The sequence below is a fragment of the Epinephelus fuscoguttatus genome, linkage group LG3 (genome assembly GCF_011397635.1).
Source record: "Epinephelus fuscoguttatus linkage group LG3, E.fuscoguttatus.final_Chr_v1".
Taxonomy (NCBI): domain Eukaryota; kingdom Metazoa; phylum Chordata; class Actinopteri; order Perciformes; family Serranidae; genus Epinephelus; species Epinephelus fuscoguttatus.
In genome coordinates this window covers 25,173,110-25,461,467 of record NC_064754.1, presented here as the reverse complement: position 1 = coordinate 25,461,467, position 288,358 = coordinate 25,173,110, and the positions used below count along the sequence as shown (strand labels likewise).

At 41.8% G+C, this 288,358-nt stretch overlaps 2 protein-coding genes across 10 annotated transcripts; both read right to left on the bottom strand.

Annotated features, from left to right (window-relative positions):
• Positions 1-107,272: 107,272 nt before the first annotated feature.
• On the bottom strand, positions 107,273-152,101 carry mtnr1aa (melatonin receptor 1A a). The gene is made up of 2 exons (XM_049571205.1): positions 151,596-152,101; positions 107,273-108,281 (listed from the first exon to the last, which is right to left on the bottom strand). The coding sequence occupies exons 1-2, from the start codon at positions 151,777-151,779 to the stop codon at positions 107,413-107,415; spliced, it is 1,053 nt and encodes a 350-aa protein (XP_049427162.1). The 5' UTR covers positions 151,780-152,101; the 3' UTR covers positions 107,273-107,412.
• A 17,539-nt stretch (positions 152,102-169,640) lies between these two features.
• fat1a (FAT atypical cadherin 1a) lies at positions 169,641-258,719 on the bottom strand. 9 transcript variants are annotated; one of them, XM_049566916.1, is made up of 31 exons: positions 256,815-256,955; positions 251,990-255,279; positions 234,657-234,971; positions 219,567-219,628; positions 212,462-212,791; positions 210,913-211,129; positions 210,104-210,172; positions 209,385-209,524; positions 200,698-200,973; positions 200,193-200,403; positions 195,499-199,572; positions 194,684-194,880; positions 194,397-194,550; positions 192,704-192,937; positions 188,914-189,300; positions 187,022-187,236; positions 184,443-184,580; positions 184,103-184,246; positions 181,188-181,385; positions 179,929-180,525; positions 179,511-179,733; positions 179,265-179,396; positions 178,969-179,126; positions 177,615-178,083; positions 176,741-176,894; positions 176,306-176,416; positions 175,551-176,194; positions 174,234-174,371; positions 172,797-172,856; positions 172,335-172,370; positions 169,641-171,298 (listed from the first exon to the last, which is right to left on the bottom strand). In XM_049566916.1, the coding sequence occupies exons 2-31, from the start codon at positions 255,249-255,251 to the stop codon at positions 170,625-170,627; spliced, it is 14,019 nt and encodes a 4,672-aa protein (XP_049422873.1). In that variant the 5' UTR covers positions 255,252-255,279; positions 256,815-256,955; the 3' UTR covers positions 169,641-170,624. The 9 variants fall into 9 exon arrangements, 8 of the variants coding, with proteins under 8 accessions (XP_049422873.1, XP_049422820.1, XP_049422809.1 ...); XR_007448428.1 differs by lacking the exon at positions 172,797-172,856 and adding an exon at positions 173,849-173,912 and having other exon boundaries at positions 171,265-171,298; XM_049566863.1 differs by lacking the exons at positions 172,797-172,856; positions 256,815-256,955 and adding an exon at positions 258,485-258,719.
• Positions 258,720-288,358: the final 29,639 nt, after the last annotated feature.

The following is a 288,358-nucleotide window of genomic DNA, read 5'->3' as shown; positions in this document are numbered from 1 at the left end:
CACATGTAATCAATGATCATTAGGAGACAAACTCAGAGGACCCTTTTCTTCAAACAGTAGTAAAAACTGCAGTGCAGTTGCTGACATAGCAACAAACCACCTCAAACTGTCAATACGGACGGTAAATGATGTAGGGAGGGACTAAATAACCTGAAGCCATTACCTTTATCTCAAAAGAATGTTATTAATATCTTAAGCTCTGCATTTGAGAATTCAGTAATTTCAATAATTTTAACAAGAAACCTCACCAGACCAAGTTCAGCAAGTTTTATAGTGCAATGGTATTTAAAGGGCCAGTGTGTAATATTTGGCATGGTTTATTGTCAATCTGAATCTGAATCTGAATATTCTACCCATTAATATGTTTATACAAGTGTATAATCACTATAAAATAAAATTTGTTTGGTTTTTGTAGCCTTATAATTATGCTTTTATATATATATATAGCAAGGGCCTTGCTTTAGAGAGGTCGCCATCTTGCGCCCCCATGTATGTACGGCAGACCGAGCGGACAATCCAGCCAGCCAGAGAACGCGTTTCGCGTGCATAAATAAACCAACGAAGACAGCGGAGGAAGGAAGGAGGAGGAGGAAACAGCAGAGAGTGTTTGTAGTTCGTCGATGGAGAGTAGTGAAAAGTTTTTTTAGTTATAAAGGTTGCAAATGGACCACACTTATCACGCAACAGGAGAGAATGAACCCAAACCGTCATCTGCGAGGAAAAGTAGACGCAACTTCACTCCTTGCGATGCACTCTCTGCGGCACTTTTCCTCCTGATGATATATCTCCCCAACAATGGCAGCAGTAGCACCAAATCCCATTCTGTGCATTCAGCCTCTCTTCTCGCCCGCTCAGCATCAAATACATGGAGTTCCTCATCTGTATGTTCCGGCTTGAACAGGTATGGCTCTGTGTCCGCTACAAGAAACTCTTCAAAATCGTGTTCAAAGTCGTCCATTGCAGCGACTATAGTCCGGAGATATCACTAGGCTAAATAAACAATTGAGCTCTGTTTACAGGCTACGCTGTCAGTCAGTGTGCGGGCTGGAGATTGGTGGAGCAGAGAGGGGAGGGGGGTCCCCACTCAGTGTGGTAAACGAGTATGTGTGTATGAAGTGTGTCTGTTACGCTACAAGAGTCTGAGTTTGGGACAGAGTCTTTTATCCCCTGGAGTGTTACCAGAGTTTTTGGAGTGCTCAAATAAACTGGCCTTTTTCCTGAATGCTCCTCTGGTCTCCTGCTCGTGAGGGATTCATTACAATATCGTAATATGGTTTAGATTTCTAAATAAATATTTGCCTCGTCGCTAGATAGACCTACTCCAGAAAAACTTGTGCGCAACGCTTTTTGTCCCTACGAGGCCACCGTCATTTACCTGACAGGAGGGGTGAGCAAGTGAGCCCTGCAATCTAGAATTTGACTGCTGATGTCACTGTTCTCAACCCATTTTACACACTGGCCCTTTAAAATATCAAATATAATCCAATAAATGAACAAAAAAATGGCCCATTTGAAGCTCAAGAGGATTAAAAAGGAATCTGGGCAATTTGCATGGTCTACCAGATTACATTCCTTCTGAAATGACAGAATTCTGGGGTGAAAATTTCAACCAAAGATTCACTGAAGTTTGTTAGGGTCAATAATTAAACAGATGGAAGGGATCTGAGTATTTTATTTTTTTGAAAAATTAGTATAAAAAGACAAAATTCTTGCCTTGAAACATGTGTCCAACATTTTTATCAGATGAAGAATCACTTCAAAGGCCAAACAAGAATGTTGCTGCAAAATCTTTTTAGCATCTGTATCACCTGCACGGCTGATGACTAGGTTACCAATGATGTGATTATCTTATAGGATAACTTGTTATGTTTGAAAATGTCTAAACTGCGTTTGCACCCAGCCATGTTGTTCAACATTACCCATTGATGGGTGAAGAAGATTGTATTCTCTAGAGAAAATTCTGAATAGGTGATTGTAAAATAAAATACTCTGTATCCATGGTCATTTATGTTTTGTAAGATAAGTATGGTGATAATGATGTCCAAATGGGCCATTTTTGTAAACTGGAAACCAGATGCAGCCTAGCATGGTGTACTGTACTTTTATTTGCACATAGTGGATAGAAATTGGTGGATTGCCCCCTCCAGGTTGGGAGAGAGTTACTTCCTCAAGCGAGTTCAAGTATCTCGTGGTCTTGTTCAGGTGAGGGTAGAATAGAGTGTGAGATGAATTGCCAGTTTGGTGTGGCATCTGCAGTGATGCGGGTGCTGCGCCAGACCATGGTGGTGAAGAGGGAGCTGAGCCAGAGGGCAAAGCTTTTGATTTACTGGTCCTTCTACATCCCAACCCTCACCTATGGTCATGAGCTCTGGGTAGTGACCGAAAGAATGAGATCGTGGATACAAGCAGCCAAAATGAGTTTCCTCCATGGGGCGGCTGGGCTCAGCCTTAGACATGTGGTGAGGAGCTTGGACATCCGGAGGGAGCTCAAAGTAGAGCCACTGCTTCTGTGCGTCCAAAGGGTCAGTTGAGGTGGTTCAGGCATCTGATCAGGATGCCTCCTGGATGCCTCCCATTAGAGGTGTTGCGGGCACGTCCCACTGGCAGGAGGCAGAACATGCTGGAGGGATTACTTATCTCGTCTGGCCTGGGAATGCCTTGGGGTCCCCCAAGAGGAGCTGGAAAATGTTGCAAGGGAGAGGGACGTCTGGGGTGCTCTGCTTGGCCTGCTGCCCCCACAATCCAGCCCCTGATAATCGGACGAAAATGGATGGATGGACGAATGTATAGAAGTTTGGTGCCTTTTGCCCACACTCGATCCCAATTTCAGAGTTGATGCAACCAATGCTTTTATTTCTCTAATGGTTTCTCTGTGCTGACAGGTTGAGGAGCACAGATCATCACACCCATTAAACAAGTCATTTATGCTGTAAGACTGAGACAAAGCAGTAACTAGAAGCAGTAACAGTTTGGGCACTTAGACCTTTAAAGATGTGTGAGCAAACAGATTTTTGCTTGAAATGTAGATTTACACAATGCATCTGTGATCAGTCGCACTTCGATCTTCCAAGACCTAAAAAGCGAACATTCAGTTCAAGGGTAAGAGCTAAATTAAGAATGAAAAAGGCTTAGAGACAATCTGTTTGAAATTAAAAGACCAGAAAATTTTGCTGCCATTCAGCACATCATTAGTGGTGGTGAAATCACCACCATGTCTTATGGCAACTGATAATGTAGATCAAATATAGCGTTATACTTTGAGGGAGGATGATTAGTGTCAGAGCAACAGACTTTGACTAGAAGCAACTCAAAGCTTCGCAAGTTTTTAGTTGCTAAGGGTGACTTATTAAAAACAACAGCACGTTCAAACCCAATACCACTAGTTTTAGAAATAAAACAATCAGCATTTTCTATGCATTGATTTGGTCCAGAATTGCCCAGGGGGTGAATTCCTTGGATCAAGGATCTTATTAAATTCTAGCATCTGGCATGACCTGCTTTTTTGTGAGTGACACTACGAGCACTAATTCAATGTGCAGGGTGTTAAGCGTAGTCAAGTGCACCATGCTCAGAGGAAGTAGCAGTACATCTGGTAGTTCATGGCTGGAGGCATGGGGTGCAGATGATTCCTAAGTCTGCCTTAATGGAGAAAAACAATTGGCCAACTCAAAACCTCCCTCCATTAGATCAAAACTCATTGTCACTTTGGAAATTAATGCCAACCTAAGTTTTATCAACATCTGAAATTGGTCTGTTCTGTTCTCATGCACTGTTTGTACGTTTTTCAGAGAAAAGTAATGCACCAAAATTGGTACCTATCCTAAGTGATCATGAGCCAGAGATTTATGCACAACCCACGTATTTGGGAAGGCTGCAATCACAAATGCCATGACGGGAGTAAAGAAGTAAGCAGTCCCTGTAAGGAGGCAGGTTGGGCGATGGATGGTCACAAGTACAGTACTCTACCCCGTGACTTTCCTCAGTAGGCTGGTTCTCAAAACAGTGTGAACTCTGAGTGAGCTTTACGTAATATTAAGGTATATCCTCACCATATTTCTTTTTTCTTAAACCACAATAACTTTACTTGCCTAAACCTAACCAATGTAACTTTACATAAACTACATAATGTCATTCACTGGGTGCTGCTTCAGAGGATATAAAATGATCTGTTGTGTGTGTATTCGTAGCCATCTACGTCAAGCTGGAATGACCATCCTTTAACAGAGGGGGTGGCTTACGACACTACTTATTCCCCTTTTTTTCAGTTGTGCTAAGCTAACATGAGAGTTTATCAATCTCCTCATCTAACTCTCAGCAAGGAATGGAATACACATATTACTCAAAAGTCAAACTATTGCTTTAAGTTTAAACATCAGTGCAGTCAGTGTGGTTTGGTACTGATGCACTACAACTTCAGTAGAATTGTGAATATTTAAAGAGTTTTTGTATATCCGGGGGGAAGAAATGAACAGTTTTTGTGATAGGTAATTAGTTTTCCATTACAGTGTTTTGCCTCTTTTGTTCTTTCATTTTCCATTTTCATGCCTAAATGGATTTCCTCCCACAGAGGCATTTGAAAAACTTACTTAATTAGAAAACATAAATATAAATTTGATCTTGCATTAAATTATGTTCAAAAATCCCCCTTTTCCTTTGATTGGTGATCTGTGAAAACAGCACAAACACAACCGTCAGTGTGTAAGGGACTGTACAGCTTTACAAGTGCTACACCTAAAGGAAGAGTTCTATCTAAATGTTATCTACCTGTTGCGATGCAGCTGTGATCTCCTTCATGTGGGCAAAATGGTGAGGCCAGTCAAAATGTCCCGGTCTGTGCCCTGCCCTTTAGTGTGGCATTATCTCTGAGGGATTCAGTGTTGTGAACAGGGTTGTGTGATGTCACCAAGTGCTCACCTTTCACTGTCACTGCATCCACTACTTTCCTTAGGCAATAAGGATGGGTCTGTTTTTCAGTGCTGGTCTGTTGTTCCTCCCTGGGCTTGCCCCAAGCCTGTTCCATCTAAAATGGCTCTGAGGTGTGTATGTGTGTGTCTTTCAGGGTTTACACTCACACACATGTAGTTTTCACAGTGTGAAAGGGTGCAGTGGGGTGTTGGTAGCTCGATTCCCTCATTTACTGCAGTCAATAACTGCTCGGAGTGTGGCTGTTAGTAACACACAAGGCACAAATCAACCTGGAAAAACTGTGTCAGTGTCAGCTTGTGTGAAATGGACAGAAGGTTACACATTATAACCCCGGCTCTGTGAATACAGGCAAACCGTCATGTGCTCAGTGTGCTGCTCCACAGTTGCAGATTGATGCAGCTGTGATTTTTGATAGCTAAACATTGTGTTACGTGCCAGTCAAGGAACCAGGACCCAGTAGCAGAGTTCAAACAAAATGTTTTATTGCCAAATATTCACAAAAAGGACGTCACGAGGAATATGCTCAAAAACAAAGTAACAACTGAAAACGCTCAACAAAACACGAGGAAGACGCTGAGAACTACACGTGGCGACAGGCAGGAGATCACTGAGAGCTCGAGCGAGGTGCACAAGCATAGGGAACAATCCGGCACAGGAGACAATGAGAGAGTGGCTTAAGTAGCTGGCTGATTAGGCAGAAACAAGCTGCAGGTGTGCTGGAAGCCCTGCTCCCAGTGATCGCCCCACCTCCCGGCACACCCCCTGCAGACAGAGGGAGAGAGGTATCAGAAACATGCTTTCACAGAAAACGACAAAAAACAGGACCATAACAGTACCCCTCCCTCAATGGACGCCTCCTGGCGTCCTACCTGGCTTACCCGGAAACCTGTCATAGAAGTCCTGAAGCAGTCGTGGGTCGAGGATGAGGGAGCGCCCAATCCAGGAGCGCTCCTCGGGTCCGTACCCCTCCCAGTCGACCAGATACTGGAACCCTCTGCCCCGTCGGCGTACGTCCAGAATCCGGTTGACGGTGTAGGCCGGATGGCCCTCGATGAGACGTGGGGGGGCGGTGGTGGTGCAGGAGGCTGGAGGGGGCTCTCAGTGACAGGTTTGAGGAGGGAGACGTGGAACACTGGGTGGATGTTCAGGGAGGCTGGGAGGCGGAGGCGGACAGCACTGGGGTTAATGATCTTGTCTACTGGGTAGGGTCCAATATACCTGGGGGCGAGTTTCCTGGACTCAGTCTGGAGGGAGGTCTCGGGAGGAGAGCCACACTTGCTGGCCCACCTGGTAGTTGGGTGCGGGTACTCGACGCTGGTCCGCCAGGCGGCGGTTGCGCTCAGCCGTTCTCCCCAAGGCGGCTCTGGTCTCCCACCAGACTCGTCTGATCCGGCGAAACTGGGCCTGGACTGAGGGAACCGCCACGCCGGATTCCTGGCTCGGAAATACTGGAGGTTGGTAGCCATGGTTGATCATGAATGGCGACAAGCCGGTGGCCGAGCTGATGAGGGAGTTGTGGGCGTATTCAACCCAGGGAAGGTGTGTGGACCAGGAGGAAGGGAGGCGGGAGGCCACACAGCGCAGAGAGGACTCCAAGCTCTGGTTGGCTCATTCAGTCTGTCCGTTGGACTGGGGGTGGTAACCCGATGAGAGGCTGGAGGTGGTTCCCAGAGCCCGGCAGAAAGCCTTCCACACCTGTGAGGTGAACTGAGGTCCGCGGTCTGACACAATATCTTGAGGAATCCCGTGTAATCTGAAAACATGCACCACTAAGAGATTAGCAGTCTCCAAGGCGGTGGGGAGTTTGGGGAGAGGAACAAAATGTACCGCCTTGGAGAATCGATCCACCACAGTTAATATGGTGTCGTTACCTTCAGAGGGAGGTAGGCCGGTAACGAAATCCACCGCGATGTGTGACCAGGGACGTGGAGGGATGGGTAGAGGTTGCAGGAGACCCGCTGGTGGTCGGTGAGTGGACTTGCTGCGCGCGCACACCGTGCATGCAGCAATGAAGGTCCGGACGTCAGCAGCCAGGGACGGCCACCAGAAGCGCTGCTGGATGAGGGCTAGCGTGCGGTGGACCCCCGGGTGGCAGGCTATTTTAGACGTGTGCCCCCAGGTGAGCACTGATGATCTGGCAGTCTGTGGCACAAACAGCTGTCCTGGCGGACACCCGTCCGGAACCGTCTGTCCTTGAAGTGCTTCTTGGACCTCCCGCTCTACCCGCCAGTGGACCTCCCCCAGCACACATTCCGGACCCAAGATGGTCTCCTTGGAGGGCTCCCCCCCCTCCAGGGTGAACTGACGGGAGAGTGCGTCAGGCTTAGTGTTCCGAGACCCAGGGCGGTAGGTAATTGTGAACTGGAACCTGCCTAGGAACAGAGCCCAGCGAGCCTGTCGGGAGTTCAGTCGGCAGGCGGTGTGAAGGTAGGCTAGGTTCTTGTGATCAGTCCACACGATGAAAGGTTGAGCTGCCCCCTCCAGCCAGTGCCTCCATTCCTGCAAAGCCATCACCACCGCCAGGAGCTCCCGGTTCCCCACGTCGAGTTGGACTCAGCGGGGGTGAGTCGACGGGAGAAGAAGGCGCAGGGGTGGAGCTTGTTGTCAGAGGTTAGGCGCTGGGAGAGGACGGCCCCGACCCCGGAGTCCGAGGCATCAACCTCGACCACGAACTGCCGCTCAGGATCTGGGTGCACAAGAACAGGGGCATTAATAAACATATTCTTAAGCTTTTCAAAAGCTAGTTGCTCAACAGTAGACCAGACAAAAGTGAGTTTGGAAGATGTAAGATGAGTGAGTGGGGCCGCCAGGCGGCTGTAGTTTCTAATGAACCTACGGTAGAAATTGGCAAACCCCAGAAAGCGCTGCAGCTGCTTCCGGGTGGTGGGAGCCGGCCAGTCCTTCACGGCAGCTACCTTGGAGGGGTCTGCCCGCAGCTTCCCCCTTTCGACCACAAGAGAGGTGAAAAAGTCTTTTGGTTGGGAGAGGGGCGCCAGGAAGCAGGTCTATGGCGCAATCATAAGGTCTGTGGGGGGGTAGAGAGGTGGCGGCCGTTTTACTAAAAACCTGCTGCAGGTCATGGTAATCAGAGGGGACATTAGTTAAGTTGATTACCTCGGGAGCTGGGGCTGAGTCCGTGGATCTGGCTGGCAGAGCGGAGCGGAGGCAGTGGGCGTGGCAGTGAAAACTCCAGTTGCGGATGGTGGCGGTGGTCCAGTCAATGTGGGGATTGTGGAGCTTAAGCCAGGGTATTCCCAGAATGACAGAGTTCAGAGGTGAGGAAATAACATACAGTTCTAGGTGTTCATGGTGGTTGCTGGAGAGAACGAGCTTAAGAGGTTCTGTCTTGTGTGTGACCAACTCTAACAGTTTGCCATCTACTGAATGCACCTCCCTGGGAGATGATAACTCGTGAATAGAGATGGCGTGAGTTTTAACAAAGTCAGTGTCTATGAAATTGTCGTCGGCACCAGAATCCACTAGTACCTGAGTGGGAACTGAGTGTTTGAGAGCGTGAATCGTACCTGGCACTTGTACTCTCGAGGCTGAGGAGGAGGAGATGTGGCTCACCATAGTCCCCCCTTCTAGTGGTGAGCCCCGCCTTTTGGCACCTCCGGGCAATGGGAGACGAAGTGGCCCCTTTGGCCACAGTAGAGGCATAGCTGGTCTCGCATTCTACGTTGTCTTTCTGCTGGTGTGAGTGCCCGTCCCAGTTGCATAGGCTCGTCAGCAGGTGGCGGTCGCTGCTCGTGTGCGAAGGAGGAGGTCTCTGGGGGCCCCGAGGTGCAGTCAGGGGAGTTGAGCGGGATGCCGGGAAGGAACCGCCTCTTCCTCATCCCCTGTCGCTCCCTAGCTCTTTCCCTGATCCTGTTATCCAGGCGGATGGCCAAATCTATGAGGGAGTTGAGTGAGCTACACTCCTCCCGAACCGCCAGCTCATCCTTTAATTCCCCCGCTAACCCCTTAAGAAAAATTGCCCGTAAGGCTGAATCATTCCACCCACTCTCGGCTGCTAGGATGCGAAAATTAACTGCGTATTCAGAAACGGATAAATTTTCCTGTTGTAGGTCAAGCAACCAGCTTACAGCCTGACTACCCTTTACCGGGTGGTCGAAAACCCGTTTCATCTCTTCTGTGAATTTGAGATAGTCATTAGTTAACTCTGGCTGTTGGGTGGAGATGGCTAAGGACCAGGCGGCAGCCTGCCCTGTGAGTAAGCTCATGGTGAAAGCTACTTTAGCTTGAGGGGTGGAATAAGTGAGGGGTTGTTGAGTGAAAACCAAATTGCACTGGTGCAGAAACTGTGAGCATGTCCCTAAATCTCCTGAATACCTGGCGGGTATGGGGATATATGGCTCCCGTGCTTGAGGTGCTGGGCCGGTCGGCAGGCTGTCGGCTGGGTGGTGCTCGGCGGAGCTTGGAGAAAAGGTGAGTCGGTCCTCCAGGGCCGCCAGCTGCCGACTTAGTTGTGAGACGCCGGCCGAGACTCATTGCATGTGCTCAGACATCTGCTGCAGGGCTGACTCGGCCTGGTTCACCCTGGCCGCTTGCGAGGAGAGTTCCCGTTTCAAAAAATCTGACTCTGCTGGGTCCATGCTGGCCGGATTGTTCTGTTACGTGCCAGTCAAGGAACCAGGACCCAGTAGCAGAGTTCAAACAAAATGTTTTATTGCCAAATGTTCACAAAAAGGACGTCACGAGGAACATGCTCAAAAACAAAGTAACAACTGAAAACGCTCGACAAAACACGAGGAAGACGCTGAGGACTACACGTGGCGACAGGCAGGAGATCACTGAGAGCTCGAGCGAGGTGCACAAGCATAGGGAACAATCCGGCACAGGAGACAATGAGAGAGTGGCTTAAGTAGCTGGCTGATTAGGCAGAAACAAGCTGCAGGTGTGCTGGAAGCCCTGCTCCCAGTGATCGCCCCGCCTCCCGGCACACCCCCTGCAGACAGAGGGAGAGAGGTATCAGAAACATGCTTTCACAGAAAACGACAAAAAACAGGACCATAACACATTGACTCATCCTTAGTGACTCAAGTAATTATATAAATGTCAATGCATTGCTCAGCAGAGGAGTTTGAGCTGCTAATAAAACCGGCACTGTGAGGTAACTATTTGCTAAACTACTGAACCACATATATATAACTTTCAAGTAGCTTCAATAAGACCAAAGGGTGTTTTCTAACCTTTGTTGTTTAGTTCATGTGAATGTTAATTTTTCTTCCATTGGAACAATATATTTGGAAGGCCTGTGGTCAAGATCAACTTAATTGGGTCAAATCCAAGTTCAAGACCAGGTCCAACTGAGTCAGAGTCAAGACCAAAGTCCAAGGGCAATCAAGACCAAGTCAAGAACGAATTCAGGGCATATTGAGTCCAAACAGGCAAGACTGTCTTTCCACCACAAGTGATTATGGGTAGAGTTAATTTATCTACAAAAAAAGACTGATCTATCCTCTGACATCAATCTAATCAATAAAAAGAATTTAGATTTTGAGGACAATTGCAGGTTTCTACAGGTTCATTAATGAAAACCCCTTCAATTCTTTGTTGTGCTTGGGAGAAAAATAAAACAAGCAAGTTAGCAGACTGTGGTGGCTTGTGCTGAGCATCATGTTGGTAAAATCAGACAATGGTCTGTGCAACTGATCCCGAATCAGCAGCCAGGAGCAACATGACCAGCTCTAAATAGCTGAGTAGATTCCGAGTTCAACAAGGTGCGAGACCAAGACAAGTGCAAGACTTCAGGAAAAAATGGTCTTGAGACCAGACTCAAGAGTGAGACCAGGCTGGACCATTGCAGCCCTGATATCTGGGCACATCAGATCATGGCAATTAAGACTGTTTCGAAGAAAAGGTTTTGGTCCAGTCACAAATTCTGGAGTGGTTTGGCCTGGACTACCAACCAAATATGATGCCTTCTTGATATTTCAGTTTTTGATTTTGTCTTTTCACTTTTATTGTCTCACTTTTCATTTTAAAAGATTCACTTTAACACATGCTCAGTAACAGCTGAATTAATGGCATGGGCCAGATGGCCCTAGATGCACTGACACTTTATGTCCAACACATGGCAAGGTGAAAAGAAGATGCATCTTTAGTAATGTGTCTTTATGTGATCACTGTAGACTGAGAATTTTTCTCTGCAGCAATCTGTTAGTTGAGATAAAGACACCCACACAGAGACCAATATTCCTCCTTATCTTACAGTCATGTCAAGCATTTCTTCAGTCAGCTGTCTAGAGGTAAGAACATACCATGCCAAACATGCTTTGTCATGCCCTTTAGCATCTGATATCGACACACAGGGCACCCTTGACAGTGTAGGTGACATACTGCTGAAACACATTGTAACACATGATGATGGTTGTGAAATAGCTGAGGTTAGGTTTAGGCAACAAAACAGCTTGGTTAAGTTTAGAAAAAAAGATCATGCTTTGGGCAAATATAAGAACATTTGTTATGTAACATAACGTGACATAAACAACTGTGTCTAAATTAAGCAAAGTTACATTAGAACAGCACTGACTTTTCGTTTCACATGGGACACTAACAGTGGTCTCCTAAGTGAAAGTCCGATTTTATTTGACCCATCCACCTCCCCTGCCTCCTGCCCTACATGCATTTTCAAGCTCTTCATATTATGGCAGTTGCAGTATTGTTGTTGATGGGTTTACAATGGAGTAAGATCAAAGTGTCTCATAAAGACACTAAAGGCTGCTTTTTGTATGAATATCGCACGCCAAGGGGTGTGACAAAAGGTTGTTTTTTGATGACTTGGGAATAAGAATGGACTGGTAAGAAACATCAGCTATGTTGTTTTGACCATTAGTGTCGGACTCTGACCTTGGATGAGTTTGCTAAAATTGCTTTAGGAGGAACAAGTTTGCAGGACAGAGGAGAAATAGGGGTCAAAGAAAAGAAATGAGAGATATCCTAATGAAGAGGAATAAAGAGAGAGACTGAGTCGACATAAGCCCAGAGGGTGAGAAGGAAAGAGAGAGAGGTAGCAAAAGTCAGATATCCAAATCAGAAAGGAGAGATACTGAATGTGCAGAGAATATACTTACACCAATGAATATTGTGTAAAACTGGCTTGTAAAAAAACAAAAAAAAAGGTCTACACAAAATCAGCAGCTTTAAAAAAGATTACTGCTGGAATGATAGTATTTTCATAGAAAAAGGCTTGCTATGCAGTAGGCAGATGCAAATCATTTTGAAATTGGTGCAACATGATCAGAGAAAGACACTTGCAACTACCTGAATGCACTGCACTAGACCAGACCAAAGCTGAATCCAAATGTCTGGACTTCTCCTCACCTGGAGACCCGCAAACTTTGCTGGCACATTCTTGGGAAGTCTGGGAGTGCTTAGGGCTGTCCATATCCACAATTCATCAAGTCCACAAGGGGGCTCAAGCGGACGTTCAGCAGACTTCAAGAGAGTTCACTGTTTTTTTCAATTCCCAAAAAAAACCCCAACAACTTATGAATGTGTAAAATAGTTATTGATAGTTAGGCCTATTAAAATGCTACTTGAATTGTGTCAGCTAGAAATATTCAACCACATCCATCCATCCATCCATTTTCATCCGCTTATCTGGGGCCGGGTCTCGGGGGCAGCACCCCAGACATCCCTCTCCCTAACAACGCTTTCCAGCTTCTCCTGGGGGACCCCAAGGCGTTCCCAGGCCAGAGGAGATATGTAATCCCTCCAGCATGTTCTGGGTCTGCCCCGGGGCCTCCTACCAGTGGGACTACCCGGGACACCTCCAGCGGGAGGCGCCCAGGAGGCATCCTGATCAGAACCAACTGACGCCTTTTGATGCGAAGGAGCAGCGGCTACACTCCGAGCTCCCTCCGGATGTCCGAGCTCCTCACCCTATCTCTAAGGCTGAGCCCAGCAACCATTATGATACAGAGTATATGTATTTACCCTGGACACACATATACTTATATGTATAAGCTGTTGAGGGACTGAAAATGCATTTCATCATTGCGGTCTATCGGGCTGTGCAGTGAAATAGGCTGAAAAGAAATGTCCTAAAGACCCAAAAGCAGTCTTCTAATGTAAGTAATGCCCACTTTATTGAGTTATAGTCCTGACCTTATTTACGAGCATTTCTGTTTTTGAACGTGTAGGCTGTTATATAGAAATGTATCAATAGCCTACATTTTTGTTCAGTCACAAAAAAGGCTTTACATGGGATTCATATCTTGTTATCTGTAGGGACAGATGAGTCGGCACTGTTCATCAACTTATATGACATGACATGAATATGACAGGAACGATTTTTGAACGTTTCCACGGCAACGGGTAAAACAGTGTCAAGGGCTGTCTATCAGCCTCTTGCAGTCTCTGCCCTCGCAGACTTTATGTGATGACAGTGTATACATCACACTACATACAACTGAAGTCAGTGAGGGCCCAGTCTGCAAGTCCAATAAACGCTCCCACTGGTGGTTTGTGGGGAGATGAGGGCACTGGTAAGATGAAGGGAAGTTTAACATTGTTCATTTACACGTAGTACCTATTGATATGATACAAAGCTGGTTTAAAAATTGGCAAAATATCTCTATTATATGCAGTAGACTTCATATCATAAACACCTCATGCAATCCAACATGATGGCTCAATACTGTTATAAATAACATCTATTTTTTAGCTTTTTAAAGATAAGAGAATTGTACAAGTAGGTAGTAAATCAATACAAAATAAAATACATCTCTTAAATAATCACGTTTTAAAATGTATTTATTAAATAAAACACAGGCAACATGACAAACTAAAAGCCTGCTGGTATTTATCATTCTCAAGAGCCTCTCATCTCAAGAGAATCAGCATTAGCCAGTGGATTAGGGTATTAAGCGAGCATCATCGACCCTCTTGGAAGCAGCTGGTGGAGTGACATCCATCTTCTCTAAAACAGAGAGAGAGCGTGAGATGAAGAAAGATAGCACACTGCAAGTCTGTCTTCAAGTCTGTGAGCCTAAACAGCAAAATAGTCTCAGTTCTTCCCAGAGTTGTTTTCATGGTAAGAATGTGGAAAGCAGAGAGCAGAGAAAGATTTGAGATGATAGTTAGTTAATTAAATCACATATTATGATTTATGAAGTGTCACTTTGTGGTCACAGACCGGTGACCGTCCCAGAGGGGTGGGGGATAAAAGACAGTTTTAATTATGTGACCAATGAGGATCTATAGTTTTTAATTTTTCATATGCAGTTCTATAATGCACGTCGTACTTCGACCTCCACAGAGTACTTTTTGTTTAGGAGAAGATGAGATCACAATCTACATGAATGTTTCAGACACAGGAAGCCAAAATGCAGACAGTGTGTCTAAAAATGTGTCTCCTTTTTATAAATTAGACGCTCCATTTAGTACCACTTAAAAAGGCACCATCCCCACTTATAACAGTTCTCGACCTTTTACACTCTATTTGATGCCACAACAATAAGCAGCTTTCTGCATGTATCTCATACGTTAGATACCTTAGGTTTCTTACATACAGTCTATCAATCATGTCACTCCCGGTTTGTAGCTGGTAGTCTCTGTGGAAATGCGGCAGGCCTCAAGTTTCGGGCAGACTGCCATATGAGTCTCATCAGATGCAGCCCACAGTCAAACTGCAAAATCGAAATGCTAAGAGTTTTCCAGTGACGGGATATGCCAGTGCAATGAATGACTTCCTGCATTAGATGCTCTTGTGTACTTTCTCTCTGAGGAGACCTCCTGTCACTGAACTCTTTGTATTCTCTTTATTCCATTTGAGGGAATGGTCAGGTTCTTCAAGATGATGATCCGTGATTGATTTTCATCTCGCTGCCTGATGGATACAGGAGCAAGTAGGAAAGAAGCATAATTAGCTAGATATACCCCCATACTTGACCCCATCTACAAGATGTTTGTGGCCTTATACAAGCGTAAATTAAGTAAAATAGTTTAAAATACTGTATGAGTAGACTGTAGAAAATAATGAACGTAGCTATCATGACATCACCCATTGGTTTGTGGATTGCCATTTTGATGCCTTGAGTGCAGCATTTTTGCCATTGCCATCTTGTTTTTTGCTCTTTTTGTTTGTTTTTTGGGTTTTTGGGTGACCATTATTAGTCGAGAGGATGGAGCTGTGGAGGAGCGAGGGGTGCATCTGACTCTTATTTATATAACAATCAGCTTACCTTTAAAGGCTAGTTATTAGTTAAATTAGAAAGCTACAGTTATTACTTAGGCCCAATCCCAACATCAGCATCTGAAATCCCTTGCTCGAAAGAGCTAGTTTCATACCCACTACCCGTCGTTATGCCCCCTACCCCTACACGCAAAAAGGAATTGGGACACCCCTACCCCTTGCAGAATGCGCAAATGTAGGGGTAGGGCCAAGTGTATTGGGTAGAGCCAGTAGACAAAATAAGGGGCCTGACTCCGGCTCCCTACTGACACCAGCAGGAGATCGTACTAAAGAAACTTAAATAGACTCAAACATTATTTATTAATTGTTTCCCTCCCCAAATGAAAATACAGGAGAAAAAAATTGAAAAAAGGTAATCAGAGGAATGTCCCCTTTAATAAGGTAACAAGATAATCCCAGTGAGAAAAAAGGCCAATGTCCTCTTCTCAAATTTAAAAAATGGCACCAGGAAAAAGCAATGCATTGCACAAAAAGAAAAATATCCCAAAAAAGAGGACTCAAACTCGCTGGGGTGGATAAAAAAAAAGCAATCCAGTTCTGCTTGGTAGTTGGCTCAGCTCCTTTATTGTCCTCCACACACACTCAGTTGAGGAATCACCAAAAGCAAGAGTTCATTGAAGTTCATTTCCCTTCCAAAACAGGCTGTGCAGTCTCCACCACTGTTCTGCTTTCCCCTTTGGCCAACAAAATCAGAAAACCCTCCCCAAACAATTCCCTGCTCCTTTGTTCTCACAGCCACGCCCCTTCACCTGTGTGCAGCAGCACACCTGAACACAGTTAACTCACAGGAGGCAACAAGATAGGACAGGGGTGAGAGGGAGACACTGCAAGACACACTGAGATTGTATTCAAAGGCTGTTGTATTTTAAAACCTTCTAACAATCCTGTCCATGTCTCTCCCCTCACCTATATGGCAGTGTCACACTTAGACTGTGACAATGCCTCGCAGACAGTCTGCCAATCAAGTGACTTAATCATGCATAATTTTAAGCCTTAATAAAAATGTAGACAGGTGTGTTATATAAAAGTTGCCACCTGTACAGTTCTCATGAACGAGAAAATGAACCGTAGAGTCCAAATCATATTTTGTACCAGGCATTTTAACATTGCTATAGATGGAGATTGACTCACTTCCGGAGCCAGCCTCAAGTGGCCATTCAACGAACTGCAGTTTTTGCACCTATGCATTGGCTTCATTTTTAAGCCCTGGGGTTGTGGCTTGGAATTAAAAGAATCTGTTACACCATAAATACAGCATGAGATCCATTTCATGCTGCAAAAGAGTTATGCAATCACATAGTTGCCAAGCTATAAAAGGACTGGTTGGAAGGAACCCCTGCAGAACATGTAACTTTGAATCTGTTTGTTAAATAAATGAATAACTGTTTGTGTCCTAACTCATTTAATGTGTTAATTTGTACCTAATGTTAGCTCAGACAATCAACGTGAACAGATGCAGTCACCGCAGGAAACCGCCCAGATGTAGGGAGCCCATTTCAGTATATTATTTGCTCCAGGCCCGAGAACATCAACTGTTCCTGTATAACTGAGGGGCTTACCGCAGGCAGTTGTCACCAGGAGATAAAGTGCTTGTATTGCTTTCATCCTCCGGTTACAAATTACTGTATCAATTGCAATGAAACGCGGTCATACACCAAGTGATGGATGTTGACTATGAGGTCACTCCTTTCTGAAAGAGGAGGGGCAAAACAACATCATCACCTTGATCTCCGCGAAGAAGAGGAGGCAGAGTCTGTCTCTGGAAGAGATGAGTTCTCCAGACATTGAAAGTAAAGTTACATTGAATTATAAAATGCACAGGGATGTATACAGAGTTGGTAACTTAGTTCAAATGTTAAAAAAATAAATAAAGTGGACCTAAAAGCTCAGTTCACCTTGACACTTTCACACCTGTCAAAGAGCACCAGTTTGACTCTGGTCCAGACACTTTGTACTGAGCTTTTCTTTTTTAAATGGGGCCAAAACTGCCCCCAGCTTTTCCTACAGCAGGAGAGACAGTCCTGACAGACAGAGTATGCTTCAGGGTCCTGACAGGGAAGCACAAACCGTCTACACCAACCTATGCAGCAGTCTCAAGGCAGATGTCTACTGTCCATCAAGCTAGACTCCTCCAGGAAGACCACAAGCTAAAGGACATATAGTTTTAGGAAATTAAAAGACGACATATACCTACTTTTGCAGTGAAGACCTGGAAACTACCCCCATCGTCCACTACCAATAGCAAAGCCTCACTTTTGTCCTAGTGTACTTACCGGTCCTCTTTTAAATACACTTCCCTCATTCTGATTATAAAAACGGTGATGTCATCTGCATAAGCAGAAAACACCAGCTGCAAACCCTGAAAAAATCAAGGCAGGCCCAACTAATCTGTCCCAATATCTGCATAACAAAGGTTCAATTACTAAGGAGTAGAACTGTCCAGAAATTGGACAGCCCTATCTCATAACTCTCCTAACAGGAACAATTTCTTGGAGTAATTTCAACTTCATTCCAAAGTAATAAAGGGTGTTGCGTGCCTCTGCCCCTATTTGAATTGACTGATAATTTGCCTGCAACAAGACTGAGGTTTCGTAATAATTCTCCCATTCACGTGGAAGAGCTGAGCATAAATGTCTGACTACTGAGGCCAATGTCTCCCGGCTTACTTAAAATTCAGTTGTGATTATGCATACAGAGGGAATGTCATTGTGTTCTGTGCCAACAACAGATACACATATCAAGCTGGTGGACACATTTATTAAAAACTGAATTTCAAAAAGTGCTTTGCACAAAAAGGTGTTTGAACAATTCATTGCCTGTAGATACAAGAAAGAATGTGGAGCTATATGATGCAAAGAATAGGAACGTTTTACACAGTACCACTGATTTTATGGCCTCTGTCCTATTTCTGTGAGAGCCATACTACATAACACTACTCTAAATAAACTGTCCCAAGCCGCCCGTTGCCGGTGACTAACACACTAAACCACAGAATGTTGTATGAGAACTTGCATTAGACCTCAAACGCTAAAACATGCATGTATGCTTTTAAATATGTTATTGAATTATTCATTGTTTGCAGACATGGGGCTATTTTTAAAAAGTATGCCAAAGTTAAGTCGCATGGAGCTCCCATGCTTTAAATATTTACTGTTTATGCTAAGTATATTTCATCCTCCCTCTACAGACAGACATCATCTCTGCAAAAGGTAAGATGTCACATAAATGATACAAGGATCTTATTTTTCTCCTTGGGGCCTTGTATGTTTGTATTTGATAATCCTTTGCCCTTTTTATGTTTCCAGTGGTAAACAGAAGCAAACATCCCGGGCAGTGTTCCTGCTGTCATGCATATTTTACCCGATTTAGTTTGTTTGCGTAAGAATTCAACACTTAGGATTAAATGACCTTCCTTTTCAATCAGGGGTAGACTATATAAGATGACACTTAATAAAACATTATGCAAAAAGCCTTTGGCATCTCAGTGGTCTGCAGCATTGCTTTGGACTATGTCCCTCATGTGATCGCCCATGTTTTCTTGATGGACAGCTCTGAGACATCACAGTGACAATCAAAAAGAAGATGAAGTGACAGGAACATCCACTTGTGTGCATGCACGCCCCAGAATGAACAACACTGCCTGTGTGTGTCCGTCCATGTCTTTCACACATACACGCACACAGATCTTTCAGCATGAACTCTTGGGTAGTGTTCATGGCAATGAGAACACAGAGACAGGCAACTGTAAATAGAGCTACTAAAACAGTGACAGGAGTGTAATTTAATTCAGGCAATAATCCACCGGCCAGAGCGAGAACATGTCTGCAGTGCTGCTTAGAGCAATGTCAAGATCACTAAAAGTAAGAATGGAAATGAACACTACGTTCATGACTGCATGGACTGAATATGTCAGCGCTAATTAACTTTACACAGAACAAAAGGATGTTATGAGTGTTGGTGTTGTGGGCAAACAGGTAAGAATAAATCACTGGGGAACCATGTGCCACTTAAACAGTACCTCAACGCTCTATATTGTGTGGGGGAGGGGGAAAAATCACTGCAGCGACCTCCATGGGTGGAAATCTTAAAGCCTCTTACACATGTAATAATATGTAATTCTTTTCAGGGCATGCAGTAAAGCAGAAATAAATATGTTATGAGTATGTCACATTACGGAAAAAAATGTGTCACCAACCACTCAGCCAAATCTGAATGATTAAGAAATATATGAAATTAGGTCTCAAAGTTGTAAAATAAATAAGCTGTATTCTCTGCTCTGAGACACTGGGTTGTGTCTATTAAAGCCGCTGAACTGAAGAATGAGCTCTGTGAAGCGTCAGACTCTCGTTAGCAACTAACCCAGTGGCTCAGTAATGTACAAAAACCCAGTGACAGCCTTTCGTCCAGCAGTTAACATGAGCACAAAGCACGATCAAGGATTTAAGCATTGGGAAGGAAAAGGAATAACAGTTTGGTGTGTCCTGGAAAAGAATGAGGGGGCTGTGGAGATTTGAAAATCTGAGAAAAAAAATACAAATTGGGAATGCATGAATTTTATAGATACCTTCATTTAAGGGACTATGACAAAAAGAAGACCAAATCAGATTCTTCCAAGGGGATGAATGGTGTTATCCAAGTCATAATTAAAGCATATCAGGAAAGTAAATTAAGAAAAATTTCAGCATTTAATCAAAGACTGAATACAAATGACAAACATTTAACTAAATATATCAAGGTTTAAATGGGACAAAGAACTCAGTGTAAACATTTTCGATGAAGATTGGCATAATATGTGGGAGACACACCACTCACCCAGGTAATTCACAAATTTGGATGGAATTCTTATGGAGGAATCTGATCTGTTTCTTTATTACACCAGAACAGAAAAGTAATCACCTCCATAATTGCCAGAAATGTTGGTGAGAATGTGGGTCTTTTGATGTAGACCACACTCATATTTTTGGGCAATGTGAGAAAATACTGGTATTTTGGGAAACGATATGTAAAGAGATTGAGGGCATACTAGGATATGAGGTTCCTCACAGTTGTTTGGTTCTTTATCTATGTAATTTTTCTGAAGAAGATGTTATTGCAAGTGATAGATATTTGATCAAAATATTGCTAGTAGCAAGCAAGAAAGCTATCACTAGGAACTGGGGTAAGTAAATACCACCAACGAAGAATCAGTGGCTAGCAATTGTGGAAGAAATTCTTAATGAAGAAACTCACACACATATGAAGCACAACTAGAAAGAAAATGACTCGGTACAGGACTCAAAACGACGAAACTGGACTGGAATAATAATTAAAAGGAATCGCCAGCTTTTGTTGAAAAACTGTATCGTATATTTACCCAAGCAGTTTTTGTTTTGTTGGCTCTTATTATTTTTCAACTTATTTTTCAGTTTTCACAAAAGTCATCTTAACCTTTTATAACCTGAGCAAATTGGCTTAATTTCTTTCAAAAACATGGGAAGACAACAATGAGCAACAAAAGAAATGATCCCAAAAATTTAACTAAAAGAAATTAGTAAAAAGAGAAAATCCAAAATATTAAAATTAGTAAAAATAAATAAATAAAAAGTAAAGAAAAGACAGTTAAAAATAAATAAATAAACAAGGGAATGATGGATTATAAGAATTCTGTGCCACGATTTTAAATAAGTAATAATAATAATTATCAATATAGTTTTTCCCAAGCTTTTTTTCTTTTTTCCACTATTTTTAAAAAAGATATTATTTATTTATTTATTTATTTATTTATTTATTTGGCAATTTGTGGGACCTTTCTTACCAAGTTGCTCGTTGCCTTTTTTCCCATGTTTTTGAAAAAAATGCACCAATATGAGTTCAAAGGTTTAAATACTTGCAAAAGGCATCTGAATGCAGCACAAAAGAAATGATGTCGCTACAGGTTTCAAAGGGTTAATAAAGATTTAAGTGAAGAGAACATTAGCACAAAGCACACAACCTAATCCGTGAGCAATAACTGTGGGGGGGCCGAGTAGATGATACAGGCTGAAAGACCAAAGGCTATTTTGCTTTTGTTTATATGACTGTGGCATTTTACAGAGTTGTTTAGCATGTATTTATGAGACTAAAAGAGCTTCAACAGCTTGCAGAACACAGCAAACTCATCACTCACACACAGGAAATGAACAAGACAATGATGCTGTGCGCTCTAACATTAGTAGTAATGTAATCTTTATATAGTGAGGGAGGATTTAATGTAAGGATGGCTCCAGTGCATCAGGGAGCCATGATGCAAGGCCTGCCAAAAAAAAATCTTTGACACAGAAATGGTGAAAACCAGTTCAACAATCTAACTCTACAAGTAAGTGCTGTATAGTTAACAGTCTTTTCACATGCTTGCGACAAGTGTTTTCTGACATATATTTTGTCTTTAGAAAGAATTCTAATTTTACTTTATTCAGACTATAAACAGTAGCAGAAGAGCAAGTTGTGATTTATAACACCAATGCTTTGTTTTTACAATTATTTCATTACCATTTTAATTGAATTTTTTATCTTTGTCTAACCTTTAGTGCTTTTGTTGCCTGAACCACAGACAGGAGTCTGGATGCAAACTGGGTATTATGGCGTCACAGTCCTGCCTTTGTATGTCTGCCATCCACTCCGACCACCTACCTGCAAATCCAGTGCTGTGCATAAATGTAGTGTTTTATTAACTCAAAGAATGCCATTTAGAGATATACAAACGTAAATGCATTGAAAGCATTGCAAAGAAACTGTCAAATTTCTGCTTGGCCAACCAAAGTCATTCTGATTCTGGATCTAATTTTAAAAAGGGATGATAAGAGAGAAACCAGCCCACTGCCCCATGCGATTTTACAGTGAATGCTTCTGGCTGGTTTTCATCGAAACACAACCCACCTCAACATGATCAGACAAACACTGGCCTCTAGAAATGACAGCAACATGCCAGAGTTAGCTCAGAGAAGACATATATACATTTGCTTTCTACTGTTGGTATTGTTTAGTTAGTTTGGCAGAATCATCAGTGCTTTTCAGATTCATTGAGATGTCTCTCAACCAACAGAGCCTGTGCACAAAACCTAATCTCTGGCTGAAACATTGTCATTGCCTTCCAAACACACACTGGCACAAATAAATGCTGGAAGATGGCTGTGATTTGGGTTAAAAACTGCATTGTTAATGTAAGAAAGCAGCTGTGGTTCATGGATAAGAGATTTGAACACTGACCTTTGAAAAGAAAAAACAAAGCATGTTCCAAATGAAAGCTTTATTTGCTTTCACCACAGTCTCTTTTCTGTGTGGGGCTTTGCTGTTGTAACATCACTCATCTTCTGGCTTTGTTCCTGAGTGACTAGAGTTCACAAAAAAAGGTCCTTGTCAAGGTCCTTGTCTGTATTGTAGAAATGAGCACACAGAAATGAGACCCATAAATAAGATTCTCAACAAGCCAAGCGGTCATCAAGCACTCTGAGCTTCTCTCATATGAAAGGGTGCTGCGTAAACAAAGGATTGATTGACATTTGTTCTGTCTTCACCTCAACAAAGGATTGAATGGGAGGTGGACGCTAATTGAGAGCTGGAGTGCTAATGTAATACTGAGCACACTGTAGAGACTCAGTAGGTGGCATATCATCCATGTTAACATGCAAAAGCATACATCGACCACACATACAATTCATTCAGTATTCAGGCTATTTTTTAGCATGTTGCATCTTGACCTAGATTGATTTAAAATTTAAATATAATATTTCTCCTCATCAGTGTACACTTCATACCTCATAATGACAAAGCAAAAACAAGATTTTAGAATGTTTCGCAAATTTATTAAAAAAAAAATCCCTGAAATATCACATTGACATAAGATTTCAGACCCTGAACGCAGCACACCTTTGGCAGCGATTACTGCCTCGAGTCTTCTTGCTCAAGCTTTGCACACCTGGATTTGGGGATTTGCTGTCACTGTTCTCTGCAGATCCTCTCAAGCCCTGTCAGGTTGGATAACAACCATCCGTGGACAGCCATTTTTAGGTCCAGAGATGTTTGATTGGGTTCAAGTCGGGGCTCTTGCTGGACCACTCAAGGACATTTACAGAGCTGTTTCTAAGCCACTTCTGGGTTTTCTTGGCTGTGTGCAAAAGGTCATTGTCCTGTTGGAAGATTAACCTTTAGTTTTCATTCAGGATGTCTCTGACTAGTCAGTCTTCCAGTATCTGCCACAGAAAAACACCCCCACAGCATGATGCTGCCACCACCACCACGCTTCACAGTCAGGATGGTACTGCACAGGTGATGAGCTGTGCCTGGTTTCCTCCTGATATGATGCTTAGAACTGAGAGGATCTTGTTTCTAACAGTCTGAAAGTCCTTTAGGTGCTTGTTTTTTTTCTTTTCAAACTCTTCAATCAGTTTTTCATGTGTCTTTCACTGACATGCATGTGCTCAACATATTCTGCTTTTTGGGCCTATTACGATAAAGGTAATAGCCTACTAAGCTGTTTACATGGCTAATGAATATGAATATCCCACTAATGTTCTCGTTTACATGCATCCATGCATACTCCAGTTAATGTGCCCTAACATGTCGTTTATCACATCAAAATATGGAAAAGTGGAACACCTGGAGCTGCTTGTGATATTTAGCCTCTTTGCATAAAAACAGGATTTTCTGTAAGTTCTCCACCAGCAACGGACTTGCTCTAGCCTCCCTCTTTCCTGCCTTTAGCCACCTTCTGAAGAAGGTCAACGTTGTTATATCTGTGCAAATCCAAAAACCTGTTAACATCTAGATCTTTCATAATGTTTAAAAGTAGGTGTATTTCTCCTGGGCATAGATCACTACCCCAGCATTGCAAACTGTTGACTAGTTGTTTGGTGTAAAACGTATCCATGACAACACACAGAGCTCATTGTAAACAGTCAAGTGGCTGTCACACCCATGTCACATGCTCCAAATGTGCTAAATACACATCCAAAGAATGCTATTAAAACCTGAATAATACCAGCATATTCCACATCTTCATATGAAAATGCTTCATTCGGGAAAAGGCCTATTCAGAATATCTAAATATCTAAATTTTCTTTTTACTTAAATTTAAAAAAAGAAAGAAATCATCAGGTACAAAGCCACTTGCTCAGCATGCTTTTTTGTAACCGACAAAACAACACCATGTAGACAAATAAATAGACAAACAATGTTAGAAAAAAATGTGCAGATAAATAAACAATTAAGCACTACCATATAATCAAACAAAACAAGACAAGACAAAATAAATTAATTCATAAATAATAGCAATGAAAAGGTAGGACCCTAAGGTCCAGGTGTAGCAAGTCACCAGGGGTAGTTACCGTAGCGCTGGGTGGTGTGATCGAACAACTGCATCACAACATATCATCTCTTGGAGTATCTAGTTTGGGTGTTTTATATTGAATTGCCCATTGAATGCATCACCTCTAGGGGCTCATGGCATGACAGTACACATAAAATTCACCATTTTTTATTATTGCTTTTTTGCAGGCAACCAGCATTGCCATTCTGAAAATATACACATTGGAGAGACCAAGGATCTGTTGTGGTGTCCTTCCCAAATATAGGACCTGGAAGCTAAAATCAATCGTAATATTTAACACTTTTTCCCACACTATCTTTAATTGTTCTCCAATAATGAGAACACAAGATCTTTGCAGCTTAGCCAAAGTGACTGTCCAATTCTTGGTCACCTTTTCGACCAAGACCCTTCTCTCCGAGTTGCTCAGTTTGGCTGGGCAGCCAGCTCCAGGAAGAGCGCTAGTTCTTTCAAACTTCCTTCATTTGTGAGTTATGGAGGTCATTGTGCTCTTGACCTTCAATGCAGCAGACTATTTTCATAACCTTCCCCAGATCTGTGCCATCACACAAGCCTTTTCTTGGAGCTCTGGGGGCAGTTCCTTGTGCTTGGTTTCTGCTTGGATATGCATTGTCAGTTGTGAGACCTTGAATAGAGAGGTGTATGCCTTTCCAGTCATTGAACTGACCACTAATGGACTCCAATCAAGATGTAGAAACACAAAGACGAACAGGGATGCAACTTTATTTTCCATAACCGCTTATCCTGTTAGGGGTCGTTGGTGTGCTGGAGCCTATTCCAGCTGACACTGGCCGAGAGGCAGGGTACACCCTGGACAGGTCACCAGACTATGACAGGACTGACACATAGAGACAGACAACCATTCACACTCACATTCACACCTATGGACAATTTAGAGTCACCAGTTAACCTGCATGTCTTTGGACTGTGGGAGGAAGCCGGAGAAAACCCACGCTGACACAGGGAGAACATGAAAACTCTGCACAGAAGGGTTCCCCCACCCCAGGGTTCATGCCAAGAACCCTCTTGCAGTGAGGTGAGCGTAGACTGATGAGGGTAAAAAATGAATAAAAGCACTTTAGCATAACAAAAGAATTTTTAACTTGAGTAGACATTTTAGGGAAAAGGAAAATAAAGAAATGGCAAACGGATGCATTCATGCACAATCACACACACACATTGTAATATGGTGGATCATAGCATTTGTATTTTCCTCTTTGTGGCTATGCTGTTTGGGATAATGAACTGGGCTCAGAGCTTGGATCTAAATGCTTAATACATCTTTATCTCTTTCTCACCCACTCTTCTTTTCATCTCCCTGAAACAAACACTGAGATACTTCAACATCTAACTTTTCAAACAAACCTCCCCTGCCTACCTTTACTTCCAGCCACTAAAAAACAAATGTTTAATTTGTACACTTTGGCTAATTGCACACATGTGGTAGCAGTTATTTGCACAGACACTTTGGTTTTATCACACTGTGATAAACAGGCTTTAGTAATGGACCATTTGTTAAGTCGCGAATGCAGACTGGACAATCATAGTATAGCACTGGCCATCTTTGACCAGGGTCCGACAGCTATAAGGGATGGAGAGTGAATGGGCAAATAAAACATTAGTTTCCAAGTTCACTAAATGTGTACACATGCTGCTCTTGCTTTTAAATGATTGGAACAGTGAATAAAGATCTTCTCTGCTTAACAGGAGCAATGTTGCTCCTTAATTTATGTATCAACCTCCAGGTGATGTGGTGGTTCACTTTTACTCTGTGATCTGTAGCCTATAGCATCTATCTTAATCTCTATAACTGGTTTTCGCTACTGAGTCAGGTTGACACCCTGGACCTATCTTCAAACATATGCTGTAGACTTGACTTCCATGATACTTTGCCTCACAGTATCTTGTCTGCTAAGGTTGAGCCAAATACTTGAATTAAACAAGTGTCCAGTACAGATAACGTACTTTAAATGATGACGAGTACTATATGAGTAAATGTGTCAATATATGGATGTGTGATGGGTAGAAATCCTCAGTTGGGTACCTGTGTTTAATCTCTTACTTTTCTGATCAAAAATTGACCCTTCACTAAGTCCAGCCCCCGGATGCAGAATGGCCAATCATAACGTAGCATCTGGCCGGCTGAGACCAGGGTCATCAAAAACACAGCTGTGCTTCATTGACTCTAATGCAGTCGTTTAAGACTTCCTTCATTTTCAGGCTGGTTTTGTGGATTTGGAGCTAAATGTTGAGCCTGGGGCACGTTGTGTATTAATGATACTCGTTACCTGGAGAGGTTGGAAAAAGATATACGTTTCCTCCCTGTTCCAAAACCAAAATCAGACCCTGAAAAGTGTAGGGTTAGCTAGCTAGCTGCTGAAGATATAGCCTACTGAATGTATACACATGCTGCTTTTGCTTTTTAATGATTATAACAGTGAATAAAGACCGACCCTGCTGTACAGGAACCGGTGAAGGGAAGCAGGGAAACTTTGCTGACATTCAACCAGCTGTGTGTCATCACACTGTGCGCAAATGAACGTTGTTTGACTTCCCCCGGAGTTCCCTGCACACACTGTGATGCCACACAGCTGGTTCAATATCAGCAAAGTTTCCCTTTATATTCATTGTCTTCTGTGGCGATCAGTCGTGATGTGGTGGTTCACTTTTACACTGTGATCTGTAGCTTATAGTTCGGCTTTAGCTTCTAACTATCTTTGTCTTTTTAACCTGTTGTTGCTGCTGAGTCAGTTTGACATCCTGGATATATCCTTCAAACATAGACTGTAGACCTCTCTGTCTGCTTCTCTCTGGAATCACTGTTTAATTTCTCCAAAAATATGATAAGATTTCCTCAGGAAGTGCAGTTAGTTACAGTGTGGGATACATGCTTACGCCATCACAAAGGGGCGGGGCTTAGAGAAAGGACAATTAAAGACACAGATACAGATAATGGTGTACTCGCTTATCCCTACTATCTGTCTCCTCAAAGTTTATGGCTGCTGGTTACGGAGACATAAAACAATATGCAAGGGGAAACTACCCGTGGTTGAAGCTGATTTCGTCATGTAGATTAATAATGCCCGGTCATGTAATGCCCCCATAATGAAACAGTTGTACTGTAATTTGAAACAGTCAATAAAATTCAGTAAATAATGAAACTGTCCAGTTTATTACTTCATATTAATGTAGCTAACAAATATACACATCAGTTAGATAGTCAGCAGCATGAGAAATAAAGAAGAAGAAAAATCTGTTATAATTAGTTACCAATTTGATCCAGACAGATGTGTTTACTAGAAGCAGTTTCCACTGTATTACATCATTAGTCATAAGGAAGTCATATTTTACTGTTATCCCCAGTATTTAGAAAAAAGAAGGAAATAGACAAATTTCAGACACAAATGTGAGAAAACACAGTGATGCTTTTACAGCAGAATATTAATCACCCTCATAATTTAAATTATGTACACATGAAGAAGATTAACTGAATGTCTTTGACCATCATCTCACATACATTCAAGTTAAAACAATGTCCCATCACATTCATCTATTTAAGAATAATGATTACAGCTCATTATACCTCTAATTAAAAGTATATTTTCATGTAACATTTATAACATTGCATAACTCTTAAAATCATTATTTGATTAGTGCGGGTGCTAGTAATGACATTTAACATGCATATGCACTCACAATGAGGCAAAAATAGAAGATGAATGATAACCTTTCATGTTTAAATTATACTTTATCTAAATTGATCTTTTGATTAGCACACGGAACCATCTGTAGGTGGTCTTTTTCAAGACCGGCAACATCTCCACAATGCACAAAACGACGAGTTTGATGGTAAAATATTTTGTTTCCATTTTAAAGTTAACTGCAGGACAAACGTGTTTTTGTTGGAAGTGCAGGCGTCACAAAGAATTAAACCTTTTTTGTATCTACCCGACTGAAATCCTCTGAGCCAGTGCAGAAGATTATGGGATTTTTCTTTGCTATTTGCATGTCTCTTTCATTAGACATTTCTTGCTGTTGGAGTTACCGGTGTGAAGGCTAATGATCCCCGTCCAGGAGCTGTCTTTTAATGTTGTTGAGATACTTTAAGTGCTGAAGATTATTTCCCAAAGATGTAAGACATAATGAGACTTTGCAAACAGACTATACGAGCAGCTTCTGGTGATGTGTCACCTGCTTCATATGTTAAACTTGACTGAATGGGTTTTATCAGTGCTTATCCGCCTCATTAATGTGGGGCCTGCTACTTCTGCTAGTAGGTTCAGAATGTTGTTAACAGCCCATTAAAAAAGGAACTGCCCATTGGTCCGACATCCCATTGTTCCGACCATATTAAACCCATTGTTCCGAAATCATCATGATGACCTGTGGTTAAGGTCTGGTTAGGTTTAGGCACAAAAACCACTTGGAAAGGGTCAGGAAAAGATCATGGTGTGGGTTAAAATGAAAAAGAAAGTGGCAAACACATAAGCTGTGAGCCTGCTTCGCCTCAAGCCTTTCCCAGCTGACCCAGAGCCGGTCGCGGTATACCATCAAGGCAGAAATACGCCCGGCGGGAGCCGTTCAGTACCGCAGAGAGCTCCCCACACAACCTGGACCCCAGAGTTAATAACAAGAGGTTATGGTGTTTCATTCTCTCCTCTCTATGACACTAGTATCTCGACCAGTAACCTACTTTTGTTGCGTTTGCTGATCCTCTATGGTACACAAATACAGTATAGCCTAGTATAATCACATATCGGAACAATGGGACGTCAGACTAATGGGTTGTCGGACCAATGGCATGGACTCATTAAAACAGCCATGTTTGTTGTTCAGGTGACCTCCAATGGCTGTAGTAATGAAAAGAGCAAAGGCCTCAACGAGCGACTGAATGTAACATTTCACGCTTTCAAATTCAAACATTTCGGGACTTACAAATCTCTTGAGGCCCACCTTCAGGTCACAATTGGAGAGGAGTATGACCTGCAGGTTTTCAGAGTCAGTGACCAGAAAATTGTCATTTGCACTAAAGTAGGTAACCTAATCGTCGCTTACCATGCACACGTCGGGTAAAAATTCAGCTATGACTACTCCAAACAGTTTGTAAGGTCACCCCAGCGGTAACTTCCTGCAGCAACTAAAATCTCACGAGACGTGAGATTTCAGAGCCAGACTTTCACAGTGAGTGTTTTGACTTGCCACAACAAACATGTCTGAATTTTTACCCGATTATGACCAACTGGATCTGGATGAGCCATTTGAATTTGATGACCGCCCGTATTTATTTGAACACGCAATACACGGACGTACACAGACGTACACGGAGGCAGAGCTCATTGAAACTGAAGAGCGGACGAGGAGAGAGAGGGAGCAGCAACAGGCAGAGCAACATGTCCGAATCCAGCTAAAGGTAAACACAGATGTTCATTTCTCCTTTTCCGTTATGTTGTTGGATAGTTATACTAACAATCCGAGCCTATCTGTGGGAAAAAAAATGCACCTTTAGTGGATGTATTTTGACGTTGTTTGACTGCCCTATTATTTAATATAGCACGCGCTCACGGGCTACAGGCAGGTCAGCCCTAGCTTCGTACTGGAGAAATGTCAAATATTGAACATTCTATCACTCATTTAGACAAAAGTCGATCTGAAAATAGGGCCCAGGTTGAAAAAAACATTATTTCCCCTTTAAGTGTGCCTTTCAGCCAAAGCAGCAGCAGTGTTGTTGTTGATATTGTTGGTGGTGGTGGTATTGCTGCCGCCGTTCTGCGCTGTTTTAGACCAGCTTCCATCGTGGTAATTTACGTCAGCTGTAAACAAGGAGGCTGTGTTGACTGTAGTTGTTTTTTTTAATCATTCATTTTAGTTGTCACATATCACCACTTTGTCAGTGGCCTTTCACATCTAAATAATACGCGCTAGGTATCCTGCATCTGCAGTTGATGTTCTGGGGGCCCTCAACCAAGGCCAGGACATCAACAAGAGCACATGGTTAGGTTTAGAAATAATCATCGTGGTTTGGGGCCACATTCATACAGGAAGTGAACACCGGGCTCCCGGGCAAAAGTCTGGGGTTTGTTGTACCCATTCACCACCCCTCTTGTCCAGCCTATAGGGACTTTGTAGCTTCTTCTATAACGTTGTTATTGGCACATTTCAACCAGAAAATAACTGGTACTGGTGCCATCTGGCTGGCTGGTGGTATATCATAACATCTCGAAAGATTTGGTCTGGTTACGTTACAACTTGATGCCACCCGGCGGCATATCATACTGCCGCAAATGGTGGCTTTTGGCGTCAGGTATCAGACACTAAAATCACTGACAAAGCAGTGGTATTTGATGACTTCAGAATGAGGATGGGCTAATAGAGAAACAAAGACCATGAAGGGATGTGGTCTGGTGGTGCTTGGCTCAAACAAACACAGACCTTTGATCCAGGAGACTGCTGTTTGTGTCCCGTGTGAAACCAAAAGATAACTTTGACTTATTTTCACTGACGTACATAAGTTCTTTGAATGTAAATATTGTAGCCCAAACCATAATCGTTTTTAAACCTTACCTCATACAGTTTCTTCTAAACCTAATAAAAATGAAACCTTACAAAACCCAGTGACAACTGATAGCAAGCTGATGACTGGGCTGCATTCCAAACATACTAGTAGATGTAGCAGGTCCCATAACTATGTGGCTGATAACCACTGATAATGCCAATTCAATCAAGTAATAATATTCCAAATAGATTTGTCTAAAACCTTACACTCGAGAGCTATACACCAACACTCACACTTTCACAGAATAGTGGCGGGGCACAATCTAATACTGGGAAACAGTATGGACCTGCTGCACTTTCACAGCTGTGTTTAGACAAGACTGGCCTCCAGAGAAAATGACATTAGTCACTTCAGCAAATGCCCAATAATGACATATGTTTACGTTCAAGTGGCAAAGACCTCTTGTGGTCGCAATAATCATGACTCTTAACCATCAGGAGCAGATTATAATGTCAGGTGACATTTTTTTAGAGCCGCTAAGTCCCTAAGAGGTTAAGGGAATAGATGGGTCAACAAACTGCTGGACTTTGCCATGAGAGACTGTGGTTTGATTCTTGTTCCCCATGGCACTCAACACTGGCATATTTTAATCATGACGATGAAGATTCCCTGAGCTCAAGCAAGTAAGTACTTTAACCCAAACCTCAGTCTTTATTAACCTTAATCACTGTTGGACTTAACCTTAATAGGGTTCATAGATTTCAGATCAGAAATCGCTTACATGTGCTGTTTTGAAGGGCAATTGCAACTGCCATATGTTTTTCATTTACTGGATGGACTTGTCTCTTTACAGAATACGGTTTACGAAATTTGATGAGACTTTATATGTGTAATAGGAGGAAATTATAACATTTTATAGCAAGCATAACAAAGCTTCATTTGTCAGGAAAGCATTGCTCTGTAGTTTGCCAATTTGAATACAATACAATTCCTCTAAGGAGCCGAACAGCCGACCGACCACATCCACATCAAGGACATAAAGGTTAAAGACAGAGGAGGAGTGTGGCACTGTAGGGATAATAGCCATCAGCCCCTCTGACCTCCAGCAAGGTGGGTCTGAGATGATCGACAGACACATGACCTGTCTGAGAAGGTTGGTGCTTTACCTTTCTCATTAGGATGAACAGTGTAATACACACAGGGATGTTCACCGTAAGTGCAAATGTAAAATGGCTGGCAGAGGCTGTGGAGTACCCAATCAACTGTATCCCTCATGTGCATGACTCCCAAATAGTATGCCGTTTATAGCATTAGTAGACTTTTACAGAAACCCTATGTAGGAGGTGTAAAGAAGGAAAACAAGTGAGCCATGGAAGGTCAAAGACGTAAGTGAACCATGACATTTTGGCCTGTTTTTATACGTGATCTTGATATTTTATCATGAAAATGTAAGGCTAGCTAGAATTTTCTCATTATTATCATTATTTTCCAGCCAACATGTTTCCAAATTTCTCCTCTAGGGATCAATAAAGGTTTATCCTATGCCTACTAATAAATAAGTTTTGATTTTGAGGAGTGTATCTGCCTGCCAGCTCTGCCTGCAGGTCCCTTCACTCTCATGTGCTAAGTGTATCTCCTCCATCTCTTTCATATGGCACCTGCGTCTTCACTGCTTTTTGTCCTGTGACGTCAGTGTTTTATCTATGACCCGTAGCGATACCGTGCAGGCCACAACATGCTACAGAGAATGCACTAACACTCTGCACCATTACTCCTGACCCATCCCCCAACATATGAAATGCACACACAATCTAAATGTCTTGTCTTTGACTGGCCAGGCCCCACAAACACACGCACACAGTGGCTCACCTTATGTGTCTCTATTTCAAGCAATAAGTAAGATGGTAAGGAAGATATTTAGAGATGAGCTACAGGCAGGAGAACAAACAATAATATCTGGTGATCATAGCATTAACATATCTGAATATAAAATATGTATTGAAAGTAGTGCTTATCTTCAATCAATGGACTCATGAAAAGTCATCTTTCTAAACAGGCATGCAGGCGTCTCGCATTAACCACACTATGCTCTGCACTTGATTTAGTGTCGGAGGATTTAGTCAGATAAGGAGAATGGATTGCTGTTTTGTTTCACTCCATTCATTTAGTTTCATTGCACATTTTTTGCAGTGAGCGGAGTATCTGTCCCAATGTCATTCAGTTGACATAGAGGCTGAGGTGGTGGTTGTCAGGAGCAGTTAATATTTTTCACACTGATCATTTAGAGTTATTATTTCTGTAAGTCCACTTCCAGCAACATGGACAGATGTGTTGGTGTCCTCCACATTTGTCAGCATTTTTGTCACTTCATGAATGTAGCCAGCTAGGTAGATAGCTAGCTTTGTAGGAAAATGAAACTTCATCATGCCTCGCACTAAGATCTTGATCGATCAGTTGTTTCTCTAAAACCAGCCACAACACTAGACCTGTTTAATATCACTTAACAAATCTGAGATGTGGGCGTCAACTCAGGGGTATGGAACCAGGGTATAGAACAACCTGCAAAAGCAGGGGCATAAATCTAGACAGTGCAGGCAGTGCTGTTGCACTGAGGCCCCATGAAGTTGAGAGGCCGGATTGCCATTTGGAAGTATGCCCATGTTCGAAGAAGAACTCATGTTAAATCAAAAATGTTGCGATTTTCTATATTTTCCTCAAAAAGGCAAACCCATCTCCATCTGTTTTCTGTTCTTGTAAAATAGTGTCAGTCTATAACAAATTATACTCTTATTCAACATGAGCTATAAAAATATAATTTAACTATAGAAATGATTTAGTTAAACTAAACTAGTAATAGATAGAGTGCAATGGGGCCCATTGTTACTACGGCATACATGCCCTTTTTATTGAAGCCTGCCCCCATTACTTTTCTCCATCTTCTTTAAAGGAAATGGCCACTTTAGAATGAAAATACAGACAGTACTTACTGACCCCTCATGCTGACAAGAAGTCCAGTCTAGTTTTTTAATCCACAAAACTTGTTCGGGGTATCGGAGGATAATAGCTAGCCTGAACAACAGCTACACTTGAAGTGCATGGAACCCACATTTTGAAAATGTAATAGAACTCTGCTAATGCATTTCAAAAATGTCGGAACAGCTCGTCCGCCGTAATCCAAGTGCCCTGAAGCCACGGCATGCAAAACTGACTTGAAAAGACATTATTTACTCCACTTTTATAGCATCATTTCTCACAGTGGTCAGTTAGCCTGCCCTGTAGTTGTGCTGCGTTTACATGGCAACTCATGCGAGACTCCAGAACTAGCACCAGCACTAGCCATCAGTTAGTCTCGCGCGAATCACCATTCCTTAGCTTAACTGCTCTATTGCTGTGAAATAAACTCATAAATTCCTACTTTAAGATCTGCATAAAGATGGACATACTGAGGGCACTGGACACAGGGAAACGGAGATCTGTGTGGGTGCATGGGACCCTCAGAGAGATAAGAAATCCCAGGAAGTAGCACCAGCTGGTCCAGGAGCTTCGCCTGGATGATGGCAGGGTCAAGGTTTATTTAAAGGGATAGTGCACCCAAAAATGAAAATGCAGCCATTATCTACTCACCCTCATGCCGAGGAAGCCTCTGGTGAAGTTTTAGAGTACTCACATCCCTTGTGGAGATCGGCGGGGGGAGCGGCTAGCACACCTAATGGCTGATGGTGCCCCAGACTAACGTCCAAGAACACAAAATTGAAACCACAAAATATCTTCAACATGCTCATCTGTAGTGATGCAAGTGTGCTTCAGCCGCGACATAAAAAGTTGTTTCAAAAAACATCATATGAACTCTGTTTTTTGCCTCACTGTAGCCTGTAGCTCTGACTGCTTCTCTGTGCTCCGCGCTCACGTGTGCGTGCTTGCGTGAGACCAGCGAAAGCATGAGCTTTGCTTACCCGTGTTTACATCACGTGACACGTGCGCAGGGAGAGACAACAGCAACCACAGTAGCTCAAAGATAATTTGCACTACAGTCTTTTAGCAAAGGACAGTCCAACATGTCTGAAGACTTTGAAATTGAGGAGGAACAGCATTTCTTTGTTGAGCCGTATTTGTTTAGCCTGAGTATACAGATGTGGAACTCAGGCTACTGGACGAAGCAGCCGCTGCAGCTCATGAGCCTCAGCCAGCCACAGAATACTGGAGTCGAGCACTGGAAACCTGGTGGTGTAGTTGTTTCAAATGCAAAGCAGTGCCAACGGATGAGGAAAGTCTCAGACTGGGAATTGGCGATGCCTGCACTTGAGAATCTGGACATCAGTACTAACGAGACTGCTGCTCTTCAGAGACCGTGCATCACCGATCACCCTGAGCACGCACATGTGAGCGCGGAGCACAGAGAAGCAGTCAGAGCTACAGGCTACAGTGAGGCAAAAAACAGAGTTCACATAACGTTTTTCGAAACAACTTTTTATGTCGGGGCTTCATGACACTTGGATCACTACGGATGAGCATGTTGAAGATATTTTGTGGTTTCAGTTTTGTGTTCTTGGATGTTAGTCTGGGGCACTGTCAGCCTTTAGGTGTGCTAGCCGCTCCCCACACCGATCTCCGCAAGGGATGTGAGGACTCTAAAACTTCACCAGAGCCTTCTTCGGTATGAGGGTGAGTAGATAATGGCTGAATTTTCATTTTTGGGTGCACTATCCTTTTTAGGATGAGTCAGGGACAGTTTGAACATCTGCTGTCAATCACCAGACCCAATCACGGTTGGAAAAAAATTGTAGTTTAGGCTACAGTGTGTTTAGATCTGTCTTGCAGCTTACCTAGGGCAATGATGAAAGTGAGCTAACGTTAGTACTGCACTGTACACTACCATTTGTTGTCATTGCAACTACAGAAGACCCGCCTCTTAATTCATCTGGTTGGACAATGGGGAAAAATGCCCAAGATATCAGATGCTTTCCCCATTCTGAGTTGAAGCTTTTTTTTAACTTGAGGCTCTCAGGCAATGTGAAGTGCTCGGCAACACAAAAGCAACCAGAAAAACGCTTCACTCTCATTGAAAAGTTTTACAAAAAGCCGCCCCAGGCTACAAAAACATGCTCTATAGGAATGGGGCCTAAGAAGGCTCTTTTGTTGACATTATACCTTTTATACAACAACTGTAGCCACATTACTTACTTACTTACTTCTCTTCATCCTCTATGGGACATTAGGCTTCAGTGAGCTCTCTCCATTGCATTAGATCCTTGGCAGCATGACAGGTTCATCTTTTCCAACTCCAGTGTCACAGTTCTGCTCCAGGTGGTTTTGGGTCTTCCAGGTTTTCTTTTGCCTTGTGGTGTTCATCTTAAGGCGACTCTCATGATCTGGCCCTGTTCCATTCTTAGGACAATGTCTGTGTGGGATTTCTTTGGTGATGCTCCAGTTACCTGTTTTCTTGTACAGTTGAAGGCTGGAGATTTTGTTTGGCCAGAAGATCGGGCATAATTGTCTGAGGCATCCATTGTGAAAGGCTTCCACTCTCAACATGTCTGTTTTGACCACTCGCCAACTCTCTGAACCATCCAACAGAACAGATTTGACATTGCTGTTATAGCCACATTAGCTGGATAGCAATACTGTTTTTTTATTAATGCAACTCTGTAATGTGGTCCGATCTCAAGTAAAAATAGCTACTGTAGTTGCAAGGACCTCTTTTTAAATAAATGAGGGAAAGCTCTGCTTCATGTTACAGTGACCACCAGCTGGAAATTGTTTCTGAGAAAGGTTCCTGCCAAATTAGAGGTCCAACCTGCCTATCATTCTGACCTACAGAAGTCAAGAGTAGGGGACAGAGAGCTCACACATGGTTTTCAATTCACAGCTGCCCAGTGGGGAAGCAGACAGAGCAAGCCACAGGCAGCTAAACGGATGGAGATCAGCTTTGAGATTTAACAGCCAGGACAGAGAGAAGAGGCCTGAGATGAGGGTCATGACTGTATGAGTCCTTGTCTAAATGTTGCATCGCTTATTTTGGACGCTGAATGCAAGTGCATGCCAAGTGCCAAGGTGTCCCTTATACTGGGTTTTTCTCTGTGGGGAAAAGCTAGGCCTCTTGTGATTGGCCAAGCAAATAAATGCAAATTTTCAGTGCACAGCTGTACACGGCAAAGCGGTCAAGCATTATGGTGTAGCCTCTGTGAAATTGGACTGGAACCTGAGATCAAGACGGGGTAATCTGTGTAACCACAAGGTCTGTCTGATACATAAAACATGTGGCACATTTTACACCAACAGTTCAAGAAGAGTCAATGATAATTTTGCCATCTTTGACGACGAGGTGTTTAAATTTGCTCGACTGTAAGACATAAAAAGGAGACACAAGGCCATATACACACATGGATACAGTAACATGCCTCTTTGTACACCCAACATTACGCCCAATGCTTCCAACCAGTTGGGAGTGCAGTGTCACATTGAGTCATCTCACTTGATGCTTGTGTCACCTTGCATTCAGAACATGGAGCTAATGCTGAGTTAGGTGTTTGTCTCCCACTGCGGCCGCCTATGTAAGAAATAGCATGAGCCCAGGGAAGCACATGGCACCTGGGGCAAAATACATACACTCGGTACGTGTGTTACAGCAGATCTTTTGTTTCATCACATGCCCTTCAAATTACCCCACTGACAGGTACACTGTGCTTCCAGCTGAGGAACGAGCTTAAGTGGACGTCAGCGATCAGTGCTAAAGATTTGTGCCAGCAGTATGTATGTCGGTCCTCAGTGGCCTACATTAGTGAGTGAGCAGAGGAATAAAGATGGCTGGATTTAGGCTTCTATTTGGGATCAGATTAGGAGCTACAGCCTAGTGTGACTGACAGTATAATAAGCCCTAAAGATTGTGAGTATTATAATCACCGTGTCTTTCCATTTGCCATTAGTACAAACACATTTATTTTTTTCTTTAACATTGTCTGTCTTTGTGTACTGTATATATTGTTTCTACTTATATTCATGAATGTATGTTTTCCTTTTCCCCTCATAAATTCCACTATCTTCTAAGCCTTCCATTCCCCCCCCCCCTCCATCTTTTTTCCCCCTCTGTCAGTCTTATCGCTGTTCCCTTGGCTTTCATTTCTCCGGGGCTTTGATGGGTGCTGTGATGGCAAAATGATTGACAGGCTGAGCTGATTTCCACACACTAATCATGACATCACTGCTCAGTCGATTTCATTTCACATCACATCACATCAAGGCAGGCTGATTGGAAGGTGAAAAAGACCACAAGACATTTTCATCCCTATCTTATTGAGAAATAATGTACATTGTCAGTATGATGATCTGCCTACGCTCTTATGGGTTAGCAGTTATTTAAACCACACCAACCACACACTCGTTTTTATTATTTTTTATTTTATTTTTGTTCTTCGCTGCCCTAACACATTTTGCATTAGATGTATAGTCTTTACATACATTTCCAGTTTTTGTCACTACTAAGGCAGTTAATGATTTCCATTCATTTTACTGATTATATGAACATGAGCAGACTTAAAACATGCTTCAGATAGCTGATCAATCAGATGACATTTTGTCAACTTTAGTTTGTTACTTTATTGTCGTGTGGTAATGGACGTGTCATATAGACTGTAGTACCCATTTCTGCATGAAAGGATGCTCCAACACTTGATATTGAGGAGTCAGTTACACAACAGAACAAAAGATGCCAGAACATCTGAAGTCACAAAATTTTATTCCTTTGTTCAGTTTTCTGCATCTCTGAATATCTCTCTCTCAATTCTCAGATGTCATTGTGAACTTATACGCAAGAACAGAGTTCTTTTGCATTTGCATTCGACCTTAACTACAGTCAACGGGCCGATTGCTTGGCCTTTGGTATTACTGCTTGCAGCTTTCTTGAGAAGCACTTATTCAAACAGCTTCACACTGGACACTGCACTTTCTTGGGTCCTGAGCAATCAACCAGCCAAGACGTAGTTGCAACCTCATGCAGTGTTAGAATTTACATGTTATTTGGATGCAAAAGCTTACATGGACATTTTACAATCTCACAGAGGTCAAAGCCCAGATATTTCTGGGAATGAAAGCATTCATTTCTGAAGTTACATTGCTAATGCTTGAAATTTTTAACTTTGCTATGATATAACACTTGCGGTCTTTCTGTATCTGTTCTTGAATGTACTGTAGCAAGCGATGGAGAGCAAGTTGAACCCAGAATGCCGTTCAAAAATGTAACCGTTAATAGGGGTCCCCTGTCAATACACCACACAGTGCGCACTTCTGGCAGTAGTAACACACTACTAATAAAAATGTCCCGTGGACGAGAGCTCGCACTTGACACTGCAATTCCTTGAGTCCTTAGCAATACACCTGCCAAGTGTGAAGTCGATCAGATGAAAGGTTGGACTCCTCCCATTTTAGGTGCTTTCACACCTGCCCTGTTTGGTTCGGTTCAATCAAACTCAAATTCATTTGCCCCCTAAGTGCAGTTCGTTTGGGCAGGTGTGAACACAACAATCACACTCAGGTGTGCACCAAAACAACCGGACCTTCTTGAAGAGGTGGTCTCAGTCCGGTTACAAACTACCGCAATCCAAACCAACTGCAGTCACATTACAAATTGTTTGGGTTAAACATGAGCATGTTACAGTCCTGGAGGATTATTAATGTGCACCTCCTCCTGTACTGCCTTAATATGCACATTCAGCACATCCAGTGCATCAAAACATTGTTTTTGTAGTTGCGCCTTGTTTTCAAACTGTATGGTTTGACTAAAATGAACAATGACAGCAATATAGTCCACGATGAGCAGCGCTAAAATCAACCTGCGTAGTTGTCCCTCCATTGTGACATTAGAGTCGCATTTATCTTGAAAGTGTACTCTTCTTCAATGTTTTGTTTACTTCCTGGATTTTTCCCGCATGGAAATTCTGACCAATCAAGAGCAGCTTTCTTGCACAAGGCATTTTATCTGGTCCGCTTGTAAGAAGACAAACCAACTATCTGCAATTATGCAACTTTGTAACAAAATTAGTCCCTGATTCAGACCAAAGCAAGCGAACTCTAGGTCTGGAAGCTCCTTTACTTAAACAGATCTTTGACAAGAAAATAAAGGCCATGAAATGTGTACTGAGCTGACTTGCAAGTGAAGGAAGTCATGGGCAGTGAACTGATTGGAAACCTGTGGCTGCCTTGAAGGTAGGAAATCAGTCTTTTTGAATGTTGGGAGTCTAATGCAGTCTACTGATATGAAAAGTGAAACTTGATTGCCAACCAAAGTTACTCGCTCCACATATTGGATCAGATTTCATCAGTCAGACAAATCGAATGATAACCTCAAATCACCTCAGTTACAATGGTAGCGTTCATACTAAACAAACAGGTACATCTGACTCCAGGATTTTAATGATGGCAGACAACCATTGCGTACTTACAACTCAACTAATGAGCTGAGAGATGCTATAAACACTGTGGGTAGCTGAGGGGAACTGTGGCGTCTGTGATAATTTAATTAAGTACTGATTAATGCAGTTTTAAGTAGATTGAGATATCATGCTAAGTAGCCACAAGAAAACTGATGTCATCTCATTTGCAGACTCCCTTGATGTAAGAAAAATAATAAAAATTTAAGACTTGAAGTTTTTTTTTTATTTCTTATTGTAAACACTCAAGATGGAAGCTACATTTCACTCCTGGGCTGAAAGTGAGTCCCACTCTGCCACTGTAAAAATAAATTATTGACCATAAAGGGAAGGCGAGAGGTATGGAGACTATTGACCCCCATATACCCACCAAAGTTTTACATCTACCTAATGCACTTGGGCGCTCATATCCCCCATCACTCTCTCCGTGTCTCAGTCTCGGTGTCTCATTTTATCTCCCTCTCTCCACACATGACTATACTATACTATAAATAGCAGCAGCGTTCCCCCAAATCATCTTCTCACTGGGGGAAAAGGAGCGTTAAACCTAAATAACCATGCCTTTGCCTGACAGGCAAAAGGCCAATGTTTCACCTCTAAGCCTGACGCTAATCATGGTGACAATATTTAGAAAAAAATGCACACAGATACTCACAGCAGCTCTGTCATCTCTGACATTTCCCATTTTCCATCTTGTTATCTGCAGCCTTCTGTTGACATTCCCAAAGCCTCACGTGCGGAGCCAGAAACAGTCGAAGGAGGATCTAAAAATAGAAACAGCACACAGCTCAGTGTGCCCAATATGAGTGAGCACGTTTTTAATATCTCCTCATTGCATATGCATGAGATTAAGTACTCTAGACGCCACTGTTTATTGAGTGATGAGCATTGTTTTTAAATTCATCAACTCACTGCACCCAGCCTTCCAAAGCCGTTGTTCTTCCAGTTCGATACAGATGAATAATGCTTGACTGATTGACACGTGAACAGTGCCACAACAGATGTGATGGAAAGCATACTATGCACAGTGTTGCGGTTACGACTACACAGAGAAATGTTTAACATCTCCACTGTAAAAATCTCTCGCCTTTCATAAATACAAGCATGCATCCTCTGATTTCTGCCTGTTCCTTGTGTTTTCTTGGAAATACTAATTAGTCCAACTCCGGCTGCTGCAATTACCAAATCAGATTATTTGTTTGAAAGGATAGATTACTTGATCTCCTAAATGCAGGAAAGGAGGTGCAGTCTCTGTCTGCAGCTGTCAGACTCGCACGGTTAAATCTTTTAATCATGGTTTGAGTGACTGAACGTCAAAGGTTGCTCACTCACCCTTGAGGCGATACACACCCACATTTTCTCTGCATGTCACAGAGCTCTCTGAAGGGTGTCAGGGGGGAAAATGTTCCTCTGCCACTTTTTCTCATTAAACTGCGCTCATATACCTCTAATGATCTGTGCAGGTGCCATTAATTTAAATGCGGGTCATTACTCGTGACCCCACAGACTGGGCAGCATATGCCACGGTACATGCTGGCAGATCTGTCCGAACTTCATACACATATTTCACAGGGACTAACAGTCTGTCGCTGTGGACTTTGTTCATCAATTTTCTTGTCATGATTTACCAGGAGGATGCAGAAAAATAGGCGCAAATGTTACCAGGCAGCTAAAATCCCTTTGCTGAATTGGCTCCAGTGGCAGCCTCTATAATCCGAAGGGACAGGTGTTGCCATGACAACAGCTTGCCCTGAGCTGAGCTGGCAAAGCTTACAAACAAATGATTACATGAGTGAAAAAAACCTATGTCTGTGCCAAATATGTGCGCAAAGAGCACACAAGGTATTCTGCCTCCTCTGCTGTTCTGGAGCACGGAAACGAAGCAGCGTATCCAAGTTCTCAAAACGAGAGCTGGAGACACAAGGTGGATATCACACAGTGGGCATGATATGACCTTGGATACCCATCAGGAGATAACTCAGCACAGGAGCTGTGGGCCGACAGCGCATGATGGTCTACTCGCTCTATAGGCTGAAGATAAAACTAATATTAGAACCATTGTATCTTATAAGAGAGCACAGCAGCACCACCAAATGCCAAGGCAGAAGAAAGCCTCACAAAGTGCTTCGAGCAAAGTGAATCCAGGAGGGAGTAACTGATGACCAGCAGTCCCAGTACTTCTGACCTCAGATTCCCATCATTTATTAGCAGAAACCTCAGTGGTTAGGTTGACTGGACAGTTATTGTGTCACATAGGCTCAAGTTAAGGTTGTAGATTTTCATCCACAACAGTTAGTCCCACTGAGGGCTACAGGATGTGCTGCTTTAACAGATAGGGCTTAATTGGAAGTCTTGTCTCGCGTTTCCAAATCCCTGCTCGTTTATTTGCTCTTTAGTTGTTATCAACTACTACTGTGGGTGCTAATCTTGAAAGGGGATAAGAACAAATGCTGGGCTTGCAGTGTTTAACAACTTAGATAAACTGGCTTACCTTGTTCAAAGTGCCTGCTGCCATAGGAGTACGACAATGTGGGAAAAACTCACTTTCTTGCTGAAAGCTAGATGACAGGATTAATGCTGCTCTTACATGTAAGTGCTGAAAATATGAAGCTACATCCATTGAACATGTTTTAACTCCAATCTCATCAAATACAGTGGCTTGCTCAGTGGCCCTGTGCTTCAAACTGTGATTCTCTAGGTACACCTCTTGCATTAGTTTTGGACGCTCAGGGACGGCATGTCAATTTATGCTCATTACATTCTACGCTTTCCTTGAAAAATAAACCTTGTATTGGAAATAATAATAATGATAATAACAAATATATCAAGCAATACTAATTTTCAGTGTTCACAGGAAACAGTTTCTGCAACTATCTTAGGTTTAGGCAGTCAGGCCATTAGTGCTGCACCTTCTAATGTGTGCTCACCTTTTTTCTCCAATCATTTAAGATCCAGACATTCAGGAGTTTTTTTTTTTACCAGGAGCCAAAAAATCCACAGAGGTTTCTTCCTCTCCAAAACAGAGGTGGTGATTTAAACTGAAAAAAGACATTTAAGGTACCAAATCAGTGTTTTTCCAATGCTACTCATTGTGGAGGGGTTGATCACTACAGTGGCCGATGCAAAAATGTGAAAATACACATGGTCCTATCCAGAGCCGCTGTTTTGTTTGTGCGTTCTGGGCGACTGTGAGACACAGTGGTGCAACATGTCGATCTCCGTAGATGAGGACCCGCTTCCTATGAAGATATAAACAGCTCATTCTGAGGTAACAAAAATACATTGGGTCCAATTCAAGAAATGTTAGTAAATCTGTGAGTAGATTTGCACATAAAAAAACCTCTGTACTAAAAATCTAATCCAGATTTATGAGCGCTGCGGAAAAATCAGATTTGAAAATTTGATTTGATTTCTGCCAAGCGCCAATGGTGGGTAAAAAATGAGGTTGGTGTGTAAAACAAAAACACACACCTGCCAGTGGCCGCTGGAAAATTTTGAATTGCATGTGGGTTTTTTATGTGCTTTGACCATTTCTGCCAGCTGTGTCAGACTATTTTGACCCTCGTGGCTCATTGTACATGTGCCAGGAACGCATGACGTCAGCTACTGGAACTTGTTTCCCGGGCATTCTATGGTAACTTCTGAGCAAGATGTGGCGACACATTCCTGGCGTGAAGCCACCGCCAGAAAAGAGGAAAAACGAAAGATGCACATGTTGGACTTGGACAAGAAGAACAGACAGTTAAACAGTACAAATGTCGCACTGCGTTTGAATAGCCAGTGACCACCATATATGGAGGTGATAATTACTATGGACAGGTGCATCCTGTTGAACTGCGACCATGGGGCAAAGAAAGAAAGAAAGGAAGAGAAAAGGAAAAACTTGTCCAACACTGAGATTGAAGTTAACAACATTTAATTTTCTTATGTTAGTAGTGGTGCATTCTCGGAACCCATCAGCTGTATTCAGTGTCTGACTTCCGGCAGACGGCGATACAGCCTCTGGGGACAGACCCCCGATTTTTTGGCATTCCGGTTTGATTTGGGCGGAGGAGGTGTATTCCTGTTTCTGACTTCCATTTATATATAAGTAAATATGCTGAAACATTGCGATGGATTCAGAGTTTGCAGTGACGCCAATTATGTTCCGCCTCGTTAGTTCACCGCACTCACCAATTCAAACGTGATTGGTCGATATCACACGGACTACAAACAGCCTACAACCGGAAACCAGGGCTCTTCCGCTCTTCTTCCGGAGGCAAGATCTCCGGGGTTTGCCTACAGACTCTACATTCACTGAATGTAGAGTCTGTATATAGAGACTAGTAGTGGTGTGTCAGAGACAGGTAGATAAAGGCTTGGAAGGAGGTACAGTAACTGGTGCCATTAACTCTGTGTCCACTGTTACAAGAACAATCCAAAAGTTAAACGAAAATGGTTCGACATGAAACTTGATGCAAAAAATGCACAAGAACACACACAAAAACACAACAGCTACAGGAGGCTCTCCCCAGTCACAGCTCTCTGCTGCTGACAAGCGTATTACTTGCATCATTGGAGAGACCTCTCTGTCAGTTTGCCCTGAGCCTCAGCATTGTTTGTCACGCTCGTAAAATTAAACCACTATTAAAACATCTTGATGCAGGCAGTTCAATGCAGGCAATGACTCTCTGTTAAGTTTAACAACATGTAGTCTGGCGTGAAACCACACCATCTCCCTCGAACTCTCTGCCAGATTCAGGTTCACCAGCTGCCTAGTATGAGCGGAGACAGACGCGAAATTGGTTTCCGACCTCCACAAGTCTTATTTAACCAAAACTCATTTTGAAATAAAGTTTATGTCTCCTACGTCGCGTCCGTGATAATTAAATCAAACAAAAATGACATGCAGTTTGGGGCTGCAGTGTGTAAGGAGGGCAGAGGAGGAGCACTCTGGTTTATTTTATTTATTCGGAGAACAGCTTTTTCAATTTAAATAACTCTTCCACATTTTTAAGAAACCCCATCTGAGCTTAAATCTGCTAAATACCAGCTTATTTAGCTAAATGCATTACATTTTTAATCTCTTGTCATTTTTAACTTACATGTTTAAAAGGCATCTGTGTATTGTGAACATAACAGAGCACAAATTGCATTTTCTAATAATGACAAGCAACATTTCTGTGCAATATCTTATTTACACAAGCACTACGAGCAGTCAGAAGCAGATGAAGATTTTATTAGTGCCTACGAAAAGGTCGGAGCTACTAGCATATTAATGAATGTCAAAGTACACATTAATTTCCTTCTGTGAACAGTTTACACACAAGTCCGCACCTACACACTTGACTTTTACGAACTATGAGATGTATGCCACGTGACGTTGACTACATTACATGTTTTTCAAAAAACACAGTGACTTTTGATTTCACATTGAAATTGATTTTACATTGGAGTTAGTTGAAACCCCATGTATCTCATATCCTGTGCTAAAAAAAAAAGCCTTGTGTGTCAGTACCACATGTGAGGGCCACTGACCAAACAGCTGTATATAGCGCCCTGGGAATGAGAATGGGTTGTTCCAGCAGGTGGTTAGCTTAGCTTAGCAGGAAAGAGCAAGTCTGGCTCGGTTCAGATGTAACAAAATCCACCTAAAAGAACTCTTAAGCTCACACATCACATTATATCTTGTAGGCTACAGAACCAAAGTGCTGACTATTTCTTTATCGTCTCCGTGAGATTGCAAAGCAGCCATCAGAAAGTTAATAGGCATTCATATTTAACGGTCAGATATGTTACAGTATTTTCTCCTCACGTTGCTGTAACAGATGACTACAGTATTACTCATATTAGCGTGTATTGTCACTATTGCATTCACTGTATTAATGGCTAGGACAGAGAACATATTCTTCCCTGTCTGGAACAAAGTAATGCTTTGAGCAAACTGGGGCAAACAGGATGTGCTATTCCTCACTTAAAAAGGCAGAACAGTCATAAGAGTTTATTTTATGAGATACTGTGGCAGTCTTATACGTCAGCTATAAATCAGCTGATTGCCTTTGAAATCCGACTTGATAGATTTTGATCATTGATTTGTTTTGTCATGAAGCATTAAAGTGATGATGCATTCCAAGTACATCTTGTACATCTTTTATTTATTTTTTAACACCAGAGGGTAGTTCAGATGGAAAACACAACATGATACAAACCTGCAGTAACAACAACACAGTAAAGTAAAAGACATTTTATTTTTTATATTATTTGGTAAAAATATAACCCTGAAATCTATTAATCGATTCCAGATTGTACGGAATTCAGCTGTCATGCTTTTAACCAGAACCAGGAGACATGATCAGTCCAGTTTTAGCCTCCTTACCCTGGCTCCCACTTTTTAGAATCAATTTTAAGATTTTACTAATTACTTTTAAGGCTCCTAGTCTCTCTCCCAGTTATATGTTCGACCTCTTAGTGCCACACACTCCAGGACATACCTCGGGCAGAGGTCTTTTGTCTGTTCCAGAGGCCCGGCTGAAAACTAAAGGGGACAGAGCATTTGCTGTCAGGGCCCCGAGGCTCTGGAACAGTCTGCCCGAGGATATCGGGATGGCCAAGTCAGTGATCTCTTTTAAGTCCCTTCTTAAAACATACTTTAATCAGAGAGCCTTTTCTGATTTTACTCGATTTTTAAGTTAATTTAAATTGTCTTTTATTTCCTCTGTTTTCATATATTTAAGTGTTTTAATCAGTTCTTTTAAAAGTTGTTGTTTTCATGTCTTGTCTGTTTTAATTATTGGCATTTAAAGCACTTTGTAACTCTGTTTTGAAAAGGGCTTTATAAATAAATATTATTTTTACTACTCTAATGTATAATTTAATTACATTACAAGGTATTTCTGCATTAATAATGTGAATCCTGATATAATTGCTTTGTTTGTTTGTTTGTTTTACATTGAAGGCTTTACCACATTCATTTTTTTCTCTTTACATTGCATTTCGCATGACATTGCTTTCTCCCTTTACAGATAGAGTACAGGATGTTATACTGTCCTCATTACAACTGAGGACTCAGCAGGAGACGTGGTGTGAGATATGACTGCAACATCTGCAGACGCTTTTCCATTTGGCCGACTCAGCACCTGTAAACAGGACAAAATGGTGCACTTATCTCACAACATGGTGTCCCTCCAAGTAGAAGACACAGTTCCCTTCTTTTGTAGAGTAATAATTGAAAAAGGGAAGGAGCGTTTATCACTTCCTTTTCACAAAGAATGTTTTTGGCTTTGTAGACTGGCACAGCAAGCAAAAATGACTGAAACTAATAAGTAAACATACTGGAAGTCTTTGTGTTGGATTGTTTGGCTATACTGGCAATGCAGCATAAAGTGTTTGAACAATAGTTTGATTTTATTTATTGTAAGTGAGGTCATATTTACTTTAGTTTTGTGGGAGAACATAAAATGGAAATGTTTTGATCATACAAAAACACACAATGTTAAATATCTGTAATTTTTCACTTTTATTGTCAATTTATTAATAGTAATGAGAAAAGAGGGACTGTATGACAAACTGTTCATTAAAAAAAACCAAATAATGTTTGTTTTGGGCTGAATAAACATCATAATAAGTCAATATCATAAAACATGCCCATAAGATGTTGATATTCCTCAACACAACTGAAAGATTTGGCCTGATTTCATCTGCACCAGAGGAAAGGAGAATTTAAAAATGAACAGTGTGCACTGTGAAAAAAGTAACTTTTATGTGATGGTGATGCCAAAGGCAGGGTTAGGGGATCACAAAAAATCCGTTTTGAGAACCATAAATATCTTTACCAAATACCCGCGGAATCTGTTAAGTGGTTGCTGAGATTTTAAAGATTAAGTTTGCTCTGCAAGGTGAAACCAGTGGCCACACAATACGCAAACATGTGAATACACTGCAAAAACAGTTTGACAGCTACTTGCAATGAAAATGGCACCGATGGGGAATTCTGGTATGGCGTTTTTTGCATGTTATAAGCCTCTGTCTTTCTCCATGTTTCCAGTCTGTTTCTCTACTGTCAAAGAGTCAGAATGGCTCACCAGCAAATAACTGGTCTTACACTTTACAATCACGGCAAGCAATCAATTGCATGATTTTTTTCATGATGTTAATGTTGACTGTACAATATAATATGCAGTTGATTTTAAGTTGAGACAAATATTCATGCATCAGCTGTAGTTTTATTGAGAGCAGATGTTGTGATATAGGTCATGGTTTCAGCACCCAAGAAGAAACTTTTAACATTAAACTAATGCCAACAGTTTAGACAAGAATATTCACTATGCAAAAGCAAACTCTGACTTCAGAGAGAGTTCTGGCAGCAGCATTTTGACTGAGTTGCAACTGTCTAATGGTCTTACTGAAGAGGTCAGTAAAGACTGTATTACAATAGACTGACCTACATGAAACTAAACCACTAAACCATGCTTGGAGACAAAGTTTCTTATTTTAGCTATATTTTAAAGATGCCAGAATGATGATTTTGTTACACCTCTAATGTGGTCACAGAAATTTTAATCTTTATCAATGATTAAACCAAGGTTCTTGACATGAGTTTTAGTTCTTAGTCCTCTAGAATCAAAGTAGGCACTATAGGTGACAGCCTTCCTTTTTTTTTATCACCAAAGAGAATTATTTCAGACTTATCTTTGTTTAATTAAAGGAATCAAAGGTATCCAATTGTCTGCTTTCTCAAGGCATTAAAAAAGCAAGTCTAAAGGAGCATAGTCGTCTGGCGAGCGTGCTAGATAGATCTGCATGTCATCTGCATAGCTATAAAAAGCAGCCTCATAGTCTGGAAGAATTTGACCAAGAGGAAGAATGTTAAGCTTTTATGGGGGGTAAGATCCAATAAGGCAGCACGGTGATGAAGTGGTTAGCACTGTCGCCTCACAGCAAGATGGTTCAAACCCAGGAGGGAGCCCTTCTGTGCGGAGTTTGTATCTTCTCCCCGTGTCAGCGTGGGTTTTCTCCGGGTACTCGGGCTTCCTCCCACATTCCAAAGACATGACACTCAACATTGTTCGTAGGTATGAATGTGAGTGTGAATGGTTGTCTGTCTCTATGTGTTAGCCCTGCGATAGTCTGGCAACCTGTCCAGAGTGTACCCTGCCTCTCACCCAGTGTCAGCTGGGATAGGATCCAGCCCAGCCGCAACCCTCAAGAGGATAAGCGGTTACGGAAAATGAATGAATGAAAGATCCAATAACACCAAACACCAAAATCTGGCGCTTTGGCAGTGACTCGCGGCATTATACACTGACGAAAAAAGCCATCCTTTCACGTCGGCATGATAGACGGCCAGTTGCAGTTATAGTTTAACAGAGCTCGGCGGCGGTGGCGGTGGGAAAGAACTAGGGCAGAAGGGAGTGGTGGTGGATGGGTCCAACAAACACCGACTTTCACCTGGGAGAGTTGTGTTTGTGTCCTTTAAGATTATAATGCCAACCCCTGTTTGTTTTTCCTAAACCTTACTACATGTTTTTGCTCCCTGAACCCAACCACGTATGTTAGTTGTTGGAGGAAAAAAAGGCCAAAATTTGCATTGTTGTACTGACGTAGTGTTTGTTTTAAGAGACTATATGTAAATGGAAAAGTTCCTGTGAAAACTGAAGTGTAGTTTGAAAGAAGACAATGCATGTAACAGGCAGAATGTGACACGGCGTTCCAGAACATTAACAACCAAGACACCCACGGTATCTTTCACGTCGTATCTGGACGTGGAAGGCCAAATCTCGATATGTGACGATATATGATATATATGTGAATTGTCTGCTTTGACTTTAAGAGCAATGTATTAATCTAAAATATGTCCTTATTTTGGTTCAAACTTTGACACTGTGTAAGATAAGAGATTTACTGACTGGACCTTCCAGAGCTCCAGGATGAATATCAGTTACAGTAGAGGTAACCTTTAAACTGTTACCCAGAGTTGATCAACAGGCTTGAAGACAGTTCTTTTTAGCTCATCAGTTCTGTGAATCCCTCAGGTTACATAGTTTGTCTAATTTTGGCATATAAAACTCTTCTTCATTTATGTTGTTGGACTTGTTTATTTGGCTTCCCATTACAGACTGCACAGGCATTAAACATTTACAGAGTCAATGCCTTGTGAAACTATTTTTAGGAGCCACAACCCACAAAAGCTACCTTTCCCTGGGTAGCACAGGCTGCCAGGGTAATTTAGGTTTCTAAAACTAGCTCTCACGTTTGTGCTTGTGATAGAAGAGCATTAAAGCATGGAGGCATTATAAGTCCTTCTCTGTGGACTCCGGCTTATATTCTCGCAGAGCTGTCTCATCCAGCAACACTTCAAATTAGCATCTCTGCCCACAGGGCAGTACTAGGAAAACACTGGACTGTCTGTAACGTGGGAGCCAGGAGCTGGCTGACAAAGCCCAGAGGGCCAGAGCAGCCCTCACTGCCTTTGGTTCAAGGTTTTAGAGAGTGAGTGGGAGAGATAAGAAGAGTAGGTGGACAGTTTCATCACTGTGAAGAAAGGGAGAAAGCAGGGTGCTCTCCCAAATAGTTCTGGAGGGTGGTGGTAACAATTAAAGAGAAGCAGAGTTGAGGTGATTACTTAATGTGAGAAAAAGCACACCTAAGTACCCTAACAGCCATTCAAACCCACACATTCGCTCCCAGGCATGTCTGTGTAGTCAAAATGGATTTAACACTGCATGGGAAACAGTAAAATTAGTACGAAAGCCAATCACATCCATTGAACATGCTTGAGGTCCTTTCAATTATTCAGAAAGCCCAGCTTTCTAATTATGCATATGCACATAAGCATCATCAATTATGCACATGAATTATTCATATTATTAGAGCATCAGAGCAGAAATAGGAGGAATTGGGCTTTGAATCCAATATTACAAGAGGGGATTTCCAATGTTTTTTTGTTTTTTTTTCATTTCAATTAGTTAAATAGAGGAGTAATCAACAGCAAATACAATGACTGCTTACTATAACAAGTCACGTACATTCATCAGTCGTTTTGGCCAGTGCAGCCAATGAGTATTTACAGTCAGTGTGTCCAAGACAAATCTCTCCCAAGGGAGACAATAAAGTAACTAAACTAACTAAACTAAACTAAACTAAAGGCACAGACACACCAAACTTATTTTTAAGAAGTAACTCTGACAAAGGCCAACCATTGTGGCAACTCAAGTCGCCTGTGTCTCAGCCAAAAATTGCACTTGAACATATCGTGAAGACTACAGCCAACAGCAAACTAGCATGTTCCTTCTGCCCCTCTTTTAGTATACAAGAAAAAATAGTATAAAACAATTAGTATAAAACAACAAAATATTTATCAATCCATCTATTTTATCGGCTCATCTGGGGCCGGGTTGCGGGGACAGCAGGACAGGCAAAGCACCCCAGACATTTCCCTCCTCAGCAATGCTTTCCAGCTCCTCCTAAGGGAACCCAAGGTGTTCCCAGATTAGACAAGAAATGTAATCCCTCCAGCATCCTACCAGTGGGACGTGCTCGGAACACCACCAACAGGAGGCCCCCCAGGAGGCATCCTTATCAGATGCCTGAACCACCTCAACTGACCCCTTTCAGCGTGAAGGAGCAGCAGCTCTACTCTGAGCTCCATCTGGATGTCTGAGCTCCTCACCCTATCTCTAAGGCTAAGCCCAGCCACCCCACAAAGGAAACTCATTGTGGCCACTTGTATCTGCGATCTCATTCTTTTGGTCACTACCCAGAGCTCATGACCATAGGTGAGGGTTGGGACATATGTCGGTCCAGCCTGCATCACTGAAGATGCTACACCAAACTGCTGCTCCATCTCATGCTACACTCTACCCTCACTCGTGAACAAGACCCGGAGGTACTTGAACTCCCTCGCTTGAGGTCAAAATATTTATGTTTAGGAGAAAAGCATTAAGAATTACAAAATGGTGTGATGCTAATCTTGATGTGTATTTTAATGATAACAATAACCAGTAAGATATACCAACTGCACAGGGTACACCTTATATGAGTCAGTTGTAACAATTTTACACCAACACCTGGTGTGATCATGATTATTTCTGAAAACCTCAAAGTGTGCGATAAATAGCTCCAGCTTCTGCCATCCCAGATGCAATGATTAATGAACCCACTGAGCAACACAAACATCAACACTTTCATCCAGTCACTACAGCTGTTCTTTCCTGTTAATTCCAGTATCGCAGAATCAGTTCAAGACATTGTTTCTCTTTCACACATGTGGCACACAACAGGAGATTGTGTCAGAAGTGTTTTCACCAACTGGAAATACTCGGAGAGGTGTGGGGCCTGTGTCGAGCATGCAGGAGGCTGGACATGACACAGATTACAGTCTCCAGGCATTCCTCGAATTTGTCTAAAGATTTTGGCTTTGGTCCTTGTCTCAGACATTTATGTTGCTGTCTTTGTGTAAATGCCCCTTCGTATTTACCCTCACATGTTGGATTTCTTGAGGTTTCACACAAGCCTCATGATAGAAATGTCATCAACACACCTACTCGCTTGCTGTGAATTCTTCGGACAATTACCCACTCTATTCACACATGGGCTCAATCGGACATTACACGGACTTTGTACTAGGCAGCTGGCAGGATAAAATCTGTTTAATGCCCAATCCAACTAATTTAGACATTCATGTTCTCACATACAGCTCCTCAGGGTCATGTCTAGTAAATTTCAGGTTTGCAGTGCATGTGTGAAAGCAGCTTCACATGTGCAGCCACAGCCCATGCGTTTTCTCTGCAGTGAAATATTAGCAAACACTTCCAATCCCAAATGGTAAATGGACTTGTATTTGTATAACGCCTTTCTAGTCTGCCAACCACTCAATGGTTTTTACACTACAATTCCAAGTCCACCAAGTCTTTCAAAGAGGTATGATGATAGGGTACCAAGTCCATTTGTGAGAGTATGTTGGACAAAAGAAAAGAAAGGGAGAGACTGCTGTAGGTTACGTGACGCTTGAGGAAAATCCATTTGTTGAAGAAGGCCATGAGATATTGTAGAACGGTCAAAAGAAAGCGGCTGGTAGGAGAACAACAACTTTAGAATATTTTATAGCTGATATGGGATCCCAAGATAGAAGATAAACCTCCACGCTCAAATGTCCATCATGATATTTCTCTTTCAACACTAAGAAATGGAGGGCTTTGTGTAGCTCTATATATGCAGGCAGGGAAAGCTGTTGTTAGCTTTATGTGAAGGCCTCACACTCGGACCTCTATAATTAGTGTCCTAGACCAATTAACCAGTGGCCATTTAACAGGGCATATGGTCCATGGTGTTTGGGTCTCTCATCTTCTCATATATACAGTGTAATCATGACAAAGTGAGCTAATCAGTGCCAGAGAAACTGTACATGTTTGCCAAAAACACAGCTTTAAAGAGACTATTTATATTCTAAGTTGTTGCACAGCCATGCCAGATCATCTCTAAGGCAGGCTTATACTTGTGTGTTAGCTCTTTGCAGAGCCTACGCCGTTGCCTACGCACATGGCCGATGCCACTGTGAGTATTTAAACTTGTGCGGTGGTGTGTCTGTGTCACTCTGCAGTTACACCTCCAAAACACTAGTCAGTGGCCGAGATTTGATGATTCAAAACACACCCAAAACACACATTACACATGGCCTAATGGCGACAATTTCAAAGACAAGTACACAAATTGGCTTCACTATAACTCGCAGCATTCACAGTCAAAGCACTTGTCTTTATCTGGACACATTTTCCCTACAAATACAACATGCTAATGTTTTTAGCACAAGCCTATGGCATTTCACATTGCATAAATTAGCCTAGCGGCTACAGGACTTTTCCTCTACTCATATGAAGCCAGGGACAACAGCAACATTTAACAAAGGTAACGTTATATATTTTTTTTCCATTACAACTCAAGGTTCACTGACAAAACAACTGTCTTATACTGATCACATTTTCCAGACAAATATAAAATGCCAACATTATTAAAACAAGCCTATGGTATTTTACATATAAATTAGCCTAGCGACTAGCGCATATTTCCTCTATTCATATGAAGCCAGGATAAATCACACACAAGATTTAAAATGCTAATTTGTGGAGGCTTATTTGTCTTCACAATTTATTGTTTCTTATCTGTGAAATTAAAGTAAATAAAAGCTTCATTTCCACTGAGGGAAATGGTTTCAGCTTCCACAAATAGACAGGAGGTCTGCGTCGCTGCAACGCGTAGTGACACTTCTGAGGAGGTGCACATCAGGCTGGCAACATATGCATCTGGATCAGCAGAGTGATCTCAGGTCAGTATGGTCTGACAGCATCTTTTGGTTGTAATTTTCAATTTTTAACAGAAGTAATTGAACTGGGCTCGTAATCATGAATTCCAAATTTCATCCACCCTTTGTCAAGAATCTTAGAAAGCCCATGTTTTCTCTCCCACCAAGAAGCCTTCCACTTTCATCTTCCCATTTCTATTTTTGGATCTGTTCTGTGTTGTCCAGCATAGCCTTTCCTTCCAGAGGCTTGTTACTTAGAGCTGGTGGGATCTGGGCATATGTGTCCCTGTTTGTTTCCGATGTATTTTCAGAGAGGTTAATGCGTGCTGACATCACATAAATGTCCTCTCATCCAACTGAGAATATGCCAACCATGCAGCAAGCAAGCCAACTGCACGCACGCACGCACACTCAAACTCTTTCTATCACTCCGTCTTTACCTCCCATCTGAGTTGATCTTTCTTCTTTCTATACGCCGTAATCCCATCTCTCTCTCTTTATCTCCATCTGTAAATAACCAGGCTGTCCTGCTTGATTACTCAAACGAGATAATCTGATAAAACACACTGTATCAGTGTGTACAAAAGAGTGCATGAGTGAGTTTTCCAAGTCCTCCATTCAGAAGTGTTTGAGCACTTTCTAGCAATCAAGTACAAGAGCTTTACAATTAATTATGTTTTTTAAAGAAGTAGACATAGAACTGAAGAAGTGGAAATACACTAATTTTACACATCAAAGTCTGTTGACTGAAAAAAACTGGGGGTGAGCTCTGTACCTACTCATCATCTCTGCCTTGAGGCTGGCAGCTATAGCTGCTACTAGCATAACACACCTGAATTTCCCACCACAGTCTTTCTTTTTTTTAAAAAAAAAAAAATTCCATCATAACTCAAGTTCAAACCAAACCGGACTTGCCTCCAGGAAACTACTGTTCGTGTCCAGTGTGAAACCAAAAGTCAATTATGTGTTAACATTATGCAACTGACCAACACATTCTCATTCCGACCAAATGTCAATATGTGACGCAACAAGTAACTTGACGACCTGGGGTGAGAACAGGTTGGAAAAAGAAATGATGGAAATGCAACTTCATACCTTTAATTACTGTATTAACTTTGTGGCTTTAGGTATAGACTGTGTAAAGAGTTAAACAATGTCCTACAGTATGGTTTGTGCTCATGATCTGATGGGGTAAAATGACCACTGAGCTGTTTAACATGTTCAAGTAAATCTCATAAAGTATGACAGTTGGGGACTGAATCAGTGCTGGGTGAAAATTTATGAACAGAGAAATAAAAGTACATTTACTGGAAATAATGCGTGTGATTGCCAATAGCAAAATGTTATGATTTGATCAGCTCTATAAAGAGCATCAGCCGGGGTCATAAATGCAAAAACATAGCTTTTATTTGTTCCAGTTCAAGACAGCAGTGGCTTATGGTAACATCATGATGCATTATATGTCTGGGAAGGGTGAAAAAAGAGGGACTTAGAGTATTCTTAGAATCTATAGCTCTTCACAAAGAGGTCAGTTTTAAGGTCCTGTATTGGGGCAGGGACCTGGCACGTGACCTGCAAAAAAGGTGATTCGCAGGTACATTATTACCGGCACATTACCAGGAAATTTTTAATATAATATCTCAGTGTCACATGTATGAAATTTCCTTAAAGGATCACTTTAAACATGCCGGGACAATCACACACACTCAGTGGTGATGGACCCATCCACAACCCCTTCTGCCCGCCTTGCTCGGACTTTCACCACCTTAACTTACGTTGTTGTCCTGCCGTGTGTCCCCCTGACACTGCTGAGCGCCGTGACACAAAAACAGCAAAATGCTGCATATCATGCCAACATGAAAAGACGGCTTTTTCATCAGTGTCTGATGCCGGATGTCACTGCCAAAGCACTGGTATTTGACAACTTCGGAGGGAGACCTGGTTGACCTCACAACTATATTTGAAATTTTCACTTGCCCCTGCAGTTTCATTGCAAAATGCACCCATAAACATCAAAACATTCATTACAACTTTTCAGAAAAGCTGCTGTGAAATCAGTTTCAGGCCACAACAATCCCAAAAACAGCCCCTAAAATTCAGGAGCGACTGTATTGGATTTACAGTTTCAGGTTGGGCCACAGATCTTGTGTTGACAGGTCGGGTTGGGTTGAAGAACTACTTGGTAATATGAATGGGTGACAGGGCAAGTGTGGTATTGCACATTGTGGTTTCAGTTTGGGAGCAGGTCTTCAAAATCAGACCCATGCAGGCCTTTTGGAGTGTTAGACCATTAGTAGTGCCATGGAGCAAACAAAGCAATGTGCCAACAAAGGTGGTGAAGAAGCAGATGACTATTAAGCGAACATGGATTTTCACTTTGCACAATTTAAAATATCTAAGCAACTGCCTTTGCTGATGTTAAATTTGGCTAAATTAAAGTAAATAGAGTGCAAAGAGGGGTGACCTGTTTAAAGTTGCATTGACTTAAAGTATCACAACATGGGAAGAACTCAAACAGTGGTATGTTTGAATATTCCTTAGTTCAAGTGTTTAAAAAAAGATAATGCAACAGCTTGATATTTCAGAAATTACAAAACATTAAAAATTTTTACAAAAGCATAATTGTACTAAATTTTGGGGGCATGAGCTAAATTTCTAGCTCGGGGTACGCATACGTGATTAACCACATGAAAAATGCTTCAAAGAAAAGGAGTATAAGGGGCATGTGATTGCTGTAGAGGCAGGCAAGATGTCTATGTCCCAGGGAAAGAAACATCTTTGAATATTGTTTTTACTTACACAACACAACATGTTGTACACAGCCATCTTGTGGAAAAAGCAAATATAAAACAACAGAGTGCTTTATATTGAAGATAATTCTCAGTCTCTGTTTTTCTTTCTCTCCTAGTTATGTGAGGGGCAGCCAGACAGGGCTGTTTGTCTGAGCCTGAGGTACAGCTGCAACAAGGCTGCTAAGAGACAGAGAAGAACAAATGAGACTCAGACTTTTCGCCCACTGCGGTAAATATATAGCAGTATCGTATTCTTTCCATTTGTGCAGAGATGTATTGAAAGTTTAAAGAATGTTGCACAGAGGGTACATAGTGCAAGGGCAACATGGACTCACAACACAAAAGGACAGTCTGAGACACAATACAGGCACAGAATATACTTTGCCATTAACTGTGTTGAAAGATGCATGTGTGTTGAAGCCACATGCTATGACACAGTTTGAGTGGGATGAGTGTGTAGAAAACAGAGCGCTACTCTGGTACACAAAGAAAAGTGTGTACTTAATAATAGACTGGAAAGCCTACGTTCCTGTAGCTGAAAATGTCAGTGTCTCCCAGAATATATCAATCAGTGCAGGCACGTGGCTGACGTGCTCTCGATTAAGATCTGTACAGTTATCTATTTGAGAGAATTTAGCTTGCATTGTTAGCATGCTTTAACTGTGCATTTATCCTGTTCTCATGGTCAGACAAGCTCATTTTACCCCATCACACCATTACAGTGAAATCTCAGACACAAACATTAATTAGCTCACCCTGTGGCTAAATAATGAGCTATAATATCAAGTTAGCTCGCTCTGTGTCCCACTTTATCACACTCGAACACTTGTTCAAACCACTGGGCCTCTTTGTCTAAAAGACTACTTAAATGTGCTAACTGGCGCTCTCAACTGAGAGTGTACTTGCTCCCCTGACAGTGGTGCTAATCTACTGCCATTAAATATGGAAGGAGTCATGACCATTTCCATCATACCAGACCAGCCCAAATTATTAAACCCAGAGTGCTGCTCACATATTATGGCTGGCAAAGTGGGCTCTGTCAGACACGTGTTAAACATAATGCTTTTCTTGTCATTTAGTCACTGTCCTCAATACGGCTACGACCTTCTCAAACCCATTTGACATAGCAGAGTCATTAAAGTTGCCACACAAAACTTAGAGCTATTGCTTTGTGTTGCTCGCAGACATAGACACACACTGGAATATGCACACATAAGAGCACAACAAACTGACCTTTGGAGTGTCACCAGTGACAGTGGGATATTATGGCAGATAGAGCCACCTGGAAGAAAGGAGAAGCTGTTCCGCACCAAGCAAGAGAAGACATATGTCCTGTACAACACAGTTCATTAACCCCATATGTCACCCTCAGAGCAGCACACTACATACCAGCAGTGTACAGTGCAGTAGAAGAGTAAAATTAAGTCTGTGCCAAATAACAAGCTGCTTCACCTTTATCCTTCGAGGATGTGAAGCCAATCATGAACTGATATCTTATGATGATACATGTATTAAAAATAAAAAAATCCAGATTAGCGTAGTGAAGATCAGGTTCAATTATTAAAACAGTTTTTTTTTCTTTACACAAATGATCATTTATTGTATATTGTTTACATTTTTACCCTCTGACACCCAGTTTCGGTTGTATACTTTGCCATGCATTCTACCAGGATTATAATTATGAAGAGGTATTATTTTTGAAAATGAACACGTCGACTAAACTAGAATTACCACCTCGTGGTTGTATGCCTACACAAACCACTGAAGTTGCAGTTACAGTTTACATCCATATTTGTGCGGATTCATATTTACCTGAGACAATGCTTTAAATACGGATGTTGCTGCAAAGAAGCTATATATTTCAAAACATGGATGCTTCACATATATCTTTGCCCCAGCAGCACAGAAGATCACTCCGAAGTTGTCTTGCGGTGTCAGACACTGACAGAAAAGCCGTCCTTGACGTCAGCATGATACGCGGCCAGTCGCCCTTATAGTTTAATGGCACTCGGCGGTGTCAGGGGGAAACACAGTGGGACACGAACGAAAGTTGAGGTAATGAAAGTCTGAGTTGTGGTGGATGGGTCCAACAAACACCAACTTTCACCAGGGAGAGTGGTGTTCATGTTTCTTAAGATTGTAAAGCCAAACCCTGTTCTTTTTCCTAAACCTAACCACTTAGTTAGCGTTAGTTGTTGAAGGCAGAAACAACGGCAATTTGTGGTGTTTTACTGACGTAGTGCTTTTATCTTGAAAGAGACTGTATGTAAACAGTCAATTTCCTGTGAAAACAAAAGTGTATTTTGAAAGAAGACAGTTCATGTAACAGGTATAACTTGACATGGAGTCCCAGAACGTCAACAACCAACGCACCCAGGTTACCTTTCACGTTGTATCTGAACGTGGAAAGTCCATGACCAAACATTGATCTGTGACGAGGTCGTAGTGAGAATGTGTTGAACCAAATGTCTTCCCTTCTGTTACTGACTCATTATCAGCATATGACCTCTTATGTTATAGTCAAAATCATGTTTTGTGAGGGTGAGGCCACAGTGAACTCGGCTTTTGACCCCCAAATTATATTGAGTTCATTGTTGATTTCAAGTGGATGTTTGTGCCAAATTTGAGGAAAATCCCTCAAGGCGTTCTTGAGATATTGCATTCACAAGAATGAGATGGACATGAGGTCATAGTGACCTTCAGCCACTAAATTCTAACCAGTTAATCATCGAGTCCAAGCAGATCTTTGTGCCAAATTTGAAGAAATTCCCTCACGGCATTTTTGAGATGTAAGTATACATAAGTATGAACAGACAGACAAACCGAAAACATCATGCCTCTGGCCATGGCTGTTGCCATTGCAGAGGCATGACAAGATAAGAGTCTAATCAAGCATTTGTATGTTCGTTTTAATTTAATGTTTCATGGTATTAGCTGTATGTGGAAGCTCTAGAGTTCATATTGAGAAAATCATTAGCGTGACCCACTGTCACAGTGTGACTATTGGGTTGATGATGATGATATTAGAATTAATACTTTGTGGGAATGTGTCAGTCTTTCGTTATGTTTCAAACATAAAACTATGCATGAATTATTGTAACGTGGTTTTGTCTCCTTCCTGAAATGGAATTTTATCATATTTATAAGCTGATATGTGGAAATCATTTTAGTAGAACAATTCCTCTTTAAAGGACTTTGAGGTGAAAACACAATGTCAGCCAAAGAATCACTTGACCCCTCAACAATCTCTTTCCAATTTTAATATATCTGAGTGGTACTATGGAAATGTACGACCATCTTTTTAATGCTGATCTGAGGTTATTCATGTGTGATGATAGAGACAATCTGCCACAGATTGGGTCTGTTTGTTGAATACAGCTTCAACTCAGACTCAGGTTAGGTTATTTCCAAATGGTAGCATTGATTGAAAAGCATTGTGCCATGTCTAGCTGAAGGTTTTCAAGTCAATGTCACACCAATGTCACAGTGTACTAAAGAACACTTGAATTAACATCCACAAATGGCTGCAGTGCAGTGCACAAACAGATTCGCAGGCTCGGAAATGACAGTAGCCACATCACCTAAACCCACTTCACGAGCCGTAGCTGCAGGTGGTTTTGCTGATGCTAATGTTACATCAATATGCTCTTAGCTGCGATAGGTGGCACTAACATTTGCTTTCTGCTCCCAGCCAGCATTTGGGATATGACTTCCAAAGCTCTGTTGTCATCTTCTGAATTTGTCCATGTTCACTTTGGCCCCGTTTTTACACAGCAGTACGGTACAGTTCAGTCTGGGAAACTTTTTTGCTATTTCCACTATGAAAGGTTATGGATGGTACCAATGGAACCGTTCCGCACCGTCTCCATTTTAGGTCACCCCTCTGTTGGGGTACCCAGCACCCAGATTTGATACCAGAGTCTGCTGATTGGTCAATAGCGGACAGTCACTCTCCTCAGGGCTGAGTTGTGGCTGGTTTTGAGGTTCATGTAACCACTGTTCATACCGTGGAAGGTTTTATTAGTAAACTCTAACTTATAAATGAAAGGATGATGTGCTGTCTCTTGCAGCAGCCGGAGTCGGAGAAAATAATTTAATTCACTGGGTCGACTGCCGGTGACTTTCAAGGTGGACCATAACTTGTAATGTTACTCAATGCATGAGATGATGACATTAATCAACACACCTTAAACACTTGTGAAAACGAGGCTTCTGTGCCGTCCTTTTGGAGCCAGGCCAACTTTTGTGTAACGTTACTTACACTAGCCGCTGACAGACAGAAGCAGGCAGGCAAGAACGAGAACGGGTGAGCGTCACATATTTCCCCCTGGGTAGGTACTGCCTTCTGTGCCTCCTGGGTAATGCAGTTTATTTAGGGCCATTAATCACCCAGAGAGCCTAATATGGAGAGAACAGAGAAGAGTTTCAGCAGTTTGTGAGAAGTGCTGGTGTGCAAAAAAAAGTCACAGTACACCAAAGAGTGAAATGTAGATGTAATGTAATGTAGAAATGTTGATACTGCGTACCGTTGAGTACTGACCCATTTTGAGCTCTCCTGCTATGTATAACCAAAGAGTGTAGCCAAATGTTGCATTAGCCTGCTGATCTAACAGCCTAAAATATATGAAGTACGCACAGTCTTTAAGATACACTGGGTTCAGGTCTCAGTTTAAGATCTGCACAGAGCTCTACACCATGCACGGTAAGCAGGAAAACCAAACTCTGAGGAAGCTGCATCAGTCACCTGCAGCAGAAGGTTCATCTGTCCAGTCTCACAACACCAGTGCTCTGTTATATTCTGTATAATGCAGGACCTCTTTTTTGCTTTCACTGGGGTGTTTACCCTTGAAAATAACTTCACAATAGCGACTAATCATTTTCTGTACATTTAAACATTGAATAGACCAGGACCTTTTACATATACAGAACAGCAGAGCACAGTAAAACTACAAATACTAAGTCTTGTAACACCAAAATATTTGCATCTTCACTTTGAATTACAATAACCAAAGTCTGAGCTCCATGTTGGCAAAAATCCTTTCAGCTAAAGTGACAAGAATCTAAGTCCCTATTATATCCATGGATTTTGTCGCTGACTGGTTATTATAGTGGGATTTGGTGCATTAACATTCCTAAGATTTAGACAAAGTTGTTAAGATTCTGACAAGAGAAGCTGGGTCAAATGTCATCATGATTTGCAAATGTTGAACCGCAAAAGCTGCAAAGAAATTCAATTCACATTCACAGATGAGATCTTTAAGGCATATTATTTCCATTAAGATCAGTGTCAGGTAATAGAGTGACCGGGAGAGAGCGGATGCAGTGATATGAGTTCGATAGAGAGGAATTAAATGGCACAGAATAATTCTACCCCTTGAGCGTGACAGAAAATCAGGGAGCAGTTTGAGCAGCGGATACAGCAGCACCAACATAGTTTTGACGGTTCGTCGTCACAAAACAGTGTTACACATCAGATCCAGCCAAGTTGGGCAAGGTGACTTTAGATTTGGCAGCCACATACTGTATTCTACCCCCATGAGAAATGCCCCTGTATGTGACTGTGCAGTATGTGAGCCTGGCATGGGTACAACACCTTTTTTGTTTCCTTGACTTCTCTTTTGAACAGATGTGTGGTCAATTGTTGTAATTTGTCTTTGCCTATCTTGGCTGTGTGAGTCACTTTCCTTAATTGTCCTGTAATTGATTGTAACATTGGAGCATGTTCATGTGCCATGCGGTCCCCAGGGTGACTGTCTGGAGGTTACTCAAGAGAAGAGTCGAAATTGGTTTTAGGTATTACAATGTAAATTTTGATGGCTCAGAAGTTTAGTCTGTGTCATATTTGTGATTCCAAATTGTTGTTCACACCACACAGAATTCTAGTTAACATTTTCATTGACAGTAAATTAAATGACAAACAGGAATGAACCACAAAAGCTGTTTAAAGTCAAACTGAAATTTGGATTCTCCTCACTTTTCAGGCAAGGAAATTTAAACTATAATGAGATGCTATCAACTTCCAAATGGAGCCTATTATAGTCCTGTATAGCCTATTACTGTTGATCAAACCCAGCTCGGGGGACCGAACAGCCCCGTCTCCTCACCGGATGAGCTAACAGGTTAAACCCGGCACTTGGGGTTTGCTCTGGATGAATTTGAGCTGCTACAGCCACCAACGGTAGGTCCTTCCCCATAGCCACTGGAGCAAGGCAGAGAGACCGTAGGGTGGCTAGCTTGGGAGCTTCATTTACAGTTGATAAACAGAAAGAAAGAGGGAACTGGGCAAGGAGCGGCTGAGAGGATGCACTGCACGTAACACTACAGTGAAATAAGATTAAATAAGTCAGTGTGTGGGAAACACTGTTACTGTTTGAAGTGTGTATATGTGCCTTTGGTCACCTGGGGCTTGGGACGAAGAGGGGAGAGCTGCATGAGGAGGGTGCGTTTTTAAATTCTGCCTAAAGCAGGACTACACCCAGTTTCAAAATCCGTAGTATAGTGAGAAGAGCACTCGTCTTCCATGCAGAAGGTCAAGGGTTGGTAGCAAAGGCATGCGGTAGCAAAGGCATGCGGTTGCAAGAGGTTCCCACCGCCGAATCAAACGGATCAGATTCCTTAAGGAGGCTTCAGGATAAGAGAGTAACTCCAGAATCTGAGCCGAGTCCTCAGCGAGGATGTGTCTCAAGCCTGTTGTAGACAAGACGTAAAAACAGATTTCTAAATGTAATTTGTATGGTTTAAGACAGTCCAAAAATATCAATAAATATGAACAACTCTCTCCTAAATTCAAAATTTGAGTTCTAAAACTCTTGTTTAAGTCTTGTATAAAATCTGAAACTGCTCTGTAGCTCCTGTTCCTATTTACTGTCTACGGAGCAGCTCTAGACTTTATACCCTATGACGTCACAAGTTTGAGACTTACTTCCCTGGTTTCTAGCTTTGAGAGAGAGTAGCTCATTTTCACAAATATTGATTGAACTTTTCCAGGCCATGGAAATAGCATATTGGAATTCTTAATCTAGGCGATGCACCCCTTTATGTGCATTGTCAGTCAGTTCAGTTGTAGCTCCGTATAACAGTATGAGATTCCAGACTCAGTGATAATTTCCTGTGATGTAGTTTGGATGTAGTTGAACTACTTTTTGAAACTACTTAAATATTTTTTGAGAGTAGTTAAAATGTAGTTGAACTACTTTTCATTGTGAATTAGCTTTTAATTTGGTAAAACTGAGCATAGCGTTAGTTCAGGCAGGACACGATGTCAAGCTCAGCTCACATCCCTGCTACATCAGCTGATCTCAAACAGCTAATCAATTGATGGAGCAGCTGATTGATGGAAGGGAGTCAGCTGATAGATCACATGGTTCCTTTCTATGCAACCAACTGGCAAATGTCATTCAGGGCGCCCTGTTTAAACTGCTCTGGCCTGCCTTCTGTTGCTGCTTCCTCTGCAAGCTGCTTTGCAACTCGCCTCCACCCCAGCACCTCCTTCTCATGCTGTGTCTGACTTATCAATGTCATTTCTGTTTGTCATTGATGCTGCTCTGTTCTGTTCCCGGGGGTCTTTGCTGCTGCTCTAGCTGCCTTAGGCTTTCTACCTGGAAAGGGCAGGGAGGTTTGCTCCCTCGTGCTCTCAGGCACATGGAAGGGCAGAGAGTCCCCAGAACAGAGATGTACTGCCAAATATAATACTGCAAATGGAAATAAAGTTTTCTTTGACTAAAGTGTTCCTGACTGTACTACAGTTTTAATGTGTTTTCCCCAAAATTGTACACAAGTAAAGACAAATACCAATAATAATGTTAATAATAATGATAAAACATTAAAATGTTTAACCATAAATGCTTGTATGTATCTTATTAAGAGGACTTCAAAATTAAGTTTAGTTTTATGCTGATACTGATACAACACATTTACACTTCCCACTCTCACTAAAATTACAAGTTATGTCACTGCCTAGGACAACATAATGACTGCCAATAAAGACATAATGACCTTAAGTGTCTTTAATTATACTCAGCGGCTGTATCTAACAGCTTGTAATTCCATATCCGTATAGCAGCTTCTGTTCGCCATGACATTTATTGACATTGTTACATCAAGGTGATGAAATGACCACACATCTGCTCGTATTCACTTTCCCTGTCTGATATTTCAAAATAAAACCGAACTGAAAGAGAAATGAAAACTGTGGTTGTTGAGGTATGTACAGTATATACATCTGTGTGCAAGACTTCCACAAAGGGAGAAAGAGAGACATGCTGTCACAGAGGATATATTCTCCTCCAGCTAGCCCAGTTAACACTATTAATGGCTTCCCAGCATGTCCAAAAGCTGTCTCGCTCCCTCATTAGGAGAAAGTGTCACTGCCTGGACCTTTGCTTAAAGGGACCCCAGCTGTGAACTGAAACAGAGCAGACCACTATCTCCTACTGGGACCGCCCCTGAGCGTCTTCCTCTGTCTGTCTCTCTGTCTCTCTCTGTCTCTCTCTCTGTCTCCCTTTCTTTCTTTGTCTCTAAACCCATCCATCATTGCTTTTCCTGTTTTACCCAGGACCCGAGGAGGACTTCTTAATTAGTGCAGTCATTAAAAGTAAAAAATCTTACAAAGACGTTGTGGAGGCATTCGCTAATTCCACATTCAGACACCATCATCCCTCCGTTGAAGGGATGGATTGGATGGTCTGAATATGCCACTTTATAATAAAAAGGGCTAAATATAAACTCTCCACTCATTTTTAATACAGCGATTTATCCATTGGAGCAACCATCAAGACTTCCTTAATTCTCTTTGAGATGTCAATGCACTTGTACATTATCTGTCTGTTTAATGTGAGGTCTGCAGACGTGTGGGAGGAGATGGACTGGTGGTGAAGTCATGTCAGTATTTCTCATGAAATAAAACTTGCACATGCATTAACTATAGTTTCAATAAAGTAGTACTTAGAAAAACACAAAAGACTTACGCATTAGATGCCATAGGTTTAATATGATCAGTGATTCTGCAATAATTCAGATAATGGGAGACTTCTTTATATAAGCAGTCCCTCTATATATAACTCATTATAATTATTAAAGATGTATGAAGCATGATGAATTTCTTCAGTGGGTGTATGATTCACCAACTGCAATGACTTAACTGAACAGTATGATGAACTATATTTGATTTGGCTTTACTTTATTTTAACACAAATAATTCAACGGTTTGGGAAACACAATTGTTTCTACTTTCTTTTCAAGCTTTTCAAATGTTAATATATGCATATTATGTTGCATTCACATGGATTCAGGCAGAGAGTAAACAGCAAACTGGATATCATTTTGCGGATGACAGTAGGATGGTAAAATTAGGTGAGGCTGGCAGAGAATACCGGTAATGACAGCAGTAGACGTCATTGATGTTTAAAGTTAAAATAGTTTGACTTTTTGCCATCCGTAGCTCCTTCCGACAAGGCAATCTGGACAGTTACTGGATATTACTAGAATAATGATTTAAAATAATCAACATGAAAAAATCCAATTAAATATCTTATTCTATTCTTTGTAAACAGTATGGCATCACAATTGCAACATATCGTCATGCATGTTTCATTTCACCATCCTGCCATTCTGACGGGCTGTTTGTTTTTTTTCCCGTGCCGTCCAGAAGGTGTATTCCATCTGCCTGATTCCATGTGAACACGGCATTAGCTCAGCATAAACAATACATTTTCTTGACAAACAGTGCATTCATCTGACTAGAACTTCCATGTGAGTGACTGCAGACTTGCGCAGGACAAGATGAGACTCCAGGTTGTCACTGTGACAACTGTTGTTTGTCACCAAACACACAACTCCCCTTGAAACCATAAATTACCTCTCTGTTTGTGTGAGCATTAAACAAACAAGATACAATGTCACAACACTTTTTTTTACATTGAGTGATTGCATGAAAAAACATGAATAGACACAAATTCACACATTTTTTCAAAAAGTGTGCGCTCATGGTGGGGCTTAATGAACCTATTTACAGAGACCAGAGGAAAAGAGAGAGTCTAGAGGGAAATAACAGAAAGAACAAGTGAGATTATTCAGAGGCTAAACTGCCACACAATCACACACAGACAGTCCTACGTGTTCAGCATGTACAATTCTAAATATCTTACAGCTACCATCTGTACAGTCCAGTGCTACAGACTGCAGTCCAGTGGTCAAATTTGCACAAATAACACAAGGGAATAATTTGCTTTCATGCAGAATATACCTATAGATATAAAATAGATATATGTGATATCAATATTACAACTCAATATTACACAACAGCATATTTCCCAGTTACATCCATGTCTGTGATGGATGCTTCACACATTTTCCCCCTGACAGCACAGATGATCTGTACAATCAGCTTAAGCACACATAGGCCCCCAAGATTAGTGTCACCAATTAAGTATGTGACCAAATGTCTCCCCTTCTGTTCCTGAGATATGACATTTAATAATAGCAAGAAAAGTGTTTAATGCCAAACATATGATGCCACGATGAAGGTGAACTTTGAACTTTTAGATATAAAATGGCATCATTTAACCTTTTCAACCCTATTAGACATTTGTGTGAAGCTTTGTCATAATTAGCATATGAACGTTACGGCCAAAAACATATTTTGTAAGGTCACAGTGACCTTGATCTTCGACCTTCAACCACAACTTTTTCATCAGTTAATTCTTCAGCCCAAGTACACATTTGTATCAAATCTAAAGAAATTCCCTAAAGGTCCTTTTGAGATATCGCATTCACGCGATTAAGACACATGCAAGGTCACAATGACCTTGACCTTTGACCACCAAAATCAGTTCATTGTTGAGTCCAAGTGAACATTTGTGCCGAATTTAAAGAAATTCCCTCAAGGTATTCTTGAGATATCACATTTACAAGAATGAGAGAGATGAGGTCACATAAACCTTGACCTTGACCTTGACCACCAAAATCTAACCAGTTCATGGTTGAGTTCAAGTGAACGTTTGTGCCAAATTTGAAGAAATTCCCTGGAGGCATTCTTGAGATATTGTGTTCAAAAAGACAAGGTTACAGTGACCTTGACCTTTAACCTTTGGCCACCATAAAAACTAATCAGTCCATCACTGAAACCAAGGGGACATTTGAGCCAATTCTAAAGAATTACCTCAATATTTACCAACATTTAAAGAATGATTGCATTCACAAGAATGGGACAGACGGATGGACAACCTGAAAACATAATGCCTAAGGCCATTGCAATTGAAGGCATAAAAATATTCCTGGTGTCCTTTGGAGAAACAAAAAAACTAAAAGTCACAGTTGTAGATAACCAAGCAGCAAACACTGCCTCGCAGTATGTGACTCGTTTTAACTACTCCTCAAACTCAATTACAACAGAAAGATCTTCTGAGATAACACATGAACATATTTTTATTACCTTTCTTTCAGATTTACAGTGAGAGAGAGAAAGTGTGTGTTTGTGTGTGTGTGTGTGTGTGTGTGTGTGTGTGTGTGTGTGTGTGTGTGTGGGTGTGTACTACTGGGTACTGTGTGTGTGTTTGTATCTAAATAGCTTTAATTTTGCCTAAATGACCCTCTTTATGATCTAATAGCAGTAATTGTATTTTTGGCTTGAGTGTGATGTTGACCTTTGCTGTTCAGTTGGCTTTCAGGCCTGCACTGGCAGTCTGGCACTAGGTCTGAGTAATTTTAATATAATGAAAACATCACTGTTAAATAGCCTTGAAAAATGAATGCCCTATTTCTGTTACTGAACAGGCATAATTTCAGCATACAACATGAGGGTATGATTCCACAAAGACCAATGTGCTGCTGTTACTTGAGGCAGCCTCCAGGGTTATTAAAAGACATGAGTCACGACTGTGAGGATATTAAATTTACTTCAGTTTGGTATAGGTTTTGTGTATTTTTTCAATGCATTCTTTATAGAAATTTTGGTATGGATATGGAAAATATTTTTTCCAGCCTTGCTTTTTTTTTTACACTCACCAAAATGCATCATTCCACTATTCAGTGTATCCTCATATATATGAAATTGCGTATACAACAGTTTGTATAACATCTAACAAATTAGCACCCCACAGATTGCATTGTCACATTGCATACTTAACTAATGTAACTTTACGCTAGGTACATGACTTTATGTTGAGTTTAGGAATGGTTAGGTGTTGTAAAGTAACATAGGTTAACTTTAGGAAAAGGAACATGGTGATGATGTAGGTTAAAATAATTCAAAGTTGACTTGGTTTCACACTGTACTTAACACCAGTTTCTTGGGGAAAGTCCTGTCATTTTTGACCAATCCACCATCCCAATCTGCCTCTTTTGCTCTTTATACTATTTCCTTCTTTACTGCTGTCAGTGCATTGTGTTGTTACCATCATGTTATCACAGTTTTCCCAAATTTCAATATGTTTTCAATATGTATGTATGTTTTCAATATGTATGTATTATTTTTGTTTGTTTTTATTCTGTGAAGCACTTTGTGCTGCATTTTTAATGTATGAAAAGTGCTATACAAATAAAGTTTGATTGATTGATTGAAATACAAGGGTTATACACAGATTACTTGTTCAAGATTCCATGAGTTATTGGCCTATACAAAATATGGTGCATTACTGTTTGTAGGTATACGTACAGTGTGTATGAGTACAGTCTGATTTATTTGTTAATCAATTGTAATTCATGTTGTGGTGTTTTTTGCAATCAAATTTTGGGATCAAGTGAAAATTGCTAAAATAGTTGCAGTGCTGTCTCAGATTCTGAGCCTATTATTATGAGCATTAAGTGTTTCCCACAGAATCACACTCTGTGAGAGTAGGGTGCTGACAGGTGATCGACACTGATCAGCTGTTGATGCCGTCCGAAGCAGTGCTGAATGACCGTCTCCGTGAGCAGCTCTCCTCTCGCTCAATGCCCGGTTAGCACGAGCTAACACAGCAGCAGCAGCTAACATCGAGCTGTTAAACAGTCCCAGCAACCTCACACCAGGACTGCAACGACTGGCCTTTATCATTAAACTCTACATTAACCGTTGGCTTATGTTAGCTGTGTGATGCTAATAGTTAGCCCTGTCACTGTGTGTATGGGACTCTTAGGCACAGCTTGTTGACCAGCAGCAGCAGAAGTCTTATGAAAAACAGAAAAAAAGGGCAAGGTTGCAAGGAGTTTTGGCTTAATTTGCGTTAAAGCAACTGTGCGGAACTTTCCATTTTCATTGATTATAGCGCCCCTTTTGGTCAAAGTGGTATGACACCCACAGCCTGGTGTCGTAAAATTCCAACTGCGGCCTTCGGCTTCATTCGTAAAATCTCGAATGCAACCGGCAATTACCGCATGCATTTGTTTTGGAGAGCGAGAGGAAAATCACAAATGCTCTGGTGTAGCTCTGAAGTTCTTATAAACTGAGGACAACTGCCTGCTGTATATTTGTGTTCATGGTCACAGTCACAGATAATTTTGTGGCATTTGTTGTAACATTACTAGACGAAAGCGGTTCACATCAGCTAACGTTACATTTAGCTTGCTTATAACTTCCATGTCGTCATATATTGAAGTGAAACAACGTCTAACAAGTTGCGGTATATTCTCTAAATAAAAACAAAAATGACATACATGTCGATTAGGAAAAGGGCCAACTTGGGATCAGTTTTAAAACCTTTCAAATCTCTCAGCTCTCTCCACTTGGTGAATGCCCGACCAAGGTTTACACGCGTTTGGGCTCGAGCCCTATCACTGTCCCGTTTAGCCTTCTTCTGTTCTTTTTCTTTTAGATGGTGCTCCTTCTTTATCCGCCATGACATCGAAAGTACAACCAAGTCCTTATAGATACATCTGGTAAAACTGTTATGTGTTCAACAATGTCCGTTGCATACCGCTTACTTGAAGAACACTCTCTGTAAACATGGCTCTTATTCTTCTCTCAATTTATTGGCGGATCGCAAACACCAGGTGCATACCACCACTTACTGGACAAGAGTGCGCAATGTGTCCGAAATCATTCACTACTCCCTACTACATGTCATTTAGCCTGTTTCTTAAATCCTACTCATAAACACGGCTCCTTCTTCTTCTGTGGTTTAATGGCTGCAGGCCGTTGCGGGCGTGCAGCCTTACTTCCGCCTCCGGGTGCCGTATTCTGGTTTGCTGACTTCCGCTGTGTCCGACCCAACCGAGGCTGCGCTAAATAGCCATATAGAGAAAGGCTTTTTTGTCGCTGTTGGGTTCAAATAAATATGCGGATCTTCAAGGGGGGTGATACGAACTAGGGACAGTTTTATAAATGGTAAAAAGTTCCGCACACCTGCTTTAATTGTAATCACAACATCATAGAAGGACTGGTTTATTTGTTGGTTTGTTGGCTGGTTTATTATTTGTTTATTTGACAGAACACATTCATTAAAACCTGTTAGAAATATGACAGCCCACCCACAGGCCCCTCCTAAGGTGTTTTGATGACTATGATATGTAAAAAAAAAACAGCTGTATTTTTTGTTGTTTACGTGGTTTACTCGTACGACATACTGTTAGAAAGCTACCCTCCTTGCAGTTCCATCAATGCTGACCATTTGTAGATACAAGCAGGTTCAATAAAGGCTTGATAAACAAATGGCTCCGCTGTTGTCTTAAGGGGAAAAACAGTCTTTCTCATCAATTTAGGTTTTCTAGAAGGGTTTTTATATACAGTGAGCTCCTAATTAGACATTAGTGTCTGTGCTGATACGTTTTTTACTCATTTTCGCACATTCAGTACATTGTTTTACCCTCTTTTGTTTTTTTTAAAGCTCCTGGACAAATCCTTAGAAAAACATGAGTAAAATGTTTATTTTCTGTGATGTTGTTTGAATATGGACTAGGTGAGGCTTCATGATATGGCTCCATTGTGTCTTCCAGCTAATACCCACATTTCAGTGTGTTGAAACTACCTTGTCTAAGTCAATGACATAAGTGCTTGCAGTGATTCTGACTACTGGGGGAAAAACATCAGTGTTACCCTTTAAAAAGGACCTTATACATGTGCATGTATCAAAAATTGAAAAGAACAGCTTTTAATTTACTTTGGGTAGGCTTTGGCTAGGTGTTTTAGGTTAATCTTACAGGATGCTTAATTAATATTGAGGCTTGACAACATCAGTGTCCTCACTGTGTTCCCACCAATCCCAGTCACCTGAGTCTAACACCTATCTGCACACCTGCCTCCCATTCCCTCATTAGTCTCCCACTGCTCTGCAAAGGCAGAGTGTTGGGAAGAGGAGGAGCTAAATATGATCATTGGCAATAATTCATAATTATTAATATTAATTATTAATTATTAATTAATTAATTATTACATAAGCATAATAATCAAATCAGCTTACAGCGGGGCACCACCGGAGAAACCCGGACCAATGATCAGACGTAAATTCAGTCTCAAGAGTGTTCACTTAGGAAGCTAATTCTAGGGAGATATCAGCAACTATAAGATGAACAGGAAGGAGTATAACAGTATAACAGGGTTTATTCACACTGATGACATTAATTTACAACCAACATCAACATTGCTCTATAAACCCTATCAACTATAAAACATTACTGAATCAACCAGCAAGCATCAAGAAGGGTGTGTGTGCGTGTGTGTGTGTGTGTGTGTGTGTGTGTGTGTGTGTGTGTGTGTGTGTATGTGTATGTATGTCTGAGCGAGTGGGTGTGTAAGAGAGAGAGGCGTGTGAGCGCAAGAAAGCACGCGACTCAGAAAAAGGAGGGGAGCCGGTAGAGAGGGAAGTTCGAATTGCTCGGCTCCAAGTGTAGGTTAGTGGAAGAGAGGAAGAGAAAAAGGGAAGCACTCAGAGGTGTGGTCACGCAGGCGGTATTGAGATGCAGTAACCCGTCTGTGTTACGCAGAGACACGCTCAGCTCAGCTGGTGAGCGGCGTGAATCTGGACATTGAACCAACACAGCCGAAGTATTGATCAATCCCGCGTGCGGGACACAATAGCGGTCCGACAAGGTGGGATCACTGCGTATTACAAGCAGACACAAACGGGCAGGAGAATAACAGACAGCAGCAACACAGGCAATATTTTTACAATATCAATGCAGCCAAAATCGGACGCGGCGGTCCGTATCAACAAGCCCTTACAAAACTTAAAAAGAAACACACACTAACTACTATCTGCCCAGAGCTAAAGCCTCTTACTGTTGCAGAAGGTGGAGTGATGTGTCGGTCGTTCCTCGTGCGTCCTTTGTTACGGCAGAGGTGAAGTGGTTAGCGGCTCACAGCGGCTAACGGGTCCTCTGTGAGGGGGCAAGTCTCTGGCGAGGCGAGTTAATTCCGGCTCGTAGCGGGGAATCACTCAGGGAAAGAAGGGGGCCCTTGTACTTCTTCTTGAAGCAGGCAGTCCTTGTTATCTACCAAACTTCGCATCCGCGGGCATCCGGGTGAGAGGGTCAATCCGTGGTCTCGTACCGGGCTATTCTGTGTTCCTCGGCGCACAGAGTGAGGGAGAGGAGAGGAGATCAGCTCGACCAGCGAGGGAAATCCGTAGGCCTAAAACGCGTCTAACTGTGCACAGTAATAACTCTTTCTAAAGCGTTCGCCACGTGGGACGAGTTGCTAAGCTTTAGAAACAGTTGTGGGTACTTCTATTAGCTATGAGGATCACAGCCAGAAGCGTTTCCCTCAGGTACGCTTTGTGATGATATACCCCGGCGTGACGTCATCTGTGCGGGGTTGGCCATGGCGGATTTCACCCAATGGGAGCTGTGTATTTCAAGGGACCTCTGCTGGTCAGCTGGGGTGCTGTGTTGGGGTTTGAATCGGCTGATTCACACAGAGAAAGGGGGTTGACTGATTCCTTTGTTCTTTTGGGCGCCAACATGTGGTCTCAGGCTTTGATTGTTACATGTAGGCCCAAAAGTTTATGGATAAAGTGTAGGCCTTTGTTAGAAATCCTTGTACGGCACAACACAGAGGTTGAGGAAAAGGCATTAAAGTTTTCAGGCTGGATGGTAAACTGTAAAAAACAAAATAGTTTATATACTTGTGGTTTGCTGTTTGTTTATATTTTTAAAAAAAATCAGTACCATTGAGTCAAAGGCAATTCTATGGCACAGAACCCTGGTGTGAACCAAGTGAGCTCACTGTGGTCATTGTATCCTTTGAGTTGTTGATACAGTCCTTCTGTTTACTGAAGGTCACAGGAGCAAATGCGGTCGTGTCCCTGTAGTGTTTGAACCTACAGCAGTGTTTACCACTGCTCTCTGAGAGTGTTTTTAGTAGTTTCATGGCCTTTATTTAAGTCCACTAGCCTCTCGGTTGATGATCACTGACCTGTTTAATCAGAGCAACTGTACTATCTCATTCATTCACTTGCACTGCGGTCTCAGGCTTTGATTGTTACATGTAGGCCCAAAAGCTTATGGATAAAGTGTAGGCCTTTGTTAGAAATCCTTGTACGGCACAACATCCCCCCCTTTGATCTGAAGAGTGGGGGTGACGGTCACAGTCTTTGGATCAATGTAGGGCCGGACAGTTCCTAAATTGGATGTTAATTGAGTTCACAGTCCATGTGTTCCTGGGAACCAAAAGATGATTAGTCCGTACAGTTCATAGAGCATTGAGGACTTTAGCATCTGGGCAATTACTTGAGGCTATCTCTGGGCAGATTTCTTACTAACTCTAAACATTTCTTACAACCAAAAGAAAAGAAGGAAAGGAGGGAAAAAAAAAAACCATCACTTCAAAACTTCACAATGAACCACATTCTTTGCTGCTTTTCGGCTTATCTTCACAACATCGGAATAGTTGGAAAAGGAAGGAGAAGGAAAGGAAGCAGAAAGCAGGAAGTGGTCAGGGGTTAGTGACCTACTCTTGGAGAGGGCTGGAGCTAACCCGTGGTGTGGATACAGACTGGTGTGCAAATCGCGGTTGAACAACTCGGAGGGTGTCCAGTCTGGTCTGTAGTGTTTGTATGTGTCTGTACATGATGTGTGCAATAATTGCGGTGATGACCCAGCCACTAAGGAGGAGCCCGAGGGCAACCAGGCTGACGTGGTGTTCTTGGTAAGATGACGGCCTACTTAGGCGACTATCAAATGTGGTGGCCAGTCCAGTCGGTTTTAGACTAAGCTGTACCAATTTAGTCCCTTCAGCCAGAAGCTGCTGTTGAAGGGTGTCATCTATAGTGAGGTTGTGCCCTTGGAAGGCGTCCATAACCTCAATCTCCACTTGGTGTCTGTCAGGGTTGAGGTGATGGAGGACAACTTCCTTGATGTGCACGGTGGCTCCCTGAGGAACCGTCAAGAACACTGTCTGATTGGGTAGGGTTAGTTGAGTGGCTGTGTCATGGCGGTCGTAGGACATTAAGGCTTCGGTGGCGGGTGTGCTCACAAGCCATCGATTACCAGCTCGTTCTACTTTTGTCCCTGTCTGTTCGTCTTTGACCGACATTTTAGCGTGGCACTTTTGTTCGGGGGATGCGGCTCTTAAGCTGCAGAGGTAGTTAGTGACATCTCTGACAAAAGGGTTGCCTGGGCAAACCCAGTGGATGTCTTTTGTTTTAGTGCACATGTCTAGGTTTGGGATGAGGTAGAGTGAGGGGTGATCGCCATGATATGCGAGTGAGGTAGGTGTCTTTAAATGAATATGAGTGTTGCCTTTCCAGAAACCAACATTCAATACTGACTTAAGTCTGTATATGTTCTGTCTTTCTATGATGGGCAGGTTGAGGAGGAATCCGATTTCTAAGCCTTGAGGGTTTACAGAGATCGGGATGGCGCTGCCAAGATTATATGCCAGGTGTACCTGCGATGGGCGCACAACAGTGGTGGTAGCAGATTTCAAGATCTGAGTCACTAGGTCTAGGGAGACCAGATAAGCTGGAATCCTTCCGTTGCTCAGGCTGTTAACTGAGGAGCTAATCTCCCTGAGGAGGTCCTGCATTAGATCTCTGACTACCTGCACGTATGTTACATCCTCTCTAACAATTTCCGACAAGGTTCCCAAGGCATGCAAAGTGTTATTTAGGATGGTGGAGTGCAGATTGACAGTCACTACGGTACCCTGGAGTGTTTTACCAAGTCCCTGCAATTGTTCCTGTTGGAACCGGCCTCTTCCTCTCTGCTGAGAGGTGTCTGGCCGTGACGCTCTCATTTGGCTCTGGGGTTGGGGATGGCTGCCACCCCCTGGTTTCGCTGCCCACCCTGTGGGGTAGGTGGTCGCTGCTTTGGGGGTCTACTTCTAACGTCCATTCTAGCACGAGGAACCTCACTTCCTTCCAGTGCTAAGTCGGCGTCCTCCGAAACTTGGATCCCCAGGACCCTGGCGTCGACCTCGCGACCTCTAGTGGGACGCATGCGCGTTTCCCATGCCAGCTGTGCATATTTCTTTATTTCTTGCATGGTGAGCCCACGTGTTCTGCAGTGCATCGTGACGTCGTAACACAGGCTCTCGTGGAGGTTGTGGAGAAACAAGGACTTGAAAGCATGATCTTCTTCCAGGCCTGGTGCGTTACGACCCTGGAAATAGGCGGTTCTCAGGCGTCTGAAGTATTCTCGAGGGGGCTCATGTTTGTTCTGCAAGATGGCAAAGGCGCCGAGGGTGGCAGAGGCTTCGTTGGTGTACAGCGAATACTCCTCGTGCAGCGCTTTACGAAGCGTTGCATAGCAGTCTCGGGTGTTAGGTGGAAGCGTTTCCATGAACACATGGACGCTCCTTGCCGTGGTCTTCCAGACCAACTTAAGTTTTTCCCTTGACGTAGCGTCAGGTAAGTCGACAAGGCAGCGTTCGACTTCCCGGAAGTAGTCCTCGATGTTGGCGTCGGGGCTATTCAGGTCGAAGTGCTCTATGTCCTTGGCAAGAGACTCAAGCTGTCGGGTACGCAGGCCCCGACTGTGGTACGACTGTTGACCATCCGATTCCGAGCTTCCTGAGTCGCTCAGATCGCTGTAGCGATAAGCACGGCTCCTTCCCCGTGGCAGCGGGGAGGGGGTGCGGTCGATGTGCCGGCGTGGGCTACGCGATGCGCCCAGCTCCCAGGTTAAGGATAGTCTTGAGTCGTCCACGCCACCTGGGGCGTGGGGATAGTCTCCCCCCTTTATGTTGAAGCGGGGGTGACTGGGAGTTGAAGAGGGTGCAGCCCCACAGCGTGGAGCGCTGTCCTCCCATGAGCGACCTGATGGGGGTGCTTGATAGTCGTCTACAACAACTAAATTGGAGGTTGCGCTGCTAAAGTGTGCTCGACTTCTAGCACGCGCCTCCTGGCGTGCGGGGTTGGACAGCTGTGCAGCTTCCATCCTCCGCGACAAAGCAGCCTCACTTATCAGCGAGGGTCGGGGTTCCCGATCGTGCGGGTTCCCCGATGGAAAGGAATGGTGGCTGGGGCCACTAGGAGCGATTTCATCTAGCCCAGGAAGGCTGCCATGCATTTCTTCAGCCTTCAGGCCGACGGCTAGACTTACCTGGCCAGGCCGGTCTTCTCCATGCTTAAGTTCTACTCTTTGTTGAGCAGAACGAACCTCAGCACGCAGGAGATCAAGGTCTTCCTGCGCCTGGTCAAACTCAGCCTGGGCTCTCTGTGCTTCGCGCTGCAGGCTGGCGTTTTCCCGCTGCAGCTGGGCAATCTGTGCTTGTTGTTCCGCTGCTTGCAGATGAGTTTTGCGCTGATACACAAGGAACATTTCGCCCACCACGTCTTGGATGGTGCGCTCTGGCTTACCTGCCGGGTTGTTGGCGTAATCCGCGAGTTCCTGTAACGCCGAATGACAGTCTTCATTGTCACAACTGTCAGGCCTGTCCTTTTCTTCTGAGGAGAGGCGAAGGAATGCCACGACCACGTCCCTCAGGACTGGCTCGAGTGACCTCTTAGGAGCTTCGGCTCCGCCCACCTGGGGTGTTTGGGAGTACATTCTACTGGTGGTGAATGTGTCCTACCCAGTGGGTCTTACAAGAGTTCTGTAAATACAGAAGACTAGAACACTGATGCGGGTGCACAGGCATGAGGTTTCAACCTGCGGCTTACAAGCTGCAGTGTTACAATGTTGTCCTTCCTAACCTACTCTGTTAGTGTGTTCGTCTGCTGTAAGTGAGACAATTTTCTACTCTCTAATAATTACCACTACATATTCAACAAAAACACAAGTCACCCTGGGTATCTGCTTGGCAGGTAGCAAAGAGAAGCAAAGGGAGAACAACAACAACAACAACAAAAAAAAATTATTATTATTTTTTTTTTGAAGTTATTAATTTGGTATTATTATGCGTGAATACTGTAATAAATCTGGTATCTTCAAAGCCTCATACGGGGCACCAAATGTTGGGAAGAGGAGGAGCTAAATATGATCATTGGCAATAATTCATAATTATTAATATTAATTATGGATTATTAAAATATTTGATTAATTAATTAATAATTAATTAATTATTACATAAGCATAATAATCAAATTAGCTTACAGCGGGGCACCACCGGGAAAACCCGGACCAATGATCAGACGTAAATTCAGTCTCAAGAGTGTTCACTTAGGAAGCTAATTCTAGGGAGATATCAGCAACTATAAGATGAACAGGAAGGAGTGGAGCTCAGGCACTGACTTTGTCAACCAGCTTCATCACAGTATACAATGAAAAACCAAAGCAACCTCTCTTTGCAGTATAACAGGGTTTATTCACACTGATGACATTAATTTACAACCAACATCAACATTGCTCTATAAACCCTATCAACTATAAAACATTACTGAATCAACCAGCAAGCATCAAGAAGGGTGTGTGTGCGTGTGTGTGTGTGTGTGTGTGTGTGTGTGTGTGTGTGTGTGTGTGTGTATGTATGTCTGAGCGAGTGGGTGTGTAAGAGAGAGAGGCGTGTGAGCGTAGCAAGATGGCGGCTGTGACGCTGCAAGCTACGTCACGCAATGGCGGCTCGCCAAGAAAGCATTGGACTCAAAAAAAAGGGGAGGGGAGCCGGTAGAGAGGGAAGTTCGAATTGCTCGGCTCCAAGTGTAGGTTAGTGGAAGAGAGGAAGAGAGAAAGGGAAGCACTCAGAGGTGTGGTCACGCAGGCGGTATTGAGATGCAGTAACCCGTCTGTGTTACGCAGAGACACGCTCGGCTCAGCTGGTGAGCGGCGTGAATCTGGACATTGAACCAACACAGCCGAAGTACTGATCAATCCCGCATGCGGGGCGACACAATAGCGGTCCAACGAGGTGGGATCACTGCGTATTATAAGCAGACACAAACGGGCAGGAGAATAACAGACAGCAGCAACACAGGCAATATTTTTACAATATCAATGCAGCCAAAATCGGACGCGGCGGTCCGTATCAACAAGCCCTTACAAAACTTAAAAAGAAACACACACTAACTACTATCTGCCCAGAGCTAAAGCCTCTTACTGTTGCAGAAGGTGGAGTGATGTGTCGGTCGTTCCTCGTGCGTCCTTTGTTACGGCAGAGGTGAAGTGGTTAGCGGCTCACAGCGGCTAACGGGTCCTCTGTGAGGGGGCAAGTCTCTGGCGAGGCGAGTTAATTCCGGCTCGTAGCGGGGAATCACTCGGGGAAAGAAGGGGGCCCTTGTCCTTCTTCTTGAAGCAGGCAGTCCTTGTTATCTACCAAACTTCGCATCCGCGGGCATCCGGGTGAGAGGGTCAATCCGTGGTCTCGTACCGGGCTATTCTGTGTTCCTCGGCGCACAGAGTGAGGGAGAGGAGAGGAGATCAGCTCGACCAGTGAGGGAAATCCGTAGGCCTAAAACGCGTCTAACTGTGCACAGTAATAACTCTTTCTAAAGCGTTCGCCACGTGGGACGAGTTGCTAAGCTTTAGGAACAGTTGTGGGTACTTCTATTAGCTATGAGGATCACAGCCAGAAGCGTTTCCCTCAGGTACGCTTTGTGATGATATACCCCGGCGTGACGTCATCTGTGCGGGGCTGGCCATGGCGGATTTCACCCAATGGGAGCTGTGTATTTCAAGGGACCTCTGCTGGTCAGCTGGGGTGCTGTGTTGGGGTTTGAATCGGCTGATTCACACAGAGAAAGGGGGTTGACTGATTCCTTTGTTCTTTTGGGCGCCAACATGTGGTCTCAGGCTTTGATTGTTACATGTAGGCCCAAAAGTTTATTGATAAAGTGTAGGCCTTTGTTAGAAATCCTTGTACGGCACAACACAGAGGTTGAGAAAAAGGCATTAAAGTTTTCAGGCTGGATGGTAAACTGTAAAAAACAAAATAGTTTATATACTTGTGGTTTGCTGTTTGTTTATATTTTTAAAAAAATCAGTACCATTGATTCAAAGGCAATTCTATGGCACAGAACCCTGGTGTGAACCAAGTGAGCTCACTGTGGTCATTGTATCCTTTGAGTTGTTGATACAGTCCTTCTGTTTACTGAAGGTCACAGGAGCAAATGCGGTCGTGTCCCTGTAGTGTTTGAACCTACAGCAGTGTTTACCGCTGCTCTCTGAGAGTGTTTTTAGTAGTTTCATGGCCTTTATTTAAGTCCACTAGCCTCTCGGTTGATGATCACTGACCTGTTTAATCAGAGCAACTGTACTATCTCATTCACTCACTTGCACTGCAGTAAGACAGTGTCAGCTCCACCCAACCACACATAAACATACTCCTGGGTGCACCCAACCAACAAAACCTATCCATGCAGCAGCGCCTGCGTGCACTCAGCTGAACTTACACTTCAGGTATGTTCAGTAGAGGGACAGTCAAAGGCACAATACAAAGGCTTTGAAAAACACCTGCATTCAATTATGTTTTTCATTTTAACTCATGTTAGGGTGGTCAGTAAATGTGGCCACACAAATCAAAATTTTCTGGCCTTCATCGTTTACACCCTGCAATGCTGTTTTTTCCCCCATTTACTGGTGACTGATGACCTTTTCAATACAGTGTGGTCAAATGATAGGCCTATTTTCTGACCTCAGATCATGATGATTGTTTGAGTGTTTACAAGCCCTTACACTGGACCCTTGCACGACGGACTATTTATGGGACTGAAGGATACACCACTTGTGCAAAATAAGCATTTCTGCATTTCCTGGTTGCCTCTGGATGAAGTGGGACTGAAATGGGACAGTCCTTGTCGACCCAATATGATGTATTTGGTCTAGAATTGGGGACTTATGAGTATCTAGCCTCTGAATTGGGACACAGTCTAAGCACATATGGAAAGGAGGGAAACTCCTGACTTTGCAATTTCAAAGGAACCCGCTGGTCCTGACATGTGTATTAGTGTATTGTCCATGTAACCGTGAGGACCACAAACATTAATTCATCTCAGCAAATTATTCTGACATTGACAGAACTTCAGTGAGAAAAAAACACACTAAGGTGTTGAAGTGGGTTTATCTCTTTATATTGTACCTGCACGTTATCATAACTGTCCTGCATCAATATCTGTAAGCCATAGGCTGCTGAAACTGTGACTCTACCAGCTTTTCTCTGCCTCATGCAAACAGTGACACACACACACGCACACAAACGTACATGCACTTACAAGTGACCCAGATAACCTTTCGTGCCTACACTTCCTTCTTTACTCTAAAAATAGCCGCCAATATTAAATGAAATATGACTGCTCTTCAATGTAAATAATGCAATGAGTGGTTAAAGACACAGACATCTACACTGCTTTGCTGTTGGTACATTCACAGCCATGAGCTAAATTTATTTACTTCCATTTGCTTCACTGATGTCAGTGCGGTTTAAGTCGTGTTCTAAAATCTCTGAAAAGCAAAATGTGACCATGGCATGAATACATTTTGTTTTGAAAAATGTTTTGATTGTCATACAGAGTATTTAACATCCTGTTGAGTTGTTAAGTACATGATTCCCCACTTTTGCAGTGAAAAAGGTACCTATTTTTGAAAACGCTGCAGACATAAGGCACTGTAGCGTCCTTCTTTAGTTCAGTATCTTTGTTTTGGACTTTTGCTTTTTGTATCAATAAATAATAATAAAACATTTTACTTAAAAGGCGCCTTTCAGAACACCCAAGGTCACCTTACAGCATATAAAATAACACATACAGTATTGTTTAGTACAGGTGAAGTGTGACAGAACAGGAGAAGGGACGACATGCAGCAAAGGGCCTGGCTTAGAATCAAGCTGCTGTGGTGAGGACACAGCACATGGGTACATGCTCCATGAGTTAAGCTACTGGGGCGTCCCCTCTATTGTTCAATACCAACACATCAGGCACAGTATGAGGGCATCTAACCACACAGCATTTGTCTGTGGCAAGAAAAGCGTTGGAAGGTCGCTGTGGAGCACTTCATCCAGGTCCATAAATAAAGTGCTCCCAGAGCGTATTTTAATGACGCACTATGCGTGGGTTTTGTTTCTTTGACAACAATACCTTGACATTAACATTAGCTAGGTCGCTTACATGATGCTATGTTAACAGAGGGTTGACTACACAGTCAACAACAAACTTACACCAGGTACGGTGAAAAAAAGCTCAACACTCACCAGCAACTTTCAGAGTCCGTTAGATCTGCTTCTATGCTTTGCTGTCTTTGTTGTGATAGTTCCTGGCTGACATATAGCTCAGCTAAAGCAGCGGTAGCGATGACACCATTGCCTTTCTGAAAAGTTCTGAAAAGATTTTCAATTAGAGGTGCTTGGATCAGCCACACAAAAGGTTCAAGGTTCAGTTTATTGTCAATCAGACATGTTAAAAAACATGAGGGAACAAAATTTGTTACTGAGGTCCAGCAGCGTACAGAACAGAATAGCATTTAAGACAGAGCTATAATAAATGATAATAAATAATCTAAAAACCTATAATTATACAACACATACTGAAAAAAACCAAGCAACATGTTAAAGTGCGTAATAGTGCATCACTAGCCGCACGCAGGCACAGCAGTATAAAGTGCAGAGGACAGACTTTAAGTCGTCGTAAGCCTCACAGCCTCTGGGAAGAAGCTGCACTTTAGCCTGCTGTTCTGGCTTTGAGGCTGCGCAGACTTCTGCCTGAGGGGAGGGGGGTGAACAGTTTGTGTGCTGGTTGGGTGGGGTCCTTCATGATACATGACGCTCTGCTTCTGTACCTGCTGACGTCAATGTCCTGCAAGGAAGGAAGGGAGGCTGAGCAGATTTAACCACTCGCTGAAACGCCCTCGTGCCAGCCAGAGCAGTTCCCATACCAAACAGTGATGGAGGATGTCAGTGTGCTCTCCACCACACATCTGTAAAAGAAAGTGAGGACAGCAGGGCTAAGGCCGGCTCACTTCAGCCTCCTGATGGTGCTGGCTGTGTTGGTGGCCCAGGTGAGGTCATTGGAGATGTGCAGGCACAGGTATTTGAAGTTGGACACCACCTTTCCAGCTGCTCCTCCAATGAAGAGGGGGGGAAGAGTGGCCTCTCCTCCTAAGTCCACAACTATCTTCTTAGTCTTTCCCACACTGATGCAGAGATTGTTTGTTCTGCACCAGGCCACAAGTTCTTTCACCTCCTGCCTGTACACATCATTCTTGGACATCCAACCACAGCTGCGTCATCTCCAAACTTCACTATATGATTGCTCCCTTGGAAAAAGATGCTGGGTGCGCCACTTAGACTCTCTTTTCAGTGTGAAAAAAAGACCCAAACATTCCTTACAAAAAAAGCTATGTAGACATAGGCCCTAAGTAATGACATTATGAAACATACATTACATTATGTTCAACCAAATCAAGATATTAAGCAGTTTTTTAAAGGTCTCTCCATTCAGATATCGTGAGACAGAACACACAGTACAGTACTTGTTGCAAAATAGCTGAATGTTTACATGTATAAACTGTATATGTTTACTCTACTAAGGAAGTCTGGTGTAGTGGTGTCCATATTCCCACATAATCATGGGACTGAATCTCAGCAGAATTTTTTTCTTTCTACCAAAAGAAAAGAAAAAAATCTGGAATAATGTCAATGATAGCTATTTTTATCTTCACCACCTCAGTCATGCATCATTTGTATGCCATGATGTTGACCTGTTAACTGTACGCATACAGGGTTCATTCAACCAAAAGGAGCATAATGCATTAGGAGCAATAAGGGTTTGTCAACTCCATTTAACAGCATATGAAGCCTTCCTACTGTGTTAACTGGAACATGCTTCTCTGGGATGCTTACGTGCATCTTCCAGCATGTTCCAGCTGTCATGATGATCACAGATAGCCTGTATTGCATTTAATAGGCTACCTTGTCATACAGAGGAACGTACTAAGCACAACAATTACATAACATTTTATTAAACTGGAATGAGATCTAATGGGATGTTTGTCCGGCATCACCTGACCAACTGTAAATGTGAATTAAACCTCTCAGTGCATTTTTGATTTCAGTGAGGAGCTATCGACGGTCGTAGAGTCAAAATACCTCTGGATGCATTTGGATAGATCTGCAGCCAGTCAGAACAACAAAAGGTGATGAAGCATTGACTGATGGTCAGATGTAAACAGACTTTTTGCCATTTGCCATTTTGCCATTAGAATTTAAAGATATTTCTTCAATAGAAAGTTCAAGATCAGCTGCAGCCATGTTGGTTGTTTTTCAAAAATTCATCAAAGGCGCTCATGTTTACTAAGCCAGGTTTATACTCCCCGTAGTGTTCCCAGCTCAAGGTTATGCAGGGCAGAAAAGACATTGTTACGTGTTTTGCAGTAAACCCAAAGGCTCTGCAAGTCATATCAAATAGGCCCCATATTAGATAAACAGCTGTGATTGTTACGACCCAGGCCTATTCTGCTAGAAATCACTTTGAACAGAAGGGAGAGTAGATGCATCTGCTAGTATATAGATATATTATATAAACGTGAACACAACACTTTTGTTTTCCTCCCATTTTTAACAGGTTCACAAGACTAATTTCTCTCAAATTTTCTCCGATTTGTATAAATCAAAGATAATCCATCCACCTGGCAGGTGTGGCATATCAAGATGCTGATTAAACAGCATCATTACTTACACAGGTGGACCATGGGCGGGTCACAACCAAAGATCAGCTTGCTGACTGCAGGAATGTTCATCAGAGCCCTCTCCTGTGAACTGAATGTTTATTTCACCACCATAATCTCTAATGTCATTTCCATGAATTTGGCAATAGATCCAGCTCTCTCAAACACAGACCACAGGTAACCACACCAGCCCAGGAACTTCACATCCAGCCACATGGACAATTGATGCAACAATTCATTAACACAATCAAAGAATTTCTGCACAAACTGTCAGAAAACGTCTCAGGGAAGCTCATCTGCGTACTCCTCACCAGAGTCTTGACCTGACAGCAGTTTGTCGCTATAATTGACTTGAGTGGGCTACTGCTCATCGTCCATGACATCTGGCACTTTGGAGGAGTGTTAACTTTATGGATGAATCCCAGTTCTCACTGTTCCGGGCAGATGGCTTCATATGGGCAAGCAGAGGCCGCCACCATGACCTCATGTTGCAGCATGATAACGGCGGCCCCATACTGCAAGGATCTATGTACATTTCCGGGAAGCTGGAAACATCCCAGTTCTTGCATGGCTGTTGCCGCAGCCGCCCAGGTTCTACTCCAGCCTGTGACCCTTTGCTGTATGTCTCTCCCTCTCTCTCTCTCCCCCTTTCACACTTCACTATCCTATCAATTAAAAGGCAAAAAATGCCCTAAAATATCTTTAAAGAAACAAACAAACAAACATGTCACCAATTGAGCAGTTTTGGGTTGTTCTGGAGCGATGGCGTGTACAACGGCATGTTGGAGTTCATGCAAATATCCACCAACTTCACACAGCCATGGAAAAGAAGTGAGCCAACATCTCACATGGCCACCATCAACAACCTGGTCAACTCTATGTGAAGGAGATGTGTCGCACAGCATGAAGCAAATGGTGATCACACCAGATACTGACTGATCAGCTTGTAATGTGAAATCCTAATTCTTTTTCAAGACAAAACTGCATATACATTTTAGAATGGCCTTTTATTGTGATAATCCCAGGGAACACCTGTGTGGTAATGATGCTGTTTAATCAGCATCTTGATACGCCGCACCTGTCTGTCATGATCTTGGGTTTTTGTTTGTATAATGTTATTCGATGGACTTTGTTTTGTGGTTTTATGTTTGTGTTCCTTGTTTCCTGTTATTCATTCATGTTTAATCTGCTTCCTGTTTTATTTTGTAGATTCATCCCTTGTGTCATGTCTGGTTTTACTTCCTGTCTTTGTGTGTTTGGTTTTACTGTCATTTGGACTTTCTGTTACTTGCCCCTTCAGGATGTTTTTCATCAGCTTTATAAACGCACACTTTTTGGTAAAACTTCAACCTGCAGGTGGATGGATTATCTTGGAATAGTAAGCCTTGTTTCCACCAAACACTTTCAGTATGGTACCTTTGGAACCAAAAGTAACCCTTTCAGAAATGGTACCTAGACCCTAGTGTTTCCACTGCAAACAGTACCCTTCAATGTGGGCAGGGTTGTTGTCACTCACTGCTCCGTCCAGCACTCACTGTATTTCCTCTTCACTGGTGACACAAATGAGGTCTGCACCTGGTTTATCGTCCACAGAACAAGGTTGCACGCCGACATTTTCTCAACAAAACATAACAGGCTGCAGTGAGAGTTTCAATCAGATATGTAAAAATAGCGGCTTTGTGTATTTAGTCCTTCTACGGCAAGCCAGGGGTTCAGTGTTGCCAGAGCCCACAGGAACAATGCTCCACAATGTTTTTTTTTCTCCAAGTGTAGTGTTCACAGCTCCACGTTTTAGTACGAGTGTGCTGGATACCCCAACAGAAGTGGTACTAAAAATGGCAATGGTAGGGAACTGTTCCATTGTTACCATCCACAACTTTTCACAGTGGAAATGGGGGGAAAAAGCGCACCGAACTGAACTGAACCGTATCATACTGCTCGGTGGAAACAGGGCTGATTGTGTGTGTGTGTGTGTGTGTGTGTGTGTGTGTGTGTGTGTGTGTGTGGGTGTGTGTGTGTGTGTGTGTGTGTGTGTGTGTGTGTGTGTGTGTGAGCGCTGCACCAGGGTCAGTGTTTCATGGCAGATAATGACATCACCTGCAAAGTGATTTTAAATAAAATCTAATTATCTCACAAAGTAAAAGTAGTATCACGCTAATTAGGGCACTACATCTCACCTCACTCCATTAGGATATCAGCCTCACACTCCCCTGGCAAGTGTTCCTCAAGAACACTAAAGGTGGCCGTGGCACACAGTCACATGCACGCATGACTGGAGGACCAACTTCATGCTCAATGACACAGTGTCCACATGTACTGCACCGGTTGTAATAAAAAAGGATGAGGGCTAGAAGGATAGTCGGTATTGTCTGAGAGCCAACAAAAATCCAGTTCCTCAAAATGAGTCATATTCTCACCTCCCCTGGCAGCATCCTCTGATGAAATAATCCAGTGCTCACACATAGTATTGTACGCACTCATACGAATAAAAAAGATGAAGCTTGCTTAATGTCAACTACTCCTACACTAATATAGCTCCAATTTGAAACCTATCCTCCCTCAAAGTAATTTTTCCTACAATATTTGATCTCCTTTGGGATCTACATGGATGTACAATATTCAGAGCTCTCCAATGTATCTGTAGCTCATACTGAAATAATATAAGTGTTAAAATGTGTCATCTGGTGGTAAAATTATCTGCTTATTAATCATTAAATGCCAACATTGTATGTGGTTTCTTTTTAAAAGACGATACTACAGTTTGAGATAGACCAGTGGTGTCCTCAGAAATTTTTCATTAGTGTGGCCACTGAAAATCTTGGCATGGCCATGTCTGAATTCCAGAAATTTAATTATGCTGTTTACATTTATAGGCTAGTTACAAATGATGTCAATATGGTGAGTAAACACATTCCTGTGTGTTATTTTCTAGTAAATATTATTAATTCAGTCATACATTTAACCTTTCATTGCAACAAATGGAAATATACTTGGCACTGAAGATGCTCCCTGGATCAGACAAGCAGCATGCTCGACCAATACAAGGAGCGCAATGCAAAAAATCCCCCAAAACAACAGAAGCCAAAGCTTTGCCAGCAGCAGCAGCAGAGTGTGGCAGCATTAGTGTAGCAGGGATCAGTGAGTAGGAAGCCATATTTAAATGGACCTCCTTGTTGTTCATTTATCTGATGTGCATAGAATACTACAGGTGTGGTAAACATTTTGAGTTCCACAGCAACCCTGATTTTTTTTTACCAACATTCTTTTTATTGTTATCACAACATAACAACGAAAAACAAAGAAATACAATTACATGTCTTGAACAAACGTGTCAACCCCCCACCCCCCGCCCTTTCAAATTATTCCAATTCTTGGTTGGGGATCAGGTTAGTGAGTTAGTCCATTGTATAGGAACAAAAAACATACATATATATATACACATACACATACATATATATATATATATACATACATACATACTTCTGCAATATTAGGTACTGCAAAGTGCCACTGTTTACATGTCCCCAGGCTCTTCCATCACATGTGACAAATCTGTTCTCAATACATAGCAAATGAAGGGGTCCCAGATCTGGTGAAAATTATGTTGTTGATGTTTTATTGTATATGTAATTTTCTCTAAGGGAAGAGTTGTAGATAGCTCAGACAGCCACCTGCTTAAACTTGGACTTCTGATGTTTTTCCATGAGAGGGCTATTACTCTCTTTGCCATTAACACACTTAAGTCTATAAATATTCGTTGATATTTTTTAATCTTCAAATTATCTGGATATAAACCTAATATAAACAACTGTGGGACTAAGGATATTTGAATCTGTAAAATATTTTGAATACATTGTTTTATTTCTTGCCAGAATTTTTGTATTTCCATACATTGCCAAACGCAATGGAAAAATGTACCTTTTTCCTTCTCACATTTATTACAAGTATCAGGTATAGCGCTATTATATCTGTTAAGTTTTTCTGGAGTGATATACGTTCGCATCAACCAGTTGTATTGTAGCAATTTCAGGCGGGTGTTAGTAGTTCTCGATTGTGCTTTAGAGCATGCCTCCTCCCACTTTTCTATTGGGATGTCCTCCTGTAGATCTTCCCTCCATGCCCCCAGCCGTCCTGCAGATGTTTCTGTACTTCCATCTACCAGGCATTTATAAATTTTGGAAATTAAACCCCTCCCTAAACAATTCATGTTCATTAATTTTTCTATAGTAGACATTTCGGGGATGCATAATGTTTGATTTTGGTGTATTCTAATGAAATTTCTCAACTGTAGGTATTTAAAAAAATTATTACAAGGTATGTTAAATTTATCAACTATTTCTCCAAATGTCATCAGCACCTTTTGTGAGTTATAAAGATCTCCTATTTTTCCTAGCCCCTTAGTAGCCCAAGATTTAAATCCCCCGTCTGTTTTGCCTGGAGGGAAGGAGTCATTTCCCCATATTGGGCTGAAGACAGAGAGAGAGGGCATTTCTCTCAGATATTTTTTAACTTGATGCCACACTACAATCATATTTTTCACAATAGGATTTTTTGTATTCTTTTTAAGGATTTTAGTGCTTGCTGAGTACAGGTATATTGGGAGGGGCAGACTTAGCTGGAGTTCCTCCATTTCTTTCCAGAGAGGAGCATCTCTTTCTGTGAAGTAAAACAACAGTGTTCTTAATTGTGCTGACCAATAGTGCCAGGGTGGACTGGGACATTTGAGTCCTCCTCTGTCATAAGGTAAGTACAATAGTGACAGTCGTATCCGGGGACGTCTGTTATTCCACAAAAATCTAACAAACAATCTTTTAAGTTGAGTGAACAGATTACTTGGAGGAGGGAGTGGAAGATTTTGAAACAAATACAATAGTTTGGGCAGTATATTCATTTTAAGGACGTTTATTTTTCCTATTAGTGACATTGGTATGGGTGTCCACCTGTCCAGTAACATTGAGATTTCTTGCAGTAATGGTTCATAATTACTGGCTACAGTATATTTAAGTTGTGGGACAATTTGAATGCCTAGGTATGTAAAGCAATCCACAATTTTAAACTGAGTGGCTATTTTAGGAGGACTTTTACTTTCTAATTGATTTAAGAACATTATTGATGATTTTGATTTGTTTAATTTATATCCTGAAATTTTTCCAAATGCATTAATGAGTTCTAATAATTCAGGAATGGATTTTTCCATCTTTTTAAGAAATATTATTATGTCATCCGCAAATAGAGCCAGACGGTGTTCCTGCTGTCCAATTGATATGCCTGTTATGTTTGGTGTGTTCTTACCGCTATTGCCAGTGGTTCTATAGCCATAATGAACAGCAGAGGGGATAGGGGATCTCCCTGTCTACATCCTCTTTGTATCTTAATGGTTTTGGATATATTACGATTAGTCATGATTTCAGCATATGGTTCTGTATAAAGTAGTTTTATCCATTTATTAAAGTTTTCTCCAAAGCCAAAACGTGTGAGGATTTCAAATAAATAGAGCCATTCCACTCTGTCAAAAGCTTTTTCAGCATCTAATGACAGTAATGCTGTATCTGCTGCTCCTTTTTCCTCAAATAAAATATTTAGAATTCTCCTAACATTATGGAAGCCTTGCCTACCTTGTACAAAGCCATTTTGATCTTTGTCAATAATATTTGGAATTATTTTCTCAAGTCTCCTGGCTATTATTTTACTCAAGATTTTTAAATCCACATTTAAAAGACTAATTGGCCTAAAGTTTTCACATTTGTTATTCGGTTTGCCCGTTTTGGCAGCAAAGTAATTAGTGCTCCCCTTAAAGATGTTGGAAGGATTACATTGTGAAAAGATTCCTTAAACATTTCTAATAATGGTGGCATCAGTCTATGCTTGAACATTTTGTAAACTTCAATGGGTATCCCGTCTGGCCCAGGGGTTTTCCCTCCTTTGATACTGTCAATGGCTACAGATAGTTCCACTAAAGTTATATCTTTCTCTAGTTCTCCCTTAATTACTTCTGATATCTTGGGAATGTTGATGTTGTCCAGAAAATGACTCATGTCAGATATATTTGGATCTATTTCTGAGCTATAAAGTTTTTCGTAAAATTTTTTGAAGTTTTCATTTATTTCAAGTGGGTCGACAATATTTTCATTATCGTCGTTTTGTAATGAGGTTATAAGTCTTTCATTCTGAAGTTGTTTGATACGCCATGCCAGCACTCTGCCAGGCTTTTCTCCTTGATCGTAGAATGTCTGTTTAAGTCGTAATAAGCTTGATAAAGCTCTTGTTGTAGATATGTCATTATACTGTGTTCTTAACAGAAGTAATCTTTGATGGGCATCTTGAGAACCCGACTGGTAGTATTCGTCTTCTAATTTCTTTATTTCTGTTTCTAATGATTTTGTTTTCTTGTAGGTTTCTTTAGCTTTAGAGCTAGTAATGTTAATTGTTTGTCCCCTAATAAAGGCCTTAAATGCTTCCCATCTGATACTTACTGAGGTTTCTATTGTATTTGTTTCAAAATAGTACTTAATCTGTTCATCTAGAAAAGTAACAAAGCCAGTATCTGCTAACCATTTTATTTTAAATCTCCACTTGGGAATATCACTAGTCAATTTGGGATCATAATAGACTAAAGAATTTGGAGCGTGGTCTGACAGGAGTATGGCGTCATAGGAGACCTCCTTTATTTTATATTTTAGTAGTGCTGAAACCAGAAAGAAATCTATGCGGGAATATGACTGATGTGTACCGGAGTAACATGAATATTTTTTCCCATTGGGATTATCTTCCCTCCAAACATCAATTAGATTCATTTCTTTCATGAAGTAATGGATTACACCCCTGCTTCTCGGATGTGACTGGTCCACTCCTGAACTTTTGTCCTTCCGTGGATCTAAGGTGCAATTAAAATCACCTGCCATAATACAAGCACCAGGTAAAGAAGCAATGGTAAGAAATAGGTTTTGGAAAAACTTGGGTTCGTCTGTATTTGGAGCATAGATATTTATCAAAATTAATTGTTCCCTAAGAATTCTTCCCTGAATAATCAAGTATCGCCCTGCTTTGTCTTTGATAACTTTATGAATTTGTAGTGGAATAGAATCATGAATCAAAATCATGACACCCCTTGCCTGAGAGGTAAAGGGAGCTGACAGAATTTTACCCTTCCACCTCCTCCTTACTTTAAGCTCATCTTCATGTGTTAGGTGGGTTTCTTGAAGGAAAACTATATTAGACTGTAATATTTTAATCCTGTTCATAACTTGTTTGACCTTTTTTGTTTTTTGTAGCCCTCTGCAGTTCCAGGATGTAATTCTAACCTTAAGATCAACAGACATATGAACCAATTATTTTGAATTTTCCCAACACTTTGAGTAATTTCAGACCAAACAAAGGAAAAAAAGAACAAAAAACAAAATTATTTCCCTCTGCCATCATCAATCCACCTGAATGTTACCCCGTCAGGTGTTCCCCCACCTTCATATATTGAACCTCCAGAAAGCAAAGAGCTGGTCCACACAGTGTGAGGATCAGTATAGCTATGCTGATGTAAAAAATCCAAACAAAAACAACAAACAGAATAAGTGTAGCTACTCTGCTACTGTAATTCAGAAAATTCTTTTTTAAAACAGCCCAGTGAACGAAAAACGCATCCATGTTTGCTTAATTAAACAGTGCATATTAAATCAGAAAATTGTTCATTATCAATAGACAGGGGAAGGAGAGAGATCAGAATTCAGTGTAACAGCTTAACTTTCACTCTACACTCCACTCCTGCCTCTACACAGTATCAAGATGTCAGAAAAATGTTCCATCAGCAGTTTTGGATTACATTTCCTACGGTGTCATCTATTCATCAATACCTCAGTCTGGATCATTATCCGACTGGATCTTCTTAATGAAGCGTTCGGCTTCGTCGGCACTGTTGAAGATGTGTGACCGCTCCTTGTAGGTAACTATAAGCCAGGCAGGGGGGATCATACCGTACCGGAGCCCCAGTGAACGGAGTTGTCGCCTCGCCTCCTCGAACTCTTTTAGCTTCTTGTGCGTCTCTGCTGCCATGTCTTGGTAGAATCTCACCGGCTGATTTTTGTAGAGGACCTGCCTTTTCGCCCTAGCCGCTCTCATCACCACTTCTTTGTCTTTATAATTTAGAAACTTCATTATGAGGGTTCTAGGTGCGGAGTTAGTTTTATGTTGTCTTCTTGGTCCAAGCCTGTGTGCTCTTTCCACCGTAATTTTCCCCCGGAGCGGCGCTAGCTCCAGCGCCTCCGGTATCCAGCTCTCCAGGAATCCACAGGTGTCTTCACCCTCCGCGCCCTCAGGCAGATTAACAAGCCGTACATTGGAGCAACGTGATCGAGCTTCCAGGTCCAATACTTTCTCTTCCAGGTCTTTATTTTTCCCCTCTAGATTTTTCACCTTCTCTTGGAGCGCAGTCACATTGTCTTCTGTTGTTGAGATTCTCAACTCTGCCTGTGTGACTCTTTCTGAGCAGTCTGTAATGTCTCTCCTTATATTTTCAATCGTGGACAGGATGCCATCAAATTTGGATGAGAACTCAGTCTTCATGGTGTTAATAGCTGCCAGTATTGTTGTCAAAGTGGTACCGGACTCCTCCCTGGCAGTAGTAATGTCTCCCTCCGACTGTTTTTCGGGGCTAGCACTAGCGTCTGGGCTAGCGCCAATGCTAGTTTCCATGGCCTCACTGTTAGCGGTGAGCTTGGCTTTGGCAGTTGGAGTTGCAAAATTAGTTAGGCTGGTTTGTTGTGTCCGGCCGCGATTTGTCTTCCTTTGTCTCATCGGTTTTTTCTTAAACCCTCGTGTTGTAGTTGGGCCGAATGACGCTTAAAATTGAGCTTTTTAGAAAGGATTTGAAGGTTTGAGTAGCAGAGCAGTCTTACATGCGTTGACTCAGCAAGCCGCCATAACCGGAAGTCAGCAACCCTGATTTAATGTATTATTGTTGCAAACTTCTCAGATTTTCAGGGATAAAGGATGGAACGTACAGCCGATGTCGTCAGGTAAGCACTGCCATTTATGGTTCAGTGATCCAACAAAATTAAAGATACATAAATACGTACAAAAAGGCTCAACAGAGGACTAGTCAAGTGAGGTGAGAACAAAGGAAAGGGTGGCGAGTGAGATTAAATCATAAACTGGACACACTTCCTGCTCCTTTAAAAATCCCCACTGACTCACTGTAGCTGACGAGCTGAAAAATTAACATGTTTTAACTACGACGTTGTCAAATATCGATGTTTGGTCAGGGACGTTCCACATCCAGATACAACGTGCAAGGTACCCTGGGTGCCTTGAATGTTGATGTTCTAGGACCCTGTATCAAGTTCTGCCTGTTACATGCATTGTCTCTTTTCAAAATACACTTTCCGTTTCACAGGAAATTTACCGTTTACGTACAGTCTCTTTCAAAATAAAAGCACTACATTGATAAAACACACTGAATTGACATTTTTTTTACCTTCAGTGACATGGTTGGGTTGAGACAACAAAAACGTGGTTAGGTTTAGGAAAAAAGTACAGGGTTTGGCTTTATAATCTTATGGAAGGTGAACACCGCTCTCCCGGGTGAAAGTCACGGTTTCTTGGACCCATCAACCACAACTTCCCCCGCCCTGCTCAGACTTTCATCACCTTAACTTTCGTTGATGTCATACTGCGTTCCCCTGGATGCACCCAAACGCCATTGAACTATAATGCTGACCGGTCATGTATCATGCCTACTTTAAAGTACAGCTTTTTCGTCAGTGTGTGATGCTGCAAGTCACCACCCAAGCGCCGGATTTCAACAACTTCAGAGTGAGACTTGGTTGAAAAAATAGAGTTAAACAAACGCACCTGGTTGCACTAATCTGGCCTCTCAAACTAAAATAAACACTTACGGCCACACAGAAATACTAGCGATACTATACATTATTAAACAAAGAACTACATGTGATGCAACTCAGTAGAAGAAAGAAAAACAAACACAATAAGCCTACTGCCCAGATCCCGAAGCCATGATCTAGTGCCTCATACCAGTTAACATTAGCTACACATTGAAAGAGACAGGGAAATTAAATATCTCACAAGTTAACATTACACAGAGAGACACATGGACGGACTGCTGAGGTTAAATCATAGCCACAACTGGCCTTACTATGAAGCAGCTTTTATTAGCGGGCATGTTGGATCCATGATTGGTAGGAGAAGCCACATCAACAAGGGGAGAGATCAGCCAGAGATGGGGGAAGACTAAGGCACAACCACAGGTGGGTGGTCAGGAGGCCGAGTCCAAGAAGATTCCCAAAGCACTAGAACCTTTTAGGGCAAATGCCACAATGACGTCAGTTTGTAAGCTGGAGGTAAAACACTACTCTCCACCACGGGGTTGTAGGCTACATAGGAGTCTTAAAGGTCGTCTTGTTGTGTTACTGGGAGCCAGAATAGTTTATAGTTGAATATGATAAGAGGAAAGGACTGGACGGAGACGATCTGAAAATCGATCATGAGACGATCATCAAAAATGCTCCTGGCAAGTCAGCATCTGAAATCCCTCACTCCGAAGGGCTAGTTTCATACCCACTACTCCACGTTATGCCCCCTACCCCTATACGCAAAAAGGAATTGGGACACCCCTATCCCTCACGGGAACGTGCAAATCTAGGGGTAGGGTCAAGAGGTAGAGCTAAGGGGGGGGGGGGGGTATTGGGACAGGGCCTAAGTCTCCCCAGACAGAGTGCACTCTGCCACTCTGAGAGTTCGGCGCTCTGGATAACCAAACGGTACATTTCAACAGCATTACAAATTTACAAACAGTCCAGTTTGTGCCAGAGTGTGCTCTGGCACTCAGTATGAATATGTCTGTATGCACCATCTATATGCTCCTTTGCAGGCTTTATGCACACTTTGAGTAAATGTGAAAACACATAGACTTTGCTTGAGGAAATTACCCATAAAATCCATCAGCATAAATCATGTTTGTTATATGATGACATTTTACGATGCAAAATGTGACTGTGAGCGATAACAAAAACTCATTCAACAAAAACTTTTGAATGAACAAGGAAAAGTTTGACTTCAGTCCATGTTGCAGATTTAAGAGGCCTCCAGGTGATAAATTGACCACTTAAGTTAGTAATCCAGCTTAGTGAGACAGGCCTCAGGTACAGCTCTTCCTCAGGTTTTCTTTAGGACAGCTCTGCCTCTGAGCTCATGAGATCATTAATAAACGTGTACTATCTCGTAGCCATGCCCACTGAACCTCAACAATTCCCCACAAGTCGCTGGCAAATGATGCATATAAATGACTGAACATCCAGCCCTTAAAAGAAATATTTGGCTTCTAAGCTTCTAAATGCTCCACTATATTGCTTTTTTCTTGGGTGTGAGTCGGAGATTCGAGACCCCTCAGTTGACTGAGATTGCTTCAAGTCAAGCAGTCAGGTTTTTTTTTATTTTATATTATTTTATTTCTTTGCTAGTTAGCATACTTCTGGAGACGTTTTGGTCCCCGGGCTTTGCGGCAGAGTGAGCGCTGTTGTCTTTCACAATACTTTTTGGTACAGTCAGCTGCAGACAAGCTGCGGCGGCACATGGGGAAGAGACTTTGCAACATTTCTTTCTTATGCTTAGAAGTAGTGGAATTACAACTCACAGCAACTTAATACGATACAATCTCTGGCTTTTTGTTGACATCTAGTGTTGGAAAAAAAAAAGTGTCGCTGCACCTTTACGATAAAATTGTCAGCCGGTTAGCTTGCGTACTATATCAAGTAAATGCTGGTGAAATGCCGAGAAAGGAAAATGTCAAATGTTCGTATTAAACAGCCAAATCTAATTCGAACTTCATAATTCTGAATCAGGTACAGCCCTCCTACTGGGAATTTTCTGTCAAGTGGCCCAAATTTAATACACCAAATTCAGACACATCACCTTTGTTAATCAACAAATCATTACTTTAAAAAAACAAAACAAAGCTAATATGTAAAACAGTCCAAATAATTTAATACTAATAAGGTTTTCATCTCCATCTCCACCTAAAATGATCTAATACTAGCTCACATCTCATGTCTTGCTTCCAGTGAGGATTCCAAGTTAGGGTTAGTGCCTGGTCACCTGCACTGGAGCTGATGGGAGCTGCAGAGTCAAGTGATAATTTTCCATGGGTTTATCACTACAACCCCTTATATTACACAGTCATGGAATCTATATAAAAAAGCGCAACTTATAGTTTTTAATGTTTTTGATTTTAACTGCTTGCTTAGGTGTCAGTCATACTGCAACTACCTGATTAAAGGTTCATTGATGTGACTTTGTTTTGTAGTTTTTGTAGGTCAAAAGTATCACATCATGTAGCTGTAAGCTTTAGGTGCTGTGTTATAAAAATGTAAAGTTAAATGTTGTGTAAGGTCAGTTTCATTTGTACTAAAATGTAAACAATAGAACAAAAGTGCTCTCATAAATGGGTTATAAAATAAGTGAACAGTGAAAAGCACATGCTGGTTAGAGCACACATTCCTCAAAAGCACTTCACAGTGCCGTGAATGCATACATGCTTAACCCTGCATTGTTTGTTGAAAAGCTGTGCCTCTTTATCTTTACAAAGCCATAAACACGTATTGTATAGACTAAATAACAATGTTTATTTACAGTAACTAACGGGTAGAAAACCCTTGCATCACCCTCGCCGAGTGGTTTTATTCCGGCACTTTCTCAACTACACAATGTCTACTAACAAAGCATCCGAACCAGATGAATTTCCTGTCGACTTCCTTAAACAGCTCTGGCACATAGCCTACTAAATATACTTTTCTTTAAGATGGTGACAGATATAAGACAGAGGTGGACAATGCTTTCTAAAGGTCTTAACCAGAAGAAAACCCAACTCTTCCTCCTAGTTATCGCTATTAGTTAACACAGACATTAAAATGATTTCCAAGGCACTAACATCCTGGTATTTCTAGTATTTCCATCTTTAATCCATAATTACCAAACTGGCCTATTGTTTGACAAAATTCACAGTTCTACAAAAGCTCAATTTTCTCCAATATCTACAAGTTAAATCAGTCATTAGAAATAAAACCAATATAACGTGTAATTCTCTCCAACCACCTTACCCAGCAGAACAGATTATGAAATAGTCTGCATCCACCAAAATTTCTTTTAAACCTTTATAAATTAATCTCCCGTGTAGATATCAGCATCCACTTACCATCTGCTAAATAGTGAAGAGATCTATCTCTCCCCTCCAACACCAACCTCTGAATACAGGTCTGTAGAAATTCATTTGAAATGACCAAGAATTAAAATCTGCAATTGATCCAGTGCAAAATCCTCCACCGAGCACACACCACCCAAAACAAAATGTCTAAAATGGGTCTTTCCAACACAGATACATGTTTACAATGCACTCTTGGCACTAAATGCACTTTAAGAAAACAAATGTCACCCTTTTTGAAAACCTAGACTCCATTTATCACAAAGCTCAATCTTAACTTTGATTTTGCCAGTGAATGAATGCCAATAAACTGTTCACATCTCCATTCTCAGACACACAAATACACGCAGTCATTTGCATATGCATGTCATACACTCAGTATTTCATGACCAAACTGTCCTACAGCTCATTCATCTCAATACATCAACCACTAAAAGTCTGCTCCCCTACGAACTATTAATCGACTCCACCTTCCTTCCCTGTTCTGTTCTTTCCTTCATTCTTCGTTGTTGTTTTTTTTTTTCAACTTTCATTGTTTCCATGTTCCTTTACAAACTTCTGATGCTTATATTTGTGGTGAGGACGCAGGAAAGGTTTTCCTCTTACTCTTCCATGAGCAGTGGCATGCACAGACTTTTTGAAGGGCAGGGGCAAAAAGAAAAAAAAGGGCAAAAAAAAAAAGGGCACTTTACCGCGCGTTTTGGCTCCCAGGAGGGCACTTTAGTGCGCATTTCGGCTCCCAGGATGGCACTTTAGAGAGCGTTTTTCAACAATTGGGCCATGAGGGGGGGGCGACCGCTATTTGTGCAGGTGTCGCTGCACAGTAGAACAGTGCACAACCATTCAAGAGTCTGATAAATCTTCCTGCAGGTCTTTTGCAGTCAAACCGGGGTTCTGATTTGCTCTTCTAGCAATCCTACTAGAAGCTCTCTGAGAAAGTTTTCTTGGTCTTCCACACCTCAACTTGACCTCTACAGTTACTGTTAACTGCCGTTTCTTGATTACATTACAAACTGAGGAAACAGCTGCTGTAAACACTTTGCTATCTTCTTCTAGCCTTCTTACACTGGTTAATTTTCTTTGCAGGCAACCACACTCCAAACAATTCATATCCAAATTTAAATCCACACTACACAGTTTATTTGATTTATGATCTTTTTTTTACTTCTTTGTTTGAGTTACCGTGCTGGTGGGAGGTCTCTTCCTGGAGACACAAAAGGCGTGGCCAAGGGGCAGAGAGCTGCTAAATCCTGTGGCCAGCTCATCAGGCAAAACCATCCACTGCCATGTCAGAGGGGAGTTGGGTTTAGTTAGTTTTTTCCTTTGTATAGATCTAGTTAAACATCCATAATATTTTCCCTTTTTGGGTTAGATGGTTTGGCCATCCCACTGTTTATGTTACCTCATGTTTCATTTTGTTAGGTCAGTTTGTTCAGGTAAGACCTTGTTTTATTGCTGTTATTTTGAGTATTGTTCTATTTTGTTGACCTCTTTCATAGGCCTAGTTATTAAGTTCTTGGTTTGTATTGTATTTGCATCTTTTGGGTAAATAAAACCCTTATTTTTTTCCAGCAAACTCCTGTTTTCCTCATTGCCTCACTGCTTGGTCCCTGACACTTCTCCTGCTTTGTGGGCATCAATTATTTTAGTTTTTGAGAGTGCTAGGCAGCTGTTTAGAGGAGCCCATGGCTGCTGATTGACAGTTCAAGGTTTCAGGAGGAAGCTTTGAAATTTGCATCACCTGGCTTTTCCTAACGATGATTGTGAACAAGCCAGAGCCTTAACAAGCTAATTAAGGTATGAGACTTTGGTAAAAGTTGTCTGAGAGCTCAAATGTCTTGGGGAGGCCAAGCTTTTGCATGGTGCTCCTTTCCTTTTTTTCACTCTGAAATTGGTACAAAATGAAATGATAGAGTAATCTTGCTTAAAATTTTGAAAAGCATGTTCCATCTTTGACCTCTTGCCTTTCGGAGATCAGTTCATCTTCTCTTTACTGAACTATTCACAATGATTGAAGTATATGCATTGGGAAAAATAATAACCGTCTTTACAAAAACAACAGGCTCCCATTGGACCCTGGCTTTTTTATGCTCAGGCGCTAAAAATATGAAACACTCTACAGTTTACTTACAAGTATTTTCCAGAACTTGTGACTGCATCCCATGGCCTTCTTCAGCAAATGGAACTTGCTCAGGTTTCATTATGTGACTTATGTACATAACTTTGGTCATGTATTACGAGGTGGCTGTGCATGGTTGCAGACTGCTGAAGGGGTTGTCATCCTCCATAGCCAGTGGGTAAACCTTGAGTTCAGATATTTTATCACTATATAGTCCTGTTTCCACCAAACACTTTTGGTATTGTACCTTTGGAACCAAAAGTAACCCTTCAGACATGGTATCTAGATGCTAGCGTTTCTACCACAAACAATACTCTTTCATGTGGGCGGGGTAGGTGTGAGGATCAGAATATATGTGCAGTTCACATAACCTGGTAGAAATTAATAAATATAAACACTTGAAGATCCACTCATTACTACAAGTTTATGTCATATAAAAACTAAAGTGATGGTCAAAGTTCACAAGTCAGTGAAATTTGAGGTGTGTTCACGTCAACTCATGCATTGAGTAACATTACGGGCTCTAGTTTCCCGGCGCAGCGCAGGGTGGCGCAGGGTGGCAAACCCCGCGCAGAGCTAGTTTCGAGCAGCGCAACCTGAGGTGCGCTCAGTTTGGTAGTTTGGCAGACCAAGGTGCGCTGAGATGGGTGTGGCGACGCAGCAGGGGGAGGTATCGACAGATCCAGCTTGGCGCAGTGACAGTTTCGTGCCAAAAGACTTTGCTGAAGGTGCGCTAAAAGCTCGCCAGCTGAAACCAGGTCTACTGTCAGCGCAGGGGGAGCGCAGCCAATGTAAGCTGAAGTTTGACTGACTGGTGGACAGTGCGCACAAGTCACCAAAACCTCACAGGCAGGTTTCCAGAATATCAGGCACATAAATGATGCAATAAATAGCCACAAAAACCACTATTCAATGCAACTATCTGCAATCAGCACATAAATGTATCTCTATACTGACTGTCCCGTCACATGTGATGTCAGATCAAGGGGATTGGCACCGTTTGGCACGTTTGGCACACGTAATGAAAACCCAACCGATTTGATTAACACAGCTGCAAACTAATGACCTCACATCCCTCTCAGCCAACCACAAACAGCCACAGCATCAGATAGGGAGTATATATTCAGCATCTGTCATCTTAGAAAAGTCAAAAGAAAAGAAACAGCGTGAGACTGCGAGAGAGAAAGAGAGAGCGTGCATGCACGAGAGAAACGCAACATTGATTTACAATTGTGGTGACCTCCTCCCAGGCTACCTTTGCATCATCAGCCCGTGGAGGCCTGCTTGCAGTTCCGTATATTCGGACACTGCGAGCTTGAACCTCCCGGACCAAAACATCAGTTTCCTCCTGGGAGAAGTCTGGCCGTCTGACGCTGCTGCTCTCTTCTGCCATGGCGAATTGAGTAAACTCTCATTACGCCTTCGCACAGTACATTTAAGGGTGAGGAGAGGGGCTCATTTGATTGGTGTGATGTGTGTAAAACCCACTCCATGCCTTCTCTCCTCCCTCTTTCCGACTTGCGCAGGTAGGAGGGACGGAGGTGGGAAAGTGAAGTAGCTGTGCCAGGCGCACGGTGTGCCAAACTTGCAAACTCCGCCTGGCCACACCCAGTTGGCGAAGCGCAGGTGCGCTGCGCCCCCGCCTCGCCTGGTCTGCGAAACTAGAGGCCGTGTACAAGTTAATGCTCCACCTTAAAAGTCACCGGCAGTCAGCCCGGTGAATTAAATTACTTTTTACACAGACTCCAGCTGCTACAAGAGGCAGTAAAACATCCTTTCATTTTATAGTTATTGTACTAATAAAACTCTCCACGGTATGAACAGTGGTTACATGAGCCTCTTTAAACAGCCAGGAGTGACTGTCCACCTTTTGGTACCAGATCTGTGAGCTAGGTACCCCAACAGAGGGGGGACCAAAAATGGAAACAGTACAGAATGGACCATTGAACTATCCACAACTTTTCACATTTGAAACGGAAAAAAAGTGTACTGAACTGAGCTGAACCGTACTGCTCAGTAGAAACAGGGCTCATGTGTTCTCAAAGTCAAGAGTGACTCTAGAAGCTCAAATGAACATATTTTCCCACTCACTTTTGTGTAATGTAGTCATGAAACAATGCCCTGGTTAATCAGACCTCATCATAGACTTTTTTTGTTTTGTTTTTGAGAAGTGTGACTGCCAAACGTAGAGAGACAGACATGTAGAGCACATGTTTTGTGTTCTTTTTGTGTTTTCAGTTAACTAACCCTTTAATAATAAATACATTAGGTTTCATACACAGTACCACTCATGGGGAGACATTTAGCCTACTTGGCAGATAATGTGGTGAGTGCACACTGACTATATGTGTTCCATGTATAAATATTCTTTTTTTCTGCCAACAACAACATTTTTCAAGAAACTGAGATCTTTCATGTTCTCACAGATTGCTGAGCTTTACTGAGGCCAGTGAGGGCTTTACCGTGTTCTGCTTTTTGGAGGACATGCTCTGCTCGAGCTTTGATCTATGGCCTTGTTACAGTAAAGGACACATTCTATTTTTTCTCCTGGTATTGAATCAGTAATGGAAGATGGGCCTAAATCAGTGCCATTGGTCATGTAACACCTAGCTTTTCTCTTCTTTATTGTTGTACATCCTGGGCTATAAAAATCTTTGGGCCCAGATTACAGTATAACTCTGTTTGAGGCCAGTGTAAATCCCTGGGATTTTTTACATTTGCTCATCCACAACCCATTCAGCTCGTTCCTACCACACACAGCTCTTGGGATTAAACAGATAGAGAAGGGGGCAGGGAGTCTGCTGGGAGCTGGCTCTTTCAGCTTTTGCTTTGAGGATGATGGTCAGCGGCCGTTATGTAAGCCAAGTGGATTTCAAATGCATAGTTGAGCCATTCTCCTCTGTGATGCCAGATGCCTTTGTCTGTGTTCCACTAACCGGGTTGCCCACGCACGCTATGCAACACACATGCAAGCGATTATATACAGTAGGCTATACAGTGCCTGCCTCTTATGCATTGCAGAGTCCTTCACACTGTGAAGGACACCAGTGCCTACCAACACTTCTTATATGATCACCTTGAAATTTGTTTACAGACAGAACTTGATAGCATCAGAACTACCACACACAAAGAGGGGGAAAAAAGCCTTACATACAGTATAAAGCCCTGTCATATGTTTGTTGTGCTCAATTTAAGATAAAGTCACATCATTGAAGCATTTTTTAAATCAAGACTCTCATAGTCGATCTTTGGCCAAAAGATGAATCTAGAGCTGATTTAACTAACTCTGTTACCATTTTGGAGTCTGTAGTGTGAGGTGCTATTGAATTGTATCCCTGATGGACCAAAACACAATGTTTATCTACAGTAACTTCTGGGTAGAAAACCCTTGCGTCATGTTCGTAAAACAGTGCTTTGCAAATGGTGCTTTAATTGATTAGGTTTTAGCCACCTAAAAAAGGCCCACCATAAATATCAATATCAATTTAGGTCTATTTAGAATATTTTAACCGCCTTACTTTGCTGCTAGACAGCCAGTAGGAAACTAAAGCTGTTATATCAAAGCTATCAGACTTCACTGACAAAAACAGTAGGCCCAATTTTACTTCAGAGAATACTGAAGTTGCTGGTCAACATCAATTGGTTTGTGTGTATGGTAAGCGGAGCAAGTACTCAAATACAGTGTACACAAACTGATATTGATTTTTTTTTTAGGTGGCTTAAATACGTCCACAGCAGTATGTTGCTTTGCTTCCGTGCCGGACTTGGGTTATTTAAGATGATAGTAAAGCAACACAGTACATATAATAAGCACAGCAGCAATGTCAGATAGGTGTTTATATATCTATAAACATTACAGTTACAGCTGAAAATGACAACAGAAATTAATAAGCAGAAACAGTAATTCATGCATGGCCCATGTATTTTTAAGGCTGCAATCACATGATGAATGCGCTGATGGAATTAAAGAAGGAAGTATTTACAAGCTGTCAAGCAAGGAGGCAGGTTGGAGTGGTGGATGGTTAACAAAACACAGGACTTTCTTCCAATACATTCCCCTGGGAGATTGGTGTTAAGAACCCTGTGGACTTTGAGTGAACTTTAAGTCATTTGAAGGTATGCTGTTAACATGTTTTCTTTCCCTATATCTAGCTACAGTAAAGTTATTTGTCTAAACCTAAGCTCCCTAACTTTATTTTAAATACACAACTTTTCATTTTCATTTAGGACGTAGCATCATTGGTGGGGCACTAATTGGTAGGATATCATACAAAGAGTTCTATGAGGATACGTTGTCTCTGAACATAATCCAGGCAGCAATTATGTTCCCACAACAACATAATTAACAATTTACAAATGTAATTTCTAGGAGACAGGGCTGCAATAAGATTAGACTAAACAGTAGAAACACCTCTTCAAGCTGCAATACTTTTAGCTTGGGGCAGCCAGCAAACTGGTGACTGAATATACATTTTGGGGTATCTGTACAAAACCTTGGAACATTTTTGAAAACAAGCCACACTGATTACAGGATGATTCCAAAATATTAACATCTTGGGTCTTATTTTCATAGTTTGGGCTTTCGTTCCTACCGGGTCTGGGTAGCTTCATTGGTAAAAAAACAGTTGGCACACAAAACACAAGCAGTCAAACAATCATACAGGTTTTAAACAAACCCAAATGTTAGCCAAACATATTTTGAAGAAAAAAACAAAGGGGAATAGTAAAATTATTATCTAAGCTGTGCTTTGTAAACCTCCATCACAGTTTAGAGGCCAACTCACTGGTTTCAAGTTGACCTTATGTACCAGCTGTGGCTGTTTTGCATACAGTTTTCCTATAAATTGAGAACTCAGCAATATCTTTGGGGGAGTGTATGACTATTGTAATAAACAGGAATGATGCTATTACTAGAAATACCGCCCCTTGGTTGTATGCCTCCACGCACCAGTCACATTTCTCTCACAGTTTACATCCATGTCTGTGAAAACATGGATGCTTCATACATATCTTACCCCAGCACCACAGAAGATCTACACAATCAGCACAGTTTAAAGATGGACACTCAAGATTAATGTCACCAATTCAGTATCTGACCAAATGTCTCCCTTTGACAGAAAAGTGTATTATGCAAAATATGATGATGTCACAGTGAGGTTGACCATTGATGTTTTGGATACACGTCACCCCTTCATCATTAAATTGAATTTTTATTATTAAATAATTATTAAATTGTCATAATAAGCACAAGAATTCTTGAGTTATGGCCGAAAACATGTTTTGTGCGGTCACACTGACCTTGACATATGACCACCAAATTCTAATCAGTTTATTCTTCAGTCTGAGTAAAGGTTTGTGCGAAATTTGAAGAAATTCCCTCAAGGCATTCTTGAGATATTGCATTTATAAGAATGAGATGGTTGCAAGGTCACAGTGACCTTGGCCTTTGACCACCAAAATTTAATTGTTTAATTTCTGAGTCCAAGTGGATGTTTTGCCAAATTTGAAGAAATTCCCTCAAGACTGTTGTGAGATATCAAGTTAAAGAGAATGAGACAGATGCAAGGTCACATTGACCTTGACCTTTGATGTTTTCAACTATATTGACTGTGTGTGTGTGTGTGTGTGTGTGTGTGTTTATATGTGGGGGTGGGAGGGGCGGGTTTTCAGTATGTATGTAATATTTTTGTTGTATGTTTCCATTCTGTGAAGCACTTTGTGCTGCATTTTTAATGTATGAAAAGTGCTATATAAATAAAGTTTGATTTGATTTGATCACCAAAATCTCTTACTTTAGTAGGTGTTCTTGAGATGTTGTTTTCACAAGAATGAGATGAACAGCACAAAAACATAATGCCTCAGGCCACAGCTGTCGCCTGCGAGAAGGCATAACAAAGTCCAAAGTTATAAACCAGATTAACTGAATGCATTGACAGAATTGCAATAAAACTTTCATTTGTGAGTAAGCTGGAGACGGGACTCAAGCAGATCCTCCATCAATATAGATTTTATTTTGCATATGAACAATTCCTGCATATCCATGCATACATTATAATGAGCTCACAGGGTGGAGAGAGAAAGAGAGAGACAGAAAGAGAGTAAGAGATAGAGAGAAAGACTAAAATATATATTCCACCTACTGTATTGCAGGGTATAATAAGACAGCAGCAACCCACATTGCTTGCACTCATTTAGTGTTACAGTCTCACAAATGAGGTTATTAAAATGAGTTAACTTTGTTTAAAAACTTGGGGTTATATTTTCAACCCAAGTTTGTAGATTTCTTTTTTTATTGGCCTGATTAAAATTTTGTCTTCATGTAACTGGAACCTGATATATCTTACTATATATCTACATGACATTTCATACAAAATAAATACTTATATAATGCATGATACATTAATATCATCACTGTAAACATGAAAACAAAACAGACATCATATATTTACTGTACTACAGGTACTGCAGAGTCAAACAAAAGTGCTTGATAAAAGACAAAGATAATATGCACCCCTGTTTTTACTGTGATTGTTCAGAGGTCAGATAGCACCATGTGACAGTCTGTGGACAGCTCAGAGGATAGAAGCCGTTTTATATTTAAATTTGGTATTTTTCTCACTATGCCTTTTAGTTTTTTCTTTTTTTTTCACTCTCAGTCACAGCATATCTGTTCATGTCCGCTAAGTAGTCCTCTGAGGTCTGGATCAGACAGAGTCCACCTTGACCTGGTTATTGTTGGTCATGAGTGGTGACGGTTTACTTTTTAGCCTCTCCCCTGCATCGTTGGAGCTGTCCTGGAAGAAGATGCGTGCCGTGCACACTGACACTACAATGCGCTTGTACTCCCTCCGGAAATTCTGGTTCAGCACACCATACACAATGGCATTAAGGCAGCTGTTGAAGTAGGCCATGAAGTAGCTGGCCACAAATAACCACTCAGGGATGAGGGGAATCACCACCTCTGGTTTGATCGCTACGGCCAGACCGATGAAGTTGAGTGGTGCCCAGCAAACGGCAAAGAGCACAAACACCACAAACATGGTGACAAAGTTTCTAACATCATGCGGCGTTATTTTGGGCCGGTTGTCAGGCTTGACTCGTCTCCTCACTTGAATGACCAGTATCCAAATGCGCAGGTAGCAGTATGTGACAATCATGATGGGTAAAATGAAGTGAAAGAAAACCACTGCGATAGTGTACGCTGAGCTGGCTGACTGTTCAAAGGTGCAGGAATAAACCCGTGGGTCATACTGAAGTGAACCCACAAACAGGTTGGGCACGATGGCGACCACAGTCAGCGCCCAGATCAACATCACATAGCAGACTGAGTTTTTGTCACTGTACAGTTTATCATACTTGAGGCTGTGGCAGATATAACAGTATCGATTGATGGCAATGCCGGTGATGTTGAAGATGGAGCCGATGACGCTGACGCCCATGAGGAAGCCGCTGATCTGGCAGTGAACGTAACCCAGGTTCCAGCCATTGTGGAAGATGGAGGTGAGGACCAGAGGGTACGGGTAGATGGCCACCACAAGGTCTGCCACTGCCAGGCTCACCACAAAGATGTTCCCTGCAGACAAAACACACACCCACGGGAGAGACAAGGGAAGACACATGAGTCATTGACAACAGAAGCAGAGCAGATTGGTCATCCAAATAAACAAGACAAAGAGAGCGAAAGTGATTGTACTGAGGGAATGCCAAATTATTCATTCAGGAGCATTTTGGAGTTATCTGCCTAAAAAAAAATGACCGTGTCACTATTTTGCTTGTTTTAGTAGTTTTTCTTTTTCCCACCTTTCTGGCAATCATTTGTTTCAGTATGGAGAAAGCTATACAGAGGACATAGAAGAAAACATGGATATTAAGAAAAAAGCCATCTGCAATGTAATGTCATCCAGGTGTTTTCTGAAGGTACAATTTCAAGCTTAGGGTTAAGGTTTACTGCCACCTTCAACTTTAAGCCAGAAACATCTAATGTGGGCAATGAAGTGGATGGTAACTGCTTTGTCACAGAGCAATATTTTTGACAAATGTACAACTATCATACTGAAGATCTTCCATGTGATGATCTAAATCAAGGTTCAAGGTTCTTTATTTTGAAAAAGCACTGACATTTAACAGCAAAGCACAACCTGCCTGGCAGGAAGGACAGTCCTTTTGAAAATTCAAAAAGCTATGGTACAGTAAGCATTGGAAAAAGGCTAGCAGTAATTTAAGTGGGCTATAAATGATTTGAAAATATGCTAAAACATGCAAAAAAAAATAGCAGCACAATCCTTTAGAGACATCCATTTGTTTTTGTTGCTACTTCATTACATAAGCCACAGGGAAAGGGCCTCAAGGCTAGATGTTGAGAGTGAATGCATCTGCAAGATTTGTATCATGTGTATGCGCCTGTGTGAATGCATAAACACATTTGGTAGTTTCCCCCGATGATTTGGCGTGTGTGAACTCCAACTTGCATTCTATTGTCACCTTTTGATGTTGGTAAATAATGAAAAGGAGGGGCTCCCTGTCACTAAATAATGCATATTTCTAATTGCCGGCAAGGACATGCAAGGGCACGCAAGTGTATTCTTTGTTCCAAATCTGATGGGGAAATTAGACATGGCTTGTTGGAGAACACACTGTTGCACACTGAGAGGTGGAAGACAGCGGCTGTGATCCTCAACCTCTTTCAAGTGAAATACATGACATGCACTTGAAAAGACAAAAGAGCAAATATCTTATTACTCTCTGTGCAAACAGCCTCTCGTGTACGTAGCAACACACTGCTTTGTGTCCCCAGTTTTAATTAATTACACAGACCTCTGCATCCAAGCATTATTTACTGTTGAGTGGCCTGTCATGTGCATGTTGGAGGATCCTAACATCTAGCCACACAGCATTTTCACAGCTGTCACTTATATATTAGCGGAATGTGTTGTATGTATAGTGGTGAGTACCATATTACGAGCCTAATGACAAGTCCTGATCCAGTTGCCTATGTGACAACACCCTGTCACAGATGACAAGATGCATTTACCGCATGTCAGATGGCAACTAAGCGCATCGTATATCTCAACAATCACTGCAGTGCAAGAGGCAATTTCATTTTTGCGCTGACATTTGGTCTGTCAGTATCAGACACACTCCCCCAACCTGCAGGCGGACCTGTCAGTCTCACCTGAACATTAGAAGCTCGCTGCTGATCAGCCTGGTGGCCTGTTATCTCCCATACAACATACCAGCCATTCTACTGCCAGGGATCACGTGTGGCTATTAATTAAGGTTTGTCCTTTTATATCTGTCATTCAGCTGCCCTCTATAGGAATGAGGTGCACCTGCTGTTGACACAAGATCCCGTGACAGATAGAGAGCTTAACTTTATGCATCTGTGTGACTGAGTGTGCGCACGCTTTCATATTTATCTTTGTGAGGACCTTGAGAGCAAGGACACTTTTTGGACAATAAGAACATTCTTCCAAAATGTGCAGCTGCAGGGGCGATTTCAGGGTTAAGCATACCCTGTGGTGTTTTCTTGTCTCCTGTGTACACATGTGTGCATATAGATCAATGTGTGTGGTGGTAAAGCACAAGATATAAACAAAATATCATCAAAACACTGTTCCATAGTATCATTAGTGTTCAAAAACTACACGATGATTTTAAGACTTGGTTTTAAGGTTCGTGTTAGCATTAGCTTTAGTTAAGGCTAGTAGCCTGTAAGTGTTTGATTTAATTACCTAGTTGTGATGAAGCAGCAGTAAATGATTTTATGGCCACCTGGAGGCAGATACACAAGCTGTGAACACAACATCTACATATTATCCCCTTACAAGGTTGTTGTGGCAAACGCGTGTTAGCAACTAGCTAGACTCAGAGAAACAATGTCATCTATTGGAGATGTATTTATCACACCTAATTGGTGTAAGTCCAATATTCACTCTCCTTTTAGCTATGTTTTTTGTCTCCACCAACTTCAAAGGGAAATATCTGGCACTTTAGCAGCTACATGCTCCACTGTGCTCACCTACTAGTCGCTAACTTTGTCTCTTCTGTTTTGGGCTGGACAGGTAGTGTACAGTGGGTTTAACAGGTTATTTTTGGTGCCTACTGTAACTGGAAACAATGTTGTCGAGAGAGATGCCAGGGAAGAAAAGCAATGAAATAGCAGGCCAGCCAACACAGTGAGCTAAAAGAAGCTCAAACAGTCAACAGAGCTGAAGATAACTGCTGAGTCAGGTGGTATTTTATTGTGCTGCGTCACCACTAGCAAGCCCTTTTCACATCAATAATCAATAATCATTTGATCAGTTTTGGCAACAGTGTTGCTGCCTGATTAACATGGGTTTAAGGTATAGAATAAATCTGCAAATATGTGTATTCTTGTATTAATGATATTGTGGGGACCGTGGTCTCACAGTGACAATATGGGGACACTACTATATTTGCGGACAAAAAGCTTAACATCTTAAGATAAACCATTACATGTTATGATGAAGGTTTGGTTACTGGTAAAGCTTAGTGTTCAGGATGTAGTGACTCTAGTAAAGGTTTGACTGAGTCTCCAAGGAATTAATGTAAGTCAGGGCACAGTCCTCCTCAGTGACAAAAACACTGAAGTATGTGTGTGTGTAGAGATGACTGGCTGCAGTAAGTGAAGCTTCATGCATACTGCCAAATAAGAACATATTTTCCATGTTCAAAAAGGTGTTGACACAATGCAAACAGTCATCATTAAGGGCCCCCCTTTCCTGTCTCTTGGCTTCTCTTTACTGTAACAACCTTGTTACAGGATTTTAAACTCAAGTCACTCAGTATTAACAGCCTCGACCTTGACAAGGTCACGTCATGAAAGGCCTACAGGCAGCTGGCTCTTTTGGCTGTTGGACTCTCTCCCTCACTGTCTCTGTCACTGTGACTAGTCCTTTGATTGACGCATCACTCTGAGCTTTCATTTGGCCTGAGGAGAGATATGGCCTGGTGCTGTGTCCCTTTTCCATTTCTGCAATCCCACACTTTCGACCAATTTCTGTTAGGATTAAGCTACAAGTGAAGCCCATCTGAGCATTTCTCCCACTGTAGTTGGCAATGAATTTCGACACACTCAGTGGCAAGCTGAAAAGATATACAGTGCATTTGGACAATATCCAGCCACCTCAACTTTCTTCACAATTTATGATGTTGCAGCATAATCTCTAAAATGGAATATGGTGATTATTTTTTAGGGAGACTATAACAAAAATGTTTTTTTTACTTGCTTTTAAAGACATACTGAAAATAAAATGCAGACATCACATCCATATTAGCTTTAACCACCTATATTAGCTTTACCCACCCACCAGTCTCTGGTTTGAAAATTAATTTTGGCAGTAATAACACCTCTGAGTCTGTATCAGCCTGGAGCATCTGAATTAGGCTTTGGTCCCATTTTTTTCAGAGCACAGTTACTTCAGTTCATTCAAGCTGAAAGTGCAGCGTCTGTGAGCAGCTATATTGAAGTCTTTCCACAGATTTTCCAAAGGGATTTAAGACCTGGCTTTTACTAGGTCATACCAAGACTGTCACTTTCTTGTCCTGAAGCCACTGTAGTGATATGGAAGGGCTGTGATTTGATATGGAGCTTAGCTTAAGTGCAGTCAGGGGAGTCTATTTTATTCTTAAATCTGCTGATTCTTCTTGTTCATTGACTACTTTCATCTAATTATTTAAGCTCCACCTCTTGGCTCTTCCCCATTCACAAATTTTCACAAAATCAACTAAGAGAAATATTCAAGAGGTTAGTCCCTCTACGTTCACATCTTCCAGTCAAATAAAATGAATACTTTCCACTCATTATATCCTCTCAAAAGCCACTCACTAATCAGTGTATATTTTACTTTCTCCGATCAGCTGCTCCTGCACTTCCATCTCACAACACAAACACTGGCCAAGCTACAGAGCTGAACATTTATCCGGTTATTCCCCATAATTGTGCATTAACCCCAAATTAAGTCTAAGCCAAGAACTGATTTCATTTAATCAGTGAGACTTTGGACCCATAAACATAGTGACTCCACTGTGTATCCGTCCTGTGGGAACACAAACTGTCACTATAACGCAGGGCTTCACATTTAGCTGCCTTTCTTCCTCTGACCTTACAAGTCCCGTGTCCCTCTGCGCTGAAAAGAGCACCCACAGCATGAGACTGCCACCTTCACGCTTTACGGTAGGGATGTTGTTAGACTGGTGGTGAGCTGTCTGTTTCCTCCAGACTCCTTTGGATTACAGCTGCAGAGTTACATTTTTTATTTTATCAGAGAAATGTTTTGCTCTCAGAGTCATGCTGTTTTTTCAAGCAGTGACGTCTCTCAGTACTCTGACACATCGACCAGCAAGTGCAGCTCTGACTGTTGTCATTCAAAATGTGTTGTCTCAGCAAACTCTGTACTTCTGTCAGAAGTCCTTGGATTCTTTGTCACCTCTCTGACTGAGGCCCTCATTGGTTTCTTGTTGAAATAGTTTATTTTTCTTGAAATCTCAACACGAGTTGTTTTTTTTTTTATCTTACCCGAGATCTATGTGGTGTCTTTACTTCTTTCAGTCTCTATACATGTACATATGCAACATTATTATCATTGCTAGAAGCTTGGTCTAATTCCTACAGAATTTATGCCAAAAGACTTTTTTTTCACATTTCACTTTCCTACAAACAATGTATGTATAAATAAATAAATCACTAATAAGACTATATATATATATCTAACCAGAATAATCATCCAGATCTTGTGTACAAGCCCAGATAAAATAAACTGAACACACTTATCTATATTCTGTGCAAGTTAATGTTTGAGTTCCTTTTCCCTGCAAAGTCGTCTCAAAAAAGCAAGTCAACCCTCAGCAAATCACTTTGAAACTAATCTGAGCATGGACCTAACTAAACATCTTATGAGTGCCTTATTGGCTTATTTCTGGCAAAAAAATATTCCTTTAAGACATCCACCTACTGGCAATCTGTGCAGACAACTGTCTACCAACTGGTGCAAGCTGCTGTTACACCAAAGCATTTTTTGTATGAATTTGATTCCTCTTTCTTAAAGTGAAAGACACAAGCTCTGATAATATTTGAACAGTGGAGATAAAGTTGGTGTTGAGTATAATTTTAGATTTTTGAGCAGCTGGTATACAGTGTATGTGCACCTTCACCATCCATCACACCCCTGTAAGATTCTAAAGCTCCGTAAGAGATATTATGTGCATGTGCTGAAGGTTAGCAGCAGGTGGAGCAAGTCTAAATACGTCAGCCTTGACCCATTGTGCCCTTATGTCCTGACTGCACTAATGAACTAACCATTTCATTACCCACAGTCAAAAGTCAAGTCTAACTGCATACCTTTTCAGGGTAAGTTACTGAGGTCAATGTGAACGTGCAGGAAAAGCATGCAAGGCTTTTAGTAAGCTGCCCTTGGCAGAGCAATCTGCAGAACGCCCATTTTAATGTATGTTAATGTGTGGAAAACCATCCCAGGAATATGAATACATTTCAATATGTCAGGAATATGTAAATTTTAATTACATGACACTACACGTAGAGTCAAATGCATATCTCATACTATGAATTTCAATTCTAAACAGCTCTACTTTCATGTCAGTGCAAAATCTGGTGCAACCTGTACTACAAGACATGCGGGTATTTTCCTGACCTTGAAATGTACTGAAATGTTTCTTTGGTATTTTCATTCCCAATGCTGTAAACAAGATGGAAGATATAACATAAAGGGATGGCAGTTCCAAGCACAAGGCGATGTCTTTATATTTTGCTGAAAAGTGTGCCTTTCATGCTCAAAATCAGGTCCGTTTTGAGTGCAACCACAGTTAGATATTGATTTGGTGATTCCCCAGTAGGTGCAAACTAACTGCTTGACAGAATTGCACACCCATGGAGAGCCACAACACAACTGCAAGTTTGATGCAAATATAGCAATATTGCCAGTTAGTGCTTTGAGGCAAAATGAAAGACTATTGCACATGGTAGAGTGAAATTTTTTGTTGGATCAACTACAAACACTGGACTGCACAGTAGTTTACAGAGCACATCCAAATCTTTTAACCTGTTATCCTCTTGGTTAATGCACTCCTAATGTAATCCTATAAAAATCCTTAGTTACACCACACAGTTCACCCAGTGAAAAATCTTGAGACAATTAGTAACTCACTCCTTTCTTATTCTGGTCCCCTTCCTCTCATCCTTCCTATTTTATTTTACAAAGTTTTAATTTAGCCTACAGGAGAGTCAGCATTTGACAGTTTTTATGAATATCAATGTGTTGCAAAATTAAAACTATCAATGTTACACACAGAAAACTTGACACTTAGCTGAACAAACAAATCAGAAAGTATAACTGAAAAGATCTAGTATATAATCAATCTTTGAACATAAATTAAACTTTAACAGGTAATTTTCTGATGCTACATCTTGCCACTCTGGACCTCCAAGAACAAAACTGTTTTTCAAGTTGGACGTGTATCTCCATTTGGTCATAGTATGACACAAGGAATGTGACAAAAGCGATAATGATAAATCACCACACCCTTCTAACTTTGTTGAACAGATCTTTGGAACAGATACACTGTGATACATATTTGTTGACCTTGCCACCATGATCCAGAGGTACTTTGTTTTGATCTTTGCCAGTGCAATGTCAACACACAGCCCTCAGTGATTTACCTTTCTGCACCTTTTCTTCCCTTTTAAAAAATCGTTCCTGTGAATTTTCTTCCATCATTACTGAGGTGCTCATACATGATTCAGTGATCACTAACTATGCCAACAAATTCTAAAGTCTTGAATAAAGATGAGTCCTTGATGAATGAGAGGATATAAAGTGTTTCTTGTGTGTTGGGGCATTTAGTGAGGTCTTGTGGAATTTGCTCAAAATATCTCCCAGCTACCACTATGACAGAGAGAAAAAAAAAAAAAAAAAAAAAAAAGGATTATTGTGCCGGCTCCCGGGTGTGCAGTCAGAAATGTGACAAAACGCACACAAAACAACAACTGTGATGTTGGGACTTTACTTGAACTGCATTAATAATAATCCGAAGAGGAAGAGAACGGGAGGGTAGAACAAAAACAGAGAGAGATAGAGAGAGAGAGAGATTGAGGCGGCCCGATGAAGAAGCTGAGTGATTATGTCCCTGGGTCACTATTGGATTTGTGGATATTGTGTTTATGAATGAAGCCAGTGACAGGCGTGGATGATGAGACTCTCTGCAGGTTTAATCTCCTCACTTCTCTTACAGCAGCTATTTCAAGAGTCTCAGATGAGTACAAAAACACACCGAGTATACAGTACATTAATAATAAAACATGTATGCTAGAAGACAAAATCTGTCAATAGCTTTCTCTGTTACTGTATAGAGAATTTTATTTTCAGCTACTGAGAAAATAGTGGAAAAAATGGAAGCTCTTTTGATTTGGATTTAGGTAGAAGTGGTTTATTCCTACCCTGGTGTGGCAAAGGAAAGAAGGGATTTACAAACTGACCTCAAGTGCCCTCTCTCCTAGGGAAGCACCAACCAGAAACAGCAGAGTGGAAAGCAGCATTATGCACTGCAAACATGACTCCAGCTCGCCAACAAGCACCACTGCTGGCAGCCAGATGCAAGTAGCCTGAAGATTATTTAAATGTCAAAATCTTGTTTGTAATCACAAGAGTTAAAACAAACAGCAGCTGCTAAGAAAATGCTTAAGAAAGGCTGTGTTTGAACTGAAGGTCCCTGACTCATGACATGTTAATCACTGTGTGATTCTCTTATCAGACGGAGTTTTTCCATTGGGTAGGAGCTTCCTTCGAGATACTCTCACCAGTGTTGTGATCAAGACCACCTAAACTGAGACAAAAGCCCTGTTTCCTCCAAGCAGTATGGTATGGTTCGGTTCAGTTCAGTATGCTTTTTTTCCCATTTCCTCTGTGAAAAGTTGTGGATGGTACCAATGGAACCATTCTGTACCGGCCCCATTTTCATTCACCTCTATGTTGGGGTACCTAGCACACAGATCTGGTACTAAAAGGTGGAGCTATGAACACTGCAGTCTGTTGATTGGTCAATAGCGGATGGTCACTCTGCTCAGGCCTGAGTTGTGGCTGGTTTTGAGGCTCATGTAACCACTGTTCATACTGTGGAGAGTTTTATATACTTACTTTTTTTTTATATACTATAAAATGAAAGGATGTTTTACTGCCTCTTAAAGCAGCTGAAGTTGGGGTAAAAAATAACTTAATTCACTCAGTCGACTGCCGGGGACTTTTAATGTGGAATTGGCGACATGAATTAATCAACACACCTTAAATGTCACTTTAACAACTTTGATCATCACTTTAGTTTTTATATGACATACACTTTTAGTAATGAGTGGATCTTCAAGCGTTTATATATATTAATTTCGTCCAGGTTACGGGAACTGCATATATTCTAATCCTCACTCAAAGAAAAAAAAAGCATAGCAGAGCATCGTTCCCCTGAGCTTGCCTTACAAGGACTTAATGTACAAACCCACTATTTTTAAATATCCCATCAAGAGAGACTCTCACTGCAGCCTGTTCTGCCTTGTTCTGAAAATGTCGGAGTGCAGCCTCATTCTGTGGACGATAAACAAGGTGCAGACTTCCATCTGTGTCACCAGTAATGAGGAATTACAGTGAGTGCTGGACGGATCAGTGAGTGACAACAACCCCGCCCACATTTAAGAGTACTGTTTGCGATGGAAAAGCCAGGATCTAGGTACCATGTCTGAAGGGTTACTTTTGGTTCCAAAGGTACCATACCGAAAGAGTTTAGTGGAAACGGGGCTAAGGTCATGACCAAAACCAGTGCGTTGAGACCAAGACAAGACCAAGACTTTGAGGGGTTGAGACCAAGTCAAAACCAAAACCAAACCAGTGTGAGTCTAACAATGCATAACACACTTTAAAAAATGTGGAACATGCATACCACAGACTTAAACTAGTCTAAAAGATTCACATTCCCATGAAAATAACCACTGAAAACAAATGTAAATGCCTCTTCATTTGCCTCTTTTATTGTCATACACATATATGTGTGTATGTGTATGTGTACCGTGAGAAATGTCTTGATAAAATAATCACAAGGCATTGCAGAGATTAATTTATGTATGGAAAGTTCACTTTGTTTTCTATAAGCAAACAAATACTAATAAACACTGAAGAGCTGAAATAAGTGTAACCATTTTCATTCAACGCTCCTTTTTTTCCTCATAGTTGTGATCTTGACTGATCTTGAAAATCCTGAGTCGTCTTTACCTCTTTTTAGATAGGAATTGTGCAAATTTGCAGGAAAGCCCAGTCAGTCTTTTTTCAGCATTGGCAGTATAAAAACAAAATTGGGGAGTGCGGTAAAATGCTGCCTACCTAATTTTGTTTATACAGAATGTGCCTTTTTCGGGGCAATGGGGAGCATGAGCAAGTAACAAGTAACAATAGGTGTAGCTCAGCGTGTGACGTAAACAGTGACGTGGAGGGAAGCTGCGGCTGGTCAATCCTTCGGCGATTCTCTCATAAGTCGGCCCGTTCTTCACCGTCCCAGTCATTGGACGGTTAATGGCCTCTTAGTTTGCAAGAGCAAGGAAGCCACCGCCAGTGGCTAACACGTGTGGCGTCATCAACAGCTCCTCCCACAAGTCTTCAACAGCCCCTCCCGTTGCGGAAGGCCGCCTCAGTCTGTTTAAACTAAAAGGGTTCCGCCAATATGTCTACCCTACGTGGCGGAAAACTGGGCACCTCGATCAACTCGCCAATCTGGCTCTGTGTGTTTAAATGCTCGCAGCTTGCCGGCAAAACGGCCCAACATTCGTGGAAAATCTGGCAGTGTAAAAGGGGCTTTTGTCTGATAACTGAGACAAGATCGAGTAATAATGTCGTTGAGTCCCAGGCCAAGACCTTAAAAAGCTGGTCTTGGAAATGGTCTTGAGAACAAGACCTCTCTTGAGTACCACAGCACTGGGTTAGCACACAATGTCTTTTGTCCAGCACAAGTTTTGAAATAGTCATGCCTTTTCTGTCACCAATGACAAAGGCAGTTAACAGCTACACAATTCAGATCTCAACTTAATAGTTTGTCTTTGCTTTATTTAAGAAAAGATTAATGAGCTTCTCATCTAATTGGCAGTGTTGTGATGTCCTGTGGGTGTTAGCACTGGGAAGCAACTTGAGTGAGATTTTCACAACATCTCAGATCCAGTGAGGTTTACTGCCTAACTAGCCAACCTTGTCGGCGCACCTTAAAAAACCTAACTAAGCAGTCTCAATCTCAAATTGCTGGGCTTCTTTCTTACAGCCACCGCTGCAATTTTGAGGATCATGTGTTGTGAAAATACCTGTCCGCCACACTTACTTTCTCTGGTCAGGGAGCAGAGATGACAAAACACCACGGGTGGTGTCACACTGGATGTCAGCCAGGCCCCCACAGCTGGTGGCCTGACACAGCCTGACAGGTCCAGTCACGTCTTCCAGATAAAGCCCGCTAGACAAGTTGTCCAATGTCATGTTGTCAATCTGATTACACAGTCTTCATGTGTCATGAACTAGTGGCAAAGCAAGATATCAAAAATTAACCTGTTTGTCAGGCCAGGCATGAAAATTAACATTTGCAACTCGGATATCTGTGCTGAACACCAGTATTGTCATATATGTACAAACATTTATCTTTCCATCACACTGATCTTGATGAACATCAGGTCAATGCGTGGGGATATACTGTACTTTAGATCCCCTGAGGAGCTGTGGGTAGGGTGAACCATGTGGCCACAGCTCGTGTAGCTGCTGGTGCTGCTAAGATTTACAGTACTCCAGCTGCTCCCCAGTGAGCCACACTCTGTGGTTCAGCTACAGCATCTGTTGTAAAGTAGAGAAAAACTAAAATCCATTTGTATGCAGTGTAGCATATTCTGTCTTCTTTTCACCATTCAAGATTACAAACAGAGGACATAAAGTAGGACAATGCCTGCAGAAACCCCCCATCTGAAGCTAAGTGCTGTCAGAATAAAGGTATTTTTGCTGAGTTCTGTCGCTAATGTGGCAGGTGCGGGTTATTTTGCTGACGCTACTCTCCAGAGTGACTTTAACCCCTTGCATATCGAGGACATGTGAATGACGTGGGTCCTCTGAAGTCACGTTTTACGCCATTTGCAGTACATGAGACTGCTGTTTCAGATTCATCAGGGTCATCATTGTGCAGAGACTGTGATGTTTTAGTTACAGAATCAAACCTTAGATTGGTAACTATCCTGCTTTTGGACATCTGTTTGAAGTTGTCATCTATACATATCAAATAAATGCCATTTTCTGTTTTCTGTCATACGGATTACTGTTAATTTATTATGCTGATCTGTTCTGTACAACATGTATTGCACGTCTGTCCGTCCTGGAAGAGGGATCCCTCCTCAGTTGCTCTTCCTGAGGTTTCTACCATGTTTTTTCCCCCCGGTAAAAGGTGTCGTATGCTGTAAAGCCCTGTGAGGCAAATTGTGATTTGTGATATTGGGCTTTATAAATAAAATTGATTGATTGATTGATTGATTGATTGATTGATTGTTGCACAATCTCTTGTGCACTAAAATGACGATCATCACTCTAGTGACATTGACAGGTTAAGTGTACATGTTCTACATGCTTTCTGATACACTTTAAAAGGTACTAAACAGACCATTACTTCAGGGAGATCTTTGATTTTCCAGTCCTCCTGCGGCAGATAATTATTTTCTAATGGTGAACAATGTGACTAAGGGCTTGGGATCAATTCGTGGCAAAATCAATAGGTCTGGGTGTTCTTTACATTTCATTGATTCTGCTTCTTAGTAAAAATCTGCTTTTTGGTCACTGCTCTTATTAGTGTTGAAACGATTAGTCAATGAATCCAATAGTTGTTTTACTAGATCCTGGAGAAGATATGGCAAATTGTCAAGCTTCTGAAATGTTAATTATAATAAGACTGTTGCTCAGACAAAAAAGACATTTGAATATGACGCCAAGTTTCTTAGAACTTGTGATAAGAAATTTTCACTATTGTCTGACATTTCAATAAACCAAATGATTAATTCCCATTGCATCCCCATTTCTTATTGAATCAAGGTTTTGATTATTTACAATAGTTAGCATGTTCACTATCTTAGATTAGCATCTGCTAATTAGCAATAAAACAAAGTAAGCTGAGACTGTTGAGAAATGTATTAGTTTTGCTCCCAACCCAAAGTGTCGGACAAAGGGGAACTTTGTGCTGATGCCTACATGAGAAGTCAGGGCATCACCAGACAATCACCCTCATGTGAACATGAATGTCTGAGCTAAATTTCATGACAATCGATCCAGTCTTTGAAATATTTCACTCAAAACCATAAATGTCAAACTAATTGTGGTGCTACAAGACAGCTCCATCACCAAAGTCAGACAGATTCATTAGCAGGGAACCATGGATGCCTATGCTTAATTGTTGTGCCAAGTCATAGATTATTTAAAATAATAAGTGAAAACTTTGACCTGCTGGTGGAGCTAAAGGAAAAGTCGGGAGACCATGAATGCCTCATGACAATCCATCTACGATATTTCATTTTGGATCATAGTGATGGACCATCAGACCGACATTGCCGTCACAAAATCATGCTCCCACATGACTAAAAATGACAAATGACAATGTAATTCTTTTTTGTTAAAAGGTCAAAGAAAGATACATATTCTCTATCTTGGCATGCAAGGTAAATGTTAACTGTAAATTTAAAATGCCTTGACATGTTCAGGGCTGTCACTTCTTTGGAGTCTGCATGTGGGATATATTGTATATATTTATAAATATTTGAAGAAATTAGTGATTGCTGTTGTGTTATAGTTTTGTTATCTTGACAAAACTTTTAACTTGCAGTTTTTCCCCTGTGGCACTGAAAAAGGTATTCAACAACATCAATATTTTTCAAGGTGTTGTGTCAAAGTTAGAAATTCCAGTACTGTGACAACGCTACATCAGGACTTGTCTGGTCTATGTAATTGTTGTACTCTTGCTATTGCAAATAGATAAAACTAGTTAACCATGTTAAACAGCTAATCGTGACACCAAACCATCTCATAAGTAATGTGAGGAAGCATTTTGGATTCAACACCACAGATGGAGGAACAGCAGATAATCAAACAACATTAATTAAAAGTTTAGGATTGGGCTCTGTGGGTTGTGTTTGAACAAATTAGACCTTATACTTAATTTGTTTAATTAATTGTTAATCAAATGAATTTAAACTTTTTGATAACCTTAGAGCGCTTGTGTAAGCTGATTACGAGGAATAACGACAATTAATGGGGCATAAAAAACACTGTATTCTTACCATGCTGCAGTAATTTCTTTATGATTTTAGACTTTCTCCATTTTTATCACAGTTTCTTGTGCAATGACACATGCAGTCACGGTACTTTTTGTGATGCCTGGCTCAGCCTTGAAAGCACGTTTCCTTCACAATTGCCAAAAAAGCACCATTTCTCAAAACTAAATTGTACTTGAAAATTGTAAAAGCATCATTGTTGAAAGTCGGACAAACTCACAAGCATACACACAACGTCGCTATCACCAAAATAAAGGCTAGCAGTTGTGTATGAATTTGTTTCCTATGTGAAAATCCCTTCAGACACACAAAGAGCAAAATGGAAGCAGTGCATGATTGAACAAAATACAGACAAACTATCATTTGAAAACAGATTTTTGAGGCTTTTCTTACCCCACCTGTCCTACTCACAAAAATCTCCCCTCCATCCTGCCGCAGTGTTCCACAGGTGATTCAAGTCTGAGTAGTAGTATCTGTCTGAAAGGCAGACCAGTGTGCAGCGTGGCAGGGGGCTGATGGGTTGACCCAGATAGGGGGAGACAGACTTAAAGTTCAACCAGGACACAAAGGAGATGGTTGACTACAGTGTTGTGGTGACAACTGCCTCTTTTTCTATCTGTGGCTCTCCACACACAAAAGCATTGATTGTGCTTTACCTGTCTCTTTAAAAAACAAAGGCAACAATCCCCTGTGACAATTTACTCTACAGTTCATACGGAAACACGGTCCAAATTTGCAGCGCTGATTATTTGCCTGCTTGCCACAGTAATTGTTTTCCTAATGTATGCTTCAACAGATTTAATCTTCAACTCAACCGGGAACTGAAACAAAATGCAAAGCTCGTCTGAGTCTTCATTTCCAGATATTGCTTCATTTCCCAAAGACAAAGTGAAAATTGGCGAGAAAGACAACAAAAGTCATGTCAGTTACGCAAGCGTATACACATTGAGCTCCGCAGACAGAGGGCTACTGTATGCATGAACAGAGGTACTGTCTGCAAATGGTCACATGGAGGGTGTCGAAACATCCGATTACACTCGTAGTTGTGCTGAGACTCCAGCAGGTTTGTGTAGGACAACAAAGAGCCTCAAGACTTATAATGTTACACAGAGTCATGTTCGATGGCTGAAATGATAACCTGAAGCCTGACACAATTGTGATGCAGTATATCTCATCTGGTTTGCGCCCATGTGACCTGACAATTTTACTTCTTAGGTCAAAAATACATTAACAGCTTAAAGGGAGATACTTTAGGAAAGGTAACAGCAACAAACTTTGTTCCAGTATGAAACTGAAACACTAATAGCTGACTGTGGCAAAACTGGACAAATGTTCAGTCAGGTGCAAACATAGCATACAGGGAGATAACTTTTTTGTTGCCATAGTTTACAGCAAAGATGGTGACTGTGATAGCCTTGAGGCCCTGTCATACCAGAAAGTGATACAGCAACATTCATTCACGTGTCTTTAGGAAAAAGGTGATGCTGGAGTCTTGGGCTGTGTACAAAATCACTCACTACTTACTATATAGTCCACTTTATAGTGAGTTTGCCATTTTGTAGTGCTGTCCAGATGTGTCCAAATGTGTAGTGGGGATTATTATACCCAAAACAGTGGACTCAAAGTATCCCACAATGCACTGTGTAAAGTAGTGTGCAGCCAAGCAATATATCCCATCATGTGCTGCTCCAAAGGAATGAACAGACCGTATGGGATGGACACCGAGACGAAGAGAGGAGAAAGAGCAACTTGCTGTGCGTGTTCAATTTAAATGACATGTTGAAGTTTGTTTTACCAATTTTTCTTTGCCATATAATAAACTGTCAATTAAACACATAATTAATGTAACGTATAGTTAATAATGGTCCCTGAAGAGATAAAAATAAATCGGCGACTGATGTTCTCCAGTGCTTAACAGTTACTGTACAGAGTAGGACTAATAACGCAAGCTAATGTTAGCAAGCTAGGTCACTACTTGCTCTGATTTGTGCCTTAATGGCGTAATGCATTATGTTACAAATTCAATTCACACGTTATTACATGACTGACTGGTAAAACAAACTTCAGCATAACAAAGGTGAAATGGAAAAAGTACCTACATTAGTAGGACAGGTTGGAATCGTGCTGCTCGTTTGTCCGACAGTATTACATTATTATTATGTTTAATGTGAGCAGAGCAGCCCATCTCACAACAATAATTTGTAACGTTTTATTAATTTGGGGAAAATATGCTCAGTATAATGTCATGTTTTTATCACAAATATGCATGTCAGTATTTGTAATGGATGCTTCACCAGCCGATGTTGATGTGACAAGTTTTAATTGTGCGACAGCAATCACGTATGATGATATAATTACTATGATCATAATTAATATGATGTAATTACTGGCACAGAGAAAATAACTTGAGTAGCATCCAAAAGTGTTTCTTTATGTTGCAGGTGAGCTCACTATATAGTCCTCTACATAGAGCTCCCTATATAGCGAGTAGGGAGTGGTGAATGAGTGAATGATTTCAGACACAGCCTTGGTGACGTAGGGGCTACTCTCAGGGCTAGTTAGTAAACTGTTAGTCTATAGCTGGTGAGCTGACTGCTAAGATGCTAGTAAGGGACTGCTGCCACTGCTACAGTCACAATAGCTCTCTGAGCTTCTATTTTTTGACGACTGTGCTGTTAACCTCCCCCTGGCATGTTATTCTCTGGATTGCAGTGTTTTCGAATTTTATTCTATTTATGGTGGTGGCAGCCCGGGGGTTTTAGGGGTGGAGGGGTTAAGGTTTGATGCAATATAAGTACTTTCTTTGCTCATAAGGTCCAATGTTACTGTGTAATTCTCGGCTTCATCAGTGAAGTGTATGACCCACACTGCAGACTACAGTCTCCACTCACAGCGACAGGGTGATGGGACGGCTGACTCATATGAACAGTCCAGCACGTGCTGAATGTGCAATTAAAGTTCATGGTGTATGAAATGTCTTGTTACTGTGTTGCATTATTATTTACTGTGACAATCTGGTGAAGTATCTTGCCATCATGGCACTATGTCACTCTGCCTTCCTCTCACTGCATTAAATGACATAAATGTATCCAAGCCAGCAGTGAAAGCGTTAACACCACATTAAATTCCACCCAATGTTCTTCAAGTAAAAGTAGAGTGAAACTGACAATCAAATGACTACTGCGACAGAAATCAATAGATGTTTGTCAAAAGTGTAAAAAACTAAGTGCACAGGTCGGATTGGCACACGGCCTCCTTCAACCACTCACATTATTATGGTCTCTCTCTCTCACACACACATACACACACAAACTCACAGCAACCAATTACAGGGTGGCTTGGATTCCCATTTGCAATTACTAAGCAGCTTGATCCTGTCAGAAGATTGGATTGATCCCATTTAAGTCATTTAGGTCCCTGGAAAGCAAGTATTTAATGAGGAGTTACTGCCACTCATTATGAAATGAGCACACTCATCATGCATCAAGGTTATTGAGGTTATTTTACAATAAAAAGCCAAACTAAGATACAGTAAAATCCACAGAGATTATTTCTGTTAAAAATTCCAACATTAATAACAGGCACAGTATACGTGCTCTGTACTGTAGATTATAAATGGTCTTAACTCATCTTAACTCTAGCGCTCACAGAAATTATAAACAAAATTTCAGCAGCGGCCAAATTAATATAAACCATACGCTGTGAAATGCTTTTAGTTTGTTTTGTTTGTTTTTTTCACCCAAAGCCAACTTTTGCTTTGCATGCTAAAGTGAAAAAATGTCCCTTTTTTAAGGTTTTAATCAAAAGGGCTCATTCACTTTTAAAGCACTGAAAACAAGGATTATTTTAATATAATTTGCTTAATTAGAAATAAGATGAACATGAAATTATAAAGAGAGGGGAGTCTCCCTGAATTGCTTCCTGGAATGGGGGAAAAAATGGTCATAATTAAATTAAGTACTGGTAAGAGACAGGAAGTAAACCTGCACATATCAAAGACCAAACATTTGTACAACTTATGAACGCCCATCAACCTAAATGACCTCCACACCCTTATTGTTCACTGTTCCAGCTGAACCTCACATTACTTCCTGAACTGACAGTGAACTTGTTCATGTAATAAAAAACACTAATGCAGAACAGCTGCATATCAGACTGGAAAGTATGACTTAAATTTATACTACCATATATTCTGTATATTTGAGTAATTATATACAATATATCACCATGGAATGTGATTTAAATACAGTAATAGTCAATATTTATGATAGGAGTTCAAGTTATTTTCCGTTAACTATTAATATACTTTATATTGGTTGTGGAGGAAGTCTGATACATAGTGGAAGTTCAGAGCTTATCACACTGCACAGCCGATGCAGTGTGTGTATCTGTGTGTGTGTGTGTGTGTGTGTGTGCTGTTTGCTCCACTTTCTCACGACAGCTGCTGTACAATTTCAGGATCTTGTTTTGGGTGAAAGACTTGCAGCTTGATATTAGAAACCATGAATCCAGTGTTTTCACCAGCACCTCAAAGCCATCTGTCACCACAGCTTGGACGGCACCATGTTTCCACATTCATATGATGCGTGATGACAAGCTTTCATTTTGTTTTTTCGTGCCTTCAAAACTGCAATGATCAGTTTGTACTGAAAAGGTGTTATTCGTAGTGATGAACCCACAGATAATTATCACCCAAACCCTAAACCTTGCCCTCAGCTCTGCAGAGCCTTTTAGCATCTGTCAACCTGTTGCTTGTGTTGTTTTCTCGCTGTTCTCATCAATCTTGTTTCTAGTAGCAGTCACTATAGGTGGCGAATGGTTGACTGTCTGCCACCTACCCAGCACCAGTTAGCAGACAGAGTAAATCAATAGGTGGTGGCGTTGGTAGAGACCAAAACAGAGCTTAAAAGAGAGTTATTAGTAGACTTCCATTATGTGGACACAACCAAAACTCGCACTGAATTATACTATTGCTTTATGTCTGCTCGAAGTTGAAGAAGGAGTTGAGAAGTTTGAACCAATACCAGAACTGGTGCTGGTAATGGTACCTGATGGTACCTTTTTTTGGTACTTTACTTTCTTTGTAATAACAAAAGTGCAATTTTGTAGAAGCCAGTCACCAAGCGATTCTGCTCTGCTGCTCATATTCTAATCACACATCGAGCCAAGTCTGTGTCTGTCTGCAAGCTCGTTGGAAATAGCAACTGTTCTCTAACACCTTCATTACAACAACCGTATAATTCTGCCAAAATATTTGCCCAGAATGAGAGACAATGCTTGCAATGCTTGGAGAGAGCCACGGACCCCCTGAAAAATTTGACCATGTGACAGGCACTGCAGACGTTTGATTGGACATCAAAACCAGAAGGTGGCAGCTTTAATGGTTACAGTTTAATTAGTCAATGTCGTGTTTACAGCTTCTTCTAATGCCACCTTAGTAGGGCTGGGTACTGAACTCTGTACTGTAAAGGATGCCGACCAAATTATGTGAGGACTATCGAGTACCAATTCATGTTTAATCCATCTGTGCCAAAGTTCGGTACCTGCGAGAGCATCTGGGTGAGACAAAATGATGTGCCCAGAGGCCAGCCATGGGGCTCCGAGGAAGGCAGCTCTGCAGAGCTGCCGGGGTCAACTTCAGACAGGAGATGGAAGAACCCCAAAGCAGGGTAGCTGAGCGTGAGGCTCCACGGCTGCTCTGCATCTGGTCTTTTTTTCTTTTCTGTATTATTTAAGGAACGTCCTAGTATTACTGTTAGACACTGGACCCACCTATTCCAATCACACACTGATTAGATAATAGTAGAGTAGCGGAATTGCGTTCAGTCTTCCATGTCACCTCTGCAGCTTGTTCAAAAATCATATTCTTGTTACTACAGAGAAAGTATAGTACCTAAAAAAGGTACCATTGGGTACCAGGAACCTAATTACAGGTACCGGTACTGTCTCGGTTCTAATGTTAGCGGTACCCAACCCTACCCACTAGTGGCCAAGAAGAAGGGGACAGGCAGTGACATATGCATTTGTCAGAACCAGAGGTCACTGTCAAACATTCCTCGTGCTCACTGATGTGTTTTTTTGGATGTGACTTAGGATGTTACTGCAACAGTTGTCCAGTATAGTCTGCAGATACTATAGATACTGTAGGTACTCTACATAATACTTATATTCTGCTTTATATATTTTTAAAATGAAGCATCCAGTTTTTAACAATTTATCCATCTTTTGATCTTGCCTCTGTAACTGTGCATTTCTTCACTGGGATTTTCTTAGAATGTAAATGTGCATTTCATTTCGTATAAAGGAGAAGAGCATGCTCACTAGTGTCTCTTGGCCTATCAGTGACACTGCCTACATTAATAGCTATACTGGTTAGCATGCTGTGAGCTGCACTGTTAGTCGCAGTACAACTGAAGTGGCAATTAATATCCATGATTAAATTCTCTACTGCCGTGCTGGTTGTCAGAATAATAGGCAAGCGAGTGGATTGTATGATAGTTTTAGATGATGAATATGTAATGTAATGAGTTATGTAACTGTCCTAAAGCCAACAATCCTTTGTATATTTTGATATATTGTTGCTGTTCCCATGGAAAATTGAGGTCATACCAGAGCTTTAGCATCTGTTGAGCTTTATTATATATGATTGGTTTGTGCAGCAGTTATTTCCCTCATCCTATCTGACCCCAATTGACCTGAAAGAGCTCAATGTAATCTCCTTATACCATAGTTGGAATTCTTCCTGCATTTTTTGAATGCCATCTTTTGACTGTGTTTTCAGACTTACATACCATAAATTTGAGGGCTTTGAACAGATGAGCCGTATTTTATTGCTGTGGTTAACGGCTTATCTTGCCTTTTTTTTTTTCAGAGTGTCACTCAGAGCATAAGCTTTGGACACAGTCTCTAATTTCCTATTTACTGCATGTAACAGCTCTGCTTCAAAGTCACATACAGAGCAGCCAGACTGTCATATTCTCACTAATCCCCCTATTAAAAACCCACTATCTTTTTTGCATCACTCGTATTTTCCACATTCATGTGTCTCTCAACCCCTGTGCAGCCATTCCCATCATAATTATACTGACAAGATCAAAAGTTCACTTAAACATACAGCGTGCGGCTGTATACAGTCACACAACCATAAGCATACAGAAGCTGTATGTGTGTGTGGAAAGAAGCGTCATGGGCCCCACAGTAGCTACACAGAAAAATAAACATGATGTGTACACATGCAGAGCAGCTGGGAGACAGACATCAATCACCCACCCACGCTTGTCATACAAACCCTCTCTCTTCCAGTCTGTGATGGCTCACATATAGACATCATATTCTGCAACTATGACATCAACAAGCTGGTGATAGAAGAGGACCTAAACAAAACCAATGCTATCAGGAGACATCGCTCCCTGTATGTACAACTTTATAGTTCTGTCAGATTCTTCAGGGTCCATTTGTTCCAAGCCTGAAGAATCTGAGCTTCTCTCTCTGTTTGTTGGTGTTGTGTTTGTTGGGGAGCTAAAGCTGAAGGATTTGGTTAAATAAATAAGCAAACCTAAATTCAACAACATGCACGCCTAACTAGGACTGCAACTAATCCATATTTTCATTATAAAATAATCTCTCTATCTTTTTTCAATAGACCTTTTCAAACTTGACAACATAAACATTCTAAATGGGCTCCTTTGTGTTTCCCGATGGAATGTTTGTGATTGCAGGACTAGCTGACAGGATGTAAACAGGAGCCATGCTGTTGCCCTGGCAACAAAATAGCAATGAAAAGGTCTATAAAGCAAGTAATTATTTAGTCTATACAATGTCAGAAAATAGCGAAAATACCCCTCAGGTGTTCCAAGAGCAGAAGTGATGTCTTCAAATAACTTGCTTTGTCCAAAGTTATTCAGTGTATAGTAATATTAGAAAAACAAAGCAACAAAACCTTTAGATTTGAGAGGCTTATTGAAGGTTGCAATTTTGCTGCAAGATTGCTATAGGCTATTCACAATGGATCAACTGACAATGTGTAATAAGAAAAGGGGATGCTCACAGGGACGAACCCACAGGTTATTGCAGGGCTGGGAATTTCAGCGAACATTTATCGAAACCAACATTCAGAACGTCTAACCGAGGTAATCTTGCTTGTGTCGGTATTTTTTTTTTTTTTTTTTTAAATTCTGTCAATACTTTTCCCTGCGTGTGTTCATGTACTGTCCCCTTAAAAACGTACTACTGCAAGTGTAGTCCCGTTACTCTTTGTACCAAAGAGCCATGTCCATCATTCGGACACATCTTGGCTTTTGTGAAGATGACTCCGAACAGAAAGAAATCAAATGTAAACACTGGGGAAAAACCATTTCAGCGACCAAAGGTCATACCACCAATCTGTTTCAGCACTTGGAACACAATCACCTTACCGAATATGAACAGTCCATGGCTCAAAAAAAAAAAAAAAAAAAAAAAAAGAAAAGAAAAGAAAGAGACTGTCAAGCACCCAGCAACAAGTGCCTCCACAAAACAGCTCTAGATAACACAAGCATTTACAGAGGCTACACAATATGAAAAAGATTAAAGAAAATACTTCATCTGTGTGCACGTCCTTCATTCATTTCTCCATAACTGCTTATCCTTTTGGGGGTCGTGGGGGGGCTGGAGCCTATCCCAGCTGACATTGGGTGAGAGGCAGGGTACACCCTGGACAGGTCGCCAGACTATCACAGGGCTGACACATAGACACACAACCATTCACACTCACATTCACACCTAAAGTCACCAATTACCCTGCATGTCTTTGGATTGTGGGAGGAAGCCGGGGTACCCAGAGAACACCCACGCTGACATGGGGAGAACATGCAAACTCTGCACAGAAGGGCTCCCCCACTCTGGGTTCGAAGCCCCCACCCTAGATTCAAACCGGGAACCCTCTTGCTTTGAGGCGACAATGCCAACCACAGCACCACCGTGCGTTTCCTTCAATTAAATCACTAAAAAAAAAAAAAATAATAATTAAAAAGTCCCAGCTTCAGTAGTTGAGCATATTTACAGTACAAACCTTGTCAGTGAAATATGAGGGCAAAAAAAATAATCATTCATGAATGTTCAATTATTTGTGATATTGATTGAGGTTATATTGCCTAGTCCTAGATTACTGTTTTATTTTAACATCAAAATACTATCACTACTAAAAATAGTAACAAACAACATGGGAGTTGAACCTCAATGTCCTGAATGAAAGTCCTATGCTTTACCCAATCATCCACAATGACTTTCCACTGATATGGACTTTGTTGCCCTTTAGATTACGTCAACTGATTTTCTGGCAGAAAGCCCTGAGGGCCACCTCTCCTATGTGCTATCAAAAACAGCTTGGCTAAAGAGTTTTAGTTCTTACAAACACCACAGACTTAAAACGATGACACAGGGGCATCTTTGTTTTATTTAAAAAAATAGGCACTGAGTAATACTACAGGGTTCCCACACATTTTCCTGGACAAAATTTCAAAACTTTTCCATGGCTTTTCAAGGGCCTATAATAACATTGTCTTTTTTCTTGCCCCACTTTTCCCGTATTTTTGAAAGCTATCAGATTCAAACCTAACTTCAGCTACCTGGCATACCTGAAGAGCAAGACAGAACGCAAGGAGAAAACAAAGAAATGTATGATGGTAAACAAAACATCACACATGGACGCATATTATGTCACAGAAAATTCTTTTGCTGTTATGTTATATTACGTGGAAGGTTATCAATAGAAGATTACTGTAACAATTTCATTGCATGCATCAAAAATCCATGATTTTTCCCAAACTTTCCATGTTTATTTAAAAAATTCCATGACTTTTCCAGGTCCATGACTGCGGGAACCCTCATACTAGTCTTTGACTGGGAGTGGACGTCACAGCGTGGTAGTCTGAGCACAACCATTACACAACCAAACAAATAAACTGTCATAATATAATGTTGTATTTAGAAAAAAAAAGACTGCATTCGCTTCATTTGTGGCTAATCATATGATCAGTATTTCCTACAGAGAAGGTCTGAATGGACCATTAATATATGTGGAAACAATGTCACCATCTGGCCGTCTTTGTCATCACTGTGTTGCAGTTTCTGGCGTTCGACCAGAACAGTACTTGGCCAGGGACACGACGTCTGTTGGTTGTGTAAATACGAAAGGTGTTTGCAAACATTTTTGCCATATCACCTTTTATAAGTTGCATTTACAGCTTGTTTTGATGCCTTCAAGTGGCAAATAAAATCATTTATTTCAGGTTACATAGGTTATACATATAACATGACTCATTTTCTGACTAATTATTGAGAGTGCAGACATAAGTGTATGCATAGCCACACACAGAGACACACAGACAGAGACACACAGACACAGACACAGACACAGACACACACACACACACACACACACACACACACACACACACACACACACAGGGACTTGACGGCGTTCATTCTTTAGCCCCTAATCCTACCTGGAACCCTGAGCACTACATGTCTAACCTCAACCCTTCACCCAAAGTTAAACTTCTTATTCTTATTATATTAGTCTAACCTCAATTGTGAAGAAGTGAGGCTCGGTCAAAATGACCTCATTTCGCAAAAATGTCCTCAGTCTGAATATCAAATCGGTCCTTACAGGGACAGGCACACATGCAGACACACACACACACACACACACACACACACACCTGGCCTACAATTACAGTGCAGGGCAGTAATTCGGACTCTTGACAGGATGATTTAGCTCATGTGGGATTAATAGACGCAGATGATGAATGAATGATCAATTACTCATTTTGGATCTGATACTGTATTTAAGCCTCGGCACGGAATTATTGACAGCATTTGCTGCAGCCCATTCTGAGGCCCTAATTGAATTACAAAAGAAGGGGAGGACAGATTCTTATACTCTGCTTTCATCACAATTTGACGCATAGCTCTCCAAACACTTTCCACCCTCAGCGGGAGAAATGTTCACATCGTCTGGCAACATCATCGCCATCTCCCTGAAGGCCCACAATGCATCTTTCCACACCAGTTCATGTTAAAGGTAGGGTCTGGAGGATTTTCCAGTTGCTGTTTGTAAACACACATTCAAATTCCGCCCCTCCTATCAGGCTCAACTCTCCCGGGTGTACAGAGCCCGGAGGTACGGAAGAAGGCTTCACAGAAGAGGTTCAGGCAAGGCTCGCGCTGGTGCACGCTCGGAGACGCTCGGACACGATCGGGCACGGCACCTGCGCTCTCTCATTGGCTGGGGAAATCTCCGCCCAGAAGCGGTCCGAGCTCACAAAAACAACAAAATACAGTTAAAGGTCTGCAAACAGAGTCACCACCACACATGTGTAGAAGCCCATAGGTGATGATTAAGCATGATTTCATTTGTATATGTCTCTATTTTGTTTTGTTTGAAAAATCCTCCATATCCTACCTTTAACTTTCCAACTTTCTACATTCCAGGATGACGGAAAAAGAGGAATCTGTTGTGACGTAACCATTTGGTGTCACAGAAGTCTCAACTTTGGTTACAATAAATCTAACAGGGGACTTTTTAACACAACCTTGAGCCTGAAAGGTCATAGGTCACAGGTAATTGAATGTTGTTGTGAAAACGCCTCTTTACGGCTCGCCTCACACCTACCTCACTACTCCGGTTGTAATATGGTGATCTTATGGTATGGCTGCCAGTTCAGACTGACCTGCTTTATGAAGCTGATCTGATCAAGATTAAAACTTCTTACTGGTTCACATTAGGGGCGTCATGATTTCAGTTTCAATTTGGTTCTTTTCCATTTTATACCATTGGAAATTCACTATCTTTGGTCTTGGGACTGTTTGTTGGAAGACACAAGAAATGTCAATATGTTACATTTTACTCTGGCCCATAAAATATCAAAATTTGAACATCCCAGATAATTTATTAATTATTAAGAATATAATCAATGGTTAAAGCCCTCCACCTGAGCAGCAGTGTCCACTTTATCTTCCAAGCTTTATCAAAGTTAGCTGTAATGTTAACACCATTTAATGTTAGTACTAATGTTACATTGTATTTTTCTCACGATCAGGGAGAGTCAGTGTCCACTTGCTGTGGTCCTTGCCGCCACCATTGGCCTGGAGAGGTTGTCCTGTGACTCCTTTGAGACACTTAAATCACTTTACCTTCATGTTCACTCCCTACGGTGGGTCGAAATACAAAACCACTAAATGTCAAAGTATAGCAATGGTATATTAGAAACACTACTACTTTTTTACTTTTTTACTACTTTTCTGTTTTTCTCCAGTTAGGGCTGCGTACTGTGCAATATCATGACATGAGACAAAATATCATCTTAGATTTTGGACATTTGAATATCTTGTTTAATATCTTGTGTTGTCTATTCCTGGTTTTTAAGGCTGCATTGCAGTAAATTCATGTAATTTTGTGAACATACCAGACTTCTAACTGTTCTATTATATCCTTTACCCACTTAGTCATTATATTCACATTACTGCAATTATCTATCAAAATCTCATTGTGTAAATATTTTGTGAAAAACAGTCAACCCAATATTGTTGGAATATCAATTTCAAGGCGTTTTTTTTTTTCCTTTTCTTTTCTTGAATGGCTGAAGTCTCTTGAAACTGAACCTCCGTTAAGTGAAATATCTGATATGAGCAATGAACCAAACTATGACTGTGTAAAAGAAACATGTTGCTAGTACTACCAAACCCACTGAGAATCAACACAGATTTACAGCATTTTAGCCACAGCTGAATTAACAACTGGCTTGTAAATAACTCAAAAATTTAGCAAGATACAGACTAAGCCGGAATTTATACTTCTGCATCAAATCGACACCATACCTACGCCATAGGCTGACATGCACCTCCCCAGAAATGTCACTATGCGTTGCCGCAACGGAGATCTCCTGTCTCTTTTTAGCAAAGCTAAAAACCATCTCCCACAGTGTAAACTAAGCTTTTATTTACTTTAATTTCACAGATAAGAGACAATAAATTGTGAAGACAGTAAAGCATCCGCAACAATAGCATTTTAAGTCTTGTGTGTGATTTATCCTTCAAAGATTTTTTCTTCGGGATTTATCCAGGCTTCATATGAGAGGAGGAAATCTCCGCTCATTGCTAGGTTAATTTATACAATGTAAAATGCCATAGGCTTGTACTAATAACGTTAGCGTTATTTGTTTGGAAAACGTGTTTAGCATAAGACAGTTGTTTTGTCAGTGAACCCTGTGAGTTGTAAAGGAGCCAAATTTTGTAATGTACCTTTGTTAAATGTTGCTGTTTTCCCTGGCTTCATATGAGTAGAGGAAAAGTCAGCTAGCTGCTAGGCTAATTTATACAATGTAAAATTAAATAGGCTTGTGCTAATAACATTAGTATGCTGTATTTGTGGGGAAAATATGTCCAGCGATAGACAAGTGTTTGTCTGTGAATGCTGCGAGTTATAGTGAAGCTGATTTGTGTACTTGTGTTTGAAATTGTCTCTATTAAGCCATGGTTAATGTGTGTTTAACGTGTGTTTTAATGTGTGTTTTGAATCAACTAAACTTTACAGCACTTCACAGAAATCTCCGCCGTCGACTAGTGTTTTAGAGGTGTAACTGCAGAGTGACAGGGACACACCACTGCACAAGTGTAAATGCTCACACGTGCGTGGGCTACAGCATAGGGCCTGCCGCACTAGTATAAATCCCCTTTCAGTTGTTGGACCAAACAGAGTTAAAAGATATATATCGCACATTGATCCATCAGGGGTCAGAAACACAACTCCAATTAGATAAAATGATAATGCTTCTCTGTCTGCTGGATCTTTAAGTAAGCAGTTACATGCTAACATGATTATCTCAGGCGTTGCTGTGTTTCTGTGCTTCCCGAATAAAGATCCCTTAATACGAGTTTAAGTAATTTTGGGCGATGAGCATGCCTTGATAGAGGGGCTGATAGCGTCAGAGCTAAATCTCTCTGAGGAACCAGACAATTTGGGACCAGTTCTAAATGGAAATAGATTCTCAAATCCCATCCTTAATGACCTCATCCTTACATGCTCTCATTGTGCACCACTATCAACAAATCCTCCCATCCTCTCATTAGAGCTCAGAGCAGATATAGTGGACCCTCCTGTGATGCATCTTAACAGTGATTTGCCATCACTGACAATTTTGATGTGACCAAATACCCCCCCACCCCCACCCCCACTTGCCTCATCTTCCTGTCAGTGAACAGCAACCACAGCAAAACAAAAATGTCTAATCTGGCGCTGAATCACACACAGTGCTTCTAGTTGAAATTTGATTTCATGAGATATTAGGTCGACTGTGGCAGCAGAGTCAGCAAAGAGTGTTTTAATAAATGTCCCCAAGCAGCAATGATATCATCCACATCCACTCACATCTACAGTTTTATCACAGCGCAGTATTTTCCATAAAATATATCAGATTATTTCTTCATAATACTACATGCCACATGAGTTAATTAACATATTATCGGCGAAACGGAGGCTTGGACTAGGTCACTGAGCACTGAACGTCTAACTTCCTACTGCATAATTTCCCATTGCTCTTGGAAGACACCCAAAGAACGCTGGAATGAACCCAAGCAATGTGTGAGTGTGTCTGCAAGTGTGACAAAAGACACTCATTTTGACAATAATCACGGAGAGCATGTTTATGGGTCATTAAAGGAAAGCATACTGTGATGAAGAAATCTCGCACACTAAGGTCTCGCTCATTAGAGGAACGCGTAGGACTCAACTAATTACTTTACAAACGTGACAGACCACGAAGAATGTGTCATAATCTGCCTCTTGAGAATTTGTGTACACCTCTGCACTGCTGAGCGTGACTTATTATAGCTGAAAAAGGCTGTTGAAAAGCTATTTAAAAGTCACTGTTCTCTCATATGTCTGCAGGTAAAACAAAGTGCAGGAGCCACTGACACTTGTATCCACAACAAGAGCCCTTAACAGCACAAGTCTTTACAACAGAGTCAGTTATATAAAGTGGATGTTGAATTAAGTGATCTGTAGCGATGCAAAATAGAGACAAAGAAAAACTAAATTGGACGCAGGCTGCATAATTGAGATCTAATAATGGAAATATTCATTGGTGATTAGACTGAATTAAATGGATGAGTGGCTGTTTTCTCAAACAAGCAGTTAGTGATAGGATTGGCTGTTAGCACACAATTTCCCATATACACACACTGACATACAGATAATACAGAGCCACATTAGCTTTCATTTGCGCCCACCTGATGAATGTAAGTCCAATAATCGCCTTGAGTGCCTGAGGGAAATATCTGTCTCGTTAGCAGCTAAATGTCACTATATTCGCCAGGTAGTCGTTAACTTTGTCTGTCTGTTGTCTGGTGCTGAGCAGGAAGTGTGCAGTGGGCTTATCAGAGCCTTTTACACTGAAAGCTCAGCTGCTGGAAACAACGCTGATGAGAGTGGTGGGCGTGAATCAAACAGTAAAGTTGCAGCTGAAAAGTTATACGGTGCTAAAGTGAACTTCAGAGTTGCTACATGTGGCACCTTTCACATTACACTAGGGCTGCTCAATTATGGCAAAAATCATGGTCAATATTGGGATCATGTTTACTAAATGCAATTGAATTTGAAAAAAGCGCCGTGGGCATTTAAATCAAACGTCTGGACTTAGTTTGGATTTTTTCAACACGGAAGGAAAGAATGACTTGGATATGGCACATGCGATTTGCAAGTAGTGTCATATAAGAATAAAATACTCTGGGAATACTACGAACATGAGAGCTCTCCTCACTCTCCATCATTCAGAGGTATGTCTGTGAAGTGTTTCTCTCGCAAGCTTAATCTGGCCTCACAGAGTGCGTTAAATCTGCCAACAGTTCAGTTTTTCAGGTGTATGCAAGATTTCTGACAGGTTTTGGTGGTGTTGGTCAGTCTGTCTGCTTTGCATCACATTTTGCTGCAACACAAATGACTAAAGTCAGATGTACAGACTGAAAACTTTATCTTATGAGGTGAAGTTTTCCTTTGGTGCAGTTGAAAAAAAAAAAGGTAATAAATTGCAATATATGGCAATATATTGTATCGCAATACTTAGCATATCCGGATAATATCGTATTGTGGGTTCTCTGGTGAGTCCCACCCCTAAATATTAATGAGATAAATAAAATTAATATTGAATTAATTTATTTAGAATATACACTAGAATTACTACCGCTGCGCAAAAGATCTATATGATCAGTACAGTTTCAAGGTGAGCAACCAAGATTGGTGTCAACAAGTCAGTACCTGACTAAATGTCTCCCCTTTTGTTCCTGAATTATGACATTAAATAATAGCATGGTGTTTTAGGCAGAATATTATGATGCCACAGTGAAGTTGACCTTTGACCTTCATTTCATCATTAAATTCTGTAAGGGGCCGTTCAGATTTAGCGTCTTTTGCACGCACAAATCCATTAGTTTCAATGTAGACACGCATCAAGCACGCTCACAATCCAAAGCGACGCTGTAGCGGCGCGTATTCAGTGCGACGCGCCTGTTTTTTTGTGCACATCTGCAGCGCACAGAGATGGAAAAATCTCAGCTTTTTTGAATGCAGCAAGCGCACTGCATGTCATGTGATAAGAATTAACCAATCAGCTCCTCAGACCTGCTTCTTCCTTTCCATCCAACGGACTTCGCAACATCCGGTGGTGTGAAAGGCAGCAAGCAATGGAGGAGCGACTGATCATTCTTGTCCAGGGACACCCAGAGTTATATGAAAATAGGAAATCCATTTAACTTTTTTGTAAACTTTGTAACTTTTTTACTCCCCCTGTGAGTGACAGGCGGTTTTGGTTGCTTAGTAACGGCAGGCGCAACAGTAGCGCAACCTCCGAAGCGCCTTGGATAAAAGGATGGAAACGGCACAGCTGGCGTTTTCCACACGCTTTTAGACGCTACATCTGAACGGGGCCTTAGACATCTGTGTGAAATTTTGTCATAATTACACATGAATTATTAAGTTATGGTCTAAAACATGTTTTGTGAGGTCACAGTAACCTTGACCCTTGACCATCAAATTCTAATCAGTTAATTCTCGAACCACGTGAACATTTGTGCCAGATTTAAGGAAACTTTCTATAGGCCTTCTTGAGATATTGCGCTCATGAAAATGAGATGAACGCAAGGTCACAGTGAGCTTTGACCACCAAACTGTAATCATTTCAATTTTAAGTCCAAGTAAATGTTTGTGCCAAATTTGAAGAAACTTCCTTAAGGAGTTCTTGAGATATGTGTTCACGAGAATGAGACGGATGCAAGGACACAGTGAACTTGACCACTGACCTATAATCACCAAATCAAATCAGTTCATCGTTGAATCCATGTGGACATTTGTGCCAAATCTGAATAAGTTCCCTCGAAGAGTTCTTAAGATATCGGATTCAAGAGAATGGGACAAACAGACAAAAAATGGGACTGTCGGCGCGGAGGCATATAATGGGATCGAAGGGTGGTGCTGTAGTTAGCACTGTCGCATTACAGCAAGAGTGTTCTGGTTTCAAACACACTGGCTGGCTGGGGCCCCTCTGATTGGAGTCTGCATGTTCTCACCATGTCAGCATATGTTTCCTTCCTCCCACAGTCCAAAGCAAGACAGGCAGGTTAGTTTAACTGGTGATTTCAAATTGCTCAATGTGTGTGAGTGGTTGTCTGTCTCTATGTGTCAGCCCTACCCTGCCTCTCGCCCAGTGTCAGCTGGGAACAGCTTCAGCTCTCCCGCAACCCTGAAGAGAATTGGATCCGTGGACTGCAATCATTCTGAGCATTATACATGGGAATACATTTCAATATAAAACATTTGAATATGTTTCTTGCTTTTTTACTTATGGTTTGAATAAGTCAAACATTTCCGCTTTGTCGCTTTTTAGAACTCAAACACTGAGCGTACCACTGTAAAGGTTTAGGGGTCGGCTTGAATTTACAACACAAGCCAAAACAAGAGCATCGCTGCAAAACGGAAATGCAGCACAATAGTTGTTTTATCTTGATTAACTTATTTTTATAATCGCTGGTAGCCAAAGTCCCCCAGCCCTACAATACACACTTTCATTTGACCTATATAAAATCACCCGCTTCACAAGATCCTCATAAAAAGAACTAAATATCGCAAAATATGTCTGATCGTTTCTTTTTAAACTTTCTCACTGTTCAGTTTGCTTCATTTCAAAAGGCAAGCCTGAGCAATTAAGAACTGGAAATAAAATGGAGAAAACGAAAATGAGAAAAAAATCTTAAGTGAATTAATAGCTGCAGTGTAAACAGATTTATCTTTCAAGATAACAAAGCAAATTGTTTCTTACTGAAGACTGCTTGAGCTTCCGCCGACCTGAGTAACATCTTGTACTTTATTTTAGTGGGCCGATCAAAGAGTCCCCTTTCTGATAAGCATTAGCGGGGATACTGTGTTTCAGTCTGCTCCACAGTGAATCTCACAGAAAATATTTCTTGCTACTGGTTATTACATAACGTGAAAGTTCACGGAAGGTTTCAGAGGAAATTCAGGATGAATCTTGTCTTGTGCACACTGAAGGAACAAATGTGCGTCTCTGTGAATGTCTCAGAGAAATACAGATTTTAATGGTTGGACTCAGTTCTTATTCCCTATCTCTTCACAACAATACTGTCTCTTACCATTTATACATCCTGTTTTCATTCTGTGACAGAGCTCGCACATGTTACCTAAATTGGGAGATCATATCAAACAAAAGACTTGTTGTTCGCCTATTTTAAACTTGTCTTTGTTGGAATCTAGCTACTAATTTTACAATGACAACATGCATCTATCTAACCTCGGGATTATTATTAGAACGTTGTGCCCTCGCTCCTTTGCTTTGTAGTCACTAAAACTGTTATTTTTATAACGGTGCAGTCATTTGGAGTGTGAACGCAGCACAGTGCTGCGTCTGAGTGATAAACCACACCGCTGAACCCAGAGACACTGGCCTGATAAGGCTGAATGGGACAGTGTTCACAGGGTTACATCAAATGGCATTCATGTGTCTGCCATAATAATCATCATTACATGCCATTCAACTGAATCAGACTGCTGGCTCATGGGGAGTGACGAAGCTTTTTGATTGAGCCGTTTTCTTGTTAGTCCACTGGGTGAGCCGTGCCATATTTTTAGATCCATTATCTTTAATAACAAAATAACAGAAATGACAGGGATAAAGGTGGAGACATTTGGAAAGTAAGGTAGTCAGTTTCTGTGTGTGTCCTTTTTTTTCAAAACTCTATCTGAGAAGGATTGACGGACCCTGCATGTTGTTCTGTTTTTTTCATCTGTGCCTTGCTTTTACAGTCATACAATGTGACGCATTCACAGCTGGAAGCTGCTGAGTCCAACCACAATCTTCCACTGTTGGCCACTGAGTAGCAATGGTGGACTAAGTGCTTCATTCAAGGGCACCTTGCTCACAGAGGACAGCGTTTCTCGCTTTCCTTGTTCTGATTCTCTCAACTGGGATTCAAACTGGCACCCTTCCCCATCACCAGCCTGCATCTCTAACCTCTGAGCTCCTGCCGTGTGTGTATGTGTGTGTGCGTGTGTGTGTATGTGTGTGTAATCAAACAGTTACAGCACTACAGTAAACACTCTACAGTATGCATGTGTTATGCACAGTTCCTCTTGGATGAGCATTAGGTTTTACTTGATCTCACTGCCCTAAGCTTCCCATGTGCGTCATCCCAAGCTCCTATCATGCAGAAAGAAGTTTTCACTGTATAATATTGTAAATGATTAAAAATAGCACAGGGAAGCATGGAAAGAGGAGTGGGGGTGGGGGCTGGAGTGGTGGGGATGGAATCTTAAATGGCTTGCAAATATGCTCTCTTGTATGTATAAGTATTTATAGACTCATTATTGTGTCTTCCTTTTGAAGTAAAAACATGCTCTCCTCTGCGAGGGTGTGAGACAGAGACAGAGAGAGAGCAAGAGAAAGGAAACACGCACACAGGGTCGCGACAGAGAAGACCAGATGCCAGACGCCTGCTCTTGTTAAATTCGGATGTCAGGCTGGTCGCTGTTTAACACTTATCAAAATAACAAGCTTAATTCATTTTGCCCACTTGGCCATTATATAATCGGGAATCCATGGGGCTTGTGTGATAACCGTCTTGTTGCCTGACTGCCTTGATGCAAAGCGCTATTGGCAGAATTCCTCTACAGGTATGCGGTCTGACAACATAACGTCCGTAGAGAACGGTGGGGGTGTTGGATCAGAGTGATGCAAACAGACAGGGTGTCATGGAATATGAAGCCTGGAAGGTCAAATTTAAGTGAAAAGGAAAAAAAAAAATTGAGTGTGCGTGTTAGGGTGAGTAAGCTTGGGAAGAGGAGGAGGAGTACAAAGAAGGTGGGAGACTGAGATGAGGCGGAAACTTGGCGAGAGGGAATGCGAAAACCGCTACGCAGACTGTAAAACCAGAAAAAGAAAAGACACAGAAAGGTGTTTTCTCAGAGGAGAGATGTGGAAAAGCACAGCCTACATTCTTATCATACAGCAGACGCATATATACAGAATGGATTACCGCAGGCAGGCTTTGTGTGTACAGATAATCCTGCAAATATTAGAAAATCAGGAAATCGTCTAGAAGCTGAGGCACCTTGTAAAGAGTGCATGAAGTCAAATGAACGCTTGCTGGGTCAATTTTTCTTTCTCAGATGACCCTGGAAAGAGGCCCAAACCCAGCAGGACAAGGTGGCACCTGCCAAGACTGAAATCGTGCAGTCAAATAGAGAAAAACAGGCTGATTTTTGCAGGGCAATTTTAAGATTGTTGCTATTAGTTTTACAAAAACAGAAGCCCAGTTGCCTATGGCAGAAGCAACAAGCCAACATGACCACGACAGCGATTCCGTGTCTCTCTCTGAATGAAAATGTGAGCCTGCGTCCCTTTCACTGTATGTTTGCTTTGGATGACAGACTCGCACCAATCTGCTGCCTCCCCTTTTCTTGTCTTTATCTCCACTATCATGTTCTGTTGTGAACCTTCCTCCCTCCCTCTCTCTCTCTCTCTCCCTCCCTTGCTGTGTCTAAGAGTGAACGGCAACAGCAAACAAGCTGGATAAGGTTGGCAACACAAACAACGATAACATCATGCACGCAATCCCAGCAGCGGAGCCACAGCCCCGCATATATCTGCTACCTAATTAGATCTGTGTGTGATCTAATGTTTGAGTTTTAATCCTCGCAGAGAGCCAAAAAGCCCTCTGACAGGAAATCTGTACAAAGTAGATCTGCAAGCCAGGCATAATTAAAACGTATAAAGTCTTTTACATGTTGGAGGACACACAGGAGCACTAAAGAAACAGTTAATGCTGACTGTAAGTTATCAGGTGCAAAGCAGCCTCGAGGTGCAGTCGCAGGCGCTCCTTTTTTTTCGTGTCCTGGCTGACAGCAGGGGCATTAAATAATCTATAGCTGGGAGTTAAGTGCCTTGTGAGTAAAAGAAGGAGATCTTTATCCTCTCCCACTCAATGTTCATTTATTCAGCTTGGCCAAACTATATATTAATTGCAGAGTCATGACCTGCTGGCTGTTGTGGGTCCCCAATTAGTCTGTGTTTTTCACCCACTGAGCCCTTTCCTTTCTGTCCTGATACTGTTAAGCTGCTCCACCATACTGTGCCGCTCTGATGCTTATCACAGCAATCACTGCAGAAACTGACAAACCCAGTGAGCAGCTATGACTCCCGCGCCTTCGCATATCTGTTAGAGAACAGTAGGAATGATAGGAAGCCGTCAGCCAGATATGGGCTTTAATTAAATAAAGTTGTCTCTTATGTTACTGTTTGCTTTACCTCTTGTTTTACTTCAAATTATAACAGACTCCAAGATAAACACTTAGGATGGTATCGAATTCGAATCCGACATTTCAATCAAGATGAAAAGCACCAAATATGCTCTGACACTGTTTATTTTATACGGAGTATAATCTCATAATGTCTTGGCACACAGCAGATATAGTGCAGTACCTCTTATGTCAACCTCAGCATACAGGCGCACTCTGCAACCTATGGCCTTTTCAGTTATTGAGGGCCCATTTCATAACTTGAGCTTTGAGGCCCACTTGAACTCCTGCAAAATGCAGTTATACTATATAGAAAAGCGGAATCTGTCTCGCACACAGAGGAGATGTATGTCTTTTATGGAAAGGGTTGTTCCGATTACTGATACCAGTATCAGAAATACCTCCGATGCTGCCTAAAATGCTGGATCGGGTATCTGCAAGCATCTCTGTACCAATCCAAATCATGATTTATTGATAAACTTTTAAGTAATTTGATAGCTGAATTAAATAGCATTTTTTTGCCACTCAAAATGGTCATTAGTCGCCAAGATTTCATTGGTCGCATAGTCGCAGAAAAACAAACAAACAAACAAGAAACTCTATTAGAAGCTGCGTTTTGTCAAAATAAATCAAAACCTATATGACTGGACCATGGGGGAATTTAATTTGAAAGGACATACACAGGAAGTGGCCACACTCAGTCAAGCAGGAGTCACGATACAAACCAATCATTCATTCATTCATTCATCTTCTAACCGCTTCATCCTCTTGAGGGTCGCGGGGGGGCTGGAGCCTATCCCAGCTACATCGGGCAAGAGGCAGGGTACACCCTGGACAGGTCGCCAGACTATCGCAGGGCTGACACATAGAGACAGACAACCATTCACACTCACATTCACACCTACGGACAATTTAGAGTCTCCAATTAACCTAGTCCCCAAATCTGCATGTCTTTGGACTGTGGGAGGAAGCCGGAGTGCCCGGAGGGAACCCACGCTGACACAGGGAGAACATGCAAACTCCGCACAGAAGGGCTCCAACGCCCGGGATCGAACCGGCAACCCTCTTGCTGTGAGGCGAGAGTGCTAACCACCACACCACCGTGCCGCCCACAAACCAATCACAGCCGACAAATATCTTTTCCTTCTTCCGTAAATATTCAGTCTGACAAATATGGGAGAGGGCGGCACGGTGGTGTGGTGGTTAGCACTCTCGCCTCACAGCAAGAGGGTTGCCGGTTCGATCCCTTCTGTGTGGAGTTTGCATGTTCTCCCCGTGTCAGCGTGGGTTCTCTTCGGGCACTCCGGCTTCCTCCCACAGTCCAAAGACATGCAGATTGGGGACTAGGTTAATTGGTGACTCTAAATTGTCCGTAGGTGTGAATGTGAGCGTGAATGGTTGTTTGTCTCTATGTGTCAGCCCTGCGATAGTCTGGCGACCTGTCCAGGGTGTACCCTGCCTCTCGCCCGATGTAGCTGGGATAGGCTCCAGCCCCCCCGCGACCCTCAAGAGGATGAAGCGGTTAGAAGATGAATGAATGAATGAATGAATGAAATACGGGAGAGTTGGTCATTTTAGGCTACCCAGAGGTTTATATCTGTCCAATATATATGAGAGGCCTACACACTTATAAACAGCGTCTGGAAGAAGATCTGCTCTGCACTCAAAATTTCAGGTAAATTGGCTATACCATGCTTGTTAAGGTTGCTTAGCAACCACAGACACAACCTGCCATTGTGCTCTTGAAATCTGGTGCAAAAAAAGGCATAAGAGTAGCACCTGACCTGACCTTGCATTTTCCAGGCGGTTCAAGACGCGGCATGTGTACAGCCCCTAATTTACAGGACTGGTACCTGCGGTTATTCCACAGGCTAGTTAATAACATGTCGGACAGAAAATCCAAAGTGTGGGATCATTTTGAGAAGGTCAAGGACGAACTCAAGGTGATATGTAAACTCATCTTCATTGGTCGACTACAAACATGATGTATCTTCTGAAACATGTCAGTAGCTACATGCCCATTAGCCACTTAGCACAATCATTACTGCTTTGCCGACAGCGTCATTAACAGGCGGCTCGCACAGTGTGTGACGTGCACTTGTAGATAAAATATAGGTGTAATGTATTTCTCTGTAATGTAGCACAGTGTTAACAATGTTACTGATACTATTCTTTCTCACACCTTCAACTCAAACCATTGTGTTGCCCCGCCCAAAATACATCATTCAATGACTAAAATAATATCGTAAACATGCGGGTGACTAGTCAGCTAATGGCACTAAATGATGACTATTGGTCGACTAGGAAAACTCTTCGGAGCAATTTTGTCATTTCTATGACACTCATTCTCTGTATGTATCTGTTCATGCTTTAGTTTAACCTGCGCCATGCCATACAACAATGATAGGAATCACTTTACATCAATACAGGGTCAGTGGTGCACACCTTTTCGTTTAATCAGTGCCCGGTATCAGCTGACCAAAGTTCAGTTATTGGAATTGGTATCAGGAAGGAAAAAAAATCTCTACTGACAAATAAAGATACTTTGCTTTGAATAATAAATAGTTCCTAATGTGTTTTTCTTTTTATCTAAATTACATCTGCGCCTTCTCCCTCACGCAAAGTATAAATAGGTAAAAAAAATGTATTTCATAAGTTTAACGAATGCACACAATATGTCTCGTACTGCAGTGTTAAGTCAGCTCTCGGCATTAGTGTAGATTTCAGGGGGAGGGGACGCAGGGGACACAACTTTTATTTTGACAGAATTATGGACAGTTACACCATACATTTATGAAGGTACAAACAGATGCATGAAAAAGTGTTTGATGCTCAAAGTTTTCTAGCAAAGGAACCCAAAACCCATGTTTCATGTGTGGCCCCCAAGTGTTGAAATAAAATCTACACACTACAGGTCTCAAGTTTCCACATCACATATTGGCCTACAATTGGTTTCCACACTACTTGTGAGATCACATAATCATGCTTGACATACACATGTTAGCTCAGATTTAAAGTTATTTTCACGAAACCCAGTTTTTGAGACCATTTATGGTCAGCATTTGTTCTTCACTGTTCACTTTACTTTCCTCTCTACACTGAGTCAGAGCTGTTTTAAGTTACAGCGAACGCAACTGGATCATCCCACTGCTGCTGCTTCACATTAAAAGCTCTCAACTGGCACCAAATCAACCAGAGCTGAAATCTTAAGGATTACAACTTTTAGGTGGGCACAGAGACACGACACCCCCTTCAGAAGATGAATGTGAAAACAGCATTCTGGTGTCGAGCTCTGCACATGAATCATGTTGCACAGAGAAGCTCAAACACCCAACACGTTTACTACTTAAGGCAACACTTTAAAAAGCAATCACAACGTGGCAAAAAAACTGCAACAGTGAGATGAATTTGGCTCTTACAAAGTAGGAGCAGCTCAACTTCCCAGGCACAGTTGGTATGCACCCAACACTCCTGTCCCTCAGTCACTGTGGGTGAAACTGTAGCGCTTTGATCCAAAGGGGGCACAGTAGGGTTCACAAAGAGGCGGTCTTGTCATCAGAGGTGGAAACACACGATACAGCCACCCGATATCGATACTGCTGGCAGGGGATACATTACGCAGTGTGGCTCGACAATGCCTGCTGCCTTTTCAGAGACATGTGTCTTCTCAGTGTTGCTGCAGTCTTCATCTAAACTTTATGATTAAAGTTTTTTGGACTGATGTTTGGTCATGCAGGGAGCACGCAGTTTCAGAGAGTTAAATAAGTAGTAAACACAGCCATTCAAGCGGGCGGTGGTGCAGATGGTCCCTGAGCACAGCAGGAAGTGAGAAACTGATACTGTTTGAGAGCTGAGGATTTGTAGAAGAAGAGGTACTCCAGATGCAACTGATTAAAAAAACCTTGCACTCGATTTCGACTCAGCAACTTGACCTTAAACCAACTTATTTAATCAAATAAAAAAGCATTTATCTGTAAGAGACATGAGTACATTCTTTCCTCTCTGTTCTGGCATAACCAACCAAGAAATGCGCTGTGTCCCGGTTTAATCACGCTCGTGCAATCTGGACACATACGTGAGGCCCTGATGAAGCCTGGTCTAAAGGATTACAGTTTCTCACAGAACAAGTCTCTCAAATGGCTGCCCTCGTGACGAACATAAAACAGGATGCTGCGAAAATCAGCATCTACTACTACAGTACGTACGACATCGACAGAGGAGAATTTGTTTTCTTTTCACAGTCATCTCTTTATTAAGCTCCGCAGCGCTGAGCCAATTTCCTTTTAGAATCTCCCAACAAAGCCAATGGATATTTAGAAACCTAAAACACTCATTTTAATTGGAGACACACGCAAATGCCACTTAATTCTGCATTAATGCCTCAAAATATTCATTACACTCACAGTAATAATGCTGTAGCTGATACAAGGGGTGTAATGAACGATCGGAAATAACGTTGTGCCGGCACGCAGCCAAGTCGTGCTGAAAAATGGGATAAACTCTGTGTCACACTCAAAAAACAGACAGCCCCTCTCCGATGTGGAGCTCTACCCGAACCCTCAGCACACCAAGGCTCGTCTTTGTCTGTCACTTCAGAGTGTGAATGCTACAGTAGGCGAGTTTAAACCTCCTCTGCTGTCGAACATGTAAAGTTTTCTGCCTTGAGAACAATCAGCGAAAAGAAAGCAGAGAGGATGTGACACAAATAAGACGTTTCTGATTTCATACAGACTTCTCGCACCTCTCTTTGGCTCTCATTCACTGACTCGAGCTGACAACACATAAGTGGCAAAGAGCGTGATGCCATTGTTGTCCTGTGAAGGCTGCTGACACCCAATCCTGCAGGGACACTACATTGGCCATCAAGGACTGCTCGGATTTTCCACTTTGCCACTAAGCTTAAAAATGTATACGTTAACCCCTTTTCTCAGCATGTCATATCAACACATTGTCTTGTTTGACATATAATTTATAACATAGCAGAGGAGATAAGAGTGGTGTACCAAAATAGAAATTGACAGAATCTACAGGATGAAAAGGGACTGTGACAGAATTCCCACCAGGTTTGGTTTTCTCTTCTGTTGTCATAAGAAAAGCAACATAAACCCATCTTGCGTTACTGCTCACTCTAGCCAAACAGCTAGCTAAAACAGTCAGATGGGAGCGTTCCTTGTTGGCACCTTCGATTCATTCTTCAGCATGAATTTAAACACTTTTATCTACAACAGAACAGGTACATTTAATATGATTTGTTGGCACTCAGTCGAGCTCACAGCACTGATTCTGTATCCAGCCATGCAGCTCAAACTGCTCACCATGTGTTGTTGGCTTCACGCTCACTCGCTCACTGGCCATTTCGTGCACTGACGTAGAGTTTGGCCGCGCAGAGGCAGCAGTGTTGCTGCCGCCTGCAATATGTGACCACTACGCCTGCCAGGTTCTCCACTGAGTATATTTCATTACTCGTTATTTAATTTATCCCCTTGTTGTTCGACTGCTGTGCAATCTCTAACAATGTTCAGTTCATGCCAAGAAAATTTATGCCCGTTTGTATTTCCACGAGGGAGATTCCATCTATTCAACGACAGGAAATTGAATTCTTTGTGGACAGAAAATGTGGCGGTTAAAGCCCACTCCTGGAAGTTCAGATTTGGGCTCAGTCCAGGGCAGATTTGTGGCTGCATGTCAAACAATCATCTGTGGCATCAGATTCCCACAGATAAGGGCCAGTAAAACAAACAGTCATGGCCCACCCGTCATCAAAACATTCCAGCAGTGATGAAAGTATGAATGGAAAAGTTTTTTCTATCAATCAATAGGTCTGCCAACGCGCATACAATTTGCCAATGGCTTGTTGAAGTGAAAATTGTAAGAGCCTTAAGTTAGGCATGCACATCTTCAGAAGCTGAATGGAAAGTAGCAAATACACTTCAAAGGCATGAACCTGAGGAACCACGCCATCAGTCTGTGGCGTGGGACTTGTTAGTATTCACGGACAGTTTTGCGAAACACAATTAAGCCAAGGGTCCTTTTGATCCTCAAACGTTGGATATTTCCTCAGGATGCTTGGTCGGAATTCAGCGTGGCATAAAGAAAATTGAATTGTCCAATGAGCTGAATAAATAAATGGTAATTCTAAGCTGCTAATTCTCAACAATATACAACATTAAAGTGATGAATATGCAGATAATATTAGTTAACCACATGCTTGATTACATTCCTGCCTCTGCTGCATTATGACCTCCTTACATGTGATTACTCATAATTAATGGAACAACTTCAAAGATGATGTTTCATAGATTTATCTCTCCTCTTGTCCCGCACTTGTTTACATGCAATACAATGACTTAGAAACCCACACAGATGCATTTCCAGCTTCGCAGACGATCTATTTCAAGACAGCTTGTTCTGTTTAAACTCACAAATCCGGGACAACTCGAGCAGACTTGCATGTGCGCTTTATCAAACGCTGATAATCGTGAAAGCAGTGGGAGCTTGCAGGGAAATCTCAGTAAGACGCAATCATATCCCTGTACATCCTAGATAACACTTAGTATTCCTCGCTGGGGCTCTCCACTCGCTATCCACATGATGGAAATCTATTCTGACCCTTACATTTCTGCACTGAGTGAAATGGTAATGTCAGGAGTGTATTTAGCAAATCATCCTACTATAGCCTCCAAATGATGACAGCCATGATATGTGTAGCTGCCAGTCAGCGTGTGCAGACCTCAGCACGACCGGAGCCTCTCAGGTTTTCCCAGCAGCCTCCGACTATTACATTATGAGCGTTTTACCACCTTCACTGAGCAAGACAAACACTGTTGTGTCAATCTTATACAAACTCGGGGCGCACAATTTAATCCAGAGCCCATATCTTAATTAAATTCATGCTGAAGTGGTGCGCACATAAAGAAAACACACACACATACACACACACATAGCACACGTTTCAGCGTTGACCGGGTAATACATTAAAAAATTATGTTGTCATTATGATTATTAAATTAAATCTGCAGGCTGGAGTAACATCGATAGTGGAAAAGCCCCGGGAAGCATTAGTGTAAACAGTGCCGGGCTTTCCCCGTGGCTTCAGACTGTCAATAATTGCTCTAGTGTTTCTCTTCGCTTTGCTGTCCGCTGAGCCTGCTTAGCTGCCCGCGTACTTGGTGTAGGTCAGAGACATTATATCTGCTTCAAAAGTAGGCTATGGCAAGTCGAGGTCGATGTGAACTGTCCATTATAATCAGCCGTGTTGCTCCGTAACCACAGAATACATTTCAAGGCAGAAGTGTTGGTAGTGATAATTCAGTGATACAGAGGAGTGAAAATAAAAGAAACACCTCCATTATTGGGGGATAATGTCCCTGTTGACAAGGTTATACCGTGTGCACAAGCATCTTCATGTTAGCTCGGATTTTTAATGACCAGCTCACCGGCAAAGATTGAAGCGTTAAAAATGAGATAATAATTAAACGTTTCCCTCACTCACATGAACGCAGCACCAATATGAGAGAATATGTCACACAAGAATTGATTTTAATTAATAAAGCTACACTTGTCTCAGACTATATGACACTGTTGTCACTTTAAAATGTGACAGACTTTTTGTTTTGTTTCGAACGCGGCTGACTTTCCCAGCGCGCGCCGCTCCGTCGACACGCACGCTCACTTTTCCCTCTCTCCTCCTGACTTTAACTCACCTGCATTCCTGAGCTTCTTGTTCCGGTACACGGAGAAGATGACCAGGAGGTTGCCCAGGATGTCGACAATGATAGTGAAGATGAGGAAGCAGCCCAAAGTTGTGGTAACCCACGGCGGGCGGTTCAGGACGGTGTCACTGGGGTCTGGCGAGGAGCTGTTCAGGTGAGACCCATTTATAACCATTGTATACAGTCGCGGAACTTTCTCAACTTGCCCAAATTCAACGCGCCCGTGACTCCCCCGCGCGCGCGTCCCTAAAGCCTGGGTTTCGGAGACGCCGGTGGTGGGATACTAAAGCCTCCCGCGGCTTTCATCTTCATCCTCTCAACGCGCGCTTCTCCTCCTCCTCCTCCTCCTTCTTCTCTCCTCTCCGTGGACTTGACCCAGCTGCCGTGGCTCAGCTCTGGTAGTCTCCCCCTCACTCTGGCCGCCTCTGTGTCACTTCTGCGCCCGTGTGCCATTCACTTTATCGGTACGCATGTGTGACATGAAGCCGCAACTTCAAACCTTCCCAGCATGTGACCAAACAGTCCGGAGAGCAGCGGTTATATTTTGAGTGAGAAACACTGTCGCCTGCTGGCCGAAAGGAGGAACTGCAGGTTAATGGCTCGGCAAAACGTCCTACTTCCTTTTCATTTACCGGATGCGTGTTCATTCATGGCTTTGCGGTCGCTCGTGTTGCTTTATATCAGCAGCCCATTCATTATCATTCAGAGGAATCATTCATGTTTTATGTGTTTCAGAAAAACAGCACACTTACCGACGGCACCTGTAAGACAACAGGAAACTGTCTCATTTTAGCACAGAGGACTGTTAAAGCATGCTGCTGATTTAAGGTGGTTCAGCCTTTGAATTATCCAAATTTAAACTTCATATAAACAGACTGGTAAATAGGTCTAAATTGAATCCACAACTTTTGTTTGGTCGACTTTGCACCCACATTACCACTGGAAATGCTTCTTAAATATAATTTAACATCTGTTTTATCCTGTATAACATACAGTGAAACCCCTGACCCTCCCATTGTGCAGACTTCTAATCACAGAGACACAAATAAAGTAGTATTGTTCGAGCATCCCTGCGAATGGATGCCATAATGCTATTGTTAGTTAATGATGTTCCCAATAAATGGGTCAGCCGCCCCCACCTTCACGCACACACACATGCACTTCTGCAGCCTATTCTTGAGCTGTCTCGGAGAATGACAGTTTGTCATTATAAAATGTGAAAACTGTCATGTAATGGGTTATTTTCATTTGCAAATTCAAGGGTAGGTGACTGAAAAACATCATGTTTGAGAGAGACTGTGGACTGATCCTATATCAGCCCAACACCCCTGCTGTCAAGTCTTCTTTATCAGTCCCTGGGTTGCTGTAGGTATAACAGTTGTTCTCGACCTTTTTGGCTCATCACTCCTTAAAAATAAAGCGATGTATAGTTGACTGCAGTACAATATATTGCAAGTCAGCCAAACAGTGATTATTTCACTATTTTTTAAAGGTTTTAAAGATTGTATTAATCGAAAGGGAGCAGTAGCTCAGTCAGTAAGGACTTGGCTTGGGACTGGAGGATGGCTGGCACGGTGCCGAGGTACCCCTGAGCAAGGCCATGGACCTCTAACTGTGGGGCGTGTTGTGTAGCAGCCCCATCACTCTGGCATTTCTCCGCAACTAATGCATTTGTATGTGTGTGTGTGTATTTCTCTGCAATCATTGTCTACACTATCTAAGCATCTGACAAGGACTCTAATCTGTAAAGACTCTTAACACTTGATTGATCCATTCGTAATTTGTTCATGTTTTATTTTGCAAACTGCACATCTTTAACAAAAGTGTGTCACGTCTTAGTCTGGAACTCTTATTCAGTGATGCAGTCTTTGTTTTTATCTTTTTCTTTTTATGTATGATTGTGCCATTTTTGGCGTCAAACCTCTCCTACACAATGTTTAAACTTTATTTTCTTTTTCCTGTTTTTTCTATACATGTTTGTGCAAAAAACTACACTAAACTCCACTAAAATCCTCTGATTTCCGCTTCTTAAATGTGAATATTTTCTAGTTTCTTTATACTTCTATGACAGCAAACTGATTATCTTTGGCTTGTGGACAAAACAAGACAATGGAGGATATCTTAATGTGAAACACTGATCAATATTTCACAATTTTCTGACATCTTATAGAACAAATGAGTAATTAGTTAACTGAGAAAATAATCAACAGATTAACCGACAGTAAAAGTAACCGTTAGTTGCCCCACTAATTTCCTGTGTGTGTAATGAAATTGACGGAGTTCCCCAAGAGGAATTAATGAGGCACTTCTAATAATGTACTTTTTGTAATTTAAAGAAAACAGCAACGATTAGAGAAATGTCTGAAAAATAAATTGTGTGCAAGTGGTTTCCTGTTCTGCTATTTGTCTTGATATACGGAATTGTCTCTTTACTCATCCCCAGATCAAATTGTGCCCTGTTTTACCTCTATACCTGTGTTTTGTAATAAACATGACATAAACCTTGCTCCAGTTTAAGGTCACAGCGTGTCACTAGCTATGTTTCCATCCAAAAGTGATTCGAATCATTGGGAAATGTGCATTAAAAGAAATATGAATCCTGTTAAATGTACGGACTTTGGTGAAAACTACGAACTCACACGAGTTTTCTGAAGAACCGGAAACAAAACAAGTCTCAAATTCTTCTTCTTCTACGTTTTCTGGCGGTTGGCAACCAGCTTGTAAATGCATTACCGCCTTCCCGACCCGGAGTGTCGATATCACCATGGAGAGAGGTGCGCTACGTCAGACTTAATTCGAACATAACTGTTTCCATCCCACGTTTTGCGAATCAACATTTTTTCGAATCAACCAAAACCCGGCTAGAGCGAGCGTATTTTAGTTTGTGCGAATCAGGGGATTTTAATTCGAATTTTGGCGTTTCCATCATAATTTTCCGATGCGATACTTCTAGATGCGCATCTAAACAGGCTGATGGAAACATGGCTACTGACTATACTCACAGAGCCACTAGTCACTGACATACACCAATAAGTTAAAGATTATCAATCCTTAAAGCTGATTTACAACAATACCAGATCAATTAATCACTCACTCTGTTGTTATGACATGAAAGTAAACAAACAAACAAACAAACAAACTGTAAAGTCTTATTATTCCAGATGCTCATCTCAGTAGCAGTTGTTGTCTGTGGCCTTGACTGTCACTGGAAAAAGCCTTGTTACATTATTCACCAAGACGCCTACAGCTGCTAATGCTAAGCTCGACGTGTTGAGAGCCGGACACGTCTTTTGTGAAAAGCTCTGACCTATTTAGCCTTACGAAACCACATTTTTAAAGAAATAAATGGCCTAAAACTGAAGTAGAAAATTGACAGCTCATTTTTTAAGCTCATGAGGATACTTCTGTGTAGTTGTCTCTATCATTTGTGCATGTTTCACTGATCTGCAACCGCAGTATAAAACAAGGATCAAGCCCTGACTTTGCTGTTATACCGAGAACACTCATCATTCTGTCCATCACAGCTTTATTATGTTTCAACAACATCCCCAAATTATTAGCAATAATAATCCTGAGCCACCTTTTGATCTTCCTCTATCTATCCTCCCTCTCATTGCCTTGTGTCACATCATTTTACAATACAAACAGCTCATTATTATTAGATATTTGTGAATTGCACTCATCCAAAATACGATCATTATCTCTCCCCATTCGTCTTTCTATATTACATTTGCCTCTGTCCATTCTTCTGAACTGCTCTGCTCGCAGACATTCTTCAGAACATGTAATCTTTAGAGCACTGAAAAAAAGCACATTACAAAAGCCCCACTGTATATCAAAATAAAGTGGAGAGAGGAAAAAGCAGCAACGGCAGATTTTGAATAATTATAGCAGTTAGTGAGACAGCAGACATGTTGTAAGAAGCAATAAAAGATAGGAGGACAGGGCAGACCAAATCTCTGTGTCATTTGCTGAAGTGCAATCATTTCCATTATGCTTGGTGATAAAAGAAGCGTTAGCAGCATCAGCAGAACAAATGGTACGTTTTCAGCTACTTCATCAGGGCTGCAAATAAACTGCCTGTGATTCCACATCTACATTTTATGGTAAAAGTGTTGCTCTTCTTTTACTGGAAATTAACAGAATGAGAATATTTTATGAGCTACCAGGAAATGTTATTTGCTGCAATCAGTCTCAACCACTGCAGATCTATACCCACCCTTGAGTCATAAAGAGACTCCTGTTATTTCAAATTATCACACCAACATCTCTCAGCTTTAACTTTATTTTATCTTGTGTTTTTTTGCAGGAGGAAATATGAACCATAATGCAGCTATAGTGCATATTTTTTTAGTTTTTCAAAAGCGGATGAAACCTTTTCCAGACATATTTGTAGAAACAGCATCTAAGCTTCTGGCCTCTGGGCAGGCAGTTCCCATGGCAGCGGTTGACTGATATTTTAGGGCCAGCATTTCTAGGAGACACAATTGTCAACCCAACACGTGCGCTACCAACTGGAGCACATCACAGCCCTGTAGCCATAAATTTGATTCCCACCAGACACTACTTTTCATTCATGTTATTTTAGCACCTGCTGAGTCATTTACAGCTCAAAACCTACAATGCACCAGGGACTCGAGTACGTCATAGCCCTGTAGCCTACGAACATTGATACAATACACTTTTCCTTCTCCTTTTTCAAAAAGCCCACATAGCGCTCATCACGTTTTGTTAGCGATTTGAGACATCCAGTTCTTTACAACATTCAGAGGACCCATCATGCTTTAAAAGTTTGGATGCCACTCAGAAAGTAAAAGCTAGCAAGCTGGGTTGACTGTCGGGAGCTTCCACCTCAAGGTGTAAATGCTAGTTTCAAGATTCCAGGAACACATCAGGCTTTGGCACCTGTTTGACTTCAGTCAGGCAACTCATGTTTTAAGTGTTTATTTCAACAGCACAACATAGTTTGGCACCTAAAATCCGGCCTCATCGCTCCCCGTAGATATGTTTACATGAGATATGTGGCCAAAACCGTGTAAATACAACATGCGGCATGTTCAACATTCGTCACGTGATGCCAAACAGCCCAAAAAGTTTTTTTTACCCAGAAATTTACATTAAGAAAGAGACATCTGTTGTTTTGAGGCACATTGCCCAATACAATTAAATAGCCCTTAGGGTGCTTTCACACCTGCCCTGTTTGGTTCAGTTCAATCAAACTCAAGTTCTTTTGCCCCCTAAGTGCGGTCCATTTGAGCAGGTGTGAACACAGCAATCACGCTTGGGTGCCCAAAACAACTGGACCAAGACCTTCTTGAAGAGTTGGTTTTAGTCTGGTTACAACCGAACTGTGGTGTGGTTCGTTTGTGGTGAGAACATGTTCTGACCTCGATCTGAACCAACTGCAGTCTCATTACACATTGTTTGCGTTAAACAAGCACGAGCATGTTTATTAATGTGCGCCTCCTCCTGTACTGCCTTAGCCCATGGATACATATGAAGGCGATCTCCGCTTATTCCTGATGACAAGGAGTAAAAACAAAATCCTCCGACAAATACAACCACATAAACTCGAGCCTCTCTCCCACTGAGCACAACAGCAAAAGGGCAGCCATGTAACATTCAATTAAGTATAATAAAATCCAGTAAACATGCCTGACAGCAAGAGGTAAACACAAAATCCCCGGTCAAATACAACCATATAAACTCGAGCCCCTACACAAATTAAGTGACACAGGATTATGTTAGCGCAATATCACTTACCTCTCCCATGGAGCACAACAGCAGAAGGGGAGAGGCAAAGCGGGAGACACATCCAAAGGTGAACATAGAGGTACAGACACTAAGTATCAAACGTTTGTCATATTGATTTTGGAGGCCCTAGCGTGTCAGGTAATAACAACTGAAACTAATTTTGTGTAATTATAATAGATTAAAATTATCTTTGTCTTGTTCTCTTGCACTCACACCATTATCATTTATTTTCTGAGTTAAGTGATCTCATAGAAATCCCATTTCCCACAAACTCTCTTTCACTATCTTGAAGCTGCAGGGCACATTTGCGTGACGGCATTTTGCTAATCTGGGCCTCAGTGTTGTGTTGATCAAACATTATTGAAAGGAGGGAGTTCACTAACTACTGTTAGTGGTGTCTTTTTCGTTACGAACTTTTAGTAGTGCCTGCCCACACAGAGATTTCATCAATCAAATTAGTGTCAACCCTCTCACAGAGAACTAATGTACCTTTGTTGTGTGACGCGTTTTCACAGCAAAAATGAAATGAAACTTAAAATTGTTCCTGTTGAGAAAACGTTTTGACGACACAAATAAGTGCAACAGTCAAACCAAAACCCATAAACGCATATACTGATTTCCTTTAATCATGCACACCAAAATATTTCTTCTCTTCAAAACACCATTTATTCCTTGTTGGAGCGCATGATTCACTGTTTTCCCTGCTGTGCCTTTATAAGCATCCAGAGCAATGAGACTTTTATCTGATGGATAATTGAAGCGGTTTATGAATCAGTCATTTCCGCAGCAGTGGAGCAAGCAAAGAACATGTAACCAATCCCAAGACAAGTAATGAACAGGCATCTGAGAGAGACATATCTGTGGGATTCTGTGTTTTGTTTTGATCTCAGGCTTTTAGGAAAGCACAGCGCTGCTACAAGGGTTGACTTTCACTAAAATGCTCTTAAAGAGTAAACTGGATAATGCTCCAGCACAGGACGCACCTATAAATGCATGTTTTATGCCTCCTTGTCATTTTCTTCTTTAGTCTTTAGAGGCACATGAGGAGTAAGAGATGAGACAGAAGTACTTCTTGTATTTTATGCCAGTTTAGCACCTCTGAGTTTAAAGTGAGTTGAAGTGACAGAGCAGAAAAAAGAGAAACTGATCTTCTTGATAGTACCTCCACAGAAGCGTCTTCACTTTATTGGCGAAATTAAAAGAGACAATTAGAAAGACAGAGATGGAGAGAAGAGATGTACAGTAGGATTTCATCACACTGAACAGGGATACAGGTTGAAGAGAGCCATTAGGAGTTTTGTGGGGGAAGAAGGGGATGAAAGGGGGAAGGGTGAAAGTGGGAAAAGGAAAGTGGGAGAGAAGTGCTGTTTGTGGGGGAGGGAAAGGGCAAATGCACCCGTGATGAGGCCAGGAGGGTGCCGAGACACACACACACACACACACACACACACACACACTCCTGCCTGCATGTCTCATTTGAGAGAGCTGTCAGTAAAATGAAGGAGAGGAGACAGAAGTAATGTAATGAGTGCGGTCTCGACACAGCCCCGGCATGTCTCTGCTGCTTCACTGGTCATCACTACATCCCACAGAGAAACAAGAGTGTTTGCTTTTATCTGCCGTCGCTCCCTCCTCCTCCTCCTCATCATCCGCCCGGGCCGGTTGCCATGACAACAGCGGAGCTCCACCCAGGACAGAGATGTGTATGCTGGTAGAAAGAGGATTATTGGGGTCAGTGGTCTCTGTGTGTGTGCGTCTCTCTCTCTCTCTCTGTCTCTCTCTCTCTCTCACGCACATACACACATGTTTTCTCACGGCATATGATTATGCACAGACACATAACAATACAGTAACTGCTTTACTCTAACCTGAATGGAGCCAGACAATTAGTTTTGTTTTGTTGTTATTCATTGTTTAATGGATTCTCTGAACGGATAATTTCATGCATTTCAACGAAAGAATTAATTCTCCACTGATTACCGCCACAGTTTATCGGTTTTTTTTAGGTTCATATTTATGGATATTTGCTATTATTTAAAAATATTTACATGTTCTTTTTAAAACCAATGGTTGGGTTTCTCATCTCCTTTAAGGGCTACTCCAGTGATTTACTGTTGAACTTCCATGAGGTTAGAGGACTTGCAAGAGACGGATTAAACAGGGTCAAAACAGAAGCAGCAGAGGCGAGATACTCTTACTTAGTGTTCCTGTTATTGGCCAAAACTCCATAAATACTGAATCTTACATTTCCCTATAATATGTTATTGTTAGAACCTCCATGTCTAGTAAATGCCCACTTCTTTCATACTCTACACCTCCAGTTTGTTACACATTCTATTACAACCACAGCGTTGTTTACAGTGTTGCGGCACGGTGGAACAGTGGTTAGCATTGTGGCCTCACAGCAAGAGGGTTCCTGGTTTGAACCCAGTGTAGGTGTTCTCCAGGTACTCCAGCTTCCTCCCACAGTCCAAAGACATGCAGGTTAATTGTGACTCTAAATTGACCGTAGGTGTGAATATGAGTGTGAATGGTTGTCTGTCTCTATGTGTCAGCCCTGTGATAGTCTGGTGACCTGTTTAGGGTGTACCCTGCCTCTTGGCCAGTGTCAGCTTAAGATACCTGCTTTTGTCACTACATGGCCAGACATGTCCCAAACCATCTTTAAAAAAAACACCCGCTTTTGTTAGTCTTAAAGGGATAGTGCACCCAAAAATGAAAATTCAGCCATTATCTACTCACCCATATGCCGAGGGAGGCTCAGGTGAAGTTTTAGAGTCCTCACATCCCTTGCGGAGATCCCAGGGGAGAGGGGGTAGCAACACAACCCCACCTAATGCAGGCTGATGGCGCCCCAGATTCAGACGTCCAAAAACACATAATTGAAGCCACAAAAAATCTCCATACTGCTCATCCGCAGTGATCCAAGTGTCCGGAAGCCCCGACATAAAAAGTTGTTTGAACTCTGTTTTTAGCCTCACTGTAGCCTGTAGCTCTGACTGCCTCTCTGTGCAACGCGCCCACGAGACCATGAGACATGGGCACCGCCTTCATGTGTGTTCACGTGCTTTTGCTGGTCTCGCGCGCAAATCATGCACACGTGAGCTGAGCTGAATTTTCATTTTTGGGTGCACTATCCCTTTAAACAGGTCTGCTGCTGTCCTTCTCTTAATGAGAAACTCAGCTCATATACATGTAATTTGAACAACGGCATGCATATCAAACATAACAATGTATCATAGATGTAACATATCCGTGGTTTTTGCAAAGCAAATCCCAACTTTTTATTCTAACAAACTGGCCTCACACAGAACACTGTGTAACTCTTGTAAGTAAATCAAGTTTAAAAAAAGGAAACCAAGTGAAATAATTAGTTATTTCAACTAGAGCAAGTTAACAAGGAGATTAGAGTTTGGTCATTAGGAGCACTGGCAGACACATTCACCACTCATTCAGGGTCTGGCTGCTGCTCGCTCCAGATCACTGAACATAATCAATTCACGGAGAAAAATTAGCAAGTGGAACTTATAAAAACGTTGCTGAAGGGGTTTTACAAGTTGTCGAACCTGAAATGGCTAAGTTGGCAACACTGGTCTCCAAGCCCAAACCATTGACCCCTCATGATGTCAATGGTAAATGGACTGCACTTGTATAGCACCACTCAAAGCGCTTTTTACACAACATGTCACATTCACCAATTCACACACACATTCACACACGGGTGGCCGAGGCTACCATACACGGTGCCACCCGCTACATGCGCTCATACATCAATGGAACAGCCATTGGGGGCAATGTGGGGTTCAGTATCTTGCCCAAGGATACTTGGACTCACGGACTGGAGGAACCGGGGATCGAACTAAAGATCTTCTGATTAGTGGATGACCTGCTTTACCTCTAAGCCACAGGGTTATTTCCTCAGACTCTTCTTGCCCTTTTTAAAAGTGTGTCCACATTCCTCCTAATAATACCGTTATTGTGACATTTCAGCTGGAATTTTAGCCCAGTCACCAGAAGAAAATGTTGGTGTTGTACTCTTCTGAAACCACAGTCACGTTGCACATTATAAACGTATCATAAATGTTTCTAAAGTGACATACCTGTGACTACATGTATATGAGCTGACCTTGTCATCGAAATATGGAGGGGATGGTGGATGATGTGACACCTAGGCAATATTTCTGCCATTCCATTCAATTGCACTTAAGTTCATTTGCCCCCTAAGTGTGGTTCGTTTGGGCAGGTGTGAACACAACAATCACACTCAGGTGCGCACTAAACACCCGGAAAGAGACCCTCTTGAAGAGGTGGTCTCAGTCCGGTTACAAATGAACTCTGGTGCGGTTCGTTTGTGGTGAGAACGTGTTCCAACCTGGATCTGAACCATCTGCAGTCACATGACACATTGTTTGGGTTAAACATGAGCATGTTACAGTCCTGGAGGATTATTAATGTGCGCCTCCTCCTGTACTGCCTTAATATGCACATTCAGCACATCCAATGCATCAAAACATTGTTTTCTAGTTGGAGCCGCGCCTCGTTTTCAAACTGTATGGTTTGACTAAAATGAACAATGACAGCAATATAGTCCACGATGAGCAGCGCTAAAATCAACCTGCGTAGTTGTCCCTCCATTGTGACATTAGAGTCGCATTTATCTTGAAAGTGTACTCTTCTTCAATATTTGTTTACTTCCTGGATTTTTTCCACATGGAAATTCTGACCAATCAAGAGCAGCTTTCTTACACAAGGCATTTGATCTGGTCAGCTTGTAAATGCTGCCGTGAGAACACGAACCAACTCTAGGCAATTATGCAACTTTGTAACAAAATTCGTCCCTGATTCAGACCAAAAGAAACAAACTCTACGTCTGAAAGCACCCTTAAGCCAAAACATGATCTTTTCCCGACCATAACCAAGTGGTTTATGTGCCTAAACATAACCCCAGTGTTGCTGAAATGCAAAGAAACATCTAGTTGAAACATATCTGCTACATAACTTACAAATGTTGCATGTCTATGGTTTGCAGAAATGTACAATGCCAACAGTTAATCTATGGACGGGGTTGGGAATATAGTAATTATTCTTGCAAACTGGCTCACAATTGTGAACCAACACAGCTCGGATGTTTAATGCAGCTCAATTGACATGACAGGAATCTCCACCTGAGTTTTTCTGCCTGCTGCTTCTGTTGTGACTTTGTCTTTGTTTTCCTGCAGCAGCCCAGGGTTGCTCCCTGTTTGCGTTGTCTGAGGAGATAAATGTTGGGGCAGACAGCCGAGGTGGGTCGATGTTAATATCAGCTCTGGGTCTCTCTGTATAGATCAGACATTTTTGGGTCTGAGGGGGGCTCTCGGCAAAATTCTCATGAATGACTGGGCAGATTTTTCTCCTCAGACGCTCAGCACTGTGTAGACATGTTTAAACAACAGCCTCCTGTTAATCACCCTCTGCGTCTCTCTCAGACATTGTTTGATTTGACTTGATATTTGAGGTATTTTAATATTTGAGTTTTGTCTGAGGAACCTCAACTTGCATTTATAAACAGTGTTGTGCACACACTCTGAGCAAACAGCAAATCCGAGCTTGAGTTGTGATTGATGAAAAACTAATCTTGCTGTCAAAAACTCTGAAGCTCTGACTGTTTTGACTTCCTGTGAGAAGAAGTTTTATGAAGTGCGTGAACTGCATAAAAAAGGTATGTGGAGCTATTTTTTTATTTAAAAGATGTGTCTAATTGGCTTTGAAGGACAGGAGAGAGCATGTTCACTGGTAGACAGAGCAGTGTGGGAGAAACAACGCAGAGTCTGAGTTATCGCGTAATCACTGTGCAGGTTGTCATACCATCTGATCCATGAATGGCTTATTTGTCTGATTTGTGTTCCTGCGTTCATCCAGAAGGATTCGCAGAGTGAAATCATTTGATGAGGCTCCACGTGTCTCTCAGTGGGTTGCTCCGCTGCCTTTAAATCTCAGAGCCATCCTGGCCTCCTCCTGCTTTTATGAGTTGTCATATGCAGCCATCTTGTGGCTATCATCCGGCATTACAGACTCCCAGCCTCCCATGTGAGAGCTAATAACCACATCCCCTGAAGCAGAACACCTCCTTTCCCACAGCTCTGCATTTGTGATTCCATAGTATGAATAATGCATTAAAAGGTATGAAAATCTTAATTTATTTAATGGAAGAACATCTGGTGCCATTTCCACAGTTAATTGGATCCATCAAGCATGAGATTAAGCAGCACATGAGTGGCTGCAAAGTGATTTGATTACCAGCCGCTGCTAGAGTTTTGGATATACGTTTTTCCTCACATTATGCCTCTCATTAATGAGACTGTGGAGCTGTTTCAGTCCACACATGAAAGTTTCTGAAAAAATGTTTTTCATTCTGCAACCTTGCTGAGAAAGAATCGTCCATTCCCAGTCCAGCTCCCAGCAACTGCCTCCATTTAGGGTGAAAAATGCAAAGATAGATCAAGGTTTTGAAATCGAGGAATGTCATCTGGACTCTGATGCTCACAGAAGCAGCAAGTAACTTATGGGAAAGTGTTCAAGAATTACGGAGCACATTTTCTGTGTGACTATGTGAGCCATGAATTAACAAGATTTGATTTTTATTTGGTACTGTCAGAAACGAGGGAGTCATAATTTAATGCCTGTATGACCATTCAACTCTGTACCACTTTCCAATGAGTCTTTATAAAGGAGTTATGTAACGTATGGCTCTGTTTTTGGTTTATAAATCATTTATTAAAGCTTCACAGATCAGTAAGCATGACAACTTACCAGGCTGTGAAACTCAATTTGCCTTGTGTTTATCCTCCTCCAGCAGTTAAGTTGCTTGTTAACTGGCTCTTAATTGAATTGGGAATACCCAAATGTATGAAGAAGGAGTTAAGACTGAAACTAATATTACAGTAAATATGTAGCTGGATCTAGAACAGTGGCTCCCAGCCTTTCTTCTTAAGGGACCATTTTGCTGTCATTGAGTAAACTGATGACCCCTTACTAATGGAATCTAACCCTTTTTTCATTTCATAAAAATACAAAGAAATTCATAAACTGTACAATTAACCCAAATAGTGAACACAGTAACTGCAGGAAGTGTGTAAAGTGGGCTTGTCTGTATAATCTACATAAAAAAAGCGATGTGATTTAGTTCTCTTCACAGAAATGACTGAAATGCTGCGTTTTTGCGCCCTCAAGTTTGTTGTTTTCAGTATAGATGCACAACAGGCTCAAAAACCAGAGTGACGCTGTTGCAGCATGTCTGTTCTTAAGTGCCTATTTTTCAACTTTTGTCATGTGTTAAGGATCAACAAATCACAGCAGGCAGATATCTTTCCCGTCTTCCATAAATATCAGTCTGTGATAAATATGGAGGAGAAGTTGATCATTTTAATGCAGAGCTGCCAGATCTTTACATCTGCCCCACAGACACCACCAGTGATCGAGGACACTGGTTCCCAAACTTTTTCTGCAGGGACCCATATTGTTACCATAGTAGACACTGGTGCCCTAAGGGGGTTGTGTGGTTGGGAACCACTGATTTAGGAGACCCTAGGTTTGGCTTATGAAACAGGGGACACAGCGAGCCTGGTTCAGTCCAAAAGTAACAAAATCTGCCTCCCAGCACCTCTAAAACAAACTCATTAACATGTTAAATCTCATTTGTTTATTTTGCATTTTCACCCAGATCAGTAACTTCTGGGGTGTCTGTTGGTTGCTGGGCAACTGGTCCCACACAAGGAAGTGAAAAAGCATATTTCCCCAAACTTTGAACTATTCCTTTAAATATTCTAACTGCAGTCTTGACAGCTAATTAGAGACTGAGAAATCACTGACACTCTATTAATGACTGGCTAAGATTTATAACTGCAGATTAAAGGCTTATTATAAAGTGAGTTAGTCAGTAATCCATCACGTCTGCTGCTGAGGCCATTACAGTACATGCTGTACTGTACTGTGGTGGAACTCCTCACATTTCAGCTGGTCTGGAAGAAGCCTGAGAACCAGATCCCAGCCACATTATAGAAAAAAAATGTACTTGGGAGACAAATCTCACAATGAAAAATGCCTCCTTAATAAGAATAAACAAATGTCCCTTCAATAGTAAACAAATACATTCATATATGAGGTTAGGGGTTATATTGTGTTTCAGTGAAAATAAATAAATCACAAAATAAAGCCTGTGGGCATCGCGTTATCATTAGGCAAGCAAAACTCAGGTTTAAAACCTGTGGAAACAAAGTCCTGGAACAGTGAGATGATGCTGCTGACCTATAGCAACATATAGGCTCCTCTTTTTTCTGAGACTCCAGACTTTGGTCCATGGAGACTTTTTTCTTCAGAGATCTGGTTGGTCAGGTGCCGAGGTGTTGACAGGCTGTGATCCGATACTCTGAGTCAGCCTGCTCTGGAGCAGGTTAGCTGTTCTGCATAAGTTACCATGGTGATGGCTTCATAGTACTGGAAACTCAGAGTTAACCCTGAAGTTACCTACTAACTCCAAATCCTGCTTCATAGTACGGGCCTCTGTTATTCTGGCTGACAATATCTGCTAACGTGACGTCTGCATTACATTGAGGAAGGACCAGAATGCACTAGGTGTGCAATTACCCATGTCTCTTAAGCCCCACAAGGCATCGCCACACCCTGATTGGCCCAGGGAGGAAACACTCTCAGTTCCTCTCTAGGAGACAACACTTTCATGTGATCACATTTCTTTTTCACTGAGGAAAAAAAAAAAAAAAATCTAAGAAATGATGATGTCATTTTTGCTCGGGTCAGCAAACAAGCATGTTCCTTATGCCCTACATTCAGCTGAAAAGAACTGGGGAGAGGGAAATGACAGCAGGTAGCAAGGTATGAGGGACTGCTACAGTACTATCACTAAAGACAGCAGCTTGGCAACCCAAAAGTTGCTGAGATTTGATTCAGTGCTTCACTCCTGTTGGTGATGTCATTCATCAGAGAGGCTGAGGAGAGCTACATCTTGACAATGGTCAGCCATAACAGTGGATGTGGAGTGACTCTGCGGTCCTGACTGGAGGTCAAAAGGTCACCTTCCACCGCAGAGCCCAGGAGGAAGAACAGTCAGTCCTGTGTGGAGCCGTGACCAGGTCAGCACAGTGCAGAGAGCCAGACACAGAGCTGTGACTGACTGCAGCGCTGCACCAGGCCCAGAGGTATCCAGGTCATGTTAGTTTATCATCCTGGTGTGAGACAACCAGGGTTTATTGATACAAGCAGCCACGGGGAGTCAGAGGAGGGACGTGACACGGAGCTGTCAGACGGCAGGGTGGCCTCCACAGTTCATGGTTTTATGTCTGTTAGTTAGTTTCTCTGTATGCGCTGAAGCTTTGTTGGATCCTGTTATTCCACACTGTGTGGCACTGCATTCAGACCCAACACTCATCAAACATTTAGTTATGTTGTAGCTTCACTGAGTCGTCTCTCAGCCACCCCTGTGATGTCCCGACTGTGTGTAGGGTCACTGTCCTGTCGGAGGACGGCCCTTCAGCCCCCTGTGAAGTGCTCTGGACCTGTTTTTTATTAAAGACATCTCTGTACTTTGTTCAGCTTTCCCTCCACCCTGACCCACCCCCAGTCCCTGCCTCTGAAAAACACCCTCCGGCATGATGCTGCCACTGCCGCGCCTCTCCACTGGGATGGCACTGCGCGGGTGATGAGCAATGCCTGGTTTCCTCCAGATATGACACTTAGAAGTGAGACCAAACAGTTCAATCTCAGTTTCATCAGAGCAGAGGATCTTGTTTCTCACAGATCTGTGCCTCGCCACAATCCTGCCTCTGAGCTCTGCGGGCAGTTTCCTCTGATTGCTGTTTGCTCATTGTCAGCTGTGAGACCTCATACAGGCAGATGTGTGCCTTTACAAATTCTGTCCAATCAATTTAACTGACCACAGGTGGGATCTGATCAAGGTGTAGGAGCCTCTCAAAGATGATCAGGAGCAATGGGAGGCGCCTGGGCTTAATTTCAAGTGTCATAGCAAAACATCTTTATACTTCTTCATGTGTTCTTTCAGTTTTTTCTTCTCATACACTTGCAAAAATGTCTAAAATCCAGTTTTCACTTTGTCAGTATTGAGTGTAGACTGAAGAGGGAACACATTAAACTACTTGTGTGAAGGGATCTACAAACTTTCTGATTGCTTGTTCAAAAGCTTCATTGAAGCTTAATGATTTTAAAACTAAGCAGAGGCTTTTTTTTGTATTTTTTATTATCATTTATTTTTATTTAATCTTTAATTCACCTACAAAACCACCCTAAAACCATTATCCATACCGCAAAAAAGAGCAATACGAATTTTACACAATGTTGGCTATCAGGAACTCACCAATAACCCGCTTTTGAAGTCACATGAACTGGGGGGTGTAATTTATGAGGTAGATTAAAATTGCAATTGCAATTGGGTGAAGATAAAAACAAAGTAAAGATATCAGACACTTTAAAGATTCACCAAGACAGTATTTTCATAGGGTACGGAAATGATTAGAGGGAATGTAATGCACAGTCAGGGTGATGCTGTTGCCTGTATTCTCTATTTGTTTTTTTGTATTTGTTTTATATGAATCTGTTTTTGCATCTGGAACCTCCCCTTTACAACACGCTTGAGACGCACCCTCGTTTGAGGACTTGGCTCAGATTCCGGTTTTACTCCTTAAAGGGATAGTGCACCCAAAAATGAAAATTCAGCCATTGTCTACTCACCCATATGCCGAGGGAGGCTCAGGTGAAGTTTTAGTCCTCACAACACTTGTGGAGATCCAAGGGGAGAGTGGGTAGCAACACAACTCCACCTAATGGACTCTAAAACTTCACCATCGGCATATGGGTGAATAGATATTAGCTATGTTTCCATCCAAAAGTGATTTGAATCATTGGGAAATGTGCATTAAAAGAAATACGAATCCTGTGTGTTTCCATTAAATGTACGGACTTTGGTGAAAACTACTAACTCACGTGAGTTTTCCGCAGAACCGGAAACAAAACAAGTCTCGCATTCTTCTTCTTCTACGTTTTCTGGCGGTTGGCAACCAGCTTGTAAATGCATTACCACCTTCCCGACCCAGAGTGTGGATATCACCATGGAAAGAGGTGCACTACGTCAGACTTAATTTGAACATCACTGTTTCCATCCCCCGTTTTGCGAATCAACATTTTTTCGAATCAACCAAAACCCGGCTAAAGTGAGCGTATTTTAGTTTGTGCAAATCAGGGGATTTTAATTCGAATTTTGGCATTTCCATCATAATTTTCCGATGCGATACTTCTAGATGCGCATCTAAACAGGCTGATTGGCTAATGGCTGAATTTTCATTTTTGGGTGCACTATCCCTTTAAAAAATCTTATCCCATTTTGATTTGGCGGTGGGAACCTCTTGCGACCGCATGCCTTTGCTGACGTCGACCCCAGCAGGATTCGAACCCTTGACCTTCCACATGGAAGACAAGTGCTCTAACCACTATTTGTTTTATATACGGGGTAGTATTGGTTATCAGGTATGAAGAATTGCAGTATTTATGTTATAGTTTGATTAGTGATGGATTAGCATAGTTTGGGATTAGGGGCAGGGCTACACAAGCATGTTGCTTCCTTCTCCTTTTCGGACATGAAATGTTCTTTTATGTTTCTCATTGTAAATCTTTTCATGAATCACTGTTTGTCTCTGTTATGTAGGTTTTTTTCTTTTACAATATAGTCTTTTTTTAATGTTCAACATAATTATTAGTATATTACTGTAGTGTTCCATCAAACTGAAAATATTCGATGTTATCTGTATCATTTCCTACACACCAGCATGACATGTTTAAGATGTTTGAAAGATTTGGGATCACCACAGGAGTTAAAAATCAAGTTTTGAGTGTTGCAACAGAACTTTGTAAAGTTTGTAATGACTGACCCATTAGCTGGCTACTGCTTGTTAAGAAATTCAACACACTTTTGTTGCTCTGATAAAAATAAGAGTTACTGTAAATAAATTAAAAGTCATTTATCACATAGTGCGATAAAGATTATTTTCGTTACAGATTGATCTGACAATAATTTTCTCAGATAATTGTCAGGACACAATTACAAATAAATTAAAAAGTGATGTGTTAAGTTTGAATCAATGCTCCAGCCTTCAAACATTTAACATTAACTATATGCACTAACAATACCAGCGACAGAAAACCATTTAAATCAGATTACCACAACAACCTGGTTCTCTTCATAAATACAGTTAGTAAATAACTGCACGCAGACAGCGGAGATATTTTTTAGGAATAATTTATTGCCAGTAGGAAAGCGTGAGCTTGTGGCAGTATTCAATAAAAACCTTAACAAGACCATAGCGTTGCTCACACACACATAGACACCTGAAAAAGTCACGTGTCCATGGATAACTCTGCACTATAAATATATTGGGTCCCATTTTCTTGGTGGAAAAATAAAGAGGTTCCAAAGTCAAAATTTACAAACAAACAAATAAAAAAAACAACACAAGAATATGCAGTCGTTCATTGAAGACCCTTTTTGAAATGAGCAGGAGACAATAAACGTTACGAGTACACTGTGTTTCGGAAAAGCCACGCTCTTTTCTTCTTTCTCTCTCTTTTTTTTTTTTTAAATGTTTCCTTTTTTTTGTGAATGTAAGCACAGTAAGGCTGATAATGTCACACCATTTAACTCTTTTTTGTTGAAAATAAAAGCATAGAATATCTACAAAACCTAGTAAACTTTGAAATCAAAACTGTACATTTAAATTTACATTGAAAATGAGGACTTGTATAAAAACATTTTGCTTGGTTTTATTTATAGAAACAAAGATGTTGACGTGAAATATTCTTTTTTTTTCTCTCATGATGCTTTTCCTGTTGCACATTGAAATGTTGACCCTTCAGACAGTCCACTTCCTGTGTATGATGACAGTTAAAGCGATGGCACTGCCAGCTCAGAGGGGCAGGAGTTGGACTGAGCAGATGTTGAGATGCTACAGAGTCTCTCCCATAGCTTCATGAGATCTTCTCAGCCAATTGGCCTTCACAATCAGTCTCAACAACCCGTGTTCAGACTCAATTCATGTGTGTGTGTGTGTGTGTGTGTGTGTTTGTGTGTGTGTGTTTGTGTGTGTATGAGTGTGTATGAGTGTGTGTGTTTTCTGTGTACACATACTGTGCATGTTTGGTGTGGGTGGTGTGTGAGGGGTTAACATAAGGTGTAGCTGTGGGTTCAGGCACTTTTGTTTGGATCCAGTGTCAGACTTCAGTGTGCTGTTGGGAGTCCAGCGCCGGGATGGCCAGCCGCTCAAAGTGGCCCTCATCGCCGCTCTCGTAGTCGCTTATCATCACCTCGGACTCCTCGCAGCACGCTGACATGTCCGAGCAGGAGGCTGTGGACGTGTACAGAGACATGGACATGTTGTCCAGAGCTGAGGAGTCAAAGTCCCGACTACAACCTAAAGGGTAGCCCCCTCTGTAGCCACCGGCGCCCATGGTGGAAGCTGGGGTGGTGGTGCCTGAGGTGGAAGTCGCACCCTGGCCCTCGGTGTCGCCCCCGTCGCTTGGGTAGGAGTGCTGTGGTAGGTACTGGTTAAGGCTGTAGAGCTGGGGCAGGGCCGGGCGCTGGCGGACCCCAGCTGGACCGCTCGGCCCGGTCACAGGCAGGTCAAAATCTCTGGGCCGCAGCGTGTCGCAGCGGTCGGCGTACTCCGGCAAAGGTGGTGGCGGCAGGTCGTCGTTTGCGGGGAAGTCCTCCGGCGGCGGAGGGAAGTCGCTCTCAATGTCGAAGCCGCCGGGATAGTAGTCGGTGTCGATGGCATTGGGGTCACTGTACAGAGGGGCGGGCGACTCCACAACCTCATACTGTGGGCACTCCTGGATTCCAGGAAGTTGAACACTTGGCATCCAATCAGATGTGTCCCAGTGATATCCTGATTGATAGGGAAGAGCCCAAACACACTCGTTAGTGTTCCGCACCAAAGCTAACACACAGTACAGTTAGTTACATCCACCAAATGACATGATGTTAATGTTAAAAACCCCACACCATGCAACACAAACACAACACGTCACACACCAACACGATGAGTCCTTCATTAATAAACACACCACTTTGTGAGAGCAACTTTTTAACACACTGCAAACACATTTACAGACTTAAAGACACAGTGACATAAAAAATACATTTATTATCACCTAGTTCTGTCTCTGTGTTATTTATTCAATTATCTGTTATCTTGTTATGTGCCAAAAATAAGAAAAAAAAACTTAATCGAGGATTTTTATAGCAAAAAAATTAGTTTTCTTCAGTGTATACATATTTATTAAATCAAATGATTTATGGTGACAAGCTAACCCCACCCAACATATCAATCCCTGCTTTAACACACCTAATGAATTTGATTGAAGTCCCTCCAGCTATTCTATCTTGCCCATGTGATGTGTTCACATGGAAACACGATAATAAACAGAACAAAAAGACGCCCTGACTTCCGTTTCACCGTGACTTAAAGACAGCTGTCGTTCCCTCCACCACAAACAAATCATATTAAATATATACTTTCAATTTTAGGGTTTTAAGTGTTTTGAAAATAGTTACTATAAATGCTGTGACAAACACACACAAACACACACACACACACACACACACACACACACACACACACACACCATCCAGTCTGTTAAATTTAAAAATTATTTACTGAGCAAAACCCTTGATCATATAATAATTATATAAACATTTTCTTTAACGTCACAGCATCAAAGTCATGCATGGGAATGTTTTCAGGCCGATAAACACTCTTACAGAGTCAGATGTGACGCAGAAAGCGCTCAGTGTCACAGCAGCTCGGCCTTAACCCTCTCCTCATTAAGCTCTGGGGTTAGTGGTTAAGAGTTAGACGGGGGGGGACGAGATCAGGGGGGAACACCAGTGAACACCAGGCAAACAAAGATGTAAAAAGTCACCTCTTGGGTTCTTGAGATCATGAGCCAAAAAAGACTCTTTATACGAGGCAAGGAGGAGGAGAAAGAGAGAAAGAACAAGTCACTTTAAAACCTGAGAGGAGAGAACAATGGGCTGAGAACACCAATGAAAATGTGGACAATGAAACACTGAGAGACACGGTAATGATAAAGGAGAGCGGCAGGTTAATTAATGGACAACAGCTTTGCCATTTTCTTAAACAGACTTGAGGTGTGTAATCAAAAGTTGTCAAAGATCAATAGTGGGACTTGAAGGCAACACTTATGCGCCTGTTTAATTGAGTTTATTTGCATATCTTTTTAATTAGCGGCTGAATCTAGAAAGGAGCGCGTCGGGCTTGGATGAGGTTTGTCAGTGTAAGATAATGGCAGCTCTATAACCTGCACTTCACATCCCAACACCAAGGACAAAACTACTGGCAGATGGAAGCAATAAAAGAGTACCTTCTCCTTCCACCGTGTCAACAGCAGAGTTGACAAGGTGGATTACAGTCACTATGGAGGCTTGTGAGAGGCAGGACAGGGGAGAGTGGGTGGAAGAGAGCTAGCATTAGTACAAATGCTTTTATAATTTCAAAAGACAAGAAGACATATGGAGTGCATGGTGGTGGGAGTGGTGCCAGCACAAGTGACACTTCCCACAAACGTCTTTGTCCATGTTGCTGGACAGGTTTTATCTTTTCAACACTGAATGTTGGGGGGGGGGGGGGGTGTCATGGCTGGGCACAAGACAATGGTGGAAGGTGACACAGTGGGCGTAGGGGGAAGGTCTGGTTTTGTTTGTGCAAGATAACACACAACAACAACATACTGAGATGCTACGGGGTGCCATTGACAGTACAGATGGAAGAATCAGTGAAATTCCCCGGAGATATGAACACATTTCCAACCTTAACACAGAAAAGCCTGTGTGTGTGTGTGTTTAGAAAACAAACCGAGGAAATGAGGAAACAAAGAGGAAATATTCAATCTCTAATTCAATTTAGGATTCATTTGCAGTTTTCGAGGTAAGAAATGAAGGTTTTGATGACTTATGAGCAGCACAATCCCCATCGTGATATCCCGGTAATGACAGGGTAATAAGTGAGATATGAGGAGGAAATAACAGGAGAACATAATGTATGTGTGTATACCCTTGTGATATGTTCCTTGATGTTTGCTTTAAACATCCGTTTGTAGCTACACTTCGGAGAAAAAAAAAGAAGAGACAAACAAAAGAAGGAGGAAAGGCATGCTTGTAAATTAAAAAATAAATGAAAGGCAGACAGTTGTCAAAGTCGATGACCTTGTGAGTGATTTCCAAACAGAACATAACTGCTTCCTGAGTAAGTCATCAAATTCCTTTGGAACACGACAGATTAGAAAACAGGGTCGTGTTGGTTTTTTTTGTTTGTTTGTTAAATACACATATATTTCTGTCTATCATCCCGGGAGAATTACACCGAACAAGTTGTTGTGATTGCTTCCGTCTGTACCGGCAGTGATTGAGGACTTACAGGCTGGACCCCCCTATTTAAAACCTTGTTCTGGATCTGTGGACTGATTTGATCCATATGGGAGCTGAAGCCCCGCAGCAAAAAGAAAGAGAAAAGAACATGTGACCCCAGAGCCACCATTTGGGTCATCCATTCTGAGCATGCAGAGAAACAAGAGTTAGCATCGAAATCAACAAGACAAAAGGTAACTGTTGCAAAACCCTGCAGGCTGATCACACAAAAGAAAAACAAAAGAAAAGAAAGCAGTAACTCATCCCAGGTGCAGAACGACATCTCATACATGTATGTGTTACAAAAACATGGCATTTTTCACACTAGGCTGGCTTGTTAGTTTTTCTTTGTATGACTAAGAGGGATGGCTTTAACATGTTGGATGGCAGCATACCGTTATCATCGCAGGACTCTGACTGGAAGGAGCTGAGGGACTGGACCTCAGACATGCTGCCCCTGGTGTTGTAGGGGTGACAGGCGCTGTCCTCCACAGGCTTCTTGGTCAGGCACGGGTCCAAGTCCACCACTTTAGCTGGAAGAGACGGCACAGTTTGATTTTAGTGAAAACCTACATACATAGATGAGATGGCAAACCATACAGTTTGAAAACGAGGCGCGGCTCCAACTAGAAAACAATGTTTTGATGCACTGGATGTGCTGAATGTGCATATTAAGGCAGTACAGGAGGAGGTGCACATTAATAATCCTCCAGGACTGTAACATGCTCATGTTTAACCTAAACAATGTGTCATGTGACTGTAGTTGGTTCAGATCAAGGTCAAAACACGTTCTCACTACAAACAAACCGCACCAGAGTTCTTTGTAACTGGACTGAGACCACCTCTTCAGAAGGTCTTGGTTTGGTTGTTTTGGTGCGCACCCCAGTATGATTGCAGTGTTCACACTTGCACAAATGAACCGCGTTTAGGGGGCAAGCGAATTTGAGTTCGATTGAACCGAACTAAACAGGGCAGGTATGAAAGCACACAAAGTAAAAAGTACACGATGACCAGCGCTAAAATCAACCCATGTAGTTGTCTCTCCATAGCGCAGGGCATTTGATCTGGTCAGCTTGTAAATGCTGCCATGAGATTAGATGAGATCCTGATGAACCTTTTTGCACTTTGCGTGGTGTGTTTATGAATGTAATATGTTGTGAAACCTTGAGTGGAAAGGCCTTATTGTCCATATATCACAATATGGCAAATATGTACAAAATCTCTGATATAATGTGATTAATGTTCGATGCATTTCTGCTCCACTGTTGTGCATAAGGCAAAACTTTCATTATCACATGTAAAACCACCACCATTTTTTTTAAATTTAATTTGGAATGAACTTGAACAACGGAATTTAGCAGCAAGTTTCCTGGCTGGAGCTTCATAATTTGATTCGCAATTATAGAGGAAATAGAGACAAAGTTAAACTAGTAATTAACTTAAGTGTTCCAGTTCAGCACTGCCTTTATTTTTCCTATAATTAGGACCAAATTACATTGTCCTTTCCCGGATATTCACAAGACAATGATTAGGTAAATATGGACCCATAAAATCATGTTACCCAGAATTAAAACTAAGCATTATCATGATAGGATTTTGCTGAAACTCAATGATACTTTTGAATTGTTTGCTTTAAATGCAGCACAAGTCATAATAGCAGCAATTTGGACCTCCTGCCTGGGCACAGGTAAGTAAAGCTGTTGAGGACTTACCATCATAATCATAGTCCCAGTTTGGCTTCTGGATGGAGTCACTGTCTGAGACAGAGTTGGAGGGAGGGGGAGGAGGGAGGTTGGGTGCTACACTGCACACAGCCACAGTCTTGCGGTGTCCATGCACAGAGTCTGGGTTGAAGGTGCTGAACTCCGGGTGCTCCGGGATGGCCGAGCCTTCGAATGAGTTCCTGTCCAAGTTGTTTCTTGAGTCGCTTGGAATGCTGGGAGTGTAGGAGATGGGCCTCACGGGGACCTGAGGCGGGATGTCGGAGTAGATGTTCTTGTTGAGTTTGGCGTCAAAGTAAGGTCTCTGCAGGAAGGAGTGAGGCGCTGTTGAGCCTCCGAGATGTTTATCGTCGTTGTTGTTCTTTGACCTCCTGCGGCAAGCCTTCTTGCGGATGATGATGAAGAGGAGGACCAGGATGAAGATGCTGGACACAAAGACCACGATGCCGATCACCTCCTCCAGGCCGATGTTCCAGGAGGTGGAGATGAATTCATTGCGGACCTCAGTGCGGAGCTCACACATCTGTCCGTTGAAACCCAGCGAGCAGTTGCACTTGTAGGAGCCGTATGTGTTCTGGCACTGGCCTCCATTGGCACAGGGGTTCTTGATGCACTCGTCCACATCGCTCAGGCACCTGGACGGCACAGTGGAATTTAGTGAGGTGTTAAAAACCACTGATGTAAGAGTGTCAAGGTGAAGATACTGAATAATTTAAGGTGTTCAGTTCATAAATTCGAACACATACCTGTCACCCTGGAAGCCTGCTTCACACTCACACACTGGACCGTCCAGACTGTCAATGCACTTTCCACTGTTTTTACAGGGGTTGTCTCTGCAGTACGGCCCCAACTGGCACCTGCATTCAAAACAAGTTCACTTAAGAAGCCTAAAAAATATATGAGAACTGCATTTCTGAAATGTGTTTTTGCAAACGCAGAAAGGATATACTACAGTGTCAAGCAATGGGTATGATATAATTCATGAATACAGATGTACAAAATCCCCCTGACATGAAAATGCAGGTTCAAACTCAAACTACTTCTCAATGTTAAATGTTAGTATTAAGTATTTACTTCAGTATTAGAATTACAACATCATACTGACATGGCATCAATGCTGTATGCAGCAAGAAACTGTTCACTTTTCCTATTTAATACCAAACAGAAAAAGGTTGTGGTACCTTTGTCCTGAGTACTGCCCTCTGCACTGGCAGTAGAAGTCCTCTGCACGAGGTACACAGGTGCCCCCGTACAAGCAGGGGTTGGAGGCACAAGGGCTTATGCCAATCTCACAGTGGGTGCCCATGAACGAGGCGGGACACTTACAGAAGTAGCCTGCAGAATTTAGAAACAAGACAATGACATTTTTAAACTTCTCAAGTCCCAGTCAGTTTAGGAAGAATCACTGGAGGTGAATTTCCTCTTTAAACAGCTAAAGGTGAGCCACGTATAAACACAATTTCCTGGTGCTTTTACTTTAACTGTTCACTTGTTAAATTCTGCATATTCATATTAATTCCAATAGTACAATGATGAGCTGAGCATGCTGTTTGGAGTGTGATCTTTTTTTAAAATTCAGCTGATGTAACTGTAATTTAACACATCCTGCAGATGTTTTACAAAGAGCCTTCCAGCGATGGTGAGGGATTATGCCCCCTGAACCGCTGGCAGGTTTTTAATGTGAAACAGATGCAGAAGTGTTGAGTTTGCAATAACAGCAAACAGCACTAACTGCAAATTAACACAGCAACAGGAACACATAAGAAAACAGTGAGAGGTCCTGCAAAGCTACGGTAGGAGATGCCTGACTAATAGCCTGTCTTGAATAAAAGAAGAGGGTAATCTGTTTCAGTAGCATGTAGCAGAGAGGAAACTATGCTTGATTTGCAGTTGGGGATTTAGAGCACAACTAAAACTCCTCTTCAACTCGCTGAGACCTAACATAATGTACAGATACTGAGGTCGTAAAGCATACTAAAAGGACAGCCTTAAGTTTACCTAAAGCTACACCAGAGAGACTCTGAGTGCAATGAGCTGAGCAGGACATTAATGTACCTCCATTAGGCAGCGAGGTGCAGCTGCCTCCATTGGTGCAGGGGTTGCTGGAACAACTCTCGGCGGGTGCGAGCGCACAGCCTGGGGTGACGTCCACTATGTCCTCCAGCACAGCGTGGGCCCGGTGAGCTTTGGTGTTGAGAGGCAGCTCCTGGCCGTTCAGGGTGATGGCCTCCATGCAGCCGCGGAGCCCGTTGGTGACGGGCAAGCTGCGTCCATGGCGAGCCGAGGCGAGCTGGCGTATGTGACCACCGAAATAAATGCTGTTGTCGAGGTTGAGGGTTCGCAGGGTGCCCGGTGCTGTGCCTGAGGCTGCGTGCACCCGGTCCAGCACCAGCTTAGCGTAGTTACCATCCACCTCCAGTGTGAGAGTGTGCCACTCCCCGTCATTAACCTGAGCGCTGTGGACTGACACAAGGCCGGGGCCGCTGCCACAGTCGAACTTGTACTGCAGACGGCCGTTCACGATCTGTCAGAGTCACAAAAAAGGACTTAAAGCATGATAAACATCCAGCAGTGAGCAGACTTAACAAAGTTTTTATCTCATCAATTCTGCTTTTTCATTCATAGTCCTCAAGATTACAACTTCGGTGGAAAAATCATAATCAAATCATCAAGCCACAGTTATAAATCAATGTCTGACACAGTCATAAATCCCTCCCCATCAGAAAATACACTGTGCATCAATGCATTACCAAGCCATGAAATAATTGTGACTCTTATCTTGATATAGAGCAGACTAATGTCGACTAGCAACACAAGCTTTACAGGAGATCTTTACTTAACATATACCTTGTGCTGGTGCCTTGAAACAAAACAAGCCCTTCTCCAAACAGTTAGGAGATATTAAAAGCCTCACACGGCAGCCTGATAAACAATGACTGCTTCTCTGCCAGCCAGGTTTTAGCCTAAAGTCTGGCATGCAGACTGCTACACCAGACAGACTCTGAAAGGAATGTGTGGAAAACTGCTTTCTGTTCCCCTCCCAGCACTAAAATAGCTCTTCTGTGTGAGATTTTTTTTTCTTCAACCCACCACCACATTCCCATAGTCCCTCAAGTGAAAGGGGTTTTAAAATGGCTTTTTGAACCCTTCAGCATAGTTGATTGGTACACATGGCTGGATGGTCTCATGGGAGGGCGGGTCAGTTATGTGTTTATTAAGCCCTTCTGATATGGAAATGCTGGGCAGTAATACAGAGGCCAGCTCAGAAATGCAGAGGGACTGTCAGTCTAGACTTAATTATGATAAGCGAAGGTTATCGTTTTGGTTTTTAAGAAGCAGAAGGAATAAATGCATGGTTACGGCTCAGTAATAAGGCTGGACCAATACCTTTAAACACACACACACACACCTCAAGGATGCTGTAGTCGGTTCCTTTAGCGTACATGACAGTAGCATGGCTGGAGAACGTCCTGAGTCTCAGCGAGAGTTTCATCAGCTCCTTGTTCTCATTCTCCATCAGAAGGTATTTCACATAGCCGCTGCCGCTGAACGTCAGTGAGTGGCCATCTGATAAGAAGTAACAGACATGTGTTACTAATAAGGGTGAGGAAAAATAATAAAGGGTACAGGTAGAAGAAGCTAGAGACGAGTGAAGGACAAAGAGATATCTGGGAAGACAGACTATTAAAAGGTGGGATGTCTTACCAGAGCATTTGCCCTTTTTGCCCTCTGGACACACACAGCTGTACACGGTATCTCTTGGATCTGCCACACACTCCATCCCCTCAGGACAGGGGCTGTTCTCACACAGGTTGTTCAACACGGGACATCTGCCACCTAAATGAAAACACACCTCCATTTAGAAAAAAGGTGTTTCTGACAGGCAGGAAATGTGTAAATGCACGTGTGTGTGTGTGTGTGTGTGTGTGTGTGTGTGGTGTAACAGTCTACCTTCACACTGGCAGGTTGCAGTTCTCAGGTGTCGCGGGGTGACAAAGCTCAGGCGAGCCGTGCTATAAGTGGACATAGCAGTCTTGTCCAGGGAGATGACCTCATCGCAGAAGCTTAACGGGCAGTCCAGACCCGCACACAGCTTCTGCACCACCCGCACGATCCTAACGCCCGTCATCTCCTCGATCACAGCTGCGGAGGAGTTCAGCTTACGGAAGACGACCTGAGGACAATTAAAACATGAGAATCAGCTTTTCTCCATCACAGACAAAATATCTATCTCAAAGACGCTTTTCACTTTTCTGATGTTTTATAGCCTAATTGAGTGATGGTCCTTAGATGCTGCCTAGCAACAAACACTCTTGTACCATCTGCGACAAATGAACCTCTAGAGACATAAAAAGTAATCTTGGCTTACCTCCTGAGACTGGTACGGGCTCCCAGATCTCTCTAAAGCCAGCAGCACATCCAGATCTCCCTGCTCTGAAGGCTGCAGGCTCACTAACTGGACCTCACTCCTCCTGACTCCAGCGATGTTCCTCAGAGCCCGCTGGAAGTTGCGCCAGTAGTCCCCGATAAACTCCTCGGGGGCGATATTTGCAAAGCGCACTGCGATAGAGTTGTCCAGAGCCTGACGAGTTGCCTGTCTGACATGCACGGTGACGTCGGCTGCTGTGGTGAAGCGTCCATCAGTCACTGTCACGTTGAGAGGGTAGTGGCCCACGTCGAGTGGTCGTAGGGCGATAACTTTACCATCAGAGGCTGAAACTGAAAACAAAGCACCACTCTCGTCTGAGGAAGAGGAGGAAGAGGGGGCAAGGCTGTAGGTGAGAGTGTCATAGATGTCTTGATCAGTGGCATGGATCTTGCCCAGGACACCTCCGGGGTATTCATCACTGGCGGTGGTCACAAAGATGTCCAGTGGAAGAATGGCAGGAGGGTAGACGCTCTCCTCAATTATGCGTACGCTGATGAAAGCGGTGGAAAAGAGCTTGGGTTTGCCGCTGTCTGACACCTGAACATGACAGAGGAAAAGGAGACATATGGAAATGATGTGCACTGTAAGTTTTATTTTTCCAACAGCAGAGGGCAATCAAGCTCTTTAGTGGTATCCTTAAGCTGCCAGCATCTACATACTGTAGGTTCACTGGATATTAAAGCCAACATCTACAGATCATGCATTTTAACATTCACACTCTCACACGCATGGTCATCAGCTCAACCCAAAAAACAACCGTGACTCAAATCTGAGTGTACATCTCGTGTGTAACAAGACATCGCACTTACATTTCATATCCCGTCTGCCCACTCGTTTTTTTCCCTGTGTTCTATCCTCTAAGGTGACACATCAACACCCAGCAACACACACCATCATGCCAACTCAAAGCAAATGTCTTTGATTTATGATTCTCCTGTGAGATGCTCTCTGATGCAGCAGCATTACTGTATGCCTCTTTCAATTCTTATAAACACTTGTTTGTTGTTAGAATATGTTTAAAGGTTTCAAAGATGGAGAGATGAACACTGACTGGTTGGGGAGGGTGATAAGACATTGCATGATGGAGAGAAGGCACAGAGAGGGTAAAGAGGGAAGACAAATAGATCGGGCTGCTGTGGCATGACGGCTAAATCAATACAACCTCTCCACTGTGGTTTCTTCTCAGCGCTGTGACTCACCTGAGCTTGAAGTAGGTAGTGTTCTTTACTTTTCCTATTCAGCTCTCCCACGGCCACTAGAGCTCCCTGCTGATTGATGTGGAAAGCATCGCCCTCGTTCCCATCCACGATGGCAAAGGCGAAAGGTGGGCCGTTGTGGGAAGCGTCCCGATCGGTTACGGTGAGCTGAAGAACACTTGTGCCTTTTGGTCGATTCTCCTGTGGGATACAAGAGAGGCATGTTTAATATTTCTGATGAGAGGACGCGGTTCTCCTGATGCTCTTTGGCTCTGTAATGTTTTCCAAAAGATAAGAGATGCACCCACAGAACACTGCTGATGTGAAAGAAACTGAGCCTGAGTCTGTTTAAACCTGCTGTTAATTGTGTTCTAGTGATCTGAACACAAGTGGACAGCCGACACAATGACGTTCACATCTGTGTCTATCATGTGTCTCCAGTACATCGCTTGTGTTCCAATTTCGTTACAGACTTGCAGCAAAGGGTCAAAGGGCCCTGGTCACAGTCTGACAATGAAGATTCTCATTCGTCCAGGTGAGGTGTGAAAGTGGCGTAGAAGAAGTCATCTATGTCAAAATGGAACAACCATCGTTAAACAGAGGAGGTGGCCTACAACACCACTTATCTCCCACTTACAATACAGTCTTGGGATCCCTCCCCAGACGACTTAACACCCACTCTCAATTGAACCCATCTAACCCTAATGACACACAAGATGGCCGGGTGGGTCAACGACTCACTTGTGACCTCAAAGACTCTGTAAGGGTTCACAACCACACAGGGTTTGGAGCCTGCGACTCTGCCTCAGTCCGTTAGAACTGAAGTAACTTCTTGGATGAGAGGCGAAACATCTTCAAGACACTCAAGCAAGTCCAGTTGCCTATGATACAGCACTTAAGATTACCCACTCACAGTCATTACGTCCATACCGGCTAGTCACGTTAGCAGCTGTGTCGGTACAACTGAAGATATCGCTGTCACCAGAATTCAACACGTCTTCATCCACAGGCCTAAACGATGCATGGTTATGCAACACGTCATCCAATTCATTGTAAATTGGCCAAGTTATCGAGTGTTAGCAACAACAATCACGTCCTGCATTGATGTTGAAATTCTTGTTGGAATGCATCTGGACAAATTAGTGTTTACATTACAAAAGATTCAATGGTCCAATGCGTCCCAGGCCACCTTGGAAAGTTGTTTGAATGATCAGATCACAAAGCGTCTTGGTGGTCATTTACACTTGTATATATCGCTGTCCCCTTGTGATCAGATCACCCAACACACATGTTAATACCAGGTATAAACAGGTTTATGGAAATTTTTTTACAGCTGAAATGGACAAACCAAAGCTTTCCTTTTTGCTTTAAAGGATTTCTATGTCAACTACTAACCCAGTGTTACATTGAATTCATAAAGACAACTTTGTTTTTCTGACATGCCTCAGGGGAGAACAAAGAAGCCATATCAACAAACATTCTTGATGAATTGAAGTAAAGCAGGGCTGTTTTTAATGACAGCAGAATCATATCTTAATATCCGTTTACAAACTCTCACACAACTCGACTTGCACTAAAATCCAAATCCTATTTATCCAGTTTTTCTTAGTACTTCCCAAACACTTGCATTTTCCCTAAAACCTTACTATTTGAATCATTTCTGCACGTCCTTCCATTTGAACTCTGCTCGTGCATAACGCTGAGATGAGTTGAAACGCACTCAGGTTACTCAGGTGCATTACTCACATGTGTTTGGGAAGCACTGAGCAAACAACCTGATAAATGAGACTTGGATTATACTGCACGAGTTGTTTGGGAGTTTGTTAATGGATGTTTTGATGTAGTTTTGCTGTATGGTGAGTAATTGATATACAAATGGTCATTTTTTGGGTGAAGTATTCCTTTAATTAAAAAACTGATCACCACCACATACAGTCATTTGACTCATTGCATACATAATACTGATTGACTTTGCTTTAAAGACTTGGGCAAAGTTGCGGATGACCTAATTCTTCTGTTATTAACAGAACAGCTGGTGCATGATGTTGTGGCTCGGCTTCTGATCAGTAAAAGGTAATGTTGAAATTAAGTCTTTGTCTTTAATGTTTTGTGTCCCTGAATGGGCGTCTGATCAATCCCTCATGTTGACACTTTCAAGTCCCAAATCAAAACGCACTTTTATTTTCAAGTGTTAAAAAGACTCTTGATATTCCTGACGGTGTGCACAGTGTGTGCCTCATGTTTCTCTATTGTTGTGTTGTAGAGTGATTTTGTGCTTCACTTTGATCAAGGATCCATAGTAAGTAAAATAAAGCCAGTAAGGATTTTTTCAGAGGCAAAACAATGTTTCATCCTGAAGTGCTGGAGCTGTGTACAATGTGTGCCGAGCCTCCCCACAGTATCTTTTAAATTGCTTTTTTTCAGTTTTCTAAACAGACAGGAAAATTGGAAAAGAAATCATCTTCCATCCAACCTTTGGAATTATTATTATTTTTTATCTCTCAAACTGGAACACAGATTCATCTCCTTTCATTCTTCTCATTCTGGTACATTTTTCCTTTACTTCATACAAGCATCCATTATCAGCTCAGTATCTTGCACATTCCCACTGCCTTACAGCCGTTCCCTTCCATCTCTTATCTGAATTCCTATACTTAAGATGCAGCCTCTGTCTTTTAATTCCCTCGCCCCCCCCTTCTTCCTCCTCTGTCCTTACCTCTGTTCTTGCTCCAACCTCCTACTTGCTTCTTGACATTCTAGTCGCACAGTCTCCCATTATTCCTCCTTGTTAATCCTTCTCTCTGTGTCCACTGCTTTCCCCCTGCACCTCCCCCTCGCTTTCTCCCTTTCCATCTACCTCAATCTCATCCTTTCTACCTCTAATCAGCCATCTACACTGACCCCTTTCTCCCTCTCACCTGGATGATAAGGCTGTAGTTGGCCTGGGAGAATAGCGGTGGGTTGTCATTGACATCGGAGATGTCTATGTTGATCATGGCGCTGCTGGAAAGAGGGGGCACCCCGTTGTCTGAGGCTACCACCGTCAGAGTGTACCCTGAAGTCTGAGACAGAGAGCAAGAGAATTACCATACAAAGGCAAAGCTGCTTTTGTAAGCAATAATGCAGCAGAGATCAGTAAACAAGCTTCCCTATTAGGCCTGACATGACTCTGATTGGATTCTGCATAGAGAGCAATTAGTTCCTCAGTGGATTAAACTCCATGTGTACAGTCAGCATTGTATCTGCTGTTTCTCTTACTCTTTCTCTGTCCAGCTGGCGAGCAACTTTAAGCTCTCCTCTGAGCGGATCGATGGTGAAGGGGCTGCCTTGGTTACCGTCCACGATGGCGTACCGCACGTGATCATAAGAGGGGCCGTCGACATCTTCAGCCATCACCTTTGGGTCGATCAAACAAAGAAAAGATCAATCAACAATCTGTGAATGTGGCTTTACATGGCAATGTAACAATTCTGTTTGTACATGTTGTGTTAACTAGGGCTGTCATGACACCAGCATTTTGAACTTCAATACAATACCCGAGTAAAAAAAGGACGCTTGATACTTCTTTTGATACCAAATCAAAAAGAAAACAGTCCTAGGAGGGGGGATTAGAATTTTTTTTACTAGCAACCTGCCCATAGTGCTGATACATAAAAAGTTACTGAAAACATGACCCCAGTCACGTGATGGGTTTGTTGCTGGAGAGAATTTCTATCAGCCACAGACTGATGACGAGATGATTTTCTCCCCTGTTGTTACATCAGTGCAGCCTTGGGTTGAAAACACATGGTATCAGAGAAGATTCAAAGTATCAATACTTTGACAACCTTAACGCGTGTTGAAAGCCGTAAAAACCTATTTTCTCAATCAGCTGATGGGGTCCCTACCTGAACACACAATTACCTGCGAAATGGAGAAGAGGTGATTTCTCCTCTTGTGTTTGTGTCTGTGCTTGTCACTTTTTTTAAAGTGGGTGGGAGTCCACACACCAATCAGAATTTGATATTGAAAATTGCGCACACAGTTCTGATGAAGCAAATGAACCAGTTTTTTTCAGTGTTGATCTCTTAAGCCCAGTTCAGACCAAAGATTCACAACAAGATGAAACCATTTTTGAGTGTTTCAGTGGTGTGAACTGACCGTCTGAGCTCGACTCAAGTCGGCTGCCAACTGGCTTGTAGTGAAGTCTGCTGGTCAGGTCAAAATGACTGCAGATGGTGTGTTCGCTTGCTGCGGCAGGTGCTCTGTCCCTGCCGAGCTTTCTGTTTTTGTCCTCACAGTGTGTCGGTGTCGAATGGTGGGTCGCTGCTGCTGCTCTCTGTATGTACTTATGTCCCCTCACACACACACACACACATGCGTATTGACTAACTAACTAAGCGCTGCTTACTTATATTACTGGGGCATATTTATTATGATTACAGTCCATCTGATTGTACTACAAATGCAACTGTAGCCAGTATCTCACTATCACTATCCTCATTCATATCTTAAGAAGCTACAAAGTATATTCAGCCACAAAATAAATCTAAAAAGCTGCAATCAGAACAAAAGTACAGAGAAGTGTTGCATAGAGATGATACACCATCTCATCTAGTTGCATTGGTGTGAACCAGCAGGTTTTTAAAACGTTGCAGAATGGCGCATTGCAAGTTGCGTGTTTCAACTCGTCCCATCACGAATCTTTAGTCTGAACTTTAGCGAATAGTAACCAAGGATATTTATTCTTAAATGTATCATTAATTGTTGTTTGTTAATAAATATTAATTGTTAGAAATAATTTGGATTTGAAATCAAGTTTTCAGGACCTTTAAAGCACTATTGTAAAGCAGAGACCATCAGCTGATTAATCGATGAGTCATTCTCCACAATCTAATCAGCCACTACTTTGATAATTGATCGTCCAAGTAATTTTTAAAGCACAATGACAAACATTTTCTTGTTCCAGTTCCTCAAATGTCTCAGATTTTCAGTTTGGGTTTTAGACTGTTGAACGAAGTAAGATATCTGAAGATGTCACCTTCAACTTTTTCCTCATTTTCTGACATTTTATAGACAAAACGACTAATTATCTATCAAACAAATAACCAGCTGATTAATCGATAATGAAAATTATCATTAGTTTCACCCCTAAAATCATATAGATGCCTACAATCACTTCTCCCTCCTGTGCACCCTCCTCTAAAACACACACAGTCCTAAAACCCACCAAGCGTCACATATTGAAAGGGATCCCCGGGGAAATCAGCAGACAGTGAAGATTTACAAGTCTGAGACAATGGCAGGTATTAAAATCTAATTTTCTGATGGGTAATTTATATTCAGGTACATTAGACACACAGATAAATGGCCATAAGCAGAGGTCTTTTATGAGGGGAGGGTGGAGAGGAGGGCAGCGGGGAGAGACAGAAATAGATGGAGAAAGAAATGGAACATGCTAAAAGCTAGGGAATGCTTTATCTAGGAGAGAGGGCTTAATGAGTCAAACGCCTTTCAATTAGACTGTTTGAGCATGTGTGTCAGATAATGCATGCGAACAGGGGTGCAGTGAGCATGAAGAGCATTGGTGCTAATTTAGCTGTGCCACCAGATGGTGATTTGCCACAGGTGCAGATATGTGATAGTGTATGCAGTGAGTAATGGGCGGAGAGGCGAGAGGCTGGGAGGGGAGTAAATGAACAAAGGTGAAAGAACTGGCAGATCTGGCTGTAGGAAAGTTCAGAGCGAGAGATTAAAATTGTCTTCCACCCTGCATGTAGTTTTTTCCTTTTTGTAATTATGGGTTATTTTCCCACAAGCACCTTCTGTCCCTCAAGATAGTGTGTGTGTATTTTTACCGCCATCACAGTCTTTCCCAGCTCAGTATCCTCGCTGACGACGGCTGTGTAGATGTCCTGGCTGAATACAGGTCTATTGTCATTGACATCAGTCAGGTTGATGTTCACAGTTGCCATGTCACTGAGCGGTGGTGAGCCACCATCTGTAGCCTCAATGGTGATGTAGTATTCATGGGACACCTCGAAGTCCAACGGCTCAATCACAAAGATGTCACCTAAGGACAAAGAGACAGCAGGAAGTCAGAGAGGTAGGGAGACCTGGTGTCATGTTGGAATACACACTTCAATACTGGTATGATATCTCAATTTAAAAAAGAATATATCAAAAAACATGAGTGATTTTGGTGCCAAACGCTGTGCTTCTTTATTTTTATGTATTGTATTCGCAGCATTATTTGCAGAGGGGTAACCTGCTGCGAGTCTTTCCTTCCTCTGCTCCTGTCATACATTCTTTCAGCTGGTTTGTAACTCTACTTGCAAACATCTTCAGCTGAAATGCACCGCAAACCAGAAGTCAAACAGTCATCCATCACTGACTCTCATTTGAAATTCAAAAGTTATGCTTGGCTCAGCTGCTCTAACTTGAATTACTGCCTGCAGCGAGACAACAGGAAAGTATCAAATTTTTGTTTTCCTGTAGTGTCGTGTTGCACGGACTAAACTTCCCAATCATAGCTCAACCTGAGTGACACTCCGTGATGGCTGAGCACTGCTTGCAGTTCAATTACCACTATTTCATCTGTAAAAATTCACACACAGGATAAGGTGCTCGCTTGATGACACTGCCATTTGTCAGCCGTTTGTCCCCATGGCATTTCAGCATGATGTCATGATAATGTTAAAGACAGGAATGCAGACTGTGTAGACACAACAACAATTAGATGGCATGTGCAATGACGCTCTTTATGTTTTGACTTCCTGTGTCCTGTGGACTTAAAAAAATCTATATGGTGTGTATCCTTGAAGCCTAACAAACCTGATAAACACATTTCCTTTCTCGTATAACACTTGCAAAAATTATATTGTTGAGCATTTTAGTTAAGGATGCACAATAATATTGGCATGTCATCAGCGAAAGTGATGATGCAGTAATTATGCAACTTTAATTACTTGAAATTGGTCAAATTAAAGCAGGAAGCCTGTTAAAGTTGGATGAATTTTAAAGTTTTGTTTTAAAGTGTTACATAAAATTAAAATGGCATGATTTACATGTAACGTAAGCTGAAGTAGTACTCTGATTTTGCCCAGTGAATGTGTGCATTTTGAAAAACATTACATTTTATGTCTGTATCTACCAGTTGGCCATCAAAATAAGAGTAGGCATAATAATGTGTTTATCCCACTACAGGAGAGACTTAATGTTCTCTGCAATTAGATGGTAAATTTTGTGCATATATTTGTATCAGCAGTTGTCGAAGGGCAAAAATTTGTTGGAATATATCTTCATATGTTTGGCAAAAACTGAATATTGTGCATTCCTAATTTTAGTTTACATTCATGCTTTCTGTCTTCCTCATCACAGCCTTTGTTAACAAATTGCTATGCTTCTTTGCACACAACAGACACCAACTGTTTATCAGTGAAACAGTGTGAAACCAGGGCAGGAATGCACTTCCTTGTTTGTGTACATGATATAAACAGAACAGGAAACCACTAATAAAACACTGCTCAACAGCGCTACTAGTGGTCAAACCTCCACAGGGCACATTTAACCCACTGTGGTGACAGTGAAAATGTCATTTAATTTACTAAAGTTATCAAAGTTTTTTAAGAATTCAGTATCAAATATAATTAAATTGGAATCATGTTATTTTTTGTTTCACCACCACAGTGAAAAGCTAAGAGCACAGTAAAAGCTAAGCTAAAAGAACACATTTCATGGTGCTACATACCAGTACGCCGGTCCACACTGAACATGCCGTGCTCATTCCCACTGATGATGCTGTAGGAGATCTCTCCGTTAGCGTCCGTGTCCCGGCTGGCTGCCTGCACTCTGAGCACCTGTGTGCCCACCGTCACATCCTCAGACACGGTGGCCGTGTATTCACGGTGCTCGAACACCGGCGGGTTGTCGTTGATGTCTAGCACGGAGATCACCACCTGGCACAATGAGGAGAGACGCGGGGAGCCCTGGTCACTGGCGCGGGCCTTCAGCTCATATGTCAACTGCAGCTCGCGGTCTAGGGGGCGCTCCAGGCTTATCACACCGGTGTGCTCATCGATTGAGAAAAATCCATCGATGGAGTCCGCCAGTGAGTAGACGATGTCGCTGTTGAGACCTAGAATGACAGAAAAGGCACAATTCAGTTTGGTTTTTGCAACTTGAAACTTATTTTTACAGTGTAGACGATCTTTTCTGGTCGTTAAGATGTGACACCTCAGCTTACATCCTGTCAGGCTGTCTGTCTGTTCATGTTGCTTCCCACATCTCAGCATTTTAACTGCTGAGTAAAATGTTATCCTCATCAATAAGACTGAAAGCAACATCAAGAGAAATACGCCTGTGAGTACGGGACGTAACAAGCAAATTGATTCTCATATTGATGTATTGATTCTTGAATGATTAAAATCGTCACCCTCTGTTCTCGTTCCGAAACATCCATCTTTGACGCAGCCTCTGATAAACAGGAGCTGTAAACGTCTAATCCATGCCATCCTCATAACTCACGTCCTCCCACTAGCAAGACGCTCCCAGCAACAAGACAGAGACGGATCACAATAATAATCATAATGCCTTTCTGCAGGTGGCCCCCATTTGGAATATGCTATTATATTCCCATTTATCAGGTAAGTGCCCCCGTCCTCTGTGGATCTCATTACCGTGCTGGAGACACTACCATGGGGAGCACTGCTTATATGGTTTCCCATCACTTTTATCAGGTCTGATCATCTTTGAGACAACTCCTTAATGGTGATTAAGTGAATTGTGCTGCATCTCGAATGGCTATATTGCCTAAAATGCTGTTTATCATCGTGTGCTCATCTTAGCCCCTGGCTGGAATGTTTAATATCAATGTAAAGATGAATTAGGGCTGGACAATATGACGATATTACATTTAAATCGTGATATGAGACTAGATATCGATATATTGTAAGTGTTGTCTTTTCCTGGTTTTAAAATTGCATTACAGTAAAGTGATGTAATTTTTTCAACTTACCAAACTGTTTTACCTGTTCTGCCTTTTGCCTTTACCCACTTAAATATTATAGCCACATTACTTACTTATCAAAAACCTCATTGTGTAAATATTTTGAGAAAGCACCTATAGCTGACCCTAAAATATCGATATCGAGGTATTCAAAAATATCGTGATATTTAAATTTGCTAGAAAATGAATCAACAATTTCTTTGTCATATATAATGATATGGACTGGTGCTTGAATAAAAAGATACAATTTGAATATCATATTTTGGGCTATCAACAATTTTTTTGTCGTGTTTTGTTCATAGAAAAAAACAAGAAATTAATCATTAATCAATTAATCAATCAATATTGCACTTTTATTCATGTAAATTTCTGTCATATTGCTAAAAGTAAACATGGCAAATTGCACACTGATCTTTAAAGCAACAACCACATTTCATTTTGAGGTCAGCTTGCACTTTAGGTCATCTTTCAGTATTGGAGGCAAGATGGTCAAGAACATGTGCTGTGCTGTCTGGTGCAGCTCCACGGTGGACAGAGCAGCACATGATTAAATTCCTCCACAATGAAGCGACATGAGAAATCGAATAAAGAAAATAACAACAGCGAGGCAGAGCAGAGAGCAAGGAAAGACACTCGGATCGAGGCTGAGTGATAAAGGATAAAGTAGAATCAAAGACGGAATGTGCGCTCGCATAACTTTAGTTTATCACAGATCAAGGCCACCAGTCTGGATCTGTTTGTCTGTCTGCTTCATAACCATCCTGCACTGATAAGTGCTGCCTTTCAGAGATTGTAACAGCAGGCCGAACCAAGCAGCAGCAATGTGGGTAAGTATCAAACATCTTCCAGCCAAATGAGCAGACGGATCATGGAGGCAGTGGCACACAGCAGCCGGTGCCAAGATTGAGTCCTCGCAGAGATATGCAGAGTCAAATATCGATGGAGGCTAAAGCAGCTCCTTTCTCTTCGGATGAGGGATACATTAGGCTTCACATTTTGATGTTTGCCTGCAAAGACAGTTGACTGAAGCCTGAGTGAACTGGGTCAAAGCTACAATGCCTGTTCCTCTTGTACACTCTACATGTTGCTTGCCAGTTGGGCTTCAAGCTTGCACCTCAATCAAAAAACACTAGTTAAACACGCAAAAAAAAGAACCCCTTGTGTGTGCGATACCCACACATGAGAGAAATACTAATCAAATCCTCCTCTGCCTTCACTCAGTGTAACTCTAAATAATTATTGCCCCTGGCTAAACTGCAGGAAGCACCTTTTTTTCTCCACCCCTCCTTCAGGTACCCTTATCCTTGATATTCAAAATGTGAAGCATATTTTGTGCCAGCAAAGCCTCGGGGAAGAAATGTCTTAATACCAGCGCTTTCCATTCACCATTTCAGGTTTCTCTCTGAAGGACCCAATTCTAGCATCCCTTTCATTCTGTCAAGCTGTCAGTCCACCCAAAACGAGGGACTGAAAAAGGGAAATAGAAAGAGAAGGCGTCGATTCTCTGACAGTGAACGGGCCAGAATGGTTCCTGCTCCAGTAAACTGAAGGTGTAATCTGGAACGGCAGGTCCAATAGTTTCCTGGATAAAAGTCTCCGGGAGCTTAAAAGACTGTTTAACTGCATGGTTTAAGTTCTCTGTCTTATCCACGTGTTGGCTTCTCAGTGGCTCGCAGTGCCTGCTGAAAGGTGAAGACGGTGGAGATAAATATGTGGCCCTGTGGCTTTGCACCAGGCAAATGGAAAATTGCAATCAGCCCTTTTGAGAATTCAGCTTGAAGAGAGAGGAATTTCATTAGAGTGTAATGGAGCTTTTAATTTGAGGGGTTGATCATTCATGAAATTCCACATTTGTTATCCTTCCCTCTTGCCATTTAGTGTAATGCAGTTGCATAAAGGGAAGATAATGACCTGTGGATTGTGAGTCAGCATTTAGCCACGACACATATGCATTCTTTACAGCATGGTGCTTAAAATGTTCTTGGATTTATTGTGACCTTGAGTAATGCCTTTGTTTGCCATTAATTGCAATTAACTTTTTATTGCCTCAGCAAGAGTGTTCATAAGCTAGTGTTTGGTGGTGTAACAGCAGAGTGACACAGACACATCACCACACAAGTATAAATGCTTGCAGCGGCGAAGGCAAATTGCGTAGGCTACGGCGTAAGGTCTGCAAGTATAAATCCCCCTTACGGGCTCAAGATTTGAGCCTAACATACTGATCAATATATTAATTTCTTTGTTATCAGTGAGACGTGTCTTGGTATACTCGTTCTGCAACTGAATTTACTTTCATTAACAGCAATAATGAGCAATACGGTGTTTGAAGCTGTGTAGGAGTTTTCTCTTTTCTAATAAAATCTTCAACAATAATTTTTAAATGACCTAAAAGGGCGTTTGACAAGTGATAAAATAAAGAAAAAATCAAAATCCTTTGTTTAATCAACTGCTCATTAAACCGCTGCCCCGAACTGCGATTGTCAAAACATAGCTGAGTGACTGTAACTAGGTGTGACAGGTCTGTCAAACTCACCAGTATCAATATCGTTCGCCTGGAGTTTTGCCACATATGTCCCCATCTCTGTGTTCTCGAAGACCGTGAAGGTGTAGGGATCGGATGAGAACTGTGGCGGGTTGTCATTGACGTCCTCCACAGTAATGTGGATGTCAGCCTCGCAGTATCGCCCTCCTCCGTCCACCGCCCGCATTTTGAACCTGTGCTCATCCTGCTCCTCTCGGTCCAGGGGCTGTAGCGTCTTCAACTCCCCTGAAGGTGAGACAGAGGAATTTAGAGCATAAGTACAAACACATAGAGACATAAACTCACTGGGGAGTAGAGGGATGTTGTTTGCTATTTTTAGAACGAGTAGAAAAAGAAAGAAAATCGACTTACGGACATAAAAATGTGTGTAAGCACAAGAGATCAAGAATCAAGAGACTGAGTTTATGTGTAAGAGGACAAACCATGTTTGCTCTACAACACTGTGACCCTCTTGTCGGCTGTCGACTAACCAAGAAAAAAAATCCAAACAACTGATGGCTTTCAAGAGAGAGAAGAGGTGAATAAATAAGTAATTGAAGTGTGAGAGAGGGGAGAAGATGGCAAGAAGAGTGTGGGGGGAGAAGAAGGAAACCATCAGAGTTGGCAGCTAAGAGCAGCTTGGAAGTGTCCTGGGATGTGAGGCAGCCAACATTACCACAACCTCTCTGGAAAACTCCGGAGCCTCTTGGCGGTCCTCATCTGCAATAATCCTACTTGTCTGCACTGAGAAAAAAAATAACATCCCCTCTCCATAACAGTAGCGCTGCTGCTGGAAACTCAATACTGAAGGTTGCCAAAAGACAGCTGGATGGTATTGTTGCCTTGGTTTTCGTTTCTCGGCATATTAAAGCTAAATTTCACTATTACTGCGGGATTCTGTGCAGTGGCAGCAGACGTGTTGTATAGCTGTCTAAATCTACCGGCTTAGTTTGTTTTGTCTGTTTGTGCTTTAACTTTGCATTTATTTTAAAAACAGGTTGGCGGTGATTAACTGGCATTGTTTTCCTTTCTTTTTCCCACCTTCTTTCTTCTTTTTTTCATCCCAGCAGCCAGATGGAATCTCTGATTTAAAGGGTCTCCCAGAAGAAATTATTTGCAGGCAAGAAGTATAGCAGTCATAAATTCAATTTAAGTGTGCAACTCTGTATTTTAGTGCTACTGCAGGTCTTTCAGTTGCCCCGTGGGGAAATGTTCTCGGCTCTTTTAAAAATGAATAAGTAAATAACAACTGGGCACAAGAAAACATGCTTGCCTCTTCTGTCTCTGATAGTGATTCACACACATACAGAATCACAAATAACCAAAAAAAAAAAAAAAAAAACACTAACATTTTGCAGAGGAATCACATTTCTCAAATCTTAAGAGTGTAGAACGTAAGACTGCGGTCATGCTGAGCTGCTTTTTTTATTTTGCGGCTCAAAGCAGAGGGCCAATGGCGTTTCATGAGAAGCTTTAATGTGCACGTCCCACATACTGCTCCCTAATATTCAGAGTAACCTGCGACACAGCTGGAACGCAATCCAACTTGATGACTGTGGACAAAAAAAAAGATTTCGAAAAGAAAGGACAGAGAAACGTAGCAATCATTTAGAAAGAATTACTATTTTACACAGACCACAAAACATCCCAAAATCAACCCTCTTCTTTATACATACAAGCATTCATTTCAGTAACAGATACACACCTGAATCAGAGTCGATGATGAACAATTCAGACCCAACTCCCTGGAGCTCATAAGAGATTTGGGCGTTTGAGCGGATGTCAGCATCTGTGGCAGAGACCTGCAAGACAAGCCTGCCGGCAGGGGAGTCCTCTGGGACGCTCTCACTGTACAGGGACTGCGGGACATTAGAGAGAGAAGATGAAAAAGGGGAGGAAATTAAAGTGATTTCCAAGAAGAAAAGGGCGCAGCAAATTAAGTGCTGGAATAACAACACAGTAAATTTAAAAAAAAAAAAAAAAGTACTTTACCTTTTCACACACTGGGCTGTTGTCATTGGCATCCAGCACCTTGACCTCCACAATAGCTTTGGCAGTGAAGATGCCATCACTGGCAGTAATGTTAAGGAGATAATTGTCCTTCTCTTCACGGTCCAAGGGCTTCCTGACAGAGACCTTCCATTCATTCTGAATGTGTTCGATGGCAAATTGGCCAAGTGGGTCCCCTCCTGTTTGGTGTTAAAAAGAAATACACCACTTCAGAATGATCAACAACTCACAGGCAGGGAAGCAGCCGGAGTCATTAAAAAGACACAAGGATAAAGGTCTGTCCTGAATTTTAAACCGCATTCCTCTAAGTATCCATCAATAATTCCTAAAACCATCTTTTAAGTATTCATCACTACTCCACAAAGCAAATTCTTGTTTCTAAATCAAATATGTTTGCTACACAAACAAACAACAGAAAATGAACATGGACTAACACTGGATTTGGAGTCCTCTTGATATTCCCAGACTTGGCATACTTATTCACACTTGCTAATTAGCACCAGAGGAAGTATTTTTCCCCAGTCTATTTCAAAGCATTATTCAGATAATTATACATTTCTGTATTATGATGACCTTAATATTTGCCTTGAGCTTCGGCAGATTAGGCGATAACTCAGACTCGTAACAGATAATAGGACTGTGTAATGTTTCAAAGATGAGATATTATCATCATATTAAGTGGCATAAACGGATGATCCCCCCTAAGCTCTGTTTATGAAAAACCATTACACAAAGGAGTAGGGAGTAAACTCTCTGGGCTTACTAATTATGTGTTTCGCAAAATAATAAACACCCACCTGTGATGAAGTAGTTCACTTGTTTATTGATGTCCTCTGAGTCATCATCTGTGGTGCTGAGGATGGCGATCACCCCGCTGGGAGGAGGGTCATCTTCGCTGACTGTGCCTTTGTAGATCTCTGCGGTGAAGCGGGGCGGGTTGTCGTTTACATCGGCGACTGTGACCTCTACTCTAGTGCCATTAACATGTTGGACTTTGTCGCCTTGGTCTGTGGCGAGGACGGCGATTGTGTATTTATTCATCTTTTCGCGGTCTAGCTCTTTTAAGGTGGTCACCCATCCAGTTTCACTGTTAACGGCGAACAGCTCTGAGATCTCCGGAGAGTTCTGCTTGGGGTCAAGGCTGTAAACAACATGGCCGTTGGTTCCAGAGTCTTGGTCGTTGGCTTTGACTTGGATCACTTGAGTCCCGCTCGGAAGGTTTTCCACAATGACTGCCTCGTAAGGGTCGGACTCAAAGACAGGTTTGTTGTCATTGAGGTCTTTCACTTGGATGTTCACATTTACAGATGCCACTATGTCATAAGTCTCGTGTTTGGTTTGGGAAAGCAAAGTGAGTTGGTACCATTTGGTTGTCTCATGGTCGAGGCTTTTCTGAAGCTTTAAAGCTCCACTGTCTCTGTCTACAACAAAAACCTCATCTCCATTGCTCTCAGGAGTATTGCCTTTCACAAGACTGTACACCACTGGTTGCTCACTCTCAGCCTGAATAACATCGATCTCCGTGCCAATGGGAAGGTCTTCAGCAATTGTGTAGCGGTAATGTGGTTCAGCAAATTTGGGAATTGGTGTCTCTGGTGCAACAATCCTGATGTAAACCTGTACAACAGAATGTTTGGGTGGATTCCCAGTATCCTTCGCCCTCACAAAGAATGCATAGAGCTCATTTTCAAGTCCGATGAGACTCTCTTTGGTTGTAATGACCCCAGAGGTTGGGTGGATTTCAAAGTTCTCCCCAACGTTTTCAACATCTGCTTCAATTGAATATTCAATATCAGCGTTGCTTCCCTCATCCATGTCTGAAGCAGCGATTTTGACCACAGAGGTTCCCCTTGGGACATCTGATGCAATAGTGGCTTTGTACTCAGCTGCTCTAAATTGTGGGGCATTATCATTGACATCTGTGAGAATGACATTGACTACAGAAAAGCCTACTTTTCCACCGCCGTCTTTAGCTATGAGCGAAATAGGAATAACTTTTTCAATGGTATTCTCACGATCAAGGACCTCAAGAGAGAAAACCTCCCCGATTTCATTGACAGAGAACTTGTCTTTTGCAAAGTCATTGACAATCTGGTATGTTATTTGCCCATAAATGCCTTCATCATCATCTGTCGCCTTTGCTTCTGCCACCAAGGTACCAACAGGTGAGTTTTCAACAAGCTCTACCACATAGTCCACCTGAGAGAAGGTGGGGTTGTGGAAGTTGGCGCCAGTAACTGTTACCATAACAAGAGCTGAGCTTCTGAATACACCGTCTGACACTGATACATTGAGGTTGTAAAGAGGCTGCATATGTGGCCTACGATGGTTGGAAATGGCAATGGCGCCTGTGCGTTTGTCGATGGAAAAGTTCTGATCCTCATTGCCAGATATGATGGAGAACTCCAACTTACTGGAGTCCGAGCTATCAGCATCAGATGCCTGGACTTGGGTGATGAAGTATCCACGTGGGGCTAATTCGCTAATAGTAGTTTTGTAAGTGTGCTCCGTAAATACCGGAGCATTGTCATTCAGGTCAGTAACGTCTATCGTCACAATGACATCACTAGATAGAGCTGGAACTCCCCCGTCCACAACACGGACTCTCAGTTTGTACTGCTGGTTCTCTTCATGATCCAGGACTTGAGCTGTAGAGATTATTCCTGTGTCTCGGCCAATGGTGAAATAATCTGAACTCTTCCCCTTTTCCTCCACCAGCTGAAAGAATACTTCTTGGTTATTACCGGTATCAGAATCTTTGGCATCAACTTGCAAAATGGATGTACCGATGACAGATGCCTCTGAAATATTGGCATAGTAGGCCTTTGACAGGAACACAGGGGCATTGTCATTTACATCCTCCAGTATGATATCAACAAACACTTCAGAGTGAGCTCCAGTCAGAGAATCCGTGGCTCTTACATTTAACTTATAAGCAGGATGTGTCTCAAAGTCCAGAGGCTGAATCACATGAATTACCCCTGTGTTGAAATCAATTGAGAACTGTTTGAAAGGATCCCCTTCAGAGATGGTGTACACAATACGAGGGCCTTCGGAATCATTGGCCTGTACGTGAAGAACAGGTGTGTGTAACTGAATGTTTTCAGGGATTTCAATGCTGTAAAAAGGCTTCTCAAACACAGGCATTGCTTTGTTCACCACTGTTATTGGCACTTCTACTTCAGCTGAGAGTGCTACCTCTCCATTATCCTTTGCAATAACAACAATGACAAAGTCTGTGTTAAGTGAATCCTTCTCAAATTTCTTTTTGAGGGAGATTTCACCAGATGGGGTTATTTGAAAGTGCTCCTGGTGTTCCTTCAGGTGGTAATGTATTTCTGCATTTGCGCCCTTGTCTTTGTCAACTGCTGTGACCTGCCGGATGACCTGGCCCTCCTCTGCGTCCATCTGGACCAGGGCATGATAGGGAAGGTTCACGAACATAGGTTTGTTGTCATTCACATCCTCCACTGTCACAGTAACTGGAACATGGGCCACTTCATCAGATTTCTCCTCTCTGGTTACCTCAACAACTATATCAAATGTGTCCTGTGTCTCGCGATCAAATGGAATCCCAGTGGTTGAGATTACCCCAGATGTGCGGCTGATTTCAAACCTGCTGTCAGGGTTCAAAATTTTGTAAAACAATGGCTCGTTCACCTGGTTTCCGACAGCAGCAACAACCGCTAGTGTCTTCTTCTCAGAAAAGTTTTCTTGGACGAAAGCTTTGTAGGACTCCCTGGTGAACTTCAGCTTACTCTCCTTGTTTTCCCTCACATTTATCTTTACTGTAGCAACAGCGGCAAATCTACCATCTGAAACCCTAACCTTTAATTCATATCTGCTTCTGAGCTGTGTGACATTCTGAATAGAGATTATGCCTGTAATTGGATCAATTTTAAATTTATCACCAATATTTCCCTCAGAGATGGAGAAGAGAAGTTTGGAGTTCGGCCCAGAGTCTGAGTCTGTTGCGTTGACTTTAATGACTTCCACCCCTTTGTAGGTTGGCACTATGACAGTTGTCTCATACAGCTCTTGGCTAAAAACTGGTGGACAGTCATTAACATCAATTACTTCAATGGTCACGTTGGCCGCCGTCTCTGCAAACAAGCGTGGCATTCCTAGATCATGGACCTGGACTGTGAAGCGGAAAACACTCCTCTGTTCATAATCCAAGGCTGTTGTGATTCTGATGGCTCCGGTGCTTGAGTCAATGGCGAAATAGTTATGTGCAAAAGGTTCGACAATTTGATAGATGAGCATGGCATTCTGGTCGCAATCAGCATCAGAGGCACGGATGACAAAAGGGGTGTTTTCACGGGTCAGAACAACACTGTTGACAGAGGCTGACTCGCTGATTACTCCTTTGAATTCCCTCTGGAGAAAGACTGGAGCATTGTCATTTTCATCCTTTAGGTGAATCAGAAGTGTGGCGTTGCTGGAGAGTCCCGCCATGTTTGTGCCCTGTATGATGAGCTTGTATTGAGAGGTGGTCTCATAATCTAAAGCTTTCTGGGTCACAACTACTCCTGAGTTTGGGTTTATGTCAAAGGCATTGTTGATGTTGCCACTTTTTATCTGATAGAAAACGGACGACTGGCTGTCAGCTGTGACCAAGCTCACAAAACTCCCTGGATGGACTGATTCGCTGACTTCTGCAGAGTACTCCTTTTCTGTGAATCTGGGGGCTGCGTTGTCCGAAATTGTTACCACAATTTGTACAGTGGTTGTAGTTGACAGAGGAGGTATTCCACTATCAGATGCCTTAACAGTGAGTTCAAATGCAGTCTTGCTGTTGCGGTCAAGCTCTTTGGCTACTGTAATTGTCCCAAGAACAGGGTCGATGGCAAATGAGTTTGCAACATTTCCTGTGAGAAAGAGACAACAAAAGAAGAATATATTTATGTGGCTGAAACAGAAATGTTTTTCATCCTAACCTGTGATATGTGCCTGCAAAATTAATGTAAAACATACATGAAAAAAATAAGAAGAAGAATTATGCTACTTGTTTCACCAGAAGATGTGGCTGAAAAGCATTTGTAATGTCAGAAATTTTCCTAGCTACCATCGTCATCCTAAACCCTCAGTTTTACTCAAAACAAAGCAATTCAGATGCATTAAGTCATCTTAGCTATGTCAAATATGCATGTATTCAACAAAAATCCATTAGCCACATGTTTCTTGTTCTCATACAACAGCTTATTGTAGGGGAAAACCATCGTGGGAAACTCTGAGGGGGGATCTGCCCATCTCCCACGTATTTGGAGATCCTCTAGACAAAGTCTTCAATATTCTACTTCTCTTTGTAAAGTATTCCATTCATGATCAAGATCCAGTGGGCAGTAGGACTCAAGATGACTCATGCATCTTTTACAAGCTGATTTCATTTGCATGAATTTACAATGAAAGCTTTCTGCTATGTGAGGAAAAGAAAAACTAGGGAAAGTGTGGCTTAACAGAGTGTCGCAGCAGTTTGGTGTGTATTTACCTGATTCGATGCTGTAAACAATCTCTGCATTATGGCCCTTGTCTTTGTCAAGAGCCGTGACCTGGAGCACGGCCGAGCCGATGGCTGCGGATTCAAACACACGGCCGGAGTAAGGTGTGCCTATAAACCACGGTGCATTGTCATTGGTGTCATCTACGTTGACAATGACACGAACAAGGTTCCTCTTAACTGGGATATCCTGGTCTCGAACCTGGAGGAGGGAAATTTACGAAGAGACACATACAGAGGAGGAAAAGGAAAAAAATGACAGACAAGAGCGTTAGAGACCTCAAGGAATAATTCATTCTTCAACAGCAACATAATAGAACAGCAAATTATTCATATTTTTGAAAGGCATAGCAAAAACAAGCTTATCTTAATTTCATGGATGTTTCATTTCCCAATGAAGTAAACAATCCCAAAATAAACTCCATTAAACCACACATAGGAACTTCTCATAATTCATCAAACTATTGTTAAATTGCCAGTGTTCACTAATTCATACCATGACGGTGAGGATGTGACGATGCATAGTCTCGTGGTCCAGTCGCTCAGCTGTGTACAGAGTGCCCGTTCCCGGGTCAAGTCGGAACTTCCTCAGGCTGAAGGGATCAGTGCTGCTCAGGAGCGTAAAGGTCAGTTTGTTCTTCTCGTCTCTGTCCACAGCGCTGATCTGCAGGACCTCGGTCCCTGCTGGCTTGTCTTCGGGGACATTCACCTCATAGACCTGCTGAGAGAACTGCGGCCGGTGGTTGTTGGTGTCAATGACACGGATAAGCACCTAGAAGAGAAAAATGAATTGTAAAGTTAGAACAGAAGACTTGTGTCAATTCCCAAATCATATGTGTGAAAATAATTTTTTGATTATGATATCTGACAGTTTTCTAATTCCATCATCGTGTACTCAGGACTTGTTTCAGAGGATAGCTGAATAGCTGAATCTATCCAAAAAATTCAGTGTTACACGTTACTGTTGAACATGTATTTGATAAAAAGCAAAAAGAGGATCATTCTAAAGCAGTGGTCCACATCCTGTTTCAAGTTTCTGTGAGGGTTAGGTTTACATGTGCAGACAAATTACTTACAAACACCCGATGATAGCCTGAAAACCAGTGTGAGAGTAAATGTACTTAATGGTTTTAAACAGAATAATAATTCACAAACAATAAATGTTTAGTACACTCAAATGGCCAAAGATGTGTTAATGACCCTCTTTTTTTATTTCAGTCTCTCCTCTGTACACACACACCCACACACACACACACACACACACACACACACACACACACACACACACAACTTCTGCAGTCCTTCTAAAATGCTCTTTAGTAAAACGCAGTGTTGTGTAAATATAGACCCGATCGATATGTATGATGGCAAAAGCAATATTTTAACTGAATGGCCACTTGATACTGCTAACAGTGGAAACAAGAAATCAATGCTGAAAAACCACAATGCATCTAAATGAACTGTGAGCTCCGTACAGGAGCAGGTGATTAAAGTGAGAGTACATGTGTGATAAACCATTTGACAGTGGGCTGCCAACTGTGGAAAGTCAGAGTGCCTCTCCAGGGCTATTAACAATATATAACATGTCTAAAAGTACTTAGTAACTTTTAGGATGGTTAAACATGTTTTAGTGTTACTGTTCTGCAGATTCAATATTCTGCTAATATATTCAAAGCCATTCAGACTCAAATCCATGAGACAAATCTCTACACATGTGCCTCTTGCTTTGGACAGCAAAAAGTGCAGTCGCTGTGTTTCTTTTGCCACACACACAACAAAGAATCTAACATCCCCAAACTGTAAAATTCCACTGGGAGCATGTTTTATCAACACCAGCCACTCGTCTAGTGGACTTCCGACAGAGGATTATGGAGAGCTGCTGGAATGCCATCTCTGCTTCCCAGACCAGCGAGGGGCTTCTACCGTTGCCAAACATGGGGAACAAAGGGATCAGCCCAGATTAGACACCTGCATACCAAACACCAGGGGGTGATGTCCCGTAAGGAACCGGGCAAAGCCGAGCTGTTTGGTGTAGGAACAGTGAAGGAGACGTCAGTAACAAAAGCCCTGACCAGATGACAGCTCGCTGGCTGACCAGGATTTGTCAGACCTCTGGTCAGCACAACTGCCCACTGTTGTTTTTTTGTCATAAGTCTGTTTGTTGAGCGCTGAGAGCCTACATCAGAGACAAATATAGACTCAATCCGACAGCACTGATAACATTTACAATCTGCTGTGTGCTGTGATGTTGGCAATGCTGCTGAAGCTCACAGATGTCTTCTTGCAGGGGGAGCGTTGGGCTGCATGCTGTCTGTCAGTGCTGTAAACTGGCTGATTGCCACAAGTCATGTGTCATGAGCGACCCATGTCACACTGCTAATCAGTATGCGTAATGTAAAATAAATACAATTTTCTAATGAGGAATTAACCCTGAAAAGGCGTATGAAATTGGGCCCGTACTGTATGATTCAGCAGGCTGACAAGCTATCTCATTCCAAGCATGTCTTCTCATGTCATGCCAGACATCATATACCACCACATCCGCAATGTCTCACAATCCACCTTTAACACACACTGATGCACATGCGTGCATCCACACACACGGGCTCATAAAATGTGCACTGCCACACATACATCCACACAAAGAGGCTGCCCAATGTGTCTCAATCTGGCCAGCGTCAGATAACACGTCTTGTGAATAGTGAGGAAGGTGGCAAGAGCTGATAGTGCTGTCAAGAAGCAGAAAGGAATGGAACCGGGTCAGTAGTATCCACATCTATCCACAATGTACTATTTCAGGTGGTTGAGAAAGCAAACAAAAGGCTGTTCAGCCTCCATATGCACACAAACTTGCCTTTCCCCTTGCAAGGAGGCTCTACAACACTTCAAAGGAACTTTGCCCCCAAACATCACAAAGCGGCATGATACAGCCTGACTGCAGCAGAAATGCTGGAGTAGAAGAAAACTCTCTAGTCTTTGTATATGGCTTCCTCTGGGAATGCTGGAGAGGAATAAGATTGAGACAGAGACGCAGACGTGACAGATGGAGATACTAAAGAAAAAAAGTGCTGTGAGGGTGAGACGAGAGAATGAAAGAGAAGTGACAGAGAAAAACCAAAGAAAGCTAAGGGAAATGGTCAGATTTAGAAAACACAGGCTGTGGGAGGGAACGACAGAAATACATACACACACACACACACACACACACAAAGATGTGGCTGAGAATAAAATACAAATAGTATACAAAAGAGTCCTAGATATAATAGTCAGCTTTGATACTGAAGGCAAGAAAACAAGGGAGTATGAGTGAATAAGGTGAACCTTCGAGCGAGACATAAAGACGGTCTTTGTAATGTGGACTGAGATAACACAAGAAACAGGAGACCAGGAACAGATTGTGAGCAGAACAGCTTGAGGTGCTTGCACGGCCAAGGGAGGATGTCATATAGCTGGAGATGGGGGAAGGGAGGCTGGGCTGCATGCCGAGGCTGCCTTGTTGGCGCAGCTCTTGGCTATGAGGTGCCCGAGCTAGAATGCAGCACCCCTTGTCTACATCAGCTGATCCTTCAGAGACGCCTTCATGCAACTACAATGGCCAAATGGAGAGCACAGAACAGAAGGGCCGACTGTTTCCCATAGACCTCCCACAGGCCATGAGCTTCATACTGATATCACCACTGGAGCTGCAGGCAGGTTGGATTAAACATAATTTCCAATTTAGTCACTTGAAAGTAAAATAGACATTCAAAAACAAAAGTGTGCTTACGAGATCACAAAAAAAGGAGCCTTCTGAATAACGAAACACCTTTTGGGTTTTGTGTATCCAGGAAAGGACACATGGGGGCTTTCATTGTGCTCATTGTCCTCCTGTGCCATGCATAGGAGAGGAAGCCCTCCTGCCAGGTGGCAGGTTCTGGGCAAAGGCAGGGCACTGGCACCAAGCACTCCAGCATGTTCCCAAAACAGGATTAACACAGCCCACTACCCACAGAGGTCCAGTGCTCTTGTTTGCGTTTTATTCTACCCAAACAGAATAATCATCATCCCTGCATGCCTGGCCAATGAATGTGGAGCTTTTTGAGAAACGGAGAGGGAGAAAATCAGGAAGAAAGACAAAGAGGGAGAAGTAGAGAGAGAGGGAGAACAAAACGGGGAAAAAAAAACATTCCAAGGAGAGAGAAAATAGGCCAGCCTGTCTGGCAACACAGCTTCCACATGACTTTGATTTGAGGAATAGATAAGGCCAACTTTGAGCTTTCACGAGGTGCGCTGCACGTGTGTCATCGGGTAGGTCTAATTTTCAGTTAACTTCTGTATGACTTGTTTTACAGGTAAACTAATGCTGGAAAATTCATAATGGTTAACAAAGAATTAACAACTCTTTTACATTGATTCTTGGATTCATGTTATGTTGCGAGAACGGAGATAGAGACAACTGATTACTCAACATCTTTTATGTAACAATCTACAGATTAGACTATTTCTTCAAGTGTTCAATGGTTAATCCTAATACTGTGTAATCAGGTTGATAAACTATGGGGTTAATATAACACGCCTGCCTTGAGAAGACAGAGTAAACCTACCTGAAAACAACACTGATACATTTCACTGTGGTCTGACACAAGCTTTTCAAAACCACAGCCCTTTGGGTTCCTCACTGTTACAGAAAACATGTACTTCTCAGCAGGCAACAAGAGGTGCATTTACAGTTTCTGTTAAAACCCCCGCTGACAAAGCAAATACTGTCAATGCTGAACAATGCTGTCGTATAAACAAGTTAGTAGCCAAAACACTCAGGTGACTTTCCTGAAACATGAAGCACTCAGTATGCTGAATCCTTGGGACATTAACGGCTCTCCCAAAAACGTGTGCAAGTCGACCGACTGGTGCTATATGTCATATATTAAACCTGCAGGCTACAATACTACACTAAAGATATATGCTTCTTTCTCACCTGTATTCTGATTGTCATTAACAATAAATTAACATTTCCACTTTGATGTATTCATTCCTAACCTCCCAAATTTGGACGATTGCTGCGGCCTCTGTATGCCTTTCTCAGTCACCTATTTGGCTCTCAGCACATCCCAGGCAACTGGCCTAAATCACATCACAAGTGTGGTTTATAGAGCATACAAATTCACTAAATCCGTTCCCTCTGTGGAAAACAGCTGACCTACAGCGGTCAGCTGGGTCTGCAGGACTGCATCTTACATGCTAGCGCTCATCTACAGGAGAGCTGCAGCTCCAATAATACATTCAAAAATATGCACATTTGAAATCTGCAGGCAGTGCGAAAGAGTGCACTGTTGCAAGCAGTAAGCTCCATCTGATTTACTGTGGGAGTGATTATTTGTGGGAGTGATTATTCTTTGACCCATTTCTTGTGTGAAACTGATGGTTCAATTGAGCTGTGATGACTGGGAGAGATGGGATTGATAAAGCTGATTATGGAGTAGCACATACAGTAAAACTTTCCATCACAGTAGGAACATTTGAGGTAAAGATATACTGTACATTTTGAAGATCGATTATTATCAGGAAATCTACTTTTGCTGCCAAAGTCAAGTTTTCTGTGTAAATGAAGTATCATAACATCACAGCAGCATTTGATACCATTTCTTTGCTTTTCTGTGTGAATTAAATAAATAAAATAAAGCTTTGACGTCTAATCAGTGACCCTGTATATTTATATGAAGACTGAATTAAATCATTCCCTGTAATGTGAAGGGGTTCCTGGTACAGTCAGTCCCACTGAGAGTCGAGCTCTGCTGAGAATTAGACCTTTTGAATAGTTTAACCTTTGAATGTGATTAATTTGACTTAAAATGTCACTGCATGCAGTATTACTGAGGGGCTTTTAAATAAGTGTCCGTTGCCAGGGCTTTTAAAAAAGTGCTTTATGTGGCGAGAAAAATCATGGCTGAGAAAATAGGTACTCTGTGTCTGTTTTTTAAGGTTTTGCACTAAACTAAAGGACGTGCCGCTTCCTCGGATGAGCTGCAAAATGCCAGTGAAGGCAGCGCTTCATCCAAGGCTCAGTGGAGCACAGCAGCCAGATGATGAAAGGCTTTATTCATACGGAGTGACAACAAATAGATTCTTTTCCAGCTACAGTTCTCTGAAGCTCCCCTTTGAGGACAAAGGACAAAACATTTTGAATGCCACCATCCCATATGACTCAAAACTACCATGTACAAACCTTCGAAATCTCATGGACAAGGCATGACCATCCGAACAAAAACCGAAGACAACTTGCATGCTTAAAAGCTTTTATCGTGGCGGTTCAGCTTTGGTATCAGCTGGGAAGCTCGATATATGCAAGAAGGATTAAATTAGCATAATAATATATTAAAATGCAAGTATGCGACTGCTTTGGAAGTTTCTTTAGAAGCAACTTTTGGTTTCATCTTTCATCAAAACGGTTCACAGAGGGTCTTTTGGTGACTAATACTTTTCTTCTTCTGCATAAAAGCATCTTTTCCGTTGGTTTTGTAGTTTCCAGACGGCAGCATGAGCACACTTGTGTATGTATGAGTGTAATATATTTAGCTATTTTGAGTCCATTCAGAAAAGACTGAGGCAATCTGTTCTTGTCGGAGAAGAGTAAGAGAAGGTTCACAGGTTCAGAGAGAGAGAGACGCAGCAGAGGGAGGAGTGGAGGGGGCTCAAGAATGTATACTTAAAAAAAACCCCTCTGGCTAGACGGCACCAACATCACAGCAGCTCTGCTTCGGGAATGAGACAGTGGAAGATTCCTGGAGTTTAATGCTCAACCGAGATGGCAGAGAACAGAGGAGGGGGAAAACTGACTGCTCATATCATGGTTTAAAAACTTGTTCAACAAAAGAGTCTGATCATTCAATTTCAGACGACTGAGGCTTGACTTAAAGGAACAGTGTGTAAGATTTAGGGGATTAAGTGGCATCTAGCAGTGAGGATTGCTGAAACATCTCCCAGTTAAAATTCCTTCAGTGTTCATTGTTCAGGAGGTTTTCACAGGGAGTTGTTTATCCGCAAAGGTCTCTTCCTCTCCAAATCAAACAGACCAGGTGATTTAAACCAGCATAAACACTGAATAAAGCAATTTAACATTAAAAATCAGTGTTTTTCAGACACACTCATCACAGAGGGGCTGCATTTGTGGCTAAACAAAGCAAAGCTGTTAGCTGTCATTTACAGCATTCTCTTCATTCTAACTTGTTAGCCCAGAAAACTTTGTATGGCATAAGTCCACCAAACACTTTTGGTATGGTACCTTTGGAACCAAAAGTAACCCTTCAGACATGGTACCTAGACCCTAGCATTTCCACCACAAACAGTACTCTTCAATGTGGGTGGGGTTGTTGTCACTCACTGATCCGTCCAGCACTCACTGTAATTCCTCATTACTGGTGACACAGATGGAAGTCTGCACCTTGTTTATCGTCCACAGAACGAGGCTGCAGACATTTTGCAGAACAAACAGAACAGGCTGCAGTGAGAGTCTCTCTCCATGGGATATTTAAAAATAGTGGGTTTGTGCATTTAGTCCTTATTAGGCAAGCTTGGGGGTTAAGTGATCCGTAGCCCACAGGAATGACGCTCCACGATGCTTTTTTTTTTTTGTCTGAGTGAGGATTCTAACATACGCAGTTCACATAACATGGTCGAAATTAATATATATATATGTATATATATATATTTATATGTATATGTATGTATATATATATATATATATATATATATATATATATATATATGTGCTTGAAGATTCACTCATTAGTGCATGTAATATAAAAACTAAAGTAATGGTCAAAGTTGTCACAGTGAAATTTAAGGTGTTTCGATGGATTCATGTCATCAACTCATGCATTGAGTAACATCACAAGTTAACGTTCCATCTTAAAAGTTGCCAGCAGTCGGCCCAGTGAATGAAGTTAGTTTTTTCTCAGACTCCAGCTGCTGCAAGAGGCAGCAAAACATCCTTTCATTTTATAGTTACAGTCTACTGATAACGCTCGTTCACAGCTCTACCTTTCACTACCAGATCTCTGTGTTAGGTACCCCAACAGAGGGGTGACCATACACAGTACGGTATGGTCCCATTGGTACCATCCACAACTTTTCACAGCGGAAACGGAAAAACTGTACCGTACTGTACTGCTCGGTGGAAACAGGGCTATAGCTAACATCATCTGCAGTAAACGAGGACAGAGGGCGAAAACTGAGCATTTCTGCAGATTTATTTTCTGCTTGTTTGCCAAATATTTTGATAAACTGCCAGCTAACCTTCCTTCTTATAACATTTGTGACAACAAGCGTTATCAACATCTACTTGAGTAAAATGCAGCCATACTTGTGATTGTTTTGCTTTCTCTACCATGACAAGCGCTGGAAGTGTTACTGGAGTCAGTGTGTGAGTGTGTGTAAAAGCACAAACTCGCCCCTTGCGCAAATACAGCCACAGAGAGGAAGAGAGAACTGATAATAATTGCTTGATAACCTTATTTTCAGCTATGGAAATCTCACTCCCTGATGTACCGATAGCAAAAAAAAAAACTCCAGACCTTAGCAATACTTTGAGTTTTTAATAATTTAGAGCCTATTTCCCATTTCAAGCCAGGTTTGTAAGGGCATGCCTACTCTTAACATTAAGCTTAACTTACCCACTGCCTTATATTGTGCAGACAGGTATTAAAGTGCTATTATCTAAACCTCGCCGAGAAAGTGAATAAGCATATTTCTCAAAATGTCAAACTATCTTTTTTTAATCAAAAGATCTGTCAGTGGAGCTGATAATGAAAATACAGCAGTAAATCTAGCAGTAAAACACAATTCAACCACACCCCACAGGCAGCACCAGACAATATGAGAAGATCTCTTCCAACAGCACAGCCTTACTGAATCATAGCCCATAGTTTTGTAGTACCTGTCCAGTTTTTGCAAGGCCACATTACGGAGTTAGAAGTCAGGTCATGTAAGGATGTAATGAGACTCAAACCTGTAAACGGTCAATTTTCCCGAGCCAGTTGAGAGTGATGATAGCATCACGACACAAATATATCATAACAAACACAACACTTTGGCCAATGCTTCACTCATTACCCGTCCCATTCTTCCTGCTATTTCTAACATGAGGAAAAACAGAACCATGACAACTGCCTCATCAGCTTCCAGCCATTTCATTAGTGTTTCAATTACCTGGGTGCTGACAGTTCGTGTCCCATCTGTGGCTTCCACCGTCAGGTTGTAATTTGATTTCTGCTCGGCGTCCAGGGGCCGCGCAACAATCAGGGTTCCACTGGCCTTGCCCACGTCAAAGCGGCTGTCATAATTACCACCTGTGGAATCATTTTTTTTTTGTACAAACAAAGAGGGACAAAAGATTAGTGACAAATTGTCATTTAGTTGTGTGCGTGTAGCAAGGTTGCACAAACAGGAAATGAGGGCGCTGAGATGGGCAAACAAACATCAACTCTCAGCTGTGATGATTTTGAACATAATAATGAATAGAAACACTTATGCTGATATCACCAACTATCAGTAGAGGTGTCTTGTTTATCGGAAAATAATCCACATAATTCATGCAATTCCCCCACACAAAAAAATGATGGGCACATACAAGCGATGAATAATAACTACACAACATATCTTTTACACACTGAATGCTGAAATGTGAAGGCTCAACCACACAACAGTGGATGTAAAATGAAGCTGTAATTCACACAATGAGAGGAGAGGAGGTTTTCCATTTTCTCTTGAGACTCTTAATCAGGTCACAGGTTTAGGGGGGAAAAACGTGGCACAACATCAATCCAGCAGCACGACACAGTTCAACCACAGCCAACAGGCAGCACCAACACACAGTGTGGGATGATCTCTTAATATGACTCAGCCTATTAGGAGATCCCAGCAGCTACCTTCTGCTGTACAGTTGTGGTCACAAGCCATCTGAAGGATGTAAAACATCTCAGTATCCTCTATGCCGTCTTGCAAAAATCCAACCAAACAGAACATTCCAGAGAAAAGAGGAAAGCGGTAAGCGGAGCACAGAGAGAGAGAGAGAGAGAGAGAGAGGAGAAGAAAAGAGACGTGTCAGTCAGACATTGATTAGAGGGAGGACAGGCTGGGAGGAAGAAGGAAGAGGCAAGCATTTTGAAAGCAGTCAATTTAAGTCTTCTCATGCATACAGTGCCTATCACAAGTTAAAAAAAACCACATTCGAGAGGAGACAAATTAAGTTTAAACACTTTAAAAAAGAGTTGTCAATTAAAATTCTGGGGAAATAGACTTCATCTCAGTTGGCTCACTTGGGGCAGCCGGGAAAACTATCAATATTTATTGTTTCTGAGCCATTAATTTACAGTACTATGCTGTTATCTAATCTGCTTTCCGAGGCAGAGAGCAGAAGTATGGAAAAAGTGAAAATGAGAAAAATGGTTTGATGATTTGACGCTGGCTAACAAACTGCTACGGGCCTTGCCTCCAATGTATGCATGTTTAGCTTAATTAACAACTTGTAAACAGTAACTGCCATCAAATCCACATAGGGGCTAAACATGCAGGTTCTGCACTAGTCTCTACAAACAAAATTTGTCCTTCCACATACAAACACTATGTTAGTCCTCAAAAGAGTTCTTCCACCTACAATGCATTTCTCTAACATGGGGCATTTCAACAGTATACGTGCACACACACGTGACAGAGATGCACGAGAAGGAGGCATTACCTGTGATTTCAAACCACACGGGAACATCAGAGGACTCTGTGGCGACGACCCCCACCATGTGCGCCACGGGGTCGCTTTCCATCACAGAGAAGGTGAAGGGGGACTCCTCAAAAAGCAGAGGGGCCGCATCGGCCGGCAATTCTGGCTTGGGGATCCACTCGATGTGGAGGCGACAAGTGGAGGATTTCTGAGGGCGTCCATTGTCGACGGCTTTAATCTGAGAGAGAGGCGGAATGAAAGATGTTACACAGTGTTATGTAACATTTCGTTGCAACTGAGTTTCTGTACGTCTCTCTGTTGGATCCTCTGCCTGAAACTCTTCAGAAGTACATATGCGGGGAGTTTGTTTTGATTCTTGCTCGTTAATGCTTAAAGAAAAAATGCACCAATAGATCTTCTGTAAGTAGAACCACTAATATATGGCACCAGTCCACAGAATGGCTTGTGTTTCAGTTGTTAAAGCTTTTCTGTCCTCCGAGCTGTCCACATGGCGTTAGAACTGTGTGTTTTGAATAACAAAACACCTTTTGTGTGGTATTCTTTTGTGATTTAACCTTTTTGTGAGGACTGGAATTACTGTAAACTGTGGTGAGCAGCGTCCTCTCGCAGCAGGAGACACAACTTACTGGTGTATATGGGGACATAAAATCTAGGTGAAAACACCAAAAAAGACGAGCATCAAGTTAACACCTCAGCAGTTTATCACAGCCAACTGTGTCCCAGGTGGAACACTGACAGGTAACATTCATTTTTTCACACATACAACACATTTATTCCTCGGTAATTCTAAGATACTCTCAACAGCTGCCATGATGAGAAGAATTTTTTTCGAGTGCTGTAAACTGTAAGTTTGTTAACGGCCAATAACAAGTCACAATAACGATCGACTAATCAGGCTTCTGATAACGAAGGCTCCACAGTAATGCTGCATTTACACTGCACCTTACTGCTCAACTCGACTTGACTAACTTTTGGTACTAGTTATGGGTGGGCAATATGGCCGTAAACTAATATCAAGATATTTGATATTTTTGCAATAACTATCTTCTTGGTACCAAAAACAGTACCAGGTATAATCCACAACTTTTGCCGATGGAAAATTAAAAAGAGCGAGTTTGATTCTGTAGCGCTGTGCCGTTCCACACAGTGGAAATGCAGCATAATAAGTCTACAGTAATAAAGCAAACATACTGAACATCCTTGTAACAATGACATCCTAATTGGATAGTGTGGGCTGGTGGTTGGAATATGCTCCCTATAATTTTAAGTAGAATCTTTTTGCAAGTAATTTCCTTCCCCACTTGTGGACCAACATGATGTGTCTGGACCAATTATCTTCTTGTCTCTTTAACAGTGACTTCCTTTACTGCATTTTTAAACACAAAACCCTAAAAAAAGCAAGCTGCAGAAACAAAGGAGGTAAGAAGACTTGAGAGGAGAATGAGAACACAACAGTAAAACAATAAACAAGCATCTGTTGTAAACATTTACAGCTGACTGAGAGACTATCAGGCAGAGGACAGGGTGAGGCCCTGGTATAGATACTCACTGTAAGGATGTCGTATTCTCCAGCAGAAGAGAACTTCTTCGAAGACACCAGGCCGGTCTTGGGCTCGATGAAGAACTTCCCATTTTCATCCCCCTCCTCAATGCTGTAAGAGATCTCGGCGTTGGGTCCCTCGTCGCGGTCTGATGCAATAACCCGATACACTGGGTCTCTCTTAGTGGCTCGCTCTCTCTCTGGCCTCTCCCGCTCCGGGAGCTTGATCTTGTAGATTTTCTCCAGGAACATGGGCCTGTTGTCGTTCTCATCGAGAACTCGGACGATGACACGGACGGTGGTGGATTTGGCAGGAACGCCGTGATCGGTGACTGTGATCTGAGGAGAGAGAATAACAACTTCAGAACAAGAAGAACACAGACTGAAAGGTTTGGTGCTGACAGTAAGGAAGCACATATCTGATGCAGTGAACTTTAAATCAGTGGTTCCCAATTGGTCCAGCAACAGGGTCCAGATTCTTTCTTAGTCATCAGTTCAAGGTCCACACGGTTTATTGGAGAACAGATATCAGACGAGGTGTGGCATTTAACTTTTTCCAACAATGTTTGGACGACCGGTTGCCCCATCTATGTCTGTGGCAATATTTTAAGTAACCCCTTTTAGATTCTACCTTAAATAGAGCCCCAACGGACATTGTCTCTTTCTGCTCACGTCTGGCCAGAAGGCTCATCCTGTGTAAATTGAAGGACTCTTCACCTCCAACATATGGACACTGGATGATGGATGTTATGTATTATTTACAATTGGAAAAAATTAGTTGTTTTCTTGAAGGGTCAACAACCATTTTTAACTTTTGAAGGAAATATGGAAGCTGAAAAACTGTAATGAAACAAGTTATACTCCCCTTCTTATGTCACACAATTAATATGTCGTCATTTTTATTTTATCTTTTTTATTTTAATTGTTTATATCTATCTATCTCTCTCTCTCTCTCTCTCTCTCTCTCTCTCTCTCTATATATATATATGTGTGTGTGTGTGTGTGTGTGTATATATATATATATATATATATATATATATATATATAATTATTTTTCTTTTTTTTTTTAAATTCATTTATTTTTTCGTTCTTGTCTTTTGGACTTCCTTTCGCTGGTCTGGCTTTCTCTGTTTGCTCCTGAGTTGGTGGGGTTGTTTTTCTGTCCTTGTTGGTTCTGTGTTTGTTTGTTGATGCTCTGTGCATCTTACTGAATTATCAATTAAAATACCTCGTTTAACCACACAGTTAAATATATTCAACATTTGGCCTTGTCGTTGAGATAGTTTGCTGTCTCTGTCGAGTAGCTGTCCATCTTCTCACTCACACACACACACAGCAGGAAACGGCACTTCAAAATAACAGCTCTGTACCAGAAATTCACTATTCTTCAAAATACAGTGTGTCACAATTGTGAGTCACTTTATTTTCCTTTCAGAATAGACCAGTGACCCACTTTTGGACCACGACCCACCAGTTGGGAACCACTGCTCGAAATCCCTTTCTATTTTTTACATAAACACATTAAGACCTGAACCCTTTTAATAGTTATTGTGTTACGAGTTCTGTAACGAGAAGAGAGTAAATTATTTTTTGTTAAATTCCGGCAAAATCAACAATATTATGTAAAAATATTAAGATCAAAACAGCTGTGTTTGAAACTCATCATTTGAAAGCCAAAAAAATTCAAAGAAGAGGGGAAAAAACGGTAAGCTTGCTTTCCCTTCATCATGCTTTCATTCCACTACTTTCTCTGCAACTTAACTAGCAGCCAAGCTTAAAGGCAACTCCTTCTAAGATTTGCTGGCAGGTTAAATAAACATTTTTACTTGAAAAAAACACAAATACACATCAGGCCGTTACCTCATAACCTAATACTCTAATCTCTGCAGTATAATGAATGAATCCTGTCAAATACTTTGTCATGAAGTGCTCCACAGAGTGTGCTTCCTCCCTGACTGAAACTGTCTTGATGTTGTAAAAAGGGGGACATTTTCAGATCTACAAATACAGCTCTCTGAGTCTTGTAAGGCAGAATTCTCCAGCAGGGAAATGCAAGACTAAATTGGATTTTAAATATATTTTTTATCCCGACTAGTTTTATCCCCCTGGTTGTGTGGCTGCTCTGTTGGAACCACTTTTGTCTGTAAGGAGCAGCATTACACCGCTGAGCCTGTCACACTCGTGGGACCTGCTTTAGCCAAATAATTGAGATTTAATAAGCTAATTTTATGTATAAAGGTGCACTGTCACAATTTAGGGGTATTTTAGGCCATCCTTTAGTATCAGCTCTAATGCACACAGCGATGCAACTACCAGATCACCTTGGAAATTAAATAATTATAGCCAAATTAGCAAGAGAGATATTATCATATTTTCTTATATAATACTAGATCCACTGTTGCCCCTGGAGAGTCACTAGCTAGGGCTGATGTATTCAGGTAAACATGCTTTGTTCATCTGAAGGCTGTTAAGGTGAACCCAAAAGTTTGCTAATCTGAAATAACATTTAATTTGTTTGCCTGTGATCATGATAACAGTAGCTTGTATGGCTGCTACACGAACAACCCACCAGAGCTAATTATTTTTAATTAGCTGCACCTCTTCATGGTAGCACCAGCTGCACTGACTCCACTGCCGTGTGTCAAACTTGCAAACAAATATTTTGCACTGCTAATAAACATTAAGTCTTACTGCACTCCACTAAAGGCCGGGGGCTTTTTTAAAACCCCAGACGTGCTCAGTATAAAAGACGATGTCGCCACAACTGCATCGTTAATGGGGCCCTAATTTAAATCATGACATCAAGCATTACTGGTGGCGTGCTAACACTTTGTAATTTGTGCCACGGTTTAACACTCCGCCATGTCTTTGGACATTGGAGAGCACAGTTTGAGGAGTTTAATCAAAAGCAAAGAGCCACAGGCTGACCTAAACAAACACAATTTTCATAGAGTCCCAGAAAAAGCGCTGCCGACTGGGCGCTGGCAGAGATGTGAACATTTCTAGCTTCGAGCTGCAAAATACTGTAGAAAGGCAGAACAAATGCCACAGTCATTTAAAACCATCTGCTAAGTGCTTCACTAAAAACAGTCAGGAGTCCAAGGCCAGGAACACACCATTTGGTGCTATAGTTTCAATTACTAAAGTAATGTGTTTTTGTTTTTCTCGCAGTGTCTGCAGCTGTCCATAGTACTCGTACGAGCAGAATTAATGAAATGGAATTACAAGAAACTCAGTGTGAATATCTCTCTCATGGAGGATGTGTTACGTTGGATGCGGCTCCCATCCTGTGCTGCTTAATGAACATTTCCATTATGATCACATGGGTTTTAGCCTCCTGTATGAAGGTGTAGTGCCTGATATCACTGATTATATAACATAATTTGATGAGAAACATCAAGTATAGAAATAAAATGTCCCAGCACGGCATCCCAACATCATTGCAGTGTGTGTATCTGTGTGCATGAACACTATAGCTACCCAGCGATTCATCAGCACACACGTCTCTTTGGAACATTTTCATCAAAAGCCTTTGTTTGATAATTAGAGAAACCACACAAAAGACAGAGAAGTTACACCAGAGGGAGGGTGTCTCACTGCATCAGTATAGCACTGCTGTGAAGTGAAGGGATCTGAGCCAAGCCATTATGCTCTGATTATCTATTGCAAAACGTTGAGCTTTTTCTGACTGACCATATGGAAGTACTGTTGTTTTAATGCATTCAGTGTTATTTACACAAACACTGGGAGACAGGACAAACTCTGTTTCCACTAGGCCTGGGCAGTATCACAGTATTATGGTATACCAGGGTATTTGGAAATCCTGATGGTATGATTTTCAATACCATCATAAATAAAGCCGTTCTTCTTTCTATTAAACTCATAATATGTAGTGCACAGCATGCAGCACCAGAGGTCAGTCTACAGTCCCTACTGGTGGACAGGCAGCTGAGGTGACACCGAGGGGGAGGAAGGGATAAGTTACAGGACTGTAAACAGCAGCCCAGCAATGGCACGGACATTTTGGGTTTTTTTTTTTTCACCAAAACTGGAGCTGGTGACTGTTACAACAGTGGACTAACTAACCAGATAACTAAAAAGAGTAACTAAGACAGTTTGGGTTAGTTTTATTTTGTTTCTAATGAGTATGAAGGAAGTGTGTTTTACAATGAGTTAACGAGGCAATTATGCCAATCTTGGTTCTGTGACAAAAAGAAACGACTATTACAAAGGTGCACAGTGGTATTTCTCGGTTTAAAGTGGGAGATACTATTTTTGTTAAGACTTTGTGAGTTTCTATTGTGTATTTAGTCGTCTGTAAAAGCTGAGAGAGCTTGCAGAAAGTGGCAAACTCACCGTAACTCATCATATATGTATGGAAAGTTGGATACCGCCCAAGCCTAGTTTCCACTGCAGGAACTTTGCCTCAGGAACTCATGTTGGTCAGGAGCTTCATCAAAAGTGTTTTGCTCAGTTCTTAGTTCTTCAGATGAAATGGAAACCCAAACAGTAAGGCTCAAAGGGGAATTTTAGTTTCTACTATACTTTACTTGTTGAGTGTCGTCCCTTTAGCTTAACAGTGTCTCGAGCTACTAGTGGAAACAAACAATGCATAAACTTCATTCAAAATGTAATTATACATCTACACTGTTTTGTGGCTGAATGTTGTGTCAGTTGATTAAATGACCAACAGCATATTGAGCAACACAAAGTGACTGTCAGTGGTAGACTCATCATTGAAATCATTTCTTAAGAGGAAACACTCACTGGTTACAGCTCCTCATGTGTGATTGTTCTATAATGTAGAGTGAATGTGTTTGGGTTTTGGAGTGCTGGTTGCACAAAGCAAACAATTTAAAATGCTTATTTTGTTTTTTCATTTGTTTGTTTGTTTGTTAGTTTGTTTTACACTTTTTGACATTTATAAAATAATTGATTGATCAGGGAAATAGACTCAGTAGGATCTAATTTCCAAGTCAAATAAGCCACACTGGTAGCCTGTCCAGTTACCCTGTGTGTTGCCAGCTGCATGCTGGGATAGGCTCCAGACAACAGATGTGAATGGCCCATTCACCTTTGCATTTCCATTAAAATGTTCTCTCTCTTCAGTCCCAGGCCTGAATCCTAAGCATGTCCTGGCATGTCCCACTTTTGCTATTTACCCAGCCCCCTCCTTCCTGGGATGGAGGCCTCTCATCCTGCCGCTAGAGCCCACACTCAGACCATCAGGAGCAGTGTTGCCTTTTCTGAAATTCCCCCACTGCCTTTCTGCCTTTAGCTCCCTCTCTTGCTTTCACACACAGGCACACGACGACTACCAACCCCCATCCTTCTCATCATAAAAGCTGAAGGCCCCCTGTGCTCCCTCCACCTCCTCTTGGCATTTGGTGCAAACAATGCTGACACAGCCCCCACCCCTAATTGCTCCACATGTTCCACATGGCCCCACATGTTTCGTTCTTCTCCTACAACAAGTTTGCACAAAAACTTCAACACTGGGTAGGTCTTCAATTTGAATTGTTCTGCCAGCATGCAGCTCACACACAAAGGCATGTGTGCACACATATATATTCTCCTGAGTCATGATTATCCCTTGATTAGCTGCCCCGAGGATACACTGAGGTGTGTGTGTGGGGGGTGGAGAGGGCAAATTGTAGGGTTAAGGGATCTGTGCTGCCTCCTGAATGTTTGGCCCAATAAAGAGTTTCCTGCTGGATTCCCAATAACCACTGACCAACACACACAAACTTCTTAAGTTGCCATGGTTACACAGCTCTTTCCAGGCTGTGTTCACTCAGCCGCTTTCTACCTATTTAGGTCAAAAGTTACTTGCTTTAAATTATCCCTCCAACTCATATTCAAATTAAATAGGACTGTGCGAGAGCGGCTTTTTATTAGTTATTCTTCAGAAAAATGTTCTTTGTGCTCTGGATTTACAGTGTCTGATATGATCGAGAGCTCAAGCAATAAACATAATAAAGAAAAGCAAGAATATTAGCATGAAGGGAAGAGGCGTGTTGAATTTGGCGTAACATTAAAGCCAACCAGAGTTTAAACTGAGTCTTTAATGTGGTTATTAAATGTCTGTCTGGAGGCATTTTGTCAAATGAGACACATTAACAAAACTCAGGCGGGAATTTGCTTTTTTCAAACAGACACAGAGACTTTGAATGAGACACCAGTTCCAACCTAGTAATTCAACAGCTTTCAACCACATGTTGGAAGTAGCAATTCTACGTCTCCTGCAAACCGCCAGAGGAGCTTTGGATTTGAATGGAAACCTTTTTCTCACCTCGATGCTCAGTTTTCGTCACAAAACCAACAGGTGTAGGACAAAATATTACTTTTTATTGTTTTTCTCCATTAGCCTTTTTATTTAATTTCACTAATCAGCAAAGCATTTCCTTAAAAGAACCCAGTCTTCCCTCATTCCCTACTTTCATCCCTATCATTTACTCTCAGTCCCATAATGCAATTAGTGCAGTGGAATGTACAATCAGAGTATGAAATACAACACTGCTCAGGCACCAGATGCACCAACATTAACCGTCACCCAGTGATCACTGAATTGTGTAACTTCTAACAATAATTAAAAGGCGTCCAATCTGCTGCCTGTCAGCACCGGAAACACAATTAAAGCAGCTATTATCAACCTCTGTTCTGTGGCGAGGAAGAGGGAGCGAAGCATCAAGAGAGAACAGAGCCCAGCTCAATTAAAACCCACAAGTTTAGACATTGGCCTTTTGGTCTGACAACAGCTTCCTGTCCCAGCTTGCTCCATCCACGAGACGGAACAGTGGGAAAGAACAAAGGGAACAGTCTCCAAGATCTCCCACACGCCTCCCGCCTCTCCTTCCGACCTCGTCCGGAAATCAGTACAAGGTGAAATTATTCCGAAAGGACCCTTCTTGAATATACAAGACTTGTTTTTGTTGGCAGCGTGTGGAGCTCAGCCAGAGTTGGCTAGATATGCCAAACATCAGAGACAGAAAATCTTTTGTTTTTAAAGATGTCTGATTATCATGTTGTTCATTATTTTATACATGACTCTGAGTGGCTGACACCGACCTGTCTTTTAATTTAGAGTTCAAATTTGACAAAATTAAGTGCTTACCTCAAGAATGTGCTCGTCTTGCTGCTCCCTGTCCAGCTTTCTTGAAGTTGTTGTAACCAGACCTGTCGGAGACATCAAGAGTAACATTAATCATACAGATATAAAATTAATTACATAAAGCACCAACCAAGGAAATCATTTTTTCATAATGAAGTGATGAGAAAATCATAAACTAATTATCGCTGAAAATGCTGGACCACTGGCCAACACATAAGTGGGCCAGCCAAAATGAGCATATTGCAGATAAATCTGTATCACTGTATATGTCGGACAATAAGGACCATCTCCCAGTCTGTCTATCAGATACTGTAGCACTGAAATGTTTATTTTTCACCTGTAAATGTTCCACTCAGAACAAATCTTGCTCATTTAACTGACAAATATTGATGCTGACATCAAATACCAGGTACAAGTAGGCTTTATTTTTCCAGTAGGCTTTCTTTTCAGAAAACACCCAGACAGTGAAACAATACCCAGTTACTAAAACTCTACAATACCAAACCTTCCACTCACTGCCTGGTGACATAATCTGAACCCTGCTGTTTATCTCATCACCCGTGAGTTAGGAGTTTGCATCTGGAGGAGCGCTCTCCCAGTAGGTCTTCCCTGTTTTTGGTTAAACCAGTTGGCAGACAGCCCACCACACTGTCTTATACTTGTGAAATATCACAAAGGTCTGCAAACAGCAGCATAGCCTTGACACCCTGCTTTTAATCCTTCTGCAAGCTGAATAAATAGAGAACCAGTCAGACATTGCCCCCAGTCCTCAGCTCTCTTTGAAACACAGAAAAGGCAACTTCAGAAAAGATCCTGCTGCCAGTTGAAATGTTCCTTGGGTCTTTTTGAGCTCAACGGTCATTTAAAGTAGGACGATTGATGTCTTGTGACGTCAGTCACACAGAGGACTTAAACCAAGCTTTGAAAAAAATAAAAATAAAACATGTTTGAGTCTTGAGTTCATGGCTAATCCAATTCTGAATCACATTCACAAACAAGGGAAGATGGTAGAAGCAAAGGGGGGAAGGATAACGCTACATGGCTATGTTATAAGCAGAGTTCTGTTCTCACTACCAATGTAATTGCAACTTTGCAGAGACACTGAGTGTAGAGTAGACATGCCAACTTCAACCGCACCAGAGCTGTCTGCTTGCCACACTGCGCCTGATTAGCATAAAGCAAAGGATTTCCGAAACCCAAACCCATCAATGGCACATATGCCTGCAACGAGAATAGCAGGCCACAACTTACAGGTCCTGAAATAGCCCTCCCTCAGCACTGCAATTGAGGCATATGAGCGAGGCGCTTTTGCTCCCCCCATTTTTTATCCTCTCCTTCTTAGGCTTTATTTAATCTTCACAGTGAGCTGCAAAGACACACGTCTGCTGATATTCAGTTGGAAAAAAACAGAAAATGTCAAACGCTTCCTGTAGGTGCAACTCATTTGCTTTGTACTGTCTACTAAACATGGCTTCAAACTGATGGGCAAATAATTCAAATGTTAATTTACACTCGTAAAAAAATCTCACCTTTTGCAGGTGCAAATATGAAAGAAAAAGATTTCATTAACACAAAGACAAAATCTGCCACTTCCATCATCCTTAACACTTTTAAACACACCCCCTCAGTAGAAAAGAGGTGATACTGACAACTCAAATTAAGTTTAGTAAATTCAAACGACCTGCAGGAATTGTTCTTTGCAGTGTTGCATAGTGTCTGCAAGAAAGTTTGCAGAGGATCAGCATGGGTTACATGAGTTAGTGAGCTGTAGATTATTACTGTCAAAGCTAATAGTTCTGCTGTGCCACATCAAAACAGACCGCGTTGACTAATTATTCATGTGCTTTAGCAAGGCTGGAGCTGATGGATGATAATGTTTTTAAGCTCCCCTGTGCGCTGTGTTAGGTAACTCCTCTCTTTGTACATGTATTATAGAGCAGAATACAGATGACAGCATTAACCACACCAAGTCTGCGTCTCTGATTTATAATTCCTCTGCAAATCAGCTGCCTAATCAAAGCCTGGCCAGGTATAACAACAGATACAGTGTTTGTAATGTAGACAGAATGCTCTCAGTATGGAAGCACAGTGCTGCTACATTAGCAAAACTAATGAAATCACAAAACAACTAGCCTTAAGTCTACTCTGGAGAATATAAATGTGTTTTGTTTTTAGTTTTGCCTCCCTAAAGATTTTAGAGAAGTCCCATTTTACAATTATAATTTACACCTTGTCATGGCAACAGCAGGTTCACTGGGAGATGATCACTGGGTGCCTTTTGTTTGTGGGTACACGTGCAAGAATCTTGTACACAAATTAGCACTGCTACCTCCAGCTGAAACCAGGGAAGGGAAATCTGGAGAGAGTGCACTAACAAGAAGGAAAGTAATGCTAAACAGGAAGTGCAAAGTTATTTGGCCCTTTTTTTCACTGTTGTTTCTTGCTAAATTAAAAATAGCAACAGCAAACCTCAGGTACTGAGCACGCTCAGATTTCATGTACTATACCCTGCTGGAATTTCTTTGTCCAGAGAAGCAACACAATTGGCAAGGTGTCATAAATATCAAGCGTGTTTGATAAATATGGGATGTCTTCCAGATACAGTTGTGAATCTGGCAGAGCAGCGGAGTGCCAACTCCTTCACAGCAGGGCAGCGACATTTTCTGCCAAACTGTGTATTCTTAATACACATCTCGACTGCAACAGACCATCCATCATGTAGTGAGCATCTGCCTTAAATGTTATGATCTGTCCCAGGTTCCTCTTTTCAATCGCATAAAGTCTGTCCCGCAGGTGTACTCAGTTGTCTGGAGCTGAAACTAGCGGAGCATGTTAGCGGAGTGGAGCGCTGAGAATTTCTGGTCCTCGCTTACGAAGCTGTTCGTGCCCTTCGCTCCCGCTCAATATTGCTCTGCACTCAACTCAGACTGCACCCCACTCCATGAAAAATCGCTCGGCGCTCACTCAGTTTCCTTTTGGAAGTTCTTTGTAAACTCCACTGTCGGGCTTGTAGCAGTCAATTTTTGACAGAAAGTAGCATGTGCACAATTCATGGATACATTCAAATGCATTTTAAAAATGCATGTTATAAGGACCTCGAGATAAAAGGTCTTCATTGTCACTGCTGCCATTTACATGTGAAACAGATATTTCTAAACTGTTGTCTGAAGATTGCTTCGACCTGGACGCTGTAGAACCTCCTACTGAACCACTCTATGTGCTGTTTGTTGTCGTCCATCACTCCAAACCAATTTCCCTGAAAGGAGCAATAAAGATACTTTGAGCTTCTGGGCTGGCCATCTTCGAACTCACGGTGTGAGTGGTACCGGAGGGAAATTAGAGAGGGATGGAGCTGAGATAAGTGGAGACACTCCAACTTTTTAAAAGAATCCACTCTGTGCTTCATCCAAAATCCTTCCAATCACACTCCGCTCAAATGCTCTGGCAAATGGTAATGATTTTCACTGTTGACCAATCTTGTTTTCCCAATTTACAAATCAATGTTTTGGTCTAGAAAATACTAGAAACTTGTTAGAAGTGACCTGAAACCCAATGAGGACATCTATTCAGTTTACTCTCACATTAGAAATAGAAGCTAATGTTCAAATTGGAGAAACTTGAACTAGTTATTGTCTTGCATTTTTCTCTGCTAAGTTGACTTTAAACGTTTGACCAATTCTCAAAATAGCTGCAGATATTTTTCAGTCGATAAGCTGATTGATTAATTCACTTACTTTTTCAGCTCTATAATAGCTCAGTGGTTTTGGGGCACAGCCTCTTGGTGAAATAGTTTGAACCACAAACTCAACTGTACTGCTCTCTCACATTTTTTAACTATTTTAGAATTTTAATGGTGCATTAAACCAACATCCACTTCAAGATGTAGAGATGTCTGGGCGTAGAATCATCTGAAATGCAAAAAAGAAGTAGAAGAAAAAGTACTGCATCCACTGTAGATGAGTAAAGCTATTTCAATGCATGTTGTGTTGTGGCTTAAACTGCTTTTGTTTGCTTCTGTTCCATTTTTGTCTGACATGCTGCCAGCTCGCTGCCAGATCTCTGACCACAGGACTTGCCGCCCACTCTAATATCCAAGCACTGATCTCACTTTTGGAAACAACTTGTTTCTAAAAAATCCTAACTATTTAAAATCCAACTCCATACAAACTTATCCTGCAGGTCCGATCACTCAGAGAGAAGCTTTCCTGGCACTGGTGTTTCAGCGTATGAAGGTTCATACCTCTCTGTCTCTACCTAAACGTTAAGGAACTGTAAAATGATTGCTTGGTAAGCCAGAGCTCACCAGAGAAGTCTGCACTTCCAACCCACAGCCTTTGTCACAACACACACACACGCTCACAAAAGCCATCCTCAGGCGTGGGCTGAGCTGGGCCGACAGTAATTATAGCCATGCTGTTTTGAGAGGGGGAGAAAAACAACAGCAAAGCAGCGGTGGCACTCTCAACCATGTCCTTGAGCACTACAACCACTGCTCCAAAATGGAGGCCTGGAGGGAGTTAAGGAGTCCAGCACATTGTTGGGCCGGTTCAGACCCGGGCACTGCTGCTGTGATTAGCAGTCTTTAGAGTGACACACATATTTATGTCACACACATTTAGCTGTAACTCCAGACAATCGGGAATGTGCTGGGTGTCTGCAGTGGCTGGACTTGTTGTGCAGTTTTAAAGTCCTTGAGACATTTAGTATTGTTTATGGACTGACAGTATGCTGTGAAAACTCATTATTTAAATGCTTGCTATTTTTCTCGCAAGGAAAATAATGAATACACTGCAACATTTCTTACCCTGAAACCCAACCTTGAACCCCAGACAGCTATATCAATATTCGCAGCCTTATTATGAGCTAAGTGTCTGCCAACCGAGCCTAAAACAACACTGTGAAAAGTATCGGTCCAGATGATGCCATCTATACTCTCAAATGAAAATGATGGGAGACCAACGTAGGTGCTGTTTGTTGCTTTCTTTACAACCGAGTCTTCAAAATACCATTGAACAAGAGCCACTGACTGTTCTCTTTTATTGAGAAGGAAAGCAATGCTTGGCATGCCATTTAAATGGCAGCATAAAGTCCTATTCTGTTGTCCAGAAACACACAGAATTCGACAAATGCAATAAAGGGAGGCCATGTAAGCTACTGCAAACACATTCATACATACAGACGGTCTTTGTGGAAATGAGTAAAAGGCATTTAGTGGGGAAGCGCTGCTTGCATTAGGATTGAGATATCTCAGCACCTCACAGCTGCGAGGCTTATTTGTAATCTGAAAAAGACAAGCACGTCATGGAAGACTTGGAGCTATGGGGGATTCAGGTTCCCAAGTGCTGCTGAAAGTGAATGTTAAGGGGAGTTGTGTAAATGTGCAAGATGCTTGGAAGCAGTGGAGGTACCATAGTGCTTGCTGGTAGTTCTGACTTGTGTCAGTTCTGATATGTACACATGACTAATGGGAGGTATTAAAGACGAGGCATTACAGACAGTAACAGTAAGAGACTATGTGTGGAGAGAACTATGCATGTTGACAGCGCAGGAGATTATTTGGTTTTAATACATATTTTTCCATATCTTGTTTGACTGAATGATTTTCCCTCCTTCTTTTTAGACTTTGGTCACTGGACATCTGTCAAATTAAATTGTAAACTACTTAAGTAGTTTAGTTGCGGTCACGTCTTAAGAATACATCTAACCACCTGTCAATCAAATACTCACCATTGAGTATAATAAAGTTAAGGTTTGAATTAGTTAGATCTACAACGGCACATAATTGATACAAAATATAACCTTTGGCAACAATCTGCAGAACTCACATGGACAGAGACCACACATGCACAGTTTTCACTGGGTGAGTCCTTTGACAGATATGTGTGTGTATATAATAATGCCTGGCTCTCCTTGAAATACACACACTTGGATTTTGTTTGTTTTAAAGCCTGACTGGTCCCGCAAGCACCAAGGCTGGGAATTACATTTTGTGGTGAAATTTATTTCCATCACCACAACAGGCAGATTCACTCTCTAAGGCAAAGTAAATCTGCACAATTTTTTCACATTGAGTTGTGTCTCGATGGTGCTGACCTCTGAGGAAAGGAAGAGCTGGAGATGTTATTGTAGCTTATTGGCTGTGTTGCACCATCCACTGTATCTAACTAGCTCTGTTGGGCTATTATCTGCTACACAAAAAAAGGAATGCTTTGAAGACAGCTAGTGGTACAAATAAGTATTTAGAAATAACTTATTGTCCCCGAGCAGACAGACCTGCTAACTGACAGTTAGAGAGCTTGTTAGCTGCGACAGCTTAACTTGCCTTTCAATAACTCTCTTCACTGAATATAATGATGTACAACCCCAAGAAGAAAACGCTCTGGGGGAGTTAACCTCATTGTTGAGAAAATACGAAGAAGCCTGGAGAGATACTGTGACTGACTAATGCTAGTATGGTCCTGGCTCATTAGCCGGTTAGCAGTTTGCTTGCCAGCTACAGCTGTTAACCATCTAGGTTTGCAAGAAGTCCAGGGTTTCCCACACGTTCATTTATTAGTGGCGGCCCACCACAATAGCAGCATGTGCCACTACATATTGATTTTCTGTTTTTGGAGCTGGACCGTTCATTAAAAGCGTGGTCAGAATATTAATACTGTTCAGCTATTCAGAATACCACACTAGTTTGGAGTGCAGAGCACACTGTGGGCACAGGCGGAGCAGCAGAACTGTTGAAGAGTAGAATGATCTATTTGCGAACAGTGCAAAACACAACAGTGCTCTCATTTTTGTGTTGTCCTGCATTTTTCCCTGGGGTCCAGCACTGGGTCTGTTTTTGCTCGCCTCTGCAGCAGCTGCACCTCTTATCTTATCTCGGTGCAGGAACTTCGCCTCAATGATGGTCATTTCCAGGCATATTTTAGGATGACTGAGGGGCAGTATAGCTCATTGGGCCAAATAGCCCTGGCTATCCAGCAGCCCCTACCACTAATTTCTCCTCCGTTGTTTACCAACTGTAAACTTGTTGTCTTGACCACCACAGAAGCCCCGCCTCTCAAGTCATCCAATGGGAAAAAAGCGGAAATGACGTGGGGCGCTTTTTCCGGTCTGAGTTGAAGTTGAAGTTTTTTCAACTCAAAGAGCTCAGAGTGCTGTGGCATAAATGGCAGGCACCTAGAGCACAAAAATGTGAGGCACATTGCGATGCAAAAAAAAAGCAAGCAAAAAAGCTTCATTCTCGTTAAAACAATTACAAAAAGCTACCTCCAGCTACTAAAACGCTTTCTGTGTGAGGGCCTTAAGGTGTGACCAGGTACCACATACCTGTCCCCTGTAGGTCCCATATGAGTGGGACCTACAGGGGACAGCATACTAAGAATACAAAATACGGTCCAATGTGTTGCTGCCTACAAATTTGCACACATTGTTGTCTACACATTGTAGCTTTGCGCTTTTACGCCTTCCACATTTAAAGTGATTAAGTTTATGGTCCACTTGAGTCGGTGAGGCATTATGATGTGCACCTGCAAGAACAACCATTAAGGTCCATTAACCGAGGTGCCTTAGAGCAGGGATTCTTAACCATGGGGCCACAGCCCAAGTGTGGGCCTCGAGCGCCACCTAGAGGGCGCTCGAGGCCCACAAATTCAGTTTTGCACCTGTGGGCCGCGAGGGCCGCATACTGTGATGTTGACACACTCAGTTACAATACAGCCTCCCACCACTTGGTGGCGGTAATGCATCAGTCAGTTGTTTGTATTGTAACTAGTTTATCTATTTTTTTTTATTTATTTTTAAACTTGGTGATTATAAGCTATAGTTTCCTTTGCACTTTATTTCTATTTTATTAATGTTATTTATTTATTTAATTTGAAACTTGTATTATTTTGAATGTATTTATCACCACGTAATATTATTTGTCAAATTTCTAATTTTTCTTATCAGTTTTTTGAGAGGCCATCCTTTTTGCTGTAACTTGAGCCTTTAAAATTGTTGTCAAATATGTTCTTGTAGCACATTTGTCCCATGAATTGTTAGCCTGTTCGGCATCTTGACGGAGGTGTGATTTATATCCACATGATAAATAAATGTTTCTGTGATGATCACATTGTATCATGTAATTTATCTGATACGTTTTTAGCTTATTAATTGGCAGTGGATTTGATCTAGTTATTGAATACAAATCAAACCAAGAGTAAGATCAATTAAACATGTTAATATCTGAATGGGCCCTGGGCCACATTGTACTAGAAAAGTTGGGCCCCAAGGTCAAAAAGGTTAAGAACCCCTGCCTTAGAGCACTTCCACATTTACCCTTGAGCAGGAAGATTTAAAACCTTCAAACTAAAACAATGCACATTCTTATTCCACTGTGTAGTGACACTGTAACGTCAGCAACAGTGTTTAATCTGTAAGCTTTGGTTTACCTCACTCAACCTACTTGTAACAGTGACAAGTGTTGTGACAGATCGCTGTCACTACAGCATCTTGACAATAGCCTCTGTGCACCCACACAGGTTTGCCCTTGTCAAATAAGAACGCCAGCAAATCAGCCAATCAAAAGTCTAATTAAAATGTGCCACTTGATCTGCGTTGATGACACAAACTGTTGTCACCGTTACTATGCTTCAGTTCACACAGAAAGAACAAGCTTACTAGGTCAGGTCTTGTTTTTTTCTTGCTTTTAGGTCATGAGGTGGGTCACCCTGCGCATAATGGTTTGGCTTCACTTTGAACTGAATAAATCACAGTTCTCCTATGGTGCTTTTATTAAGTTGAGAGTTGAGTAAATGTTTACTTATCCCTCCTTAATCGTGGGAATTTAAGGATTAAATTGATTAAAATTTCAGCTCCATGTTCACAGTTTCAATTAAAACTTTGGACACCCACAATGCCTAGATGTGGCATTCTTTACTTTTTAAAGAGCGAATCAATGGTATATTTTCAAAAAGACATCACACCGCAAAGGTCCCAGGTTAGATGTGTTCTGAAGATATTTAAACTGAATCTAAGCCAACTAAGCCACCATGACCACTCTGAAGTTTCAAGAGGACAATCAGCCATTTTTCATTTCCACATGTTCTTCTCCCAATGTCTCTTGAGAGCTGTAACAATTCTTTGGCTGCCAAATCACCGGAAACATCAGGAAGTTGTTGGAAGTATCCATTTCCTATTTCACTTCCCCTGATAGTGGTGGGGCTTTGGTAACCCACTGATAACACCGGTGTGTGTTTTCTTCCTCAAACAGAGAAGGCGTTACTGAAAGTTGATATGTGCACCACAAAGAGCGGATGATTCGCAGCGGCAGTCACAGTGGCTGTTTTCCCTTACCTTTTCATTCAACCCTGGGAATGACAAATGCACATAAAACCTGTCCAAGGTAGACAAGCTTGCCAAAGAATTACCCACGGCACTCCTTTTCAATTGATGACAATGAGCTGCCGGCTGCAGGCAAAGAAAAAGGATGGGCCAAAATTGTTCAATACCAGAATTCACCTGGGTGTATATTCCTTTATTTGGATTAAACCACTGGAATGAAAGCTGCCATTTAAGGGCAGCCACAATCAGGTAGAGACAGCTATAGCTCATTAAAGGCAAGCTCTTGTCCGATATAACAACACAACTGTCTGGTGACGAATGCAGACAGGCACCATCATTACAGGGTGGAGTTTTCTACGGGCTTTAGGCGCTCTGAGCACATATCTCATACATCAGATCACCACAGATTAGTGACACCATGTTCTGAAAAGTCAATAGACAACACTGGGACAATTAGAGAAACTTTAAAAAGTACTAATACTACACACGGAAAGGAAGAATAGGTATAAGAGGAAGTAGAGTAATGAGCATTCAGCAAGATAAGATAGCTATCGTAGTGATCTTTGCTCCAGCACTCTCCCCCCTTAGCTTAGATATGAAAAACTGCCTGTGTGTGTGTCTGTGTGTGTGTGTGTGTCTGTGTGTGTGTGTGTGTGTGTGTGTGTGTGTGTGTGTGTGTTCTGAGTACATGTTCTGCTTGATTGACCTTTCCTAACACATGCATGTTCTGGCATAAGAGCTCTGTTCAAAGTCCAGCAAGTCGTAGCACGGTAACAGCGTTTCTGAGAGGAGAGAGAGTGATTCACCAGGTAATGAACGCTGTTCACTCTCCCACAGAAAAGGTGGGCACTCATGTCAACCTCAGATGAACTAGCTCAGCGCTCTGACAACTCCTTTATGAGGGAAAATAAGTGGGCTGGCTGTCTCAAGTGCTGTATGTGCGGACAAACCATCCTCATTCTATTTTGCGCCCAGTCAGTACTGGGCAGTAATGGGTAACTAGTAATGCATTACAGTGATGGTACTATTTTTCCTGTGATGAGTAGTGTAACAAATTACTAGGGCTGCCCCATTAGAGTCAACCACATGTTAGGTCATCAGTCAGCAAGATTTCATTGATCGCAGAAACACAAAGACAAAACAAAAATATGAAACTCTATCAGGAGCTGCGCCTTGTCAAAATAAATCACAACCTATATGACTGGACCAGGTGGGAATTTAATTTGAAGACACAGGAAGTGGCCACGCTCAGTAGTCAGGAGTCACGCTAATTTCCAGGGCTGGTACCTGTGCTTATTCCACAGGCTAGTTAATAATATGTCGGGCAGGAAATCCAAAGTGTGGGATCATTTTGAGAAGATGAAGGACGAACCCAAGGTGATATGTAAACTCATCTTCATTGGTCGACTACAAACATGACGTATCATCTGAAACATGGAAGTAGCTACATGCCCATTAGCCACTTAGCACAATCATTACTGCTTTGCCGACAGCGTCATTAACAGGCAGCTCGCTCAGTGTGTGACGTGCACTTGTAGATAAAATATAGGCCTATATTAATAAAGATTCATTAGTACGGTTAATATTTCTCTGTAATTTAACACAGTGTTAACAATGTTACTGATACTATTCTTTCTCACACCTTCAACTCAAACCATTGTGTTGCCCCGCCCAAAATATATCATTTAATAATTACATTAATAGAGATTATCCTGACATTCACACAAAGGGCGCACATGAGAAGCATGGCGTTAGAGGAGAAAGAATGTAAATAATACACCAATTTTGTGAGGTGTATGGAAAAAGTAATAAGTAGTGTAACAACTGTTGGCAGGGAGTAATGAGAAATTTACTTGAAAAGAGTAACGAGTAATGAGTAATTAATAAAAAATTTAAGTAATGAGCAAAACACTGCGCCCAAGTAATAAACAACATTTGATCTACACATTTCACACAGAGCACACATGAATATCTATCTGATTGTCTCACAATATCCTGTTGTGTTCTGTTGACAACCAGCCTGTGAGTCTCTATCCAGGGAATACAATTCTCCTCAGCCGCCAAATCAAGGCCTGGAACAACCATGGTCATGTCTGTGGGTGGGATGAGATCTGTGCCATCACAAACTGAGCACTGGTCCATCTTTTAAATATCTCAGCCCCAAACAGCATTATTCAAATTCACTGATCTCATACTGATTTAGAACACATAATTTATATCCAGCTGACTGGCACAATTCTCACCCCATGCGGCTCTGCCTCCTTTTCTCTCTCTCTCTGTTCCAATCCCCTCAAAAGCAAGGCTATATCAAAACGTCGAGTTCTAAGCTCTTAGACATTGAGACTGCAGTAGTGTCTGCGAGAGAGAAGAGCTGGCCTTGCACTTTAATGACAAACTAAAGTCAGAGAACAGCCAAAACAGCAGGACTTGTTTACTTGGCAGAAATAAAGCAGGCCTAAGCCTTTCATCCTGGGCTTTACTGAGCCAATGTGGGTCTGTGCGGAAAAAGGGCACCCAACGCCACCCAAGGCGTCAAAGTGAAGCCTTCATATGTGTTTGAAGCTTGACAGGCTGCTTGGAAAGCTGCACAGGGCTATAGCCTATGATAGAGGGCTAGCTAGTTAGCGTGGAACACATGCACGGTCCAAAACCCACACACAAAACATAGGCCTTAACGTCTTTTCCTTTTTCCCACCCCTTTGTGGATCTTTGTAGATATGCCAAGGGCCTATGCTTCCAATGCAATTTTAGAACATATAATTACAGAGACTTACATGTTGTAAATTTAAACATTTTCAAAAACCTGTAATATGCGGTGAGAATGCCATATTGAGTTGATAATGTGGAGAGATATCAGGCCTATTTTCATCTCATTTAATACCACAGATATAGAAAATAAAATAGAATTTGTAATCGTTCTTCAAGACATTCAGTCCAATCCTGAGCTAAAAACACTGGCTAGTTAAACATGTTGCTGTCATTTTAACTGGCGCTCTGCATAAATCACTGTCCTCTCCAGTAGGCAGCTACACTCGGCTCCCTGTTTTCTCTTGTTTTTTTTCCCTCTCCCCACCCACCTGTCTACCTCCACTCTCTGCTGCAATCTTCAAAAACAGAGAAGAAAGAAAATCAAAGCAAAATAGCAGTGATTTAATGAAGTTTTCTTTATCCAAACCACTCTTTGTTGAACCTGACGCAAGGGGCTCTGGTGTCCCACTGATAAAAGTTTTAGCATGCTTTGATATGCATGAATGGGTCTTATCCTTATGCTTCAGTGTCCTCTGTAAAAACCAGTTTTCTTTTTTTTGTAACGCAAAGATACAGCCAATTCTGCTGTAAAGAGGTTCTGCCCACAGACGGCTTGACCATAAGCTTCACAAAAACTCAGTAATCCTATGGGTGGCACATAATTATTTCAGATATGTGGGCTAAGAAGACTTTCAACTGCTGAATAAGTGAGTGCGTTTACGAAAATCTCGAAACAATAGATCAGGAAAACTATGTATGCCATAAATTCAAAGATTATTTTACTGTGAATGCATCATTTTCAACGGGAAGAGAGATAAATACACAGTCTTGTGTCAAAAACACCAAAAGGCAAAGGCATTCAGCTGAAGATCAGCTGCTTCAGTGTAAACATTCCTTTCCAGCTACGGTCCCATATTATCACAGGTTACTCGTCCATAGAAGGGGGGAAAAAACAGAGAATATATCTGGAAGACCCATGATTGCAAAGATATTTTCTTCACAGCTCAAAGTCTGCATACATTGTTGAAACAGCATTATGTATGACTGCGTTTTTGGAAGATAAATATTCGATTTCCCAGCACTTTCCTTTTCCAGCCTCCCAGAGTTCTTATCAGCATATGTAAGCTGATCTTGTCATGCATGCAGACGCAACACCAACCTTATGTGTCCGCATACCTAAGGATCCCGCTTTATCATTTATTTTTTTCCTTTTCCTGTCCATTGGGGAGTGCCCAACATTACTGTGAGGCTTGTTTGGGAGGCACGCTACATGATGAATCCTTATTTGGTCAGAAAATTCACGTTGCCACTTCCAACAAAAATAACTCCAGTTTGTTGATGTGACAACCTTGGGAAACAGGACCACACACGTCAGTGAGGACGAACTGGAGCAACTGCTTCACTGCCCGGTCCTCATTTCAGTTTAATGAGCACTAGCACTTAAAGCACTGAGACACCTGTGTGTAAGCTAGTTAAGGAAGAATAACAAATTCAGTAATTGGCACTTTCAGATGCAGAGTTTAAAGTCTCATTTTGCTACTCTGATTTATGTTAGTCACTGACGGATGTCCTCGGTTTGTTTTATATTTTTACACTGACAGGGAAACGTAACAGCTCTGAGTGGGTTTATAAACATGTAGAACCAATTCTTCAATGGAATTACACTTTAATCTGAGTACAGCACAAGACAAAATCTGTCATTTACAGGCACAGACTCTGATTGTACATGAAGCTTCACTCTGCACCTATTACAAGTATTTTCTCTGCTGTTCAACTAAACATAGCTAGCTCCTGCAACTTTAAAAGGACCAAATGAAATATTAATCATCACACCATTTGCAGAGGACCATATGAGAACACACTTTAGAGTGTTAGAGTGGAAAAACCCCTGTAGGCTCAACCCACTCCTGTCCTGGGTTAAAATATTGTGTTCACACTGCTTTTCCTTCTCACTAGAAAAGGAACAGAAACCTCACAAAGACTCATCAGCTTGTCAGCCATGCAATAGAGTGCTCCAGGGCTGATGTTTTTCTGTAGGCCGACGCAGAAGTTAGCATCGTCAAAAAGCCTATGAGAGCCTATCAGAGTTTGGATTATTGCCAAAAATAAACTTTGAGGCAAACATATGTTTATGATACTTACATGTTTTGTTCAGCAAGATTATCTTCAGAAATGAGCACTACTTTCATGATTACTGAAGCCTAAATGCAATCACCACAAGAAGAAAGCTAATATTAGAACATAAACGAACTACACTATGTTGACATGACCTACATGTCACCACCATAACAAGACTGGAAAGCTGTGCTCGGAGTGACTCAGGGTTATGACGTTCTGTAGTCTTATTCAGCCACTTGGTTTTAACACATACAGTAGCTTCAAAGTTCACGAGTGGGCTATTTACTGATGTAACATGAAAGTTTCTTAAGCTTGTGTTAACCACAGACCCTATTTCAAGACCCACTGACCTGAAGAACAGGGAACCGTGAGTGGTAAAATGCTAACTAATGTCTGGGTTTTAGGACTCATTCCTGGGGTACTCTATATAGTATATTCTTAAATTCTGGCCCCAAGTCTCAAAGGATCATTTAGTATGTAGTCACTGTATACATTTGCCACATTCATGGCCTTTAAAGAAGCTGTTGGCTTTAGATGAGGCCAACACATGTAGCATTTCATGTTAAATTTGTGTATGTGTATCAGTCAGTGAGGATATCTCAACTGATCCCTGCTTACATGCAAAGAATAAGATCTGACCTTCACAATGTGAGACTGTACAACAAGATACTGTTTTTATATCTCATAATTCAGGCACTGGTTAGATAAACAGTCCTGGAAAAGGGCTACCGTTACCCTTTGAGCTGATTTCATTGTGTTGTTAAAAGTTTCTTTCTGAAGGTAGCAGCTATATTCAAGGTTACAATTTGTCCTGGAATACAATATAATCTCATAACTCAGAGCAGGGACTTCCTGCTCTGGGGAAGCAATTTATAGAGACATAAATATCCATCACAGTAACAGCCGTCTTACCTGTCCTGGCGTTCACGGCAAAGAAACCCTGGGGATTGCCGCTGGTGATCCTGTAGGTGAGTCTGTCACTGGCCTTGGCGTCTGGATCGACTGCATTGATCTGGATGATTGACACATCTTTAGGGGAGTTCTCCATGACAGAAGGGTAGTAGACAGGTTCTGAGGTCTGCGGCGCATTGTCGTTGACGTCCAGCACCTCGATGTAGACCTCGACAAAGGCAGAGAGCGGCACCACGCCGCGATCCATCGCATAAACTGTGAGCCAGTAGTGAGGTGTGGTCTCATGGTCCAGCAGTTCTTGTGTTCTGATAATACCTGGAAAATGAGAAAGACATAAACAAACTCTTTAGACTGCATGATGTCGTGGAACAATTTTATGTGCACCACATGCCATGAGCCTCACATCACTGCCTGCACTATCACTGATCTCCGAGATCGATTTCTAGCAGTGAAAAGAACAGAAGCTTGAGCACCAGCTGCGGCTGAACAAGCGGGTATAGGGGTTTGTTGAAGGCACCTTGACTGAAACATGTCGAGGTGGTATATTAACAACAACCAGTCAGTGCTCTCCTGTTTACATTAACTGGCAGGGAAGTTTTTTTACTGCCATGTGGGGGCTGCAGCCTTCAGCTGAGCAAACAAAAGGGCTTTCAGAGGCCTGTGAGTTGTATAAGTTGACAAAGGTTAATAGAAGAGTGGAGAATGAGTGCATTTGGCAATCTGAAAGAACCAAGGGGGATATATTAAAAATGTCAGACTGACTCAAACAATAAAAGAGTCTGAATGCAGTTATGGTTAAATAGCACAAGGGTGTTTAGTGTAAATACGTCCCAATGTACTGAGACAAAAGACCCAAGGCGCAAGCTTTGTATCAACAAGGCAGATTTGAATGTCATACTATGCTGTGTAATTGGTTTACTGTAAAAACATTACAGTTCTGTTGGACACAGATATACATGCTTGACCTGTAAACATGACATCCGTCAACACTAGTTCAGATGTCTGAATGACTGAAACTGGCAGGCAGTGTGAATGTTACTTCTGATCGTTCTGAGGAGAAGCTAACAGCAACGTTCACAGGAGTTAATTTGCTTTAGTGCTTTTCATTCCCACCCGAGCCCTCTTGCAAGCACTCACCAGGTGCTCGGTAGGTACATATGAACAGTAGGAAAGGGATAAGTGTGTGTCTGTGTGTGTAAGCTTCCTTATAGGTCAGGAGTTGACAACCTTTGCTATCGAAAGAGCCATTTTTGACCAAAATAATCAAAACAAAATATTTACTTTGACTTTTATATGAAGGGAACCCAGCCTATTGAATCTAACTTAGCCTATCAACATCATTAATAGGTCAAATGAGCATTTATTAATATGTTTTACCACAAGGTGGCCACTCTGTAGTGGGCTCTGTATGATTATTCAGTACGTTATCTTTGCAGCATTGGCAGTAAAAGCAAACAAACATGTCCACACGTCCACGGGAAATAGAGCATTTAATGGGGTTAAATGCTCTATTTCCCGTTTTGGATTTGAAATCCATGGCTAACCTAGCTAGGGAGACTCAAGACTAGCTACTGCTATTGAGGTTTGGCCAAATTTAGAGGAAAAGGTGCCATAGATCAACATTTTAGTTGATGAAATGCTAAAACATTTTTCCTATTTGGTGTATAGGCTACACATTTTTACAGTTGGAAAATGTAAGAACTTATTAAGGTTTAAATGATGATAAAAGAAAAATAAACTTGCTCAAAAAATAACCACTATTTATTTACATATTTTTTGTCAAAGCCAGAGGGAGCAACTGCAGAGGGGTGAAAGAGCAGCATGTGGCTCTAGAGCCGCCGGTTGGAAAGTGTATCAATATAGGAGTAGTGGTTTTTCAGTTTGAGGAAGAAGATGTGTGCACGTCTATGCGTTAGTTTCCTTGTTAAATGTGTACTTGTAGACTTGGGATTCTTGTTTACTTTAGCATTTCCATTTAACATTACATTTATTTGACAACTTTAGTTACTAGTTACTTTGCACTATCAGAATATTAATCCAAAATATAAATCAACTAGTAAATTATGACATCATAGAATAAGTTACCCAGCACTATATAAAGAAATCAAAATGAGCTCCCTCTTTACCAGCTGCAACATCAAAGTGATGTCATCAATAAATAAAATGTAATAAAATCACACTTTATATGTTATTCTTATAGCATAATGAGTACTTTTACTTTTGGTGCCACTAGTATATTTCAATGCTAATACTGTCATACATTAACTTACATAAATTTGAATGCAGGACTTTTACTTCTAACAGTATTTCCACACTGTGATATTGCTACTTTTACTTGAGGACAATATCTGAGTACTTCGTCCACCACTGCACACACATAATTCAAACATAACCAGACTAAGGTTTCTGTTTTTATTCTATACGAGCACGAAAATGTCACAACATGAACCTGATCCATTGTTTCTGTAAACAAGCAGTGGCTACGCTGTCACTTTTGAGTTGAATATAAAAACTGATGAATGCGAACATTAACATCAGTCTTCATCAATTTCCATCACCTTCAAAACAAAGTCGCTCGCGTTGTTACGTTTTTGATGGCTAAAACATATCACGTCTGACTATCAAACAAAAGCATAAAGTGGGGAAATCAATTAACTGTGAGGCATGTGGATGCCATTATATAGCAGTTACCTTGATTGGTTATTCACTGCAATCACTGTAAACAAACTGATTGACGCTATACGGAGAACATTTCGATACACTTTCCTTTTGTTTTAAAACAGTGGGGGACACAAAACAAAAGCAAAATCCCCAGAGGGTAAAAACTGAAAGAAATGAGCTGCTGATAATGAAACAACACTACATTATTTGGATAACTTGCACGTGAGGTCCCATTATTTCAACAAGCACCAAATGTAAGGCAGTGGAGGGGAACATAAACACAGACATATCTTCCAGGCAATGAAAACCCTGACAACCTTTATAATAACAACCATTTCCATGTTTATGTTATTGGTGATACCTCTATAACCTTGACAATTGCAATGGAGATTTATGGCTATATTTGATTTGGTTATCTGGAACTAATAAAAGTGAATCACGGGACAGGCGCACCCAGGTCATTACCAGGTATGGGTGGTGTCCATTTTCCAGTCTGAATCTATAACGCACTCACTTTTGGCCCAGATAAAGAAGCCTACGAAGCCCTACCCATAAGGACACATTTCAAAGGTGGAAATAGTTTACATAGACTATCTCTTTGCTGCTGCTGCTGCCTTTGTTCACTCACTGTAACTTGATGAAGTGCCATGACGGAGTGTAAGTGAGAGCAGCCAAACCTCTTGCCTTAGGTAAAGACAGATCTCTCAGAAAAGAGATAACACTCCAAATGACTTTTCACAAAATTGTCAAATTTAACACAGGAGGGGAGTTCGGAGGGTACAGCTCATTTATTCCCTCGCCCTGCTTTGCTTTAGCGTCCCTGCATTTTCAGCCTGGGATCCTCTCTTGTCATTAGTCATCATTATAGCTCTCTCAACTTAGCTTGAGGCATGTAATAAGAGGGGTAGTCAGGCGAGGGAAAATAGGTAGCTCCCAAATGTTTCCAAAAGCCAAGAGCCCCATGGCGAAAACAACATCCACCAGTGTATCAAGAATGCAAATTTGATGACTCTGTATAATCTAACTAATGGCTTAAAGCTGACAGTACACACGGAGAAAACACAACCAGACATTTGAAGACGTAGTAGAATAAGATTAAAAGATATAACATGATAATTTGATTGTGATAATTGAAAAATAAAATAACAAATTATTGACTAATTTATGAGCTTAGTGAAGCTGACAACTTGGAGTGGATCCCTACAGGAAGAAAACTTGTGCAGGAAGTTGCAAATGTTAGACATAAATAAGAAATGCTGATGTTTATGTGAGGCATCCTGAGCAGAAACACAACAGGGTAGGAGGATAAATGTTTCAGACACCCACAGAGAGGGAATCAGTAGACAAGGGGGAGGGCTGGGTACCTAGCTTCAAAACTTCTGAGGGAACGACCAAATTCCAAAAATGTCCAATACCTGAGGAGTAAATCTCATCAGTATCAGTGAGCCAATAAGTGTTGCATAGGTGTATGAAACGTCTAAGAAGAAATCAAAAGTAGGGCTCCATTATATCAGTGAAAATGCCAAGAGTGTGTGATGCAATATATGCAAAAAGGACATTGTTGCCAAGACCAGCAACACCATGAATTTACCAAAATACCTCAACGCGCATGGAACAAATTTAAGTGCAGAAAGTTCCATGTTCAACCGCAAGAAGAACAGACCACAACCAGCTCCTGTCAGCATTCAAGTCCGCCTAACGTCACCGAGCCGGACCCAGCACCCACACTCAGCTCTGAGGGAGTTTTATATTGTTTATTTATATATTTTATTTTATCTTCCACAGCCTGCAGTCCCCTCCTAGGAGGTCGGGTGTACGTGCGGTAAGATTGCCCAGCCTACTGGAGCCCCAAGGCCGCCGCAGGGTAAAGAGGATGGAAGGTGGGTCGGTGTCATCCTGAAAAACTGAGTCCTGCTGAGATTTTAACATCAAAACATCTTCAAAAACTGCTTTGAGCGGAAAAACGCCAGAGTGCTGAAACATAAACTGAAGAGTTGAAACTAAAAACAACATTGTGTGAAATAGCGTTTATGCTATGAAACTGCTCTGAGTGTGTAAAAATGCCATAACGTAATATGATTTTACTTCTAATTAAAATGGATTTTATCATTAAGAAACCAATATCGAAGTTAAGGTTCCAATACCAGAAATTTTGAACAATAGCAATCCATAAAAAGGGAACATTAAATAGAGAGTTTATGATGAGATGGGAGGTGAAAATGGTGAGAGGGGTTGGTGTGAGGACAGGAAGTACAGCAGAGCAAAGGTGGTCATGTTTACAAAATGCACACATGCTGATAAGATATAGTACCAAAGAAAAGAGGAGACAAACAGGAATGTATGACACATCTTTGTGCCTGTGCCAACGAGATGCCCATGCTTGAATGCTCATGTGTTTGACTGGCAGGCACCAGCATGGCAGAACAATTCAACTTTCTCCAGGGTCATGCTTTCTGCTTGCAGTTCTTTACCCTGTTTCTATCAGTATACAGAAGATAACTCCATATGCTGCAGTTAAAAAAACTTGCAACATGAACAAAACTGCAGCTGCAAGAGGGATGTTACCATGCACACTCTTACATTTTCAAACTACATCTGAAGGCCAGCTTGCACACTAGAGCTCTTTGTTCGTATTTATCTCTGAAGAGACTCAAAAACAGAACAACTTAACCTTAAATTTGCAAAACGGAATGAAAAGCTATCTGCCACGGGCCTTTGGCTGGCTGGTTACAAACAAAGCACATGAAAGGCGAATCTGAAGAATTTAGTTGCCACACCCATCCCATATACCTAGCCTACCCACTAAGGCAGAAGCAAAACCTGCCCTTAGGCCACAAGGAAAAAAAAAACAGAGCGTGCACCAGCCTCTGCCAGATTTACTTTCCGCTTTTTTTCCCTTGCTCTTTTCTTTTCCCTCTGGCTTTGTTCTTCAAAGTTGCTTGAGCACAGTGGCAGTGTGGTGGAGCCTTCAGACAGCCAAAGGATTTCGAATTATCAAGACCAGCAGGTATTTCACATATGAGTGTGCTTAAATCAACGTCCTGCACAGACACACAATGAGTTTACTCTATAACAACTTCCAGTCGCAGTGAAGCCACAGTCTGAAGAGGGTGAAATTTGGTTTTGAAAAGCTGCTTCAAACTGCTCACTGCGTGTCACAAGTTGTCTGGTGAAACAAAGTGGCAGTAAATACAGTATCTGCGGTCAACATAAGATTAAGACTTACAAAATCCAGATTGTCACTCATGCTGATTTTCTATTTTCTATTCTGACTCTGGAAACTTGCTTTTGACCGTTTACCCAAAACGTGACTATGTGCTGCCAGTTCAACGTACTCCGGGACTTCCTTGTTCATTCTGCCGTTGAAAAATTGGGGCTTGCTTTGAACTACCTCCGGTAATTCCACTCACCCCTACCCCACATTCCTCTGCCTTCACAGGCCTCTCACTCACATGCTTACATAAACTTTCTCAGTGCTTTCTCCCCCCCCGTCTCTTTCCACAGCCCTGGCAAAATGCTTCAAATTCCACTACCATGTTGTCGGGCCTAGTGCAATAGAGAAAGTCCTAAAGTAAGCTTTTTGTTACCCTGCAACTTAATATCACATCATCCCAAAGTTTCCAGACATCTGTAGCCATGATCTGTGCTTCAAAGACATCCAGCCTGTTGGAATTAATGCCTGAAACCCTTGAAAAATTCAAAGATCTAAAGAATGGTCCAAGGCAAAAATATGTTGTTGTTGTTGTTGTTTATTCAAAGCATTGCCTAGAGCATTGATTTCATCATCCAGTGCAATATGGTGAGGGGGTTAGTCAAAGGCAAAAAAGACTTAAAACCTTTAGTCACTATATAGGCTAAAAAAATGTATATGCACAATCTATGAGTAAATCTATTACTATGTTTGTATGAAACTGTTTTGGGGAAGTTTATGACCTTCCAACTGTCTTCGTAGCTACTTTTAGGACCCCCTCATAAACGAGATGATGCATCTCAAGGGGTTTATCCTACCTTACAATAAATTTCTTCAATTTCTTCAAACTAAAGATGGAGAAATAATTTGTAGTTTTTATGCAGGTTAGCATATATGCTATAAATACATGATAATGCAAACCTTGCTGATGCTGTAATTAAGCAACATTTTATTAGGATAAAATTTAGTTTACATCTTTGATACGCAGCGTTTTGGTTTTGCTGACCACATTCCATGTAAGTGAGCTAACCATAGCTTTGTAAGTTAGCTATGCAACAGTTCAACCTTGGAGTTAGTGGGTGTCAAAATGTATCAACAACTAATCGATAAGTTAGAACTACTTTACTGCTAGTGTGTAGGATTTAGGGGCACCTATTGGCCATGTTTTCATTAGTTTATAATCACCTGAAAATTAGAACCTTTGTGTTTTCTTTACCTTAGAATGAGCATTTATATCTACATACGGAGTGGATCAGCCATGTTGTTCTACTGTAGTTTACGACCGACAAATGAAACACTGGCTCTATATACGGCCATTTTGTTACGTTTGTATGAAATGGTTTTGGGATGTTTATGACCTTCCATAGTTCTTAGTACCTACTCGCTACTTTCAAACCAGAAATGGAGAAATAATTGATTCAAGTTTAGAGTATTCATGCAGTTTAGCAAAATGTATGCTATAAATATATGATAATACAAACCTTGCTGACGTTAGTAGGTAATTTCTCAAAACTTCATTAGCATAAAAAATTTGATCTTGTGTTGTTCTGTGAAATGTTACATAAAAACAAATTGTCATGTGAAATCTTCCCACTGTGTATCATTTTTAAGCAGCATTTTGGTTTTGTTGACCACATTCCATGTTAGCGAGCTAACGTTAGCTTTGTCAGTTAGCGACGGTTTTAACTGGCAGTTAGAGGGTGTCAAAATTTAGAAACAACTAATCTCTACCTTAGAAGTACTTTACTACTAGTGTGTAGGATTTAGCAGCCATGCTTTTAATAGTTTATTATCACTTGAAAATAAAAATCGTTGTGTTTACATTACTTTAGAATGACCTGTTTATATCTACATACGGAGCAGAGCTCAAAGTCCATCATGTTGTTTCTACTGTAGCTCCCGATGGACAAATCAAACACTGGCTCTAGAAAGTCGTAGTTCTCCTGCATGCTTGGCACATGGGATAACTTTCAGTTGGTTGCAATCTGGAACCTCACTGCTAGATGTCACTAAATCCTACACACTGGACCTTTAATTGCTGTCTATTAAAAGTCTTGAGGTTTAGGGTTGGCGACTGTTGGGGCTGTTTCTGGTTAAACAAAACTAATCTAACTCTTAAAAAAAAGGTTTAAATCTGTAGGGATCATTTCTACATTGTTGTCAGACACTTAGAATAATAATCTGAGCCTGTCAGTGGAAAAAACAAGCACTTTTAGTGGACGTATGTAAATTGACGGTGCAAATATGCCCTGAGCTGTTCCGCCACTGCTGGCAGCAGCACGGTCTCTCAATTCTAAACCAATTTCCAAAATTGTTGTCACTATTAGACTCTTAGATTCAAAACACTGGAAAATAGGGCCAATGTTGAAAAATACCCTTTGTCCTTTAAGCTTCATGACTCTCTGACTCAAAGTAATTCCTTTGTTTTGTCTGAAGGGCACACAGGGGTCATTATACATTAGGAGAGGTCTCAGAGATGATCACAATGATGACACTGTATCACACAAAATCCATGTCTATCTTATCTCCTTCAATATCCCGGCCTATTGAGCCAGTAAGCCATTTCCACTTCATGCATCACTGTGCACGCTCTATACTGTCAGTACTGGCAAAGAAATGGCTGTCAACAGCTGGCTAAAGCGAGAACGGTACTTAAGACAAGCTCCGTCATTTCCCCAGCCTAACAATGGAGAGCACTGACGCTCTGTGTATCAGTGTAATCCCACAGTTTTTTGTTTGTTTATTTTTTACAGACATTGCTGATGCTAAGTTCAGAATTTCTTTTGCCCTACTATAGAAAGGGTGTCTGAAGAAAACCTGAAAATCATTTATTTGTGCACTGTGACTACGAGCTGAAAAAAGTCTTTTGATACACTTGTTACATGTCTGTGATGTACGTCGGAATGGGTTTTTCTTTCCTCGTTTTCAAAAAAATTGCCTATTAATTCCAGTTGAGATAGCTTTTTGGGACTTAGCTGGCGATACAAAGCTTCCATTGTTACTGGGAACAGCATTATTTCAAAGGCCTTTGAACAGGCCTCAGAGCTATACTCCTTGATTCAATATCACAGTATTATTTAGGAACAGTAACCATACCTCCGAGCTCTCTGCCTGTGCCTCTGGTAACAATGAGGGAAACATAGGGTCCGTCTTCATTAATTTCTATACCCCCTCCCTTCTGAATAGTTTTCTATCTTCCTACTCTATATCCCTCTCTATATTCCCATTGTGCACTGTAACCCAAGCTGGCCTAAGGAGGATGTAGACTTTGAGCTGACACAAAACAATTTCCCGTTCATTTGAGTGGAGATTCATGGCATCTCCTCCAGGTAATCCTCCGCTGACCAGGACATCATGTCTTGTTGGCTTCACATGCAGGAAGCAAAAACCGATCATCTTAGAACCTGGCTATGAATCAATACCGCTGGAGCAGTCACGACAAAAGTTTTAACAAAACAAAAACATTATAAGCTCTGAAGTGGCAGTATATAAAGGATATATATATATATATATATATATATATATATATATATATAGATAAATAGATAGATAGATAGATAGATAGATAGATATAGAGAGAATATATTTAGGAAAATGCTTAATTTGTTTCTTGCCAACTGTTATATGAAAGGAAGATTATACAAAAAGCTACAGCCAGCAGCCAGGTAGGTTAGCTTAGCATTAAGACTGGAAACAGATGGAGAATATCTCGCCTTGGTAAAGTATCAAAATTCACCCAGCACCACCTCTGAAGCTTACTAACTGACATGTCATATATCTCAGGTCCCTAAATGCTAACATCAGCATACTGAAACGCTGACATTACACAGGTCTAATGCCCTCCAAATAGTTTTTTACATATTTCAGTCTGCATCAAAGTGATAGACTGACCGACCAACATCACTGGCGCAACGCCACTACTAGGACTAACAACAAGCTCAAACCATGTTGTACACATAACAAAGCTGAGTAATCAAGTAACATGTCATCCATCTGTAAGGACACATCTAAATTGCACTTCAGACAGCAGACTCACAACCAAAATTATTCACCTCTTGAGAGGTATTTTTTTACATATTAACAATACAGAGGTACCGCCAGTAGCTCAGCCCATAGGGACTCGGTTTGGGAGCCAGAGGGTCGCCAAATATGGAGTGTGGAGAGGTGCCAGTTTGCCTCCTGGGGCTCCTATCCATTGGCAGCCCCTTTGTTCTGACATCTCTCCATTTAATGCATGTGTAGGTCCCGTTTGTGCTTGTGTGTGTATTTCAGGCCTGTGTATATATGACAAATGCGTGAAAAACTGAATTCCCCCTTGGGATTTAATAAGTTATCAATGTTGTCATCACTACCACCTTGCACTGTGGAATACTTTTGCTGGTACTGTGTTTGCATACTGTAATATTTCACTGGACATAGCATGGAATTCATATACTATGGGTTTCATACTGAGGTTTTAGACATTAAAAAATCTTGCATACTGTTTTAGCGTACTAAACAGCATGTTCATATGATTTTACAGAACTGCTTTTAAAATCTGATGTTCTTACACTTTTTCAACAGATTAAAAATACAAATAAAATTTGTTAATTAGTAAGCCTTAGAGGTGCTGATAGGCGCCCCCCCCCCCCCCCCCCCCATCAAAAAAATTGCAATTTTCTAAATTTCAAACTATTTCTGGAACACAAGGCAAAGTCACTGAGTTAAATTATTGTATATAGGAGGCCATATTGTTGTGTTGACTTGTAATCCTTCAGAGATATGGCAAAAATAAATGTCTTGTCACATAGGAGCTTTGTGGTGGCCTGTTGGTTAGGACGCATACCACCAACTGTGATTGCAAAGTCACCAATTCAACCCCTCTTCAATTTTAGTATCAGTCAACATGGCCAAAGAAATCATTGGTTGACAGACAGGAAAATGTATTTTAGTACACCCACTTCACTGCACCTGAGTGTATTTGTGGTCAGGGCTGTCACTTGTCAAGTAGCAGACAGCATGAAATTGGCTGTAAATGCTTGAAATAGTCACTGAAATTTGAATAAAAGGATAAAAGCATGTCAGTGTGTCTTATATCTCTGCCATAATTTAGCGTTGAGATCTCCTTGTGAAGATACGTGGATGTGTCTGTCGGGACCATGTTAATGTTTTCTCAAATATCACCTCTGTTTGTGCTACATAATGCTATGCACTGCTGTTTATGGCAGTGATTCTGTTTAGCAGCAGTGGCTTACAAATTTAATAATAACAAACTAAAACTGATTAATATAACTGCTCTCTTCGCTGTGTGTTTTATTGAATTAAATAAGCGAGTTTACACAACATCATTATGGACCTCTGAATGAGGCCCCCTGTGAAAGACACTGCTTTAAGAGAGTAAACTACTGTCTGCAGCACACCAACAGGAAAAGAGAGTATAGATCTAATTCATGAGTGTTAGCATGACAAGAATTAACACACACTGAAGCACATCCCCTGCACAAGGCAGCCTTAAGTTTCTTTAAAAAGATTTAATGGACTGAGAGAACAACATACTTTTAACTGGGGAAAGTGTGTTTTTCATTTAGCAACCTACAATCAACTTTGTCAAGCTGCACATTCCTGGTCCCGTCTCCACAGTAACAGCACTCAAGCAAAGACTATTTGGAATCATGTGCCACTTTGCAGTCCCACTTTTATCTCAGACATATAGGCACTGAATAAAAAAAGGGACAGAGGACAGCAGTTCTCACTTTTAGCAGACTATACTCCATGCCAAAAGCCCGACCATAAACATTTTCTCATTGTTGTCAAGAAAGTGTTTAACTGAAGGACAGTGGGAAAAAGAAGTGAAGGATTTTTTGTGTGTAAATGGAAAACACACTAACAGGACTTTGTCATTATGCATCAAACAGTTTCATTTGCTTTCACAAAGAACGCATTTACAGCAGAGGCTGCAAACAGCTTCAAGTGAAAGGGCAATGCATATATTATCCAACTAGAAAGGGCGATGCATACATTATACAATCAGCATCTGTGTCTCATCTAGACTGAACACTCTCTGCTATGGTCACCTTGTACACAAGATAATTTCACTTCAAGCTGGGACAAAACTTGCTTTGAATACATTTTCAAAGTTGTGTCTAACTTCATACAATCACCTCCACTGCAGCACAGCCTTGAGTTGCTCTTTACTTTCAAATGGAGGTGCACAGATTGGTTCTTTAGCAGATATTCACAAAAGGATTGGAGATATGGACTGTATATCTGCATACCTAATGTCTATGTACAGGGCTGTCCGTTAGCAAGAATCTGGTGCTATGATACTGTAAGCAAGGCAATATATTCCAGTTTTGTAAAATCTAATTTAAGGAAATCTATCAATGCTAGCGGTTCCCCCTTTATGAATCTACCTGTGGAAGAGTCAAATGACTGAAGACAGATTGCAACACTGAAGGATCCAGCTGTCTGGGTTTAATCACAACAGAAAATGAATCACTGTCATGAATCTTTGCATGTAAAGTATTAATTAAAAGTATGGATATTTTCTTTCACTCCTATTCATGTGTACCGAAAATTCAATGTCTACAATGTCTAACTTGACGGCAGCATACCCTTACTCTTCCTTTGTCTAAAATCAAGCACTGCCCATCATACCCCTACCCCTCCTGCCATTCAACAAATTTCCTATTACTGTGCCAGGGCTAATCTAATAGCAGTGTTTGTCTACAGACATTCTTAACTGAGTCTTGTGGCTCGCTTGTCCAAAAGCAAAGCCCATGACATCACTATACAACGTCCTTCAATTCAAATCCTCAAGACATTTTTATCTAACATTCCTCCATCCTGCAGCCTGAGATGGAGTCCTTCAACGGTTTTTGTATACCTAAAAAAGGCCTCCTGTGAAGGCGTTTCTCTTCCTTTCCCTTTGACTTAGCCGTACTTCTGCAAGTGTCTGCTGTTGCTTTTGATCAATAAGGGCTCAGCGTCTTGATTTGCACAATCTCCCTTAGTCATCCCAGCATAAAGAAATAAAAGGACGGTTACTCATTGATAATAAAAAAAACTTGACTTGCTTTGCATCTGTTGGTTGTTGCCTGATGTCTGAAGGTGTGTCAGGGTGAGCGTGAGTCAGGTATACTTAGAGGAGTGGAGACTTGCTTAGGTTCATCATGCTAAGAGCTGTTTTATTGCCAGTCTGTCTCAAGTAGGATTGGTAGCTGTTGGCTGTTTGTATATATCTTTGTTTCTTTTAAATGTTTCCACTGATCTGACCTTTTACATGTGCAAGAATGACATCATAGTTGGGCTTTGCGCACAGAGATACAATCCTCACAACTGTCTTCCCTACTAACCCACATACAGTATGCAGTGCTCTTTTGGATTACACTGCAGCCATTCTGTCCTCTGAGAGTGTGTGTCCAGCCTGAGAGTGCTAGCATCTTTTAAAATTGTTTCCCATGGTTTCGGAGCACTGGCTGTGAAGCCTTTCTGAAGGGGAAATTACATCGGCCATTTGCCACACTTGCCTCTTCAAAATCGGCATGAGCCCTTGAAAATCCATATCGGTTGACCTCCAGGGCCCAAACATGTTAAGCTGTAGCCCGTCACTTGGCATACAAGCCCTCACAAGTAAAGTGCATGCTTCCTCCCCGGCACAAAATGGAGAAGGAGGTGGAGAAACACAGTACACTGGTGGGCGGTGAAGGGACTCCAACATCTTGCATACATATTTCTGGTTCAGTAAACTAGGGCTAAAAGCTAAAGCAGTGCTTATATTCAACAGCAAAATCCTGATTTGTTTCAGCTGAATCTCCAAGTTGGTTAACATGTTAAACATAAGAACTTGGGAAGCTTTCAGTGTTGCAAAGTTCAGTTTTGTTGCTCTGAGTCTTTTTGTTCCCTGTCAGTCAAAAATCACTCGACTATGTACAAATTTTCTGATTACAGAGAGGAATGGTAAATTTGGTCTACGGCATGGGAAAGAGCCCGGAAAGGCGTCTTGATAAGAGTACGTTTAAATTAAGATGGCACCGAGCCAGTGACCACGGAGCTTTTAATAACACAGAGAATGCCTGGGCAAACAGTTGCCATGGGCTCCCCAAGCAGCCCGACAGACTCCGTATCTGGAGAAGAAACTTGCATAAAAGGGGTTCTTTTACTTGAAATTGATGTAAATGAGAACATGATGGCATTCAATAAACAGCAATCACAGACACCACTTTTAAATTTAATCACTACGTCTCGCAAAATAATAACTTGTTTGTTCCTTGTGTGGTTTGGGAACGCCAGTCAAGTGGGTAGCGAGCCTGTTTGGCTGTCCTAAAATACAACCTTTGTTCAGATTTGTTAGATAGACCTACTGGAGAATCACTCACTGTCTTCTTGTATCAACCACCACAGAGTGCAGTGTTTTCCACAGCAGCACTTTGTTGCCCACAAAGTAGTATTGTTGTTACTGGGTTATTGTGGATGCCACTGTAAGAGGGATGGCTCAGAGAATAGTGATTTATACTGTGGTGATAGAGCAAACAAAACACTACAACACAGATAAAACCATGCAACAGGCTGATGTATGCTTAACAAACACAACTGCTTGAGTTTAGAATTACAACAGTCGAGAAAAACAGCAAAATACTTGGATAGTTTTCCTTCACTCCTTCCCACGCTAAAAAATAAATTCCATGACTGAAGGTGTGCAACGCCTGGCATTTTGGCACAAGCCACTTTTTCATTTGTTTTTTTTAATTTTAAACCATCTTAAACATCCTGGTTAAGATTCACAACATGCAGCTGCAGCACTGAATATATAGCAGGGAGTGTACCCATGCTTATATTTTCCTTCTGGAAGCAAAATATTCTAAATGCATATGGTAGCCTTACAACCACACCCTTCATCTAGTGAAATCATAGGAGGGGCATTACCACCTTGGCTGTATTTAGTTGTCTACTGACCCCAGATGTAATCCATAATAACAGGACCCAACCCAGGACAATCCTATCATTGCACCTCCTGATAATCACTTAATATAGGCCTCTGGGATTAAGTCCAAGATCAGACCAAGCTCTCTTAGTCTGTACCCTATACAGGATTTTCAGTTAGACACGGAGTAGCCGCTGGCCTGCCTGTGGCCCCATCAAGACTAATACTGTAGCACTGCAGTCCACCTTAAATCTATACTATTACTTGCAAAACTCAACTTCCATTACAGTCAGTTTACTACATACACAGGAAGACACTGAACAACAACACCATTGAACAGCCCTTATAATTATTGCATGAAATCATTTACAGTCACCAGTTCAAGCTTGTAGCATGTCTGCTCATAACGCAAAATCTTATTACAAATCAGATTCCAATGACTACCACAGAAACAATCACAGGCACACCAAAGCTGACACGCAGCCCTGGAGGACAGATCCTTCATAAAGCCTTGTCTCTTTATGCTAAATTTACCAGGCAGAAGAGAGTATTTCCCAACAGGTTCACTGAGGCGACTTCCTGTCAACTTATTGAATAATTCACATACATCTGATTCTTAACAAACTAAAAATATAAACCACTTCTACAACAGTAAAAGTCAGCGGCACACTAATAAACTGCATTCCCAGCTTTCTTATGTAGATAAGAACCTTTGAGGTTACATGTGCCAAGAGAAATCAATGTATTATGCATTAAGTTTCACTGCCTCATTTAGACATTAAATATGTATCATGCAGAGAGAAATTTAATTTCAAATAGGGGAGAAAAAAAAGTCACATTAAGCCTCACGAGAATGCGGTTACCAAGTTTTAAAAGGAGGGCAGAGAGCCAAGTCCAAAACATCCAAATCAGGTGATTGCTGGGTTTTGGGAAGGAACTCCTGGAATTCCAGACTGCTTATTTTGAGCTAATTTGAGTCAGCTGTTAAAATCATTCTGGGCAGCTGAGCAAGTATTAACATATTTTCTGCAACATTATAAGAAACCCACATGCAAATCCAGCCTTCATATGCTGTTACAAAAACCCATTTATTTCTAAAATGCTATTAAAGGGACAGTTCACCCCAAATTCAAATATACATATCTTTCCTCTTACCTGTAGTGCTATTTATTAATCTAGATTGTTTTGGTGTGAGTTGCTGAGTGTTAAAGATATTGGCGGTAAAGATGTCTGCCTTCTTTCCAATATAATGGAGCTATATGGCACTCTGCTTGTGGTGCTCAAAGCGCCAAAAAAAAAAAATGCATTTAAAAACTCGAAAGCAACATTTCTTCCCAGAAAACATGACCTGGTTACTCAAGGTTATCCACAGACCTTGTTGTGAGCAGTTTCATGTAGGAACTCGTTTCTTTGTATACTACACCATATTACTTCACAGAAGGAAGCGTGGCTGACTCTTGGAGGCTCGTGATGGCTATAGATATAAACATTAATGGCGTCCTCATTAGATGAGTTGTAAAGTTAGCTAGCCAAGTAGTGCTAGGTGAGCTAACAGTAGATGCACGTTTCCTTCTGTGCGGTGATACGGTTCGCAAGTGTTGTTCTGTAGAAAGAAAATAGTTCCTACATGAAACTGCTTACAATAAGGTCTGTGGATTATCTAGGGTAGTGGTTTCCAACTGATGGGTCACAGCCTAAAAGTGGGTCGCGGGTACATTCTGAATTGACCGCAAGTGACTTGCTGATGTATCAACTTTGTAGAAAACTCACTTCTTTTTTTTTTTTTTTTTAAATACAGTGAATTTCCAGCAAGGAGCTTTTATTTTGAAGTGCCGTTTCCTGCTGTAGAGTGGGTGAATAACGAACAGCTTCTTAACAGAGACAACAAACTAGCTTGAGACATGGCCAAACGCAAGTATGAGGCTGAACCACTGATCTAGAGTAACCGCATCATGATTTCTGGAAAGAGAAGTTGTTGAGTTTTTCATGGGGTTTTTTCTCGCCACTTTGAGCACCACAAACCGAGTGACATCTAGTTCTATTATATTGGAGAGAAGGCAGACATCTCTACGGTCAATATCTCCGACACTCAGCACCTCTTACCAAAATGATCTAGCACCACTGCTATGAGTAAAATGTGTACTTTTGATTTTGGGGTGAACTGTCCCTTTATAGTATTTTTTACCTAAGGTCCAACAAATGTGACTGTTTTCCAAATGGATAATATAAAACACAGTGTGTGTTTATACAGCAACTGAGGAAGGATGAGGGGAAATCACTCAGAATCTTCTAAATAACACAGCAACTTCTCAGGAATGTCCACACAGGTCTGACAGACAGCTGCTCCATCTGTTCATGCCGTCAATTCTCCCAAACAGGAAAAATGACTGGAATCAGGAACCTCTCTCGTCTCCTGGAAGACTCCCTTACCTCATTGTTCCACACAGTGACATGGACTGAATCAACTCTGGCTGCATAAAACTTTCCTTATGCAAATTATTTCAAGCTGATACATCCCTGTTTCAGAAATAAACACAAGATTCGAACAGTTCTGTAAAAACACAGAGAAAAGAGACTCACCAGTTTCCTCATCGATGGTAAATATCCCCAGGCCGGATCCATCTCGTATGGAGTATCGAATCTCTCCATCTCGGTCTTTGTCTTCATCTTCAGCTGATACTGTCATCACCGAGGTCCCGACAAGTGCATCCTCTTTTATAAATCCCTTTTCCACAAACGATCGGAACAAAGGCCTGTAGAGATTCTCGTTGACATCCACTACGTCCACCTCAATGAAACAGGTTGACGACAAGGACATGGGCTTCCCTTTGTCTTTAGCTTTTGCCGTCAGGTTGTACACCTGTTTGGTCTCGTAATCAAGATTCTGCACGATCCGCACAGCACCGCTGAGTTTGTCTACCTCAAAATTCCCGTCTCCATTATCAATTAGGCTGTAGCGTACCTGACTGGAAGGTCCAATATCGGGATCGTGAGCCTCCAGCCACATTATCACAGTACCGATAGGAAGGTCTTCTCTCACCTTCACGCGATAGTTAGGGGGGACAAATTTAGGTGGATTATCATTCACATCTTCCAAGGTGATTTTAAGCGGCACTGTGGACACTAGCTGAGGCTCGTTCGCTGCCTGGTCACGTGCGGCGATCTTCAAGACATAAACTGGATGGAGCTCACGATCCAGCGGCTTTGTCACAGTCACCACGCCAGTCTCCTCATTGATCGCAAAATGATCTGTGCCTCCCAAAATTGAATACTTGACAACTCCGTTATTTCCTTGATCCCTGTCTGTCGAATCCACCTGGATGATTTCCGTGCCGACAGGTATATTCTCACTTATTTCAACTGAATACGAATCTTGCAAAAACTGAGGGCTGTTATCATTGGCGTCTAGGATCTTAACACCTAAGAGGCGTGATGAGGATTTCTGCGGTATGCCAAGGTCATAAACGGTAATGTTGAGAGTGTACTGGTCTGTTGTTTCCCTGTCGAGAGGAGAATAAACCAAAAGCCAGCCGGTTTCCATATCTACTATGAAGCGGCTCTCTGTGTCCCCTCCTGAAATAACATACACTAGTTTACCATTAAAGCCACTATCTGAGTCTGTGGCGCTTAAATGGACGATCCGTGCCCCGACAGGCAGGTCCTCTTTAACTTCAATAACACTGGGGAATGACTCCGCAAACTGAGGAGCGTACCGATTGACCGAGTGAAAGTCCATAAAGTTGTCATCCGGCTCAGTTTGCGTGTGGATTTTGCTGCCCTGAAGCAGTTTTTCAGCCAACATGGTAGCGACACCAGTTTCAACACATTTTAACTGGACAGGCTTGCGTGCCGTGATGACAGTTATGTTCATGACCATTGGCCGAGTCTCGTGTTCCCCGTCCGTTGCGATGACTTGTAAACTGTGAAAGGACACTTTAGCCGCCTCTCCCTCACTCAGCGTGTGCTTCAGTGAAAGCACACCAGAGTTTGGGTTAAGTTCAAACAGATCAAGATCATTCCCAGCTTTAATATGGTACCGCACTAGCTGCAGCTCATCAGCATCTATGGCAGACACGGTTGTTATCTGCTCTCCCTCGCCGTGATCTCTTGGCACAGTCACTTCACAGTCTACATTTTCAAACAGGGGCTTATTGTCATTCAGGTTATTTAATGTTATGGTGACTGAGGCCTCCACCTCTCTCCGGTAAGGTGATCCCCAATCTGACGCCCTGACTTTGAGATTATAAATCCTTGGCATGAGCTCATAATCCAGGACCTCTGAGGTACTGATGACACCGGAGAAGTAGTCAATGACAAATGGTTGAGGGCTCATGTTGGTAATGCTGTAGGTCACATAACCATTCTCGCCTCTGTCTAGATCAGTGGCTTTAACCGTTACCACACTGGTCCCTATGGGTACATTCTCATCAACACTGGCCTTGTAGGATGTCTGCTGAAACTCAGGTGCGTTGTTATTCACATCAATCACATCAACAATCACTTTTGTTGCTGCTTTTCTGTCACTGGTGATCACGTCTAGCTCAAACCGGGGTGCAAAATCAGCATTGATTGGTCCTGCAGTGCTGATTAAACCAGTATCTGGATTGATGGTAAACCTGTTCTTGTCAGATTTGTGTCTGAAGGCATACTTTAGCTGTGGATACTTTGGCACGGCTGTTACCATAGTGACAGGTGTAAGAAGAGGGGCAAATTCACTCAGATTGACTCTGTAAACGGCCTTTTCAAATATAGGAGGGCCCACTTTGAACTGTGCAGAAGTGACATGTACCAATTTAGCAGATGAAAATTGAGGGGGGCTGCCTTTGTCCTTCGCCTGTAAAGTGAGGTTGTATCCAAAAGGCTGGCTCTCCCAGTCCACATCTTTGACTGCTTTTATCTTATACTCCTTGCTCCCGGGGCTGCTTCTCACAGCCTTGAACTGCTGAAGAGGATCGCCAGCCACAATACTCAGTGATGCGATCTCTCCATTTGGTCCCTGGTCACTGTCCTCCACTGTCACAATAGCATAGGTGGGATCATGGTCTGCATCTGAGGGGGCCAAGGTCACGGCAGTAATTACAGGTGCATTCTCATTGGCCTGCTCCACCCTCACTGTGAGTTTGGCCATGCTACTGAAGCCACTGCTGCCGTACAGCTTCATCCCCCTGTCCACTGCGAGGATCTCCAACTCATACAGCTTGGTCTCGGAGTAGTCAAGTTTGCCAGTGAGTGTCACTACACCGCTTGTCGGATGAACCGCAAACATGTCCGTCCACTCCCTGAAACTATAGTAATACTCTCCGTTCGTACCGATATCTGCATCCGTCGCCGTGACCTTGGCCACGCTCGTGCGTATGGCCGTGTTCTCCGGCAGAGAAATGCTATAGGACGTTGGCGAGAAGAGAGGCCTCAGATCATTGGTGTCCAGTACCTGCACCTTAACTCTGGTGCGACACTCAAAGTTAGTGTTCCTCTCTGATGCTTTAACAGTCAGCACGTAGTGGTCTTTCACCTCCCGGTTCAGAATGGCAGTGCTGCCTCCTTTGGTCCTTATTCGCAAAAAACTGAAATCTCCCAGCAGGTAGTCCTCTGCTTTGAATAAGTTCTCATTATCTCCAGAGATGATTTTGTACCGTATCTCCCAGGTTGGGTCTGTGATATAGATCCCCATCTTGGTGTGACTCTCTAAGTAAGTCTTAGCAGCAGAGTTCTCGTATATGGTGGCATTGTAAACAGAGTGGGTGAATTGCATGGAGGCGGCCCTCACCATCCTTTGGTTCTCTGTGCAGCCACAGAGGAGCTGCAGGAGCAGCACAAGCAGTGAAACCAAGTGCTTCCCCATTATCGTACCGTGTCCTTCACAGAACCACCTGGGGAAAAAAACAAAATATAACAGGTTAGTGCAAAAAACTCACTGTAATTACAACTAATAAAATACAAAAAATAGCAAATGACAACATCATATCCTCATTTTCTACTATCACGGACATCAGGACAGTTTAAATACTGAAAATCATTCCTTTCTTCACTGTGCACACTCCCAGACTCCTCTAAATGTCATGACAAGTGATGGCCAGGCTGATAAATAGCTAAATAGGCTCCATGTGAAAAAAGATAAGCAAGAGCAGTCGGTCAAGTGACAAGATCTACGTCTGAACTGATCCCACGTCTGCACGGTGCCAGATGCCAAATATGTGCACTTCATATCAGAGAAACCTAATTTACGCGACGCTTGGTGAGCTCTGGCGACAAGAACAAATGTAAATCTTCAATTTCAATGTTGATGCAAAATAATTTTCAGTGTAGGGCTGCACATTTAATACTGCCTTTAATAATCCTGTGCAGAACTGCATAAGAATTAACATTTCAGCTCACCCACTAAGGAGTTAAACATTTGCACAAGCTGCAACAACTATGTAATACAATAACTTACAATGATACTGGACTTTTCTGCCAGTAAGACCGGCAATTAGAAACCCTGCCGCTGTAAATCAAACAAAAAGGCTGATCCTTTTCCATCTCATGGAGCTCCAAAGACTGAGGAGATGTGCATGAAACGGATTTAAAATTGCAGATTCATTCGTTTACAGCCGCTTTACAACGTCTCGGGCTGCGTGGGAGTCCGTACAAAGACAAATAAAAGCAAGACGCTGCTGTGTCTGCAGGAGTGTATAATAAAAACCTACATTATTTACTTTTGGCGTGTCAAAACGACCTGAGCAGGGTTTAGTTATTAATGCTTTATGAGGGGTTAATAAGTGACAGAGAGTCTTGACTAAAAATACCTTAAATGTGAAGCTATAGCCTGCAGGTACAAAAGAACCATCTGCTTGGGGGCGACCATTGTAAAAAATTCCAACTACAGCCAAAACTTCTACTTTATAAGAGATTAAATACATTCCTTAAAGATTTCGCATTTGCTATACTATGTTTCTCTGCAACCTTTTAACTAATGAGCTATTTATATTAATAAAAATAAAAAATCTTAAAAGGAAAATAACTTAGATGCCTTCCGACTGTTTCATTTCAAACCCCATCCCCCAACTAAAGCCATTCACTTCACGAGACGATGGCAGCCGAGCGCTGAGCACAGATTTGCCTGATAAAAAACACTCTGCACTTTCCCAACACCGCGCAAAACAACACAGAAACTACTATCAGGGTGAATTCAAACAACAGAATTATTTGTTTAAATCAAAAACGACACTAAACCAGTAGTTTTCATGAGGCTAAACTTCCCCCAAAGAGGCAGAGAGAGCAGCGGCGGCTGGTTTCTTTCACAGCCCCGCAGCTCACAATAGCAGACCTAACCTATCTCAACTTTTTCACTCGTTACACAGATGCCGAAGCTAAGCGCCAAAAGAAGCGGGAGCACAACAGAGTATAAAAACAACCATTCACGTACCTCTTCTATTATTAATCTCGTATATTTGGAGGTTTTGCATGTAGTTTATGTAGTCCAAATCTCGGCATGGTAATACGTGGACTTGTCTCCTCTCCGTTACTCCATCTACCACCAGCACTCTCCACTCACTGCTTCCCTTTCTCTCCCACACTGGAGCTGCCCGGTATCTCTCCGCGCTGCGCACGTCCGGATCTACTTTACCGGCTGGCAGCAGGATAAAACCCAGGACCAAGACCAGGGCAGCATACTTTGATCTACTGTCCCTTATATTATATTTATCTAAACAAAGATTATTTAAAAAGGGCAAAAAGATGCGCACAAATAAATTAGGTTAATCTCAATCTGGTTGCGACCACTTCACATCACCTATGGCCCCAAAGGTAGCATTGTATTCATGAGAAGCATCCTTTCATAAAACTTCCAAACCCTGGACATCCATTTATGAGAGCACTTTGATTAGTATTTGATTTTTTTTTCTCAAATGCTCATTGTGACCTTTTGTGAGACGTTATTTAGTAATCTAGGACTCCCTGGTGTCACATTTTCCTCCATATAGGCTATGAATTCTAGTCCCATTTAACCCTTCCTGTCATTACTATAAGCCAAATTAAAGTGACCTACAACAAAGTTCTCATATGACACGCGAGATACTCTTACAAAGGGTAAAACCTCGACCTCCCCAAACGGGACTAACCTTAATCCAATATTCACCACTTGAAGCTGCAGCCCAAACCACTTATGTGCCGTGACAAGGCTTTTTCGTGGAAAAAAAACAAGGTGAGTTCAGTGTGACCTCAAGCAGCTGGAAAGCAAACAAACACTATAAAGACTGTGTCAATTAGACAATAATTTATGCTGGCTGTGCTGCAGAATGACCCGTGGATTCACATCATAATTTAGTTGTCAGCATTTAAAAAAAAAAAATAACTGGTGGAAAAAAACTATTTTGCAAATAAAATCGCAGTTCAGGGCATCTCTGATGATGATAAATGGGCTCATAATACGTGCAGATTCAAAGTTCCTCGCGCGTGTGGGATGCAATTTAGATGTTTTAACATCACTTGTGCAGATTATCTTCCTTGTCATTATTCTTAGCCGTGTTATTGCCTTTTAATAGGGCTGGCTTAGGGCTGGGAGTGTAGTGTCCAGCAGTGCGTCCCAGGGTCTGTATTTTGGCATTAGAAGCAGGGTGACTGATGGTGGAGGTACACTCGCCATGAAGGCGCTGATCCCATCAACCCCCCTCCTCACACAGCCATGCTGCCTGCTTCCCAGACCAAACGCTGCACTCCAATCCCAGGCACTCAGGAGTGTGGCTGCTATGCGATTGATGGCGCTGTCTCACTGCTCTTGCCCGGACTGCAGTGATCCAGCTGGTGCGCCTGCAGAAAGCCTGTGCTGCATGCAGCTAGACAACTTGTCAACTTGTACTGCTGCTGCTTGTGTGAGCGCGCGCGCGCGTGTGTGTGTGTGTGTGCTTTTGTGTGCGCGCGGTGCGTTTGAGTGCCCCTAAGCGTGCGTATTTGCGCATTTGGTTATTTGGCACAAGTCAGACAGAAACTCACTTTTCTTTAACACCCATAAAAAAATACGTTTCGAGTTGAGCATAAAAGTTTAAAGAGCCGTTTCTACGAGCTGATGTGCTCTGGTTTTTACTCAGAGCTACTCACCAGACCAGCTGGATGATCGCCGGCTCCAAACTTCACTTCACAAAAATCCCGGCAGTTTTTGGTAAATATTTTTTCGCGAGCATCTCTCGCACGAGGGTAGGCTTCTGTCTGTGAGAATCCGCCACCTTGTTCTCTTCTTCAGTCCCTCACAGTTTGCAGAGCCCTCTGTTCCGATCCGCGCACAGCAGTCATCACACTTGGTGGCTTGGTACAGTAGAGCTATAGGCTACCGTGTGCTCCGCTCTTCTCCTCCACCACAGCTCAGGTGGAGTTGCATACTGTTGCTGCCTTCAGGTGATATCGGAAATATCGTAACCCTATTAGGAGCGCGCAAGAGGACAAAGACACAGGGAAGAAATGGCAAAGTGGTGGCTGTCTTGCCCTCAGCCCTCCCGTATGGTGAAGTGACAGAGCTGCTGAGGGTGCCAGGAGAAAGGAAGTCACATGAAGGACTGATGGAGAGTGATGGCTTTGATTTTTAGCCTTTATATTTTGGCTGTCTGCAAATCTTATTAGCCAATTTGCCAGGCACATAAATGCCACTTAGTCTAATAAACGAATCAAAACATGAACTGTATGTCTGATATATATTTTATTCTTAAGCATTGCATGCTTTGATGCATTTCTAAATGCATCTATGTTTAATTTGTGGATAATTTTCTACATCAAAAGCACTTTAAAGTCATTTGGAAAAACCCCAAAGTTTGACAGTATCAGATCTCCCTGAAGGCATCCAGGATTTTACACCTTCAGCTCTGACGTCACAGATGCCACTCTCATTCCCTGCATGCACAGCTCAGTGTGTGTTGCCTGCAGTTTAGCCTTGTTTATCCTCTCCAAAAATCAAAGCACCCAACCTCGCATGCATTTTTTATTTTGTTTATGGCTTTCTCAATTCAGCTCAGGTTATGGATTGTGGGGTTTTTTGTGCCCTTTAAGAAACCGCCGTGTAGTTTTATTAGTGATCAGCGAGCGCGCTTGAGCATCAGAGAAGCAAATGTCTTCATTCAGCTCCTCGAAAACATGTGGTTAACAACCACACTCGACACCGTGCTGTGAAGTGGCTGCCAAAAAATGCCAGAGCAGAAAGGGGGGCTGGGGATTGGGGGGCTGTTGGATCCGGCAGTCCAGCGTGAGAATCTCTGCCTAATGTCCATTCAGCACTGGCTCATTAAAGTCACATTTGCCCACAGGCTGAGTAAACGAATGAGACCTATGGGTTTGGTGTGTGTGCATGTGTGTGTGAGAGAAGGAGGGAGGGAAGGGAGGAGGGAGAAAGATTGAGCTTGTGTGTCAGAGAGCAAGTGTGTAATGTTTCATCTCTCGCTCCTCTCTTGGTCTCCCCTCTATCTCGCTCCCACTTTTGTCCTAGACGATGTAAGGTATCTGAAACAGCCTTTCTCTTCTCTCCGCTGCCTCTCCTCTGATCTGCCTGTAAAGCTTTAATTGAATTCAGGTCAGGTGATGCCCAGGGCTGGTTCCTCTGCTTTGATCTCACCAAGTGTTTGCAGTCCTGACTGCTGGGGGTCAAGTCCTGGTGCCTTATAGACCCTATATGTATGGGGAGGCTGTATAGTGTTTGCAGTGGGGAGCACCTCCAGCCCCTTAAAGCAACTACAAGAAACTTATTTCATCTGACGTAAGACTGGAGAGAATCATGCATTTGGTCATTTGTGTGCATGTATGAGTGTAGGCTATGTGTGTGTCTGTCCAAAGTGAATCTCACATTCTACTGGACCAATCACTCCAATATTTTGTGTGCACATTTATGACTGCATGTTCAAGGACCTCTTAGGGTTGTTTCCCAGTTGCTGAGAAACCTGTTTTGTGATTTGTTGATTGTTTACTGCTAACTCCTCTTATGCTGGGTTCAGACTACAAGATTATAACCGTCCTACAGCGTCGGCTTTGATCGGGAACAACCAGTGTCATGTGTAATAACCGATCATTTTATTCCATGTAGTGCGTCATAGTAGACGAGGTGATTCATAGACATAGTAGGTGTCTGGGACACCTCACAACGCCCCAACAGAAAGTCTGGCATGTTGATTTGTCTTTGTCTACCATGACTCTTTGCATCACAGCTGTCACTTTGTTCCAATAGGAACACAGAGCGATCTGCTGCCGTGGGCAACAGTACGGCAACAACACCCCAACTACTTTGATATTTCCTCAAGGGACTCAAGGGATTTCCTCAATCCAGACCCAAATCTAGAAAGATTTAGGGTCTGGCTATGAGTAATGCAAATGGCAAAACTCGAGGGGCGGCACCAAGCATGCATTTGAAAATATCACTGCACGCAATTGGATGACACTACGACCAATCAGAACAGTACACAGGGTGACGTATCCAGGGCGCTACCAGTGGAGCTAACTGGTAGATTAGACTCTTGCCGTATCTGGTCGGCAAAACAGCAAAAACGTCCTTCTTGCAAAGGAAAGACTCGAGCAATGTCTTCTGTTCCTCTTTTACAGAAAAAGCCAAGTCTAACTCGTTCATTGTAGCAGCCAAAGCCGTTTCAAACAACTGGTGTTCATCCATAGCCATCTTGCAGTGTTTACTGACTGATTCCGGACTTCGTCGTCGCAGTGAAGTCTATATATCAGATACAACGATGTGATTGGTGCTCCGGATTTCCAGGGTAACCATGACATGGAAAAAAGGAAAATGCTGGCGGGAAATAGCAGACACTCTTAAGCAACTCGGTGAGTACTGCTATTAGCATCAAAGATCCTTCTTTAGAGAAAGATTGGGTAGACAAACATACCATAAAATTCACAAATAGCGGCAGAGCCTTTACTTACCACAAGTACAGAGGATACCAGCTTTATTTGAAATAAACAACATTAGACACAGCCCTTTATCTCTCATTCCATTGGTATTTTTCTATTCTTTAAATTCTTAATCCGCTCCCATTTGCCCTGTTACGCCATCACGTCAAACTCAATACTTCCTGTATCCATTTGAAAATAAAAGCCCCTTATCATTGCAGTGGAGAGAATCCCTTTATTTTCTAAAAAGGCTTTTATTCTGAAAGATTTGCAGGAACTTGTTGTGGAGAATTCAGTGAATTGCATGCTTTTCATGCAGTACTTCAAATGTACCTACTGCCATGTCAGTTTTTACATTACTACAAAAACAGTTCGGCTGGGACCTGAACACCCAAAGTAACAGAATTAATATAATAGTAATGAAAACAGGACAAGAACAATCTGATGACATTGCACACGTCGCAAAAGACAACTAGTGATGGTTGATCGTGGACCAGTGTATAGTCTGTCATGTCTGTCTGCCAAGTCATGGCAAGATTTAATGACTCAATAATCACCTAATCTGACATAGTGACTGTCAGGATGGACAAGCATATCATGTAGTCTGAAGCTGGCATTAACCAGACAGTGCAGGCCACAGGTCATCAGTAAATGCACAGTGCTAAAGGTGTTTCCGGAAGTCGTCTTGGCTAAAAACAAGACGTCTGACTGTCTGTTGCAGACCACACTTTGGCTTTCATTGTGGCTAAAAAACTGACATCCATTGAAAAGTTTGGTTTCATTTTGAACTGGAGCATCGGCAAATGAATTCCATACCTGACATGGTGTGATCCACCAAAGCTAGGCAAGATACAAGATGATGCAAAAACAAATAAAGTTTCTGTTACCTTTGCAGCCATTTTGACTGTATCAAGCTGGGAGAGATAATATACTGTATTGGGCTTATCTGAGCAGTATAAATTATTTAGAGTGACCGTGATAAGCTCTGGCAGCAGCTGATCAGGCATACATCTACTGAGTGCAGTTTTCTAGTTCCGTGTTGATTTTGGAGCCCCCTATGGACAAAAAGGGTAGTGTTTCCCTGAAAAATCTTCATCTGGCTAGCACTTGCATCTGTTTTGGAAACGAGTGACAGGAATATGCAACTAATTTTTAATACTGTTCTACTTCTTTAAGCACAGCTGTTGGCAGGATGATTAGCAATGAGGTAGCCTAATGTATCATGTTGTGGCTATGTAACACTGATAACTAGTGGTGGATGAAGTACCAAAAAAGTCATACATGACTAAAAGATATCTGACCATAAAATGACTTTGGTAAATGTTTAAGTCACCTTTTAGAATATTATTTTAGTAAAAGTCTTAAAGTATCTGACATTTACTGTGTCTAAGTTATAATATTACATGTACTTTAGTATTAAAAGTAAAAGTGCAACTAAATGTTGTCAATAAAAATGCAAGTGGTCAGAATTTAAAGGACCATGAAGTTTATTTCCTCCAAACATGAACATCAGCTTAAAACTTGGAGCGTACATTACACTTGAAGGAAACTTCAGCTCAAAGGATTTAAAGAAAACCTTGAGTATTCAGGGCTGACACACAGCAGGGGAGCAGCCACTGCACAGTTACATGTCACAAATCTTTGTCTCCTTTGAATCATCTACGGTGGGAAGCCATTTTCTGCTTCTGTCATGAAGTCGGTCTCATCATCGAGTGACATGTCGTCGCTAACATATAGCATCTAATCTGACATGCAGCCTGGGCTTGACTGGAAAACCAAACTTTGAGAGTACTTGTGTGCACTTGCTCTTTTGTGATAAATCTGTGATATAACTTGCAAGCTGGGATCACTGATTCATCAAAGTGTTTGGTTTTAACGAAGTAACAAAACTGCTGTGGGGTATTGCAGTGGAGTTACAGTGAACGTTGACCGAAATATAAAAACTGTAGTAACGCAGATACTCCCAAAAGAATACTTAATTGTGACAAAGCATTATTATTGTCTAGCTTTTCTTTTATTCTTTGCTAACCCTGCTCCAATACTAGCCATAACCACAAAATATAACATCAGAAATAAAATTCTCTAAAGAAAAATGTCGTCCTGCTTCCTTTTAACTGTGAAACCTTGCCTGGGAAAATGTAAACACAGGCTCTGTCAGCCTGCGTGCCATAAATCATATCATCTAATTTTGCGGGGAATGGTACCCAGGGACAGGCATTAAGAATTAATCCGTAGAAATAGCCAATTTTCTCACTGATGGTCCGGTTTGCTCATGTAAGTCATATAAAGTCATCAGTATTAAAATGAGACTGTTTCAAACTGTGAAAAACTCCAGTCGATGCTTTAATTATTAGTTAAATTAACTTAATGGAGAAAACGTTAACTTGAAATCAGGAGGCACAGGGGAACAACATCCAGGAGATTTTTTATAGGAGACCAGTATTCTTTTTTTATGTCACTCTGACTGCATATCATGTGATAAATTGATGACTGACTCATCAGTTATGTCTCCTGTGCCGCCCAAACTGGTGTGAAAGACACTCCAGTCTTGAGTCTAAAAGCCTCATTATAAGAGAGGCTACACTATGCGGCATGCTTCCTCTCATGTAACACACTGCAGGCTCAATTCCCTCTTAAAATCATACTAATCCGCTACAGATTGTCCTCGTGTTGTTGAGAGATGTTAGCAGCGGGCACGGACTGCCGTGCTGAGTGAGTTACTTCTCCTTTCCACCCATGACTAATGTCTTAAGCTGTAGGTTCCCCTGCAACTTGAAACTGGAGAGAGATCAGGGAAAGATACAGATGATTTGTAGCGCGCCTGCAGCAATAGAGCACCCAGGTATCTGTTTCTCCCACCAACCAATCTGTGTAGAATCTGAGTCCTGAGGCAGAGCTTAACTGTAAAAGAGATTAGAATAATTCAATATCCACCCTGCTGTAGTGTCCTCCAGTAAAGACACTGACCCTCCCGGAGCTGGTGCCACTATTCTTCAGATGAGCCACTGTGCAGAAAGGAGTACATTATCACAAAATGAGCTACAGTACTACCCACAGAACTGATCTTTTGGCTTCAAAATTAAGCACACAATGTACCTGGCACTAAGTTTGTGGAGTTTTGGGTTTTTTTTAGAAACGAACATGAGAAATTTATGTGAAATAATAATAAACAATTGACATTGCCCCTGCAGCTGGAGACAAACTGCTGTGCTCTAAAAATAAAGTCTTCATGCCGCCTCAAGCAAAGCAGGAGATTATCTAAGCAAAGCCCCTTGGTTGTAGAAGCTTCCGTAATTACCTAAAAAAAATGACAAGAATACACTGAGCTATATCTGGAGCAACCTGTTTGGAGAGTTAACATTACTGCATTATTTAGTTGGTCGTGTTACTTTGCAAGAGCATGCGAGTGAAAAATAAAATGCGTGAAATAGATTAGAGCACTTCTTTCTGCATGCAAGGTTATCATGGAAACCTGTACCGTGTCCTGGGGGAAATCAATAGCCCCCTTCCTTCCCGGTTTATACACTCTACATTTGACTCACACTGGGTTGCATTTCGAAGCTCTTTGTTATTCACTGGTTCATAAGCAAAATAAGATGGCTGTCCTCGGAGACGTCCCCAGATGGATCACAGTAGTGCATTCAAAATGTACTGTAAACAGACTGTTCGCCTTATTAGCCATGAGAACAAAGTCCATCTCGTCATCCAAGAGGGGAAGGGCGCCGAACATGATTCTATACTGTATATTTTGTACATTTTGGATTCATTCTACACTATACTCTCTAACACTTGCACATAATATTTATTCATGTATTAATAGCCTATGAAAAGGAACATCGATATTTGGGGGAATATGCTTATCCACTTTGCTGTGGAGCGTTAGATGAGAAGATTGATACCACTCTCTTGCGTAATAGCTGTATCAGTCTTCTCATCTAACCTACACGTGTTTGTGCATTTCCCAGAAAAATGTGCCATACTGGGAAATACTTATTTGTTCTTTGTTAGGATAAAACAAACAGGTAGCCTATAGCATGTTCACTTGTGAGGTTTTGGAGGTGCTAGAGAGCAGATAGCTTAGCCTATTTACCTTTGAACAGAGCCAGGCTAGCTGTTCACCTGTGTGTCTTTATGCTAAGATAAGCTAACTGACTATAGCATCTTCTTTAACAAACAGTTTAAATGTATGATGAATATGTAGCTGGGGTTAGAGGCTTGTTAACTTAGCTTAGCATGCTAATTGAAAACAGGGGTAAACAGCTGGCCTGGCCTGGCTCTGTCCAAAGCTAACAAAACCTGCCTACCTGCACCTGTAAAGCTTAACTGACACTTTATACATTTTTTTTAGTCCTTAAAAAATGCTGACGGTAAAAATGACAATTTGTGTTGATTGGTGAGTTTAAGAGGTGCTAGTAGCAGATTTTGTTACCTTTGGACAGAGTCAGGCTAGCTCTTTATCCCTGTTTCCAGTCTTTATCCTAAGCTAAGCTAACAAACTGCTTCATATTTAAAGGTCTAGTGTGTGAGATTTAGGGGAATTTAGTGGCATCTAGTGGTGAGGACTGCACATTGCAACCAGCTGAAACTTTTCACGGTTAAACTTCCTTCAGATTTCTTTGTTCAGGAGGTTTTTATCAATAGCCGAATTATCTGTAGAGGTCTCCTCCTCTCCAAAACAAATGGACAAGGTGATTAAAATCGGTAAAAACACTGAATAAAGTAGTTTCACTTTACAAATCAGTGTTTCTCCTACCCTGTTCAGCACCTTGCAGATGGGCTGCTAGTAATGTGTGCTCATATTTTTTTCTGATCCAGATGTTCAGGAGGTTTTTACCAATTATTTGCAGAGGTCTCAAACAATACATGGTGATCTCTAAGGACAAGGGCCAGCTCCCATTGGAGACATAAACAAATTATTCTCAGGTAATGAAACCACCATTCTAATTTTCTGGTAATTTAACATAAAGAAAACAATATATTCCATTTCTGCCCACATGTCACCCTAAAGCCTACACAATGGACCTTTAAACAGACAAACATGAGAGTGGTATTGATCTTCGTACTATTCCATAAAGCCTATCAGAGGAGTATTTTATTTGATCTTGTTTAATCATGTGGCTCATGCATTGAAACATGTGTTTGTTCACTGTGTGTCAAATCACCTTCCCTCCTCTCCTCCAGAGACTCTGGACTCTGGAGTGCTGATTGACTTGCTGGTAGAGTAGGTGGCTTGGGGAGATAATATCTCTGAAGAGTGTGTGCTCAACATACAGTATCATGACTGCTTACCATATGCAGTGCAGCCTATCTGTGCAATGTCATTCCAAGCCAAAAGCTTGACTGAGGCAGAATACATTGTTGTGATTTAGGATAAAGTAATTTAATCTGCTTTCGCATGCAGACCGACTCTCTGAGTCTGCAACATATATGTTACTGTCACACATACGCTGCTTGCCAACATGCAGAATCTGGTTACATTTTTTCTGAAGCACACCTCTTTCAGCTTTCTCTCTGAGAGGCCAGCTCTTTGATGTGACGTAACGTGTAAAGGCGATGGGGGATAAACAACAAATTGAACACAACACTGACTGATATTTTTGATGTACTGTATTCCAGCAGTCATTTTTGTCCTTACTAAATCCTAATCCCACTGAAATTGTGTCGGGATTATACACAAAAGGCGCATTTTGGACATGGATTTGCATGGATGGATTAGTAAAGCCTTGTAATGGAGGCTCGTGCTTGTAGAGAAACCTCCATCCTCTTGTTGTTGCACATTAAAACGACGCGGTGCTCCACTTCATGTGAACACACATTACTCATCTCCCACCCTGGGAGCACAGATAATTTCTTATTGCTGTAAAACTTATGAATTTGTATATATCAGCAGGAAACAGATGCCCGAGTCAGAAACGTTCTGCTTTACAAGGACAGTTTCACATGTCAACAAACCACTCCAAACAGCAGACACCCAGTGCTGTATGTTCATTTGCAGCTTAGGGCTTTAAGACAGTGATACAGAGGATTGTGCTTTGAACCCCCGAGGATGATGCTGCCTTTCACTCTCACCCAGCCCACATTTTCCCTTGAACAAACTGGTGCTCAGGAAACAGAAAATTGCAAATAAAACGAAACCATTAAGTCCTTCACAGTGTATTCATTCGGGCTCCACAAGACACCGCCTCACTCTTCAATCGCATTCTTTGTACAAAAACAAGCCAATCATGCTCCTCTGGCAGTCATGTATTATGTATTTACAGACACATTTGCTTATCTAATAGGAGCCATATCACGTCTCAGATTTAGACAGCTTAGGGAATGCCCTGAGGCCCTCACACTGCTTCCTAATCCTCAGATCTAGGGGATGTCATATCTCTCCTGGGAGTGAATGAAAGGACCTAAAAGGACCAAAGTTTGCCTCGTTCTCTTTTGCTTTCCATCTTGTGTACAAAACAGAGAACATTTGTGTGACTAAGTGCTGGAATAATGCGTGTACGTCCTTGGCAGAGTCACAGCAGAGGATGGGTGCTTGGTCCTTGCCTGCAGACAATATTTTGTGTAATCGCATCTGCAGCAAACAGACAGGCCACGTTCAGTCCCAATTCACAGTACATACAAATTAAATGTGTGTAATTGAAGGTGTCTTGTTGCTGAAGTCTTGTCAGCTTTTTGCCACAGGTAACACCAAACCATGGATCACTTTTACGCTTAATTAACAATTTGCAAAACCCCTCCCCCGAAACAGCAACTGTCCAATTAGCTTCCGTATCTAGGCACAGCCGGCTTGTCACTTGGGTGGCTGGTGGGGGTGGCCTTTCGAAAACCAAGGAAATGTATTGAACGGTCATTTTCTGCTCTAAATTAAGCTGCAAATGTGACCATGTCTGGCTAGCTATCTTACTACATACACCTAATCCATCACCAGGCTATACATTCAAAACCAAAGAGCATATCATCAACTAAATACAGTTGTACATTATTTTGTAGGAGTACAGATTACATTAGAAAAAGCCCCATTTAGGATTAGGGTGCCGAAATTCCAAAGCCTTGTTAGTCTGAAAAATGTCCCATTGGACTCAAAGCCCATTTGTCCAACAGCCCGTTGCTCCCAAGCCCTGTTTCTCCGAGAATACACACTCTCTTCAGTTAGTTTCAGTTTCTCAGCATCGCCTGAGCCACTGATCTCACGTGTTTTCACCAACCTTTTGTGGAGTTTCTCAGCGGCATTTGAACCACTGATTCCACGTTTTTAACAACCCTTTTGAGTGTTTCACAGTGACATTTGAGCCACTGAATCCATGTGCTTTTCACCCACCCATTCCTGCTTTATCAGAGGCTTTTGTGCCAACAAATGTAGGCGGTTAAAGGAATACTATGCCCTTTCTCTATCATTTTCATACTGAGACAACATGATCGATATCTTTTTTGTGTCTGTACGTCCAGTGGCTGGGTCTCAGCGGTTAGCATTGCGGCTTAGTTTAGCAAATACAACTGAAGTCTATAGGGGGTCAGTAGCCTACTCGGTAAAAATGAACAAATAAACCTTACAGAAACCCTGAAGCTGGTATTTCTACATGTGCATTTAAAATAAACATGTTTAAACATTAATTCGAGAAACTAGAGTCCTTTTTAGTCGTTTTAGAAGAAGTCTGATACACGGAACTATAGTGTGTTTTACGCCCTGCACGGAGGGATACACCGGTGAGCAACAGCTGCAGCTGGCTCTGAGACAGGTACACTAGGTCACTCGGTAAAAGCAAACAAAGAGACGACACGGACGATCATGCCTCAAAAATGTATTATTGCAACTTGCAAAAACATTCAAGGCAAACCTACAGGCTAGATGAAAAGGCACTATAAATGTGCATTATAAAGCGATATTACTCACTCGACTGAAAGCTGTCCATCAGCTCCTGCAGGCCTGGGCCGTTTTTTCCAGTTTATCTTATGAACATGAAAAAATGTTTCAATCATGCAAGGATTAGTGATTGCTGCAAAGTTTTCACTCCTTGTGATGCACTCTCTGCGGCGGTTTTTCCTCCTGATGATATATCTCTAACCTCCCCAACGATGGTAGCACTGAATCCCATTCTGTGCAGCCAAATGATTCCACCCCCGTAGGCATAGGTTGGCAAGCCCCGCAGCTACACCACCAATCCTCCCCTGACCTCTGTCTCCCCTCGGCCCCTTGCTGTTCCACTGCCTCGGAGGATTCAGCCTCTCTTCTCGCCCGCTCAGCATCCAACACCTGGAGTTCCTCATCTGTATACTCCGGCTCAAACAGGTAGGTATGGTCTGTGTCCGCCACAAGAAACTGAAACTCTCGTTCAAAGTCGTCCATTGCAGCTACTATAGTCCGGAGATATTGTTAGGCTAAATAAACACTGAGTTTTGTTTACAGGCTACGTCTGTGCCTGTGCTTGCTCACCCTTGTATCCCTCCGCAGATCACAGCGCAGGGCGTAAAACACACTATAGTTCTGTGTATCAGACTTCTTCTAAAATGACTAAAAATGACTCTCTTTTTTCGAATTAATGTTCAAACATGTTTATTTTAAATGCACGTGCAGAAATGCCAGCTTCAGGGTTTCTATAACGTTTATTTGTTCACTTTTACCGAGTAGGCTACTGACCCCCTATAGACTTCAATTGTAAGCCGCAATGCTAACCGCTGAGACCCAGCCACTGGACGTACAGACACAAAAAAGATATCGATCATGTTGTCTCACTATGAAAATGATAGAGAAAGGGCATAACTCCCAAATCGTCGGAGTATTCTTTTAAAGCCAAAACACAAACCATAACCGAGTGACCAACAACGTGTGCCTAAAACTTTTACCACATTCACTCAGTATTGTTGAGAAATGTGTAGTTTCAGTGTATTCGCTGTGAAAAAATATGTATAAAAGTAACATGTCCATGGTTTATAGAAACGTACAATGCAATTTTTTTCTGGCAATTGGGTTGTCTAACTCTAAGAAGTAGTGGGGCTTTGGAGCAATTTGTTTTAGGGATAACGGGCCATCAGAGAAATGGGCATCCCATCTAATGGGCCATTTTTTTAGACGAACAGGGCTTCAGAATTTTGGGCCGTTGGACAAAGGGCAGTCCCCTGGATGGTGACATCCTCTTAATACCCACCATGGTTGTGCCAGTTCTAGATTTTTCTGTATCAGAGTATAGTATCAAGTTCGCATACCTATACCTGCTATACCTAACTGTACGTAATAGGTTTGCTACACCCTGCAGTATGAAAAGATGCTGTTCCTTTGCTTCCATGTCTTCCATGGATCATCAGGTAGTGGGTATAATGACTTCTTGCCTCTGACTCTTGACGTTAGTGCCAGTCTTATAGCTGTAACTTTCTGGATTTTGTTATGATATTTCCTATTTTATTTTGAATCACTAACCTCTTGTGTCATTGCAGTTTCCTGTATTTTCCCATCTTCCATCAACCACACCTGCTGCCACTTACTCACCTGCCCCTGATGATCCTCTCAGCCATCCCTGTGTATATATACCCACCAGCTCTTCATGTCTCTGCCAGATTGTCTTTGCTCCTTTGTGTCATTGCGTTCCAGTAATCTCTGTGTTTGATTCCCTGGATTTTTTTTTTCAGCTTTGCCTGTTTTGGATTTTAGGATGTTTTGCCTACTCTCTGTTTTTTTTGTTAGCTTTTTGGACTCTTTGTTTGTGTATTACCTTTTTTGAACCCTACTCTGCCTCGTGTGTGTTCTCTGCATTTGAGTCTGGCTTTCATCATACAATAGCATGATGTATGGAGCAGTATTTGGGACCCTTTTCCAGGGCTCTCGTGTCAAAACAAGTCATCCAGACACTAGTCGTAGTTTTCAGCTCATGGAGTTGGTGATAAGTGGCTCACTAGCTAACCACAATAAAATCCGTCACTGACAGTTGTCATTTGTCAGCAGCTACAAATGACAAGGCTGTTTTTGTTGAAATCTGTAAAAAATCACAGACATAGAAACAGTAAGAGTTGTTTACTGAATGTCAATTCAGTATTTATTTATTTTTATCTTTACATCAGTGCGTGTTCGGCTGTCGATTTGGTTCTCAGATTGCCAGCCAGAAATATTGTTTCATGTTTCCTTCCCGCTCCCCAGAGTTACTAACATTCATGGCACATGAGAGATGTATTCTCATGGTGCATTATGTGCATGAAACTGACATTGTGAGCTGGACGTCAGCTCTGTCTTCTCCTCACAGGCTCGCAGCAGGAAAATAGCAAAGTGCTTCGGTGGCACATAATCTACCCTCAGGACATGTTCAGAGACAGCTGTGCTGGTGGCACTAACAACGCTGTTACTGTAATAAGGCGATGTGTTCCTGTGTGTGATTCTGTGCCATGCTTATGTGTTTTACCGTGTGTAACACTTTATATAAATGAACTGGCTCTAAGACAGGGACTTTAACTGAGGTGCATTTGCATGTTAAAGTTCCCTCTGCAAAACCCAGAACTAGAAATCAGTGCCAGCACGGAGATGCAAATCAGTGGAGCAGCAGGTGGAGAGTGGCCTTCATCAATGTTTGATGGGCTTCTTTCTTTCTTAGCGGCAGACTGGCAATATCACAGCAGCATGAAAAGATAAACAAGAGGCAAGCGCACACAGCCAAGCTGAAGAGCAGACTGTCAATTTAATGTTACGTTGTTTTTTTTCTAAATCAATATTCCATACGTAAACATTCTAAAAGAATAAAAAGACCTTGAAAGAATAACTCATTCCATTTCCATCAACTTCCTCGTCTCCGCCGGAGCTAGTGAGTCGCTCGATGAGTGAAAGCGCTTTCTTCACTGTCTGTCATTCAATTAGATATAATGGGGTAAAATGTGCCATGCTTGCAGTGCTCAGGATTATTTTTAATACATCAGTTTCCGCCCTCTGCTCCATAAAGAATGACATCACACACAATACTTGCTGACATTTTGTCACTTGTTGCAGAATAGATTTGTCGCCTTTGGAGCAGGTTTACTCAGTAATCCAATTGTAAAGTTTTTGATTCCTTGGTATAAAAATGCCTTTGAACTGGTGATGCTGCTTAAGCTTATTTGGAGGAGTAGGAGTTCCGGCAGCTGCACACAGCGGCCGCGTCACTCAACTGAGTATCAATACAACACATCAGCACAGCAAAGAGTTGTAACTGGTGCTCATTTTTTTACACACTGTACATGGCTTTTTAAAGTTAATAAGGCCTTGTGGCAATACTGGCGCATGATCTTACGTGAAGGTGCCTTTAATCAGGAGATTAAAGATGGTTTCTCTCTCATGTCACATGTCCAGATGATGTTTACGTCCAGTTTACAGGGACAGCTGCTCACATCTGGCATCAGAATACGCTTCATGTCGTACATATTAGGAAAACAGTTATACTGCATCTGTGATGTCACATGTGACTTTCTGAGCAGATGTTGTGAAGCCTGGAGTTGAGTTTGATTTGCTTGCTGTCGTCTTGGCTGTCAAAGCCTGAAAATTCACATTTGGAGACAGGGACAGGCAGCAGCTGAGAGTGATAGCCTCAGACACCTGTCAGTCATAGCAAACACACTAATGATTATATTATAAAATAATACATATGCTCTTATTGAAACAATAATTGTCATGATTATTATGTTTGGAAAGGAATTAGCTATTTGGAGCCCAATGCTGCATTTCCCCTGTGTGTTATATCACTTTTTTTGGTTTTCCATGAGCTGAATGTGTTGTTATTTTGCAGGCTACATGGTGTTCCATAATATGTCAATCAAGGACACACTTACAAATAAATTTTAAATAATTTATGAGTCATAAATTTCACAATAATTTTTACTTGCATTCAAGCCATCATCTCCCTGTTGGTAATTGTTTCATTTTATCCCATGAAGCCTTCTGTGAAGTCAGTTTCCATATTAGCACTACGGATGAATCACTGATCATCCTTCTGACGTTTAATAATAATGATGATTGAGCCTTTATGGCGATGATGGTTTGCAGAAATGTGATGAAAAGGTGGTACAGACATTATAAATAACCACAGCTGTGCATAATGACAGCTGTTCTGGTACCGCTGGAGAACCCCACACTTCTTCTCTGCTGTATTTCTCATTGACGGGTTTAATCATTGGTGGAGGGATATACAAACAAATTTTTAAGGGAGTTTCCACAACCATATAACGGTGTGTGTGGAAATGGGGGACAAGATTTTATAAAAACAGAACCAGGTATACGCACGGCTTTATAAATCTGACGAAAATAATATGTTTCAATATTTCTGTCTTTGTGGGTACACACAGTTTCAGTTGTGGTTCTACACAGAGTTTCATGCATGTGGCCCCTGGTACCAGTATTCAGCTGAGTTTGGTCGAGTTGGATCCAAACTAAATTAAATTCAAATGTGTCCTCCTTATTTTGTTGTCAATGTAAAATACATTTTATTACAAAGACAGAGCAGGACTTATGGAGTTCCCCTGCAGGGGGAATACAGTAGAACAGAAGATACCTTTACATGCATATTGAATAGGGGTGAAAATCGCCAGACTCATGAAATTCATTATTGCGATATAATATGTTGCAAATAATAACTTTTTTCCCAACTGCAAATTCTTTCCCCAGGGGAAAACTTTTTTCAATTTTACCTCATTAGATAAAGTTTTCAGTCTGTTCATCTGACTTTAATCATTTTTATTGCAGCAAAATGTGATGCAAAGCAGACAGACTGACCGACACTGTCATAAAACCTGTCAGAAATGCTGCATACACCTGACAAAGTGAACTGCTGGCAGATTTAACGCCCTCTGTGAGGTCAGATTAAGCACATAAGCGAAACACTTCACATACAAGTATCTCGCTAACTGAATGGTAACACCTAGGTTGTCTGTTACAATCACAATTCCCAATTCTTCCGCTGCATTTCGCAGGAGGTCTGCAATGTGTGCTCCGGTGTGACTTTCGTGTACTGCTCTAGTTTGGAGAGTGTGAGACTGCAGTCGCCAGTCCTCTATGGGATAACACGTAGTTATAGTCACATATGAATCCACTGACCTTGAAGTCCAGGCGTCCCAAGTTAATGCCACCCTTCCTGCTGTACTCAGAGAGTTCTCAACTTTATGCATCACTTCTCTTGAGCTTGGGTAAGGCTGTGTTGGTGAAGAAATGTTAGCATGGAGTCACATAACGACGGAGTGTTTGTAGCATGTAACAAAAGCCTTCATTTTCAACAACTCTGTATGGACAGAGATCTTTGTACATGAAGTAGGTGATGACTCTGTTATTTTTCTTCACTGTCTTAGAGTGTTATGGTAGTTTTGTGAAACTGTGTCCAGTGGTTTAGCGTTAGCTTGAACTTAGCTAACGTGTCAGCGGCTAACACTATCTCTGGATGGAGGCCTGTGAGGTGTCATGTTCGTAGTATTCTGAGAGTATTTTATTTTCATATGATGCTGCTTATAAATTGCATGTGTCATATCCAAGTCCCTTTTTCCTTCTATACTAAAAAATCCCAAATAAATCCTGATGTTTGATTTGAACGCCGACGGCGCATTTCTGACTTCTTTCTGTGGTGCCTCCATTTTTGTTTTGATGAACATCCAGCTAAGTGCTAGTGCTAATGCACCATGTAGTGGACAAAAATTTTTTTTATTTATTATTCTAGTATCAAAAGTTGTATTTAAATGTCTATTTGCAAACATTAATGATGTATATGAAATATTTGGCATCTATGTATCCATGCAATATCGTACCATACTGTATCGATTTTTTCCCCCACCCCTACTATTGAACAGTAAGGCAGTCATGACTCATGTTTTCAACTCTAGATCTGAAAAAAGTAAAAAAAAAAAAAAAAAAAAAAAAAGAAGAAGCAGACAGGGAGATAGTAAAATGAGTCACAGATTGTTTTTGAACTATTGACTCTCTGACTACATTTTCAATGAAAACTTAAGCTACATTGATGAACTGATTGCCAAAGGCAGTACAGCATTAACGACATTAAATGCCCCACATGGAGACTGCTGAGAGTACATTCACCCCTCTCTGGCTGCCCTCCCTCAGACTGCAGTCATTAGCTATTTAGCAGACATTAGGCTGACCCTCGTTAGCTGATGACCTGCCATACACAACTCTGCTGCTGACTCAGCACAGATGTCCGGCGGAAGCCGAGCCAAAGTACAGTGCATAAGACAACAATGTGCATGAAATGAGAATAAACTTCCAGCGCTAAAACAACACGGAGCTAATACAATTAAATGTCATTGTCTGCCTTTGCGCTCGAAAAACTGAAAAGTTCACAGTCTGTTTTTTTGCTTATCTAATAACAATCACCTCTCAAGTGCATGACCTTTTCCGAGAACAGGGATCAATACAGCTTGCCATGATGCTGCAAACAAACCACTGTTTACTTTACCTTAGCGTATCTTTCACTCATTTAAAAAGGTCAACAGACTCTGTTATACTGATAGGGCGAGAACCCTGCCCTTTCGCTTTTGGATTGATCTGAAGGTTGCCGCAAAATGGACTGTACTTGCTCCTGCTATCCATCTTTTCCCTGTGTCATTCTGTATGTATGCCTGTGTGTGTATGTGTGTGTGTGTGTGTATGTGGATGAGAGCGTTTGTGTGTGCACGGGCTTTTGGTACAGTTCATGTATTGTAACACTCTTCAAAGAGATGGGTCAAAACAGTGTTTTATCATCAAGCAGGTTCGGCTCCCCTTTGAAGGTCTAACGAATGTTTCTTGCAGCCCGGGCCCTCTTTTGGGTTTGTGTGCAAAACATTACAGAGGCAGTTGTTGTGGGGGAAGTGGCAACAGCGGCAGCTATTGAAGTTTGGGAAGAATGAAGGCTGAGGATTAGGCTGTTCAAACATCACTGTCCTGTGCAAGCCTTGATATGACTGCACCTGGGAACAGGCTGTTCTGTGCAGTGGCAGTTTCCCAGAGTCCAAGAGCAGCACTGTTAGTACAACAAAACTGCCTCAAAAGAGTTAGAGAAATGAGCACAAGCCCTGAAATGTAAAACACATCCTGTGGACACGTGTTAGGATGAATCACTTATGTACCATTATTTCACCAATATCAACTTAGTATACAAAGATAAGGTTTTATAAAAATGAAAACGTGCAGTAAAATGCAGGCCTATTTAAACCATCCGTCACCCTGACCTCTAAAATAGAGCGACAGAAGGTAAAGCTGCAGTGCCAAACTATTGCCATTTTCGGGGTGCACTGCTGCTATGTAATCCTGTTGGGACTGAAAAATGTAACTCTCATTTTTCTTGCACAGGGGAGGTTATCATTTAAAGAAATTGTGCTCATTTCACAAAATTGCGGGAGACCAGGCTGGTCTTTGTGATGTCAGGGAGCTTCTGTGCAACGCCAGACAACAGAAATAAGTCAGCAAGTTAAAACTAGGTTTGTAATTATTACAGGACCTTTTTTACATAGATGTTTAATAGTAAGCTGATGTATTGAGAATTTGAGAAAAATTGTATGCTGCCATTTGTATATGATGTGTTAATTAAAGATATAAACAAGTAGTTAACTTGATGCATCCTGCAGCACTGTGTCCTCACACACACACACACACACACACACACACACACCCACACCCACAGATGAAATTGATATCAACTCTCAAACTTCAAACAAATTATGAAGGTAAATTAGTGTAATTGGGATTGCTAACTGTAATGTTACCCTACTGCCTACAAGCCTACACTGATCTAAATAAGTGCATCACAGCCTGCATCACATCCATCATATAGACCCTTTTAGGGCCGATGTCACGATGACGTCATTTTATTAGCTGAAGGCAAAACAGGACTCTCCACCACAGGGCTGGAGGCTACATAGGAGTCTTAAATGTCACTTTGTTGTGTTATTGGGAGCCTGAATAGAAGGAGTCATGGCTCAAAACTTAAATTTTATCACAAACCAGTTGCCACTGCCCATCAACAAAGACAAAGACAACTATAGTTAAATGTGATAAGACGAAAGGACTGGACGGAGGCGATCATCACACTTCATATCAGGTTAGGGTAAAAGTATTTGAAAAATGCTATGTGTATTAAAGGGATAGTGCACCCAAAAATGAAAATTCAGCCATTATCTACTCACGCATATGCAGTGTTGTGTGTAACGTGTTACAAAGTAACGCGTTACAGTAACGTAACTACTTTTATTGGGTAAAAAGTAGTGTAACGCGTTACTACTGAAAATATGGTAACGGAACGTAGTTACTTTGTCAGTTGGGTACAACGTTACTTTTCCCGGGGACAGATTTGACGGTGACACTGCCTGTCTGCCTCAGCTGCACACTAGGCAGGAACTGTGACAGTTGCCATGTCAACAGTACAGACAGGAGCGCCAAAATCAAGAATCGTATGAGGAATATGGAAGATACACACGCCTCCTCCTCCATTATTTTAACAGTTTGTCAACCGAAGACAGGTTAGCTTATTGTAATAAGCTAACAATTAGCAACGGAGTGTCCGAAATGGCCTAAGCTACAGTGACCGGACATTTTTTTATATCTTGTGGAGAAACCCAGCGTTTATACGCATGAAAAACTCAAGGCATATAAATCCCTTGATGTGTATAATTTTGTACTTTGCGGTCATGTCCAAGATATTGAATACCGGGATTATCTGATGGTTTTTGTGCTCTACGGACCGAAGTACTGCCGAGCCAGCGACAAGGACACATAACAGTAACGTTAACTAATGTACAAGACCTGGGCGATTCTGAACAAGACGACCAACTATATACTGACAGCGAACTGCACTTGTATGGCTGGGTAAGTGATGTTTAATGTAATGTTAACCTCGCTAGTCAGACCTCAGACATGGGCAACATACGACCCCAGAACCTCAAAGGAAATCAAAACGACCCCCAAAACATCAATAAAATGCAGCATTGTGTTAACAGAAAACAGAACAATCATAACCTGCCTACCTTCCTGGCGCAGTGTGAACGGCAGCCTGTTGCCTGTTGCCTGTTGCTCCTATTTTGTGTATTTTAAATTGGTGCTGTGACGTTGAAATTTCCCCCCCGAGGGGTTAATAAAGTACCTACCATACCATACCAGAAGAGAAAATGAATTAATTTATTCGTGCAGTTCTGTAGCTTACTGCAAAGTATGAGTCTGTTACACAGACACAGTCTCACAGTTACACACGTAATAACAGAACAGAAAATGATTTATTCATGAATATGACGCTATTTGTCCAAAGATAGTGTCTGTGAATATTAATATTTTCCTCATTCAGTGATGCAGCAGGTCTGGCAAATAGACTATTAGTAGTAGTAATCTGTCATGTAACAAATTCATGTAGCCTAGTTAACACAAATTAACTCTCACTTTTTAATCTTTATTTTGTCACCAAAGCGGTAAATACCAGTGGGAAACTCGGATTTTTTCACATTTAGGAAATGAGATGGGGTTCTACCCAAAGTCAAGCACCATAAAAGTAACGTAAAAGTAACGAGTAACGTAAAAAGTTACTTTTCACAGAGGGTAACTAAGTAAAGTAAAGGATTACTTTTTTTAAGAAGTAACGAGTAACGAGCAAACACTACTTTTTAAAAGTAACTTCCCCAACACTGCCCATATGCCAAGGGAGGCCCTGGTGAAGTTTTAGAGTGCTCACATCCCTTGCAGAGATCGGCGGGCGGAGTGGATAGCACACCTAATGGCAGACGGCGCCCCAGACTAACGTCCAAGAACACAAAATTGAATCCACAAAGTATCTCCATACTGCTCATCCATAGTGATCCAAGTGTGCTGCAGCCCCGACATAAAAAGTTGTTTCGAAAAACATCATATGAATTCTGTTTTTAGCCTCACTGTAGCCTGTAGCTCTGACTGCTGACTCTGAGACTTCACCAGGGCCTCCATCAGCATGGTGAGTAGATAATGGCTGAATTTTCATTTTTGGGTGCACTATCCCTTTAAGGGTTATCATGTCCACCTCATCAGAAACTGGGGAGGTATTAAGAGGAATATTGGATTTCTCTGTAACGCTACCTTTTAGCTAATGTTAGCTTCGATAGCAAAACAAACTGGCGGGAACTCTTTAAGTGTCGTCCTCCTTTGTAATATTGGCATAGTAATCAACCCCAAAGCCAGACATTCCTAGCCTGTGTCAGACTGAAGCTCCCAGAACCATCAGTCTGACATCGCCTCCACTGAAGGTGATTTACAGGGGGAGGGAATTTGATTTTTCCTTAACCAATCAGTAGAGATCAACAACTCACCCAGAATCTGACGTCATTAGTATCCATGCCTCAGGGGTGCCGAAAACAAGCGAGCATTGCCCGTTTAAAATGTCTCCGTCGTCGTGCATGCCCAGCTGCATTGTTGTTAAATCCAGTTTAGTAGCTCCCTTAATTTGGTCCTCCATTAACGCGAGTAGTGGCGAAATACCTCGATAGCATCGTTAATGTGGTCTGTAGGATCTGTAGCGGTCGTCATTGTTGCTATCCTCACCAGTTACCCACCGGCGCACAGCTTGACATCAGCATGGCGCTGATTGGCTAATCACTAGACCCGCCCCCACCGATAAATCGCAAATTCATTGCAGTATGCCAGACCAGAGATGCAAGCCTACTCAGTTGAGTGTGCGGGGTCTATGGTCTGGAACCAGGCTAAGACATCCCACCTTCAGCAATCATGTCAAATCATCCAGCCACTGAGTGAGAGCATACGGATTGGCCAGTCTGGTCCCGCTGGTCAGTGTGAACTGACATGGTGCATTCGTAAATTCAGTCTGATGCCCTACACTAAAATGAGAGTCCTCTTGGTCGAAGAAACAGAGTGTTCTATATATATATGAATTAATGAATGGTTAAGTTAATCACATATTCATTCTGCTCCGCGCTCTGCTGCTCTGAGACTGCGCTGCTTTGGATAGCCGAATGGTACATTCTGACAGCGTTACAAATTTACGAACAGTCCAGTTTGTGCCAGACTGCGCTCCAGCACTCAGAATGAATATTTCTGATACACCACTCGTATCATCTTCCTCCATTGTCTAAAACAAGCCAACAGAACTCCACTTAAACTCCACACATGAAAATCCAAATCCCCTCCCATGATATCACAGCTCTTAGTTCGGTCCATAGGATGGCCTTCTGCATAAAACCAGGCTCCGCCTACAGCCCTTTCTTTTGCCCATCTCCAACCAGGAAGTGACTTCAGGTAACTCAAAGACAAAAAGAAAGGAATTAACTTACAAAAGCAAATAGCAAAGTGACAAAAGAATGTAAACTAAATGTGGGTGCTTCATCTGCTGTCAAAGCACTTATACATTTTAAATTAAACCTGGTGTTGCATGTATTTTAAGTGACTGCAAATTAAAGGTAAGTGAACATGTGGTAATGGTGTGACTGTGGGCATGGCTTTCACCACTTTCATATTAAATTAGCTTTGTATGAATCCTCCTGTCACAGTATTAAGTCATAAAACATCTGTACTCTGGTTTCTTTAAATACTTCCTTACACATGTAAATTGATTGTGCACCTGTTAAGTTAATCAGACGCTTTCAGTTTTATACATGCAGTTTATTAGCTACAGATTTATTATATTACTTTGACACGAGCAACACAGACTAAGTGGTTTTCATGTGTGGGAAATTGAAAAGTTTTAAGGTTTCTGGTAAAACTTTGGCAGCGTTTGCAGGCAAATGTGTAATCATTTGCACTTCCTCATAAAAAGCACATCAGGCTGGAAGTCTTGGGGCGAAATAAATGAAATTTTGCTCTCTGAGATGGCAAAATTCAATATTTTCATAATGGATCAGATATTCATATATTATGATCAGGAAGAATACCAACTGAGAGGGAAAATGATAAGGTAGCATAAGTACAATTGACAGACTGCTGTGAAGCTTTCATCTACTATTTTAAGCTCGCAGCATATTTCAGGTGAATAAATGCAAGAGAGGGAAATTGGACTATTTTTATACCATCTGTGTGCAACACTAGAATCACAAAAAGTGTCGTCTGTCCCTTTTCCACCTTAAAGAGTTCCCTTATAATGCGGGTTTGTCAAAATTTCCTTTAGAGACTTTGTGATTTATGTTCTTGCATAAACAAATGCAACACAAACAGTATTCTATTTTACGCTGATATGAATACACAAACACACGAGCGAACCGAACAGACTGAGTGTTCCCATGAGAGTCAATAAGCCTGCGTGTTTAGTCTCTGAGCATAATTGATGAAGTGCTGTTGTACTTGCGGATCTAACAGTTTTATACGGTGCTGTGTAATGCTACCTGTATCAAAATGCTGTAACAGCCAACTCCCTGCAGAGAGAGGCCGCTTCGTATTTCCGTCAGTATTTTTTTCCCCCTCCCCTCTCTTGCTGGCTGGAAATAACAAGGAGAATATTCCCTCGCTTGTCTCATTTTGCTGGTCTGCCCCCACTCTTCACCGACAGGAAAATGCCAATAGGAGAATATTGAACCAGATAACAGACTATGACAGTGTTGCTTTAGTGAGGTGTCAGTGACATTACAGAGGATTGCTCCTGAAAGTGGAAAATCCAATCAGGCTGTGACTCTCCCTGGAGCCAAAGGCCCACAGACTACAGAATGATTCATTCAAATTCTTTGATCAGACTGAGTTATCTCCCAACTCCTCTGGGATTGAAGACAAACTGAGGAGATCCGGACCTTAAGGAGGGAGACAAGAAGTTGTCTTTATACTGGGATAATGTGACGCGAATGTAATGCGGTGCAGCACTGAATCACTGCAGTGACACATTATGAAAGAATTAAATAATGGGTATTATTTCATCCGCATGGTCATTAGTACACAAATTGTAACGTCTGTGTGCTCGGCTTTATGAATAATATCCGTAATATAACGTGTGCAGCATGTGAATCTGTGTGCAGCAAGGAAGCTAAAATATTGATAAAGAATAATATGACTATTTTATCATAAGCAGTAAAGAAATCATGAAAATTGCATCGCCTTTGCAAAGTTAGCGAGACTGAAGTGAATATTTAATTCTTTCATTTCATAGCAGGCTGATGATATATAGCAAACTGGGTGGCAGTAACTGGAGAGCCTTTGGACGTAGCTGATACTGGAGAATCAAAAATATATTGGATAGAACCGAAGTATTTCACAGAACTGCAGGGGTGACCCGGGATGTTATTATCATCATCATTCATTTAGTCCCACCCTGAAATTGCCCTTGGCCAGTGACACATGAGGTCCAATCTTCAACCTTTTAAAGTCTCTGGCATGTTTATGCCCTTAGTCTTTTTTCATTGTGTGAATGGCCGGGGCTCAGGCATCAAGGCATGTCATTAAAAGATCATGAGCACGGGACCAAGGCTTGTGGGTTCATGGTAAGACACAACAAATTGCAAATACATTTATACATTTATTCATTTCACAGATGCTCATGTTGTGACCCACAAGTCAAGAGGAGGGCAACGCTTCCACGGTGACATCTGGGCATTATGCTCGGCCATATGTTATTATGTTCCTTTATTTAGGTCCCTTCTAAAAATAACACATTTAAATGCTAGGCATAGTGTGCTTTAGGGACTATTTCGATGAATACTTGATAAAACGTATTTATTAAAATAAGGAGCAGACAGAGGTCTGGTAACTCACTTCCTTCTAACTCCACACTCCAAGAGTTTCTCTCACAAAGCTGAAGGCTTTATATATATATATATATATATATATATATATATATATATATATATGGTAGAGTTCCCCTTCAACATTTCAATCCCAGTTGATTTGGTGACACCTGTGGTAACTGGTAGTGACAGCCAATGACAATATTTAAAACCAATCTGCTGTCAAAAAATGCATGACCATGTGTTGAGAACGCATTTTTGATTTACAATCTTCAGTGCGAACCTCAGAGACAAAGGCTGAATCCAAATGTCTGGACTTCACCGCATATGCAGACTTGCGGACATTGCGGGCGTGTTTCCAGAAGGTCTGGGACTGCTAAATTCTGTCCAAATCCACAGTTCAACCAGTCCGCAAGGGGCCTCAAGCGGACTTTCTGCAGACTTCCAGAGAGTCCACTTGGAGTGCAGACTTCACTGATTTAATAACCCACAGTTTGCTGCAATACAGACATGACATTGTGGGTTTTTCAATTGCCAAAAAAACCCCAAAAAAACAAACTTGTAAAATAGTTATTGATAGGTAGGTCTATTAAAATGCTACTTGAATTGTGTAGGCCAGAAATATTATTCAACCACATAAAGATACAGAAATATATTTAAATATAGGCTGTAAAGGGACTGAAAATACATTTTATTATTACAGCCTAACAGGCTGTGCAGCATTTATACTTGTGCAGTGGTGTGTCTGTGTCACTCTGCAGTTACACCTCCAAAACACTAGTTGGCAGCAGGGTTTCTGTGAAGTGCTGTAGAGTTTAGTTGATTCAAAACTCAAAACACACATTAAACACACATTAAATATGGCTTCATAGAGATAATTTCAAACACAAATATACAAATCAGCTTCACTATAACTCGCAGCATTCACAGATAAACATTTGTCGTTATCTGGACACATTTTCCCCACAAATACACCATGCTAATGTCATCAGCAGAAGCCTATGGCATTTTACATTGTAAAAATTAGCCTAGCGGCCAGTGAACTGTTCCTCTTCTCATATGAAGCCAGGGACAACAGCAACAGGTAGTGGTTCAAAATTCTGCACTATTACAACTCATTAGGCTCACTGGCAAAACAACTATCTTATACTAAACACGTTTTCCAAACAAATACAACATGCTAACGTTATTAGCACAAGCCTATGGCATTTTACATTGTATAAATTAGCCTAGCAATGAGCGGAGATTTCCTCTGCTCATATGAAGCCAGGATAAATCCCTGAAGGATAGATAACACACAAGATTTAAAATGCTATTTTGTGGAGGATTTATTGTCTTTATAATTTAATTAAGCTTTGTTTCCACTGAGGGAAATGGTTTCAGCTTACAAAATTAGACAGTACGTCTGCGTCACTGCAATGTGTAGTTACATTTCTGGGGTGTTGCACGTCAGGCTGAGGCATAGGCTCTATGTAAAAGTATGAATTCTGCCTTAATAGCCGACATTTTTGTTTAGTCACAAAAAGGCTATACATGGGATTTATATACTGTTATCGATAGCTGAACGTTTCCACGGCAGCAAGTAAAACAGTCTTGAGGGCTGTCTGTCAACCACTTGCAGTCTCTGCCCTTGCAGACTTTACGTGACGACAGTAAATGCGTCACACTACCTACAACTGAAGTCCACAAGTCAGTCTGCAAGTCCAGAGGGTGGACATTTGGATTCAGCCACATACTTTGTGCTTAGTGTGACTGCTTCACGATAAAAGCCACCTCTTGCTTGTTGAACACTTTTAATGTAAAGTAGCAGCAGTAAGAAATGTTCGATTTGAACAGTATACTGTATTATAAAAGAAAGTAAACAGTGAGGCTGATATTGATGAGATTAACAGTAATGCTAGATTGTATGTGTGCACAGTTTCCTGTGAATCCCTTGAGAGCAGAAAGGTAATCTGAATCCAACACAGGATGTGGATATGGAGAGGTAATTACAGAATGTAACATTTAATGGCTATTGCATGAAAACATGCAGACCACACATAGCATCAAAAACAAGGTTTGATTTAATGATGATCTTAAGGATTATAATTTACACAGTGTATTTAGGCAGCCTCCCCGTTATACATTATATCCCAGAAACCCTTGGAAAGATATTCTGTTATTAGAATTTATGTGCAACAAATGTGAAAATGTCCTGAAACCATATTTCAATTGGCCTCTGTCCATTTATCTGTCGGCTGGTCCTTATTACAAGGAATAATAGTAACCTATGAAGGTGAGGGCATCGGCTGCTCCATCAGTAATAAACTGTAGTTGCCAACTGGCCACAAAACAAGTAGCAATGCTAAATCTTGATGCGCTTTACACCAGTAACATGTTTTTCACACACACACACACACACACAGTTTATCTCTGAAACTGGATTTCCTTGTCAGTGTTTATCAAGATTAAATCAGCCAAATGGTGTCTGAGCTTTATCTACAGAGTTTAGAAGAAAAAAAAGAAAAATCAAACAATTAGAGCCTCCAATTCAACCATATCAACGATAAGAATCTGAAATTACAACTTTCTATTTCCAATGGGACAAGAAAAATTGCTACTGTTTGCTTGCAGTAGAAAATTGCCACAATACAATTATATTGTCACCAGCAACTTATAAAGTATTTCCCATGTATTGACCGCAGTCTGTGAACAAAGGCTACACACTTCCCTTTTTCCTCCAGCCCATTTATTCTTAAGATGGTGCTTCTACCATAAATCTTTGTCAGGCTTTTATTTTCTATTGATCACTGAAGTTGCTAAGTAGCATGTTGGTGCTGGGACCGAGGAGACGAATGAACTGAATTGATTTTGTGAATTGGATTTAGACATTTATCTTTCGAGGCCATAGGAAGACGCTGGAAATTGCAGATATGGCACTATGTTTATCAGCTACAGTGGTCTCAAACTGACCAAGATGTGTTCTTTAAAAATAAGACTTAGATGGAGGAGATATATTTTCATTTCTCTGCCATTTGGTTTGGTTGGTCAGTTGTGTTAGAGTTATTTTATCAGAGGTTGTTTGTTGAGAACAGCCCTCTGCTGCTGGAATTGGTTTGATGAGAATGATGTGACCTGAACATACAGTAAAAGCAAAGCAATCAGCTTCAAGAGGCAAAAAAAGCTCCATAAAGCTGCACAGCTGATGTTTATCTGTGGGTTCATCACTACGAGCGACCCCTTTTCCTATTACACACAGCCATTTGAGTCAGTGTTAATATAAAATGTATTGATTCATTGAGCTTTAAATTATGAGCAAAATAAGAACAGGACGTGTAATTTCTTCATTTGGGGTCCCTAGTGGCTCGTGCACTCTAAGCAGCCACTCTGTCTGCTAGCGCCTCTGCGGCCATGTTTAATGATGAAAGATATGTTGGAATTGAGCTTTTTTTTCTCCTGTCATTGCATTTTGTTCATTAAGCCTCCACTACAGCTAAATGGAAATGCCCTTCAGTTGAGGCAGCAGACCACCCAATCTGGCCCCTGGTGAATTTATGACAGCTTCCTCCCCCCAAACTTCTGAGCAGTTGTACCCTGAGGTGACAGGCACGTCACCATTATTTACCCTCATGCCACCGCCAGCAGAATCAGCAACTGGCTCAAAGGTCAGCAGGCCGTGTCTGTCTGCGCCTCAGCCACCAGACGCTCGCTCTTTTCTCAGCCCGCCTGAGCCTCACGGACACTCCGGGGAAATCTGATACCCCCACAGCTGCGGCTACCAGAATCAACAAGTACATATTCTATGCAGTCCCACGGCACATCCGTGGCAATGACAGATAGACCTAATTAATTAACAGTTCATTCTAATGTGATCTCTCGCTCTCTGGATCCCTTGATCATCTGCTCTAATCTATCCTATGGAGAATACAGTGACATCTGGCATAATGCCAGAGATATAGAAAGGCCCTGCTGTATTGAAACTACCAGACTATTGCTTTGTTACAATCAGAAAACTACTATTTATAAAAATATTAAATGAAAAGTATTAATTCTGATACAGATGAAATTTTTTTAGTTTTTAATACTGCATTAAGTAAAAATTTAAAGGTATAAATTTCACATAATAAAGGTTTTATGTTCTGTCATTAACTGACTGAAGTTTTGGATGACTTGTCTTGTGGTGTGTGTAGCATGCACGCTACCCTATTAAGCAAAGTTTAGGTACTAACAGATAGCTACACAGTTATTATTTGGGCTAGGTTCAGGAGACTAGAGTGAGACACTGAACACAATTTAGGTTTAGCAACACCATATAATTGTGAACCATAAACACATCAAATATTAACAGCAATGAATAGAATAAGAATACGAATGGCCATTCATAGGAAAACACAATATATACAGTTCATTTTATCATTCGACATTAAATGACTTTGCAGCGCACAGATGATCCATAATTGCCCAGAAAGGGAGTTCAAGCTTCGCCTGTAATGGCAAAGCACAACCACAGTACAACAGCCCAACGGATGAGTGTCCAGTGGAAGGGGGAAAAAGGTCCGTATAGGGAGGTGAATGTGTGTGGTGGATGTATGGGCCGTTAGTGAGTTGCAAGGGGGCAAAAGTTAGGAAGGGGAGCGGCTGCACAAAAGAGCCTCCTACCAACCCGACTAGAGCAGTGGAGGTTCAGTTGATTCCTTCCCGGCACAGTCTTCAGGCTTTGCGCCCAGGCTAGACTCTTAGCTCGCCATCAACCTGGCCTGTATGGAAAACAGGTCCAATTAAGTATCCAGTGTGCAAAAATACTACAGCCAAATAACACAGACTGCATTAAATAAATAGCAGCATATCAATTTCAATAATATAATATACAATATAATCAAATCATGATATATAAATCAATGTGAATAAATAACATAATGTTTGTTATATTAAAATATTCATCACAGTAATTTCAGTATCACCAAGACTAGCTTTAAAGTGCTTAACGTTTCATGTGGCAGGACACATTCAGAGAACTAGGCATATAAGACACTATTACCCGCACCAAACAATCAACAGGTAGCGGCTAGGCTAAGCTAAGCTAGCGTCATTTAAATGAATAGCGTAAGCTATATCTCCGGTAGTCGGCTCCTATGTTTCGACAGTCATTGCATTTAGTTTCAGAATGTTTTGATGTTATATTAAATGGGCGATGATACGACGTACCTGCAGCAAACATTTCCCCAGCATGCTCCTCTTGTTACTACTGGCAGCAAGCCACAACTGAGTTATGTCACCTGCCGCTCTGTCACATGACAGCGTAACGGCGTGACATGGTGACGTGGTGACGCACGGCATCACATAATATTTTACGTTTTGAAAGAAAAGGGAATAAATTAATAAGGGTTTTTTCCCCCGGGTTACACTTGCACAGGGCTATTGTAAGAACAATACTCTATATAAAGAGTTAAGTGGTTGGTGTCCATTTACTATGCCACGTCAACATTACCACATTTTCATTTTTAAATAGCATTTTAAAACGAAAACGCATTT

Excerpts from the sequence above, each read along its gene's own strand:
- fat1a (XM_049566916.1), bottom strand. The coding sequence starts at position 255,251 with ATGGGGAAGCACTTGGTTTCACTGCTTGTGCTGCTCCTGCAGCTCCTC. Across the intron at positions 200,404-200,697 it reads GTCACATCCTCACCGTCATG|GTTCGAGACCAGGATATCCC; the intron begins GTATGAATTAGT and ends TCCCTCCTCCAG. Across the intron at positions 179,734-179,928 it reads GCCCGTACCAGTCTCAGGAG|GTCGTCTTCCGTAAGCTGAA; the intron begins GTAAGCCAAGAT and ends AATTGTCCTCAG.
- mtnr1aa (XM_049571205.1), bottom strand. The coding sequence starts at position 151,779 with ATGGTTATAAATGGGTCTCACCTGAACAGCTCCTCGCCAGACCCCAGT. Across the intron at positions 108,282-151,595 it reads CAAGAAGCTCAGGAATGCAG|GGAACATCTTTGTGGTGAGC; the intron begins GTGAGTTAAAGT and ends TTTTGTCTGCAG.